Source organism: Hippocampus zosterae, chromosome 16 (assembly GCF_025434085.1).
Source record: "Hippocampus zosterae strain Florida chromosome 16, ASM2543408v3, whole genome shotgun sequence".
In the NCBI taxonomy this organism is placed as follows: domain Eukaryota; kingdom Metazoa; phylum Chordata; class Actinopteri; order Syngnathiformes; family Syngnathidae; genus Hippocampus; species Hippocampus zosterae.
The window spans coordinates 5,210,869-5,430,094 of NC_067466.1; the positions used below are offsets into that span (position 1 = coordinate 5,210,869).

A 219,226-nucleotide genomic window follows, 5' to 3' on the forward strand; every position below is an offset into this window, starting at 1 on the left:
CAGCCTGCCGCGCATGTTTTTGGAATGTGGGAGGAAACCGGAGCACCCGGAGAAAACCCACGCAGGCCCGGGGAGAACATGCAAACTCCACACAGGGAGGCCGGAGCTGGAATCGAACCCGGTACCTCTGCACTGTGAAGCCGACGTGCTAACCACTGGACTACCGGGCCGTTTTTTTTCACAATTAAAAAAATTATTTACTTTTTTTCTGTTTTTAATAAATGTGGTTTTATGCCTTGAATTTGTAATTATTTTTCACTAATGAAGGGTTCGGTGAATGTGCATTTGAACTGGTTGTGTTAAGTACCTCCAACAATACAATACAATGGGACCAATCAATGTCCATGCGAATTCCTAGACTCAGAAAGCAAGTGCATGCATGTCACACTTAAAAAATGCCATAGAATCATTTTGACTTGCAAAAAACAGTGTGGGGAAAAAAATGCATGATGATGTCAGGGCATCTTTCAAAATGTCTCAAACAAACTTTTTATCGTATAAAACATTGAACACGTGTTTGGACATGAGCATTGCACCAAACACAATAAATACACAAATTATTAGAAAACACTCAGTTGCCATCTCTGACTGTCAATTGGTTGGTTATTAATCATAAAGTTTTGGTGGTGTCAGACTTAGATAGACCTGTGTGTGTGTGTGTGTGTGTGTGTGCGTGTGTGTGTGCGTGTGTGTGTGTGTGTGTGTGCGTGTGTGTGTGTGTGTGTGTGTTTGTGTGTGTGTCTGTGTGTGTGTGTGCTGCGTGCGTGTAATGAGTCTGGAGTGCAGTGTGAGCTGAGGTGTGTCACTGGGGAGGATGAGTGATTACAATGGACAGTAATCCTGCCGATGGATTAGCAGGTGGTATTAGGAGAAGTGGGGGTGTAGCACACTGTCACCTCTGAACTGTCACAATATGGAGCAACAGCTTGCCGGCCCTCACCTCCGTCTGCTTTAGTCCCTACAACAACTTGCATACCTGAAACGACTGAATACTCAGACAATCGACAATTATGAGCGCCGTTTAGTTGAGGATGAAAAATATGGTCCCAAAATGTGAAACTAAAAACAGAGTACAACGATTTGGATATGCTTTCCAAGTTATATTCGATTGAATACAGTGATCCCTCGCTACTTTGCGGTTCGTTTATCGCGGATTCAGTGCATTGCGGATTTTTTCGAACTATTAACAATTTTTTCATTTTATTTATTCTTTTTTTTACATATACATGGAGTACAGTACTGTATATGTTGCTCTATGTGACTCGTTGTTTTGCAGCTTCTCGCGGACCGTTTGAGGACTTAATTTTTTTTTTTTTATGTTTCTTACCTAGGACACTACTTCATGGATTTTCATTTATCGCGTGTGGTTTTGGTCCCCATTAACCGCGATAAACGAGGGATTACTGTACTCAACAAAGATAAGATATTTAATGTTCAAACTGATTACAGTGTCGTTAAAAACAAATTACTGGGACGCGGCACCAAAAGACTGAGAAAGTTGACAAATGCTCAAAAACAGCCTGTTTGGAACATTCCACAGCTGATTAATTGGAAACAGGTGAGTGACATGATTGATCAGTTGTTCAGGAGGAAAGATGGAGTGAGATTCACCACTTTGAGAACAATGGTATGAGCAAATAGTACAGCAGTTTAAAAACAATGTTTCTCAACATATATTTGGTGGAATTTAGGGATGTCATCATCTCCGATCCATAAATATCGTCAAAATGTTGGAAGAATCTGGAAAAATCTCTGCACGCAAACAACCAGGCCAGAAATCAATTTTATAAGCCACTGAACTTTGATCACGATACTGCATTAAAAAAATGACATAATTGTATTAGGAATATTGCCATGTGTGCTCAGGGGCATTTCAGAAAACAATTGTTAGTTACCAATCCAAGTTAAAACTACCAAGTAAAGTAAAAAAATCATATATCACCAAGAAACACTCCTGTTTTGTATGGTCCTGAGATTTTCTTAGGTGGGCTGACCTAAAGTGGATTAAAAAAAGAGTACTGTGGTCAGACAAATCATTGTTTCAGTATGTTTTCGGAGCTGATGGACTTCTTGTCTCCGGATTGTTTTCAAGTTCAAAAACCAGCATATTACTATATTTTAGTGCCCATCGGATGAATAACTTGCACATATATGAAGGTACTATTAATGCTGAAAGGTCCATCCAGGTTTTGGAAGGACATATGCTGCCATCCAAACAACATCTATTTGCAGGACGTCCCCGTTTGTTTCAGCAAGACAATGGCGAATCACATTGTGATCTAGACTGACCTGCCAACAGTGCTGCCCTGTCTCCCACTGAACAAGTATGGCGCATTATGAAGTGCAAAGTACAACAAGGGAGATCTCTGTCTGTTGAGCAACTGAAGTTGTACATGTGGTGAGAGTGGGAAAGAATGCCTCCATGGAAAATTTCAACAACTTTATTCAGTATACGGCTTCAGATACTCTGAATGTCACTTATCATATTCCACAGTCCCTGCTCCATAAACCTGGTCATGTTTTTTCCTAAAACAGAATAGTAATGGACAATGTTCTCGGACATTATTCCTTTCATGAAGTGACGATTCATCATATTCTATATAACAGTAGACATAGTTTGTCCGGTCATTTCTCATTGAGAGTTAAATGACTGCTTCTTCATGACAGATGAAGAATAAAGTCTTCATTGTAAAGATAAAAAAAGAAGTAAACAGCCTTTAAAAGTATGAAGGTTAACAAAGCCTTTTAATTAAGATGGAAAGTTGATGAGTGAATTGTTACTGACATCTGGTGGACAGACAATGACAGTTACCAGTTATTTTTTACACAAGCTTGCAGGTGTAAAAACAAAGACGGTACTTAAAAATAGGATAGAAATGAAATACATTCTGGTTTCAGTTTTGATGGCGTAGGTGTCTTCTGTCAATTGGTATTGGTTTGTATTGCATATCAAATTTCTGTCAGGCAAGTTCATAACTTGAAGACACTGTATTTGGCTCGAATGAGAGCTTCGTTGGATTACAGTCGTGGACCATATGGTTTTACACACAGGTCGCTTTTAATGAAATTGGGGTTTTGCACAAATGTAAGCTCTGGGGCTTTCAAAAATATAATTATGTGCTGCATACGGTTGGATTTGGAGATCGTTATGTCCAATTACGATAAGAAAACCGGAAGTAACAGAAAAGGGGTTACATTCATTTGTTTCCCTTTCCCCCCAAAATTATTTTAATTGATAGCACACGTTTTGCCAATGACAAAAAAGGAAACCTCAGGAAATTTGTTGAAAAAATGAGCACGCTACGACTTCACGTTTTTGCATTGTCTTTGATGGGAAGGTTGTCCTTCCCAACATGGCCGCCACGTAGGCACGTTGGCCTGCTGCATCAGCGCACTGGTGAAGAAGAAGAAGAAGCCGATGAAGAAGAAGAAGTAGTAGAAGAAGAACTGAGAGATAAAACAAATGTTAATTTTATTCAAAACAAAGTCTGTTGTTGCAATTGCAATCGAGAGCACGTGTGGTGCTTAACCCTAGTAGCGATTAATATGCAGCAATGCAGTCGCTATTCATATACAGTTGTGAAGACTTCCTCGTCTTGGTGATTGCTTGTGCATCTTGTTGACGTCCGAAATCATGTTTGGAGAGTTGTATCCCTTCGCGGAGGACAGTTTTAGCCGCTTTCCATCTCAGAGTAACATTTATGGACTGTGTCAGGCCGGGGAGCAGGAGCTGCTCGCGGCTACACTCAAGGGGAAGGTGGTCAGCTTCACTTACCAGGAACTACAGCAGAAAATAAGACCAGTGGCCAAAGAGGTTCAATTCACCTACATACCAGGTAGACTCAACGGACCTGAGACATAATCATTTCAACGAGATATGTTTGTATTTGTCATAAATTAAATGAACAACCTGTCCTCTGCCTTCTTAATCTGAAGACATATAGTCGAAGCGACCCACCCCAAACATAAATACTGTAAAACATAACTATTAAGCTAAATCACTACACACATTGACTTGTGTTTGATTACATTAAAAACTCAATTGCTGTATGTATAGAATAATAGCAAATGTGAATAGTTAGGGGGAAAAAAATCTAAAACTAGGTTAAAAAACGACTCTATACACTGTTATAAAATGATGTACTTTTAATTTATTCAACCACAGTTGCAATTAATGATTTGTAAAGGTGAAAAATATATATTTATATATTCAGATCTGTAAATTTAAATGGCAGCGCAACTTCCTCTATATGATATTTGCTCAAAAAATAAGTTTACTGTTATTAGTGTTGAGGCTAAATTCTGATCGGTGCTTTAAAGAATGTTGATTTATATGATTGACAGTCATATCAGTAATTCTTAAAGCAACGTTGCCAAGTTTTTATCTCTTCTCGTCGACCTAGTTGATGCAGAGATTGTTTCAATCGATGCGTTCAACAAGTCCTCACCCAAAAGTGGCCTTGTGGTGGGGATCACATTCATAAAGGTAAATATAGCAAAGACAGCATATGCTTAATTGAGTGGAATATTTTAATCAGTGTGATCTTTTTAACAGGACTCTGGTGACAAAGCCACCCCGTTCCTGAATATCTACTGTGACTACGAGCCTGGCTCAGAGTTCAACCTAGAGTCAATTGCCCGTGAGTAAACCTGTGTCCACTTCAGATCAATTTCCCTCTCAAGTTATGATTTAAATCTGACTGTCTGGACAGAAAGTTGCCTCAATCTGGAGTTGCAGTTCACACCCTTCCAGCTGTACCACACAGAGTAAGTTACATTATATATAGACAGGGAATATACCGATACCGGGCTGCCCGGTAGTCCAGTGGTTAGCATGTCAGCTTCACAGTGCAGAGGTACCGGGTTCGATTCCAGCTCCGGCCTCCCTGTGTGGAGTTTGCATGTTCTCCCCGGGCCTGCGTGGGTTTTCTCCGGGTGCTCCGGTTTCCTCCCACATTCCAAAAAAAAACATGCGTGGCAGGCTGATTGAACACTCTAAATTGTCCCTAGATGTGAGTGTGAGTGCGAATGGTTGTTCGTTTCTGTGTGCCCTGCGATTGGCTGGCAACCGATTCAGGGTGTCCCCCGCCTACTGCCCGAAGACAGCTGGGATAGGCTCCAGCATCCCCCGCGACCCTAGTGAGGATCAAGCGGCTTGGAAGATGAATGAATGAATGAATATACCGATACCAGTAATGGGGTTCGGTGCCAATTCTATATGTAGTGGCCTATAAAGAAGCAAACCTCATCAACATTTGCATTCAACCTTTCTGTTATTAGGGTGCAGAGTGATGACGGAGGGCGAGAAATTGTTTTTCTGCTTAGTGGTCACGACCAGAGGATACACCTGTACAAGGAGGTCTGTGTGCTTATATATATGTGTGTGTGTGTGCTTACTTTTAGAGAATGATTTGTAGCTTTAAATTGATAATCAAATGTAATATAAAGTATCATCCCATGAGGAAAACATATTTATTTCAGCTTTTTGAATGAAATAGACAGTAGAAAGAAATATAATTTGAAGATGTAACAAAACCTTTTACAGCCCAGTGAGGCATTTTTGCTGTGATGTGAGACGGCCATTTTAGAGTACAGTCATACTTTGGTTTTCGACCATAATCCGTTCCAGAAGGCTGTTCGAAAACCGATTTGTTCGAAAACCGAAACCATGCTGCTTTAAAAAAAAAAATCTTTATTGAACACGTCTGCTCACAATGGAACGCTACACAAGGAAGCGTCACTTCCTTGTCTACCCGAGGAAGCATCCCTTCCTTGTGTAAAGAAGGCGAGAGGGGTCAAGTGACGCATTCAAGTTCGCTCAGTTTGGTCGAGAACCAATTTTCGGTCGTAATCGGAGTCATAAAAAACTCCAAACTTTTGGTTGAAAACCGATTTGGTCGAGAACAGAGACGTTCAAAAACCGAGGTTTGACTGTACTGTATTCGTTCATCATGCGTCATTCTCATCAGGGCAAAATATAAAGACGAAATAACAAATGCTCTGTGTCATGCAGCCACGAAAAAACATGATTGCATATCAAGTCGATCACAAAACTTTTGTTTTCAACAGAATGCCTCACTCCACCAGTTTGAAGAGCAGCCAGTGGAGCGACTCTTCCCAGAGCTGCAGCAATTGCCCAGCAAGTTAGTCTCCCTCTAATTCTGTCTTTTATGTGTCCAATCGTAGGGCTTAAAAACTGACAGGGTGATGAAGACTTTACTCCATATACATGTCAATTCCATGGAGGTCATCATTTTTTTTATGGGGGTGGTTATTTATGTCATTTCTTGTTGTGCTGTCAAATTCTATAAGAGAAAGTACAGCACATTTTTACACCATTGTGGTGACTGGATAAACCTATTATGAGAACAACGATGCATGTTTGTAAGTAACGAGTGAACTGGAATTGAGTAGTTTTTAGTTTTGTTCCTTCCATGGAAAAAGAAAATCACACTGCACTGTATTTTCTCAACTGGTGTGTGTCTTGCTTCCTCGCAGTGTGTTATGGATGGACATAATGTGCATACCTGATGGCCGACGACTGTCTGCATTTGGCTGCCAGAACGGCTGCGTTGGACTGGCTCTTGTCAAACAGTGTGGGCCCGGTGAGACGACACCAAGAAATCCAATTCTTTCTTAGGTTAGAGCTAGTGGTTGAAGTCACAATATTTAGAAGGAATACTCTTTAGAACTGGTCACGTGCGTTCATCAAACTACTACAGCGATCAAGAATTATTCCAACACCCGATTTTGTCAAGCTAAGCTTGAAAGTGGTGGTGAATCTTCGCCCGTGGATTGGCACACTTGGTCGGGTTAGAACAGTATGTAAATCGGACCCACTCAAAAGCGCATCGGGCTTACGTGCAGTGGTGCAGCGTTCGATTCCGGCTGCGGCCTTCCTGTGTGGAGTTTGCATATTCTCCCTGTGTGGGCTTTCTCCGGGTACTCCGGTTTTCCTCCCACATTCCAAAAACAAGTTTTTGTTAAGTTAATGGAACACTCTAAATTGTCCCTTGGTGAACCCAAACAACAAAGTTCTTTACTATCTACCGATTTCTGAAAACGTGTATGCGAGGGAGTCATTCTTCCAGGTTTGAGTTAATATCCATCCACCTATTTTCTGATCCGCTTATCCTCACAAGGATGGGCCGGAGCTATCCCAGCTGTCTTTAGGCAGTAGGCCTAGCCCTGAACTGGTTGCTAGCCAATCACAGGGCACACATAGACGAACAACCATTCGCGCTCACACTCACACCGAGGGACAATTTGGAGTGCTCAATAAGCCTGCCATGCATGTTTTTGGAATGTGGGAGGAAACTGGAGTACCAGGAGAAAACCCACGCAGACAGGCAGGGGGGCGAACATGCAAACTCCACACAGGAAGCCCAGAGCTGGAATCGAAGCCTGCATCTCTGCACTGTGAGGTCGACGCGCTAAAATGATGATCCCGGAACAAATACACAGGGCAAACAGATGATTATTTCCTTTGTGTTAGTTTCAGAGGTACATGTTTTTTAGTAAATTCATGTATTGTCTCTTGAACAGAGGTTTTGCAGAGCTGGCGCGTTCAGTTCGACAGTCCAATCTCCATCGTGCTGCTTTTTCCTCTCATCTGCCAAACAGAGCCGGATTTGCCCAGCGGAGAAAAAAGTATCTCATGTCACACCTTTGTTCTAAATCATGTCTTTCTTTTGTTCTTTTCATTTTCAATGTAACTTTACCACTACTTGTAACCAAACTTACCTGACCGAAAAATTTTGAAAATCCCAGTCCTCGAGCCCCTTCTTCCAGTTTTATATATTTTTTACTACTGACTATAATTGAGATATGAAAAAACTGCCATATTTTCATTTTTATTTTTTGGGTGGGCGGGGGGTCATTAGTGTTTTGTTCATTGACAGGCACACCTCCAGCATTTTCTTTCCTGTCCCGGGACTAAAGAGGAGCATGACTGATACATACCAGGGCTGAGAAAATTTTTTATAAATACATTTTTGAATTGAAATAAAATGCTGGAGGGGCTTAACTGAGGCTGGACAGATTTCTGATTGGGCTGGAGCACCCCCTCGGCCTGGTTACCTATTGTCAATTGAAAATGGAAAGAATGTATGATGCACAGATTTGTCCACTACCCCTAAAACCTAAATGAGCATTGAAGTAATACTAAGTGGAGAAAAAAAATAAAATGTTGCGTTATATTTTTATGCTGATTAAAATGAAAATTGGCATGCTCATTCCAAATTGCTGTCATGTTTTTTTCTTTTTTTTTTTTTTGTAGCATGTACATTTTTTACAAAACAAGCAAAATTCCACCGATGAGAGGTGTGTGCAGCTCCCAGTAGGTTCGCACTATCAATATCTACAAATTTAAAACTCGCATAGTAGGAATTAAGAAAATTACTGCTGGCTTTTTATTTAATATTGTAACCATGGTCATACCATGGTAAATTGTATTTGGTTTTATGCAGTTTTTTTGTTCAAGTTTTCAAATCCTGTAATTATCCCATTTTAGTGTTGTATTTACATATGTACACATTTCTGTTCGAACAGTTTTGGATTCGGCACCCAAAAATTTGTTCAAACAGCTGTCACACCTAACTCAACAAAAAATGTGTTCCCCGGTATATTGAAAAGTCTCACTTATTCATATTTTCAGGTTTCGGAGTTGAAGGCTACAATCTTCTAGTAACTAGCACAATCGAGATGGCAGTTGTCTACAGGTAAGGAGCTCATTTCATTAATCATGTTTTGGGCATAGATTTTTTTTAAAATAACTTCAGTTCGTGAAGTTTATAAGAAAGGTAAAGCTACTTTTCAGCATTTCTATGACTCTATTACACCAAAGCCCCACCCTATTGTTTTTTTTTTGTGTCCCAGAAATGTTCATGAGGGAGGCTTGTCCCACTCGCTCTGCCTCGCTGACAGTGACCAGTGGGATGCAGTGCTCTGTGCTCTGGTTATCGATCTGGATTTTGATGGGCAGAAGGAGGTGCTGCTGGGAACATATGGACAGGTCAGAAAGTCATGTGGCCAACACAAGTCTCCACCTTTGTTCTTGTTAGAAAATGTACTTGTGGTACCTCTACTTACGAAATTAATTGGTTCTGGAAGAAATTTCTTAACTAGAAAATTTTGTAAGTAGAGACACGTTTTCCATGTAAATGCCCTAATCCGTTCCAAGCATCCCCAAAATTCAGACATAAATGTTTTCGAAAGCATAAAAATGGACCAAGATATGTAACAAATACATGTTACAATTAGATTATCGCACAATAAATGAGAGTTGTGAATAATGTAAATGACAAAGAATAAAGAATAAAAATGATTGTCATTTAACTTTTAACTGCATCCTCATCGTTTTTTTGCTCTCTTCAGTGTTCTCTCTCAGAAGTGGTTTTTGCCTGGCATTGTATAAAGAACTGATCCAAGGACATTTGCTTATGTCGACTTTTAACAATCCTTCAAAAATGTCCATGTCAAATATCAGCATAGTGAGCGATCGGTGAAATGGTGAACACTTTTTCTGAGTGATTCATATCGTAACGCCTCATGGCTCCATGGGCGAATGACGAGGACGCTGCATAGACATCTGTCTACACACATAGACACATTCAATAGAGGTCCTTCTTAGCGAATGGGATGCCAGGAAGATGCTCGGTAATAGTCCATTGGAGAGCAGCTATAAGTCTGTTGTATTCAGGAAACTCGGAGCTGCGAGTCGCAGACCATACTGTATTTTTACCTTTCGTATCTTGAAATTTCTTTCGTAAAAAAAAAAAAAACAGGCAATATTTTCCTGTTGAAGCGTTTCTTCACTTGAACATTTCGTAAGAAGAGATGTTCATAAGTAGAGGTACCACGGTACCTTGTGATTGAGTGGTGATGAGTCCAGTGTGCTGGGATTGCCTCCTGCTCACCTTTAACCCTTTCAGGGACAGCGGTTACTACAGTGGACAGTTTATCAGGTTAACATTACTTGTGCATGAAAGAGTTAATCCTAATGTGCACAAACTGTGTACAAAATGTATGTATGGATGGATGGATGATGAGAGAGGCCAACTGAAAACCTGCGCAATCTGTTTTTCATCCACCTATATAGGAACTTCTCTGTTATAAATTCCAGCATGGGGCAGCAGGAGAAGAGGGACACTTTGAGTTGCTGTGGCGACGGAGCTTCAAGAGTCCTTTGCTGTCAATCATCTACTTAGACCTGACGGGGGACGGTTTGAGAGAGCTGGCTGTCCTCACACTGAAGGGACTGCATATTTTACAAGTATGTGGCACCAAAGCGCTCAAGAGATTTATGACTGTAATAAAAGCCACAGCGACGCCGCTGTTGTGCCACCTCTGTAGACGTTCTCACTAACTCAGCAAAAAAGTGGGAAAGTGTCTTGCTGACCTCAAATGAGCACCTGGAGGATAATCTCAAATACAATGGCGCCTCTACAGTTGTGGACGCCCTGTTCCAGAATGCTGTGTAATCTCCAAATTGTGTCTTTCCCATAAGAAATAATGCAATGTCAACATCGTAACACTGTACGGGCATTTTTTTTATTTTATTTTTTTATCTCAGTCACATTTTAATCTTAATCATCACATAATTGTAAAATGTCAGAATATACACATGGTCTGCTCACAGAAAATAGAATGTAAGTCTTCAATTTACTGCAATATGGTCGCCTTCCCAATGTTTATTTGTATTGTATTTTCCGCACTATAAGGTGCACCTAAAAACGTTACATTTTCCGAAAAGCCGACAGTGTGCCTGAATATCCGATGTGCCTTATTTCTGCTTTTCCAGTCTCTTTATATTCCCCATTGAGTTTTTTCCATTAGTGTTCCTATGCCATCTTGTGGTGATTATGAGCAAGAACAACTTGTAACGGAAAAGGGTTCTGCCTGACACGAATTGACACACACCCCATCAAACAACTACTCTGTGCGCTCTGCGCAGCCACTGTGAAACGAAAATAATACCAAAAGTATAGTTAACCTCTGACTAAATAAAGGAAGGAGGAGACAAGCAAGGATATATATCCCCTTGTCGATGTGAGCCCACAATGTTTGTGTGCCTTTTTGTTGAATCATTTGTCTTCATAACTTTTTACTTTCATTTATTGTTTTGTAATGCCATTTGTATTCATATGGTTCATTTCCGCCGTGTTTGTGACCAGTTTCATGGCTTTGTTACAGCCGCAGTGGTTAGTACAATCGTATTTTATTTTATTGTATTCTATTCTATTCCCTTTAGCGTAGCTCCATCCAGTGGATGCATAGCGCAACAGCAGCCACGACCGTTGCCTATAATGCATTGTGCCCTACATATGAAAATAGTTTTAAAATAGGCCATTTATTGACGATGCGATTTATAATCCGAAGCGCCTTATCGTGCAGGAAACACAGTAGTTCCTTACTTTTGTGGCACATTGTCAACGACTATTATTGTTACACCGTAATCTAATCGACTTTTCTTTCCGCTCTTTGTTGTATGCCGTTACTTGAATTGACTTTATTTTCGACTGGACAATGACCCAAAATTCGAGCATCTCAGTCTCGTTATCGTTAATTTTTGTTGATTGTTGAGCAATATCAAGGCTATAATTTTGAACTAGCTCTTGGAAGAAACACGACGCTTGTTGAAACAATATTGGTTAGAAAGGTGGATAGGATTCAATAATATTTTCTTATCCCACTCCTTTTCAGGTATTATGGGACATTTTCCTTTTTTTCTTTTGTATGTGAAACAGTTCCTCAGTCCTATTTGGAAATTTTTTTAATGGATTATTTGTCTGCATTTTCTAAAATGCGAGGGATAAGCTTTCACAAGGGTGAGGTGCGCGGGCAGTGACATATATATTATTTTTTGGCTTATTGTTAATTCATAAGAGACCTATAAAGCTATATTGCACTGAGCGACCAGGGGGCAGGCACTGTATGTGTGTTGCAAATGAAAATAAGCTCCCCAGGCAATCGCAGGGCACAGCCAATGACATTCACACCTAAGGGCAATTTAGAGTCTTCAATTGACCTTAACATCCTTTTTTGGTGGGGGAGCGTGGGAGGAAGCCTGCACAGGGAGAACATGTCACCTCCGCATAGAAGGGTCTGATTCAACCCAAACAACCTCTCAGCTGCGGTCGCTACCTTAACTGAGCTGACCCAGTCTCTAAACCTAACAATAAAAAATAACCCAAATCGCTCCAACACGTTAGTTTTCAAGGTGATCTTGTATTGAACATAATTTCTGCAGAAATGTCAACCTGAGACTAGAATGTAGCGCTTGGAGAACAGATGATGGTCAGACCACTCACTTGTTTTTCTATGTGTTGTGTGTCATTGTAGCATAGTCTCACCAGCACTGCTGATTTGGTCATGGAGCGTCTTGCCAGGAGAGTGGCAGCTTTGGCTGTTGACACGGAGCCAAAGGCAACTGAAGGTCGACATACTCATGAAAAGGATATTCCTGAGGAGGACTTTGCACTTAAACCATCTTCAAATTAATAAACAGTGTTTTGATGGTATACCGACACCATTTTACAAAAGCTGTACCAAGATTTATGCTCTTATAGTCACGTTTGCAATACATGCAATTAAGACGTTTAATGTGCGTGTGGTTTGGTCAGCAAACAGAAAAACAGATTTTTTTTTTAAACAGCCAAGTCGGTCAGAGATAATCCATTCTTCTGGCTGTCATAATTACGAAACACATTCAGTGCCATGTGTCCTTTGTACATAAGAGTTGGGAATTAAATAGCTGTTTCCAACTCCTGAATTTACAAAGGTAAATAAATGGTGGTCAGTTATCTTTTTTTATTGACACTGTTGATGTATGTATATCCCTCCATCCATCCATTTGTTATCTGATCCGCTTATCCTCACGAGAGTCACGGGCTGTGCTGCAACCCATCCTAGCTGTCTTTGGGCAGTGCACACATCCACAAACAACCACTTGCGCTCACAATCACACCCGAGGGACAATTCGGAGTGCCCAATCAACCTACCATGCATGTTTTTGTAATGTGGGAGGAAACCAGAGTACCCAGAGAAATCACCACTCAGGCGCGAGGAGAACATGCAAATTCCACACAGGAAGGCCGGAGCCGGTATCGAACCCGGCATCTCTGCACTGTGAGGCAGACGTGCTGTCCGTGTGTGTGTTTGTAATGTGTGTGGGTGTGTCTATATGTATACGTATATGTATAGTGTATATATATATATATATATATATATATATATATATATATATATATATATATATAATAACAGTACAGTATATACAGAAAATATGCAATACAGTATAAAAATAGGCACCCAATATAAAAAAATGCACAAGAAAAGCCGTCACATTTTGTAAAGAATTTTATTTCCCAGTAATCTTCATGGGATGAGTTTTGAAGCCCCAGTTGGGCAACTTATACACTCGTTTACATTTACAGTATTGTCCCCTCAAAATGACAACATGGCCAAATGTAAGCAAACTGCTGGCAATGAAAGCAAGTATAGTAAATAAGTATTTTGGGAAGGAAAAGTGTTTTGCTCACGTGCGTTAACTCACACAGTCAGGTTGTACGATTCAATTTATCCTCACCAAACTCTCTCAGTTATAGACTTTGTTTTGCACTGATTTCACACCGAGTCAGTAAATTTATTAATAACTTGAGACACGATCATCATTATTTTAGTATTCCTGATTTTTTGCGACATTTTGGTTTTGTGCAGTGCCGCCAGAACTGTTTATTGTAAAAAAAAAAAATCAGGAGCGTTTCAAGAAAACTGCATAAAATTGTCAGTGCATGGGTGTGGCCGGTCGGTATATTTGTTCAAGTGGATTTAAGTGTTCGAGATCTACATTTACTCCGATGAAATCACATGTGTCTGCCTTTCTACCACGATGTTTTATAGTCTTTTAATGGTATTCTATTGATAATGTTTTTGTTGTTTGAACAAGACAAATTTTATTCGGAAAACGGTGATATTTTTCGTAATTATCAGGGCCTAACACGGTACGTTTGCATTTTTTTTTGCCAGTGACAATGAGAGTGTAATGACGAAATTATCCACTAGGCGGTGTCACCAAGCTCTCGTTCTGGTTACATCAACTGGACATAACAGTGATACTTTTACTTACGAGTTATTGGAGTTAGTAGCCATTGTTCTGTTTTTGGTTTGGTTTGGTTTTACTTACGAGTTATTGGAGTCACGTGCCTTTGCTCTGCTTTTTTTGCTTTGCATCACAAGAAAAAAAATGACACGTATGAGCGTAGAATTTACTACCATACGTTTTATTAAAAAACGTAAAAGGGGCTGTAGACCACATTTAATGGCACGTGACGTGTTTCGATAAATTAAGGCAAGGTTATCCTTCCTTTTATGCTTCATAACAGGTGTCTCGGATATCTGAATATTTTATATGCCAGAAGAAAATTGGTTTTAAATCGTAACGTGGCAATATCACACAGGGGATCATACTATTCTTTAATAAATTTGGTCTTTTACTTGATAGTGTCGTGCAGTTCTGCCGTGTCATCAGCCTACATCCCATAAAAACAGTAAAAAGTGACAATGGGAAAGGCCAAATTATTCGACAGAAATATGACAAAATTAGGTACTTACTACTGCAACAGATTCTAACTTTAACAAAACACCGACATATTAGGTACCTGCCTCGTGGGGGGAAAAAAACACGAAACAAAAATAAGACATGTAAGGTGTTGGGATACACAATGAACAATCGTGCCAGTGGCACTGTGGTTCTTCCCTAAACTCCCAACTACATTTCCCTCCGATACGCTCTCCAACTACAATAACAACAGCGCTTGTAACGCTCGAGGAACAGCGGCAGAGAAAGATGGCGTTACATGAGGGTACACAGCGGTAAACTGTCGCCAATTTTACGATTATTTGTACTTTTTTTCGGGGGGGGGGGGGCGGGGGTGCGGGTCTGTTTTGCGCGTTAACAATAAGGACCGCACTCCGGAGAGCGCCTTTCACTCAATGGGATTTATATTTAGCTCAGTAAGGGACGGCGGTAAGTGACGACTGCGAGTCCCGTTCTAACCATTCAATCCCCAAAAACTTGTTCATTTGGCGGTGCGCGTCATCTGGCTATGTGCTGCTAGTAGTGAGGGCGCTGTGTGAGTGTATGTGTGTGTGTGTGTGGATAAGAGACGAGCACAAATTTATCTCCAGCTCCGGGAGAGGGAAAGATGATGGCCGGTGGTGGCGAAGCAGCAATGGACCACAACGGGATATACTCAACCGCTAACCTCCACAATCTGCCACACAACCTGCAGCAGAGCCACATGGAGGCGGACAACTCGGACTCCCGTAAACGGCCGCTGGAAACTCCGGCGGAGGAGGCCGGCTGTACCAAGCGCACCAACACTGGAGGTAACAAGCAGCTTCTTCCTTCGCGATTCTTCCATCATACCCATATCGGCGCCAACGCATTTGCCGTCACTTGTGGAACACGAATTTGCTTGTCTTGCGTGTGGGCCGCCGCTTAGAAAACAAACCCGCGTATCTTAAATTCAGATTCGAGCTGCGTGTTCAGACCCCCGATGTGCTGCACCTGTGCACTTGGCGCTTTTGGGGAGGTGGGGGTTGCAGTTTTGTGAGTGTATGTGGCTGTGTGTGTCTTGCGGTTGTTACTGCAACACGCCTTGACACAGTGGCCTCTTTATGGCAGGTCGCTTTTGCATATCAATCCAGCCCCCCCCCCACCCCCACCCCCGCCCACCGCAGACGTGGTGTGTTCTATCATAAAAAGTCCTTAAAAAACATTTTAAAAAGCAAAGGAGAAAATTTGAACTATTCTTCCCACCGGTAACCATCTGTTTCTCTGTCCAGTTGTAGTTTGTATCGCTAGATGAATAATTCCTGAAGCTCTTGTGCCGAGAAAAAAAGATCAATCTTTTCTTATCCTCCTTGACAAATATGAATTATGTTAAGCGTGAATTCAAAACTGTTTGAATGGGGTTCATAGCGCAGTTTCTGGTGGGACCTGGCGATCAGACATTTGGCTGGAAATTCACTGTGAAGTCCACTTTCAGTTAAATACAAAGAGTCTTGCTGTAGGTGCTGCATCGAATAATAACAAACTTTGCAGAAACATTGCTCACGAAGAGGATTATAATTGCCAAAGTGAATTTTGACGTCAAGTTTGACGTCAATGGAGAATAGATTTCACTAAAATAAAAAAAAAGGAATCACATTACTTGCCGCTTTTCTAAAACTATCATAACGGGATGGGAGATTCGCTCTTTAAAATGTTCTGAACTCCTGTTTCGATGCCTGTTTCTGCAAACTGGAGGTCTTAACCGGTGTAGCTCAGCTTCCCACAGGTTATATGTCATCACAGCCAAGTAGTGCACTCAGTTTTGCTTCAGTGCATCATTATCAACAATTGACAGAATTCGTTACCAAATAATGATTCTGTTATTTTGCCCATCATGACAAATATGCACAAAGAATTCAGACCTGCCACCTCACTGCAACCCCCCTCGCCCCCACCCTTCCCCACCCCAGAATTACTGCAGCGGCCAAAATGATTCTCATTCAATATTCCTTCATTGGAAAGAGAAAAAAGAGTGAATATATGATTGCACATGTACAGGAAGAAAAACATACAGATGTTGTGTGCCATTAGTGCAGTTCAGATGGTTTTGATCTGCAGCTCAATGGCCACCCCCCATCCCCCTGGTACTTTTCAATAGCATGTGGTATAAACTTAATTTGCCTAGCTCTGCGACCCGAGAACTCAGCCCATTTTGTACCCTATTTTATCTCTTTCACGCACCCTGTAACCTGATAACATGATAAACTGTCCACTGTAGTCACCGCTGTCCTTGAAAGTGTTGAACAGCATGAGGGCTTTTTTTTCATCTTTCTTCAAAAATGTCATCTTAGAGGACACTTATGTCACCAGTCATATTTCAATGGCTTCCGTCTCCATCCGTCCTGCATTTGCACCTCTGAGAGCAAAGGTGCGGAGAAGTCACGTGGTGTTCTCACTTAGGAAATTCGGAGGTAGCACTTTTCTCCTTGTGGAATTCTTAGCGATGACAATCTGCAGGTCACACAATTCAATTGGATGTCTTGAAAATCACAATCTTATGACAGATGGCAGTCATCGCTATGATGCCGACTCTTTGCAAACATTTACCAAGTTCAATATGATTTGGTAATGCGTTATAGCATTCAATGTGAAATGTTGCCTAGTTACCGTGTTAAGAAAGATGCATGCAAGTCAAAGAAATTGTGAGATTATGTGACAAAATTATCCCGGCTGTTCATGAAATGAAGAACATTTGGCTGCTTGACTTAGAGCCAGTCATGACAGCACATGTACAACTCTTGTGGCACATTTTTTTTTGTGTGTGTGTTTTGTTGTTGTTTTTACTTCAACCGTGCCCCCCCCCCCAATATTTTAGTCATGTTTACATTTATCACCCAATCTTATTGCCAACATTGATTTTATGTTGTTAAATATATATTCCGGGGGTCTTACTAAATATGTTTCCACTGCTTGAGTGGTTTCATCGCTCCCTCCATCTCTTCATTTTCTTCTTAATGTCGTTGATGTTGACGTGCTGCTACGTGCACTGAAGTCAGCAATGGCAATGCTCCAAATGATGCACTATTTCATGCAATTACTCCAATGTTAATTTGTGTTATTGCGAGTGTGAGCGTGGATGGTTGTTCGTCTATGTGTGTCCTGCGATTGGCCGGCAATCGGTTCAGGGTGCACCCCGCCTACAGCTGGGATAGGCTCCAGCGCGCCCCGCGACCCTTGTGAGCATCGGGGGATCAGAAAATGGATGGATGAATGGATATTGCATCAACTGCAATGCTGGCAGAAACATGGGACGGCACTACACAGTACGACAGACGGCACAGTGGTACTGAGCCACCGCTACAATCACCCACTGCATGTCCGCATTTGATATTGATCATGTTCCTTGTAGCGAGCTGATCATTAACATGACCGTCAGTTAGTTGTAACAAAGAAAAGAGACACTGTGCTCTCAGAGCTGAGACCCCCCCCCCCCCCCATTGTGCTTTAGAAGCTACAGACGCACCGAGTGAGGCTGATCCCTCTTCTTTTCTCAGCACCGCTCCCCCTCGCCTCAAAACGAACGCATTGAATTCATTTCTCGGCACCAATTCATCGAGTCTGTGTCACTGAGCAAGCGCGTACAAACAGAGAATGCTTGTGTGTCTTCGTTTTAGGATTAAAACTGATCATGGTTTTTTTTGCTAATGGAGGGGTTGGCACAGAAATGTGCGCCGTAGTTCTTGTTTTTTTTTTTTCCCTTCGAATTTTTGGGTGGGAAGGACACAGGTGCCCTTGCAGAGCGACATGACGTGAGCGGACTGAGAATTTGCCAGGTGGTGGTGAAAGAGAGAACGAGAGAGAGGGGTAGGAAGGAAGGCAGAGCAAAGGGAGAGATAGATGGAGTCTACGGAGAAGCTGTGTCTATATACGGTCGGTACGACACCGGTCGAATATTCTGGAAGGCTCCAGGACCAACATTAGGCCTCGATTTACATATGATGATGCGAAAGCACCTTCTTTTTGCCCGCTTCTCCCAGAATGTTCTATTCAATGACGCTCGACCCACCCGTGTCTACATGCAAACAGTTAAAAGGCACACACGTTGCGGTCTTTATGTGCACTTTCTTAAGATACCCCTCGGCGTGGGATTTTATAGGCGTAGTGATTGGCTTCATCAACCCCCTCCACCATTCTGCGACACTGCCATTTGCAATGGTTGATGAGCCCCTCCGCCCCTCTCAAACATGGTCGTCTAAGGGACTGGGGGGGGAGCCGAGTGGGTGGCGTACGGCACGCTCCCTCTCCGATCACTCCTCCTCCACCTTCTTCATCATCTGCCTATGTTATCAATACACTGGTTGAGTCGCCGTTGAAGGTCACGCTACACGCTTTCCCATTCACGGCTGAAGGAGCTCGCCACCCCGCCACCCCCACCCCCTCGATGCTTCACCTTGTCGGTTTTCACGAAAAAAAAAGTGAGTGAAGGGACTGCCATACTTTATAGTGCTGCGTCAAAAGAGGCGGAGTATGGGAAGAAAATTCAATTTTTGGGGACTGGCTTTGGGGGGTGGGGACATGACGCGCTTGCGAGAGGAGGCGAGCCATTGGCCGAGCCCAATGTCATTCCTGCGCGCTGCCGCAGATGGACAGGCCACTCGATGAATATGGATGAGAGCAGTGAAAAGGGTGATGCGGCAGGGAAGACCCCCCCATCCCTCCTCCTCCTCCTCCTTCACACCGATGCAGGCTCGAACAATGCGTGCCGTCTTTCACTGAAAACACTGAGAGTCTGCATTAGCATTTTCGCAGACAATTAGGCTGTGGCCAGCTGCAGGCATGGCACGGACGCTGCGGTGAAACCTTTTTTTTTTTTTCCCTGCGCCCACCGATGAAACAGCCCTCAGTGAAAAAAAGCTCCACTGGCCGCATTCCTCAACACTACGGTCGCACCTATGCCGAGGCTAATGTTGAGACACCCTTTCGAGATTGTGCCCCGGCATTGATGGCGATCTGAGCGAGGACTTGAGAACCAGCAGATCTCAGAATGGGTAAGCCTCCAAACTCTTTTTCTCTGACTTGTTGAATTCATCCATCTTAAAGACATGCAGTTTTGCTGACTTCACCGAGTAATTCTGTCCATTGTCGGTCATTTTTGGTTCTGCCTCCTTTCGGGGGTGGAGGGGGGGCAGGTTAGTTATACTGAAATGCAGAATGGGTAGTGGTTGTGGGAAGGAGCATGGACAGGCATAAGGCATCTCTACCTGACCCCCCCCCCCCCCCCCCCCATTGGATGACTTAACTAAATCCATTAAGCTTGGCATCTCCTCCAAGCCACCCTCCCAGTATTGTAAGAAGAGGTTTGAACTAGCACCCCACTGGCTCCGCATCCCAGTGTGCCCCACTGTTCGACTTCCCTGGCGGATTGCAGCAACAGATTGCCGTGTTTACTCTACCACATGATGCCATTAAAACCTGTTACTGTGATCTCAGACACTAGGTCGGAATTAATTATTGACTAATGACTGCAAACATGACTGTAAGCGTGATGTAGAGAACCATAGCGCTTTCCTGCCCCCCGCCCCCACCACCACCACCCCGCATCCCCCCACTGGGTTGACTTGATGCTAAACCTAAAGTTACGCAGTGGCTTTGGGCTTGTCTGTCAACAACAGGTCTTTCGACGTTTGCATTCTACAACCAGCGTTGTTCAATTCGCATTCTTGGCGTGCTGGCATTCAATCCAAATTCTGCAATAGTAGTCTCGGCTTGAAATACTTTACGGCAACCGCGGCGATCATGCATGATCTTTCTTTTTTTTTTCCGCCAAGGTCATTTTAGTCTGATTTGATGTGAGGGTTGCGACATCAGAACACTTTGCCTGTACACAAACGCAAAAGATCAGGAGGCAGTGGCCTTTGCGGAAAAATACACATACTGGTAGCGCTTACATTTTCTCTCGGACAATTACCTCAGAATTAGCAAATCGAGAGTGGTTGGTCAGTTTACGGGGTTTTGTTTTTTTTAATTTTTGGGTCTGCCCTAACGTATGCAGTAGGAAATTCACAATGTTGCCGTAATTCTATTAACTGTCACACACTTGCCAGAACCTTTCATTCTGGGTGGTGCACTCTAAACAAATCGGCGTCTGAATGGAACATGAGGTGCATATTAATGTAAAGGAGAGAGAGGCTAACGTTTATACTGTGCGCATTCTTCACGTTCCAACGCCATGTTCTCTCCAAATGACTCTTAAATGTCTTCATTAATCGGGCAACAGGTTGTTTTTCATTCATTGGGATCCACTTCTATCCATTCGTCTTCCTCCTGCCAAGACTGAGTCCATCTTATGTCCAATTCTGTGGATGGGGGAAAAAAATAACAGCGTATTCAACCAAAAAGAAAACATCTAAGAGAAAATATCACATCCAGTGTTTCTTTACATCTCTGCCGACACAAGTGGTATCACCCTTGAGGCAGCTGAACAAGATTGAACATGACGTCACTGCATCGGAATCGGGATGCAGGGGGACGGGGGAGTGGCGGGGGGGATCAATTCTCACAGAAACAGGAGGACCGAACCCGTACCCGCTGTTTTTGTGTGACATCATCGCTATCATTTTGTAATTCTTTGTGGTCTCGCACCAAATTGTTGTCACACTCTGGCTTGATTTAGATTCAAGGTCAATCAAAATTGAGCATAGTCATAATAGTCTCAATTTCATTGGCGGTGAATGCCTTTTGTAGTCAATCCCTTACGACGATGGCAATACTTTACGATCTAAAAGGCAGAAAGGCATTTGGCAGTCTTCAAACTAAGCCCCTTTTTAAAATTGAAGCAATCAAAACTAATTTGGGCGCTCTGCTGCGATACATTACTCTCATGTCCGCTTGTTGTGAAAGATAAGTCTGTTGCAGTATTCGCGGATTGCGCTGGAAATGTCCGGATCCTTCCTTCCTAATAAGTAAGTCACACAGTGAGTGACACTGGTGCGGCTTTGCATTTTGAACTGAGGCTGCTTAAAACCTGCTGAAAACAGCTTAAATTAGGCCCTTGCAATCTGGAAAGAAGGTCATCATTTCCTCTAAAAAATATCTAGGACGGGACACAGAACTACATCACTGGTCTGATTTAAATGTTAGTATGTGTGATACTGAAGCGACGGCATGTCTTACGGTTGTTGTTTAAGTATGGTTTACGTCTGTGGTGTCAAACATAAGGCACGGGGCCCCGCCAAAAAACTGGGTGCCTAATACGTCGATTGCAATCGACTGGTACCTCGCGGACTGGTGTCAAGAGGAAAAAAAAAAAAAATTCAAAACATTTGTGTTTCTGTGTGCGTGTTATCCATCCATCCATTTTCCGATCTGCTTACCCTCACAAGGTTCGCGGGGGGTGCTAGAGCCTATCCCAGCTGTCCTTTGGCAGTAGGCGAGAGACAACCTGAACCGGTTGGCAGCCAATCGCTGGGCAGACACAGACGAACAACCATCCACAATTTAGAGTGTTCAATAAGCCTACCATGCATGTTTTTGGAATGTGGGAGGAAACCTGAGTACCATGAGAAAACCCACGCAGGCCCGGGGAGAACATGCAAACTCCACACAGGAAGGCCACAGCTGGAATTGAACCCGGTACCTCTGCACTGTGAGGTCGCCGCGCTAACCACTGGATCACTGGGCCACCCTTGTGCGTGTTATTAATATGATATATTTTTGTGTTAGCACACACTACACCCGTAGCATTCGAATTGTCTGAAATAAAATAAAAAAGCATGTCACCTTTAACCTACGGTGGCACGTGACGTGCATCACTGGAAGTTGTTAGCGGTCAGCTGTCTGTAATTACGGCTAGTAATCAGAGTTGTTACGCTATCTCTTTTACTGTTATTAGTATTCTCATTCAGAGATTGTTTCATGTACAATTGCCCGAGGGCACTGGCAAAGAATGGGAATCTGAAGTGCTCGGAGAAAAAATTTAAAACGATACACGTGAGCCACTTTAGTTAACACCCCTCAAAGGTGCGTGCCACAGCTCCGCGTCAGGTCTCGACGAAGTTAGGCAGTGATTTCCTTTTCACGAACCCACATACTCTTGTGTCGACTTTATTTTTCGGACTCGTTCATCTTCAGGGCCGTTATGGTTATTGCTCATCATGGCATGCGTGTGTAAGTGTGTGCATATGCGCGCTTGTGCAGTAACGAGGCGATCGCGAGGGGTTGGTTGATCGAAACGTACATCTTCAGTCAAAAAAGGTTGGGCTCCCCTGAGCTAGAGGGTTCAACCAGGCGAGCGGGATGAATATGAAAGTGAAAGAAGAATACAGTGCACTCCGCTTAATAGAACACCATTGGGCCGAAGCGCTTCTGTTCTACTAAGCGGAGTTTCTAATAACCAGAGACACTTTATTAGGTACACCTTCAGACACGTCGACGACCAAGTTATGCACGCAGAAAAACCCCTGCTGACGAGTTAGAAGAGATATTTCGACTGTGGACGTCCATATCTTTAATCAAACAACAAAACAACAACTTTAACCAACTTCAGTCAAACATCTCAAATCACGAGAAAAATTTCGTTACTTTTGTCTGGAAACAGGAGTCCGTAATTTTGCGGTTGACTTCCCTCTCAATGCGCTGGATAAGAGGGATAAGAGGGTAGTCTTGGAAACCGCGGGCGTACCTTCTGAGAATCCGGCAATGCATCGTATCGTCTGAGTATGTCCTTCTTATCCGCAGGTGATAGCCCTCGTCTCTTGAATGAAGTTGAAGCCATTGTGACGTGCGTGTGTCTATGTGTGGAGTGACGCGTGCTACCTGTTACTGTATACGGCTCGAACTACCGCGTTTTCTCGCGATAGTGGTACAGTATCGCGATAGCTACACTTTGAAAACCACTAGTTTACAATGTTCATTGCTTACGGCCTGTTCTATTAAGCGGAGATCTGTTCTACTAAGCAGAGTATCTTTATAGGAAATTGCATTAGGCAAATCTGTTCCAGAGCCTTTTGCTCTATTAAGCGGATTACTCTATTAACCGGTGTTCTATTAAGCGGAGTGCACTGTACCGTCGCGTCCCTGACATTATGTGTTACATTCAAAGTTCAATCATTTCCAACGGTCTGTTAAGGACAGGAATGTTTTTTGTCTGAGTCCTGACTTTTCATTGGATAAAAAAATGATAAGGGGGCGGATGTGAGGAAATGAAGTGGGACCCGGTGTGTGTGTGCGTGTGTGTGTGTGTGTGTCTGTGTGTGTTGGCTTTTGTTATTTTGCCATGATTACTGATGACAGTGACCCATCTGTGTGCGTTGAATATATCGTTGATCGTCCACCTCCTTGTCATCATTTCGGTGTCTGGGCCAGATGTTTACAATCCTAGAAGACAATGTGGTTGCGCAGGCTGATTTTAGCAGCTGCTGTGACTGAATAATGTCTGTTTTATTTTATTTTTTATGAAAGTATAGTTCATTAAAGGTGTCGATTTTTCTAATGTCATTAATGGCGGGAAAACCCCCACCAATATATTGGCATTCACTGGATCGCAATTATCATCTGATTTTCCTGGTCTGGCCCACTTGACATCAAATTAGGCATGTGGCCCCTGAACTACTCAGTCTGACACCCGTGGTGTAAATGATGATCTTGCAGGGCAACTTTATGAGATGTGACCCCTTTTTACATTCTGTTTCTCTCTCTCTCTGTCTCACAGAGGAGGGCGAATACTTCCTGAAGGTGCTGATTCCCAGCTATGCAGCCGGCTCTATAATTGGCAAGGGCGGCCAGACCATTGTACAACTGCAGAAAGAGACGGGTGCCACCATTAAGCTGTCGAAATCCAAAGATTTCTACCCAGGTAAGAGGTCATTCACAATACTGGTAAAAAATTGAAATTATTATTATTTTTTTCAGTCAACGGACCGATGGCAAACATGTGAAACAGGCATGAAGAAATACATATAGCGGCTATGCAAAGTCGACAGACAGCTTTTCAAACGGCAGGTTCAGTCATATGAATAAAGAGACTAAGATAAATCATTTCAAACATTTAGCCACCATTAGTATAACCTGTTCAACTGAATTGGAAAAAAAAGAATAATAATAGATGCTGTGATGGGGGGTTATGAATGACTGAGGTGTTCAGAATCTGCCAATCACATTCAAACTCATGTTTAATGGGAGTCAGTACACACCCGTAAGCAATGAAACTGCCTCTCGTTAACCGTAAATCAGACGTGTTGTGTGAAGGTGATGGAGTAGGGTGGTAAGACAAAAGCCTAATCAGACAGAGAAAAAACATCCTGGCATGGCTAGATGTGGAGAAGTGCATTATGGTCCGATGAAAATAGGGATGAACCATAATTCCATGGATAATTGTAAAATGTATGTTCGTTTGCTCATAGCTAAAGCTCATATACCAACAGTGAAGCATGGTGGTGGTAGCATCGCACTTTGGGGTTGTTGGATAAAATAATGGGTGATGCGGTGGGCAACTGGTTAGCACATTCGACTCACAGTGCAGAGGTGCAGGGTTTGATTCCAGCTCCAGCCTTCCTCTATCGAGTTTGTGTGTTCTTTCCGTGCCTGCGTGAATTTTACCCGGGTACACCGGTTTCCCGCCACATTTAAACTAAATTGTCCTTCGGTATGATTATGAGCGTGAATGTTTGTTCGTCTATGTGTGCCCTGCGATTGGCTGGCAACCAGCTCAGAGTGTCCGAAACTACTGCCCGAAAGTAGCTGGGATAGGATCCAGCACCCACCGCGACCCCTTGTGAGGACAAAACGGGTCATAAAATGGATGGATGGATGGATGGAATAATGAACAGTTCCATCAAATATCTCTGTTGTGATCTGTAAAATGTTGTGCCCAACATTCTAACAGACATGGAGCATTTTAGCAAAGAAACATCTGCGTGCCAGACTAAAAGACTCAAAAGACCGAGTGCAGTAGTATAATCCAAAGGTGCTACGACAAAGTCGTCATTTTCAGATATGCGTATTTGTCAGACTTTACACAGGGCTGATTGGCTGGAGCAGATTGGCATACACAGTATTTAGCATTATTTCTAAAATCTGTGATCGGTTGTAATGTCATAATTTGCAGATTGATCAGTAATATATAGCCTCAAAAGCAAGACATTACAGCAAACACAATCTTGTTCACTCCAGGGATGTTTGTGTTGTGTTGCATATACAATTGGATTATTTATAATTTTTTTTCCCCCAATATTTTGTGAGGTTCCTCCTAGTCTCCTTTACCCCCTTTTCCATGTGTTGAATGTTTAACAGGGTTTGTTATACAATTTTGAGGGGTTGTTATTATTATCTTCCCAATTCATATAATGGGGAGCAATTATATGCAAATTTTGGCTATTTGTGGGCTGGGCCGGTCCTACTCCTCTGTGAATAGCAGGGGGAAAAAAAGTTAGATTGGATATATTGGTTGATCTTCTGATCGGATGAGTGATAGGTTATCATTTATTTTAAGTTTTTTTTTCTTCAGTTGTGCAGGTTACATAGATGACATGATCAAACTTTTGAAATGATTGATCTTGGCAGACATTGCAACAGGTGAAGGATGCTTTATTTTTTTTCCCACCCATACACAAATGCCTGAGCTGTAGCCGGAGCCTCTGTTTGTCCTTCATGCCTCAGGGGGATGCTTCAAACTGCCAAAAAAAACAAAATAAAAAAAGGAACAGTTGTTGTGCATCTCTCTGTTTATTATTAGGTCCAGATGTTTATCGAACGGTTGCAATCAGAAGTATAACATTCCTGTGTTGTAGTGTACTTCACATTGTCTCTATTTAGAACACAATTACTGCTTTTAAAGTGAACATATATCCTAGTTTGTTCTTCAGTAAATGCGAAAAAGCCAGCACTTGATTTCCCACTCCAGCCTGTAGGGGAAGTAAGCAAAGTGCTCCACACATATTGGAAGGATCAAGATTAAAGTTGGCCTGGTTAAAAGTTGGAGATTTTGCTCGGTTTACAACGGTCACGACATACCAAGAATGCACTATATAAAAATCCATCACATAGCAAAAGAACGTCCTCAAACACTTATTAAAAGAAAGTGATACGTTGCAGGCAGAACATATGACTGTTTTTCAAGACTTTCCTTTTCACTATTGGTTTAAATTCATGACAGAGAGAATGACTTGGCAAAACTGTCTATTTTTTGGCGGGAGGAGTGAATGTTTGAAGGTCTTTTGTGTTACTGTTTAAAAAAAAAAGAAAAAAATCAGGAAAAAAAGAAAATGATTTTTTTTGCCAGTTTTAAAAGAGCTCAGCCAATCAAATTGACCGGCCGATGAATTGCTTGGACCCTCGCACCCTACAGCTGATTTAGCATAGGCTAGTGATAGTCTATACCACTTTCCGAACCAAGTCGTACATTGCCGCCATAGGAATGGAACTCCATCAGAAACCGAGGACACTGTGTACCTGCTCTACTAAGCCATGAGGCAAGTGACACTGTTACTTAAGTGCGTTTGATGCAAGTCCTGCTTCCTCTGGGCTTCTCTGCCAATGTCTAATTACATCAGCGAACTGATATCAAAGAAATAAATAGAACAAATTAAGAAGTCAAATCCCATGCTGTGCTCACTCAGGCACGTGCTTATGAACAGTGCAAAATGCAGACATGTCGTTCACTGTAAACACAATCGTTCCTCCCACCACAGACTAATGACAACAGCCGCCATCCATCCATTTTCTGATCTGCTTATCATCACAAAAGTCGCGGGGTGTGCTGAAGCCGATCCAAAATGTCTGCAGGCAGTAGGCTGGCAACACCCTGAACCGGTTGCCAGCCAATCGCAGAGCACACACAGACGAACAACCATCCACGCTCACACTCACACCTAGGGACAATTTAGAGTGTTCCATTAGCCTGCCATGCATGTTTTTGGAATGTGGAAGGAAACCAGACTACCCGGAGAAAACCCACGCAGGCACGGGGAGAACATGCAAACTCCACACAGGAAGGCTGGGGCCTGGAATCAAACCCACGACCTCAGCACAGTAAGGTGGACGTGCTAACCATTCGTCCATCGGGCCGCCCAACCACCACCATGAAGAATAGAATAACCAATAACCCCTTGAAATCCATCCATCAATTTTCTATCCCGTTTATAGGATAGAAAATTGGCACCTATCCGAGCTGACTTTGCGCAAATGGCAGATACCAACCTGGCCTGATATTCAGTCCGTCAATAGGCATTTACAGTGCGGTGAAGTAACTCATTAATGTTCAGAAATATGAATGTTTATCCTGGTGTGAGTGCTGGCCGGTGGGACAAAACAGTATGGTGGAACTAGTCTAACGTTAGTGTGCGCCTAAAGAATGAGCTTCTACATACAAATGACAGAGTCCAGAGTAAGTCCCTATTGCCCAATGGTGGAAAAAAAGTAGCCTTCGAGACCTGTATAGAAGAGAAATATGTTAAAACTACAGCGTACTGGTGGTCGTGTTTACTCATGGTTTGCTTTGGGTACTCCATCTCGCACCCGAATCCCAAAACCATGCTTATTAGGTGAACTGAAGACCCTACATTCCCCAGAGGTGTGAATCTGACTACACCTTAGGGACAGAACAAAGGTTTGGTGATAACTGCTCATCGCCCTCAAAATCCCCCTCCTTCATGTGGGTGCGTTCAGAAATACACTCCTAGACCCTTCAGAGGGGCGGCCTGGTGGTGGAGTGGGTACCGTGTCGACCCCACAGTACAGAGGTCGTGTGTTCGATCTCGGCTCCGGCCTTCCTGTGTGGAGTTTTCATGTTCTCCCCGTGCCTGCGTGGGTTTTCTCCGGGTACTCCGGTTTCCTCCCACATTCCAAAAGCATGCATGACAGACAGATTGAACACTCTAAATTGTCCCTACGTGTGAATGTGAGCACGGATGGTTGTTCGTCTCTGTGTGCCCTGCGATTGGCTGGCAACCGGTTCAGGGTGTCCCCTGCCTACTGCCCGAAGACAGCTGGGATAGGCTCTGACCATTGTGAGGATAAAGCAGTTCAGAAAATGGATGGATGGATAGATAGATGGATGGATGGATGGATAAACCCTTCAAAAGCTCAGAACGTTGTTCAAATGTACTGTTCAGTTATTCAGACTGCCCCAAAAAACAGAGCCCAGTCCGGGCAGTGCAGTGCTTTTGAATATGCAATTGCTTATCTGAAACCAAAATCTACATAACATTGGAGCCAAAGATATCATCCTGGTTGATTAATGTGCCTTGTAAATCCTTGTGGAAACCAAAACCAGGTTGCCATGACTGAAGGAGTCTTCTACTTCGGTACTTCCAGAGGAAGTCGCTTCTTGGTCTCCTTTAAAAGAAAAATAAGAAGACGATGACAGCGAAGGAGCTAGTCAGGGTAACTTAGTTTCGGTTTCCACAAGGATATATAACAACGATCCATCATAATTTTACCTTTGCAACATGGGATTCTGGTTACGGTAGTCAAGTCAAGTTTAGTCAACAGTACCGTATTTTCACGACTATTCGACGCATCGTACTAATGGCCGCAGTCTCATTAATGGGTGACATTTCTGTATTTTACACATACACAGGACGCATCGTACTAATGGCCGCAGTTTTACAGTGGTAAAACATACGCCAGCTTAAACATACGGCATGCATGCGCGGACTCTATCACGTTCGCTTGAAGCATACGGTAGCATGCCAAGATATACAGATAAGCTAAAAACACGTTTTTAAAAAGGCAACGAAAGCAGAACTGAGTTCAGGTGTATTTTATTTAGCCATCGTACAATGTTCTCACGTTTATCGATCAATCATCACCCAGAAATCCATCAAAGCCCTCATCCTCTATATCAGAAGCAGAGGACTGCACATCCCAGTGAATTGCTACGCATTGCCGAGCGGAAAGAAGGAGCAGCAACAGCAAAGTCAACATTTCTCTCGTGTGAAGCTTTCCCACATTTGAAAGTAAAGAACAGAGCGAAACATGGTGGCAGCGCGTGTGTGTAGAAAGAATTGAACAATTGTGCAAGTACCGTAATCCATCAAAAACGCCGCGTTCCCTCTCGTTGTTGCGTATTGTGGCGTAACTCGCCAAGCGCTGCCTCTCACTCTTTGTAAAGTTGTGTTTGCCACCGATCATCCATTGTTCCCATGCCGTTTGCAACTTTACTTTGAACGCCCGGTTGATGCCAATGTCCAGCGGTTGGAGTTCTTTAGTCAAGCCTCCGGGAATAACGGCAAGCTCAGAGTTCATTTGCTTCATTTGTTTTTTCACCGCTGCTGGAGATGGGCACGCATGCCAAAAGCATAACCGGTGGCTTTAAGTTTGAACTGAGCTTCGTAGGCGTGTCTTTTTGTCGAATTTATTTTCAGGGGTTCTTAGAAACCAAAACCGGAGTTGTTTTGCAACAATGCACATTGCCACACTCTATACAAGTGTTGGTACTGGCTTGAGGCGTCCACTTACACGCCCACCCTTCACCATTGGCGGACTAGCTTGTCTGTCCTCTCTCTCCCTCTCTCTGTCTCTCTCCCTCTCCATATATGTATATATACACGCCCACCCTTCCCTGATTGGCCGACTTCTCTCCTGCATGCCTGGCCACAGTCACTTCCGCCTTTTCTCTATAAACAGCGTGCCGGCTGTCAGTCAGATTTTGGAACTCAGCGCATATAAAGGACGCTCCGCACCATAAGGCGTCCTGTCCATTTTGGAGAAAATTTAAGACTTTTAATGGCGCCTTATAGTCGTGAAAATACGGTATTTATAGAGCACTTTCAAACAGCTATCGCTGCATACAAAGTGCTGTACATGGAGCGATTTAACATACACAATAAACACTAAGACGAAATGGTAATAAAGGCGGTAGAAAGCACCAAGCAGTAAAATCATGCTGAGTCGAACGCCAAAGAATACAAGTGAGTTTTGAGGAGGGCTTTAAAGATGGGCAGCGAGGAGGCTTGCCGAATGTTCAGTGGGAGGTCATTCCAGAGAGAGGGACCAGCAACAGAAAAGGCTCGATCCTCTCTGAGCCTCAGTTTAGTTCTTGGTACCGGGCAGGTGTGTAGGGGCGGATGAGCTCAGAGAGGTAAGGTGGCGCGAGATTATTTAGAGATTTGAAAACAAAGAGGAGGATTTTGAAAATAACTCTAAAATGAATGGGGAGCCAGTGAAGGGATGCCAGAGTAGGAGTTATATGCTCCCTCTTACGAGTACCAGTCAAGAGGCGGGCAGCGGCATTCTGGACCAGCTGAAGGCGCTTAATGGAGGACTGGCTGACTCCAAAGTACAGGGCATTACAGTAATCGAGCCGGGATGTGACAAAGGCATGGATTACTGTCTCAAAGTGTTCATGTGAGAGGAAAGGTTTTATTTTGGCCAGCTGTCTAAGGTGAAAGAAGCTGGATTTAACAACGGCGCCAATTTGCCGATCGAGTTTGAAATCACTGTCCAGTTTAAGGCCCAAGTTTGAGACCGTTGATTTCAAATAAGGAGACAGGGGGCCCAAGTCTACAGGATGGAATGTACAAGAGCCACTGGGACCAAACAATATCACCTCTGTCTTCTTTTGTTGAATTTCAAGAAATTTTGTGCCATCCAGGTTTTGATTTCTTCCAGACAGGATAGGAGTGGCCTTAATGAGAAGGCGTCTTTCTTGCTCAGTGGGACATAGATCTGGCAGTCATCTGCATAGCAGTGGAAGGGAATACCATGTTTCCTTAAGATGGAACCCAATGGGAGCAGATACAGCGAGAAAAGCAGAGGCCCCAGAATTGAGCCCTGTGGAACACCACATGACAGGGGAGCAGTGCGTGACTCAGAGCAGCCAAGGCTGACACATAAGGTCCTGTCAGCTAGATAGGACCTAAACCACTCAAGAGCACTGCCGCCAATGCCCACCAAGTGCTGCAAACGAGTCAGCAGAATACCGTGATCCACTGTATCAAATGCTGCAGTTAAGTCCAAAAAGACCAGACACACGTGGTCTCCAGAGTCATTTGCCAGGAGGATGTCATTAGAAACGCGTAACAGGGCTGACTCCGTGCTATGCATCGTCTTGAAACCTGACTGGAAGACCTCCAAGATGTTATGTTCATCCAAGAAAAGTTTCAACTGTATGTGCACCACTTTTTCCAGAATTTTGGAAATGAAAGGCAGTTTTGAAATGGGCCTGTAACTTGACAGAACATCTGGATCAAGATCAGGTTTCTTGATCAAGGGTTGGACCACAGCATGTTTAAACTGTTGGGGAACTACACCAGAAGAAAGGCTGCTGTTGATGATATCCTGAAAGAAGCGTGGGGGAAGAGAGTCGCAAGGGGAGCCAGATGGCTTCGTCTGGCGAACTACATCCTCCAAAAGCGCCAAGGACACAGTATCAAAAGAATTAAGTACAGCAGAACATGGAACATGGACAGAGGGGTCAGATGCGGTATTGGAGACGGAGTCCTAGCTGTAGAGACCTTATCAATGAAAAACTGAAGGAATCTGTTACACATCTCGGGTGAAGAATCCGAGCAAGTAGGCAGAGGGGGTTTCAGTACAGAATCTATCGTTTTAAATAGTGCGCGAGGGTTGTGACGCGCACTAAAACGGTAAACCATTTTAAGATGAAAAGGCAAACTTTTATGTAGTTATTAAGACGGCGTTTCATTGACCTCGTCAGCTGCTGGGCTGCAAATCATTTTCAGTTGCACTTGTCCACATTCATTTATGAAGGCAGCTTATAATCATCAATTCTATATTGATTCTACACTTTGCATTTTAAAAGTTAAATGTATTGAATGTAACTTTTGAGAAAGGTGGCAACCGTATGTGGGAACCTGATAACGTGATAAGTTGTCCATTGTAGTAACTGCTGTGCCCTAAAGGGTTAATTGAAGCATAAATAAATAAATAAATAGATTCAACCTCTACTTTGCAAATTTCGCCTATCGCGAGAAAAATGTGGAATGTGACCACCGCGATAAAAGTGAGACCTGTCATATTTTTGGGGGGGACTTGGCCAAAAGTGGTGGCTCAACTATGTTTAAGGTCATATATAGTACGAACGTTCACCCATTTGTTTGCAAAATTACAAATGAAGAGATCGGTGTATATTCTTTCTTCTCTATAATATTGTATTGTCCACGTGGTAAGAGGCCACCAGCTGCTCTGTGCATGTGCTCCTGGCCATTTCATAATTGTGACGAGTGACATGATGAATTCATGGAGAGAGTTCTGGCAAGCATTTGATCGGGTGGTTGTCCTGGCCCGCACAAGTAATGCGAAACAACTGCTTGTAGAGTAGTCAGTCCAGACTGGCAAAAGTAAAGTACCTTAATTTAAATCATGAGAGATGTTTGCAGTATGGACAAATAGATATTTTGGCTACGTGGTTTATCTTTGGTGATAAATCACTCACCATTTTTGGCTGATGTAGCATGCTAATACCATTACACAGAGTTCACGCACTGTCTTCCCGCTAGCAGTCTGAGCACACTCCAACAACCTGCACAATCATTTACGGGACAAATCGGGGGACGGCAACCGGTGCAGCCATTTTCTCCCGCATGCCTCTCTGTGATGGCTCAAGTCTGACGACCGCTAAATTCACCTCACGCCTCCATGAGAAACATGAAAGCGTCATTTAAAAAGGTCCTGATGGGGACTGTAAAATTAGGCCTCGGTGTGGATGGCTGAGATGGGTGAGCAAAGATAGTGAAGAGTGGGGATGATGCATGATTCTATGTAAGAGGGGACAGGCGGGCCAACCCAGAAATAGCCTGTTTCAATCTCTCTCAGTAGACATGACCCCACTCCCAGCTGCACTCAAGCTACTCGAACACAAGCCAAGTTTCCTCTTCCCTTCTCCCCACCCTGTCTTTCTTTAAGATTTGGTTCCTAGTAGTTGGGAGGGGTCAGGCCAGATATGATGACCTCATCATAAAATTTGACTTGCATGCCTGCCCTGGAATGCAGTCCTTTTTAACAAGGAGTTTTCACATTTGGCTTGACAACAAAACTTTGCCTGACTGAATTTCTTGAGCAGCCGTTAATGCAGTGCACTGTAGTTTACATGTGCCCACTCGCGCAGTGCAAGCGGCACATACACACACCCACTCACACCCAGTGATTCACATCGCCGTGTTTAAGCAGTGGTAAAGAGAGGAGAGATGTGGGCGTTCATGATTTTAATATAAATAAAATGGCACAGTAACTTCATTTTAAATCCTTTTTCTTTGCTGGAACCAATAGTATGTTAGTGTTCGACCGTGCTGTTGTGATATAATAAACTAACAAAATAGTTTCCCCTTCCATACCACTGCAATAACAACTCAGTAACGTCTCCTTGTCATAAGTTAAAACGAAAGCGGGGTCCATATATACTGATAATTGGGACATATTAGAGCAATGGCGCGTGACCAACAACATACTCTTGAGCTTGGAAGAGGAAAAGTGCTTCAGTCGACAGGAGAATATGTGCAAAGCCAAATTAGACAGGCATTGCCCACATTTTAAGGTGACTTCATCCTGAGCGCGTATCTGACATGAGGGTGTGTAAATGTCTTGAAGTGAGCGTAAAATCTGTGAGGCCTGAAAAGCATGCAGCTGCGTGACATACATTAGAGGTGGGACTCAATTAACATTTTTTATGCAATCATATACCGTATTTTCTACACTATAAGCATTTTTTAAGTAATTATAGGCACACTAACAGGAAACAACTCAACAGGGAATATAAAGAGACGGTTATACCATATATAAGGCACATCGGATTATAGGGTAGACTGTTGACTTCTGAGAAAATTGAATGCTTGCAGGTGCACCTTATGATGCGAAAAACACATTTAAAAATTTAGCATTTGTCCTAAAATGCATTCTTAAAATTATTTAAATGTATTTTAGTGGACCACTGAAAAAAAACACAGCTGTGATTTTTTTTTTTAACTGGAAAAAAAGCATTGTAATGTATTCAACAAGGAGTAAATAGTCGAAAAAAATTAACCTATGCCAAAACTGAACAGACCAAAAGATAAAGTGCTCCTTTTGAATACGGGCTCTTGAGGACTGGACTTGGGCACCCCTGCTCTCGATGGTTTCTGCAAGGCAATTGAAAAATTGTATCACATGTTTCTAACTGTGGCGTGTTTCGAAACCCATTATCTTCGCCACTAACAGTGGTCGGCAGTGCAGAGCAGTCTACTTTGCAAGTGAATTTGTGTTTTTGTCCGACGGAGATGTACTAGTTTTGGTCCTGTAGCCAGTCCTTTGATTGAGTTTGGTTTGCGTAGTCATTTACAAAGCCAATTTCAATGAAGTTGCAATGTCATGTTGATAAATGACTTTTGCTTTGCATAGTAAGTTTTGCCTTGCACTTTAGGATGTAGCGCCAAACTGTATTTACTGTATTTATTATTTTTCTCAAGTGTTCCTGAGCTCACGTAGTTATATCTTTTACATATTGATGTCAGTTTTTGATGCAGTGCCGCCTGGGGGATCGAACGTAACGTGCCTTCAATGTTGGTTTCTTGGCGTTCCTGCTTACTTGCACTGATTTCTCTCTGAACTGTTTCATAATATTAATGGAATGCAACTCTCATTCAAGTGGATGGAATCAAGCCAGCGGGGTGCATGCACAAGTGAAAACTTTGACCCAAAGCTTATATATTTAGAAGAAATATGTTTTTTACAGTCAAGGAGATATGTCATACATGAACTGTACATGTACATTTTCAGTCGCCACATCGTGAAATCATGTCACCAGTGCATCCAAACTAGACACACCGTAGAGCATTAGCATAACTTGGCAGGGTGGGGGTGGGGGTTCAAGAAAAGCCTTGCGGCCCAGCAGGGTTATAGATAACGTATATCGTGGAAACTTTGCAAGTATGTATGAAAAAGAAAAAGAATGTGCGTGAGTGAAAAAAGGTTGGCTAACTGTTAGCTTATCTCGTATTAACATTGCAGTTGAAAGCTCATGCTTGTCATTTATATTGCGGTGAACGACTTGGGAGATATGCGATACAAACATTCAAAGAACCAGTTGCTCTCATATTTGTGTCCGGAATAATGTGAGCTCCAGGGCATGTTCTAGTTAGCATTGTGTTCGTGGCTCTGCCAAATCAGCATATGATGAGATAGTATTTTATTTTTTGTGTATTAGAGAACTAAAGTATTTTTTTTTTCAATTCCAATGGACCTGGATGACATTCAATTTGTTTATATTGAAAAGCTCACATTTCCCATTTGAAATAACAGCAACATGCAGTATCCGACAATTATTTGGGTAAATATTTTGGGACAACACTGAAGACTGCTTTACATTGACCGCTACAATCTAAAAGCAGTCCAGTGTCCAAACACGTAAATTTGATGTCCCCCTCAAAATAACTCAGCAGACAACTATTACTGACTGAAGATTTAAGCCTTTCTCTTAACAAAAGTGATTCCACCCCTAAGTTTCCAAATTGGGAAGAACTAGCCACTTTCTTTCCCCAGTGTCATGTGACTAGTTATTGTAACAAGTTCTCAGGTGTGATTGCGGGAGCAAGCGTGTTGAATTTGGTGTTCTCGCTCTCAGACATGTTGAACTTCCCGTGACCAGTGTGACGGTCACTGGAAGTTCAATATGGTGGCCAAGAAGTCTCTGAGGATACATTAAAAACAAAACATGCTGGTCTACATATCGATAGCCAAAGCTATAAGAATACTTCCAACTGCAGCATGGTGGTCAGGACCATACAATATTTTCACAGGACAGGCTCATCAGAACAAGGCCTTATCATGACGTTGAGTGCACATGCTGCTTGCTGAGAATAAAGCCCATATATTTGTATGTCACCGAAGGCAACTAAACATGAATAGATTTGCTTCTTTCCACATTTTTGTCATCAAATGTTTTTTTTGTGTTTTGTTCTGATGCATAGCCAGTCTCCATTTTTAGCACAACACTTTAAAAATCGATCCATCTGTTTTCTGAATCACTAATCCTGAAAATCAAACTCAGATTCAGACAAATCTGATCATATTTTAGCTTCGTTTACCACTACAGCCATCCATTTTCAAATCCGCTTATCCTCACAAGGGTCGCGTTGTGTGCCGAAGCCTATCCCAGCTGGCTTCGGACAGTAGGCGGGGTTACACCCTGAACTGGTTGCCAGCCAATTGCAGTATCACAACAGCCAATTCATTCAAAAATAAAGCAAACGACTTACATTTTAAAATTATGAACCATCATAAAAACAGCCTTAGTCATCATCATGGCTAAATGGCCTTGAAGCGGTTTACTTGATACATTTACCACTGTATCATCCATCCAATCATTTTCAGTTGCATTTGTCCACATTTGGCTCGGATAAAGCTACAACATTTTGCAGTTGAATTCGTGCGAGGGGCGAGGACCACCCAAGACTGATCACCAGCATTCACACTTACCACGTAAGCTGACCATCCGTACTGTATTTTCTGAATCTGGAGGAAGCCAGCATATCAGGCAAAAAGAAAAAAACTTTACAAGCATCGGGAGCACGTGTAATTTCCACACGCGAAGCCCGGAGCCAAGATTCTAACCCAAACCTCAGAACTGTGAGGCAGATGTGATTTACTCACTCAAATAGATGTATTGAAAAAATTGAGATTGATCCAATTGATTCAAGATGACGAAATAACAAACACCGTGGATTGTTATGTTTTGTCAGATGGAAAGCACCCGCTAACGTCTAACCCTTTCATGCACTAGTAATGCTAACCTGTAACCCGATAAGATGTCCACTGTCGTAAGTGCTGTCCCTGATAGGGTTAATGGCATACTGTTACAGAAATACAACGATTGAGGCAGATGCCTGGGGAGGAAAACAGCTCTTCTGCTTCCTTGAGTCATATCTCTTTCGTCAGTTGTGGATTGACCAGTTGCGACGGACGAGTTTGTGTGCTTGCAAAAGTAACCGGTCACAATTCCATACTAAGCCATCCTAAAATAGCAAACTGCAATATGTAGCGTGTGTAAGTCGAGCAAAGCATAATATGCCTGAAAAGTATACTGTTACAGAGATCCTTTAGTTTTACAACACTTCACCTACAGCGTTAACGCGTCCTAGGTCATGAATCGCAGGCACAGGCTGTTTTTATGGCATTTATCAAATGACTCATCTGCTCCAATGCTGGAAATACTAAGACTCTCTTTTCCCTTTGGAACAGAATCACTCAACCTCCTGACTCCCTACCACCTCACTTTTACTCTCGTGACACCTGCAATGCACTTCTCCTCTTTTTCAATGAAAAAATCAACAGAATCCACCAGCATCTGGGCTCCTCTGTACCTTTCCCCTCATCTGAACCTCTCACCCCTTGCAAACTGTTCTCTTCTTTTGAACTCCCCCATCTCTCATTAATTTCAGACCTCATCATTAAATCCAAGACTTCCTCCTGTCAGCTTGATCCCCTCCCCACAGTTCTGGTCAAATCCTGCCTACCCTCTCTGCTTCCCTTCATCTCAGCCATTATCCATTCCTCTCTGTCGACTGGAATTGTTCCTGTACTCTTCAAAACTGCAGCTGTCACACCAATCCTGAAAAAAACTGGTTCAGATCCCAATGACTTCAATAACCTACGCCCCATTTCCCATCTTCCCTTCATCTCGAAAATTCTGGAGAAAACTGTCGCCTCTCAGATCCACTCCCACCTCACCGACAATAGTCTTTATGAACAATTCCAGTCCGGCTTCCGTCCCCGTCACAGTACTGAAACAGCCCTCATAAAAATCACAAACGATCTTCTCATGGCAGCAGACTCTGGCCTTATCTCCATCCTCATCCTCCTTGACCTGAGTGCAGCCTTCGACACAATCTCTCACCCCATCCTCCTCAATCGACTCTCTACCATAGGCATCACCAACACCCCTCTACATTGGTTCCACTCATATCTCACTGGCCGCTCTCAGTTCATTCAAGTTGATTCTTTTACTTCACAATCCCTCCCCGTTTCTTCTGGTGTTCCCCAGGGTTCTGTCCTCGGTCCGCTCCTCTTCATTGTCTACCTCCTTCCACTCGGAAACATTTTCCGCAAATTTGGCTTACACTTTCACTGCTTTGCGGATGACACCCAGCTCTATCTCTCCAGCAAACCCGACGCTTCTCTCCCACCCTCGTCCCTCTCTCACTGTCTCTCAGAAATCAAATCTTGGTTCACCCACAATTTCCTCAAGCTAAACAGCAATAAAACTGAACTCCTACTCGTCGGTACCAAATCCACTCTAAACAAAGCCGACAGTTTCTCCCTCACAATTGATAATGCCACTATATCTCCTTCCCCCCAGGTGAAGAGTCTGGGTGTCATCCTTGACAGTTCACTATCCTTTCACTCCCACATCAATAACATTACCCGGTCCGCTCATTTCCACCTTCGCAATATAAACCGCCTCCGTCCCTCACTCACTCCGCACACCACCGCTATCCTTGTTCACAGTCTCGTCACTTCCCGTATTGACTACTGCAACTCACTCCTCTTCGGTGTCCATCAAAAATTCCTCCATAAACTTCAACTTGTTCAGAATTCAGCAGCCCGGATCATCACGAGAACCCCCTCCTTCCATCATATCACCCCCATCCTCCGACAGCTCCACTGGCTTCCTGTCAAACTTAGAATCAACTTCAAAATACTTCTCTATACATTCAAAGCCATCCATAACCTTGCGCCCCCCTATCTGTCAGATCTTCTTCAAATCTCCATTCCCTCTCGCTCACTCAGGTCCTCATCCTCCCTCCACCTTTTTCTACCCTCTGCCCGTCTCAGTACAATGGGGTGCAGAGCCTTCAGTCGCTCTGCCCCCAAACTCTGGAACTCACTTCCTCCCAACATTCGTAATATTGACTCCCTTTCCTTATTCAAAACCCAGCTCAAAACCCACCTATTCAGACTTGCCTACCCGCCTTAAATCTTTCTTTCTTTATTTATTATTTTATCTGTGTTTTATTATTGGTCTTGGCTGTACAGTGTCCTTGAGTGTTGTGAAAGGCGCTTACAAATGTGATGTATTATTATTATTATTATTATTATTTAGGGATCACAATATTGTCATTTGTCCCAATTTAAACTGGTTCGAAAGAGCTAAGCCTGCTGGAATTAGGGCCTTGTTCAAAATGCTTGCCAAGATATCCTCATGCTTGGTCTTAACAGTTTCCTGAGACACATCGCGCTCGATTGAAATACATTGACTTTGATTCATAACTAAATCCTCACGATATCAATTTATTTTAGGGGTGTCAAACTCATTTTTGTCGGGGGCCACTTTGAGGTTACATCTTCCCTCGGAGGGCCGTTTCGACAGTGAAACCAAATAAATGTTTATGTAAACATCTCATCATATTATTACTTGTACACAACAAATTGATGGATTACTAGTTTTGTAATCACTCAATTCAACCATTTGTTAAATTAGGTTTAGTTTCTTTTTTTCCCAGACAACGGTCTCTTTTGATGAGGAGAAAAACTCTTCCCTGACAGTTTCAGCAGTCACTTCAGCCTTCATCAAACTTGTCACTGCTTCCTTGTGACGCGTCTCAAAAACAGCTATTTGTTTGTTGTTTGTTCGATTATTGTTAGAATGTAAACAGGGTAACAAAATGATTGCAAAATGTCACCGTTATTTATTACGCCATTTGACTGTCGTTGCTGGACAGTCCCGGGGCGCTTGTGTCTTGCGCCTGTAATGGGCAGCATTTTTCGAGCCCCGCTTTGTTCAGCGGAGAGATCGGTGCTGTTGAACGGTCTGCGGCTGGATGGATGGAGGTCTTGAGGAGCCGACGATGAGAAGTAAGGAGCGTTGGCGCGGAGTGCTGATGCGGATTTGGAGCTGGGAGTCGCGGCTTGGAGTTTGAAGCGGATTACGTGGGACAGGAGAAGTGAACTAATCTCTTTTCGTCAATGGATGCTATAGCTTTGTGTTTGCTTTCAAAACTTAGCTTGTAGCAGACGTGTGCACATTTTCAGCATGACGTCTCTGATCCACTGGAGAAAGGACACTTTGATCCTCTCCTCTTTCATCTATAACTGCTTCAGACAACAAAGTGTATGCAGAAAAGTGGTGAAGATTGCACGACTGTCTCTGTCCTATGTGTTGTGTTGTTATTTTTGTTATTTTTGACTTCAAAATGGCGCCGCGAGAGTGGCTGCCTTTCCAGCAGCTCCTATTTTTGTTGTTGTTCTACTTCTTCCTTTCATAACTTTGCTGCTGTGAATCTGGAATTTCTCCATTGTGAGACTAATAAAGGTTTTCTTCTTCTTCTACACAATCACAATTATTTCGGTGCAGACTATCTAGCAAGGACCACGGAAGTTGACACATGAATTGCTTTTGAGGGCCACATAAAATGATCTGACGGGCCGAATCTGGCAGACCGTGCTGCGCCATGCAGTGTTCTGGCAGACCGAGGACATTTTCTTCACATGTCCCTGACATACTCGACAGTTTAATGACTGAACATAGACTCGACATTATACCAGCAGGTCTAAGTCGTGCCGCAGGTGGTTGGATTCAATCGAGGTGCAGAAAGACAGATTCTGAGCTCAGCGGTCGCGAGTGGTGGATGCCATTGTATCTCATTCATCAATATGAAAACAGCGTCTATCAAAGCAACTCAATCCTTGTAGGAATCAATATTGTCGATGCAAGTGCCCACTTGGCAGCGGTGATCTGTGATTACCCTGACCAGTTTTACATCATCCTCCCATGTAGGTCTGCTTACAGTTCCTTCCAAACGTACTTTGCACACTCTGATCTTCTGCATAGGTTCCAGCGAGTCTATTTCTGCGCCTCCAGTGCACAGTCTTTAAAGGGTATGAAGGGAACCGTTTCCATTGGCTGGTAAACAAGTCTGCGGTGTTCACTCCCATAACGGTGCAGGTGGCCTTTTCTACCAGTGTCCATCTTTGATAATACGGTACTAAAAGAATAGAAAACAGTTTGACTGGGCTTTTGCAATAGACTTTTGCTGCGTACAAAAGTAATGTAAAGGCTGTAATGTTTCACAGTACAGGTTTTTCTCTGGTAGGGTGATTCCACGTATGGTTATCCACAATTTGAAAATCACTTTCTTGATGTGAGTGTCCTGGTGCTACAATGGTGAGCACGTCGACCTCACAGTGCAGAGGTAACGGGTTCAATTCCAGCTCCGGCCTCCCTGTATGGAGTTTGCATGTTCTGCGTGGGTTTTCTCCGGGTACTCCGGTTTCCTCCCACATTCCAAAAACTTGCATGGCAGGCTGATTGAACACTCTAAAATGTCCCTAGGTGTGAGTGTGAGCGCGGATGGTCGTTCGTCCCTGTGTGCCCTGCGATTGACTGGCCGGTTCAGGGTGTCCCCTGCCTGCTGCCCGAAGATGGCCGCGATAGGCTCCAGCACCCCTGTGACCCTTGTGAGGATAAAGCAGATCGGAAAATGGATGGATGGATGGACTTTCTTGATGTGTACTTATTTATTTTTTGTTTAATTTTACTTTTTAATATCATTGTTGAGAAACAAGTCAGTTCATGGAATGAATATTTGCTATTGCATCCATTGGTAACAAGTCTTCTTTGGCACGGAATCACTTTAATTCCTTAGTTTGCTGCATGTAAAAAAAAAAAAAAAAGCAATTTCAATGGTATATGTTATATTGATATTTCAACATAGGCAAACAGCTATTTGGGTCTGTATTTGGCCAAGTGCTTCTCCGGAAGCACAGAAACAGGATGCTATGAAAAACAAGGCACCCAAGGAGTAATTTGTACTTTTATTTTAATTTGTGGTGAAAGCAGGTTTGTAAATTAATGACTTTTATGTTTGATTACGGCACGACTTGACATTCCTTATTGTGCTTTGACAGTCTGAGTGGACATCATCTATTTGATCTACACTTGAGACAGTATTACATGCTTGTCAGTGAGATCTTCAGCAACTAAGAAAAAAAATTACATTTTGTTCATCCACAATCTAGATGAAAGACATTTTAAGTCACTGGTATCTTTGACAAAACTGAGGGAATGAAAAGTCTACTCCCAGGAACATTTCTGTAGCCGTGCCAACAAAAGGATGTGTCTGCAACTCTAAACGTGATCGTATTGTCTTAAAAAGATATAGCTAAATTGATCACAGAGAGCAAGACTGGAATCAAAATCTGAGTAATCTAGGTGGTGAAATCTACCGTATTTTCTGCACTATAAGGTGCTCTGGAATATAAGGCCACCTTCAATTAATGCCTATTTTAAAACTGTTTGCATTGCATCAATGTGCATAGAATCGAAGTGACAATAGTGGATGTGGTTGTGTTATGGATCCCCTAGATGGGGCCATGCTAAAGGGAATACAATACAATGCAATACAGCATTACTTATATAGAGCCTTCACAAGCTTTAACAACGCGCTTTTTTACAGAACATTTAAAATACTCCATCCAATAAATCAGAATATTGATCCATATGTAGCTCCCTCGGGATGTAGCATGGAGCACGACACAAAATCAATAAAAATACAGGATTTATTCTATGGCAAAAATATAAATGACATTACAAAACAGTGAATGAAAGACAAAAGTTATCAAGACAATGACTGGAACACCATATATAAGGCACATCGGATTATAGGGCGCACTGTCGGCTTTTGAGAAAATGGAATGCTTTTAGGTGCGCCTTACCATGCGTAAAATACTGCAAAAGAATAATTGTGCAGTGCATTGGCAGTTGCATGTCTTGAAGGCATCTTCATCCATGATCACATTCGAAGCTGAACTCTGCATTCGTTTAGATGATCACAGCGGCTTAGCAGTTGCAGTATTGCTCTGCAACAAACTTGCAAGTATCATCACTACAAGTTACTCTAGCAATTGAATGATTGTTTTGTTTTGTTTTTTTTGCTTGCTTGTTTTTTTTTTTTGATTTTGCGCCAACAGGCAAAAAGGTGATTATGTCTGTAACACACAAATGTTTTAATATTCATGCCCAGTGAAGTGAAACCTGTGTAGTTTGACGATTAGTGTTTCATTTATGTATGTGGCATAGCTTCTCCCAACTAATGGAACCCAAGGAAAATAACTGACGCTGATTAATAGGACATTACACCCGCTGTTTATTGAACAGCACACCCTGGATTTTGCATTTCTTTGAACATGGCTACAAAGCATAAAACGGTGATTTGTGCACGTTACCGTTTGGAAATACAGTATTTATTGTAATGAAGAATTTATGAGTTGACATAAAAGCACATATTAGGTTAAAAGCCTGTGCTGGCATGCCTTCCTTCTGTCACTTTGTCACTTCAAAAATGACCAGCAGGTGCAAGAACACCAACTGTGTGTCTCTGTGGTCCAAAACGCTTGAGGCGTTTCATTTGCTGCCTGCTCGTTTACTTCTCTGCATGCCTTGTGCTTGGATGAATGCATAAATTGGTTCCTTGATAAAAGAGGGTTTATTCGGACCATGATATTAAATACAACCAAGACTAAAATAATGTAAACATATGCAACTAATCTCTGTAAAAACAGAGATGAGACTCAGATTGAAATTACCGGTATATTGCATTTAAAACCAAATGAAATCATCCAGCTCCTCCAATTTCCACGCCAGTGACACAATTAGTGCATTCAAATTTGCCTCATTTGTCAGAATTTTCAATAAAACTTTCATTATTGCGGCCCAGTGGTCGACTGATTAGCGTATTGGCCTCACAGTGCAAAGGTGCAACGTTCAATTCCGGATCCGGCCTTCCTATGTGCAGTTTGCATGTTCTCCCTGGGCTTGCGTGAGTTTTCTCCGGGTACTCCTGATTCCTCCCACATTCCAAAAACATGCGCGGCAGGTTAACGGAACAATCTAAATTGGCCCGAGGTGCGGGTGTGAATGGGGATGGTTGTTCGTCTATGTGTGCCCTGCGATTGGCAGGGTAACCCCCGCCTACAGCCCGAAGACAGCTGGGATAGGCTCCAGCGCGCCGCGTGACCCTTGTGAGAATAAAGAATGAAAATGGATGGCTGGACCTTCATTATTTTTGGCCTTCCCTCATCAAACCATTTTCAAGGCTCGAGATTCATACACAAGTTGATGCCATGTTGTTTTGTACTAGGAAGTAACCAATTGATGAGATGGGGGAACTCGGTGTAGAATGTAATGTGTTAAAATGACTCCATCGCAATACACTGTAGAATGGTACCTCTACTTATGAAAGTAATTGGTTCTGGAAGAAATTTCTTAACTAGAAAATGTTGTAGGTAGAGACGCGTTTTCCATGTAAATGCTGTAATCCAATCCAAGCCCCTCCAAAATTCAGACATAAACGGTTTCGAAAGCATAAAAATGCATTCAAAACAAATGCATGTTACAATTGGATTCTTGCACAATAAATGAGAGTTGTGCATAATGTAACAAAACAAAGAACAAAGAATAAAGAATAAAAATTATGGTCATTAGCTTTTAACTGCGTCCTCATCGTTTTTTGCCCGCTTTAGTTCATGTTCTCTCTCTGACGGTTTTTGCCTGGCGTTTTGTAAAGAACTGATCCAAGGATGTTTGGCTATAGGGATGAATGACGAGGATGCTGCAGACACGGATCTATCTATCTACACACATAAACACATACGGTCGAGGTCCCTCTTAACTAATAGGATGCCAGGATGATGCTCGGTAATAGCCAATGGCAGAGCAGCCATAAGAATGTTGCGTTCAGGAAACTCAGAGCTGTGAGTCTCAGTACAGACTTTTTACCTTTCGTATCTTTAAATGTATTTCGTAACTAGGGGCAATATTTTCCTGATGAGGCATTTTGTAACTTGAAAATTTTATATGAAGAGACGTTCGTAAGTAAAGGTACCACTGTATACGTTTTTGTAGTGACAATTGACCAGCCATAATTTTTCTCCAGCTTAAAGAACCTGCCTCCTTTATGTTTCCATACTCTACATAGGTTTATACAACATACATGTTGTCAGAGTACTGGACTGTGCATTTTTGAAACCTGATTGCAAAATTCCCAAAATATCTGCAAATGTGCTTTAGCTGCACACAGAACCTCGGTCCTGCCACGGCAAAGTAGATAATCCTATAAAATAGCAGGGTGGGTGAGCCGATAACTAGTTCTTTGGGAGGAAACTGTTATTATACTGACTTGGAGTCTGCTGGTTTGACTCCAACTCACAAACATTCATGCTTATAATGCTTTCCACTAACATACCGGACAATAACTTGACAACAAAGTTACTGTGTTTGCTTTCAAAATCATTTAAGGTTTAACCCTTTCAGGGACTGCGGTTATTACAGTGGACATCCTATCGTGTTACAGGTTAGAATTATTGGTACATGCAAGGGTTAAAATAAGGTCTGGCCTTTTTTTTCAAGCCCAGAGTGGCGAGCAACATAAATCTGTGCATAGGTCTATTTGAACGGTTGTTAATAATTTTGCCAATGCGTGCAAGGTGGCGGATGAACAGTGTTTGGCACGTCGATCTGTCAGTCAGTCCAGGCCAGTCCATCTGAGACGTCATGAACGTGCTTACTGGGTACTACATCACACGCAATCACTGCTAAAGCAGACACACAACCTCCTCCAAAAAAGTATATCATATCTATATTGTTTTTATTGCTCTTATTCACACCTAATTGCCCTTAGGTGTGATTGTGATCATGAATGGTTGTTTGTCAATACCGTATGTCAAAAAGTCAAAAGTCAGCTGGGATCAGTACCAGATGACTTGTCATCCTGGGGGATAAATATAGAAAAAGGATATAAGGACATGAAGTCACATTCCAAGCACTTTGAAATGGGGAACATTTAAACTATTATGTGAGACCACAATCTGACGGGAAAAAAAGTATTGTGGTAGTAAATTAATTCAAGTGTAGCTAAGAAAAAAAACAGCCATTGCTATTCTCAACATCCTGACAATAAGGGTGAGTGAATGTTTACGGTACTTTTGATCTGGTTTTACTTTTTAGACCCAAGGTAGGTCGATCTCTGGGAAAGTGATGCTGTCCCAGAGATGTTCTAAAAGGGGCGATAGCAAACTAGCACTTTTCCCGAGTGTAAAGGCTGCCTGACATATGCCGGTGATATTTGTTCTTCAGTAACAGAACATTCTCCAGACGGGTCTTGTACACTGTTGGTATTTTGGATTTAATTTTACTTCTGTGAAACGTAGCACACATTTTGTATTCATTACATTATGTTTCCACTGTTGGGGAGGGAAAAAAAGCCACACTTAAATCTTGCTACTTTACCATGTTGTCTCATTCGCACTCACTTTTGCATCCAAAGATGGGCTTGAGGGAGCGGTGTGACTTTGCTCATCATTTGTAACTCATATGCACTCACATTATGATGACGAAGGGCAATTATGGGTTCGAATCACACTCAGTGACCTTCAGACTTCAGAGAATCTGGGGTTTGTGCCAGTTATTCTGCTCGACAAACACTCTACCACCTCACCCATCATAGAACACAGTTGGGGGGGGGGGGGGGGCGCTCAGATATGGGCTTCGGAGCCAGATCCTTCTTTATTTGAAAAATACGTCAAAGATGATTTGAGTCGTTACGAAACCAGTTGTTTACACAAAAGCCAAAACTGTTTAAAGTTCCATGCCAATTCTCCCAGCTGATTCCATTCAAATATTACAGCTGTAGTAAGAGCCCACTGACATGAAGCATGTCCTCATCAGACATATGTTCCAAAGGGAGGGTTGAAAGTAGGCCAGGTTTCATGCTCCTACTTCCTCTTCTTTTTTTTAACATGTCACTTTGCTTCAACGTTTACTTTCCAATTTGCTTGTGGTGAATGGCAATTTGCAGGCAATTTTTGTACATGGACTATTATTATGCACATTACTACCAACACCAGAACTGCAGTGGAATTGGCATTGCCCAACCCGTAAGGATCTTTCAAAAATATTTTTCATGTAGGCAGGTTTAGAATTATTCATCCTTGGAGGTGCAATGCAATCTACCCACTACGATTTTTGACGGGCAATAAAATTGAGAGAGCAAGACAGGAAAGTCCACACAAAAGGGTGAGTGTTTTTTTTTTTTAATTGAGTGTGACGATGTAGGTGTCAAAAGAACCCCCAGAGGTTGTTGAGCCTCTTAGAACTGCAAGGCAAGTGAGATTCAATGTTAGTGTGGTGAAAGAGTTACATCACTGAAGAGGAATCCTTCCCCCCCTCTGCCCCCTGTGGCTCACTAACCAAGCGCGGTTCTTTCTTTCAGCTGTTTCTCTGTTGATTGTATAAATGGGGGAAGGAAGCAATAGCTCGGTAATTGGGTCACTTTGCAGAATGTCAAGGAACAGTTTTCATTGCCAAGAAGTCTTCATATGAATGTAGATCTAGCCAAATCCCATTTATCCATTCCAAGCGTATTAAAGTAACCCGATCGCTTGTGTTTGTCTTCTTCTTCTGTCATCACAGGAACAACAGAGCGCGTCTGCCTGATACAGGGTACTGTTGAAGCCCTCAATGGTGTCCACAACTTCATCGCAGAGAAAGTCCGAGAGATGCCCCAGAGTGCTCAGAAGCCAGAACCTGTCAGCATACTGCAGCCACAGACCACGGTCAACCCTGACCGTATCAAGCAGGTGCGTTCCTGTGGGGAAAAGACAGTTTTGGTGTATAATAATAATGGCGAAGACATCTGTGTCACATGATCTCCTGTTTAACCCTTTCCTGCACCCTCTAAACTGATAATAATATGATCAGCTGTCCACTGTAGTGGCTGCTGTCCCCGAAAGGGTTAAAACCAAAATGAAAATATCTCATACTTTTGCCGATGACGTACTGTAGATCAGGGGTGTCAAATTCATTTTTGTTGCGGGCCACATCGTAGTTAGGGTTTCCTTCGGAGGGCCATTCTGACTGACGTTCACAGTGTGAAGTCAAATAAACGTATGGTTGTCTCAGATTCCAAACACGCAACAAATCAATGAAAGACTAGTTTTGAAACTGGGGACCAGTTATAATCTTAATTTGTTTAAAAATGTTTTCTAATGTTAAATATATTTTAAAAGAGGGATTGGAAGGAACAAATTCTTGCAATAGCTCAGCATTTTCAAAAGTAATAAAATATAAAAAAATATGGCATTTGACGCACATCATTTGCATCGGCAGGCCACATAGAAGGATGTGGGGCGCCAGATCTGGCCCTCAGGCCTTGAGTTTGACACAGTCCTGTAGATGAAACCAGAATCTGCAAGTATTAATTGGTGGATGGGCCCATTCTGACCCAATCATTGAAATTGATCTCAACATGACTTTGCACCCCCCATGGTGTAGAAAAAGAAAAAGAGTCTGGGTCATGAACTATACTGGAGCCAGCCACGAGGGGCCAATTGAGATATTTTTGTTTGGCCTTCGGGAGAGTCGTCACATCGTCCATCACTGTGTCGACTCAAGTTGTGTTGTGTGTGTGGTCTCTATGTGGTCGGCACAATTCACTTCTAGGACACCGCGTATATTGGTTACCACTGTTAGTCATTCTCGGGGCCATGACCCACAGGCTGGCAAGGTCAGGAAAAAGTGAGGGTATGCGGTTATTTTTACCTCCAGTTTTTCATAGCAAGACAGAGCCATGTGACAGCTGTAGCTTAAACCCCGAGGATTAACAAATGGCTGAGTAAAGCAGGCGCTGGCATGGCTCCAACTCAGTCAGAGCTGTCCCTCCTTCTGTTTTATGCTGTTAAAAGGTCCTCTTGTTCATTTGCTGCTACTTTATATCATGTATATTTTTCTGCAGGCCAAACTGATTGTGCCCAACAGCACCGCTGGTCTGATTATTGGCAAGGGAGGAGCCACAGTGAAAGCAGTGATGGAGCAGTCAGGTGCTTGGGTGCAGCTCTCCCAGAAACCGGAGGGCATCAACCTGCAGGAGCGAGTGGTAACAATCAGTGGTGAGCCCGAGCAGAACCGTAAGGCAGTGGAAATCATAGTTCAAAAAATCCAGGAGGACCCTCAGAGCAGCAGCTGCCTCAACATCAGTTATTCAAACGTCTCCGGCCCAGTTGCTAACTCCAACCCCACCGGATCCCCCTACGCCAACACGGCCGAGGTGCTGCCTAATGCGGCTGCGGCGGCTGCCACTGCCTCCAGCCTTCTGGGCCAGGCGGGCTTGACAGGAATGGGTGCCTTCCCTGCTGCCATGTCTAGCTTCTCTGGCAACGACCTCCTGGCCATCACGTCAGCCCTCAACACGCTGGCCAGCTATGGCTACAATACCAACACCTTGGGCCTGGGCCTTAACCCCGCAGCAGCCTCTGGTGTCCTTGCCGCAGTAGCGGCGAGTGCCAACCCGGCGGCCGCCGCCGCAGCTAACCTCTTAGCCTCCTATGCTAGCGACGCCTCCAGCAGTGCTGGCCACCCGGCGACGGGGCTTGGCGGCTTCTCCCTCGGTTCTCTCGCAGCTGCTACAGGTGCTTCCAATGGTTACCTAAACGCTTCATCTCCACTGATGGCCTCCTCCCTATTAGCAACAGAGAAGCTCGCTGACGGAGCCAAGGACGTGGTTGAAATTGCCGTACCCGAGAATCTGGTTGGTGCAATTTTGGGAAAAGGAGGAAAAACGCTGGTGGAGTACCAGGAGCTAACAGGAGCCCGCATCCAGATCTCCAAAAAGGGGGAGTTCATTCCTGGTACTCGGAACCGTAAAGTCACCATAACAGGGTCGCCAGCAGCTACACAAGCAGCGCAGTATCTTATCAGCCAGCGGATCACCTATGAGCAGGGCGTGCGTGCTACCAATCCGCAAAAAGTGGGTTAAGAGGAAAAGAGAGAAAGAAAGGAAGGAAAGGAAAAGATGAGGACAGAGCTAGAGGGGAATTCTAGAGTGTCACAATGAGGAAGAAATAGAAACGTCCAAATATTTCTTTAATATTTCCGAATCAAATGAGAGGATCAAACAGGAGGAGGAGAGGGGGGAGACACCGAAGACAAGTGTGTGTGATTTTTTTTTTTAATATGTTTTAGGACTGATGTGGTCCCTGATGTTTTTTAAAAGTTTGTGTCGAGTCCTTTCTGATGATGGTGATCAGAGTAAGCTGAACTGGTCCACTGCCAAGCTGAAGATTCAAGGGTGAGGCGTATGGTTTCACCTTCCTCTGAAACCTCATTGCTGATTTACTTTCCTTTGAGTTTTTTTTTTTAATCTTGTTTCAATGGTTTTGATGTCAGTTGCAGACCTCAGCTCCCGGTGAGTTGAATGTGTCCAGTGAAGTTCGAGCCAACTAATGGGGCTGTTTCACAAATTTTTCTCTTTGTATACATTGCAGAAAGCACTGTTTATGGGCGATGGGCGGAGCCATTTAACAACAAGCACCTGAGGCCACCTCAGTTTACGGGAAGCAAATAATTTACTTAATACCTACGTTGGCGTTGGTTGAAACCTTATATTGGAATTGAAATTTCAAAGATTTTTTTTTTTTACCTCCGTTATTTATGACTATGATCGGATTCAATTTAAAAATATATATATTCAAACCTGTGAATGCAGGTTGATCTGAATGTAACAAAAAAAAACATATTTGCCTATTGATATTTTTTATTTACCAGGGATCAAATGTTTTGCAGTGAAAGAAATGTACAAGTCAAGCCCCAGTCTGAACTTCACAGGTGCAGTCTGCGAGTATAGTTCAGGGGCTCAATAATCCACGTGAGAGGACAGAGGAGACACACAGGAATGTATCAATATATTGAACACGAAAACACATAGCGAACACTCCCATAAATGCACAAACATTGAAATACAGTCGATCCAGTCATGGCAACAAACACCCCGAAGTAGGTTCTTGTTTAACCCTTTATTGGTGCTACCGGTAGCGAAATGACAGTACGTTCCCGATTATGACCCGCTCCCGCTTGGCTGATTTATGGCCCAGCCGTGAGTAGCTCAGAAGATGCGAGACATGCCGTAACGCGATGAGAAGCGTTGGCGTCAGTTTTGCGATCCAGTCTTAATGTCTCAGGCCTATCCGGTGTCCTCTTCTCAAAATTGGCTGCGGCCAAAATATGGCTGACGGCGGTTTGCCTTATTGTCATATGCGCATCTCTCAAGAATGAACGGATATATCCGACTCGCGCTCAAGTTGGAAGCCGCATGTCCCCTGTTCAGTGCGAAAGGAACCAAAAGCACTACCAAACAGCATTTTGATCAGAATGCTGTCCCGATCGTTTATCTGTGAACAAACAAACGATTGCCTTTACGACAAGGGTACCAAATATTCTTCAGAGGCATCCTCGAATGAAAGGAAAGTAGAGCGACACTTGAAAAGAAGGCTCGGTCACAGTTTTCCGTGTGAGCCATCTTTCTCAATTTGCATCCAAACGATTTTTTCAGTTCATCCGGGCCGCCTTTTATCGCTCCCAAAACGCCTGACTCGCCACTAACTTTTGGGCGGATATGTAATGAAACCTAAATATTTTGGAATCGCTGTCTTTCGTGGATATTAGTGAATCGAAAGTGGGGGGGCCAACTATTTAGAGCATTTCTAAGCACTAAAAGTACCTTGGCCTCCCTCTGCGCTGCTAGCCATTGTGTTCATCTTGAGTACTCTTGGTCGAGGAAGACTGCACTGTGAGACATTAAGAACACAATGTGAAGCTTGCCTGTCACTTCTGGGATGCGTGTGAGTGTGTGAGTGCGTATTTTCACGTGCACATCTATCTTCCACAGACAAGAGATGGCAACACTGACCAAGCGGGACTATCTCCATAAAAGCATTTATCTTCCAAATGTGTCATGAAGACCGTCAGCACAAGCACATTTGCTCTTAAAATTCGAGGACGCGTTGTCATCGGCACACGTATGTGTTTCTTCTCCCAAATTATGTCACATCTGAAACATGCACACACATGCACACACACACACACACCCTCCATTAGGGCATCTTCCAATCGTCCCCTTTGATCGAAATGACTATGATCAGCTGCGTGGCCACACCGCCGTGAGAGGTTTGTCCACACAGCTGAGTCGTATACAAGAAAGAACAAAACCTTGGACCCCCGAGTGTTGTCCCTCCACTTTTTCACAGTAATTCATAGCATTTCCCGAAAGCCAATTGGATTGTCTGTGTGAATATTTTCTTTGTCCATTGCCACAGTGAGGCCTCTCTTTTTCCTGGATGACTCCAAAGTCCTTCAGTACCAATCTGGCTACATGTGAAATTATTGAGTAGAATGTTGTACTGCCCGGTGTTTTAGCCTATCGTGAAATACAAGCACAAAACAGGGGGGGTTGGCAACGCAACTGGACTGCTTCATTGCAGGGAGCTATTTTTCAAACCTCTGGGCAAAACAGTGCCAAATACTACTTTCTCTATCTCTCTCTCTGCACCTCAGTAACTTTCCTCTTTCACTCAACATTTTATCCCCCAAACCTCCCCCCGCCCTGCATGTCGCCGTTTGTCATCATTCTTAGGTTGCACCTGTGACCGAATAGCTCTCTGTGCTTTATCCTCCTGTACAGTACACTGTGCTCTCTCTCTCTCTCTCTCTCTCTCTCTCTCTCTCTCTCTCCCTCTCTCCCTTTTCCTGTCTCGTCTTCTCATGAGCGGTGTTGGGTGTGCTGCTGGTGGGAGTTATGCACTAAGTCGAAGGGTAATAAAACTTCGTTTTACCAGGCTGCAGAGCTGAGAAAGGCTTAAAAATGCACAGAATACACCCGCCTCCAAAACTGTGACACCCACTCCTAGACCCAACCAGCAATTTTATTTCAATGTGTCCAATTCAGTCTAGAAACAAGAACGAGTCAGATTTGGGAAGAAAAGGGGGAAAAAAATGTGGGAAAAAATGACTTTTTTTCCCCCAGATGAGAGCAGATCTTGGTTAAGAATTCATGAATATTCATATGTCAGCCATTACATGTCACAGCCTCGTAACAAAACAAACAGAAGGCGCAAGTTATATCAAAAGCACGTTTTTGGGGAACTTGTTTGTGACCTCAAAGCCGAAACAATGACATCCTTTATGCATATCCTCTGATCTGAAAATGACGAGAATTCATTTCTGTGGAATACAATATGTCACGTCATATGATCTATATGTACATTATTGTAGCTATTCTAGTTTGTAGTCTAAATGCAGTCCAGCGTTGTCGATACAATGTGAACTATGTTATACTTGTGCGGATGATGAGAGTGCCAACTACGCCTGATTAAGATTAGCTTTGCGATTTGTTTGTGCATTATGATGACTCATCAACCGGTGGTGTCCATATTTCTGTCACGGATTATTTAGTTTGACAGTTAAGAAAATGTAAAGAATATTGGAAGCAATATAGTAGCATGTTGTCCTGTTTTTGTGTTTTATGTCCGTTGTATGAACCTTTGAAGTTACAAAAAATTTTTTGAATGAATAGGTTTACATGTACTACTTTTTTTTTTTTTGTAAATTATGAAGATGCTGCTATTTGATAAGTCGACTATACAAAAAAAAATATTTTAGTTGAAAAGATGTCTGGTCAGTTGATTAGAAACGTGCTCCTTATGATGCGGGGAGCATCCAATGAGGTGTACAAGATGCGACGCGGTATTGATCAGATCGTAAAAGTAATAATAGACTTCATAGTACAACCTGTGCCAAACTAGACCTCCCGCAGCTTTCTGAAATTGTAGGTGTGCGATCAATTGTTAGATATCATAGATACAATAACTTGTTTAGAAGTGCTGATCAAGTGCCAACCAAACGCTGTCTTTTTAAGTTGAGAAAAAGATAATCAAACACATGATGTAAGAAAACAAAAGGACAAAGAAACTGTCTGTGCATCGTTTTTATATCCCATAGGTACATAGAATAAGAGGAAAAAGATTGTGATTTTTTTTAATGGATCCATGTTGTTTTTACACGCCATGCATCCCTTGTGTGTTTGTTTGACCTGTGGCTTAAGTACTGCTGTTTATTTTTTTTCACAATGTCTCTTATTGGCCAGCATGGACTTTAAGCATTACATATGATAAGCATTCATAACATAGCCATTATTAACAATCAAAAATGTGTTGTGGAGTTAGGTGTTATCTTTTTGCACGTCTTCTAATGCATGGTATCAAGGACAATTTTTGGAGAAGAAAAAAAAAGAAAGAAAAAAAACCCAGTTCGGAAAAATTTACGAGGTGACTCGTACGTAACATTCAGAACATTGCATGTGGTCCAAAGTAGAGCACTTAAGTTTACTCGCCTCATGTTTCTAAAAGTTGTGTTTTTTCGTGTTGTGATTTGGAAAGGAGTTTGTTCTTGTCATGTTGGCCCAGAAAAAAAAACAGCACTGACACAGCACCCATATCTCAGATTAAAGTTGATATCTCCAGACATGTTTTATAGGTTCAGGAAAAAAGCAAAACAAGCAAACTTGAAACTGTAACCGGCTCCTTGTTTTGTCTTTTTTTTTTCAAGATATCAGACACACATAGAAAGTAGACACATTTATTTAACAAACGGGTTGAACCTCATATAACCTGTCACTTTTTTTTCATTGGTTCTGTCACAGCTTGAAAGCCTACTTCGAAAATCGATGAATGTAACCATTACTTTGTATTTTATTTTTACCAGTCTTTAATGTAAAAAACAAAAACAAAAAAAACTAACAAAAAACATCAGGGCAGGAATGTCACAAACATGTAGAGTTAATATCTATGTCAGATTTCAGCTATAGTCAGGTAGGCCTCTCACGGCCATTGTCATTAACCAGATACGTTTGACCCCAATATCGAATCCACTGTTAACATGATCTTGTTTGTTTGATGATGCATAATTGCACTTTACTGATTCTTCGATCATAGTAGGTGTGAAAATGAAGCAAACTGGTTTTTTTTTTGGTTTGTTTTTTTCCCCCCATTTTTTTGTTTTATTCTGATGTACTTTGTTATTTATTCATCCTGTCGGGCAAATGATGGAAAAGGGCTGGAGTATCCGACAAAAAAAAAAAATTGAGAAGTGAGCCCTGTTGTTTCTTCCTTCAAAAGCATTGTCCTCCACATTCCCTTCGGCAGAAGTTTGTACCAATCACTGAGACGCTTTGTTTTGAGCTAACATGCGAGAGAGACTACGAGGGAGCTACGCTTTTTTTTGTCTTTTTCTATCTATCCTTTTGTTGAGGGTGTCTTTAAAAATGAGAAAAACCACAAAATTTGTCGAGCCGGTTCTCTCTCTTGGGAGATAAAGGCACAAACGGAACACGTACAGTCAGGTGTGAGAGGCATAACCAGCACCAGCAAAATGATGATTCTCTCTGCGACCTCAACATGATTAAAAAAAAAAATGGAGGAAAACAATTTGATGGAGAACGCCGAAGTCCGAGTTCCATGAGTTATATTGGTGTGTCGGTTCTCTTAGGCTTCCAGCCCTCACGACTGTATCGCATTTCCTGCTCTATATCTGAATGCCAAAATGCATTACTGTCTCATTCCCCCCCCAAAAAAAAGTATATTCACTCCACATGTGTTCCGGACATTCGTTGGCCTCCAAAGGAGCCCTTTTCAACGAGAAGGCTATACGACGGCTAAACACGACGGACTGACTAAAGGCTGCTTTGCCCCAACTTACCAGCGCCTCTGTGTGTCAAACAGCCGACACGATATCACTGGTTTGCATTTCCGTTTGAAGAGCACCTAATACGGTGCTCGCCCTTTAAATGGCTTAAAAAAAGTATTTCTGACAACTTTCATCTGAGAAAAGAAGATTCTTGTCACTCAACCGTGGCCGTTTTTTTGGGGGGGGGGTTGTTTATTTTTTTTTTTGACCCTCGTAATCTCCCATGAACTTGGTTGACTTCTTCATCCCCCAAGAACTCACGTCCATGTTGGATATGTTTCAACATGTATCCTGTTAAACAAGTATAAATTGTGTTTCTTTTCTGATTCTTTGGCTAATGTGCAGGGTTGAACACTTGCTGAGGAAGTGTACACCGAAGGGAGCGTGCTGGTACATTACAACATGTTCATGACATTGTAATAAAATTTTTTCCTCTTTTTTGGGGGGGGGGTGTTTAAAACTTCAGTTTTACCTCAGTTACATCTCAGAGAAAAAATGGACTGACAGCATACACGCTAAAAAACAAATCAACTCAAGCAAAGTGATGTATTTTGATTGGGAACACTCCTTTCAATTGTCACAGGTAACAACCTGAAGGGCAAAATGAAGTCTGATTATATTCACATACATAAGGACAATGCCTTATAGTGCCATTGTGGAAAATGTGTGAACGATTTTTGTGCCCCCGCGACCCTAGTGAGGATCAAGCGGCTCGGAAGGTGATTTTTGTGCCAATTTTTTTTGGGTGGTAGGGTTAGAATGAGTGCCAAATAATTCTGCACTGAGCCAAAAGGCAGCAAGCCGAAAATAACTTAATGTTAGTTAGTTCACCGGAATGGATATTGGATTCATTCTTCTTGACATGCATCACCCTAATTTGAAAGACATTAGCGGGCACCATTGTTATGCTGCCAGTCTGTTTTCAAAACATCTCAGAAGCGGAATGTTTTTGAGATGATTAACTGTTGAAGACAAAGACAGCTATGAGGCGGGAGAGCGGGAAGATTTTCAAAAAGTGTCATTGTTACATGTGTTGATTTCGACATTACTCATCAATAGATTTAACGGTAATGACTATTTAATGTAACTGTAGTACTGTGTTTGTAAAAGAAATTCAGTGAGTTGTGTTTGATGACTCGTGGACTACCAGTGAAGTCAGCATTTCAGTGTTAATAATGAATTGTTTTTTAAAGATTATTTTTGCGACGGCAACAGAGTCATTATAAATGTTCATTTTAACATCACTTGTCTTGTTTCGTCGTTTTCTCCGCCTTGTCCTCTCAAGTCTGTCTGACGTACAACTGCAAACAAATACGTCTCATGAAATTGAAATGTGATTGATTTTGGGGAGTACTGCATTCGTATCATGGGTTGGAAAAGAAACTAATAAATCTGTGCAGACGATTCAAGCTGGTTCTAACAATTACATGTCAATTCAAATATCAGTCTGCCATGACTTTGACCAGATAGTGTCATTCCCTCCAGAAGGCCTGGCCTTGTTTGATACCCACCTAATGCACCCTAATTCCTCTCAGCTCACCTCCATAATTTATAGTGGGGTGTCATCACTTTTAAACACTGGACTGTAAATCAAGCTCAAACAGGCACTTTTCATCCAGCCTTCCTGTGTGGAGTTTACATGTTGTCCCTGTGCCTGCGTGGGTTTTCTGTGGGTATCCCGGTTTCCTCCCGCATGACAAAAACATGCATGGCAAGTTAATGGAGCACTTAGATGTAAGGGTTCGGATGGTTGTTCTTCTATGTGTGCCCTACAATTGGCTGGCTACCAGTTCAGGGTGTCCCCCGCCTACTCTCTGAAAACAGCTGGAACAGGCTGCAGCCCTTGTGAGGATAAGTGATTGAGAAAATCCGACACTCGCTACAAAACATGTCCTGCCTTTTGGGCACGTTTTTGCATGAAAAAGCCTTTCAAAATAGTATGCATCCATCCATCTACCCATTATCTGAACCGCTTTTCCTCACGAGGGTCATGGGCGTGCTCAAGCCTATCTCAGCCATCTTCAGGTAGTCGGCGGGGGACACCCTGAACTGGTCGTCAGCCAATCACAGGGCACACATAGACAAACAACCATCCCTGCTCACACTCACACTTATAGAGTGTTGCATTAACCTACCACGCATGTTTTTGGAATGTGGGAGGAAACAGTAGTACCCATAGAAAACCCATGCAGGCACGGGGGAAGAACATGCAAATCCACACAAGGAAGGCCGGACCCGGAATCGAACCTAGCATCTCTGCACTCAGTATGCTCACCAGTTGACCACCGTTAAAAATAGTAACAAGCCAAAATGTTATTAATGTCAATATCGCTAAAAATCACAACAGGTGTATTATTTTTTTCATTGGACATCCATTTCTATGCCATTCTGTCACCCTCCAGTCTCTCTGTATATCTGCTAAAAACTGCTGATGACACTCTGAGACACTAAACTCAGCTTGTATACCAATTCTAATTGAATACAATATATCTCCACACTCACACACACACACACACACGAATGGACGCACACACAATAGATATATATTTCAATTAACATTAAGGGGATTTTAAAAAAATGTCTGTATCACCACAAAACACAGCAATGGTAGTACCAACACTATTAAATTAAACACAAGAGGACACAGCCATACTACAGCTTAGAAAATTAGGTCATCTCGGAATTGTTCCGCAATGACAGATGCAATTGATTACAAACCAGTAAACGTTAAAAAATGAAATTTCCATCCATTCATATCGTACAGGTTTTCTTGTCAGGATGACTGGGGGAAGGGGGGGGGGGGCCTGGCGTTTTGCACACCTTCAACTGACCACCTGTCAATTGCAGGGCACATCGCCCATTTGCTCTCCCTGACTTATTATGTTGAAACTGCTGTTTTAAGATAAACCTACTGTAGTACGTTGCTTGAACCACCCCCGGGATGACTTATCCCATATATAGTATCTCTGCCACAAATAAATCAAATGTTTGGTCACATACTCACTGTATATTTCAATTCACTGATCACATCAAAATAAGTCTCCATAACATAGTACCGCTTTCATTATTTTCGTAAAGGCGACATGGAAAAATAAATCACCCGTTGAATAATGCACTATTTTTTCTCCCCCTGCCGCACGGAAAATATGTTTTTTTTTTCTGTACATCTCAATCTATCCGCCGTGCTCACTCCAGACTGAGCTGTGTTGTGAGTGCTCGCTGCGACATAAATCTAAACCCCATTTCATTCCTGCTTTGAGACAAGGTAGCAATGGGCTTGAATGATAAAACTGCGTTGTCAAGGAAACAGGTTGTTCTGAAGACTGCAAATATGTCGCACTGGGATGCTACGATACAATATTTCGACCTGCAGCCTCAATATCCCTGAAATGTTGAAGCTGTTCATTTCAATCCTTCAAAGTCACACAGGTAATTGCCGAAGGAATATTTGCATCCATAATTCAGAGACGTTTAAAGGAGCGGTCTGTCATCATGAAAATTATTGAAATCATACACTGCAAATCTCATTTGCGAAAGCAAACGGGTTAGCTTTAGAAAAACCTTGAGATGCCAGGAGCGATGTATTCAAATGATGAATGGGGAGAGAGACGGCTTCTTGAGAAGAGACACAGTCAGGCACCTTTTAACATGGCTCCTGATGTAACCATGGATACCTCTATTTCATGGATGGAGTCATTTTAGGTGGAGTGGGAATCTGACGGCTGGATACCCCTTTCTGCTGCGCACATCATACGCTATCAAATCTTCAGCAGCCTCGCTGAAATTCACAGATCCAAATATTTTATGAACGTTAGAATGCAGTTGATTATTTATGATGATTGAAAAAAAAACAAGGCATCATGTTGTTGTTGCATGTACTCCCCCATGTCTGCGTGGGTTTCTGCGGGTAGTCTTGGTTGCTCCCACGTTTTGAAGCATGCATAATAGGTTAATTAAAGACTCTCAATTGACCAGAGGTGTGAATGTGAGTGTGAATGGGCCTCGAGTCAGTTCGAACTGGCTTCCGTTGCCACAAGCTAGTGAGGACATCCATCCGTCCATCCATTTTCTGATCCACTTATCCTCACAAGGGTCACGGGGCATGCTGCAGCCTATACCAGCTGTCTTCGGGCAGTGGGCGGGGTACACCCTGAACTGGTTGCCAGCCAATTGCAGGGCACACATTGACAAACAACCATCCGCGCTCACACTCACATCTAGGGACAATTTAGAGTGTTACATAAGCTGCTGTTTTGGACATGTTTTTGGAATGTGTGAGGAAACCGAAGTACCGCAGAAAAGCCACGCAGGCCTGGGGAGAACGTGCAAACTCCACACAGGAGGCTGGAGCCGGAATTGAATCCTGCACCACTGCATTGTGAGACCGACGCGCTAACCAGTCGACCACCGTGCTGCCCTCGAGTTAGGACATGCGATAAAGATTTTAGTTTAAATTAATTCAACGGATGGATGGATGCCACAAGGGATTGCTAAGTAGTGGGCAATGCCCACTACTGTTATTTTGAACATAGTAAGTTTAATCATAGAGCCAGGACAGTCGGTACTGACTATGAATTGATCATTTTGGCAGCTTGTATCAATGATATCAGGCAGGCGTATCAAAATACTGGAACTACTCCATTTCGGGCAAGATCTCTTTCCTGATCCAGGCACGACCCTACACCTTCTGAATGGTGACACATTTGGAGCGGCTGATTCTAATCCCAGCTCGCTTCACATTCTGTTGTTGAACTGCTCCAGTGCGATTGCAATCTTGATCAAGCCAACAGAACAACATAATTTGTAAAAGTCTGAGACGCAGCACTGAGGCCACCAGACAAGGCCGGTGTCCAACTCCCACTGAAACCAAATCTGACTTACTACCAGCAATGTGGACCAAACTCTGATATCAGTTGTATAAGGAACCAACAGTTAGGTACCTCATACCTCCAGAGTACCCCACAAAGGAACCCAGAGAGACACTGTGAAAGGCCTTCTCCAAGTTGACAAAGCACATGTAGACTGGTTGGGCAAACTCCTGTGCACTTTGTGAGATCCTGCTGAGGCCATCGAGGGTTTTCGCTGTTGTGTGGCTTGGAAAAAAAACACATTGCTCCTCCTCAACCCTTTCATGCACCCCGTAACTGGATAACATGGTAAGCTGTCCACTGTCACCACTAGTGAGTGCTGTCCCTGGTTAATATGAGATTGGACTTGCCAACGGACCTTTCTCTTCAGAGCTCCTAAATACACCTTACATTCTCACACACACACATACACACACACATAGTTCTTTTTACTACTTGCACAGAGGAGCCTCTTAATCAAGATGCCGCACCCTGAGCGATGCGGCAGAACCAAACTGAAACTCTACCACGGTGTGTGTGGGGTTTGTCATCTGTCTCAATGAGTAGCTAATCACTTGGCCACTGGTTTGGCAGCAATTGACATTTTTAATCGTACTTTTGTAATGTGGCACCATCAGATTCCAGCCAATGAAAATTCACATAAAATTTCACATGCACTCAAATACATTTCTGGGTTTGAAGCAAGCAAGGCACAGTCAGCCGCATAGCCATTATGTGCTATGTAGTTCATCACCGTGCCACCCAATGTGCCTTGTTAAACTTCGCTAAGCATCGTGAAAATTCTACAGGTCAGCGGGAATCTAAACAACTGATTTTGAGTAAGTGAATGTAATACACTACAAAAGCCTGTGTGCATTCTAAACAAACTTGCATTTAATATTTACATTAGAGTCTTGTGAAGAGTGATCAATGCGTTTAATTTTCAAAAACTACTTGTTTTGCAAAATATGAAACTGTAAAACAATGGTCCCCAAAATACGGCCCGCGGGCCGGATCCGGCCTGCCTCCGCAGTGGATTTGTATTTTGATCATAAAGTTGGGCTTTTGCAATAATATGTACCTTAGTTCTCAACTATTTTCATTATTAACTATTAATTAGTTATAATTAAAAACACTTATCCTGTAACGTGACATGTATTGCATCATTCAACGGTCTGTGCCGTTATCTGGCAACCCCAGAAAAAAAAATCTGAAACCCTCCTGAGTCTATCAACGAGTACAATATTGAACGAGTACAGACATATTGAAGAAATCGCGGGTAATGTATATGCCCAGGTGCAGCAGAAGATGAAATCATTATTTTCATTAGCACTGGATGAGATCATGGACGTGTAGGACACAACGCAACAACAGCTAATTTTTTCTTCGTGGAGTGAGCACGAACTTTGTGATGTGCGAGGAGCTGGCAGCCATCCAAAGTCTCAATGGGACTACGACAGTGGAGGATATTTTCGGCAGAGTGCACCAAACTACGCAAGAGTTAGACCTGGACTGGTCAAAGCTGGCCAGCAAAAACTGACGAGGCTCAGAGTATGGTGTTCGCGTCTCGGGGGTCTAATAGGATGCATGAATTGGGAGATGGAAAAACGGGGTTTCAAATTCACTGCTTAATACACCAGCAAGTGTATGTGTGTGTGCTGCAAAGTATTGACTTGGGATTCTGTCATGAAGGTTGTGGTGTCATGTATAAACTTCATCAGAGGAAAGTTGATTTTTATTTATTTCATAAATGGTGTAATTTATTTCAGGGCTTTTTTTTTTCTGTGACGAACCCATGGGGGGTTATTTAGTTATTATTTACAGTATATCATTAAGTCTTACTATGTATTTCCTGACTTTTGTTCTGTGACAAATCCAGAAAAGGATATTTGATTTTGTGTGAGTTTCTGGAAAACGATACATTTTTATCTTTAGGGACTCTTGCAGTCACACTTTTTCTGTTACAAACTGATCCAGGCCCCCATCACAGAAGCAAAAGGTTATGCAGCCCTATATATGGGAGGATGCCCTCCACCCATATATCATAATACAGTATAGGCTGGGGGTGTTTCGCCTCCGTGATATTGCAAAAATCCGCCCCGTTTTTTTCTGTTATTGATGCAGAAATCATAATCCATGCCTTGATTTTTAGCAATACTGTATTACCATATTATTCTCTGGTCTTTCCATGTCTAATATTAAACGTCTGAAATAGGTACAAAATATTGCAGCTAGACTCCTGTTAAGGATGAGAAAGTTCCCAAATCCACTTGAGATGTGATTTCAAGGTTTTGTTACTTGCCGATGAAACATTATACACCTTCCAGTCTTGTTGACTTAGTGGTACCTTTTGTTTTGTCCCAAAAACCTTTATTCGCAACACGCTGGTCTTGTAGTGATTCCGGGAGCCAAAAAGAAGTCTGTAAGTTCGGGATTAGAGCATTTTTAAAATTTGGTCTCTAGTGTTCTGTCATGATTTACCCCACGACTATTAATAAACCTCAGTAGAATTGTTTAAAATACAACGAAAGACTTATTAACATAATCTTGCATTTAGTTGAATGACATGTTGGCCTGTTTGAGTGCCACTTCTATTCTCTTTCCTCCCCATCTTCCACGGCTTGCGGAGTGGACTTGGCGACGACGACCAAAATTGTAGGTTGCTGTCTGGGTTCTGCATTAACTGTCTGGGCGGTTGACCACCTACTTGGAGGAGCTGCTGTGGAGATTTCTACATTGAGTAACTGGGTCCCAGGACCCACTTTACTGAAGTTCCTGCAGAGCTTCATCTGATTGGTTGGACTTTCACATGATTCCAACAAGCTCTATAGTATCATATTATGTGAAAATTGTCACCAACTTGGCATCCATTGCTGGGTGGCCATCCTCCTTAGGGTTTTGTTTGTTTTGTTTATTGTTTATTGAACATAAAACATATACAGTAATAATTTGACAGAAAATAAGGTAGATAAAAAAGTAAAAAGAAAGAAATCAGTCTTCATTCAACACAGTTATTATGTTCAAGGGAGTAGGATGAAGTAAAAAACTTATCTAGTCCTACCCCGTTATGTGTTTATATCTACTAAATCATTTTTGTATCAATCAGAAAAGAAAAAGTAAGAAGTCTCCATTAAGGCTCATACTTTACTCTTAACCGTGATATTTTTACAACTTTTGGTTTGTATCGGGATTATATACATCCTCACCCTGGCACTCTTGTGTCAATTTTCTCTTGTATTCAGAATGGATATTTCAATACCTTTCTCTATTTATCAACTTAGTTCTGATTTATCATTATATTTAATGTTTAGAATTTATCATTTTAATTCTGATTGATGTAGGTTGTTTGTACTATTTTTTTGAATTTGTTTTTGAACTCAGCAAGCGATTTACTCATTTTTAGGTCTGTTTCGAGATTATTCCACAGATTAACACCTTTGCTTGTCTTTGTTTTGAGTTTTTTGAATAAGTTGGTACCTCTTAATTCATAGTTGCTTTCTCGAATTTCAAAAAACTTCTGAATGTTTTGGCAGAGCAGGTTATTGTGTGCTTTGTACATTAATTGGGCGATTTTAAAGTCAACCAGGTCATAAAATTTCATCATATTTACCGGTAATTTGATAAATAGTGGATTTGTGGGTTCCGTATATTTTGATCTATTAATAATTCGAATTGCTTTTTTTTTGTAGTTTGAGAATAGGGAGTGTGTTTGTTTTGCAGGCATTTCCCCATATTTACACACAGTAGGTCATATATGGTAATAATAATGAAGTGTATAATGTGTACAAAGATCTCTTATTTAGCACTTCCTTGGTTTTGTAGAGGATCCCTACGGTCTTGGCTATTTTTCTTTTTACGTCATCGATATGTGGTTTCCAACATAGTTTTGAGTCTATTACTAATCCGAGAAACTTGGTTTCATACGCTCTTTCTATTTCAATTGAGTTTACCATAATTTTAGCTTGGTGTTTAATTGGTCTTGTGCCAAAAACAATTAACTTCGATTTTTTCAGGTTCAGTGACAATTTATTTCTGTCGAACCAGTTTTTAAATAAGGGAATTAAGATTAAGATTAAGATTAAGATATCCTTTATTTGTCCCACACTGGGGAAATTTACAGTCTACAGCAGGTGTCACCAACATTTTTGAGGGTGAGAGCAACTTCATGTGTACCGATTGTGTGAAGGGCTACCAAATTGATACACGTCTGAAATAACATATTTGTCCAAAATACCTTCAATAATATGAGGATGTGTTATTTTTAATACTTGATGATTTAAATTGTCAGACTTTGATCGTGTTTCGAAATGTCTCACAGTACTGCCAATGTTTGCATTTTTAAATCATAATTTCTACTAGCAAATCACAATGTCCAGGCACTGGCGGGCTACTCAAGTGGTCTTCACGGGCTACCTGGTGCCCGCGGGCACCATGTTGGTGACCACTGGTCTACAGCATCAAGATTGTACGGAGCCCCTAAGGGGACATGGAAGGGGAAAAAAAACTTTGCGAGATCTCGCAAAGTAATGCGAGATCTCGCAAAGTAATACGGTGTGTAGAAAGAAGAAAAACAAAGTGTTTGCATTCACAAAATAAATCTACACCGTTCAATTAAGTGCAATATAAATATAGATATAGATAAGATGGTTGTGCTAATTACAATTGTTTTTCACATCATTTTATTTTTTATTCAGCAGCCTGACAGCGGTCGGTAGGGACAAGCAGCGGTGTCTCTCCTTGCAGCGCGGGTGTAACAGTCTCTGACTGAAGGAGCTACCTCGTGCTGTCAGGGCGGGCTGGAGGGCGTGGGAGGGACTAGTGTCCATCATAGCTTTTAGCTTAGCTAGCATCTTCCTGTTGCCCACCTTTGTCATGTGAACCCATTTGAGACTTTTGTCAAGTGTGATATAAATTAATTTGACTTATTTATTTAATCTTAACATGGTGTATGTTTGTTAATGTACCAAATGTTCTATATTTTTGTTTAAAAATAAATTAAGATTGTGTTGAATGGGGGGGGGGCGTTTTAACAAAATTTCGCGAGTTTGTGAAGGTTCACAGGGACATTTTGAACATAAGAAAATATTTTGTGACAAGAAAAACAATCAAAAACGGTTGGCAAATGTCTCGCAAATATGTGCGCCCTTGAACGAACCCTGATTAGAACTCGACATTTGCAATCTTCGCAAAGACTTGCAGACGTTCGTCTATGAGCGGGATATGGGCTTTCGAGCTGTAATGATAAAACTGTGATACTGGGGGATTGCGATATTTTTGCTCATGGTTATCATACTGTCAGAATCCAACATCAGCTCGTGCCTACTTGGAAGAGGTTTGAGGAACAGTTCCATTCTATCAGCACGACCTCAAAAAGATTTCATGGAAACACGAACACAAGGTGGAACCAGGCTATTTCGGGGTAAAATGTAAAAGGGGCCAGAATATTCATGTTTACCCTGTGTCAGTACAATTTTAGAGCATTTATTGGTCTGCAGTTGGATACTATTGATTTATTGGGTCGCGCTTGCGGTTTGATCTAATTCCAATAGATGGCAGTCATGTAACGCAGTAAGCATGCAAACGAGAGGTGCGGTTCTGGCTGCAGGACGGCTCCAACTTGTATTGTAGTACATACTGTCGTCGTGCTTCCTCCTCTCCACTAGCGGTTGTCAGGGTGTGTTTGTGGTGAGAGATCCCAAGTGCCAGCTGCTTCGAAACTTGCCAAACCCCGGCCGACCCTCTTGCTAAAAACTTGTGTAACGCTGCCCACTACGGTAAGTCCTTGCGCATATTTATTATTGCCAAAGCATGTAAGGATAGATAACTATTAGCTAAATTCAAATGTCTGTCCAATTCGACAGGCAAGGTTGCGTCCCTCATAGTTAGCTGGCTAGCTTCGTGTTAGCCGATACTGTACAGTATTAGCTAGCTCAGGAAAATGTCACTGTTGGAGGCTCGAGGATTCACCAGCATTGCTGAAACGGAGTAGTTGGAAAACATTTCAGTAACGAACATGACGTGTTTTTTTTTCTTCTTGCAATTTATTTCATCCAACAAACAGTGGAACAACAACACGTTGCAGTGTTAGTTTTTAAGCGTCAGGGAAGAAATGATCCTAATCTATAGATGACAGTTCACTTCTTCCTCATTGTACGGGTTATGTACAAATTGGCTCACTGTTAAGGCTTGAAGGCTTATTGGAGACCATAAACGAAGAACAGCAAAATAATAAGAACAACAAATAAACTTGGCCATTTAGCTTTCGGGGTGCGGCGAAACGGCAGCGTTTTACCAACCAGGAAACATTTATTAGGGTGGTGGGCGTGTCCCTAAAAACTATAAGTAAAACCAGAAGTTGCATGCTTACATGGATGCATGCATGCATACATACATTCCATATATGATATATATATATTATATTATATTATATTATATTATATTATATTATATTATATTATATTATATTCGTTTTTACTCTAAATACTTGAGGGTTTATTTAAAACAAAAATTTGCTCAAGCCTGTCCTCTTCCTGGCACTTTGGTAATGACGCCATTGAATGTCAGATACAGAATGCTGTGATTGAATTTCTTGCTTTGGAAAGGGAACCACTACTGTGTATTTTTAAAAGGTTGCATAATGTGCAAGCCAAGGAGCAGTAGACCATCAACATTGGTTAATCCAGGGTTGAGGCACTGATCAGAGAAGATCGTAAGTCACCAACAATGACATAGCTGAATATCTCAGAATAAAACCAGGAAGTGCTTCAAAACTCATAAAACAGCAATGGGCTTTGCAAAAGTTTGTGCCAGATAGGTTCCCAAATAACGCACAGATGCGCACAAGCATATTGTGACTGGGAATGAGACATGGGTTCATTACTTTGATCTTTAGTCCAAAAGAGCATCTATGAAAGAAAGCAAGAAATTCAGTCACAGCTCTGCTTCTGACAGATATCCAACAGTATTCATGTCATTTCCAAAATGACTGACAGGAAAAGGACAGGCTTAAAAAACAAACTTAATGAAACATTCAAATGGGTATTTAGCCCTGTCAAACCATGAATTTATCTGGAAGAAAATTGTTAGTAAGTTAAATTAAATTGGGCAAATTACTGTCCCTCTTATTGCACACATTGACAAGTAATGCTTGGAAACATCAAGCCAAACAAAAAATTCACTTTCGAACTAAATGTGTTATTACTATTATTATTATTATTAAATTATTACATAACCGTTGAACATAAACACTCCAAACTACCATAGTAAACATTTTTCTAATTCGCAACAGCTTTTTAAAAAATGGTTTGTTTCACCCTAAACAGTTACATAGAAAAATACATTACTAAATTTTCTTGACAATATTTTTTAGTTACCTGAAACAAGAGCAATAAATAGTGATATCTACACATCTGTATTGAGTGACTATCATGGTGCTCATTCAAGCGGTCCAATGTCAACATTTCAAAGGGTTTAGTGGGTAAAAGAAAAATTGTGCACCCCAGATGGAAGTGTTTCATGAAATTAGTCAACAGGGACAAACAAAGCAAATAATTGTTAACTATTACACCACTTATTCTGCTCATCAAAAAAATGAATACTGTATATGTTGAAAGTTTTTTTTTCTTGGAAATATTTGTTAAATTTTTTTTGTATTGAAGGAAAGTATTGTGGTGACCACCATCAGTGTTGCCTTAGCCCCAGCAGCAACCTCGATTGACCAGCTGCCACTTCTTTATAGCACACCAGAGTCTTTGTTATTGTACATCGTAATTGGTTACAAATGAAAACAAAGCATCTTTGTACACGCCAAAGTGGTCACAATCACACCACCAAACTTACTGTTGCATCCAGAACCGTGTAATATTTGTGGTGTTTGTATTATTTATTAATCTGTGACATTTGATCTTCACAACTGACTCAAGATGTGTGGTGTTTGTATTTTTTATTAATCTGTTACATTTGATCTTCACAGCTGACTAAAGATGTCGTTTGCCAGAAAGTTCATTGGTGGCCTTATCAATGTTATCGGGTGAGATCTTACGCACAAAAAAAATCCTCCAATACCAAAACATGCAGTTTGCCTTGTCTTTTCAACTTCTCATTTTAACCGTGCTTTTGCAGGAACATCGACCCAGCCCAGTTCATTCCCTCCGAACCTGTGAGTGACAGGCATTTCCTACCTCACTCAATGCGTGCAACGCTGCGTTATTAACTCAAGACTAATGACAACGTTTGTAACCTTCTCAAAGCCTGCACCTCGCAGACCTCTTGCATATGCAGAGCAGCATGAGAGTGATGAAGAGAAACAGTTCCGCAGAGTCTTCCAGCAGCTCGCCGGAGATGTGAGTGTTCAACCCAATTCATCCGTCTGACAGTTTTTATTGTCTCTATTGAATGTAAGTTGTTAATCACATTCTGTCTTCTGACCAAGTTGGTGGTTCTAATTTCATTATTTACAAGTTCCTCTTTTCTTGGTCCTGTCATTACTCCCACCAGAGATTGAATTTCAGTTGTTGAGGGGAATTTCAGTGGACCACCGCTATTTGCGGAGGAGAGGGATGGGGCCAGCCCGTAAATAGCCGAAATGCATGTGTAATTGCCGCCCATTATATACATTGCATTCTATAAATCTATTTTTGGAAGTGCTGCAAAATCATGAATTTTTTTTTAACCGCGAAATATTCTTTAGTTAAAACTAAAAGCCATTTTCCACGAATAATGTACAATGGCTCCCCCTGAAAACAAACACAAAAAATATATACCGGTATACAATGTAAATATTTTATTAAATCTGCACATAAGTGAAACAGCAGGGGTCCGCTGTATTGGTGAGTGAAGAGGACGGCGCTTTCAGACAATTGATATGAGAATATTTCCTCAGTGCTGAGTCTCGTCAGCAGTTTTTGCGACAACTCAAATGATAAATTGCACGATGGGGCCACGTCGCAAAGTACAGCCCCTCAAATGCACGTAACCTTTCATCCATTCACCTTTCCACATATTGACAAAATCTGTTTGCGGGTTTAAGCCTACAAGACACAGACTGCTCTCGGACAGGCCACCGTCAAGTCAAAAATACAGTGTATACTTTACAACATATTCACTGTATTATAAAGACTTTGAACCATATTTACAATTTCATATGTACCATGGTTGAAATAGTGCTCTCGTTAATTTGCGAGCGACACACAAACCTCACCGCCAGCCCTCATTCATTCGAAACGGAGAGGCTAGTCTCATTCATTTGGCCGCCTCTCTGAGTCAGCGGGCTTGGCATCCGCTCAAAGCCTCCATCTCCGAGGCCTTAGCTGCAACTGGAGACGTCTCATTCAAGTGAATTGACACCTGGCGAGCGGTGTGTACGATCAAGCACCAACATTTCATCCAATAATAAATCTAAAATTGTTAATGTGGTTTAGTGGTGTTGTAAAACACAATATTACCTTTTTGTATTATATCCTTGCCTCACGTAAAACCTGGAAATGGCCATGTGCAGTAGAGTTGCTTACTGAATTGCTGTTGGCCAATCAGAGAACAGCGACGTGTCATGGCTCCACTTGGCCCAAGCCTGCTGGCGTTTTGGAGCCACTTCCGAGATATTTCTGAAAAGTGGTTGCATTGTAACTGCTCGGCCCCCCAAAAAGTCTCATGACGGAAGAATGACCACTCTAGTCCAAGAAAGGCCATCTCGGTGTGGAACCAGGCTCTTGGAAAAGTGCCGTGAATTTCATAATGCTTTCAATTTGAGCAGCTCAAATATGTTGGGCTGCTCAACGTATTCTAAGCCCTTTGTGATTTCACTAAATGCATTTTAGAACCTCCATCCATCCAGTATCCGAGATTACAACTAGTACTTTTTTAACTTTTGGTCGTACTTCCCCGTATCGGATCAAGGAGGCTATGGGAGAAACGAATGGAGGAACCACTCTGTCCTTTTTTTCAACCTCACTAGAAATATATCTAACTATATCAGCTGGATTCATAGCGGTGCAGGACTTGGATATAAGATATTTTCACTGTAATGTAATTTATTATACTCACTATAATCCCTCAGCTCACACTCAGCAGTACATTTGTGTTGCACACCGCACGAGAGCACAAGCAGTAGTCAGAAAGGAGACTCTGTCCAATAACTAGTTGCCGTTTTTTTTTCAGTTGTCTGCAATGAGACATCAACTGTGATTTCCAGGTCCAAAGTCCCAGTCAGTACAGAAAAGCCACAAGTGTTGTCTTTTTTTTTTCATTCATATTGTTTAAAGGTGCATCATTTGCATTGTATTTTATTTGAAGCAGTATTTAGATTAATTATATTTAGGCTTGTTCATGATTCCATGCAATGAACTTATCAAATTAGAATATATTGTGCAATGTTTTATCATGCATTTAGCAACATCTACAAAATAAAAAAGTTGTCCAAAAAAGTGTTGATTCTGAACTGCTTTTTCATTACATGCATCGGTTTCTTAGTCCCAAGTTCCTTATTTTTTGTTTGTTTGTTTTTAATCCATTTTACATTAAACATTTGATTGAATGGTGTCACTTTTAAACGGTTACTCTTGAATTTTCACAGGACATGGAAGTGAGTCCCACTGAACTCATGAACATCCTCAACAAAATCATTGGAAAACGTAAGTTATTTTGCTGTACAGTATTCGCACATATTTTACACACATTACCACAGATTCAGATTCTCTTCACCGAAAGAAACTTAAAAATCCTGATAGAGGTTCTCGAAATTTATGCATGTATATGAAAGCATTATATATTATGTTGCAGAAGGAAAACAACCTTATTTCGTCTATGTTTCAGATGGAGATCTGAAGACGGATGGTTTCACGATTGAGTCTTGCAGAAGCATGGTGGCAGTCATGGATGTATCCTTTTTACCTTTTCTATCTTTAGAGGGCTTTGTTTTATGTGTTGGTACATTGTGGCACAATGACAAATGTGTGACTGAAATGTGCGATTCAAAACGGGCACAATTAGAAGTTAGACAGCCATTAATGGTCTTGTACTTATCACTGAAGACAAGACAGACAGAAGAATGCTCTGAATGAAATTAGTCTATCACCTTCATTGATTTGTATTGTCTTCGTTTTGAAATATGAACAACCTTTGTTGGGACGGCTGGCTTGACGGGGCTAGCTTTGGCGCTAACATCTATATTTGACAGTGGACAATCGTGTTGTACGATAGCCACGGGCGAGATGGTTATCTCTGTCGCTCTGCCACACACCAAGGGCCTGCCAAAGTTTGTCTTTATAGTCCATGGTGCTAAACAAGATTGGGTACTGGACCGCTGCCCTAGAAACGTTTGCTAAGCTATAAATATATTTGGCGGCAGTGGTTGACTGGTTAGCATGTCTGCCTCACGGTGCAGAGGTGCAGGGTTTGATTTTGGCTTCGGCCTTCCTGTGTGGAGTTAGCATTTTCTCCCTGTGCCTGTGTGGGTTTTCTCCAGGGACTACGGTTTCCTCCCACATGCCCAAAACATGCATGGCAGGTTAATACATCCTGAACTGGTTCCCAGCAATCGTGGGGCACACACACAACCATTCACAGTCACAATCATCATACGTTGGGACAATTTAGGGTGCTCCATGAACCTACCTACCATGGATGTTTTTGGAATGTGGGAGGAAACCTGAATACCCGGAGAACACCCACGTAGGTGCGGGGAGAACATGCAAACTTCACACTGCAAATTCGGGCCCCAGAATCAAACCCATAACCTCTGTGTGCTCTGTGAGGCAGACATGCTAACCAGTCGCCCACCGTAGCAAACAAGAACATGAGCAATTCAAATGTTGTATCCTAGATGCCCATTGTCGACTCAACTTTCGTGTCGTTTTAAAAATATCCGAAGGTGCACAAGTGCCCATGCAGTCAGCCTTTCATAGCAGCTGTCCAAAATAAAACTAATACGATGTTCACTGGGTGTGTATGCTGAGTAATGTGATCTGAAATACACCATAGGCAAACATGACAGAGCACATATTTGCCCGTGCTTGCCCATGGACCTTAATAAAGTTCCAGAGTGACAGCACTGGAAAACTTGGCTTCCATGAATTCAAATACCTCTGGAATAACATAAAGAAATGGCAGGCAAGTATTGCAGAATTGACGCATTTGTTCTACATGGGTGTTTCCTTTCTATGCTGTTGCAATCCTGTGGTCAGCAGTGAGTCAGAGAAAAAAGACTGTTGTTAGTACTGTGCAACAATGACAACACAGTCCAAGTATTTTTGCGATTGCAATGTAGTCAAGTCACATTCCATTACATTCAATAATAATGTAACTTTTTGAATTACTGCAAGGTAAAATGTTGTCAGGAATATATACATTATTAATCCAACAAGTCAAATTCAATTCATTTTTTTAAACTACCGGTAATTTGAACAGTGTGCTTTAAAAAAAAAAGCCTTCGGGGTCATCCTGTGTCATTTCATCAAATTTCTGAAAATCTTCTCACTCGACCATCACAGAAAAAATGTAGTACTCGTTGATAGGAAAATTTTGAAATATTAGGTCCCTCCCGTCCATAGTTTTCTCATGAAAAATCATTGAATGAATGATAGTTTCCAGGGTTTTGGCATCTTACTCTGAAAGGCCATTTTTAAATAGCAATATCTGGTAAACTGTCTCACCTGTAGCCTTCAAAGTTTCGACTGTGTATCTGTTCCTAAGAGTGGCTGAGCTGACCTCTGCCCCTATCTCTGGTGTCGACTTAAAGATTCTCCAAAATATAGTTTCTAGGCTAGCAATTGGAAGGAAACACAAATTCGCCCAACTTCAGAGCCTCATTCCAAAAACTGACAACAGGTTCAACTATACTCTTTTGTAAGATCAAATTCTTGTTAAAATCAGAGTAATTCTTTCATGCACCCTGTAACCTGATAATGTGATAAGATGTCCACTGTACAGTAGTAACCGCTGTCCCTGAAAGGGTTAAGTTGGTGAAGGGGAGGGGCTTGGGGGCAATGTTTAAAATTGTCCCAGATTTTGGTACATGTACCCTTCTGCTTTGTTGCTCCAACCAGATGACTTTGAAGAATAGCTGGCACAATATAGCCTAAGGAAATTAGAATTACATGGCTGAGTACTTGCTCGCAACTGTGCCTAAAGGGTGGGGGAAAAAAGGGCGGAGGGTTTTGCCTCATTTTGACACAATGAGTCTTTAAAAATACTGATACTCGGATTTTAATGGCTGTTTTTGGTACTGCACACAAGTAAACATCACAGCATGGCAATTCTCCCGCAACTTCTATTTGTAAAGAGTTGAATCTTTCTGCTCCTTGGCCAGTTGGAGCATGCCAATGAGAAGCTTCTCAATGCCTCCGCTGGGGTGAAATCATTCGCTGCCACTTGAGATACAATTGCCCAGAAGACCTCTGCAAAGTCCCACTGCAGCATTTAATTGCTCGGATTGAAGTTTCTTTCACAGGAAGTGGATGTTTTGCATACAATCAGAGAAAATGAGCACAACAGAATTGTAATCTATTTTTATTTCAAGCCCTAAAATAATTGGTATCAGGTGGATTTGTTTAGGGTTTTTTTGGGGGGGGGGGGGGCATTGGATAACATTCTGAAACAATTTGGAAACTGGATGCACTTCCCAAAGAGCCTTGGGTTTCTGTTGTTTCCAAATTTTCACATTTTTTCAAAAAAGACCATATGACCATAGACCATATATTATGACCATAGTCCTTTTCTGGTTTCTGGTTTGAACCAGAAAATTGACAAGATTCCACATGTAAATACTGTGAAATCCCTTGTCCTTCTAAATTTGAATGCATACCGGTATTTGAAAAATGTACCTTCTTGTTTAGGGAGTGTACAAGTCCTATGATTCAGATGGCTCTGGTGTTATCGGGGCTGCTGAATTGCCCAATGCCTTCAGAGCTGCAGGTGAGGTTTTTATTATTATTTTTTTTTTGCCTGGCATTTTATTATTTAAGTATCGATGAAAATGTCCTTTATGCATCTTTACTCATTGCATCTTGAAACAATGCAGATTTCTGAAAATCTACTTTTCCGTCTTTGTCTTGTCTGTGACAAAAACCCGACTTTCAACAGTATTTACTATGACCCATATTTGACAGTTTTTGGCCTCATAGTCTGAAAAGTTGAATTTGATTTCATATGGGCTGTTGAAATGGTCATCCGCAGGCTTTCCTCTGAGTGAGCAGCTTTTCCAGATGATCATTCGCAGGTATAGCGACGAAAGTGGCAACATGGATTTCGACAACTACATTGGCTGTCTCGTCAGGCTGGATGCTATGTGCCGTGAGTTTCAAATGAGCCTAATCCACTCTGGGTTTGTATGTCGATGTTGAGGCGCTCAAACACTATTGACGAGACTGCTCTTTTTTTCAGGTGCCTTTAAAACGCTGGATAAGGACAACAGTGGGAAGATCAAAGTCAATGTTCAGGAGGTAAACGCATCAGACTTCTCTTTGACATCGATAGATGCAGCCCAAACTCATTAGATTTTTAACTGTCACTGTGTTATCTTCCTTGTGCTTGTGTCTTTTCAGTGGCTTCAATTGACCATGTATTCTTGAGCCCAAAAGGATATTCCTACTTGGAGGCACTTTGTTAGAGATGTTCTATATATATATATATTTTTTTTCCACCTTCCAACAACTTCCTATTTTATTCATCCACCTCACTGTCTGCAAATGTTATTTTCAAAGCAATGCTTGATCACAAGGCAGTTATAGAATTGTTGACTGTGCCATGTTAATTGTAAGGCAGAAATGATGCCATTATCCATCCATGGAAGCACAAAGATTCACTGATGATGTTCACACCGCTGAAGAGAAAGCAGTTAGCCAGCGTGATTGATTGCACGCCGAGCTTAGGTCATTAGGTTTGCTGCTTGACATTTGCTTTTGAACTGCACTTAATTCAAAATGAAAATGTGAAGAGGTGAGTCCAAATCATAGACCGCAGAAAATGTGAAACAGTTGGGCTGAATCAACTACATTTCAGTTGCCAAAAAACATTTCGCCTTAAATTTGTGAAAGTCATCATAAACCTTAGAAGGTCAGCCGCTTAGCCAAACAATAAGAGTTAAATTGCCACAAAGGTGTCTTTTTTTTGTAGTTTTGCATTCAATTAAATAAAGTGCTTACAGTCTAGCCTGCAAATGCTGGCTTCAATAAAACGCTACGTCATCAAATATGAATTATATGTCACACAATGAAAATCTTAAGTGTAATATCTCTTATCTTCTCCTTATAGCATGCTTTAACATACAGAGACAATGTTTGGTTTGGACAGGCTGACAGCTATTACCGGTATGTAATTTTACATCAAGTATTAAGTGTCACGTGCCCACATTAGTCTTTTTTTACGTTTTCATTGTTACAACTTATTCTATGGATATGCCTGAAACAGCATAGTGTGTGAATGAATAAAACCAACATAGAAAATGTGTATGCTACCAACGCATGCAGCCAATATTGGACGTGCCTTTTTCAAAGTTTTTGTCATTGTAGTTTGAACCACTTTAACTGCTCGTTGCAATAGCCACGTGTGCTGTAGTAGAAATAAAGGAGCTGTACTGAATGGTTTGAGATTCGAATCGAAGAACACCGGCTGTTGACCGACTTCATGAATGACCAACACTTAAGTGATTGAGACATGCCTTTTCATCACCACAGGTAGATTAAAACTGACAGCCAAACTCACTCTCAAGAGAGATAAGGGAATGTACAGTATGTCTCCAATAAAAGATGACTTGATATGTAGCTCAATACATCGGGTACGATACGATTCAAGGACATTCTCTGGCATTACCATTCAATTCAATGTGGTACAGCTGAGTTCCAGAGGTTATATTATGCGCTGAGTTTCTCGTCATTTTCAATATAAATGAATTTGTAGGTTACTGCAAATTTGGCATTTCCTTCAAGATATTTCTCCAACGAAGAACGATTTGGCATATCTCAATATATTTAAAGATGGTGCACTCATCTTTTTTTAAATAAAAAAACATTGTTTCGATTTATTTGGGGTGGGGGGTAATACACCCCTAATCGTTACGGGAAATTACATTGTCATTGCAGCAGTATTCACAATTAGAATTTAAACTAACAGAAAAGGAGCTGAATGCATCCAGTATTATTTAATATTGAATATTTTGTTTTGTAACCCTTAAAACTAAATCCACATTCCCCTGCGCGCATACACACACACACTTGCAAAAGATACGACACAAATGTATCAAATGCAAAGTTCAATTGCCTTAAATCTGTGTATTCCCCATGAATACAATCTCTCTCTCTCTTTCTCTCTCTCTCTTTCTCTCTCTCGCGGAAGTGATTTTCTTTCACAATAAGAGCACATTATTCAGTCTGGAATTTTTCAACAAAAGAGAATTCATAGCAATCAAATATATTCGTCTATTTATTGGATAACGGGTGCGATTGAATTCAAATTATATAAGTTATATATTTTTTTTGCGGGAAAGCAGGATCGCTCTTTCAGTCAGGCTATCTCACCTGAACTACTCACCGGACCTCGTCTGGATGAGTCTTCTCGCTAGCTTTATACTAGCTAGCTGCTTGATTAGGACATTTATAGAAATACTTCAAGAGCAATTATCAGTTTTTGCAAATTTGGGTGAGTTTTCCTCATTTTGTGGTTGCAGTCTTGAAGTTGGCCTGCCGTCCAATGGTCAGCATGTGTGAATACGTCGCTTTATTAGCTCAGCACTAGCATGAGCTTTTGCTGTGTTGCTGTAAAGAAAGCATAGCTGAGCTTGATGAGTATCAGTGCTGCCACAAAGCTAATACTATCAAACAACGTCTGTGGCCATACCATTCGTGTAGAACAATTATGTCAGTGCTGTGTAAAAAAAAACACGCGTGTACATTTGCAATTGATGTAGTCCATGATGTGAGGATAAATTGAACAGTGCATCATTTGCTGCTAACCTCAGTCAAAGTTAGCTTTAGCCATCACTGCCTTAAAAAAACTAGCCGAGCTGACGATACCAAATGTCGGCGTTACCACATCTTATGTCTAAACAAGCGCTCTTGAAATGTATTTTGTCTGATAAATGTTATTTTAAATCGGCGTCTGTAAAGGTTATTAATACGCGAGGTCGTGCGAATATAATTATTGTATCCGTTTTAAGTTATGCTGTCGCAAGTGTGATACAGCGTATGTATTGTTCGTCGGTTCTCCGTGGGTACGGTTAAAAAGCACAAAATACTGTATGTCATTCGAACATTACGTTAATTGTCAGTAATATGAGTCTTATGTATATATAATATAGTCTATATTTTGTTGTTCTACTTCTTCCTTTCATAACTTTGCTGCTGTGAATTGGGAATTTCTCCATTGCAAGACTAATAAAGGTTTTCTTATTTTATGTCAAAGTAGTCCAGGGTGCTAGTCTGGAACGCGTGTATGTTTATTCTCAATTGAGTCAAAATGCATGTAACTTTAACCCCATGATTTAGTTCTTGTGCTTTTAGTTATAAAATAACAATCTCAATGTAATTATCGACCTTTGACAGACTCATCTGGAAATTGGAGCTGAGTGGCGGTCGGTACACAAAGCAGCTGAAGAACCACTGACGCTGTTTTGTGGAGGATGTCTTCAACGTTACTCTTCAACCAAGACAGTGTTATACGCTTCAAAAAAAGGAAAGCCCGTTTCACTTTCAGTGAGGTCCACATACTTTTAGATGAAGTGAGGAAACATCGCTCAGTCGTTGTGGGTATGTCTATCAATGCTCTTCCTAATGTGGTTGGTTTAATACTGTGAACCAACGTTCCTGTGACCACATACTATATGTTAACCAAAACGTAATGAAGCTAAGGCAAACACGTATAGTCTTTCAAGTGGAGAGAGGCATTTGAGGACGATGGGGAAAGTAACAATTAGCTTTGTAATTATTTATTTTAACACCCATTTATATTATGTGAATGTTAAATTACAAACAAAAGTGTGTTTTTTCATATGCAAATTTTCTAGAAATTATACATTAACGGTATGGGATATGGCTGTCATTTTGTTCTCTGAACTTAAAACTAGTAGCTGAGACTAATCAACAGCATCTACTGGTTGCAGCCAAGTAGTGCACTGTTCTTTTATTTGCTACTGACATATTACTTTACAATAAGGCTGCACACTGCAGGTCCAAGCGCCCACTTCCACTGTATTGCCCATTTTACATTTGAGCCCATATTAGCCTCTGACATTATGATAACTGTAATTACAAATATCACTTTACAAAAATCACAGCTCTAAAATGATTGAATGAACAAAAAGAGCACTGTCAATTTAACACAACCTATTTTATGTTTAGAAACAAAATACTAAATATTTATTTAGTACTTTAAAAAATGTGTCTCCATCCTTCCATTTTCTGATCCGCTTGTCCTCACAAGGATCGCCGGGCGTGCTGGAGCCTATCCCAGCACCGCTTCGTGCCAGCCAATCGCAGGGCACACAGAGATGAGCGACCATCCGCACTCACACTCAGACGTAGGGACAATTTAGACTGTTCCATTAACCTGCCACACATTTTTTTTGGAATGTGGGAGGAAACCGGAGTACCCAGAGAAAACTCACGCGGGCACAGGGAAGAACATGTAAACTCCACACAGGAGGCTGGAGCCAGAATCAAACCTGCACTCTTGACTGTGAGACGAATGTGCTAATCAATCGCCCACTGTGTTTCTCTCTCTCTTTATATATATATATATATATATATATATAGATGTATATATATCCACACAGTATTAATCCTCGTATTATTCCTCATATTCCTACTCCAGAGCTATTTTTTTTCGAATTGTAAAAGGTTAAGTACTGGATGTCAGATATGCTACTCTCATGTTGTTGCTTTTGTTTTGTTTTTTTTAACCCCAAGGAAAATTCAACCGTGGTGTGGCAACTGATGTGAAGAAGCGCACATGGGCTGAAATTGCAGCCCGTGTCAATGAGATTGGCGAATGTCAGCGTGAGGTCATTGAGGTCGTGAAGAAATGGTCGGACCTGAAGTGTGACACCAAACGGAAAGTTGCTGCCATGCGGTCGGGCAAGGTGCCAAACCGGGGCGTCAACTCCCGTCTAGCTAAAGACCTTAATCAAACAGAAAAAGTCGTGCTCCAGATTTTGGAGATGGATCGGGAAGACCACATCAACAATGACTTAGGCCCCCTTTGTGATGATGACGAAGTTGAAGGAATGGACGAGGACGACATGGTCGGAATGCAGAGTTCACCCAATGGTGCTGAAGAGTTGGCTCGGCCTGCGCCAATGTCCTACTCTTCAAGTGGATTTGCACAATCAGGTAGCAAAGATGTACATTCAATTCTTTAATGATGCCAACTTTTTTTTTTCCAGCCATACGTTGTACTTTAATCTTTATTTTCTTAAAATGTGTTTTAAAATTACGTAGTGTCAGCACAGTGTTATTTCTGGCAATCTGCACAGCTAGCCCTCTTTGGGTAAGCCTGCTGATTATTCGGGTTGAGGCCTGGGCTCTGCCGTGGAAATTCCCAACATAAAGATTTACAAACCTAACATCCGTATAAAGTATACAGTATAGACTGTATAGTTACACAACTTTTTAATTGTTTTTTTTTTACTTCCCTCCAAAACAATGCATTGCACATTTCATTCTGATGTTTATTGTTTCAGGGGACTCGTCGCATACTGGCTTTGATGTACAGTTTGAAATACCTGCTTCCGAAGGTGAGTTGCCATAAATGCGTTCCAGTTGAAAAGACAGCTTTATATTATAAAATTTCTGGTTGGTTTTCGTTGGCTGACGATGCTTTTTGTTTCTTTGGCAGACTGGGATGATGACACTAAAGAAGACGTCCTGCCTTCAAGTCAGGCATCTAAACTAAGAGGGGATCACCTAGGAAACAATGGCCTCCATAAACAAGAACAACCTCATACTTCCTCTGGCACTTCAACCATGACAGCCTCACTTCCGATCACTGGTCAGCCCAGCGCAAATGTGAGGGACAGCATGCTTCAAAATGCCTCACTCAGCCTCCAGGAGCAGCATGCCACCAACATCCTGCTGGAAACGGTATCTCGCTCCTTGGAGCTTCTGTCTGAGTCGGTGCAGCAGCTAGCAGAAACTCAGCAGGAATTCGTGCGTGAGTCACTGCAGCTCCAACGAGAAACAGTGCAGGTTCTACGGGACTTTACGGGAAGCGCCATCACTCTCATGCATGACAAACTAAATGGACGACCTGCATTATAGCATCAAGTTGCCAGATTTATCCTTGACTTTTTCTTTGGCTTTCAGCCACAAAAAAACTTCAAATTCCTTTGGATTTTACACTGGTCACTGTATTTATTACAGTATTCAACTGATATTCCATAATGGGTAGAGACAATGACTTGTAAGAAAGACTGTTTGAGGGGTTTCATTGAACGGTTGTAAATTTTATTTTATTTTTTTGCTACTGAGAGTGATACTTCTGTTACAGCATTGTTTCAAGCATGTACCACTTTTTAAAAGCCTATCCTTGTTTTATTGCTGACATTCAAGAGTGGTTAATTGAATTTTAAGTGTGTCAAATTCTGCGCGGTCTGTCCATAAGTGTTCCCTTGCGTCTGTAACCTTGAGTAGTTTTCAGCACCTGACCATTATATGGTCCATATATCTTAAAGCTACATTTTACTCATTGTTTTTACATCCTTTACTGCATTATCTATTAGAATATCTGTAAAATAAACTATCTGTAACCATCCATCCATTTTCAACACCGCTTGCCCTGAACAGGGTAGCCGGGGATGCTGGAGTCTATCCCAGTTTTGAGCATTTTTTTACATCGTCACTTAAAACTTTGGCAATAGGTTGTCATATATAAACGTTCTTTTGTAATTATTGAGAGCAGCCGATACTTTTAAAAACTTGCCTGCTTCCGGTCGCTGTGGTAGTTACTTAAAGGACAAGAACATCAGCTTGACGGTGACCATTAGTTTTTCTAAGTGAGTCACGTCTGCCAAATTGGTAGTTACGCCGACGTTTCAAATCTTTTGAAATATAGTAGATTCCACACAATGTCAAAAAAGAGAGTGAGAGGAGGTATGCACGTACGACAAGAGCTCAGGGTCCGCTCGCCCGTTTTTACATTAGGCCTATGCTCCAGACGCCCTCCAGGGGGCGCCAAACATCAGGTGAAAATTCACCTTGAGTACAGTACTGTATTCAGGCGGATAATTGCTCTCAATCATTTCAAATCACAGAGGAGTAGAATTAAAGCAATGCAGACAATTCAATAGGAGAGGAAAGAGATGAAATTATTTGAAATCAGCGTCCCTGCTTTCTGCCCAGGCAGAGCTGCGTGCTTTTTGATGATGGTGGCAGTTGTGAATAAAACGGTAACATGAGTAAATCTGTTTCTGACTGTTATAGAAATTACCATAATCATGTGTGTATCGTGTTGCTGTTGCCACCTAAATGATTCATTCATGAAATCATTTTTTGTCTTTATTTATTTTTGGAGTTTTTTCTCAGTTCCAAATTGAATTAAAATCAAATCAAAATACACTTAATGTACCTCATTGCCACTGACTAATCAATTACGCCTTCAATTGTGTCAACAATACAAAAAAGCGGGGGGGACTCTGTTTGCAAGTTGTCCTTGTGTCCCCTCTGGTTTAAACAGCTGCTGTAGCTGCCCTGGTGTGGTGCAGCTAAATAGAACTTGAACATTGTCCTGCAGCTTCCTGCATAGCTGAAATGCAGCTAGTGTCTCCCTGGGTGGGGTCCTGAATAGGCAGCTGTATTCACTTGTGAAATGGTCTTTTCCATTAGCTCGTTAGGGAACCCTTGAACACTGGACGTTAAGCCTCGATGAAAAGATATCATTCACTTGGACTGCCTGTAAAACAGCATTGTTGTGAATTTTACACTAACTCTTTTCCCCCTCTGTGAATTAAAAAGAACATCCCCAGCCCCCCCCCCCCCAAAAAACGTGCTTTAACCTTTTCATACACCCTGCAACCTGATAAAATGATAGACTGTCCATTGTAGTAACCGCGGTCCCTGAAAGGGCTAACATATACCAAATTTATAGTTCTCACTTATTTGTATATTCTTATCTTGCAACTGATCTTAATACTGATGTTTTATTTTGTTGTTTTTGCTTCACATCATTTGTTCATTTCAAGAAAGCCTAATAAGACATAAACAAAAAATGCAGCTTCATGCAAAATAGTCATGCGATTTTATCACAAAACAATGGATAAAGTCAGTACCAAACCAAATCATTTTGCTGAAAGCCCCACAATTTCGTTAAAGCTGAAAGAACTTGTTGACATCTGGCTGAAAGAGATGTGAATTTAGAGGGGTCTGGTATAAAGGGGGGAAATATAAATATCGATCTATCCTTACACAAGTTTCCTCCCTCCTTCTGTTGCCACAGTTGACCCCTGTGCCCTTTTCTTCTCTTCAGTTGTTACGCCTGCTTTCTGTGTACCCTCCATCCTCCCAGTGCCTCCTTTCATCTCCCATCTGCTGCAGAAGCTGCTGCAGTAGTGTCTGGATTGGGGGCGAGGAAAGGTGGGACTGAGGCGTGGGGGGGGGGGGGTCTCTGTCTGAAAAGAATAATTGTACATCTGCTGCTTATAGCCAAACAATTCTCTTCCACTACCCACTGTTGTATTAGGAAGGGGCAGCAACTCAGAAATACAATCTTTTGTTGGGTTGCCTTGAAATAGTTTTTCTTTTTTGAAACGCTTCAATTGAAAGAAAAAAAAACAATACAAGCATTGTTATGATACCAGTATTTAAAACAATATCCCAAGAATGTAATATTTGGTAATATGTTGTGTTTTGTAAATTTTCGTTAATCCAGACATTTATGATATAAGTAAAACAGTATTTTATTTCGGGCGGCCCGGTAGTCCAGTGGTTAGCACGGGGGTCGGCAACACGCGGCTGCAGAGCTGCATGCGGATCTTTAGCGACATCTAGAGGCTCCCTGGAGCTTTATAAAAAATTTTTGAAAATGGAAAAAGATTTTGATAGTCGGCTAATATAGCTCAAATAGATATAGATACATGTTGCAGCTACGAAAAAGGAGAGCTGTGGTGTTGATTTTTTCAAATGTACACTTGATTTATGCTTTTAACAGTCTCGACAAACACAGAGATGTCTGCTTTGACTCTCTCTTCTCTTCGACTCGAGAGGCGTTCAAAGACAGCCTCAGAAAAACGGAAATGAATGATCACTTCACTGACACTAAGAAAAGCGTAAATAATGCACCAAAACAAAAAATCAAGTGAGGAAATTACAAAATAAATTCTATGGGGGCGTTTGTGAACACACAACAAAGGAATGAATAATATAAACAACTCTGAGACAGTCCAGTCTCCTACATACATACATCATGTATTTTCTTCATTGTACGTTTTATAGAAGGCTTTTTTTGTGGCTCCAAACATATTTGTTGTTTGTCCTATATGGCTCTTTCAATATTTTGGGTTGCCGACCCTTGGGTTAGCACGTCGACTTCACAGTGCAGAAGTACCAGGTTCAATTCCAGCTCCGGCCTCCCTGTGTGGAGTTTGCATGTTCTCCCCGGGCCTGCGTGGGTTTTGTCCGGGTACTCCAGTTTCCTCCCACATTCCAAACACATGCATGGCAGGCTAATTGAACACTCTAAATCGTCCCTAGTTGTGAATGTGGGTGTGGATGGTTGTTCGTCTCTGTGTGCCCTGCGATTGGTTGGCAACCGATTCAGGATGTTCCCCGCTTACTGCCCGAAGACAGCTGGGATAGGCTCCAGCACCACCCACACCCCTAGTGAGGATGAAGCGGTTCGGATAATGAATGAATGAGTATTTTATTTCATTTTCTTGAACCCTTTCAGGGACAGCGGTCACTACAGTGGATGGCTTACAGGTGATTATAATTGGTGCATGAAAAGGTTAATTGGGTCATCTTATCATTCCTACTTGTCATTACTTCACTCCTGTGAGTTTGTCAGTACTGCACAAAAGCCCCCACAAGATGTGTTATTTGTTAGCAAAAATATAATGACTAGCTAGAATGACACTGAGTAGCATTAATGGGCCACTTTGGGGTTCACGGAGGATGACAGACAATTCTGACTCTGGAAGTTAGATGGTGATGTGAAAATGTTAAACACAACTTCTGAATCCAAACCCTCATCAAAATATGAATGTTCCCAATTTCCTTCTTGGCACAGAGCGGTAAGCTATTGACAGATTTATCAAGGATCTTTGTGAAAAAAAGTAATTTCAATTACTTTTGCACAGCAACATACATTTCCCTGTCCCTGAAAGGGTTAAGATGGTGAAAGGGGTGTGGGGGAGGGGGGGGGGGGCAATGTTTAAAATTGTCCCAAATTTTGGTATATGTACCCTTCTGCTTTGTTGCTCCAACCAGATGACTTTGAAGAAATTGCACAATATAGCCCAAGGAGATAAGAATTACATGGTTGAGTACTTGCTCGCAATTTTTAAACAATTGTCACTATAGAGCAGGAGTCTCAAACTCAATTTATGTGGGGGGACTACTTGTCTGGATGTGTCAAGTTTTTTTTTTGTTTTGGGGGGTTATTGCCCTTAATCCCAAAATGGTCTCAAAGGACTTCAAAAACCCACCGTTTGTGTCTGGGTTGCATTAAAATGCTTTGAAAAACCCCTTCTCAATCTTTATTAACCCTTTCATGCATCCTGTTACCTGATTACACGGTAAGCTGTCCACTGTCGTAACCACCGTCCCTGAAAGGGTTAATAACAGTTCAGAACATGAACAGTTCTTCAGAGGGTAAACAAGATTGTTGATCCGGTCTTCTTTCTCACCTGCATGGGACTTTGCATACTCCTCAACATGTTTTGTTGAGTGACGTAGTCTGATTTCATGAGCACCGTATATTTTTCTGGGCATTCAAGACATGATGGGTGCACCTGAGCTAAAAAAAAAAAAAAAGAAAGAAAAAGTCCATCGCTTGTTTTTCTTGAAATTGGCTATTCTCATTCCCAACCTTTCTCTTCGCAGTATTGAAAAACACATAACTGGGATTGAGTGATAGGATATATTTTATTTCCACTTGGTGTCACTTCAGACTTATGGTTTGTCCAAAACCGCCATGAGTCTGAGCTACGGTATCTTGTGAGAGACAAACACGCACACACACGCGCACACACACACATACATGTACACAACACCCAAGGCAATGATATGGGTAAAAAAAACAAAACGTGGGGGCTGAACGAACATTAAACTTGAAGTAGGAAGCCGCAAAAAATCATTCTGCGGGCTGCAAATAACTCCCTAGACAAGAGAAATGTAGAATGTACAGTATGTCTTTGTGTTTTATGCCCCAGTCCACTGATTTGCCTCACAATACACATCCTCGACACTCGGTTCCCCCCCATTGACTGAACTCATAAATCTGCTCACCGGGGTTTCATGGGCCTCTCGCATTTTGGTGCCGAGCACTTCTTCATTGTCTCTTATCTTCATGAGATCCACCATTCAACCAAATGACACGCACGCATATGACATCAACTGCATACATTCACGGGAACACACGCGCATCATCACCCTCGAGACCGCCCTATGAATGCCAACCATCGTCTCAACATCAGACAGTAAGCAAGGGCTGTGGACGTAGCCACGGCAGGCTGACTTTTCCCTCGAGAGCCCGTTTGGGTCAGGTTTGTTGAAACTCCCGTTTCCTTCATCTGTCCTGAGGGAGAAGGTTTTCAAGCTGCTCTCGGTGAGGCGTAGGAGAGGCAGATGCTGGCCTCTCTAATGGGAAGTCCGTGGGGGCGGGTGACATGACTCCGCTGCGATTCCCATGCCCCATGGCACGTTCATGTCACACTCCTTGCAAGTAATACATATGACAACAGAGAGGCTGCATTGTCCATCTGCGCAGCTGACGCAAAGACGCACCGAGTCTCCCCCTCTCCAGAAATATGGATCGGGCACTATGGATAGATAAACACCTGATATAAAGCCTTTGTTGGGGGAAGAGCGGCCGGGTGTCCGTGCCGCTATCAAAAGAAAAGTTAACAAAAAAATGACAAAATAATACAAAACAACACATGAGACACAGACAATCGTGCAATCTTGACCACTTTCCTGCATACGCTATGTTGTCTGAAGCAGTTATAGATGAAAGAGGAGCGAATCAAAGTGTCCTTTTCACCAGTGGATCAAAGATGTCATGCTGCAATGTGCACAGGTTTGCTACAAGCTAAGCTTGAAAGCAACAAGAAGCTGGAGAATCCATTAACGAAAAAGAGTGATTGGCTCTCTTCTCCTGTCCCATGTAAGTTCGCTTCAATTCCAAGCCGCGACTCCCAGTTCCACATACGCATCAGCGCTCTGCGCTGACGCTCCTTTCTTCTCATCGTCGGCTCCTCAATCCATGCATCCATCCAGCCGCAGACTGTCCATCAGCATCGACCTTTTTGCTGAACAAAACGGGGCTGTGAAAATGCTGCCTACTTCAGGCGCAAGACACAAGCGCCCCAAGCACCGTACTGTGCATTTTTATGTCATAAAACAAGTACTAAACAATAATTTTGTACTGTATTGCGTGTTTTTAGGTCATGAAAAGGGTACTTAACGGAGGATCCCTAAATCCATATATCAAGTTAAATCTTACTTCCTCTGTATCAGTATGTGCAGATTGCTAAGGGTGTTTTTGGTTGTTGGCTGAAACATGCCGGCTCTCTAACCCTGTGAGGGTGAATTTGAAAGTTGATTGGTTGCAGAAACAGCACCGTTGCTGATACGCTTTAAGTTATATCCCCTACCGATTTTGAACATCCTGGTCGGATTATTTTGCATTACAGGCTCATATCTGATAATTGTTGGGGATAAATAAACAAAATGTAGTAGAACACATGTTAAAGTCTACATTGGAAATGTAGGCCAATGCTTCAGATTGTATTTCGGTTAGCCACCTTAACCTCTCCATTTTGCCTCAGTCTTCTGTTTTATTGTTTATATTGTAAGGAAGCCGGCCAGTCTAGCAGGCACGCGTCGCCCCAAACCCTTCCCCCCTCCTTATTAGAATATCAACAGGGTCGTCCCCCTCCCCCACTTCAACAATCACCACACAGCACGTTGCACTATGCTTACCCTTGAGGAGCTAGAACACATACCGCATCTTGACGACTGAGAGCAAGGGTACAACATGGATTTGGCCCGCAGCCAATCATAATATTGCTTTGCTAAACTCTTCATCAATTGCTTTTTTTCTGAAACGTCATTTTATTATGAAACGTCAAATATAATATAATATAATATAATATAATATAATATAATATAATATAATATAATATAATATAATATAATATAATATAATATAATATAATATAATATAATATAATGATGTCAAATAAAAGCGGTTTCAGTGAGTAACTGCACACACTCCAAAGAGGTTTTTTTTTTTCAATTTTAGCGAGGATGAACCAGCTTTATAGTATGTAAACAACAGATGAGGTGCGTTTAACCTCCACCACCTCGTGCAAACGACAGGTGCTGCAACGGCCTGCCCACCCGGGTGCTCCCTTGAAAAAGCGTGTGCTTGTATACGATGGGTGTGTGTGTGTGTGTGTGTGTGTGTGTGTGTGTGTGTGTGTGTGTGTGTGTGTGTGTGTGTGTGTGCGTGCGTGCCCGCGCGTTGGGGTCATGCTCTGGGAAACAATAGCCGGGTTGGCGCCGCACACAACCGACCATGTGCCGTTGATTTTCATACAGCTGTTCGCCTGGGGGCCAGACAAAGGCAACGTGATACAGGCGCCCGCGCGCGCGCCCTCGCGCACGCACGTACGCGTGCTTGAAGGCGTCTAAATAGCATCTAGCTACACAATACGGTCCTATCCAGGGACCTGCCGACACACCCTTTTGTCTCCCCCACGCGTCAGAGCAATTATAAGGTTTAGTGCTGAACAAAAAAAAAAAAGGAGGACCATGTGCCATCCCTTCTGGTCTTTGTTTAGTGGGCCCCAACAATAGAAAGAAAGAAAGAAAGAAAGAAAGAAAGAAAGAAAGAAAGAAAGAAAGAAAGAAAGAAAGAAAGAAAGAAAGAAAGAAAGAAAGAAAGAAAGAAAGAAAGAAAGAAAGAAAGAAAGAACGTGTTGAGCTGGCAAGGTGGAGTAAAATATTTTGACTGGAAAATACGTTTGAACATACGCGCAAGTACGTTCGAAAATATTTGTGAATGAGTTGAGTGAACAGTATTCGCAAATAGTTGGGCCTTGTAGGCTTCATGCACCAAATGTAGCATTTTCCCATAATGCCACGGGGTATTGGCTTGCGCAAACATTATGGGGAAAAATTCCAAATGTAAATCATGCACTGCAGCCATAATAAAAAAACATCAAATTAAGAATAAACAATGTTTACTTAGTCATCTTTTAACATATTGCTATTGGTATATATTTAAATTTGTTTTCCCCATAAGGTCTGCATTCTGCTCATATTTAGTCATGATGTATATCTTTCACATGCATGCAGCGAGACTCTGCGTCCTTGAAACAAGCATCACTTAATATTGGTACACTCCTTCTTGGAGGCCTTGTGGAGACGCACAGATCGTTGTACTGCACCAGTTAAATGAACATCTGAGAATCGGTTTAGAGCAGACATGTTGTGTAGACGTATTGCCTGTTTTCGAGCTCTCCCGGCCGCAACACACCTGATTCAGATGATCAGCTCATCAGCCAGCTCTGAAGCAGCATTAGAACGATCCTGGTGATTTGAATCAGGAGTGTTGCTCCCGGGAGAGCTGGAAAACAGGCAGGACGGCGGCCCTTGAGGACCGACTTTGGACACCCCTGGTTTAGAGGAAACGAAAGTTCGATGTCACACCTTGAGTTTTGGTGCCGGCCTTCTGATGATATAAAAATGATGTGAATTCCTTCCTGCTTCGCACCCTTGACACGCAGCCTTTTGTCTGTAATTCACTGATGCCCAGAATATTCTGTTATTAAAAGCTTCGAATAAACTGTATTTGGATAACTCGCATCCTCACCATCCGAAATTCAACAAACACGCGGAGGAAAGAAGGACACTTTCCCCCAACACCTATAATGCCACGGGGTATGCGCGTGTGGAAGTCTCTACCGCACCGTTGCAGAAAAATAATTATGTTTGTAACAATGATTAACAATGTTTGTAACAATGTTACAAACGTAGAACATTTAGCCGACAAATACGTTTAAACGTATTTTCCAGTCAATTTTTTTCCATATTGCCAGCACCACGCTTCCAAAAGAAAGAAAGAAAAAAATACTAAAAGGTGTGGTTAATTATTACTTTTCAACATGTTAACCAAAACAAAAAATGCGGAAAATCGCTGGGCTCATTCATAAATTTCACGTTTAACATTTATTTGGGGGGTTGGGGGTGGGGGGTCAGACCCTGCATTTCCATGTATTCATTTGTATTCAACAAATCCATAAACAAACACACTCTGCATTAGTAATTTTTTTTTTTTTTTTTTTTACAAAAGGTGAGTGTAGAAAGGTGTGCGAGTGTGGGAGTTAGGGATGTCACTCTTTAACGAGTAAAGCATTAGTTGAGTAAAAAAAAAGAAAATAAAAACAGAAAGCGGCCATTGGCATAGCTTACGTTTTTCATCGACATATTTGTAAGAAAGCCTCAAAAAGGTACGTACGCTGAACCAGGCAGGAAAAACATCATTTAATTAAATAATTTACAGTGATTTAAGAAATTAAGGCCACTTTGTCCTTTTATGAAACATAAACTTGAGGTGTTATCGAACAAATAAAAAATATTCAATTATTTAACATTTACCCTTACAACCTTTTTTACTCGCATATTGTGATGAAAAGTGTCACTCGCGCCACTCTCCACTTAATCGTAGTGTGGACAGTATAAGACAGCGAATAACTTAAGCCCAAATTTATGAACGATTCTGATTATTACAAACTTCCCATTTGCTTTTAAATTGATTACTGGACAAGTCAATCGGGGCCGATTCGCAACATAAAACGTGGCATCAACCCTTAGCCAAAACTTGGGCTAATGTAATTCGTGTCACAAATCACCATTCAATGAAATAATCTCTTTCGATATATAGGTGGTGGTTTGACTTTTTTTGTAATATACCCTCATAGTATGTAACGTGTTATGATCTCAGGATTTGGACATGTGTGACAGCGGTTTGGCCACCGTGTGCGTGTCTGATGTTGCTCACCGTGGTCCAAGAAACACTCAGAGAGTTTGCGTCCTCAGACAAGCAAAACTAGAGGGAACAATAGTCCAGATGTATCGTGGGTTGTCGAAATCCCCAGGCAGACCCGGACCGTGTCAAGCTGCTCCCCTGAGGTCTGCTCCGGCTCCACCTCCATGGCCGTGACGTGCGCCATCGTGGGATATAAAAACCAATCTTTACGCAGCAGAATCCAAAACAAAGTGGAGTGCGGAGTGTAGATAGTGTTAGTGAGAAACGAAGAAAAAAGAAAGACACTAAAGGGATCAGATAGTTCAGCGTGATTCGTGTTTTGGGGGATTGGTATACATTTCGGGGATTTTTGTGGAATTACTGCGCACGACGAATGACTGCATCCATTTAAATTTTGGAAGCAAGGAACAAAAAAAAAGTCTGAGAGGAAATGGCACATGTACACCTGAGATACCTTTTGGCTTGGTCGTTGGTGAACATTGTAAGTGGATTTATTAAACTGCAGTAATTTTAACTTCGCGCAGATTTGTGTTTATGTTATTCTGATCTTCCGTTTCAGGTGTTATCTTCCGGAGTGTTTGAGTTGAAAATCAATTCATTCCACACGGCACAGCGCATTTGTAGGAGACATAGGGACTGTCACATATTTTTTAGAATTTGCCTCAAGCACCCGGAAGATGTTATCTCTGCAGAGCCGCCGTGCACGTTTGGGACCGGGCAAACTAATGTCATTAGGGCGGATCACACGTCAATCTCCAGCAGTGCCCCAATCAGGGTGCCTTTCCACTTCAAATGGCCGGTAAATGCAACATCGAGAAAAAAAAACAACACAAAATCAGCGGAGACTGGGTTGAATGTCATATCAAATCATTCATGTATCCTGTCAAACATGTTTCAGGGGACATTTTCGTTGATCATTGAGGCTTGGAACGCAGAATCCCCAACTGAATACACAGGTATCCTCCATTTTTTTTGGTTGAAGGTGAAATTATAACGTTATTGTGAATGTCGTGTGTTTTTTTAATCAATTCCAACTTCTGTATGCAGACAACCAGAACAACCTGGTCAATCGCCTGGCAACCAGGAGGAGACTCGCCATCGGGGAGGACTGGTCCCAGGATGTGCACTTCGGAGAGCAGAGTGAACTACGTTATTCTTACCACGTCTTCTGTGACGAATATTACTTCGGAGACGGATGCGCCGAGTACTGCAGGCCGCGGGATGACACACTGGGACACTACACCTGTGACGAGGAGGGCAACCGCAACTGCTTGGAGGGCTGGAAAGGAAACTACTGCTCTGAACGTAAGTGGTTGCTCAGTCATTCCCATGCCCAAACACACACCCAGCAGTTCTACACGGATGAGTTGTTGAATAATATTGATGTCCTGTTTCAGGTCCATGCTCTTGGTATCCAATAATCCCTCGCTATTTCGTGGTTCGTTTATCACAGCTTCAGTGCATCGCGGATTTTTTCAAACATATTCATTATTTAATTTAAAAAACTTTTTTTAATACATGGAGTACAGTACTCTATATGTTACTCTATGTGACTCGCTGTTGTTTTGCAGCTTCTCGCGGACCGATTGCGGAGTTAAAATTTTTATTTTTGAGCTGTATATGTTTATTGGTCGCTACTTTGCGGATTTTCGTTTATCGCGGGTGGTTTTGCTCCCCATTAACCGCGATAAACGAGGGATTACTGTACACACTTTTGTCTTGACTCATGGGATGACTTTGGAGACAAAACTGGGAAGTTGGCATCACCCGGTTATTACAAGTGAAGAGTGATAAAATTCCACTATAGTTAACATCAAGATCACAGGTGTCAAACACAAGTCCCGGGGGCCCGACACGGCCTGCCACAACCTTTTATGTTGACAGGCAATGTCAATCATGTCAATTGAGTAGCCCGACACGTTTCTTGCTAAAATAGCAAAAATTGTAAGTTGTCTTTTTGACTTTAATCGACTTTAAATAACCCTGAGATATTGCAAGCATTTTTGTCACCCCCCTCATCCCCCCCACACACACACACATTTATTTGGGTTCTGTCATGATGGTCCTCCATAACTACATTGTGACAAAAATAAATTTGACACCCCAGATCTATTACTCCACTATACTAGTTGCACACCACAATTGTCAAAGTACTAGTAATTTTTATTCCACTACTGCCTTTCAGTACCGTCCTTTTTTTTTTTTTTTTTTACATTTCAGGACAATTTTAACATACAAGGACAACTACATGTTACTAGTGAGGCAAAAGTGTGCACTAGTTGTCATTTGTATTTTACAAGTAGGCTCCTACAAGTGCTGTATGTTAACCCTTTCATGCACCTTGTAACCTGATAACATGATAAGCTGTCCAATGTAGGAACCACTGTCCCCAAAAGGGTTAAAATAGCAGAATTTTATAGTGTTTCACCCATACTAGTAACCACCCAGGTGTCAACTTGTGGTCAGTTTGACCTCAATAGCACTTTAGTTATCTTACTAGTATGCCTGAGTTCTTCTACGAGTGTGCAAAATTGTCAGTGATGGACTGTAGAACTAGGGGGAAAAAAAACATTACCCGTACTTGTAGTGCGTCCTTGTGGTATGACTATTGCAATGACTTGGCTTACCAATGAGGACAAAGAACAATCTAGTGCATGCTCAAACCTGCAGTCCAATGAGTAGTTCATAGTGCACACTCCTGATGTAAGTATACCGTGTGTATATTCGTCCTATGTTTCCAAACTATACCACAAGGACCATTACACCTAATTAAGTCAACCCAACTAGTATGCGTACGATAGTCTCTCAAGGGGAAATTGAAATGACTCTTTGCTGTATATTTTTTGCTGCACACTGCATAGAAACCGACAACACACGTCCAGGCATGCACGCAAGGAGAGATGTCTGAGTGAAAGGAGCATCTAAATAGCAGCCAGGAGGCCAACTAAGATTTTTTCCAACAACCTGTTGCTGTTATTTTTTTATTTTATTTTGCACAAAATGTCTTAAACTGTGGCCCAGCTCATTTCAGATGAGCAACTGCCATCCTCATAAGGAATAGCTCTCATCTTAGCAACTGCTGTACACTCCTGCTAACCAACAATGTTAAATGAGCGCCTCTCTGTCACACGCTTCTTATGCGATCAAAGCCAGAATAGAGTTGAACATGATATCATTCTCATCACAATGAGTAATCATGAAAATAGTGGATACCAGCAATATAAAAGACAAACAGATGAAAAAGTATGGTAGATATTTACAACACAAGGCAGCAAAAAGCAGGAAGCATGACAACCATACACAAATTAAATCGTGTATATTGTATCGCGTTATTTTGTGCATATGGACCCGGATGAGTGTCCAATTTGTAGTTCATTGAGACAACCAGGAATGGTTATTTTGTTTCAATTCAAAGTTAATTATTTTCACCCTTCAGGGACAGCGGTTACTACAGTGGACAGCTTATCCTCTTATCCGGTCACACAGGGTGGATGAAAGGGTTCATTGAGACAAAAGTTCATCCTTCTTGGGGAAATTTGAAACATGTAACCAATTGTCTTTATCTGGAACCCCCAAAGAGAAACTTGAAACTGTAGTGTTTTTTAATGTTCATGACAAGTTGTAAAGTTTTTCTTTTCCATGCGCCTTATGTTTTCTGCTGCAATAACAAAAAAGGCATTGGGGTAGCACAGACGTAAAACAGAAAAAAAGCTTTTTCAAGGTTATCTGTTTGCATACAGTGAGGAGATTTTAAGAAGAAGAAGAAAGCATCGCCGGGCAGTGTGCCTGCCAGCTGCTTAGCTTAATACTTAACTAACAGTGAAGTCTGGAAGGAGGGTGGGGGTCAGACAGGGGGCCCCTAAATGTATGTATAAGATGTAATGCGTGACTATTGCAATCACACACCCTCTCCCCTCTCCCCTCCCCCTTAGCCATCTGCTCGGCGGACTGCAGTGAGAGGCACGGCTACTGTGAGGCCCCAGGGGGCTGTAAATGTCGCATGGGTTGGCAGGGTCCCTCCTGCAGCGAGTGCGTACGCTACCCGGGCTGCCTCCACGGCACCTGCAGCCAGCCGTGGCAGTGTAACTGTCAGGAGGGCTGGGGGGGCCTCTTTTGTGACCAGGATCTTAACTACTGCACCAACCACAAGCCGTGTTCCCATGGTGCAACCTGTACCAATACTGGTCAGGGAAGCTACACTTGTACCTGCAGGCCTGGTTATGGGGGCACTAACTGTGAGATGGAAACCAATGAGTGTGACAGCAACCCCTGCAAAAATGGAGGCAGCTGCAATGTAAGTTTCCCATATAAAAAAGTGTATTCATTCTAAAGCAGGCTCATATAAATATATATATGTATATATATTTATATATTTATTCCCAAGCAGACTCATTTAAAAAAACATTATTCTACTGCGATAATCCAACTGTTCAGTACAATGGTCAAAGGGCACCCATTCACCAATAAATAAATACATACATACAAATCAATGTTAATGTTCGTATGACAAGTTAAAATAGCATCCCTGGTTTTGGATACATTATCTGAAGAAGTGGTTAAGTATACAGGTGGAATCTAATTTCACACCTTATTGATAGATTTAACACTTTCCGCGAATAAAACTGGATTATATTGAACTTTTTATGTTTACGCTCTTCATTTGAAAATGTATCTGTACTTTCTACTCCATGCTTTGTCATAATAAGCACACAACAAAAGACTTAAATAGAGTCACCAAGTGCTCTCTCTGCAAGTTGCCAGAAGAGAGAAACAATTTTTTGGGACAGAGAAGTGTTTTTTGTTTTTGAGCCGAATTATCAAGAGATATTGAATTTAAACAGTCAAAACTAATTTTTACTTTTGTCCTGAAGTATATTTACTTTTAACGGAGTTGGATAAGTATTATATTATATTCAGAGTACTGTAGAGTATAGTTCGTTTGCACAAGGATCTGTACTTATACTTAAAAGAAGAGTGTACTATAACAGTACCAGACTTTGAAACCTATACTGACTGAAAATTAGGTCAATTATCTGAAAAAAACATTTAAATAAAAAACACAGATAGCTTTATTTGACTCGATTGCATACAATTCGTACTTCAATTAAATTGAAGGTTGGAAACATCAACTGAATTCTACTTTCAAGCTTACAGACAAAGGAACGAGCAAACCTTGGAATGATTGGCCCGTCTATTTAATGCTTCCAAACATAAAAGTCGACGTTTTTTCCCCGCAGGACCTCGAAAACGACTACTCGTGCACCTGCCCACAAGGATTCTACGGCAAAAACTGTGAAATCATAGCAATGACGTGTGCGGATGGTCCCTGCTTCAATGGCGGCACGTGTGTGGAGACCATGACTGGGGGTTACACCTGCCGCTGCCCGCCCAGCTACACCGGCTCCAACTGTGAGAAAAAACTGGATCGCTGCAGCAATAGGCCCTGTTTAAACGGTACGATGGCGCCCCCTTGTGACTAATATATAGACCTGCAGTTTTAGTAAAAAATGGTCTTTGCTTTGCTGAAGCCTCAGGGTTTCTTCGAATTTATCGTTTGTTTGTTTTATTACACGCAATGTTTTACTAACATAATTAAAAAAACATTCAAATACCACTTTGTACAATGTCCATATTGTACACAAAGATATATACTGTAGATAGATAAACTGTATGCAGTGGACCACCACGTTTGGCAACCGCTAATTCACATATTTTCTTTCAATGTAAAAAAACTAAACAAAAAAACCCATTTTTTTGGGGTGTGTAGAAAACGATTATTAGAGGTTTATCCATTTTTCAAGCATTCCTTTGGGGTAATTAAAACAATTCTTAATACAAAATGTTTTTCCTTATTGCTATTAGGACAGTCTTTCTACAGACAGAGAAAGGTACATCCATGACGGAAATTAAAACGTGTTTCTTCTCTATTGTCTGAGAGGGTCTCTCCAATTCTCAAAAACAAAAACGAAAAAAAAGAATGTTTACTGTATTTTTAAAGAATAATTTGTACAAAAGCATGTAATTTGTTGACAGCCTAGACTGAAATCTAGTTTGTATTATTCAATCCTGTAAATACCAAGGAATTAAAATAGATACTTTTCAGTTCAACTCGTCAAAGGTTTCCATGATTGAGCCAAAAAGAACAATATGAATTAAAGAGGATATTACTGAGATATTTAAAGAGGTGAAATTGGAAATTACAACATCAGACACAAATCCCCACCTTGTGAAGTTTCAGCATCGCATTAACACAGCTAAAATGGTTCAAAAAATTAAGTAAGGTCGACATAAATTGCCAGCATAGACCCAAGAAGTTGAAATGCACACACACAGCCATTTTGTGTCTGATTCTAAACAATTGCATTTTTATTCTACAATTCCCTCTCAGGTGGCGAGTGTCTGGACCTCGGCCAGAGTGTTCTCTGCCGCTGTCATGCCGGCTTCACTGGTGCCAACTGCCAACTCAACATCGACGACTGCGCCTCAAATCCCTGCCAGAATGCCGGGACCTGTCAAGATGTTGTCAATGACTACATTTGCTCCTGCACCTTAGGCTACACTGGCAAGAACTGCAGCGTTCGCTCCGACGCATGCGGAGAACGCCCTTGTCAGAACGGTGGCACTTGCTTCACTCATTTCACAGGGCCCGTATGCCAATGCCCAAAAGGGTTTATGGGTCCAAGTTGTGAGTTCACACTACAGCCCAGTTTCAAGCCTGCTTTGCGCCAAACCTTCCAGCCCTCTTCGGCCACACTGACCATCTCCTGCATTCTTGCCGTCCTGGTCGTGGCTTTCGTGGCCGGTATTATCTTGCTAAGGAGGCGCAGGAGGCTGCAAGGAAGGAAGCAGCTCAGCGACACAGCAGTTTACAATGACCTGGAGACGGTGAACAACTTGGGGGGAAGCGAGAGAGACTCCTTCCTCAGCTCGAACGGTCTGTTCAAGATCAGCAATAGCACAGCCCGCCTCAGCTTCGCCCCGTGTTCGGAAGGAAGGTCAGGGTACAGGCACAACCCTGTGGAGAGCAGGGCCGATTTTATATGGCGGGACGAGGCAGGACTGGGTTCACTTGCTGGCCTAAGATGAACTGAATTCAGGGAGAAGACAAGAAGACAAATATTAGCACTTGTTGCTCCCTTTTCTTGATGTAAGGAGCGAAATTGACGAGTCGAAACCCACTGTACTCCAAACAATGGACAAGTCTGTTGAAGATAATTTACAAAGATTATTATTAAAAGAATTATACGGGGCACACCTTCCACATTGAAGACCCAAAGAGACAACTATTAAGAGCCATCTTTTGCAGGACCTAAAACTTAAACCAAATACATGAAGTTACCGTAATGAACTGCTTTGGAGAATTTGCCCCGGGTGTATGACTTTGTTTCAATGTCATTGTCTTTTTTTCCAGATTGATTTTATTTTATTTTATTTTGCTTTTCAATCTTCCTTTGTTCATTTTTTCCTTATTGTGCGCACCATCATTTTTAGACTTTATTATTTATTTATTTGAAAAACGATTGTTTAAGGCTTCACTTTGATTGTGACAGAAATTTATTTATACGATGCTGAATGAGGACAAACATGATTATTTTTTTTTCTTTTGTTTTAAGGGCAATTGAAGATAAAATATCCCAAACGTATTCATGGCAGGGATATAAGGTTTGACTGCATTTGACTGCAAACAACGGATTACATTGCCCTGTCATGTGCCATTGTTTGCGTTCATGCCAAAGTTTGTGTGGTGTTATGTGTTTTCATTCATATTTAAGTTGATCATAATGTGGATTTGTTACGAAATAAAAGATGTTTGATATAATACAATGAAGTGTGAGACAGATGGTTTACAAACAGGGGAGACTGGGGCTGGATGTCACAGTTTTTAGACTTTTATATCTTTCTTGGAATCAATACATTTATACATTTATCATTTATAAACAAAATGTGTGTGACATGGAAGACCAACATCTCAGGTATGTACCTTTATTTTGCATTCATGTCGTTGTCACATTTTATGTCAATGCAGAATATGAGCGATCAAGTGGAGAGCGTCAATGTGACTTTTTGCCTCCATAAATGGGTAAGATGTCACACTGGATTTTGCAATTAATAAAACAAGTACCAAAATGTTGCCTTTCTATTTTTGTTAAACATGAGAAAGTGAACATTGGAAATAAGCCAAAGAAAAATTCATTGAATATTCGCACTGAACAAACGTAAACATAAAATGTTATGCACCGAGCAGCGGATTTCCGTCCTTAGGAACTGCGGGCACGTAGGCCATGATTCTCGGCCAAACTGAAAAGTCAACAATAAGTTGAATTGCAAATAAGAAAGCGTTCATCGTGAAACTTTAACCGGTACCGTACTGAAATGTGGACATACTGGGTTACAGTTTTCATTGGCCCATTCTCAAGTGACAACTAAAAAAGACGTGTTGCCCCAAACTGCCATGTTTGCTAAAGCTATCTTAGCTAAAGCTAAGTTATCTTAGAACAATGATGAAGGTATGAGAAGATACCTGAATCTCTCCTCCAACGTAAAATCCACACTGCTAGGATTTTTATCTAGGAGACATTGCTTCAAAATGTACAGTTACGTTTTTTATTTTTTACTTTGGGTTGTGCAAACTGATGAATTGGCACTCATTTCAGCTGGCAACGTGCTATTCTCTTGTCAAACGAGACTCAATCCATGTTGTAAAGTAAGAAAACCACCATTACACTACTGAGCTGCGTCCTCTGGTGGAAACAAATAACACTGTACAACATTTTTTTTTAATCGGAGACGCAAGTAAAAATTGTTTATAATAATAATAATAATACATTTTATTTATAAGCGCCTTTCAAGACAGTCAAGGACACTTAACAATAACAAAAAACACATAGATAAAAGATGGAGTTTTCTTCGGAAACGTCATACAATTAAATTACTACAATGCATGGTAAAATCCATATTCCTCGAGCTTTTATATGTCAATCTTTTTTTTTAAAGTAAATATCACAAAAACCTGATCTGCTAGAATAAGGGTAAAGACATTCTTAAATCAGCATCACAAACACTTTATAAAACAATACACATCACTGATTGAATTTTGCTGCTGACCACTGAAATTGCAATGTGAGATGATTTCTATCCAATTGACACATTAAATGTGGATGATTTGCAAAAAACTACTTCATTGATTTTAATCATTTGAAATCAAATGGACATTTTAAATGCTACATAGTTCCTAAGTTCCTAACTTAAACAAGCTTATAGATTTTGGACCTTATTTTACATCATGTAAACTGTGTTTGTTTTATGTTGCATGTGCACGCTGCCACAGTCATGACATTTGTGTGACTGCACTCATGTTGACAGTTGAGCAAAGCTTCGTTTCAGCATATTCATAGCCACAGGGTTCGAGAGCAAAGATTAAGCTTGACTTGTCACAATTTGTAAGGCACATTTTATACACTTGGCAGGGTTGTTAACAACAATCTTCTTTGTGGTATTTAAAATTGACAGGATATTTATTTAGTGTAGCAAATGAAGAAATGACAAAACTTGCTAAACTACATTCAGTTGGGTGGAGCTGAACGCTCTCGCTGCCTGCAACTCTTCTAAAGCAAAGTGATCCAAGCAATGTGTTTAACTTACCTTCAATGTCAACTGTAATGGGCATATCCCCCATGACATGGGCTTCGGTGGTATTCAATGGAGTGGCAGGCCATGAGAAGATTTTGGATTTAAGGGTAAGCACCCCTTATGGGAACTTTACAAAAAAAGTGTTTGTTTATTTATTTATTTATTGCAAAGGCCCAGCTTGAGTGACTGACTGATTGATTGACCAATTGATTGTGACCCATCTGGTCGAGACAGATGGTTGCCCCACATTGAGTCTTTGGTCTGCTTGAGGTTTCATCCCTTTGGGGATGCTTTTCCTTACCCCCGTCACGCTTGCTCATGTGGAATTTAGTTGGGATTCATTTGAGGTGCATTTTGGGCTCAATTCATCTTTTAATGAGTCATATATGTGGTGTTTGATCTGCCCCATGTGTAAAGCACCCTCAGACAACTTCAGTTTTAATTTGGTGCCATATAAATAAAAATGAATTAAATTGAGGCGGCCCGGTAGTCCAGTGGTTAGCACGTCGGCTTCACAGTGCAGAGGTACCGGGTTCGATTCCAGCTCCGGCCTCCCTGTGTGGAGTTTGCATGTTCTCCCTAGGCCTGCGTGGGTTTTCTCCGGGTGCTCCGGTTTCCTCCCACATTCCAAAAATATGCATGGCAGGCTGATTGAACACTCTAAATTGTCCCTAGGTGTAAGTGTGAGCGTGGATGGTTGTTCGTTTCTGTGTGTGCCCTGCGATTGGCTGGCAGCCGACTCAGGGTGTCCCCCGCCTACTGCCCGGAGACGGCTGGGATAGGCTCCAGCACCCCCCGCGACCCTAGTGAGGATCAAGCGGTACTGAAGATGAATGAATGAATGAATGAATGAATTAAATTGAATAGTGATTGAGATCTCAGAGACACCAGGTGGAAAACTGACACAGCAGCGACATGGACAAACATGGACCAGGGAGCTTTAAGAATTGAATACAACTTTATTGTCAAATGATGATGCAATAGATTTAGAGAAGCAAGATATTCCCCATCCATCAGCTGCCGTTTTAAAAGATGATTGTTTAATGCTGTCGGTTTCAAGGAGCATTCGCGGTGAATGCGTCGTGTCTTGTGACAGTCGAGTAACCACCAGCTTTGATCATTCAAAATTTCAAAATTGAATCTTTAACAACCCATACAGTTCACGTAAGGTGTATTTTGCATTGGCCACGTCTGAGTGCACCCTGGCATGCCACAATTCCGTATATGACCTGTTGAATTTCAACAGAGCAAACACAACAGAGAAACAGCTGCTACAAGACACCACCATATCAGCAACACCGATCAGAGGAAAGCTTTTTTTCCTAAACAAATTAACAACAGCGACACACTCAGAACAAAGCTTATTTATTTCCATATCAAATATAAATGAGAAACTCAACTGTGGGACTCATGGGAATTTGCAGAGTGCAGTCCCAATAAAAGGAGATAAAAGATTTGCAAACCAATACTAATACGGGGACCTTTAATAAGAGAGTGAAATGCTTTGTGTGCAGATTTTGTTCACACACACACACACATATACACACACACACATTATATATATATATATATATATATATATATATATATATATATATATATATATATATATATATATATATATATATATATATATATATATATATATATATATAATTTAGTTTAGTGGCAGAGAAGGCAGAGAAACTAAACAATTAGTTTAGTGGAAGACCATTTTCAGACTGGAGAGAAGCTTTATTTAACTTTATTTTTTTTAAAGTTCCTACTTCAACCTAGAGGCGTTGGATTTTTTTTTTGTTTGTTTTTTTTTATAAAATAAACTATTTAGATGTTTCAAAAGATTTTACTTTGAAAATGATAAAGGCATTCTGTAAATGTTGCTTGGTGCACTTTTCCTACTTTGACGCATTAGGTTTCAGAAACTAACAGAGCGTGAGTACTTTCGCCACGTCTGATCCGATACTTTGTCAACGGGGTGACATGCACAGTTTAAAGTTCACATCCTTTTTTCTACACACTTTCAAAGCACGCGAAGACACGACTGCGCATTGGATACAGTAGTTTACCCAAAGGGCTCTAGTAATGTTAAACAGTGTTCAACAATAAACCGCGAACGCTGTCACATTAATGGGCTTCCATGTATACATCCTGCGATGGAAGCACAATTTAGAGGGCAAAACATACTCCGGAACTGTGCCATGACTGAACCGCCGTCGCCTCCCAACGCTTCTCTCCACTCGTAAAAAAAAAAAAAAAAAAAAACGCGAAACCAGTCAGACCAGTCTCGAGCAGACATGGCAGCCGACCGGACCGGCACAGCACTCGGGGAAAGCGGGGACGTTCATTTAATTGACGAAGAACCGTTTGAAGAACACGGCAGGTATGCCCCGAAGAGACATGCCCGGGTCACGGTGAAATACAACCGGAAAGAGCTGCAGAGACGGCTTGATGTGGAGAAGTGGATTGATGAGCGTCTGGACGTGCTCTACGCTGGTCAGGTGGGTGCGAGGAAAGGCGGACCGGTGGCAAACTACCCGTGCTGTGCTGATCTCTCTTTCTCCAGCTTTAACAAAAAAAAAAAAAAAATAATAACAACAACAACAAAACCAGCCATTGGGTTCTCATTGCTTTCTCTTCCCCCGCAAATTATGTTTTTGTATTGTCATTACAACAAGCTGGAGCTCGACAGTTTATGGGAGTATTTGACGGTCATGACTACCTCGTGAAACGGTGTTCAAAGTGAACAGAGGTGGACACTGGGCAGGTCCTCATCTCCTTAGAAGGCCAAGGACAGTGTCTCGCTGTAGTCCAATTCTCCCAGATCTGTATCTGTCTCAGGCCTTATTTCCTTACATGGGCTTTCTGGAACAGCGAGGCGCTTAAATGATGAGGAAAATAAGCAAGAGGAGGGAAGACAGGATGGAGAGAGATAAACATGTGAAACTGTAGCAGCCATTTGGATCACGTGTGAGGAGACGGATTCTTTTATTTTCAGCATGAAATCTTCTAATTGGTCTTGTGGCATGGATCCAAAAACGAATAGACCTGTAAAGGAGGACAATATGACACACAACAGTGCTGTATAGTAAAAATGAATCTGACCGTCCACCCCTCAATCCCCTTCTCAGGCAGACACAGACAATAAATTGATAGAATAATTACAATGGCCATTTGTTCAACGGGAGGAGGCCTCTCTGGCACAGTTGGGCCGAAACAACAGTTTTATTATTCAATCCCGCAGTTTACACAAACGACTGACATTCAGTTTTCCAAAGTTTTCAGATAGTCTTGAGTGAATAAAATGCATATGAATGTGGGGAACTTTTCTCTTCTGACTTGATCCACCCAATGAAGAAAAAACAAAAACAATTAATGAATGATGAATTGTTTCAATTTGCTGTTATACTTATTGACAAAACAACCCAGTTGGTATTTTTCGAATAACTAAAAGCGAAAACATTAGTTAAAGGTTTGACTCCGATTGTTTGTTTTACTGTTCCCCTCTACCCTCACTCACGCACTCACACACGTTTTCATATGGATTGGCCTTTCTATGGTAACCTCTAACATGTTTGTGTCTTTTATGTTATGTCTGTGGTATCAGGAGGGAGATATGCCAGAAGAGGTGAATATTGATGACTTAATTGACCTACCTGATGACGTGGAGCGCATTAAAAAATTGCAGGTATGTACATGTGTATTTACTTTAAATTATTTCAGGGCGTTAGAAAGCTTTGATTGCTGATTTGTGACATATAAAGCATGTTCTAAGCTTTTACGCCAGTTGTTTTTTCTTGGACAGGCCGCATATAAAATGAATATTAAACATGACCGTCATTAGAACATTACAGATTCAAATCGATAAGACAGCATTGTGAGAACAAATGGCACAGTGTTACTAGAACAAGTCAAACGGTTGAATGACACAACATAGAATATTATAGCATCAGATATTCTTCTTCTTCTTTTATTGAAATATATTTGACTGTTAAGCGCATCTTAGTCCATATTGGGTTGGGTTTACATGATTATGTTTAAAGAGATAAACAAACATGTTGGATACTAATGTCATTTTTCTTGTGCCCTGATTTTTACAGGAGTTGCTTCAAACCTGTAATAGTGACACAGAGGTAAAAATGTGTTTTTCACATTGCATAACCAATCACACAGTACAACAATTTTGATGGACATTAACATACATGGTGATTTTTATTTTATCCATCCATACTTTTTCTGGGCTGGTCATGCTGTGGAAGGCTGGACTGGCCAACAAACGTATTCGGGCAGATGCCCGGTGGGCCGGCATTTTTGGGGGCCCTTGCGGTGCTGTTTGATTATTATTTTCCTAAAAAAAAACCCTCCATCTTCCCGCATGAGATTGGCCCGTAATTTCGAGGGAGCAGCCCATCAATGCATTCATACAGTAAACTCAACCAATCAACATAAGTGCAGTAGCAGAGCTAAGTGATAGGCAGGGGTGGTGAGCAATCATATCTAAATACATTTTCTAAATACATTGGTCTTGAGATTAGAATGTTTGATTCTTATAGCCAATGTCAAATATTTGCCCTATTTTCACATCATAGGAAACATGGCTAAAATGACATTATTTATCATACTGCCCAGGGTAATTAAAATACACACGCATCCACAACATTGCTCAACACATTCTTAATACATGCGGGAACAACAACAAAAAAGCAATGTTTGGTGTCATTTTTCCTTTTAGATAGGGCTTGAATGAATAGGCCATAAATAGCAGTGTAGCTCTGATTGGTTGTCAGCTAGTTAATGTTATGAATAGACTGTAAGCAAAGCCAGTGCAAATAAAATGGGATTTCCTATTCAATTAAGGCTTAGGAAATGTTGCTTTTTACTTAGGCTTGATTCTACATGTAGTATGAGTGTGTTGAGCAAAGTTCTGGATACGTTTTTGCATTTTATTTCATGAAACCCTGACTGTGGATAGCATGAGAAGCAATGACTTCGTAGTTACAGTAATAGCTGCAAGCTTGCTGGGTCTTTGCATATTTGTGTGGGTGTGGGCTGGTGTGAGACAGAAATAGCAGGGGTGATTTTTTTTGGTGCCAGTACACCCCTAGTTGTCTTGAACACAAAGTTAATGGTCATGGTTAAAAATATTTTTACTCCAAAAATAACAGCACTTGTCAAAAAGACTGGAAAGCAATCCCAAGGGTCACCACCATATAGGAAATAACAGGAAATCCTGGCACTTTCTGTGAGATGTTGTGCCGTTTTTTTTCCTAAGGCCTTCATCAAAGAGCTTGTGGAGAAGCTGGATGGAGTTCATAAGGAGGAAGAGCTGCAGAGTGAAGGCATCGAGCATCCAGTCATCAGTCACAGCCACCATCGCCACGAACCTTATCACTTCAATGACCCGCACCATTTCCACCACACTCAAGGCCAGAACCAGACCCTTTGATGAAGCCCCACCCCCATTATACACACAAGCACCCCCATTAAACTGTCAACAAAGCATAACACTCATGTATTTACTGTAATTCTACATATAGTTTGTTTGTCATGTAAAACGTTTGCTGTTTAACAGTGTTGTGTCATTCTGTCAACTGCACGGATGTGGCACAGCGAGACAGGAAGGAAGTGGCTGTTCCTTAAATATCAAACTTATTCCAGTCAATGTTTTGTGATAGGAAAACATTGTGTCTTTTACAGGAGTTTTTGTCAGGTATATTAATGGATTTCAACTGACTTTTGACTAATGTAAAATAATATTAGGAAAACTTTTGGGAGGAGTGGAACATAATTTACTTGGTTTTACAAAAATAAATATGGTGTAATAGTGTAGTCATAAAAATAATGCATGTGTTTAAATATGGCGTCACTCAGCATCATAGATTCATGATGTATTGAATTGAATACTAAGACTTTCAGGTAAAGCGGTTACTGCAGTGGACAGCTTCACATGTTATCGGGTTCCAGGGTGCATGAAAGTGTTAAAGTATATTAAATTGTATCATTGCTGTATTTTATTCATTGACAACAGTACACGATTTCCCTCAAAAGTATTATTGGTATGGCATGCTATCACACATTATCACATGGTGTAACTTTTGAAATGACGTCACCGATATTCATTGCTTCTGTTTTGAGCTTCTGCTTCTACACAGGGTCGCTAAATAAAGGTAACCCGCCGCACTGTTTTTGTGTCCCATGAAACTTTCATCATGATCGCATCGAGAACCGCGTCGCAACACAGCGGAGGCATATTTTAGATCGTAAACTCGAGCTGCAGTGGTGCCATCTCGAGTTTGCCTCGTATCGGTTCATGTTGTGCTATGATCCACACGTGCTGAAAGAAGCATCTTGACTTGCTGCTTCTTTTCTTTGTCTATAAATAGGCCTGATATATTTATTTTTTGCTGATTTGGAATGATATGCAGGACGAACATAGTACCTCAATAATTATGAGTGAGTTCATTTTTGTGGAAACATTTTACAAAAGGAATTCTGTCGTTGAGTTCGGATGATGGATCTTTCGTACATGCATTGAAAAACGCAATATACGAAACGAAATATATTATGAGCATGTATTTTGTCCACATGTAAAATTGCATTTTTTTTTTGTCATACATCTGACGAGGAAGTGCGAAGTCCTAGTGGCGCCCCCAATGGATTCTCGGTTTACGACAGTTTCTAGCATTGGCGGATGCTGGTCTGTCAAAGACGGGAAGTTCAATTTTGGCCGACATCATAAAATGTGTCCGTTTATTTATACGTGAATTCTACTCTCCATTCCTTTTCAAGAAAATGATCTATGACCCTGTCATACCAACGAGGCGTATTTTCCAGGGACTTAATTAGTGCCCTACAACTACAGGAACTACAATAAAACCCACCAGAAATAAAAGATGAATTTGTCACTAGTTGTTTACAACAAAGATTGTCGCTAAAATGATTAGTAGAAATCTCCAGCTCAACTCAGAACAGAATGCGAATTGAAAAATTGCTCAGACGGATGCCTCCACTAGAAGGTCGGTGATTGGCTCATTTTGATGTCAATCAAACAGGCACACAGGCTCAGACAGATCATCCAATCTGATGCAGAAAAGCCTGGCGTCCGGAACCCTCCCACTGCCATCCAGTCCCAGAGACGCCGAGCGTCCGTGGGCGGGACAAAAACCAGCTTGTATCCAATGACTCGTCTCTGTTCAACGCATTGGGACAATCTACCCTGAACTCTCGAGACGCTCGGCGTCCGGGCAATAGACGCTCTGCGGACGCTCGGCGTCCACCGTTTAACCCTCATATTATGTTGAAAAAAAAAATCACATTGATTATGTTGTGGATCATTTTGACCCGCACTGTAAAAATCCACACAAAATAGTCAAAAAACAGGGCTTCCCTTGCAGTCCGAGAGCAATCGCCATTGCTTTCTAGGTTACGAATAAACTAGTTTGTATCATCAGTTCTGTGCTTTTCCTGCCAATATTCACTGTAATTACTGTATATCTTTACTACTGTGCTGCCGATGACGACTTTCACATTCGGGTTAAGTTGCCACACGGCAACCAAATAACGCCGTAAATCGAGGAGCCAAGATATAATAATATATAATCAATTACCATATTGCCCACTAGGTAGCAGAAACGAGCAACAAGAGTTCAGTGCAGTGCAATGATGCTTTTCCACGTGGGCCGTACAAACATTTGGAGTTCTTTCATTCGTTTTTATTAAAGCGTTGCACAGCACAACTCAACTACCTGCACGAGCACAAACACACCTTCAGCAGTTTCCTTTATGTGATATTATGAGCCCTGCTGTGGCAGGCCCTTAGTTATGTTATAAAGAATTTGGCAACGACTCAAGGTTTTATCCTCCTTTTCGTTCAGTTCTAAATTCTTCCACTGAGGAAGTGTACGCTGCTGATGATGCATGAATAGAATTTGCAATCAAGGCCACGAATTCTGCCACTCAATGTAATAAGTGAGTCGGGGTTAATGCACTCTAACAAAGTGTGCACGCATGATAACATCATAATACACCACAGGGGATGCTCTGGCCAGTCTTCCTGCACTAGGCACTCAATGTAATTAAACTAGAAGGTTCCCTTGGGTGCATGCAGGGTGGGGTACGGGAGTGGGGGTCGAAGGTTTGCTGGTGTAGGAGGGCTAGAAGCGACAGGACAGGCCTTTCCTCAGGAAAACATATCACCTTCCACCACAATAGAGCTCACCAGGAAACCATGGGCAGCCACATTGCTCTCTTGAGTCAATGAATACTTTCAGACACACTCTCACACTCATCAGTCACACACGCACACAAAAGCCTGCACACTCCAGGATGACGCGCTACTGAAAGACTGCGAGAATAGCTTCTCAGGTAAGACGGTTTGCGTTTCAGTCAACTCCATCACTAGAAGGGAGCCAAAGTGCTTTGTTTGTGTTTTCTGATGCATTGTTTTCTTGCTTACAGGAGTGAAACAGGTAACGTCTTTAATAGATGGTGTCGACTCGTCAGACACTTCACCAGGTACACCCACACCATCTACTAAGATAAGATATAACAACCCCGCATGCCTTGAAATCCTCTTCAAAATATTTCAAGTGGAACTCGGCGGTTATGATCCCCTGCAAACTGCAACTAACAAGTCAATCACAAAACAGCGACAGCAACATCATTATTGTTTCTGATCATCGAGGATTAAAGCTGATTCTATTTCGCTGTGTAGGGGTCTCTAATGATATGGCTTCTGAAGCAAACCCCACCATCTATCATCCTCCAATTTGCATTCATTAAATTACATCAGAAATTGATTCTATTCTTCCTACAATACTTACGTATATAAGTGCGCTACGTAGAAAAAGCATTTTTCTTGTCAGTATATTTAAGAAAGTATATTCACCCTTTAAGGAACAGCGGTTATGACAGTGGAGAGCTGATCGTGTTATCAGGTTACAGGGTGCATGAAAGGGTTAAAAAGAATTGTTTGCCCCATGCCTAATAAGTCAGTTGTTCATAATTATGATAACATCTTCAATTTTACTATCCAGATTACGCAGGTAGGCGTTGGGGGAGAAAAAACACACAATTTAGACTATGCGTATACATACCTTAATAAATAAATGACCTCTGTAGAATGTTAGCGAAAAATATACTCTGATGTTTTAGACAAAAAGGTTTTGTTTCTGACTTTAACAAAATGTGTCAGCCTTCTGTCATGTCAAAGACAGGATGTCATAAGGCACAGATGCGTCGGCTCCACATTTGAATATTATTAGCATATAAAAGCAAACCTTTCACTTGAAGAAAATGAAGAAAACCGAATCTAAAGCTAATTATGAATCCTGAAAGTGGTTTGATTTCCTAATCTCCATCAGTGTGAAGGAGCTTTCTCTCTTTTCATGGTGAGATGATTGTTTCTAGGGTAGGATATATAGTTGAAATCTTTTAAAATACCAGCAATGTATTATAAAGGTAGTAAACGGCATATGAAAACTTATCATTCAACTATTAAATGCTTAACTGCACGTTAGGTGAGAAAAGTTGCTTTGTCTATTGTTGTATGTTTACAAGATTTTTAAACTTTTGTTGCTAATCTTGTATCTTGTGTACGATACAGAATGTATGCGGGCTGCATACTTCAGCGATATACTCAAGGGTTTTTTTCCCCTCTTGTTCTTGTTCAACAGTTCAAATCGCAAGTGCAACCATGCCCATTCTAAAGAAGCTCCCAGGTAGGTCAAAGAGCTGCCATGAATTCCCCAGAGTGAATGGTGAACTTATCCTCCCGAGGCTTGAATTGGACCTCAAGGACTTGAATGATCTTAATGATCTGAAGGAGTTGCACAACCTGAAAGATCTGAAAAAGAACCTGAACCCATTTGAGGATGTTGACCTGGATGAGGATGAGAGGAACGACGGTGACACGGGCCTCATCATGGGGGACATCAGGGGTAACCTACAGCTCAGGTCCTCTCGTGATGGAGAAGAGGAAGAAAATGAGCTCAACGCCGAGAGACACGGGGCGGGAAATCCCAAAGGAAAGCCGCTAAGAGGCACCCTGGAGCGGATTTGTGGTGTGTCACCACTGAAAACCCTTGGAAAATTGGGCAAGGGGCTCCGCAAATCTGGACGAAGCGTGTGGGGGCACAACTCACCACACTATAGCGCCGGAGACTCAAACACACTCCCAACAGAGAGGGAAAAAAGGAAAGGACTACGCAGAAGCTCAGAAGGAATTATGACTCTATTCCGGTGAGGATGGGTGAAACATCATCATTCGCTACTAAACTCCTATACATTAAAAAAAATCCAGATTACTTTACATATATACAGTATATATATATGCATATATATATACATATACACACACATACATTTACTAGCTGTTACATATTAGAATTAAGGACATAACTAGAATTAAGGACTCAAGGCATGATTAAGAATAACATAGTCACCAAAATGCTTCCATAAGAGCATGACAACTTTTCCTCTGGTTAAGTTGGAAAAAAAAGTGTTTTGACATTTTAATTGACAGTAATTCATATTGGGTGCTTATGTCCCGTGTTCTGTAATTACCTGCTGACATGCTTTCAGCGGCATGTTGCATACTGACTGTGACTATTTTACAGTTTAGCACTTTAAATAGGAGTCACGCAAAAAACAAACGAAAAAAAAACCCAAACAGCCTTTTATTCCAGGAACAATATTTAGCACCAAGCCTTTCATGTGGTCATGTGTAAAGCCTCTTCATCCCCTCAACCCAATTTATATTGTTATGTTGTTTTATGCCTGTGCAGCATTACTGGCCGTTGTAAAGAGGAACGCAGAGAAAGCCTGCCCTGTGGGGACCTGAGTGCAGATGACGAGGCGGAGGCTTCTAGGCGGTCCTCCTTCCTCAGGATGGTCAGCCTTGGCAAGCTGAAGAGGGAATCCATGTCCGACAAGGCCTCAGAGGAGACTGAGGATGAATCAGAGGAAGAGGAGCCAGTGGTCAAAACCAGAGAGCCCCTTTCAGGTAGTGAACGAGGAAGCAATGAGTTAGAGATCATCGTAATTGATACGGTGAAACTACTGTACAATGAATATCTCTTGTTTTGGGAATCCTTATTCTTTCTGCCCACATCAAATGCAAAATTTATTTTAATCCCTTATTGAACACTCAGTTGAAAATTCAAATACAGTGGAACCTTACTTAAACAGACTGATTGGGGAAAGGGCTTGTCTGTTATGAAATATTGTTTTGTACTTTATTCCATTCCGTTTTTTTCCCGATCCGCTTTATCCTCACAAGAGTCGAATGGGGTGCCGCAGCCTATCCCAGCTGTCTTCGGGCAGTAGGCGGGGGACAGCTTGAATCGGTTGGCGGCCAATCGCAGGGCACACAGAGACAAACAACCATCCGCACACACACTCACACCTACGGAGAATTTTGAGCGTTCCATTAACCTGCCATGCATGTTTTTGGAATGTGGGAGGAAACCAAAGGATCTGGAGAAAACCCACGCAGGCCCGGGCCGAACATGCAAATTCCACACAGGGAGGCCAGAGCATGGATCGAACCCACAATCTTTGCACTGTGATGTCAATGCTAACCACTGGACCACTGGGCTCCCGTTTTGTACTTTATTTGAAGACTAAAAATGCCCACAACGGCACAAAATGATTAAATATATTTTTTTTAAAAACTTGAAATGTTGTAAAGTTACCTTGTTGGTGCTTGGGTGGAAATGATGTAATTTGTTCATGAGCCACAATGTTAGCACTTGCTTTTTTCACTTCTCTTATATTTAGATGTGATAGGCTTTCAACCCCCCCCCCCCCAAAAAAAAAGAACCCAATTGTGCACTGCATCAGCAACTGCATATTAAAGAGTAAAAACAGCCATATGTATGAATAGGTAGATACAACATGGCACTTTGAGCTGCAGGCTAATGTCCATGCTTTCCATGAGGAACATTGCCACTGCCAACATGGCAGCCAAATTGACACATGTTTTAGCCTGCTCAAGTCTACCATTGGTCTAATTATCTATGATAGAAGCATTCATTCATTCATTCATCTTCCAAACCGCTTGATCCTCACTAGGGTCGCGGGGGGTGCTGGAGCCTATCCCAGCTGTCTTCGGGCAGTAGGCAGTACAGCTTAATAACACGTGGCCAGTCTTTGTTAATGACATCAAAGCGCCATTTAATGGTGCTGTGGCAAATTGCGGCTAATTGTGGAAATAACAGACTGAAAAAGCTATTTTAGAAGTGCCGTTTTGAGTAGGCTGTACACAAATGCCCCTGAATTTGGGGACCATTGGTTTCTGGGTTCATTAAATTGAGGGGCCAATGTATAGAAAAAGTGTTGGGGAAAATCAGAAAGTCCTACTGCCTCCTTTTAATTTGTGTTTCAATGACAAAATATGGTTAGGGTTAGTCTGCGTCTCAAGGAAGAGGGGATACATGATGGAACCCCGTGTCCTCTCATATGCTCAGATGTTTTTTTTCCAAATCACTGGAATGAATTTGGTCTATGCTTTATTTTCAACAGTACTGGAGATTCTACAGTTAGTCAATCATCGAGACCTGCTCCTTGCTGACACACATATTCAGGAACTAGAGCGAGAATGTGAGCTGTTGTCTCTCCTGCCAACTCCAACTGGTCCCCTCCTCAGTCCTCATTTTAGTCCCTGCAGTACTCTTGGCATGATTCCCCTATCATGTTCATCTTTGGATGAGTCACTCAGCTCCAACGCAACTCTGGATTCAAGTCGCCGGAAAGAGAAAGATGTAGAGCTCCTCTATGAGGCTTTGATGAAGGAGATGTGGGATGTCGTGAGAGAATCTCTCCGGCAACCCAGCGCTGGGCCCAATCTTGGGCTTGTGGTACTGGTTATTCAACAGGAAGAGCATGCAGATTTGACCTGGGCTCTCAGAGAGGACAGTAAGCTAGAACGAGATCCGGACTTGGCTCCACAGACCCAACAAAGCCACCGTCCTCGGCGAATGAAGATGAAGTGGAGAGAAGCGGTGGCGGAGGCTGCTGATTGGAGCCTGCCGCACCAGGTGGACACTCAGGCAGGCCAGCTGGCGTCATACCTGGAGCGCCTGAGGAGTCGGATGGTGGATGACGTGGACGCAGCCAAGAGGAATGCCGTGTCCATTTACCCTGAGGAGTTCTCTGCGTTCCAGGTGTATGTGGAAAGCTATCATCAAGCCGTGGCTAAACGTCTACGAAACCTTACCCGTGGCCCGCTGCAGATAACTGATGTCTACTCACTGTTGGACTGGTTCTACAACATCTACAACCGGTAGATTACATTGTATACTATACCAATGCTAGAATGAACCTCATTAAAACTACTTAAATAACTTTTTAAAAAAATAACTACTTAAAAATCATGTCCTGCATTTTTTTTCTTTACAAGTGATGTTCTGGGAACCATTGGCACTGCAACGCCAATCAACTATGCCTCCCTGGAACCTATTCTGCCTCCAGATACGGTGGAGCAATTAGAAAAGGAGTGCCTTAATATTGTCAAAGTAAGAAAAGAGTTTTCTTTTGACTGCCTCTTTGAAAATGGAATAACAGATTCAACTTGCTATTTGAATTCTAGGACAAGGTGACAAAAGAGTTAATTCAGGTTCTGGATGATGAAGAGAGGCGATGGGCCCATACTCTACACATAGAGGAGTATCAGTCCCACCTAGCACGCTCGGTCATTCAGGTAATTATTATGATTATTTTGGCTATTTAAAAAGATGATACAACTATATCAAAACATCTTTGCATCTAATATTGTATTTTAATTTTTTGGTCATTGTATTTCCCAATTCTAGAGGCTGAAAGTAGATTTGGATAAATCTACTTCTGTAAACCAGTTCCTAGGGGCAAGAGTGGCTCGCTTTAGTCTCATCGGCTTGGCTGACTTTCTTTATAGGTAAGTTGAAAAACAACACCAAAGTTCAACAACAGATCACTTTTATTTCTGATTTATGCATAATTTACGTACATCCTGGGTTCAGCAATGAAAGAGTGTGCTACTAATGTAAAGCTAAAATAGTTTACATGTGGATCTTCATTAGAAAATGTGTCTTTTTTGGTAACTTAGATATGAGTCAAAACTTGCCACCATATAAGTTGCGAATATTTCATTGAATTTTAACTTCATCCAGTCAATCAGTGAAGAAATATAGTCTTAACCATGTAATAGATATACTTATATTTTTCATGCGTAAAAATATAATTATAATGACCATAACAAGTTAACCAACATTATAGCATGCCCGCTTCTCAGTTCTGAGGTTTATTTCCGGCCTTTATGAGTGGAGTTTTTACCCGGTAATTCGGCTTCCTCCCACATTCCAAAAACAATATCAAAGTAAAAAAAAAAAACAAAACAAAACGAAACAGCAACACAATTTGTGGATTATTTCAGTGTGTGCCGTCAAATACCCAGAATCGATAATCTTACAACCCGACAGCAATTTTAGCAAAATACCATACATCCATCCATTTTCCGATCCGCTTTATCCTCACGAGGGTTGTGGGGCATGCTGGAGGCAATCCTAGCTGTCTTCGAACAGTAAGCGGGGTACACCCCGAACTGGTTGCCAGCTACTTGCGGGGCACACATAGACAAACAACTATTAACACTTACAATCACACCGAGGGACAATTATGAGTGTTCCATTAACATGCTGCGGGTGTTTTTGGAATGTGGGAGGAAACCGGAGCACCCCGAGAAACCTCATGCATGTAAACTCCACAAAGGAAGGCCAGAGCCTGAATCAAACCATGCACCTCTGCATTGTGAGGCGGACATGCTAACCAGTCGACCACGGTGCCGCAAAATACCAGTCTGTACTAAAACTGGAAGACATGCTCGAACCATCAAAGTCACACCATTTGGGGTTCAACCCCTATGTAATTGATTACTATTGAATCAAACGGAAATCGACAGGCATCACTGAAAAGACTGAGTCTGACATTTGAGTTTCTACATCTGCTGGATCTGCTCTTGTCCTTTATACAAAATTGCTACTGCTCAACGTGGCTATTTCTTGGAGCGAGATTCTTAAAGAAAATGTTGTGTACAAGTTTTCAGAGAAAAGTAGAGATGTTTCATGAGACCCAGGCAGAGTTTGGTGATCGAGGTGATGGATATGTTTCCAGGACTATTGCTCTAGTCAACTGCTGCCCTCCTCTCAGGTGAAACACATTTATTCAATCTACACTTTTGTTTTTTGTTGAAGATGGGTTTCAGTAATTGTTTTTAATATGTATGTTGATGTCATGGCTGGACACTGTAGATCCTTCGTGGAGCGCTGCAGGCAGTGTGACCCACTGGCCAGCGAGGACTCAGCAAAGAGAGCCAACTCCTCCCTGGATAGGATCATCAACCAGTCTGTGAGGGTGCTGGCAGATCGGTTGTTTGACCACATCAGGGTGAGCGGATGTTCAGCCAGGTCTTTTGAAATAAACCACCAATGGCAGACAGTAGCCGTGACAAAAAAAATGTAAGACTTGACATAACCAGTAAGACGGGTATGAATGTTCAAATAAAATAGATGGTAAAAATGGAAATTAAATATACCATTATCTGCAGGACTACTATGGAAGGAAAATATCCAAGATCCACATATTAGATAATAATGAAATTATAGCAAAAACAAGGTATATGTGAGTGTGAATGGTTGTTTGGCTTATGGTACACATAATTCAACTTAACTCAACTGTATTTACAGAGCACTCGAAAACAGCCACCACTATATAAAGTGCTGTAGATAGAGCAAATATCATATACACAACAATAAACAATAAAACAAAAATGAATAACAAAGACAGTAGAAAGCACAAAAACAGTAAGACAAAATCAAGTCTTAGTCATGCTGAGTCGAAAGCCAAAGAATACAAATGAGTTTTGAGACGAGTTTTAAAGATGGGCAGCGATGGGGCTTACTGAATGTTCAATGGGAGGTCATTTCAAAGAGAGGGACAAGCAACGGAAAAGGCTCGATCCCCTCTAAGCCTCCGCTTAGTTCTCTAATTATGTCTGGTCCGAAGACCCGAGGCACGTGCGTAGAAGCGGAGGTTGTCAGAGAGGTAAGGCGGAGCGAGGCCATTTAAATATTTGAAAATAAATAATGGGATCTCAAAAAGAACTCTAGAATGCATAGGAAGCTAGTGAAGGGATGCCATAGTAGGAGTTATGTGCTCCCTCTTACGAGGACCAGTCAGGAGGCGAGCAGCAGCATTCTGGACCAACTGGAGATGCTTAATGGAGGAATGGCTGACTTCAAAGTAAAGTGCATTACAGTAATCCAGCCGGGATGTGACGAAGGCATGAATTACTGTTTCAAAGTACTCATGACAGAGATGAAAGTCCTCCGGATTTTCCCGGAATTCCGGGTTTTTCCAAATTTTTATGAAAATCTCTCCGGAGAATTGAGGAAAATTTGCCTAAAATTAATCCGGATATGAGTTGACAACATTGAACGAAGACGCGTTTGAGTTCGTTGTTTTGCCTTCACGAGCGTAGGCATGTTGAGACACTAACACTCATAACAGTAAAGAGATTTTCGTCTCTTTATAAACACACTTGCTAAACCCCAGTGGAACGAATAAAAGACATCGTGGACAAGACAGTTGTCATAAAAAATATATTTGGACAAAAAGGGAAACACACACATTGGCAGAAAAACTTGTCTGTCCAACTTCGAGTGTCGTCTCGGCAAGTTTTTTTTTCCAAATCTTTATTGAAAAAGTCAGAATACAATTCTCAGCAAATAGAAAACAAAACGAACGTGCAACCAATACATACACATTACAAACGTTTAAACAAAAAAGAAGAAAAAAAAAGGAAGCCAGGGGATTTTTAGACAAAAATTTCAAATAAGGAGCATATAGCCAGAGTCTTAACAGTTTTTTTGTATTGGGAATCCGTAATAGAGCTCAGGTACTGCTTTGTTTCTGCTTCAAAAATTAAGAAAAGAGGTTTTGAATTATTCCATCTGCATTTGTGGATATGGAACTTAGCGAGAATGATTATTAAATTTATAATGAAGGTTTGTTTAGTGGTTTTTTTCCTTATTTTTGTAAAACCCAAATAGTACATTTTTCCAGTATAGCATAAAGTCAGAGTCAATATGTTCAATGATAAATCTGGAAACAACTTTCCAAAATGTGTTGGTATACTGGCATTGCCAGAACAAGTGAATTCCATAATCCTCCCTAACCAACTGCCTGCAGGAATTAAAATCTTGGTTCACCTCAAATTTCCTCAAACTGAATAGCAATAAAACTGAACTCCTCCTCATTGGCACCAAATCCACCCTAAACAGAATAAACAATTTCTCCATTCCCTTCGACAGCTCAAGAGTCTGGGTGTCATCCTTGATAGCACCCTCTACTTCACCTCACATATCAACCACATCACTCCTTCTGCATATTATCATCTTCGAAACATCCAGCTCCGCTCTTCTCTCACTCCTCAGTCAACTGCTATACTTGTTCACACCCTCGTCACCTCGCGACTCGATTATTGTAATTCCCTTCTGTTCGGTCTCCCTCAAAAAACCCTCCATAAGCTTCAGCTGGTCCAAAATTCAGCCGCCCGCATTATCACACTCACACCATACATTAAACCATATTACACCTGTCCTCCAACATCTCCACTGGCTCCCCATTTTACACCGCATTCAATATAAAATCCTGCTTCTCACATTCAAATCCATCCATAACCTAGCCCCTCCATACCTATCTGACCTCATCCATATTCCTACGCCTGTCCGCTCTCTTTGTTCCTCCTCCTCTCTGTCCCCCCTGCTCGCCTCGTCACCATGGGAAACAGAGCCTTCAGTCCCTCTGCTCCCCAGCTTTGGAACTCACTCCCAGCTGACCTTTGTAATACAGACTCATTAACACATTTCAAATCCAGCCTCAAAACACATCTGTTTAGACAAGCCTATTCACTCGGACCATAAAGCCATTATTTTTATTTATTTATTTTTGTTGTATTTTTTTCTTATCTTATTTGATGTTGTTTTTAACATTGTATTCGTGATTTTAACTGCTTGTTGTAAGGTGTCCTTGAGTTGAGGCGCCCACAAATAAAATTTATTATTATTATTATTATTAATGGATCAGATCGCTCCTCTTTTAACTAGCTTGATGATCGATTCTTTTTTTTCAGAAGCCCTTGAGGCAGACAACAGACTCGATACTCACTCTTAAGCCTTCAAGTCGGCTCTATTGTCATTTTCAACTTTTATTTTCACTTTCAATGGCCACATACTGCATAGCCAGCAAACAATATACAAGTGAAACGAAATAGTAATCTAGCAGCGTAAATGAAAAGAATGGCTCAGATTATTTTTCTTGTCACATTTGCACGGCAACAGTTCCGTTCATTCGACCAGCAAACAACTAAACACGTTTTCATCAGAAAGCCCCCCATTTTAACCGTTTTTGCTCCATTGTTATTTCCAGCCCTTTTTTGACAAAATGATCAAGAGAAAATGGCTGAACAACACAGACACATTTGAGGCCATTGAAGCCAGCATTAAACAACACTTCAAAAAATTCAGAAGGATGGATCCTCCACCGTATCAGGTATGTTTTAACATAAAAAAATCTTTGCATCTAGTGTTTGGTGAGGTTGAGGTTACATGAGAAAAAAACATTCTCTTTGGATTTTTTTGGATGACACAGACGCTGGTGGGTGAGGTTCACCGTCGGGTCCTGGTCGAATATGTCCGAGCCATCATGCGAGGACGGCTCATTTGCACCTCCTCCAAGATGAGAAAGAGAATGGCTTTCCGCTTACAAGATGAAGCCAAACAGCTTAAAGGACTCTTTAAGGACTTGGTGAGTTTGTCCTTCAGACAAAATTCTACATTATCAGGTATTGCAGAGTTAGATGGTATAATTGTTGCAGTCGCCTTCCTAACAAAGAGAAACTCAAACTTAAATTCTTGACTTTGGTCCGAAGGTTTACCTTATTCTTATTATGATTCAAACTAATTGTCACAATTTTCTCCCGGTACTCCGGTTTCCTCCGACATTCCAAAAACATGCATGGCAGGTTAATGGAACACTCTAAATTGTCCCACTGTGTGAGTGTGAGTGCAAATGTTTGTTGGTCTACGTATTCCCTGCGATTGGCTGGCAACTAGTTCAGGGTGTACCCCACCTACTGCCCAAGGACAGATGGGATAGGCTCCAGAAAATGGATGGATGGATGGATGGATGGATAGATGGACATTTACTGGAGATAAGAGTATGAATAAACTTCTCCTGGTTTGCTTGGAACATGCAGCCGTTCACTCTGGATATGTTTTTCAACTGGTAGAAGGCTGTTTTAGTGACTTATTTGATATGACTGATAAAGGATTCAAATCTATCTGCACACAACCTAGTTATTGGAAACTGCGTAGAATCTGAATAAGCATGATTGTCGACATTATAGTTCAGAAGAATTTGACCCAAGGATAGATATACAGCTTGAGCAAAAACTGTCCAAGAAATGACCCTTGAGGGACCCCATATGCTTTGACCATTTCATTTGCTTCAAAGCTTCCAATGGTCACAAAGTAAGTCATTTCATTCAAGAATGACCTTAACCATTTTAGGACTGTGACATTTAGTCCTAATTTCCAACCTGTTCTACCTTACCGTACATTATGACATTCCGTATCAAATGCCTATACAGCATCAAAACATGTGGAGGATGCCAGTTCCAATGTGGTCATTTAGGACAGCGGTCCCCAACCTTTTTTGCCCCGTGGACCGGTTGAATGTCAGACAATATTTTCAGGGACCAGCATGGTGTGGTGGATCAATACAACAAAATAATATCATATGACCTGCATGAAAACATATTAATAAACATGAATCATGACATGAGGAACGTCCTCCCTGGGGGCAATACTCTCACGTCGCTATGGTACCATTTAAATGTGCCTTCAAAATAAGATACACCGCAAATACAAAGTGCATACAAATACAACTCACCATCGCTGCATATTATGCAGAGTCGGCTTGGTGCGTGCGAATCTCAATTGAGATAACTCCGTATTTTAAGTAGGACCTCTGATACTGTCTATTACATGTAGCCTTCTTTTTCTTGAAAATTAGGCTCCTCTTCTGTCTCCTGGCTGGGCCTTTTCCCCTTCCCACAGAAACCTTCCAAAGACGTTTGTTTTTTACTCATTTAGCTAGCTCCCGGGTTTCATTTTAGCAGTAACATATCACATGACCGAGAAGCGATGCTTCACCTGCGTCCAAGAGTGACATACTGTAGATGGATGTAGCATAGAATCTGTTAATTTTTCAAAATAAAACATCCGAAATAAATAAAACAGAAGGAATGAAAGTTATTTATTCTTTCTGTGCGGCCCGGTACCAAATGACCCACAGACCGGTACCGGTCCGCAGCCCAGGGGTTGGGGACCGTTGATCTAGGACCGTAAAAAATAGGATTGTATTTTTCAGCTACAGCAGTACCGTATATAGAAAAACAGAATAGAATACAATAGAATATTCTGCCAAGTCGAATGCCAAGGACGGTGGCTGAGAATGGCGCCTGCCCTTCCAACTTCCTAGGTCATGAATAAGCCAGACAGTGTTGATACAGGAGTGAGTTCTGAAAAATGGCTGCCGTCAGTGATATGGAGACGGATGATCCTGGCTTACGTTAGCACTAACCTGAAGGGGGAAGAGACTGTAAAACAACTATGCCTGACAGCGTGGCATTTGCCCCCTTTCTGTGACCGAGTTCAAACAAGTGTCCGTCACCTCGGTTGACAACAGGAAGCTGCTGCGCTCAGAGGGAACTTCCTGTTCCTGTCAGCTGGATGACTTTGAAGTGAGTCCGGGATGGCCTTGATGGCCTTTGTCGCTGACGAGTAAAATGAAGTGACTATGGAAAATGGGAACTCGGGTGGGAGTGTTTTTAGTGATGGGTTAAAAAAGAAATTGTTATTTTTAGCAAATGCCAAACCAAAGAATTCCGCCGTCTTTTGAGGAAAACGATGGGCAGAAAAAACAGTTGTAGTTTTGTTATTCATTGAGAAAATCAACAACGCTTTCACCCTCTGGCCTTCGAGAGAGTTGTCACACCATTCAATTTTCTCAGGTCACAATACAACAACACAATACAATTCATTTTGTCTACGTATGCCATATAAAGGCTAATCTTGTTGTTCATAAGAAAAATCCTGGAGGATGCTGATTGTTCAATGCTAACGCTCTCAAATCTCATTTCGTTGTCTGTATAAATGGTGAACCTGAAGCTTGGAATAAGATAAAAAGAATTCAGAAATGTAACAAAGAAAGAAATGAATATATTCCGATGGTAAATAATCCCATCACATGTCTGTTTCAGGAATCAAGTTCATCTTGGTTGGACGGTCTCATCTGCCACCTCGCTGACATTGTTCTACTGGAAGACACACCATCCATCCAAATGGAGGTTGCCGTCTTGGTGAAAGAGTTTCCAGATATTCGGTAAGGGTTTTAGCATCTAAAATGTGTTAGGATATTTCTGTCAGGATGTGTCTATAATAACACACCGTATCTGCACCGTATCCCCAATGGGCTTATATTATTCATGCTTACTATCGCACATTCAGTTGTTTTTGGCGGCAAGCCAAACAGGGAAATGTATGAGTATGTCTGGGTTTTTTTTTTTGCCACAATGGATCAAAACAAGGAAAGGAGCATGAAAACATGTCATATGTTAACTTTGCTATTTTGGGATATGCTATACTGTTTTGAGAATGAATAAGGCCAAGAGGTCTCAGGATAGGATGGAGCCCAAACTACCAATGATGATTGTTCACAGATTAAGATTGAGATGACAGTTGGCAATCTTACTGCCTGTGACGCAGAATTCTCTAAAGAGCAGACAGGAAGCTGCTGCGCAGTACTTCCTGTTCCTGCCACTCTGCAGGAGACAGACTGGTGCCACATAGTGAGGGATAGATAGACCTGACAGGCTAACTCACTGCTTGCCTCAGCCTTTTTGTTAACTGTGGTATTCCCTGTTGGTATTTTAGAATTGTTTGCAACATTTCATTTCAGCATTTCAGACAGACATTTGATGAACAATCTTTAGTGGCACTAATATATATATATTTTTCCTGAGTTGTAAAAAGATCCATCTTTTTCAGGTGGTTGTATGCTTTATATTCAAGGGATGACACATTTACGCTCTAAAACAAATGCCCCCCCCCCCCCCAAAAAGAGATAATTATTTATTTAAATAAATACCCCCACCCCCCTCAAAAAAGTATTGGGATTGTTTTGAAAAAAAAAAGAACACCTTTCCCCAAAATGGTGTTGCTTTGTTGTTTATTCATTTGACGCAATGTTTGGGATTAAATAAATAATCCCCAAAAATTCATCATTTTGTGAACCAATTTGTGTTATTTTGATGTTTTAGTATAGCAATCATTGGTACATTGCAAATAGTAAAGGGGAAAACACTGCTTGAGGAGATAAAGTACAGTACTGTACATCCTGGATGTAAGATCAACAACAATCACGACAACCCACACAATGCGCACATTGACGTACAAACATTAACCACAGGCCATCAAACATAAAACAGGCCGCAATTTGCTTTTTTTCTCTTTAAGAAATATAGCCTGCAAAATTATTTGCACATTTTGGTTAAAAATAAATTTTCGAAAGTCACTCATGAGCTGTTACACAGTGGCCTGCGGCCTCATGTCTACCATGTGACCGAATCACAACTGTGATGATGTCCAGTATAATATTGTTTGATTCTGACATTTATTTATTTGTTTTATTTCATTGGGACAGTGCAAATAAATCAACACAAGAATAAACAGTGTATATGCGCCAGAGTTCGCTTAAATGCTAGTTTTCAGCCATAGTCCCGAGGCTAAAATAGCACAGTGAGACACATCAAACTTTAAAACCACGATGACGGAAATAAGAACCAAATCTGTAAAACATCATAAAACAGACAATACAAGCAGTTGCAGTAGTCAATTACAAGACAATAGACCAGGACAGACATTGCTAACCACGTTAGCAGTGGCTAGGAAGAGTACCGGTAATTGCATTTGTCTACAGCACATTGGAACCATTTATAGTTACAATGTGTTTTAAATATTGCGAGTTCCTTCCCCGACACAGATGACTCAGCTGGATATGATGCAAAGTCATTCCCGTATTAATGACAACCAACAGAGTCCACGTCCATTAGCAGTCGTCACCTTCCACTCATCACCTCTGTGTCCTTCCTCTCAACAGACAGAAGCATGTCTCCACCCTGCTGAACATACGAGGCATGATGCGTCAGACGGAGCGTCTCGAGATCCTCAACATAGTCAAAGACTTTCAGTGCAGCTCTGCCTTAATCTGCCGTGACCGTGCCATCTTTTCTGAGATCCCCATTACCTCTGAGGTGCACTGCATTAGCCTGGGATTCCTGCGTCTTGCCATGACTGTTGCCAACTGGTTCTCGGAGCACCGACCAAGTCAAACCCGCAGGAAAAGTGCCAGAAACACAAGACTACAATCCACAGAGAGTCAGAACATTGAGGACACAAATAAATCCAACAGAGAAGAATAGCTATTGGTGTGAATGTGAGAAGAGCAGTTACAGTCATACTGTGATGGGATGAGACATATATGCACCTTGACAAAAAACAAACAAACAACCCCCCCCCCCCCCCCAAGAAAAAAACTGTTGACAGCGCCAGCTTTTATACAAGCAGCAGCGTAAAGAAACTTGACTTGAGGTACTGCTCATTCTGTTCACGCTCACATAAAACTATTCTGAAACTATTCTATAGTCAATGGACACAAAAGAAACAACAATTCATCTTATATTGTTTTGGGGCCCACAACCAGTATGAAATGATAATGCCATCATAAGCAGAGGCATTTCAATATGATGCTTTGTTGTTTATCATTTATTTACCAGGTGATAAAAATATATACTGTACCCATTAATGGTTTATATACTATGGCAAGATAGTGATGTGTTGAACTCTCACTGTGAATGATATGGATCCATTGCTGGAAACCTAATAAAGACCCATTGATTGGGTGGATGGAGTAGATTTGGAGTGGTGTCATTGTATGTATAAATAACAACGGCTTGTGCCTCATTGGCTTACCGTTGTTGAATGTCAAGAGATGGACAATTGTCCTATTCCCCCCTGCTGCTAAATTTAGCGTGTTGTGGTCCCGATACGCGGGTGTGTCAGTCTACAGCTATTTTAAACCAAACGTACCAAACAGACCAAGTTCATGACGCAAAAGCAACACCGCCGCTACATAAACACACAAACGGCTCGCACAAACACGTGCCTGAGTTGTTTATCTTAAGCATGTGGCAGTTTGGTTCAGCAAGATCTTGAAATATGGGGGCTCCGCCGTGACTACTTCATGGCGCTTTCCCTCTGTATAACAAGAAGGGTCACACAAGCCCCAAGGCTAACAGCAGGATGTTTTTCGATAAACAAAGATTTCCTGTTGTCCGCTGAGGTGCCAACGGATGCTTTTATTGGAACCAAGTTTACGTTTTGCACCAGGGGAATTTCCTTCTCGCCCACTTTGAGTCAATGGTGAATGTGTGGCAAGGGGCACAACTTTCAAAGCATCTGTCAGAGTTGCTCATGTGCTTTTCATATAGAACAGCAGTGTTTTTTTTTTTTTTTTTGCATGTTCAATCCTCTCGGAGCACATGGCTGCATTAGAATTTAAGTAAACTAAGTCATAAAATAAGACTCAAGAGACATGTTGATTGTGTCATCCTCTGGAACCATTCATTCATTCATTCATTCATTCATTCATTCATTCATTCATTCATTCATTCATCTTCCGAGCCGCTTGATCCTCACTAGGGTCGCGGGGGGTGCTGGAGCCTATCCCAGCTGTCTTCGGGCAGTAGGCGGGGGACACCCTGAATCGGTTGCCAGCCAATCGCAGGGCACACAGAAACGAACAACCATTCGCACTCACACTCACAACTAGGGACAATTTAGAGTGTTCAATCAGCCTGCCACGCATGTTTTTGGAATGTGGGAGGAAACCGGAGCACCCGGAGAAAACCCACGCAGGCCCGGGGAGAACATGCAAACTCCCCACAGGGAGGCCGGAGCTGGAATCGAACCCGGTACCTCTGCACTGTGAAGCCGAAGTGCTAACCACTGGACTACCGGGCCGCCCCCTCTGGAACCATAGCTACATTTATTCGGTGTATCTGACTATGAAAAAAATCTGTGTTTTTGTTATTTGGAAACAACCCCCCCCCCCAAAAAAAAAAAACCCAACAACAACTTATACTTGTTATACATCTGAACACAGCAGCGAAAGGATGTAAAGTGTTTTCTGGACTCAATTGGCAATGCATTGTATTGTACATATCACAAAAAAAAAATTAAAAAAGTCAAAATGCCAAGTGCAAGTTAGAGGTTTTGGTTTCTCATTCCATTGTCTTTTTATCACTATGTTAAGTATGTGATCTTTTATCACACATTCCAAGACGATTAAATTGATGACCAAACATAACAAACAAGGGAAGTACCGAAGAGTGAAATTATAGAACATAACATTATGTACTTCTTCAATTTGTTAACCTGTCATCAGTCCCTCAGTTATTTTTGGCCTGAGCTCATATACTGTAGTTAAACTAGCTTGCGTTTGTGTGTTCATGAAGCCGTAGTACAGAGAAGAAAAAATATGCAGTCTGCATCACTTGAATGTTAGCTTTGGCAATGTGAATTGTCAGTCACAAGTTTCGGTAAAACCATTATCAGACATCCTTTCATATATCAAAATAATGGCGGATGCCTGGCGGCTGTTTTTCAGGCATCCCGTGTGGGGAATACCATTTGTGACTGAGAATGGCAGCTAGGAATGTGGCCCAAACTCTTAATCGAGGTTTCTCTCGATCGAGCTTTGAAGGAGGAAGAGTCTTCAGTATCACAATGCAATCCCTGGGAAATACTCCCCTACTTCCTTTCATTAACACGGCTCTGCAATGGAAAATCCATCTGGGTGGATTTGCTGTTTGTTATGGGAAGCAAGCATTGCCCTGTCTTTGTTTTCACTGTCATACAATTTCACGCTTCCAGGCTTTTCCGTTTGTTTGCCTGTCATATAAGTACTGCGTCCAGTGGTGTTAAGCCTCAGAATTCTTTGGCCCTAATGTGTTTTGGTTCCTTTGTTGTGTGGCCCATGTCTACGCACCATAGATGCGCTATTCTGTAATTTGTTGTGGATAAAGGATTTCAATTTGGAAGCAATTGCAGACCGCCTTACACCCACAACTGTGTGTCCATGTCTGACCCCCTGCACCCCCACCACCCATCCTCTGCCAATTGTGATGGAGGTGCTATTAAAATATTTTTAAGATGATGATGATTAAAATTCATTCATCCATCCATCCATCCATCCATCCATCCAAATATCCATTTTCCGATTTGCTTTATCCTCACGAGGGTGGCGGGGGAGAGGCTGAAGCCTGTCCCAGCCGTCTTCGGGCAGTAGGCGGCGGACACCCTGAACCGGTTGCCAGCCAATCGCAGGGCACACAGAGACGATCAACCATCCGTGGTCACACTCAAACCGAGGGACAATTTGGAGTGTCCAATCAGCATGCCATGCGTGTTTTTGGAATGTGGGAGGAAACTGGAGTACCCAGAGTAAACCCAGCAGGTACGGGGAAAACCTGCAAACGTCACACAGGACAGCCGGAGCGGGAGAACCCACGACCACTGCACTGTGAGGTCAACACGCTAACCACTGGACCACCGGGCCGCCCAGAATTCATTCATTGAACTGATTTCTATAATAATTCAGAGTGATTGTCCCATACTGAATGAAAACTGATGCGATCCATTACACACGTCCGTTGGGGGTGGAATTTGTCTGCCTGTGCCTCGATCAAATACACCAAAATTGCTTTCGTTTACACCTGTTATGGTTTTGAACCAGTCTGGAACAGGAGCGGATCCCACAAACGAAGACGATAAGATTCGTGTACAAAGAAAGGTTCAGAGACCGATAAACTACAACATAACATGCAAAGAACCAGGATAAAACAAACCATACTAACCAAAAGCACTTGCAAAAACGCAAGAGAAACAAAAGAACGCTTAACAAGCACAAAGTACTTAACAAGACTATGATGATGAGCGATTTCGAAGAAGGTCGAGAAAACAAGCACTTGGTACGAGAGTCGTGAGCAAGGCAAATTATCCGACAACTGGTGATGGCTTGGCACTCTCTTATAACGCGACAGATAATGACATGACGAGGAACAGGTGAGGGATTGGAGGGAAACACTCTCTTCTGCCACCTGCTGGAGACAAAATAAAACAGAACCATGACAACACCCCCCTGCACCCTGAGTTAGACGTGGTTGCACTGAGTCTAAAATCCATTCTAGATTTTGTCACAAAATTTGCAGATGTGCTGGGGAGCGTGCAATAGAAAATTCCCTCGATCCCTGGAATGCTAAGTGACAGGGCCATGTACAAACACATTAAACTAAACATCCCCCCCAAATGAATGCGTCATTTTCTAAGCTGAGGGTAGTCTCCAACAAAAATTCTGTGTGTCAGAAAGGGTCAACACAGCCCCAAACACGGTCCACTGGACTTGCCCCAGCACCAAAATGAAGGTGCACCCGTTTTTTTACACTGTACACGGGCATCCGTCTATGAGAATTAGGCCGTTGATATTCTCAGCATGCTTTGTTGCACATACAGTTGACAGTTGAACTATGTCGATCTAATGTGTTATTTTATACAGACCCCGTGTAATATAGTCACAAGTCAAGTTCTATATATCGCTACTTTTGATATTCTGTGTGCCTTTTAAGTGTACATTTTATCCCGTGTTTTAAACTCTTGTAAAGAGTCTTTGAGTACGATGAAAAGCGCCTTCAAAATTAAATGTATTATTGTTATTCTTATTATTCTTATTCTTATTTTATTAAATTGGTCCGACTTTTGGTGAAATTCTTAGGAATAATAAGTGCAGTCATTGCTAATCATGGCCTGCACATTACGTACAATGTAGAGGTGTAGTTTTAAAGAGAAGGCGATATCACAACTCGGACTACCGAACACACTTTTTTTTTGCTGATTTTACCTTAGCAACACATAAACCAGCCCGGCCTACCAGGTATTTTCCGGCATTCCAGATTGGTCACTTCTAGCTTGTATAGAATTAAATTCCATCAAACTGATCCATCCATCCATCCATCCATCTATCCATCCATCTTCTACTGCTTATCCGGGGCTGGGTCGCGGGGGCAATAGCTTTAGCAGGGAAGCCCAGACTTCCCTCTCCCTAGCTACTTCTTCCAGCTCTCCCCGGGGGATCCCGAGGCGTTCCCCGGGCAGCTGGGTGACACCAGCGTCTCCTGGGTCTTCCTCGGGGTCTCCTCCCGGTGGGACGTGCCCGGAACACCTCACCAGGGAGGCATTCAGGAGGCATCCGAATCAGATGCCCATCCCATCTGGCTCCTCTCGATGTGGAGGAGAAGCGGCTCGACTCTGAGCATCTACGGGATGACCGAGCTTCTCACCTTATCTCTAAGGGAGAGCCCGTACACACTGCGGAGAAAACTCATTTCGGCCGCTTGTATCCGGGATCTCGTTCTTTCGGTCACGACCCACAGGTCGTGACTATAGATGAGGGTTGGAACGTAGATCGACCGGTAAATTGAGAGCTTCGCCCTTTGGCTCAGCTCCTTCTTCACGACAGACCGATACAACGTCCGTATCACAGCAGACGCTGCACCGATCCGCCTGTCGATCTCTCTCGCCTGCCCTCACTCGTGAACAGGACCCCAAGATACTTAAACTCCTCCACTTGGGGCAAGATCTCCCCCCCGACCCAGAGGGGGCACACCACCCTTTTCCGACTGAGGACCATGGTTTCAGATTTGGAGGTGCTGATTTTCATCCCAACCGCTTCACACTCGGCTGCGAAACGCTCCAGTGAAAGTAGGAGAGCCCCGCTTGAAGGAGCCAACAGTACCACATCATCTCAACAAAAAGCAGAGATGCAATACTGAGGCCACCAAAACAGACCCCCTCAACGCTTCGGCTGCGCCTAGAAATTCTGTCCATAAAGGTGATGAACAGAATCGGCGACAAAAGGCAGCCTTGGCGAAGTCCTACCCCCACTGGAAACGATTCCGACTTACTGCCGGCAATGTGAACCAAACTCTGACATTGGTGGTATAGTGACCGAACAGCCCGTATCAGGGGGTTCGGTACCCCATACCCTCGAACCACCCCCCACAGAACTCCCCGAGGGACACGTGCAAACGCCTTCTCCAAGTCCACAAAGCACATGTAGACTGGTTGGGTGAACTGATCCATGATCTAAATTCTAAGATATGTAGAAGAGTTTCTCCAGTTTGATAATACACAATACACTTTTCGTCCTTTCCCAAATGAGCAAGTGTTAAGCAAAGCCTGATCGGTTCGTCCAGGTATTTTCGCTGGTTGTGTGATCAGGTCAGCCGACACTTTACATAACACATGCAAACGTCTCGTTCAGATACAAAAGAGAGAACCTCCCGTCCTCTCCCATGTCCAGTACACACTGTCATTCAGGATGGCTGCCCACTTGAACCAAAACAATGGTAGACTTTTTTTTCACTGCAGGTGGGATATCCTGATTTATGTTATCTGAGGTCTCTATCAAGCGTAACTTTATTTAGCAAAGAGGAGGTGCGTGCTCCAGGCAGCTTGTGCCAACATGTCTGAAGATTAGACTAAAAATGATGCCAAAACGTTTCATTATGAACAGATGTTAAATCATGCTCTCAGACCTTGGCCTCAGACAGAGTGCAGGAAGTTCACCTTTGTTCAAGACTGGAGCTAACTCTTGGAAAGCATTAATATTAAATTAACCACTCGTGGAATTTATGAGCAAAACATGTACATTCATCAAACGTTCATCTTGAGAATTTTGATTCCTTCCCAAAATATTTCACCAGCGCTGGGTGGATACATGGATAAGAATGTTATGTGGGAGTTCTGTGCTGGCCTGATGCCACAGAGACTGTAAACATCCCAACTTGTGGGGATATTTGTTTTCCTTTGTTTAAACTATTTTGACGTCTCTATAATGGAGAGAGAAAAACAGGGTGAGGCGTTTGTTGCTCAGGCTGTATTTACGTGAGCACATCCCATTGCATCGCGGACGTGTACTGCACTGGCTCTCAATGCCAATCAACCACTGATACAATCATGGATGAAAAAAAAATAATCATGAAAAGATGAGCCCCAGCCAGTGATGATCCTCTACAAATCCTCAAAGGTTATGCTTATCCATCACCCAAAAAAAAATAAAAAAAATAAAACACCCCTCAGCGAAATTATTGAGCTCAGAAATAATAAATAATAAATCAAAAATAGAAAAAAATAATTCAAAAATATTTGATGAATAATTTCAATGAGTAATTTCCTACAGGAAAAATCTTTCAATTTTAGGAACGATTGTGTGATAGGCTGCAGCACGGTCGCGACCCAAGTGAACATAGGCGGTTCGACCAATGAATGAATGAATGAGAGCCAGTCTCGAATATTGTTTATTGTAATGGCTAATCAAAGAATCTAAATAGGTGGGAATATGTGTGTGGATGGTTGTCTAAATCTGCCCTGTGATGGACAATCAATCAGTCCAGTGTGTACACTGCGTCTTTCCCATACTCATGACCCTAAATAAGATAAGCTGTCGAAAAAGGATATGATTAGTATCCTTTTATCAACATAAAATAGTACTGTCACAAAAAGATCCATTTGAAATTCAACAACTCTCCTGTGCTGTTGTTTATACGTTTCCATTTGAACCCTTTCAGGATCAGCGGTCACTCCAGCGGACAACTTCTCATGTTATCAGGTCACAGGGTGCATGAAAGGGTTAAAACAGCCAGTTGTTGTGAAATGGTGTCTTCAGCGGTCGCAATAGTCGTGGTCAATAAGAATAAGAATTTAAAAAAAACTTTATTCATCTCACAATGGAGAAATTCCCAATTTAGAGAAAACTAATGGGAGAATTCACTTCAGAAAATCCCATTGGTTCGAAATAGTGGATTTGAGGAGAAAGGAAAAAAAATGTCTTAATCGATGCACAAGCAAATGCCACATTACAGTGCCAAAGAGACTACTTCAGGTTTCGCGAGTAGGGTTCGCTGCCAACAGGGTGGTCTGTTGAAGGTTTTTATGGTGTTATGGTGACAAAAAAATATCCTAAATAATTTAATATGTAAAAATATGAATACATTACATTTAATACAGTATAATGAATCAACATGTGGGAAAAAACGACACTATGGAAGAGGATAAATGACCTTTCTGGGTGTGTCAAGTCATTGGAAACCCTCAAATCAGAGGTCTCAAACTTCGGTCCTCGAGGTCCTGCTTGCCTGCATGTTGTGAAAAGTTTTTCTCGTACAAGACATTTGATACAAATGGTCAGGTTTGTTTGTTATCAGGCTCTGCAGAGCTTGCTGATGAGGTCATTGTTTGGATCAGGTCTTTTGGACGAAGGAAACATCTAAAATGTGCAAGAAAGCAGCCCTCAAGGACTGGAGTTTTAGACCCCTGATTTGAGGGCTTCCAATGACTTGACACACCCAGAAGTGTGTTCATAGTCTATTCATTGATTTGTATTTATTTATTTTTTCTGGGACCAAATCCTTTATAATTTGCGGAGAAACTCGCATATTTGTGATTTTCTTTAATGTGGTAGGGCAGAATTCTTTTTGTGGAAGAATATTCTTTACAGTATGTCTATTTATTCTATCATGGCATCTTTTGAAGTGACACGTCACTATGGGCTGGAACATGAAACTATTTGTCCACTCAAACAAACTTCCGCGGTGGAAGGCCGAGGGTGGAAATTCCGCGAACACACACGCTCAGTGGCTGCCAGGGGCTTTCAGAAGTGCGTGTGTTTGGGGGTGGAGGGCTTGGTTGGTAGTTGTGAAAGTGCAACCTAACATTTATGACCCAATAACCATCCTATCGCATTCATTGTTTAGAATGTTACAGTACTATCCCTTTCGTGTACCCTGTAACATGATACGGCAGTTCACTGCAGTAACCGCTGTCCCTGAAAGGGTTTAGGTGTTTTGGGATCATATTTTGTTTTTGTATAGTTATAGGTTAAACTATTAATAGAGGCAATTAAAATCATTATTAGGGCAGCGTCAGTTACTGTCTTCTTCTCCTTTCGGCGTGTCCCTTTTCAGGGGTTGCCCCAGTGAGTCATTAATTTCCATCTTTCCCTGTTCTCTGCATTCTCTACTCTGACTTCAACTACCTGCATGTCTTCCCTCACGGCATCCATGAATCTCCTCTTTGGCCTTCCTCTCTGTCTCCTACCTGGTAGCTCCATCTCTACCATTCTCCTACCAATGTATCCACTGTCCCTCCTGTGTACATGTCCAAACCATCTCAGTCTGGCCTCTAACTTTTTCTCCAAACTTTCCTGTCTGAGTTGTCCCTCTGATGACCTCATTTCTGATCCTGTCCATCCTTGTCACTCCGAAGGAGAATCTCAGCATCTTTCACTCAGCCACCTCTAACTCCGCCTCCCGTCTTTTGCCTATTGCTAGTATCTCTAGACTGTGTTGTGTTCAATAAAACACGTGGAGTTGGACACTGTGCTCACTGTCGTTTATTGTCAGGAGCCACATTTTATATCAATGCCTTTCGGCCACTGCCCACTTTACGGCCGTGACATCACGCCGTCGTAACATGACCCTGTGGCTCTGGTTACATGCCACAGACCGTACATCAGGGGTGCCCATTACGTCGATCCTGATCTACTGGTAGATCTAAGACAGGTCCCAAGAAGATCTGAGGAGTGTCGAGGAGAAAAAAAACAAACCATTTGTGTGTCTTTATACATGTTAGTAATTTTTTTTTGTGTGTGTGTTAATGTACGCTGCACTCTAATCATCCTATCATTCTCATTTTCACAAAAAAAAAAGTTTTTTAAATAAAATAAAGCAGGTAAATCTTGAATTTACGGTGCTGTATGATTACGTCACCGGAAGTTGTTAGCTTTCAGCAGTCTGCAATTGCAGCTTGTGATCAGAGCTGTTGCGCTCTATCTTTTATTGTCATTATTGTCATTCAGAGTTTGCTTCGTGTACAATTCACTGAGGGCACGGGCAAAGAATATGAATCTAGGAGGGCACAGGGAAGCACTTTAATACGATACGTGTGAGCTACAATCGTTAACAGGCTGCAAAAGTGCATCGCATACCTCAGTTTCAGGCTGTTTCTCATCATGGCGTGCATTTGTGTGTGTGTGTGTCTATTATGGATGTGAATCTCAGCACTGAGGACGATTCGATACACATCTCGATGCACTACCAGCGATGCGATACTTAAACGATACATGGAATTTTCTGGCGACACGATGCGATACGTTTCACCGTCTTCACGATGTGATACGACGCGATACACATTTAGTTCAAATCAATGCGATCCGATACGATACAGTGCAATTTGTTGTGATATTGTGCAATTAAACATGATGCAAATACGCAAAGAAAAAAAGTTAAAAAAAAGATGGAATTCAGTATGGTATTGCAAAAAGTAGACCGCTTTATTCCTTATAAACAGTAGAACGTGTAAAACAACTTATTTAAGCCCTTTCACAATTGGGTTTTGTGCAAAGAAAATGTAAACAATTTGGTACCTGAGACTTACAGCTGTTGCTGCAGTGTAAACATAAACAGACTACTCACTGAGTGTCTTATATGAAATATTCATCTCCATAGGACAGAAAAAAATACATATTTTGGCAGTCACAGCGTCAAAGCTGCTGTGTGTATTGTAGCGTACACAGACCACTCTCACTGAGTGTCAAAATGAAATGTCCAAAAGAGTCATCCATATATAGTTTTTCCTTGCGCGGTCACAGTGAGCTGCAAGGGGACCCCCAAAATAAGAGGCGATTTTTTTTCTGATCCTGACCTGGTTTGCCAAGAGTTTCTCCGGTGTCCAATGAGGAACTGGACGGGGAGGGGGCGGGAAACTTGATGTGGTGCCATCGTTTTAAGTGGTCTGCATATTTGTGGTGCTGCCATTGTATGGCTTCGTAGTGCGACATTCTTTGCAAATTACGGAGCTTTTATCAATCTTTCCGTGTTTCTTTTTGAAGCCGTAGTATTTCCAAAAATAAGATCTGAATGTTACTGAAGCATTAAATACAGTAGTTTCCTCGCTGCTGCTTGCGCGAACTTCCATAGTGTTTCGCTAGTTGTGTACTGGACTGTATGTGACGCACGGCTACCGTCCGTATTCAACACAAAACGCAAAACAATGATGGTGCATTTGTTGCGCCGAGGAAAGGGCAGATAGGTGACGTTTAACATGAATAAAACGGCGCTTGAATCGGATTTTACCGATACCCACCAATGCATCGTGATGAATCTCGATTTCACCCGTGAATCGCGTCGTACCCAGTGAATGAGCCGATGCACTCGCATCGCACACATGCGCATCGATGTATCGATTTATATCGATTATTTTCCACACCCTTAGTGTATATGTGTGTGTGTGTATGCGTCCTCGCGCGTGCCGGTAAGGGTAGAGGTTAGATGATCGAAAAGTATATCTTCGGTCCAAAAGGTTTGGGCACCCCTGCCATACATCATGGCTGGTCTCACAACTGTTCTGTAGACTTTTCCCTTCACCTTAGCTGACGCTCTTCTATCACAAATCACTCCTGACACTTTTCTCCAGCTGTTCCATCCTGCCTGTACTCTATTCTTCACTTCTCTTCCACAGTCTCCGGTGCTCTGCACTGTTGTTCCTAGGTACTTAAATTCCTGTACCTTACCACCTCTCCTCCCTAACCTCACCGTTCCACTGGTCTCCCTTTTATTTATGCACATGTACTCTGTCTTACTACGACTGACCTTCATTCCTCTTCTCTCTCGTGCAAACCTGCACAAATTGCGGAAATTCTCTATTTGTGGTTGGGCTCACCCCCTATTGCCCCCATGAGCAAGATTCAACTGTATGCAGTTGTCCATGTACAATAGTGGGACTGTGCTAGAGAGATTCATCATCTCAATAGCCACTGTGATGGGATTGACGTACTTGTTGACTGGTGTAATGAACACCATCTAAACATAAATGTGGGAAAAAATGAGGAAATGGTGTTTGACCTTAAATCAATTGAAGACCATAGACCCATCTCTATAAATGGCACGAACATCAGGCAGGTCTCCTCATACAAATCCTGGGGGATTTATATGGATAGCAAGCTTGACTGGCAGACACATGTATCAAGTGTCTGTTCGAAGATCCATCAGCGCCTTCATTTCTTGCGACGTCTGAGATTATTTGGAGTTGGCAGAAGCGTTCTGTTGACCTGTTAAAACAGCACGGAAGGTAATCGGACAGCCACTGCCCTCCTGCTCCCCAGGATATATACTGTATGTGCAGTCCGTCATTCAACAGGCCAACAACATTCTAGACAATCCTTCTCATGTGCTGCACTCCCAATTCGAACTCCTACATTCAGGAAGGAGGTACAGGACACCTCTGCAAATTAAACTGATACAAAAACTCATTCATACTGCAGGCTATCAGCCTAATTAACAAACAACTAGAAGAAGGTAGACAGACAAGCAGGAGGACATGAGGTACAGTGTGGGGTGTGCATATGACTGTGATGTACCGTCCATTGTGTGTAGAGTATATATCATGCGGTACTGTATGTATTGTCCAATGTATGTGGTGTAGCGTATGTGTGACGGTGGTCACAACAATGATGGTCTCGAGCTCCACGTCGCTGCCGCTTCAAGAATACCAGACACTAGGATGTGGCTTTTCCCTTTTTTTATTGTCTGCAACACAGTATGGCAAGATAGGTGAAGTCACGGGGCTTTTCAGTCTAGAAAATAACCTGTGACTTCCCTGGTAGCTCTGCCTCAACTAAACATCATCCATAAGAAACTAAATGCACAACAAAACAAAATATACAACATAGGTGATCGTATATTAACTATTTACAAAGAAAAGGGAAACGCATCACACGCAGCAGAACGGCTGCACAATGCACAGTAATGGCAGCCGCGACGAACCGCGCGGGTACACGCCAGCCACACTAATAGTCAAATGAAAAACAACACGAAAAACTATATAGAGTACAATCAAAAGGAAAGAAGCATTACCTGCAACACAGTATGGCAAGATAGGTGAAGTCACGGGGCTTTTCAGTCTAGAAAATAACTGCGCAACAAAAAAAAAAAAACACCTGTTAACTCAATGGATAAAAACTTTCATTCGACAAAACTTAAATTAAATGACGACACAAAAAGCAATGTGGACTCGGAACAATTCCGGGAACTAATTAAATACACAGCACCGTAGAAAAAGGGAAAACAACGTGAAATATTGTAATTAAACTAGAAATAAATCCAGACGGTCAATGAAACCTGACTTACCCTGTGACTTCCCTGGTAGCTCTGCCTGAACTACGGCGGGAAGCTGGTGCCATACCGTGCGCTGTTGCGTCACTTCCGTCATAATTTAATAAACGCAATATATCACTCCGTTGCTTATGTGTTTGTATTGTTCAATGCAGCAAGGAGGGCATGTTTCTCCGATGGGAGATCAAATAAAAAGTCAAATTAAAATCGTTTCGAGAATCTTCTATTCAAATTTTAAATCCATCCATCAATTTTCTGATCCATTTATCCTTACGAGGGTCTCAGAGCGTGCTGGAGCCTATCCCAGCTTACGACCAACCATCCGTCCTCTCACTCACACCTAGAGGCAATTTAGAGTGCTCCATTAACCTGCCATGTATGTTTTTCGAATGTGGGAAGAAACCGGAGTACACGGAGAAAACCCACGCAGGCAGGGGGAGAACATGCAAACTCCACACAGGAAAGCTGGAGCCCCGGGATCAAACCCTGCACCTCTGCATTGCGAGGCCGACCCACTAACGAATTGAACACCGAGTCACCCTGAATTAATTGAAATGAATTATGTAATTGCATATTCGTCATGATTGGTGAGAAAGAGCTCCTGTCTCTTGTGCTAGCACAAAAAGAAAGGTTTATAATAAGTGAGAATGAATCTCTGATTCATGATGGGGGTAAGTGACTGAGCTGTTAAAATTGAAAGTAAACCTGTCAAATGACAAACAGACAATCTGAAATACTGTGGATTTGGGAGGAATGGTCCCTCTTGTATTCACATACCGGTAATTGCTGTGCTTTATGTTGACGGGACAATGCAATGGTTGAGAATGAAGCCTTTCGTGGGACAAAAGTAGCTTTGTTTTTTGTGGATAAGCCTCCTCCACTTTGCTTTGCTAAACATTTCTCTCCTGTCATTTTTTGCAAAGAGGGAAACTACTTCGCATTGCAAGGAATAAGCTTGCAGCCAAACAATGGTTCTTCTTGTGAAATATGGCAACAGGCGGCTCACCTTTGGCTCCATGTGCCTTCTCCCCCGGCTTATTTACGTAAGCAGGTTGTGTTCTTTACCCCACCAGGAAGAGGTGTTGCAGGAAACCCAAAAACTGTGGTCAGATTTAGAGTAAACCGACTGCCACAGACTTGCAAATAAGGGCTTCTCTTGTCTGAAGAAGGCGAATAGAAGGGTAAAAACAAACGTGACCTACGCAGTACTATCTGGAGGAGGGTCAAAATTCGATCCCACTCTCTGCTTTGACTGCAAATTTTCACATTGTTGTAAGGTTGAGCTGACCTGAAGGATAACCTGTCTATTGTGTGGCGAATTCCATTCAACTTTGGACTAATGGATATGAGATAAACTTTTTTATTTATTTCTGGATTTGTTAATTTTCACAGGCGAATTGTGAATTTTTCAAAAGCCCGTATCCCACTGAGTGGCGAAGGTTTTTGAGTGTTTGTGAAGGTAAAGAATGTTGATTATGTGTCAGGGTTCATTCATGGTCACAAACGCTTGCAAATTTTGAACATGCTGAAAAATCAACAAACACTCCGCTTACAAATTATTATTTTTCCGCACTATTGGGCGCACCAAAAAGTCTTTCATTTTCTTAAAAGCTCACCGAGCGCCTTAAAATCCGGTGCGTCTTTTGTATGGTCATTACGGTAGTTCAGTCGACTCCAAGATGGCTCCTTCCTGGAGACATGCTTCCAATGTTATAACTTTCTGTTGGTTCAGTGAACTGTGTCGCTGCTTTATTAAGTAAGTATGTGTTGCAGCTCCGAAAAAAGGAGAGCTGTTGTGTTAATTTTTTAAGCCAGTCCCAACGAATACAGGTACATCTTTGTCTATCTCTGTGCTTTCTTCCTTTCTACTCGAGAGGCGTTCAAAGCCGCCACCAAAAAACGTAAACTAACGATTACTTCAATGAAACTACAAAAATTGAAAATAATACATCAAAACTGAAAAGCAAGCAAGGATATGACAAAATGAATTATTTCCCCCCTACAGAATTTATATTGTGATTTCATCATTTTTGAATACACAACAAAGGAATGAATAACTACGACTGACATCTTTTTGGGTTATTTTGATTTTAAGATGGCGCCGTGAGAGTGGCTGCCTTTCCAGCAGCTCCTATTTATTTTGTTCTTCTTGTCACGTTGTGCCCGAAGCGATGGAAAGATCGCTTCGTGCACAACAAAATAAGGAGGTGGATCCCCGAAAAAGCAGACACGTAAAAGGATTTTGTCAGAGAACAAAGGGAGTCTTTAATAAAGAACACAAAATACCCGACATGGAAAAATAACAAAAAGAGCTGGTCAAAATAAGGACCAGGGAAGGAATAAAGGGAACAACCGAAAACGCTCGCGGAAAACAAATGGCGAGGAAGGTCTGATTAGACAAGTGTATAAATTTCATACGAGAAGAATAATGACGCGTAGTAACAGCCACAAGGCTAGGAGGCAACGAGCAATCAAGGTAGGAATCTGAGCGAGAGAATAATGGCACGGCGTGGAATTCTCCGGCAGTGAGTCGACTGCCAGAGCGTCCTAATAAAGGCAGAGTAATCACCGACCAATGCGTAACAGGTTGTGTGGGGGGCGGAGAGAAAGCCCGCCCCCTGCTGGCAAACACGGGACGTGACACTTCTACTTCTTCCTCTCATAACTTTGCTGCTGTTAAGTGGGAATTTCTCTATTGTGAGACTATTAAAGGTTTTCTTATTTTATCTTATCTGATTGTACTCTTGGAGCTACGATAAAGGAAATGCCATGTCAATGAGTTTTTCGGAGGCGGCCATGAACGCCGATTGAGTTGACCGGAAGAAAAGAAGGGAAGGCAACGGACACAGACACACCTGAGTGTGTTGAAAAAATGAGGGCTGTGGTTGTGGTTTTATTTTATTTTAAACGCAGACTTTATTAATGGTTTTCACAGTCTCAGCAAGTACAGGTACTGTACGCCTTTGTCCGTCTCCGTGCTTTCTTCCGTTCCACTCGAGAGGCCTTCATGTCCGCCTCTGAAAAACGTAAATTAATTCTTACTTCAAAGAAACCACGAAGAAAATTAAGCGAGGAAATCACAAAATAAATTCTTTAGGGGGGCCATATAATTTATTTTGTGATTTTATTGCTTGATTTTCTGTTTGATGCATTATTTTCAATTTTCGTAGTTTCATTTAAGTACAGAAATAGTTAATTTACATTTTTCAGAGGCGGTCTTGAACGCCTCTCAAGTTGAACAGACGCCTCTCAAGTTGAATGGAAGGAGCATATCACCATCTAGTGGACGCGCTGTAGATTACGCCTTTTGGTGCGAGGCGTCTAATACATGAAAATGTTATACAAAATAGCCATTCATTGAAGGTGCGCCTCATAATCCAGTGCGTTTTTTCGTGCGGAAAATATGGTACTCGGAAACTGCTGTCACTTAGTGGGATACTGGTTTCCATTCATCCATCATCCATCCATCCATCCATCCATTTTATGATCCGCTTATCCACACAAGGGTCGTGGGGCATGCTGGAGCCTATCCCAGCTGTCTTCGGTCAGTAGGCATGTTACACACTGAATGGGTTGCCACTTGAGGTAAGATCGGACCGAAAAAATCCAGCCCGACCCGACCCAACCCACGGGTATGAAGGCCCGACCAATTAACTTGATTTGCTAGCCCGAGCCCGAAGCAAACTCGAAATTTCATATTTTATTTGTGAGGACTCGGGAGGAGGAGGAGTGATTTATGATAACAAATTAAAGCCTGTCTTTTGTAACGAAATCTAAGTTAAACAAGATTGTATAAACATTTACATCTTTTATATTTTTGTTTCTGCCGAGGGTACATTAGCCGACAATTTTCCATCACTGACGGATTTTTGAAAGAGTTGACGGGAAAAATTTAAGGCCATCTGTCATTTTGATGGGTTGAAAATTGGGCCATAAACCACAGCAGCAATACGTCCTTAAGAATGTAGCACGGCACTTTGAGAGAGAAGCAGAGAGACAAAGAAGAACAATGACGGGTGGATAATAGACAGAGACAGGAAGGAGTTCTTTGAATTGTCATTGCAAGAGTTTAGTACAGTATGTGTTGTGATGAGGCGACTTCTGTTTTTTTGCGAACCACAGTCTCTCGTGGCCAAAACTATTCATGGCCTCGAAATGCCTCAAAACAAGTATTCCTTAGTTTAGTATCCACACATCGTTTTAGTATACATTTTTATAAACATACAGGTATATTCACTTTTAAAAGGTAAGCGAGGAGAAGCCTGAACTGACCCGAAACAATGACTGACGTTTTAGGCCCGACCCGACCCAGGTTGGGCTCGGGCTTGGGTTTAAGATCTTATCTCTAGTTGCCAGCCAATCAAAGGCTCCTCTGCACTGTGAGGCCGGCGTGCTTACAGGTCGACCACCGTGTCGCCCCTGAAATAAGACATTTTCTGAAATTACTTTTCATAATGTTGCTGTAAAAAACTCAATTTAGGATAAACGGTGTTGAAAAAGGGTGGACGGATTGGGGTGAGTAATGTTGCGGTTATAAATGTTCATCTCAAAATTAGGAAACATCAATCTAAATATGCGATACTATTTCTAGAAACCTTTGCCAGTGTTTCCATTTTCAAATTCTTACTTTGACAACATTACTAGAAAATCACAATGCTTCATCACTGGTGAGCTATTTTTAGAACAGGCCCTCGGGCCACTTATGTGGGCCTTGAGGCGTATCTGGTACCTACAGGAACCATGTTGGTGACCCCTGGTCGAAACCATAATGTAGGAATCTAAACATCACCCGATGTACCAAATTGCAATTAAATTGTCACCAAAATTTATATGTAGAGGCTGGTCGACTGGGAAGCACATCCACCTCACGGTGCAGAGGTGCAGGGTTCAATTCCAGCTCCAGCCCTGCATGTTGCATGTTCTCCCCATGCCTTTGTAAGTAGGAATGGTCGATTGCCGATGTGTGCCCTGTGATTTGCTGGTGACCAATTCTGGGTGTATGCAGCCTACCACCAAATGACAGGTGGGATAGGCTTCAGCACACCTGCAACCCTACCAAGGGTAAGCAGTCCAGAGGAAAAAAGATGTTCTTCTTCACATGTAACGTGAAATATACATTTACCATGAAGGAATTTCATTCATACTGTGATATGAATTGTAGGCCATACACCCCAGTCATAAATCACTATATATTTCTCTTCTTGCAGCTTTGTTGTCTTCAGACAATTTGAATACTTGCAACACCACCACCAGCGAGGAGAGTTAAAAATGCAATGCAGGGTCTCTCACCCCTCCCTGAACCACAATCAATCTTTCATCAGGAAAGCATTTAAGTTGGAGGCTAATGACTCCACATCCTTCTGCCCTCCTGCTGACAGCGCTATGCCGAACAGCTCCGATTTAACAATTGGTCCCTGGCTTCAACTCTTTGACACATGAACTCACTTGTCCTTTCTCAGACTCGTCAGTGCAATCTGTACGACCTCAACGCCTTTTCGTCCATTACTTCTGCTGTTTACAGAGCGCAACAAATCAGGGGTGCAAAAATGTGTGGAACAAGAATGCTCCAGTACCAAACAGGGGAGATCTCATTGTGCAGCTCCAAGCTCACTCCTGACATCTAGAGGGTATATGGGGACAATACGACGCACCGATATAATAGTTTGTCTTCAAGCAAGAGTCAATTCATCCATCCATTTTTAAAACCTCTGAGTCGCTGACCCTCACATGGATTGGGGTGAGCTTGAATTTATTCCAGCTGACTTTGGGAAAGAGGCAGCGTACACCTTAGCCCAGTAGCAAGCTAATTGCAGGGGCAATAAGAAACATTACAAAACAGAACACTTTGGTCAACCAAAGCTTTCAGAAAAATATGACAGCATTTAGAAAAAGTCAATTCAGGTACTTAGTATGAGAGTCGTGAGCAAGGAAGCAATAATCTGATGAGTTGTCAACACGGTAGTCTTATAAAGGCGGGTCACGATGAATGATGGTGATCCCATATGGAGCTGGAGGAAACCCCCTCCGAGCCTGCCTTCTACCAAAACTAAACAAACAGAACCATGGATGACCACAGAGGACCATTATAATGGATGATTGTAAAACTCCTTAGTGAAGAAAATCCAGTTCACCACATCAAGGAAAATCATTTGGAGACAGGAGTGTAAATGTGAAACTCTACGTCTTGATTATCTGGTTGCTGACAGACGTAACAAGATGAATGATGGTGCCTGTGTCTTGGGCTATACTCACTACTCACATTAGCCAGGAGCTAAAAAGCTACAAAACATTTGTTGGTGCTTCACAGATGGTACTATGAAATAAACTCAGAACTGTGTGATGATGAATTAATAAATGTAATAAAAATCTGATAGGATTTGTTTAATCAAAGAGTCTGATGCTAATACTAACAATAATAATAAGCGTTGATTCGCTGCATGGGAAAACGTGACTAAACTCAGCCAATGTCATGAGTTAAAAAGAAATAGACAAAAATATTTCTTTTCATCAAAATACCACAGGATAATTACCACAGATACTAAGATGACGGTGGATGGTATCTAAAATTTGCGTTTAAAAAAATCTGTTGGGGTATTCTAATTTCTCTTCATTTCATATTCTAATCACAATTAATCTAATCCTGTGATTGTGCATTGACTGTTGCAGCACTTCATGCCTACACCAGTCCAGGCAGCAGTGACTTGTGATATACTTTACATATTGCTAACCTCTAGTGCCTAATTCAGGCATTACACCACTGGAATGTTGACAGTCCACACAGGCATTGATGTAAGTCAGGTAGATGAATTAAGTATAGAACAACATACCATTGTCTAGTCTGCAGACTACATATTTCAAATTAAGATAAGAAGTCCTCAAGTATTATTTTATATCCCTTTTAGGGGCAGCGGTTACTGCAGTAGACAGTTTATCAGGTTATAGGATGCAGGAAATGGTTAAAGTTAACATTCACGTAGCATAAATGCCATGGCATGATCGAGACATAGCTAATGCAGGTTCAACATCATAGCTTGGACAGATCATTCAAATTTCTGCCTTAGTTGATTCAGGTAGTTCAGCTACTCTTCGAACTCTAGGACACGAGAAGCTAGAAAGAAGATATGTACTGACTGGCCTGAAGGTGTGCAGTCTGCAAAACAGCGACTTTGTTCGACTGGCTGAAGTGTACACCCCTCCAGAAATTCCTGTTTCAAAGTAGCACATACCCACACATAGGGAAAGAAACGGCCATATTTGAATGAGATCCAACTGTCACAGATCTATGCGTAAATAGGACTCCTAATTGGAAACAATGCACCCTAGCTCACGGAGTCATGGAAGGTTTTTAACATCCAAAATGGTGGACTGTATGCTGTCAAGAGTCTATTCGGGTGGCCTGCTTCACAATAACTATTTTAAAGGACTCAGACTTGGCATGATATCTGCTTCGCAATTACACATCACTATCAGCATTGGACAACCTGCTCCTTCAGCAAAATAATCATGACTTAGCTGAAAATAAATGTGAAGAAAAGGACTGAAATGACAACTGAGGACAAACGATTCACAGACGTGATGGATAGCTCAGTTAAGCTAAAGGTTAAGTGTGATTATCTGCCACATCCATTCATAATGGACTATTGCAAGATCTCAGATGATAGAAAAATGGCAGAACAACATTCAAATCTTTGAACAAGAAATTCAACAAGAACCCCAAATTCTGTGAGGACTACGGTGCATTTATTAATGACTGAAAAAGGCAAAACGTTGTTGCACAAGAAAAGGTAGTTTATTTTTTTTAATCAATGTCTGATTAAAATAAAACGCATTCCTATCAAAATTGCAACCTGTCATTAGGTGATACTAGATATCATCGAACACTTCAATGTAAGCACTCAAATGTCCGCTGTCTCAAAATAAAGTGTATAGGCGTAGACCTAATGCAAACATACGAATCAATTAAAATGTTGAATTTAATCTGTCAGTTTATGTGCTGTGGCACAGCTCGCAGCCTGGTGATCCAGTGGTTATCACATAGACGTCACAGTGCAGAGGTACCGTGTTCAATTCCAGCTCCGGCCTCCCTGTGTGGAGTTTGCATGTTCTCCCTGAGCCTCGGTGGGTTTTCTCCGGGTACTCCGGTTTCCTCCCACATTCCAAAAACATGCATGGTGGGCTGATTGAACACTCTGAAATTGTTCCCCTGTTGTGAGCGCGGATGTTTGTTCATTTGTGTGTGGCCTGCGATTGGCTGGCAACCAGTTAAGGGTGTCCCCCGCCTACTGCCCGAAGACAGCTGGGATAGGCTCCAGAACCCCCCAACCCCGCCCCCCCCCCCCCGTCCCCCGCGACCCGTGTGAGGGTAAACGGATCGGAAAATGGATGGCACAGCTCGCCCGCGTAAAGGAAAACCAGACAGACAGACAGATCAGACAGGAAGTGTCGAGCTTTGCCTTCCAAATTAAAAGACGGGAACCATTTACAATCATAATCAAATAAACATAGCCAGCAATATCAAATCAAATAACAGTTCATACCTTGTGATTTTTCTGCCTCCAGTTTCAATAACTAGTCCAACCTAAACCAGGTCTATTATAATAGTCTCTTCAGTCGTAATTATTTTTAGACGCTATTAGAGATCAATCAATCTGAACAATTGAGTGGATTTGAATGCTGTAATGAGTACCTCAGAAAGTGGTTAAAATTATTTGCCATTGCCGCTGTTAATTTTCTTTCGTCAATATTTTTTAAACGATGTTTTTTCTTGTTGTTGTTGTTTTTTTTTTAAATATTGCAGTACTATTAATGTTCTGATTTAGGGGGTCTGAGCACCCCTCATGTTCAGTTTCTAGTTTTGCTCCTGCTTCAAAGGGGCATGGACGCAGTGCTGATGATCAAGACCGACGCGCGCAGTTTGATGCTTTTAAGACTTGTTAGTCCTGCCCGTGCTCCTTCTTCTTCGTGGCTTGGTGGTGCAGCGCAACACACCAACCGAGAATACCGATTGCTGACCACTTCGGCCCCCCCCCCCCCCCCTGCTGCACCTTCGGGGGTATCTCGTGAGCTGTCGCTAAGCGTGCGTTTTGCATCCGCGTCGATGGGCTAAAAAAAAAAAAAAGAGCTATTTTATGCGCGCGTTATGATCGACGGAGATGGCACGTATCCAGACTAAACCGTGTTTGTTTTGTGCAGCAATGAGGCAGGGGGTGGATAGTCGCCACAGAGACGTTGGTCTCCGGCCAAACATCTTTGCATTTTAGCACCTATTCCATGCTCCGGATTTGCATTTGCTGCATCGCTGATCGACCGTTTTCTCTCGTCTCCATTTTTTTTTTGCAAAGTGCATGGTGGATGGAAGATGCAGCTGCTTTGAGGACACCCCCCTCCGGATATCAATTGCTGCCATGACAGGCAGAGGACTGCTCTCGACCGCGGCTCGGCCGGTTGGAGAAGAGGCAGATTGATTCGGGACGGTGGGTCGCATCTGCGGATGTTATTCTGCCGGTGGAGCCGACAAGAACCGCTCACTCAAAACGCGTCGCGATTGTCACTCAGGGAAAGGGGAGAAAGAAAACATGTCCTCTCGATCTGCATTACCGTCTGGCAACGACAGGAGTACCGGAGACCATGTAAGTGCAGCTGCAGCCTAAAGCGCTGTTTTGGGGGCATTCGGGAAGATATGTGCGACCTTAAAACTAATATTTTCATCATTTTGGCCTTCGCCGGGTCTGCATTCGCTGCTACGTTAATGGTGCGGGTTGGATGCGTAGCTTGATCAGTTTCTGTTTTTTTAACGTTTGGGATTCGAGGGGTAGTATTGGATTTATATTTGTGTAAGAAAAAAAGAGATAGAGAGAGAGAGAGAGTCTTAAAACGGGCTAACCTTGAGTGCCTGCACATGCATGTATAGCTCAGTGCAGGAAGGCAGTCCTCTGCATGCAATAACCAATATGCGCAGAAAGCCTTCAAAGCAGGTGTCACATCTTATTAGAAGGCTGGACGGAGATTGTGATGTCACAATAACCCTCGCTGCTGCTGCTGCCACCGCTGCTGCTTCCTCTGTGTGCATGCATGCATTCGTTCTCCGGCAATCGGGTGGGTGGGACGGCTGCACAGGCCAAAACAAATGTAGAGTACACCTGCCTGGCTTGTTCGTATGAAGCGACAGGGGATTACTTCATGGAATGATGTGCAGTCGCCGCTTGCGCAGGCTGCTTAGCGCCCAACCCCACCAGCCAGTGGGTGTCAGACAGCGCCATACATCCAGTTCCTGTGCAAAGCAGACAGAGGGCTGACACCGTGTGGCATCTATCTATCTATCTATCCATCTATCTATCTATCTATCTATCTATCTATCTATCTATCTATCTATCTATCTATCTATCTATCTATCTATCTATCTATCTATCTATCTATCTATCTATCTATCTATCTATCTATCTATCTATCTATCTATCTATCTATCTATCTATCTATCTATCTATCTATCTATCTATCTATCTATCTATCTATCTATCTATCTATCTATCTATCTATCTATCTATCTATCTATCTATCTATCTATCTATCTATTCATCCATCCATCCATCCATCGATGCAGTCAGCCAGACAGCCAGCCGTTTGGCATATACATGGATAAAAAGCTACTCGGATGATAGCAATCAGTATGTGCATTTTAAACAATATGTCATCAAACTAATCAAACCAGCTGAAGATAACTCATGTGGTTCCCCAGGGGTCTGTACTTGGTCCTAAATGATTATTACTACTTGTTAATGATATCTGATGATATCTATCTATCTATCTATGACATCACCGATGGATGTTGCGTGATGTTATTTCTCTACACTTATTGCATGACCCCCCCACCCAACCCACTTAATTGTTAGCAGAGCTTTTAGCACAAAAGGGTGGTTAAGCCAGAGAGTGTGTGCATGCAAGATGTATGATTGAAAATGAATTCACATTCAACCGTTCCCATTCGAATCATCTTGGTCTGCTTTCCACAACGAAGTGATTAGGGGAGATGATTGAATTATTGGTGAAGGTGAGGCTTGGGTTGACGTGTGGATTCACGTGCTTGGCCCACTTGCTGTTTAAAAAAAAAAGCCCCCCAGTGCTTTTGCTTGTGTCTTGTCACTGACTATGTTTATTGGGAGAGAGATCCAAAATAGACTCCAGAGATGTGGCGTGAGAGGAGGAATGGCACTACGGAAGGGAGGAACTGTTTGAGAGTTTGTATCAGCCTGTTTTTGTGTATGTGTGTGTGTGTGTGTACACGTGTGTGTAGATGGCAAGCTTGGTGAATGGAAGTGTGATGCCTGAGGGCCCGGAACTGGCTAGGGACTACTGTGTCGGCATCTGCTCCCTTTTTGAGTATAACCTCCTTTTATTTGTTTGTCTTTGTGTACCTCACCCACTTATCACTCTAACATCCTGGTTCCTCCGCCTTCTGCTTTTGGCTCTTGTTTCCCAGTCTACGACTTGCCTTGAGTGAGCGCAAAAGATCGTTGATTTTTCATGTCATTATGTACGCAATTTTTTAAATGGTTTTAAAAAATCTTTGTAACATTACAAATAAATCTAGAGTTAAATTGCTCACAATTCTCAATTAATCAATACATCTTCTATGTCAGACTATAAAGCACCCTCTGAGTTCGAAAGTTTTGTTTCGGTTTTGCGGTAGACAGTTTTGCTGTATGTACTTCAAAAGATGAAAATGGGACAAGAGGACAACAGTGGAACTTTTATGAGTTATTAACATATGTAGTAGGCAACAGCTTTGAAGATTAGCAGTTGGCATTATTTATAAAGAAACATTCCTTTTAAGGCAAGCAGAAAAATTGGAAACAATACGATGCAAACAGATTAAGACTTAATATTAAGTACTATCGTGTACTTTTTGCTTGGAATAACTGCATCATGCTGGATCGCCAAACTTTTGAATTCTTCTTCTGTGATGCTTTTCCGGGCTTTCACCCCCACCACTTCCAGTTGTTTGTTTTTGGGGACGTATTCCCCGCTGTCACATTTGCGGGATTTGTCACATTGCTATGGTGGGAAAAGATGGACACAAGCACAGGGGAGGTAAGGAAGAAGTGCAGAGTAAACTCAGGTCTAACAAAAAGCCAAAGCAAAAAGTACTGGAGCAGCAGGATAAATACTAAATCAATAAATGTCCAAAAAACAAATACTCCTGACTTGACAACAGGCAACATGAGATGTGACAATGACAAACTCAGAATGAAAGAATACAAACAGACTGAGGAGACAATCAGCCACAACTGGACATGACAGGAAGGGCTGAAGTGAGCCGATTTGTAGACATAAGGGGAGCAGGGTTGGTGAGAACGAAGAACACAGAGGAAAATGAAACTCCAAATAAACCCAAAGACACGATCTGTTCCAGAGTAAAACCAACAAGCTGAATAAAAACACATATCATGACAGTGTCACCCCCCTAACGCATGGATATGCACCAAAACAGTTCAAATCAGAGTAGGCGGAAGTGGACCTGGGACAAGGTACAAGAGCCAGAAGACTTGGCTCGTCGAGATCATTCTGGAGGACGACCAGAAAAAGAGGACAAAATGGCTCTTGGGGGCCAGTTTGGCATGCCAGATAAGTGGTCATTAGGGCTGGGCAGGAGGATACCCAGGATGCCAAGCACATGGGGTTAGTCATTGCTTTGAGATGGATCGCCACGACAACGGACCAACAGAGTTGCAGGGGGATGACGTCATATCTTGGCCGACCAGCCAAGACAAATTATGGATCGCAGGGCTTGCGCCGCTAGATATGCCATATCGGTGACAAGTGAATTCCTTGGAGTTCTGGGCTAGCTATTCTCAATGTGGACAGGTGACTGACATAGCCGTCCAGATTGCCCAGGCGTGGATGGACAGGTAATAGAGCGATGTTCAGCAGTTGAGACGGAAGGTGGTCCTTGAGCAAGAACACAGGGTCCTTGAAAAGCTTTTGGGGTAATTACTGGGGCCTCTATCGGCTTGACTGCTACGGGGGCCTCATGCAGCCATTTGCTTGTATGGTGGCTCTGAGCTTCCGATGGATCTGGATCATTTTGATCAGTTTGCCAAAATTGGGGTTATAGGATGCCAAAAACAAGAAGGGTAGAGGCACCAGGGAGGGCGTTTGGAAATTTTACAAATATTTAGGAGTGGCTTGGAAGACAGTGTCCAAGTGCCTTCTTTGTGGACTCCGGCAAATTAGTTTTTCCTTCTGCTACGTCAAGGACTGTGCGCCCTCTCATGCTCCGATTATTGAATGAGAGGAGAAGATTGTATTGGTGATAAATCAAGTTGGCTGTGTTCGCATTCATAGAGCTGCAAGTGGTGTACGTCTGTGAAATTACGAATACCAAGTCAAGCCCGCAGATTTAGAGTGTGTCTCGTGCCAGACTTGCGCTGGTGGCGAAAATCAAGCCCTGGCGATCATTTTCAGTTTTCCGAAGTTGGTGTGTCGAGAGCTCATTGGCCAACCTTCTTCTCTGTGTAAGTAATTTTTTTTCTTTTCTCCTTTTTCTTCTAATATTTTTTTATAGCATGTGTTGCTGGGGGCCAGCCGTTCAGACAAGGCTACGAGTCAATCCAGCCGTTCGCTTGGCGCCCGATGCAGGAACTCTATCGCCTCCTGCTCTGACGAGCAACCCCACATCGGAAACTATCGTTTACTCAAGACCATCGGCAAGGGAAATTTTGCCAAGGTCAAGTTGGCGCGCCACATCCTGACAGGCAGAGAGGTAAGACACCAACTATTGATATACAGTCATATCGAAGGGAGACAGAGTGACTGAAACATTACCAATACGAGGAAACTCCATCCATCCATCCATCCATCCATCCATCCATTTTCCGAACCGCTTGATCCTCACTAGGGTCGCGGGGGGTGCTGGAGCCTATCCCAGCCGTCTTTGGGCAGTAGGCGGGGGACACCCTGAATCAGTTGCCAGCCAATTGCAGGGCACACAGAGACAAACAACCATTCGCACTCACACTCACACCTAGGGACAATTTAGAGCGTCCAATCAGCCTGCCATGCATGTTTTTGGAAAGTGGGAGGAAACCGGAGCACCCGGAGAAAACCCACGCAGGCCCGGGGAGAACATGCAAACTCCACACAGGGAGGCCGGAGCTGGAATCGAACCTCTGCACTGTGAAGCCGACGTGCTAACCACTGGACTGGCCGCCCTACGAGGAAACTCAAATAGTTAATAAGAAGTATTCTGCTCATTTAACAATGGCAGTTTAAGACAACTGTCATTTTTAATTCACTAGACTCTGTATTTTACAGACTATTCACAAAAATATGTCAGGATTAACGTAAATAAATTTTAACCTTTACGGGTGGACTTTATTTGACCTTCTTTCAACTTTTGAATGCTTATTCCTAGCTCTTCAATGTTTTACTACTTTTTGCTATTCTGTAGCAAGGAGCCGAAGAGCAAAATTTAGAAGTTTTGCGATGGGTCAACATAGTCAGGGTTAACCTTGGAGAACCCCCGGGATCAAATTTGGCCCCTATAAATTCTGCTACTCAAATGGTACCCTTAAATCCCAAAGGGTCAAATTTGGCCCAAATCCTAAATTAGGATTAAAGCATTGAATATTTGAATAAATATTTATTTTGGTGTTCAGTGAACATATAGCAGTCATTTAATGTATAATTCATCATTTTCCAAAGAAGAAAAGGGTTCTTGGGTTCTCCAGGGTTTTAAAGTGCATTCTATTTAATCTGAAAGCGGAATAACCCTTAATGTTTTGTGAGTATGAGTATGTACAGTAATACCCGTGTGTCCACTTCATCCTGGGTTTGTGATGATGCTCAACATGATGCTCCACCTGTCTCTCTATAAATTGTCCATCTTAAATATACAGAATGTATACACATTCAATAGAAGTCAATTGGATCTGCTTTAACTTTTCATCAGCCAAGCACAATAAACAATCAGAAAAGATTAATATTTGACAGTATTATGAATAATCTCATTATAAGATTTGATTTGAAAAAAAAGAGAGAAATACTGTGTCATGGTGGTTATTGTATTATTATTGTTGTTATTGTTATTAGTTTTATACCGTTGGTGAAGACAGTTGTCTGCTTCTTCCTGAGTGTTTTTCAATAGTTTTTTTAAACTTGCCTCATTTAAAGATTTGTTGTGTCATTACTTATGTGAGCAATATGAGCCTAAATATGCCCTATATCAATAAACTCTGAGATAACAGTTATGATTTGGCACAATGGAATTAAATCTAATATAAAAAAATAAAAATAAAATATTAAAGTATAAATGCATAATATATGGCAGTCAACGATACTTTTAGCTTATCTAATGTGACATAATTATTCAAATCACTCACCTTGTGATACTTTTTGATTAAATATAATTCTGTTCTGTTCAGATAATTAAAAATCTCTCGCTCTCTCTCTTTTTCCAGGTCGCAATAAAAATTATCGACAAAACTCAGTTGAATCCAACTAGCCTACAAAAGGTAAGTTATTGCGCTTTGTTATACAGTACATAAAGTTAAATATTTGACACGACTCTCTGTATTATGATCCATGCCTCACCACGTGAAACATTGATCACTTTTATAAATAATAAATGAGAGTATCTTGGTAAATGTACGCTATATGTCTTCTGAAGCAGAGTGGTGTGGCTGTTAGTACTTTTGCTAGGTGTGTAGGAACTATAGACTTTCCGTGAGAAGTGTGTATCGGTCCTTTTCATGAATTTTCTCCAGCTCTCACAGGTTACTTTAGTCTATAATCCACCCTCCCTACCTTTTTTTGATTATTTGTTCCTTTAAAATAAATTTATGTTTGAGTCGACTGCGTCTTCGCCTCCCTGCTTGCATACGTTTAGTTCTTCCTTCTTCCCGTCCTGTGACACGATCATCTTTAACCCTTTCAGGGACAGCGGTTACTACAGTGGACAGTTTATTGTGTGATCAGGTTACAGGTTGCATGACAGCGTTTAAAAAAAAAACAACAACTTCAACAATGCTAAGTAACATTTGTCAGGTGTGCTTATAGAGCCAATTGAGAAAAGATCATCTTGTATCCTTTTTGGGTGTTGCTCATCTGGAAAATAGTGGTCACTCAACCTAACCTTGCCCTCATTTTTGGAGTTGCTTCACAATGACATTTAAAACTTTATGTGGAGTCGTCGCAGAGCGGCTTGCAACAAATGGGAGTGCTGAGTTAAAAGAGTCTGTCACTTTAATTGATTTAACCCTAAAATGCCATTCGTATCATATTTGATACATGCAGTTTCATTATGTAACTAATTCTTTATAGTACCGGTACATTCAATCATCTGTATCAAATTTGATACTACAGGTTTAAAATATGATTTTCCCCAAATTTTCACTTTTTGATGTAATCCACATAATGCTTATAAATGTGATACAACAAAATAATATGGCAAAAAAATTCTGGCTATTCCTTAATGGGTCAGGCATTATATGGTTAAATTGTCTTGTATTCCTGAATGTGCAGTTTGGTCAGTCAGGAATCAGAGAAAGGGAGGTGTGGGGAGGCAGGTTCCACCAGGATCTTCATCAATTTGTCCACGCTGTCAAAGTGGACGGAGAGTGGGGATTTATTTCGTCGCATATGGAGATTTGTACTGCAAATTCCAACCTCACAGAACCACTTCGGTAATTGGGGCAGAACAGTGACAGGTTTTAGACACTACCCATTGTCTGGGTTTCATTAAAAACACAGTGTAACATAAATGTAACCCGGCAGTTATTAAACAAGGCACACATTCAACAAATTACTGGTAACATAACATAAACAAACACGTATGACAAGGATTGACTTGGCATTGGCATTCTGGGATTTGCGCGGCTTCACCGTCGTGATTCTTGTGCCAAGATGGAGTGGCCCCCACTGACCGCCTACCACAGACTGCGTAGAAGCAGATCGTCCTTTGGCAGCAAACCCGGCGTGCCCAAGCCATGGGGAGCAGAGCTGGGGCAACATGTTCTTTGGGTTACATCATCAATGTGCTCTGCAATGGACGACATGGACCACAAAAATCATTTTTTATCATACTAGCTTTTTTTTTCTTCGAGGCTATGAATACATGGCTATCATATTATTAGGACCCCACAAATTTGAAAAGTTGCATGCAGCAATGCTTATTTGAAACATCCATCGTTTAGTAGAACCTCAAAGTACCGTATTTTCTGCACTATAGGGCGCTTCGGACTATAAGGAGCATCTTCAATGAATCGCATATTTCAAAACTGTTTTCATATATAGGGCGCCTTGCATTATAAGGCGCATAGAATAGAAGCTACAATAATGGCTGCGGTATGCATCCACTCAATAGAGCTATAATAAGGGGAATACAATACAATACAGCTTTGTTTATATAGAGCAAAGTGATGCAGAGCTGGTCACAACAACGAACATGAAACATACGGTATAAATGCAAATGCTATTACAAAACAATACATGAAAGACAAAAGTTATGAAAACAATTTCTTCAACAAAAAGGCACACAAACCTTGTGGGCTCACATCCACAAGGGGATATCCTTCGAAGTCTTGCTTGTCTCCTTCTTCCTTCGTTTAGTTGACTCTGCTTTCGGTACTATCTTCGTTTCATCATGACCGCACAGAGCTCACAGAGTAGTTGTCTGTTTGAGTGTGCGTTTGCGAATGCACATGTGAATTTGTGTCGCGCAGAACCCTTTTATGTTACAATTGGTTCCTGCTAATAATCACCACTAGATGGCGTAGGAACACTAACAGGGAAACAACTCAATGGGGAATATAAAGATAAAGAGATTGTGTAACACCATACATACTGTAAGGCGTATTGAATTATAGGGCGCACTGTTGGCTTTTGGGGAAATGTAATGCTTTTAGGTGTGCCTTATAGTGCGATACATATCTTAATGCTCACAGTATATTAACTATTTTTTCCCGACAGTTGAAGTGTTTGTATTATGTTCGTTCCATGAAAAAGCATGAGCTTTGTTCTACGTTTGAGTTATCAAACTATCACAATGAACCGGCAGTCACTTTCTGGACTCCCTGTTTCATACAGTCAGTCGGGTTTGGTTGGTGTGGTATTCTCAAGAATCAGTCTTGCATTTCTTTTTGTATTCCATTGACTTACAGTAGAAGGCACAGAGGTCCCAAGGATTCATTAGACACAGCGCTATGTTTTTGTGTGTCTTTGAACTTTTTCATGGGGCCTTTAGAACAAACAGACAAAATTGTATTCATAAAACTGGTTAAATTGTAGGTACAGTATTCCTGAATGTTATTTGAAGCACTGTTCTATTTATTTTTAATTATTTTGCCTTAATACTGTACAATATTCCCTGAAAAATGACTCTGGAGACCACGTGTGTCTAGTTTTATTGGACTTAACTGCAGCATTTGATACAGTGGATCAGAGTATTCTGCTGACTCGTTTGCATCACTTGGTGGGCATTGGCGGCAGTGCTCTTGAGTGGTTTAGGTCCTATTGAGCTGACAGAACCTTTTGTGTCAGCCTTGGCTGCTCTGAGTCATGCACTGCTCCCCTGTCATGTGGTGTTCCACAGGGCTCAATTCTGGGGCCTCTGCTGTTCTCGCTGTCTCTGCTCCCATTGCGTTCCATCTTAAGGAAACATGGTATTCCCTTCCACGGCTATTTAGATGACTGCCAGATCTATGTCCCACTGAGCAAGAAAGACGCCTTCTCATTAAGGTCACTCCTATCCTGTCTGGAAGAAATCAAAACCTGCATGGCATAAAATTTCTTGAAATTCAATGAAAAGAAGACAGAGGTGATATTGTTTGGTCCCAGTGGCCCTTGTACATTCCATCCTGTAGACCTGGGGCCCCTGTCTGCTTATCTTAAGTCAACAGTCTCAAACTTGGGCCTTAAACTGGACAGTGGTTTCAAACTCGATCGGTAAATTGGTGACGTTGTTAAATCCAGCTTCTTTCACCTTAGACAGCTGGCCAAAATAAAACCTCTCCTCTCACATGAACACTTTGAGACAGTAATTCATGCCTTTGTCACATTCCGGCTCGATTACTGCAATGCCCTTTACTTTGGAGTCAGCCAGTCCTCCATTAAGTGCCTTCAGCTGTTCCAGAATGCCGCTGCTCGCCTCTTGACTGGTACTCGTAAGAGAGAGCACATAAGTCCTACTCTGGCATCCCTTCACTGGCTCCCCATTCATTTTAGTGTTATTTTCAAGATCCTCTTATTTGTTTTCAAATCTCTGAATAATCTCGCGCCACCTTACCTCTCTGAGCTCATCCGCCCCTACACACCTGCCCGGCGCCTCAGATCTGTGGACCAGACATTATTAGAAGTACCAAGAACTAAACTGAGGCTCAGAGGGGATCGAGCCTTTTCTGTTGCTGGTCCCTCTCTCTGGAATGACCTCCCACTGAACATTCGGCAAGCCTCCTCGCTGCCCATCTTCAAAACCCTCCTCAAAACTCACTTGTATTCTTTGGCATTCGACTCAGCATGACTTAGATTTTTTCTTGGTTTTACTGTTTGGTGCTTTCTACCGCCTTTATTATCGATTTGTCTTACTGTTTATTGTGCATGTTAAATAGCTCCACGTACAGCAATTTGTATGCAGCGATGGTCGTTTGAAAGTGCTCTATAAATACTGTTGACTTGACTTGAAAAGCAGTTGTCATTCATATTTTGATTGGGATTTTTTTGGGAGGCCACTGGAAAAGGACAATGAAAATAAATAAATTTGAATGAATACAATTTTCATCATGTAAGTAAGGAAAAACACTATCTCAGGATAGATATTCTTTCTCTGGCCATAAATAGCATAATGCTACAGAATGCTTCACCCAATTCATGTCTATGCTTTTTTGTTCTGCTTAAATTTGGTGTTGAGGTTGTACGTTGGTAATATAAATGATAGAAAGCATTCCCTCTGCCAATTTTCCAATTTTCTTACTCTACTTAAAAAATAGCAACTGTGTTAGCAGCGGATATTTATTGTTGATCCCACTTTGAGTAGCGGTACATTAGTTAAAAACCTTTTAACGACCTGAAGTTGTGTAACCCTTACCGAATACACAATGCTAGGGATAACAAAGACAGAAGTAGCAAAGTGTGCTTGAATCTGATTCATAATTATGGATGTTTGGTTTCGTAGTCATTGTGTAGTGACTGGAGTCTTTTAAAATTCTCCCTGTCGTCATTTTTTTCCTGCTGCTCAGCATGTTCATTTTTGAGCCTAAATGGTGGACACTGTGCATGAAGGTCAAAGCCGGCCAGTGCACTTTTTTGTCAGTAGTCAAGGCCAACTGCCGCATTGCACGGGCATAGGCTCAGGATCAAAAAGGGGAATTACAACAAAAACATCCAACCATATTTACAATTTATTGAAGTAGTGTGATAGTGATTTAGCGAGTGGAACGTAAAGCTCGTTGCCAGTGCTCGTTGATCCTGAATGGAGATGTCACTCAATCATTTGGTCAGTCTTGTTGTGCTCACTCTACAGAATCCAAAACTCTCTGGTGGCCGGCCAAAGTCGCCACCCAGAGGCAGTGGCCACGCCCATCTGGCCAGGGGAGCAGTGTTTGTTAATGTGATTAAATGTTAAATGTTGTTGTAAAAGATTATTTTTATTGTATATACAGTATATTAATGACTGGCAGCGGGCGGCTCTGTCTCGCTCGTCACTCGGAAATGAGCATGTGCAGCCAAGTTCCTTGCTGCATTGCGATCAGCTGTCAGCTGATCAGATGAAAATGATGACACAGCCCCACACGGCCCCAGATGGTCTGTTTTAGAAGCATCTCCGAGATTCTTCTGAAAACCGGTTCCATTGTAAACGCTCTACCCCGAAAATGCCTACTGTAAAAGTAAATACTCAGGGCCAAGCAAGGCCGTGTCGGTGTAAAGCTTGGCTCATGGAAAAGTACCATAGGACATTAATAGGAGCAAATCGTGTGTTGATCCTGTTTTTGCTGATACCATTGAGATGAAGTGACAAACTTTAAACATTGATTGGTTGATCGTTCATTAATTTGAGGCATTCGTACCAAAAAGGAAATTGGTAGTGCTATTGATTCTTAGTCTCACACAAGAACCACAGAAGCAGCAGTGAAAGTTAGTATGAGAGTTTGGTGTAGACAGGTAGAACCAAAATCTTTGACTCGCGGCCAAAAATCATTTGTGGTGGTTCACCACAGGTAAATGTTGACGTGGGAAACACTGCAGTGTAATGTTTCATTTTGATAAGCCGACCCATGATGTCATTGATCGATCAAGAAATTAAAGCCACTTCATCCAATCAAAACAAAATAGCAAAATAGCTTGAAAAAGGTCGGCCCGGTGGTCGACTGATTCGCACGTTGGCCTCACACTGCAGAGGTGCAGGGTTCGATTCCAGCTTCATGTGTGGAGTTTGCATCTTTTCCACGTGCCACCGTGGGTTTTATCCGGGTACTCCGGTTTCATTCCACATTTCAAAAACGTGCATGGCAGATTAATGGAACACTCCAAATTGTCCCTAGGTGTGAGTGTGATGTGAGTGTGAGCGTGGATGATTGTTCGCCTATGTGCATCCTGTGAGTGGCTGGAAACCGGTTCAGGGTGTCCCCCAACTACTGCCTGAAGACGGCTGGGATAGGCTCCAGCACGCCCGCAATCCTTGTGAGGACAAGCCGATAACAAAATGGATGGATGGATATATTGAAAAAAATCCATAAATACGTGAGTCCACTGTATAGTCATCAGGAGCTGGAGACACATATACAGTACCGGTACATTCAAAGATGCCTGACAAGAAGGCCATCTGATCACATGCACAGAAATCCAATCATCCAATCATGTCAAAAGCTCTCCTGCCATGTCATGTGTGGCCTAAAGTGACTGAATCAGTCAAGTACGCGTAAAGAGGTCATATTGAGGTGAAGCTTTAAGAGATGAAGCCTTCATATAACCATCCAATGCACCCATATTTGCCCTTAATGCTGCTTCTATGCACATATGGGCCAAAGTATCTCACTCATTGAACCGTAAATCTGTCCATCTTATACTTGGCCCACACAGCGTGCATGAGCTGCATTGCTTCGGGCAAGAAGTAGGGAGAGCACAAATAAATCAATGAAGAAAGAACTTTTTTTTGTTTGTGTATGTGTGACATATTGCTACATAATATTATATCTTTTAGTGTAAACGTGATGATGTGCAGACAGAAATGGCCATTTTTAATAATTTCCATAATACAATAGAATACCGGTAATTGAATAGGTACGAATATTTGGCTTGCTTTTTGAAAATAAAAATGGAACAATTAAATTTTTTCGCAGTCTCCAATGAATCTTTCTCCCAGTCTTTGTACAACAAACGTGCTGACCTTGGGTTGTCGCTAAGGCTTTAGAAATTAAATGTCATTTCCTTTTTGTCTTATCATGTCGCTGCCCTTTTGATCGCTGACATCCCATAATCCTTGTATTTTTCACTAGAGTTCAGATGCTTACATCACAGGAAAAAGAGTCAATGTTTCATTCATGTCTGTCTTCCGACTTTTGTTGCCAGCTGTTGTGAGAGATCACGGTTCCACATTTAGACCGTGAGAGAGGATTTGGACTGAATCATTTTACAATGCGTTATTAGTGGGCTTCTTTACATACCCATAGGTTCGGAAAAAAAAATCTGACAAGCTAACATTAGCACCCTATCAACAGTAATGAATGAAGACGGAAAATCTGTTATGTATTTTGCGAGGGTGGGCAAGAGAGGGAAGTGAAGGCACAGATGGCTGATTCTAGCTCGAACATCATGAGAGGGATTGCTTTGAAATGGCAGCAGTAGAAATGTTACGCTCGCTGTATAATTTTGGAAGGGATTGCAGTGTGAATTTTGAACTACATATCGTATGTGTCCTTCCATGTTAGTTCCATTGTGGATTTACTCCTTCATTTAGGTGATTTGGTGTGCTGGGAATACATGGTGTGGACGCTCACACGGACGCACTACATCTCCCAGGATTCACAATATAAGCACAGCTGGAGAAGCCGAGAAAGATCATGGTCTTAATACCTGGGTTGCTATGGCAACAGTGACGTTGGCCTTTGCAATGAGAGAAAATGGCTGGAGACGGAGGAGGAGGGAAGGGAGGGAGAAACAAGAAGAGATGAGAACTGAGAAAATGAGAGCAGAAAACCAGAGTAACTTTGCATTCATTTAAATCCGGGTGTGTTTCAGGAAACGGACAACTCGTGGATTTTCCTCGAAGCCGACATGTCACCTGCAGTGACAAATTCCTGCGTTTGCAAATTCATCATGTGTGTGTGCTATTTGTTTCTTTTAGGCAATAGAATAGAGTTGTGCGGTGTATGTCCGGCGACAGTACATATGTCTTGTTTGCTTCTTGATCTTGAAAATACTTACATTTGTTCTCAACTGTTGTCAACCTGGGACCAACACTTTACTTTTGTTGCATGGACGCAACCCGCTTTCATAGGCATGAAGGAAAATAAAGGGCAAGCTTGTGTACCAACTAAACCAGTGACTAAAGCGTGAGGCAGCTACACTTCTTGTCACTTACCTAATTATGTTTCATGTGAAAACTTGGTATGTCTCTGTACTATAGTAGAAAAATAAATCCAAATGTATGTTTTTTGGATTTGTTTTGTTTTCGTTTTTTTACTAGATGTACACCCAATGTGGGTCTGCAACCGACTTTTGGATCCCGAACCACCAGTTGAGAATTCTACAGAGGACTGAAATATTGAGTAAAGCTTGCGCATTCTGGGTGCTAAAGCTTGGGTCATATGTCAGAATATCATTAGAACCCCCAATATTAATATGATTTTGAATACAGTCGACCACCACATATTTGTGGTTCAGCTCCCGCGGATTTGCATATTTGCAGATTAGAATTGTTTTTTTTCAATATTTTGTGTTTTGGGTATTGGGTTCATTTTTTTTTTTTACCCATTTCTCATGTAAAATATATATTCAATGTCTGTCAGTGTGTTTGAAGATTTTGAGGGTGTTGATTTTTTATTGTATTTTTTAAATTCATGGGTGTCAATTATATCCCATCAAATAGCAGTCGTTTGACAGTGTTTTTCTTTTTAGTCCTGCTCTGATGTTTTGAGCTCTTTATTTTTTTCTGTATAGATGGAAAATATTTGGGTTTGAAATCGCAGGATGTCATTGGCACACATTGGCAACAAAACACAACTGTCAAGCTCACGTTCATGTACCTTTGCTCACTTGTGACATGCGGATTTAAACAAAATGCTGACATCAAACTTGTGTAATACCTGGAAATCTGATGAGCTTTTGTCTCATATTCATCTTCTGATATCAAACCTGAATGTTTTCAGTGTACCACAAAAAATTATGAAACCAATGAATACATACTAAATAACAGAAATAGCAAAATGCTGGTGAAATTGTAGGTCCATTATTACTGTCGTTATTGAAGCATGTCATTTCTTTTCAGCTCTTTCGGGAGGTGCGAATAATGAAAGGCTTAAATCACCCCAACATAGGTAAGACTCAAGCAAACAGTTCCTATCCACAATATTAAGCTGTATGTATGCATTTGAGTTAAATCTGTTTCTGGTTTGGGGCCACAGTGCAGCTGTTTGAGGTGATTGAGACAGATAAGACCCTTTACCTGATCATGGAGTATGCCAGTGGAGGTGGGTACCTCAGCTATCATGCTGTGTGTCGTTCATTTGAACAAAAGAAAAGTTTTTTTTTCCAAGTACTTGCTTGCTTTTTCCCCTCGGGAAACCATGGCGCCACCAAGAAATTGTAATGAACATTTAGCCACATTTCCACCAAGCCGTTCAAATCAGTTAATGTAGGCGTGGACTGATGCACTACTACTCGATTTGGGTAGCGTTTCCATTACGGGTCTGGAGCTGATGGCAGACAAGTTTAGCAGATAGTTCCGTAAGCTTCAGAAATAGTGTGACATCATAACAAAAGGTCGGTTTGAAACAAACAAGAAAAAAGAGTGGGTCTTGCCATTTACTTCTCACAGCAAATTTTAAACAGCCCCAGTATCGTGATAAGTCTCTTCAACAAACGAAATAAACATCAGCATTGTCTTTTCACAGCAAATGTAGCAAACGCAAAGTGAATTAGACATTGTGCCGTAGTGGGTTTCTCATACTTTTGCAGATCTAAATCAAGTCTCATTTTTGCTTCGGCCTTGATGTGGTCTTGAGTAATGTTGAGAAAACAAGTAAGGAACAATTTATTCCTCCCTCAACGACACCACACTACTGAGAGGAACGAAGAACAAAAGGACTCAAATGGAAAATGCTAATGTGAGGCAGTGGCACATTCCATTCCCATTGTGGGAACTATTCTCCACCACTCGATCAAACTCATGGTACTTCCTGTAGTTGAGTAACTGAACACCCCTGGCCTCCATCTGGATTTTTTTTCGTTGCTGTTTTAACTATTCCCAATTACAGGTGAAGTGTTTGACTACCTCGTGTCTCATGGAAGAATGAAGGAGGTTGAAGCCAGAGCCAAATTTCGACAGGTAGAAACACACGCAGATACGCACACACATTTCTTTATTATTTTATGGAGGACATTTCTTTGAATAATCCTTGTAATTATTTCAAATTGGTTGTGTCCACAGATTGTTTCTGCTGTCCACTATTGCCACACAAAGAATATTGTCCACAGAGATTTGAAGGTAAGAAAGCTTAAGAAGACATTTTGGGCTGCTTTCAGAAATAGGGGATTAAGGCTAGTTCAGACTCGTCTTAATCTTTGCTTGTGAAAAGGGGCCCTATGGCGCCTTAATCATACGGTATGGAGAATTTCGAAGTAGGCGAAGGCTGGCATGCGTTCACTAGATTACGGAGCACTCGGTACACGCATGAGTCACGTGAAGCTATCTGTGTTGTTGGACAACATGCAGTTACTCCCCCACCCCCTTTCCCATCTGTTACATGCATCCTTTTTTTCCTTCCTTTACAATTTATGTTTTGTCTTCCAACTTAATCTCATTCCACTTTCTCCTCCCTCAACCTCTTATTTTCTCCCTGACTGCCCCATCATGTCTGTGCTCTGCTTTCTCGACGCTCCCTTCTCTTCCATACTTTACCATCTCTTCCTCTGCATCAACGTACACAGGCAGAGAATCTCCTGCTGGATGCCGACGCCAATATCAAGATTGCCGATTTTGGTTTCAGCAATGAGTTCACGCTTGGCAACAAGTTGGACACGTTCTGTGGTTCGCCGCCATACGCTGCCCCCGAACTTTTCCAGGGAAAGAAATATGATGGACCTGAAGTGGATGTCTGGAGTCTTGGAGTCATCCTGTACACACTGGTCAGCGGCTCACTGCCTTTTGATGGGCAGAATCTGAAGGCAAGTGGGTTGGAAAGGGCGACTGCGTAATGGGTCTTTGAATTGCGTAGTGACAAAAGTTGAATCGTGGTGACCGAAATCTTCTTGGTTGTGAAAGACATTGCAACCGAAAGGCCTCTTCGGTTCAAAATTTTAGGGGTGGAATCTTCCTTTAGATGTCTCTGATGGGTGTCCCCCACTCTGAGGTGGTCACTTAAAGGGTACATAAGCTGATTCGAGCATTGCTCTGACATGAGCAAGATGTTTTTTTACAAGGAACCATCATATCCAATTTTTTTCTCAAATCAATGTAGTTCCTAATCGTCTTAATAAGTTATCTAACATTCAAAATACACTAATGATGAAGTATTCAAACAGACTTAATATCCACTTGCCACCCACTGGTTGAGTTTTAGGTGGGAGGTTTCTGTCTCTATCTTGCCAAGCTTTCGTTTCCATTTCATTTGGAGTTTTACAACTAGGGCGGAGCTAGGGCATGCCACAAAGCGATTTGCTTCTCCATATTTTACTCCTTGTCGAGTTCTTGGGCTTCCCCCCAGAGCTGAAGGTTTTCAGCACTCCATGCCCAGACTACAAATGAATGTCACTTGAACAAAGCTACCATTGCTAACATAGCCATATCCCCCACCATAAAACAAGCACTTTATGGGTGGAGTGGGGTTGACATTGGCACAAATGTATGTATAGTATGTATCGTATAGGACTGTCAGTCTGTTCAAATTTCTAATCACAAACAAGCATATGATTTCCATAGTTAAATTGTGATTAATTGCAAATCAACTGCACATTTTATGGTCTGACTGTACCGTAAAATGTTCTTTTTCTCATACGTTTGCTAATTAGCATAAACGTGGGCAAATATGTTTACCCCATACCTCAGATCTTTTAATAAATTGATATAATAATTCTAATTTGAGTGGGTTTTGTTTAAAAAGATATACACAATTGAGTTGACATATTGTTCTGGCCCTTAGCAACTGTTTTGAGTTTCTCCAACATGGCAGCTTCAGTTGATTTAGCGCAGTTTTCTAAGGGCAGCCGTTCAGTGCCCCCCTTATTTTGCACCACAGACTGGTTTCACGCAACAAGGTACTATATGTTTATGGTCCGCCAAAGCCGTGGCGCAGAGAGACTGAGCAGCCCTTCGGCAGCGTCCCCACGTTGGGTCAATGCCACCACCTCTCAAGTCAAGAAGCTGTTTATTCGTTCGATATGCAACGCACCACAATGCCAAATTCAAAATAAAATCCTGACAAGTGACTCTACATGGACATCGATGTCTAATCTTTTATTCTGAAGTTAACACATAAACCCAACTCATTATGGCTGCTAACTTGACTTCGACTTTTAGAGGAGCTAACCTCCGCACAGACCATGAGCTGCAATTGCAGACGTATGTGGCTGTGATACGGTTGGAACACAAATGCCCACTGAGGCAAAAGAGAGTACGATTGAAAACATCCTACTGCACAGTAAATCAACATGCCCTGGCTTAACAGTGCCCTTTGAATAATGGTGAGTTTGTTAGGCTGTAGTCCAGTCGGCAAAAAATGTGCTAAAAGCTCCCTACAATGTTTTGCAATGAGTTCTGGTTGCACTAGCAACCAGACACGATGTCTCTTGACTCCTTGACAAGTCAGAGGCATGGTAAATGGGGTCACAACAATTGTAACTCAACTGGAACAAAACGATATTTCCATTGTTTTTCACTGCTATTATTTTCCTGATAAAATCCAAAGAATACTGACAGAATCAAATAATAGCTTTCTTACTAGTAGTCTTGTGGTCCATCTTAGTATGACAGCATCAAATCTTATATAATCCTCAAAGCTGCTTGATACTGGCTCTCATCTCACCAGGCAATGAATCACTTAGCGGGATGAGTATGGGTGGAAGCACTCTTTTCTGCCATCTATTATCGTTACCAGGACAGCAGGCGTGCTGTAGCCTATCCCAATTGACTTCTGATCGGTAGCTCCCTGAGTTGGTGGTTAGCCCATCGCAGGGTACACATCGACACGCAACCATTCACACTCACAATCAGGTCTATGGACAAGACTGTTCACTGAACCTCCTGTGCATGTTTTGGGAATGTGGAAGGAAACCAGTATACCCGGAGAAAACCCGTGTATGCAGGGGAGAAAATGCAAACTCCACACAGGAAGGTTGGAGCCCGGATTTGAACTCCGGACCTCGGCGGATGTGCTAGCCAGTCGGCCAACGATCCGCCCGACCAATTGCAGTAAACCCCCCACCCCCCAAAACAACAATATATAAACCACAACAACAACAAAAACATTAATCACTAATAAACTGTTTGATCTGAAGATTAAAGACCAATGTTGTTGGAATTTGGTGGCCCGATGTTCCAGTGATTAGCGCGTCGACCTCACAGTGCAGAGGTCATCGGTTCGATCCCGGCTCCGACCTTTCTGTGTGGAGTTTGCATGTTCTCCCCGGGCCTGCGTGGGTTTTCTCCGGGTACCCCGGTTTCCTCCCATCTTCCAAAAACATGCATGGCAGGCTGATTGAACACTCTAAATTGACCCGAGGTATGAGTGTGAGTGTGAGCGTCGATCCCAAAGCATGATGTTCCCACCACCAACATACTTCTTGGTCATTATGGAGTTCTTTTATTGCAGTGTTGCGTTCGTGAAAAACTATCCATTCATCCATTATCGACCGCTTATCTGGGGCTGGGTCACGCAGGCAGCAGCTTTAGCAGGGAAGCCCAGACTTCCCTCTAACCCAGCCACTTCTTCCAGCGCTTTCCGGGGGGTCCTGAGGCGTTCCCAGGCCAGCTGGGTGAAAACCTAGTGAAAAACGAACCTTTTGTAATTATTGCCCAAAAAGTTTAAAACCCTTTCACGCTCCGTGTAATCTGATAACATGATAAGCTGTCCACTGTAGGAACCACTGTCCCTCGGCTGGTTTTACTGGCTCATACCACATTTTCATTCACACGTGTTTGGGAGATTATGGTCACCTTGCTTGATGATGATTTATCTTGGTCTCATTGTTTATTTTTATTATTATTATTATTTTATAACAAACAGGGTATTTAAACAGGGGTGCGTGTACTTTAAATCCACTGTACGTGAAGTGACGTTGATATTGTGTGCAGTTTGATGAGACTTGCATCAGGATCATGATTGCCTTCTGAATAGTCATATTTTTATTCTGATTCTCAGCAAATTTTAACGCCGTACCATTTGGCACATGTATAATTAACACCGAACACACTGAAAAAAAATTAAGTGTTGAATTTAATAAATTTTATTTCAGCAGATCTTTACACCGAATAAAAACACCTGGATCCCGACACATTTTTTTCAGTAAATGTATAGTCAATTTAATAAATGGAATCTGGATCAGATAATTTTCTTTACTGCAACCACTTGTCAAAATACATTTTTTCAGTGCACGCGGTGCCTCTTGCTGTCAACTGAAAATGACATCACACACACTCGGGTCTCAGGTAACAACCAATCACAACTGATGTGACTTTGTTGCACATGAAAAATAACCAAGTTATCCAATTCATCACAGACATAATATTAATTGCTACTCTTGAAAATTGCAAAATAAGTTTTGTGTCCTTTAAATATTTAAATGGATATGAGTAATGTAAATGGGCCGTGACCAATGTTAGACTTTCTTCTTGTTTGTTGAAAATAACCTTGTGGCCCCGGCCGCCTCAAAATGTTAAGCATCTGTAATCCTGTACCCATCGACAGGAGCTGAGGGAGCGTGTGCTAAGGGGAAAGTACCGCGTTCCCTTTTACATGTCCACCGACTGTGAAGGGATCCTTCGTCGATTCCTGGTGCTCAATCCCACCAAACGCTGCACCCTAGACGTGAGGAGCACCAAACAATAAAAACGAGTTGAGTTCATGTCTGATTCAAAGAAAGAAAACTCACGTTTTATGTCTCTACAGCAAGTCATGAAGGACAAGTGGATAAATTCAGGGTACGACGGTGAAGACCTAAAGCCCCATATAGAACCCGTTGAAGACTACAGCGATCCGGCCCGCATTGGTGAGTCGACTGCGGCCGCACAATAATATACTTTTCATCTCTATTGGTTGTATGCTGACCGAACATGCTCAATATTGTCAGGGCGCGAAATGATTGACGTCACCGTTTACTGTTTGTGTGATTCAGAGGTAATGGTCGGCATGGGCTTCACCCCCGATGAAATCAAGGATTCTCTGCTCAATCAGAAATACAATGAGGTCACCGCTACCTACTTACTGCTGGGCCGCAAAGGCGATGTGAGTTATATTATACATCGACTTGTATTTATCATCTATGTATGAAGGAATGTGATGTGGTTTCTTTTACGGCATCTTTTACATCCCTGCTGCCCTTGGTACTTGTCAAGTGAGATTGTCACGATTCATCGTTATTAAGTCTTTTAGCTCCTCTTATTAAATGCTGTCTTTCAAAGGGTGGATCAACTTTAAGGCTAATCGCTCTTGCCAAGTTACCTCAACGGTTCGGAAGTTGTCTATTTTGTTATTTGTATTTAAATATGAAAATTTTTGTTAAAAATCTTTATTTTTATTAACCAAGAAAATATCTCAAATCCTTGCAGTGGATTGGTACCGCATCAGTCACTCAGCGCCAATTACTGGACTGTTGTTGTTCCTGATAGGATCACATTGGAGCAGTCCCAGTTTCATATTGTGGAGAAGTGCTTTGAGTGATTCTCGTATCAATCATGCTCTTGTCAGGTTATGAAGAGATCACAGTTGAAGTAAAGAGACCTCTGAACCTCAGAATAGGTTGTGAGGGTGCTTGTCTGATGTGCATTGGGGGAGGTTGATCCAAAATTTAGGACCATGAAAGGAAAGGCCATCTCCTCTCAAAGCTGCCATTTAGACTTCGGAACCTCCAGGCACAGCTGGTCAACTGAAATTCATATGAAGCACATCAACATAAAACATAACAAACTGTGGAAATTTTACTTGGATTCCTGGACATAAAGTAATATTTTGGTAGTAGTGTTTTCTCTTGTGACTTCTCAGAGAATCAAAGTGGGGCTGCCTCAATTCAGATAAAAAAGGAGAAGTATGAAATTCCTATATTTTTTCCCCAAAATGTTAAAAAAGCAATCGCTCGCTTAAAATGGAAAGATTCCAAAGCACATCTTTCATGTTGCATAGTCTTGTTTTGTTTATATTAATGAAGGTCAAATTTTAGCCATAATCAGGAAAATAATTTAACATAAAAACACTCAATATATTTACTGTGTGAAGCGAATCTTCACTTTGTGAATCGACAAATCCACAACACTCTACCTTATTGGGATGCACCTGATACATACACAACGTCCAAAACATACAGAGCAAGTCCAAACCGCTGCCATTTAGAGAGAAAAGACCTTATATGCATCAAAAGTCCTCGACAGCTTCCTCGACATATTATTCTTTCTAAAGTATCCTTCAAACATTTTGCATCTCATTTTAGGAAGGCAGCGAGGCCCGCACAGCTAGTACCCTGTCCTTGGCGCGGGTGCGACCCAGCCCGATCACCAACGGCACCAACAAACACTCTTCAACAGCTACTGGTTCCTCTTCCTCTTCCACCTCCTCCTCACACAGTAAGACACAGCGCAGTGCCTCCACTTACCACAGGCAGCGACGACACAGCGACTTCTGTGAGTATCTACTCTAACTTGTGACTTCCGAAGGTGTTACTGTTACAGTGGAGTGTGCAATGTAGCTCGTCAGCAAAGCTGGTTCGACTTTCGGTTATCCTTTGATAAGTGCACTGGGGGCTGCTGATGCAGAATACTCCTTATATGAGTCTCTTGTCTGTCTATGCGCTGCTGTCCTCCACAACAAAGGCGGACCGTCCATGCCCGTCATGCACCCCAAAAGAAGCCCAACGAGCACGGGCGAGAGGGAGCTGCGAGAGGGACGAATGCCTTCGCGTAAGGCCAGTTGCAGCGTGATGGGAAGCCACAGCCTCCCCCCTTCTAGTCCAATGGTTAGCAGCGCCAACAACCCCAACAAGTCGGAGATACCAGACCGCCGTAAAGACATGACTGCCACCACAGTGAGTGTTTTCCCACTCAGTGCGTGAGAGTCCACTGGCAAGGACTTTCTCCTAACCTGTATCACAATAATCTTTATTGTGAGTTGGAGGCACTCTTGCAGTACAGCACACAAGCCACCATAACAAAATAGCGTAAATGCAGTCATTAAGCGAAGTAACATATCAGTAGTGCGGGGATACTGATACAATGACAAATGTGCAAATGATGCGGGTATCAAGCATTAAATTCTCATATATGACCCTTTGAGATGATTTTTCCGACAGCTTTATGGTCAACTGGACTTCCAACTCAATGCCCAACCTTCAGTTTGTGACAATGAAACGCTCTACTGGAAGTTTTCAGTTCCTAGTGGTCCTCACATGTATGATTTTGAGGTTAGGAATGGAATGGAATTGAATGAACTACCGTATTTTCGACACTATAAGGCACACCTAAAATCATTACATTTTCTCAAAAGCCAAGCATGAACCTTATAATCTGATGCGCCTTATATGAAGTATCAAGTATCATGTACAACTTAATTGTCAAATGTGCTGTATATACAGCACAGATTAAATTTCATCCCTCTTAAACAGACAACAAGAGGATATGTGTATTACATATTATATTATATTGTATATTATATATATATATATATGTATATGGATCCATAATCAGATTTCTTGAACAAAGCATTTTAAATGTTCTGTAAAGCACTTCGTTTCAACTGCAGTGGTTGTGAAGGCTCGATATAAATAAAGCTGTATTGTATTGTATTACCTTTAATGTAGCTCCATCTAGTGGATGCATAATGTAACCACAGGCACTATTGTAGCTTCTATTCAATGCGCCTTATAATGCGGTGCGCCCTATATATGAAAACAGTTTTAAAATTGGTAATTCATTGAACATGCACATTATACTCCAAAGCGCCTTAAAGTGCTGAAAATTCGGCAGTTTTTACAGCAATAGAAGCAGAATCACAAATTAATATTTGCATGGCAACACATCGAAGCTGAAATATGATTGGACAGAAAAATTAACCCACAAATGACAAGATTTCATTCCGACGTGTGTGGACGTTAACATTTTCATGCAACCTGTAACCTGATAATATGAGAAGATGTCCATTGTATTCACTAACCGCTGCCCCTTAAAAGGTTAATGATAGACTACAGCATGTACTTCATTGACATCATCATGTGGAACGAGAGTTAGATATTGCTTTTTGTCTAAGACCAGTGGAATGAGCGCAACGTACATTTCATTGTCTTCGGTTTCCATGTGACAAATATGGGTTTCTCTCCCTCACTTTTGACCATCAAGAATAACATCCCTGGAAGCGCAATGACACGCCGAAATACATACGTGTGCACGGATCGCTCAGGGGCCGACAGGCACTCTCTCTTGCAGAACGGCAAAGACAACAGGTACTGCTCTGTGTTTTTGTTGCTGTTGGTTGTTTTTTTTTTTTTTCAAAGATACACCAACTCAGGGGGCTCTATTTTCATAGACGGAGAATGCGGAAATGTGATTTTGTCGAATGTGATCGGGGCGCAGGCTTTTTTTCCCAGGTTTTAAGCTCCCCAGAAATATGCGTGGATGTCCTGTTTTGGGCATGGAAACATTTTGGTTTGATAGGACGTAAATAATAGCATATATTGCAAAGTCTCTAAATCAAAGTCAAGGTCAAAATACTTCTCAATTGAACTGTTCAACTCTTCAATGATTCAAATAAACTGATGATCGCACTTGGAAATTAGGCTTTTTTTTTCCAATCTCCTGTTTCTGTTTGTTGAATACAGCTCTTTGGGCCACCGCATGCCTGCGGCTTCTCCCTCCACACTCAGCATTTCCGGGGCTGGAGCGGCATCTTCCTCTTCGTCGGACCGGTGCCGCTTGACCCGAGGATCCACAATCCGCAGCACCTTCCACGGGGGACAGCTGAGGGATCGTGGCCCTCCGATTTATTCGGCCCCGCCCACTTCACCCACGCTGTCCCACCATGATGCCAGCCCTTTGCCCCATGCTCGCACCAGGGCCACCTCCAACCTCTTCACCAAACTGACCTCCAAACTCACTCGCAGGTAACTTTTATGGTTTCCACATCATTCAATTCCCTGTGCTTAGGAATAATCTGCAATTCACGACGTTTTCATCGGTTTTACGCCTGCCACCTAAAACAATATCAAAACACGATAAAATAGTCTAGCTTGGTTTTAAATAACAAATAAGAAAAACGTTCTTCGTCTCACAATGGAGACATTTCCAATTAGTCTCCATAGTGGAAGAACAAAAAGTATAGGAGCTGCTGTCAAGGCACCACTAAATCTATTCCCCGCAATCTGTTTCACAACTTAGTTTAGGTATGACTAAATACATAATTGCTAACTGTTCCTTTTAGTGGCAAATGCTTTTAGCCCACTTTTATTCTTACCAAACAGCTTCGAAAGCAATGCTCTATTATTCTTCATATGCTGTAGGCATGAAGCACCGTCGGCATTTTTATTTGCTACATCTGTCCAATCTGTAGCTAACTTTACCATTCTGACAAATAACTTCAGAAAGTAAAACACAGGCTTTAAGTATCTGTTTACATCCTGTTTTGAAATCTGGAAGTTTGTCCTCAGCTCGTGGGGAGTGAAAGGTGTTCTGAAGATTTTGCGTTTTAAATTTCATCAAATTCAACGTTTTTATTTTTGTCGTTGTGGTCTTAAAGTTTTATGTCTCACTGTGTTATTTTAGAAACCTACTTTGGGACTCTGACTAAAAATTACCATTTATGGCTAAATCCGGCGCATTTAGGCTGTTTATTCTTGTGTTGATTAATGTGCACTGTCCCAGTGAAATAAATAAATAAATAAAAATAAGATTGATATGAGAAGGGGAAAATCCTCAAATACCACCAAAAAGTGAAAAAAGGTTTCTTCCATTCAACTTGAGTTCAACCCTGCTGTGATCCATACGTATTAGACTGTTTACTCATATTAGCATCTTTGCAAATCTGTCTGTGGCCTCGGATTATCCCCCGTTCCCCTCTCTCTCTCTTGTCGTCATAATCACACATGACTAATCTAATCAAACCGCAGCTTTATCCTGACCACTCACTCAATTCCTGTGCCACACTCTCCTCTACCACTTGGTCTCCCGCGATTCAATTATCTCTCTTGTATCTCTTGAAACCCCCCCTACCCACACCCCCTCCTCCCTTCACCGCTCTTGCCCTCTTTTCTCCGCCATTGTTTCTTAATCTGCTTTCCTACCGTCGTTGCATCAGGGTCAACCTTGACCCGTCCAAGCGCCAGGGCTCAAACAAATCAGTGTCGGGTTGCACTCTTCCACAAGGATCAAAAACCGTTAGTAAGTTCCCGTGTGTCTTGCTTCTTCCTTGTGTTGCCTGCACTGCTCCATTGTCTGCCTGGTCAAACGGGAGTTACGTCAGTCCATGAATGCCTTGACTGATTTTTCTGTATGGCTCTATCTGTTCATTGTTGTTACTTTACATGATTTTTTTTTCAACTACGATCTTCAATTTATGCATTTGTCATCCATTAGGTTTGAAGCATGACTTAGCACTTAGCAAGAAAGCCTGATTTACCTTTATTATTTGTTGTTTGCAGGGTCGTTGTAATCCACAACTGAGACAATGTCATTGTGTTGTAACTCTTCATCCCTCCATGTATGCCCATATACTCTGGTTACATTGAACACACTTCAGACATTTTCATAATGTGAAAAACGGGCATTATAGAAAAAAAAAGCTAATCGATACACAGCTAGCCAGTCAACTCCCATTAGTCTGTTGAATGGCAAATTATGGTCTGATGGTGTCGTGCCCTGAGAATTAGATGATGTGACTGTAACAGGAAGTGAGACAGATATTTAAAAAGGCATGTTTGTTTATGCCCATTAATTTAGCAATTAGGCGGCACAGTGGTCGACTGGTTAGCACGCCCACCTCACAGTGCAGAGGTGCAGGGTTTGATTGTCCTTCCTGAGTGGAGTTTGCATGTTCTACCCGTGCCTGTGTGAATTTTGTCCAGGTACCCCGGTTTCCTCCCACATTCCAAAAACACGCATGACAGGTTAATAGAACACTGTAATTTATACCTAGCTGTGATTGTGAGTGTGAATGATTGTTCATCTCCGTGTGCCTTGCAATTGGCTAACAACCAGTTCAGGGTGTACCCCGTCTACTGCCTGAAGACAGCTGGGATAAGCGGATTAGAAAATGGATGGATGGATGGATGAAAAATTGAAACTGTTTGAAAAGTTTTAGTTGATCCAAATATACCTTGTCGGTGGTTTTGGGGGAAGTAATGGGGTGCGTGTCATGGTTCATGAGCCATGATGGTTTTACTTCCTTCTTCCATTCTTCTTCTTCGTATTATTATTAGATGCCGAGATAAGGGTTTACCAAAAAACAACAACTGTGTACTGTACCAAAAATAGCTTGTGCGAGAGGCATGTACACAGCTAACACCTGCGTAAAAAGCATGCGTTGTGATGCGACGTGTAAGCTAATGTCCATGTTTCCATTACCTTTGTCAGCCAGTCAGCACTGCTAATATGGCCACTACATATGTGCATGCATTGCTATCTTATCATCTTTCCTTTACCCGATAATGTAATCCAACCTAAGGAAAAATGGCATCAAGGTTGCAGGTTTGACTTTCCAAAGAGTGCCTTATTCTGTTAGTTCTGTAAGAATAGAGAGCAATGCAAGCCAGAAACATGTTACTAGTCTCTGTCTGCGCCACAGTGCCGTTATGGGCAGTGGACACTCTTTTCTGTCCATTGATTTCGGGGTCCGTTGAATCAAGGTTCCATGTGTGTACACGGGGGGCACCATGACATGACTTTGCTTTTTGTGTCCAAGTTAAGGTACACCAGAGCCCCTATTCAGCCTGTTTTAGCCCGTCTCCCTACTCCAATACACCTGATTTAAAGGATCAGGATTGTTAGCAGGCTTCTGCAAAGCTCGCTGATGATCTCATCATCTGCTATGTTGGAGGAAGGAAACATGTAAAGCAGTCTGGAACGGGGCTCTCCAGGACCGGAAAACTGTCCACTAACGACGACACAAAAAGGAAAGAAGTCTGTAGTCATGTCACATCCTCAAATAGAGTGAAAGTTCATTCACAGTGAAGCTCCACAACACGTATGTCTCTTCCGCGCACTTCTCATGCCTTATTAAGTCAGTTCATTGATCGCGATGGCAGTATTGCTTACCAGCAGCTGCACTGTGAACGGCCTCTGCATACGTTATGTGCTCAATGTTGCCAGAGAGTTTTCATTATCAATTTGTGGTTAATGGGTTGAAACTCATTAAATGTTTATTTCATGTGTTCCAGTAATGTGCTCTGTTGTATTTTAAAGAGGCATCAATGCATGCTTTAAATTGAAGTGAGCTAGCTGGTATGGTTACATATGGCCTGCTTGTTGTTGATGCTTGCTTGTTCTGAACCTCATCTCATCTCACTGGCCAGTTTTCGGTGGCTGACGACCGCTCCGGATTACCTCTTACATAGCATCTCTGTCTTCCAGGGTCACAAATGAATCTGAGGGAATCAGGAGATTTGCGGTCACAAGGTCAGTGCGCTTGTCACATCTCAAAGTCTTATTTCCTGTTTTGAGTACAATCGGAGCAGTCACTGTGTCTACCTTTCCAGTTGCCATCTACCTGGGTATCAAAAAGCGTCCGAGCCCAGGGCCGTCGGACGTGGCTGGAATCTAAGAAGCAGTGGCCGGCGGGACCCTGCGGAGGTTGTACTGGCTCTGCGGGAGGCAGCACTCGGATGTGGCTGCCAGGTGCACCATGCCGGCCCCTTTCTGCTCTCCTGCACCCATGGCGTGGCAGGGGGCCGTGTGGCTTTTGAGGCCGAGGTGTGCCATCTTTCCACGGGCGCCTCCGGGACTTCAAACGGGGTGCGCTACACACGACTCTGGGGGGCACCACTAGCTTTTCGGGACATTGCCACCCAAATATCCAAGGATCTTGAACTCTGAATGGAGGGTGGGCTTTGACTAAGGGTGTGGGGATGTGGCAGTGTGTGTGCGAGTGGTCGAAAGGGTGTTTAAGTGTGAAAAGGGAAGAGAGTTTGGACGATTTCAAAATAATGGAGCGGAGAAGCGGCAAGGGGCTGGATTCAAGAGAAATAACTTCTCTCCCCTGCTTGTTCGCAACTTCCCAACACGTAGACACGCACACATGCACACACACTTGCCCCTTACAAAGATACACGCGTACTGAGGCAAGAACTCCAAGCCACCTCCCCACACCCTCCTTCCGTCCAGTCACCCCACGAAAGATCAACTCTCCTCGCTGACAAACTTCACCCACTGGACCTGGATCTGACTGAATCTAGTTCAATATTTTTTACTACTACTCTAGCCATAATTCTAATATTATTTTTTAATTTATTGCTCGGATGGTTGTTTTGAATTCACGATTATTTTTACTAGTGCAGAAAAAAACATTATGGTTAATTGTGTTTCACTGACAAAGCTCATCCTCTTTTGAAATATTCAATCTGTTCATCTTGACGTACGCTATTCAATTTTTCATACGCTTTCCGGACATAACATAAGGAGATGGGTTGGATCTGTGCCAGACAAGCAGTGGAGTGGCGTTACTTTGATTAGTCCACAACGCTCGTGTACAAACGACAGTGACGACTGCACCGGATTAAGGTCAATGGGCGCAGGGTTGGCCAGTCGGAAACTGACTAACAATAATGAGTCTGTGACATCTTCAGCTTAACGAGGCTGTGGGTTTTGCGGGTGCCACATGAGCAGAAAAATACTTTTGAGTGTCAGCAGAGAGGACACAGATGAGCTCATTCAAAGAATGGATTTTTTTGTTTTTTGTTTTTGTTTTCAATGCTCAACCTCCAAGTGAAATGTACGGAAATGATTTTCACATACGGTAGTTTTGCCTAAATATATTAATGCCCTGGCCAAATTTGGACCTAAAGTTATTTTTTTTAATCTTTTGGTGAATAGATCTGTTGATGGAAATGTTTCTCTACGACTTGTCCTCATCAGGATATGAGCTGAAGCCGATTGTAGATGAATTTAGGCATGCAGGGTTACCCTGGACTGGTCGCAAGTTAATCACAGAGCAAATACAGACAGATCATTAGGCCCGATAGTCAGATCTAACGGCTCCGTGGACTCTACGGAGCACCAAATAATGACTATACACTGAAAAAAATGGTGGGTTGAAGTTACTGTAATTTATTTTGTCAAGTGGTTGTACTAAGTGGGTGGCCTGGTGGTCGACCGTTTAGTGTGTTGGCCTCACAGAGCATAGGTGCAAGGGTTTGATTCCGGCTCCGGTGTTCCTGTGCGGAGTTTGCATGTTCTGCCTGCGTGGGTTTTCTCTCGGTACTCCGGTTTCCTCCCACATTCCAAAAACATGCATGGCTGGCTGATTGAACACTCCAAACCCCTAGGGTGTGAGTGTGAGCGCGGATGGTTCGTTTGTGTGTGCCCTGCGATTGGCTCGGAACCGGTTCAGGGTGTCCCCGCCTACTACCTGACGAGAGCTGGGATAGGCTCCAGCACCCCCTATGACACTGATGGATGGATGGATGGAATTTATTTGAATTTATTTAGTGTTTGTGCGAAGTAAAAATCATCTGCCGACAGATACAATTTTTAAGTAAATGATACATCTGCTTAAAAATACGTAACTGGATCCACATGATCGTATAGCGTGCAGCCACTTGACAAAATAAAACTGAATACCGGTAAATTCACTATCCCATTTTTTTTCAGTGTATAAAATTAAAAGAAACGATTCAACGAAGAGGACCCAGGTGAATGTATTTCGAACCAGCATCCCTGCCGAGGATGAACGACGGCTTTTGCCCTGTGTGTCACCTGTGTTGGTTTAACTGTCAAATGGCCAAGTTGATTGCTGTATATTTCTAAATTTATGACAACGGTAGTTGCACTTTAAATGGTATTTGAAAATAAAAGGACTCATATGATTGAGTAATAAAACTTGAAATAAATAAAAATGTTTCATATTAAAGGCAATAAAATCCGTCACGGATTCAATAAGAACAAGTAAATCCATGATTTAATTTTTAACTAATTTACAGTGACAGCCTTTGGCTGTTATAGAAATTAAAAAATGTGGAATGATGTAAATTATTCCACAGGGATGTCAATACATTTCGAAATGTTAAAGCAAGCAAATATTTTGCTACTTTGTCCTTTCCGACCTTTTCAATAAACCCATTATCACTTTAATGCATCTAAAATTTGGACAGGGTATAAATAATATATGGCTTAACTGTATGTGAAACAGATAAAAGAAACTTGCAAATTGCCGGATTTGTCGTTCACGTGCTCGTTTTTTTGTCGTTTGAAGCATCATAATTATTCGACCTGTCCTGGTGTGTCAGACTCAACCCTTTTTTCGTCAAACGCGTAGCAGCACCGAAAGAGCAATTTCGACAGCTACTTGAGAGAATCTGCCCAAACCCGTAGCCCTCATTCACTTCAACGTTTACGAAGTACGGTTTCACAACGCCGTGGGCAGCTGAAGATGTGGCAAGTATTGTTTCATACCAAATCAGCAACCATGAAAGTAGAACTGTTGTGCCATCGCAACTGGTTTACTTTCAGTGCGAGGCAGCGCACTATCACTACCTAAAAAAAAAATTAATAAAAAAGTGGATGAGCCAAGTAGCAAAACCCATCGGAGTATACGGAAACAAACACTCCACCCTCTTCTTCTTGTTGTGGCACAGTATATAAACCTGTCTCTCCATTTTTGATGACTGTGGGCTGTTGCGTATAACGGGGGGGGGGGGGGGGGGGGGGGGTTACTTCCCGGAAAGGCATGATGAAGGCATTATGGGCGTTTTTTTTTTTCTTCTTGTTAGTCCAGTTGCCTTTAAAGTGAACTACCCCAGCGCCTTCACACAGTATATTTAAATGTACAAAAAGGAAGAGACAGAACCAGTCGCGACTGCTTTCTGTTCTTCCACCCTGTTTTTAGTGAATACCTTACTGTGATATTTACGTAGGCTGCAGAGATCATTTTTGGCTGCTGATTTACTGTTAATACTCTTTCTCAATTGTGGCTTTTCTCATGATGACACCCCCAAACTAACACCCATCATCATCCCTCATGTCCATTTTTCCTTTTCATACCAAATCAGCAACTCGATGAAACAGGGATGCCAACTTCAACCGTCTACCACCTTCAAGTTCAATCATTCCAAGAAACATCTGTTTTTGTTTTTGTTTTTCTCAACCTCGAGACCCTGTGTTTCTCAATTGTACTGGGAGCCATTGTACAATCATGTTATAGACCAATGTATTCATTGCTGATTGGTGTGTGCGCTTTTTCGGCCGGGGAGGAGGAGGAGGAGGAGGAAGAAGACTGGGTTTGACCTGGCCTCCTCTTTAGGGTGAAAAGCAATGTGGACACCGGGGGTCTGTCCCTGTCCTCTGCCTGGACGTTAACTCGTTGTGGTATATATTTGCATGAGGTCATATCGACCTCAGTGCACTTTGCTTTGACTTGAATCAGCTCCTTCCAGTGGACCTTTCTGGGATAACCAACCAACTCACCACTGGAAGGCGCCAATGTCTTAAATGTGAAACAACTTCAATTTGTGGATATTTGCACAGGTACTTAATTTATTTTTTAGAATAACATCATGAAAACAGGATTTATATCAGTCAGTTGTTGACTGTATATACAATTTATGAAAAATACTATATATCTTAGAGCTCAAGGTTTATTTATAGCTAGAGCAAGAGATCGTCAATCTAATTTACAAAAAGCTGTTTCTGTCAGTGACAATGGGGAAGAAAAAAAATTCAACCAACTTGCAATGCCGCATGACTTCAGTGTTTGGATTCAAAGGGAGAAATGAAATATGACGCACAGCTAGGATCGGTATGGCTGCAAGCTTTTCCCCTCTCACACATCGCAGTGACTTCGCATTGTTCACTACATTCAGGGCAGGGCTCATGAGAAAGTACGCCTGTTTTTCGAAATGTACCCACATAACCTACTAAAAGAGAAAACATCAAATGTGAAATCCCTTTTTCAATTGGGAATCGCGAAGCATTTATCTAAAACTGACGCTAATCCTTGAAAAAAAAAGCCCTGTGTTGCATTCAAGCCATAGAAAGCTACGCCACTGACTGGGTTGTGTATCAGGTGAAGCATCACAGTGAAACCAACTCAAGAGAGAGAAAGAAAAAAGTCTCAAACAAACAACTTAGTGGAGGATGAATAAACATTCATTTAAAGGTGCAATCTATTCAATTTATTTTTTAATACCTTGGTGGTAAAGGTAGTTTTGACAGCTGGTACAGTATTTTTGAACCCAGAGTGCACAGTATTAAACATGCGCTGTTGTTCTTGGAAAGAAAAGAAGTTGATGTATGCAAAAGAGCCTCGCTGAGACCAATGAAAGTTTGGTAGCCTTTTCACTGCTTTGCTCTTTTAATTCCTCCCCAACTACAAGAACAACAAAAAAAAAGAAAACAACTGTAAACTGAGCTTCAATGGTTGTGATATCTACAGGAGAACATCGAGCTGAAGGTTAATAAAATTCACTGATGTTGGCATTCTTGCTTTGTCTTTGTCATTGGATGTGCAAACTGTCACAATCAATCGCAATAGTTTGTTGCAGTAGAACTTTTTCCCCATTTTTTTTCTCCTTCATACACTGAATAGATTTGAAATAACAGAGGATGTTATTGTGCACTTCAATGTTTAATTTTAAGGTTTGCGAATAAACTATTTACCATTTATAGTTTTAATGCAAAGTATGTGCAGTACGTACTGAAGTGTGTGAGCAGACCAAGAAAACAAGTATTGCCAGCTCGAGGGCACTTTGAAATCAATTTCGGTCAACACCAGAGGGCGGTATAATGTCACAATAGAATATCCTCAAGTGGATGAAAACTGTTGAAATATTCATTCATTCATTCATTCATCTTCCAAGCCGCTTGATCCTCACTCGGGTCGCGGGGGGTGCAGGAGCCTATCCCAGCTGTCTTTGGGCAGGAGGCGGGGGACACCCTGAATCGGTTGCCAGCCAATCGCAGGGCACACAGAAACGAACAACCATTCACACTCGCACTCACAACTAGGGACAATTTAGAGTGTTCAATCAGCCTGCCACGCATGTTTTTGGAATGTGGGAGGAAACCGGAGCACCCGGAGAAAATGCAGGCCCGGGGAGAACATGCAAACTCCACACAGGGAGGCCAGAGGTGGAATCGAACCCGGTACCTCTGCACTGTTGAAATAATCTAATTCTTATTACACCAACAGAAAGGAGTTCCCCTATAACAGGGGTGGCCAACCAGTCAGAGACTAAGAGCCATTTTTTTTACAGTGTTACTGCAAAGAGCCACACACACACACGACCATGCACTCGCGCACATATGCATGTACGCCACGACGAGCAACAGCCGGAGTGCCCCAACATAAATAAAACCTTAAGACACAAACACACAAATCATTTTTTCCCCTCCATCTCCTCCTCCCACCGTTCGCGGTCAACTTGGGGCCAGTCTGCTGGCTCTTGGTTGATTGCGATCGACGTATTGGGCACCCTTGCCCTAAAAACAGAGGTAATTCACTGACGAGCTTAGCACTTAGCGCCGTTGTCTGCGCAGGAGCGGTGATTCAGTCATCTGATTTGTTGCCCTCTATGTCAATCAAGTAACGGGATTGATGATAGGCTGACGTAGTACATTCTGTGTACTAAGCACCGTTGTTTGAATGGCCGAGGCGTTTTCGACAATTGTGTGAAAGCCCGGGAGCCGCATGGAACCGGCCGAAGAGCCGCATGCAGCTCGCGAGCCGCGGGTTGGCCACCCCTGCCCGATAACTATAATTTTGTTTGATCAGGGTTTGAAGACGATCAGCAAGTGCCCACTTTGCAGCGGCCAACTGTACATCACCCGCAAGTGGAGATCTTCTTGGAGTTCCTCAAAAAATGGGCTTTGCATGCGACGATCTCCTGCACCTAATCCAGCGAGTCAGTTATGCTTCCGCAGTCTAGACCGCGCTGAATTAAAAGGGGAACGAGGGAAGCTGCTTTGTTTGACCGGGAATCAAGTTGGCTGTGTTCGCTCCCACAATGGCGCAAACGCCTATTTGTAACTACCTGTATACCCGTCTACGAAAATATCAAAAGAAAGAAAACTCCGCCCATGCACATAATTTGACTGCACTTTATGCTAGACTTGAGCTGGGCAGAAAAATATGGCCCTTAATGGCGTAGTTATTCAGCTCCAGTAACGTACTGAGATGCAAACCTTGAAGTAAATTTTCTGCTTGGCTCTCGACGAAGGCGGACGCTTTTTGCACAGCTCCCCTGCCCTCCCACTTTTTTTTCCCTGCTCGCCACTTAGTCTTTTGTGCTGTCTTTGTCTAACCTTTTTTTTCCTAGCCTCCTACCGTGTTTTTCATCCGAAGAACTAACCATGGAATTAGTTGGCTGGTCTCTCGATGTAATCGACAAAATTTTTTCGACGTAAAGAGTGGGCAGTGGGGAGCCTGCTTGCCCTCCGGGGACACTTGCTGCCGGATACGCCTTGGACCCATGGAGAAAGTGGAGACCGGTGTGCCTGACAGTACTATCCGTGGAGGATGTGGAAGACATCTACATCATTGGCCTTTTGATAACAGGTATGCTGCTGTTTGGTGTTGGCAGCTTACTGTTCTATTGCAAAATTCAACCGACGGGAGCAGCTCTATTGGAAGTGAAGAAGCTGCCTGTCACTCTGGATGGCTTGGCGCGAATGTCCAACACTCAGACTCAAGCGGTGACTGATCTCAACCGCAATATTGTTGCGGTTTTGGAGCGACTCCGCGTGATTGAAAATACCATGGAGACGTTGGGATCCACGCTGCGGAAAGAAATTTCGGATCTGAATGATCGGCGCCAGTGAGAGATACAGACCAAGGACTCAAGGCTGTCTGGAATTGTTGGCGGCCGTCTCTCCAAAACAAACAACGCTATTTGGCCTTTCCCCTGGATGGAAATACGCTTGGAGTCTAGGGCCCCCACCACCACCCCCCTCCTTCTCGGCCTTGGACTGATAAGCCGGGACTGTCTTCATGATGAGCAGACCTCGACGAAGCAGCTATGACCTGTACACGCATACACGTACACGACTGGACAAGCACACGCGCATACATATCCTTGTTATCACCGTCTTCATCGCTCCGACTCTTTTCCCCCCGTGACGTGGTTCGATAATGCGAAGCGCAACGGGGACCATGCAGCTGGTCATTTTCGGCCACGTCGCGGTTACCCCCCCCCCCCCCCTTCCCATTCATCCTCACCCTTATACATGTTATGTCTTGTGACTCGTTGTAACTGTCATATGCTTATTCATGTGCTAGGGTCTTTTTTTATCCTGGACTTAAATTATCCTCAGAAGAGGATAGTTCGAGCGTGTGTTTTTTTTCCCTCTCCCTACCCAGCGTTTTTCCTTTCTGAATTCTGATTGTAATTTCCCCATTGCGGGGCAAATAAAGGATATCTTCATCTTAATCTTAAATAAATAGTGATCCCACCAGACAGAGAAATTAATATCTGATTCCACTGGGAAGTATATATCTAAATACAGAAGCTGAAAGTCCGACACATACAGTGAGTATGTGGACATCCACAAACAGATGTTTATGCGTACACATCTATGGAGACCCAAGTGACAGTAAATTACCGGGTATGATATGGAAACTAAGGCCGCACCTTGGTCCTATCCCTTGCATTGCAGGGGAAAAATAACAGAACCCCACCCCAAAAAATAAATAAACTGATCAAAATAGTCACCAACATTGTCATCAAATAGACATGTAGTTAGGGTCCTCTACCAGAGGCCAGGAAGCTTGAGGGTTTTGCGCAGTATCCTTGTTGTTCCCAGCACTGTGATTTTCTGGACTGAGATGTCCGATGTTGCAACCACTCATCCAGTTTGGGGGTCACTGCCCCGGGTGCTCCGACCACCACAGGCACTACTGTCACCTTTACCTTCCATGCTCTCTCTCTGAGCCTTTGGTATTTCTCCAGTGATGAACTACTCAAGAGTCAAAGTTGACATCTACAGGTCACTGTCACCTATCCCTTGACCTCGGTTGTGGTCGTTGGGGCGCCTGTGAAGACCCTTTCACCGTTTCTTTCCAACCGTCTCTGTTTTCTGCCTCTCTCTGGGACTTTGCGAAATCCAGGTTGGTCCACTCTCTGATGTTGTCCTCCCACCTCTTTTTCTGCCTTCCTCGTTTGCGAGATCCTTGTACAGTTCCTTGTAGCACCGTCTTTGCAAGGCCTGATGATCTCGTAACATGGCCGTACCACCGTAACTTCTGTCTTATTACGATGGTGTGTAGGTTGTCATGGTGCCCGATAGCTTGTTGTATCCTCTTTTGAACTTCCTCGTTTGTTACATGATCGGTGTAAGGGATGTTTAATATCTTCCTGTCGCATCTCATCTCCATTGCAAGGATCTTTCTTTGGAGATCTGCTGTTAGTGTCCAGGTTTCACATGCATATAGGAAGATTGACATGACAAGGGAGCGTAGAAGGTGGATCTTTGAGCGCAGAGCTATGTTCTTATCTTTCCAGATGGTTTGGAGTTTTGCTATTGCTGTTGATGTTTGAGCAATTCTTGCCAACATTTCTGGCCTCGAGCCCTCGTCTGAGATAATAGAGCCTAAGTATTTGAATGACTGCACAGTTTCTAGTTTTTTCCCACTGACTTGGATATCAAGATTGATGCCTTCATTGTTGTTGGTCATCAGCTTTGTTTTTTCGGCAGATATTTCCATGCCATATGAGGCAGCTGCTTCGTCCAGGTGTTCTACTAGTCGCTGTAACTCATCTTCTGTTCCTGCCAGTCCATCTATGTCATCAGCAAATCTGAGGTTGGTGATATTTCTCCCTCCGATGGAGATTGTGCCTTCATGATGTTCAAGGGCATCTTCCATGATCCTCTCTAGATACAAATTGAAGAGGGTGGGTGAGAGTAGGCAACCCTGACGCACACCGACTGTAGTTTTAAACCAATTGCCGATACTTCCATTCAGGAGGACAGCACTTAAGGCCTTTCCATAAAGGTTTTCGATGATTCGGACGAGGTTGGCATCGATGTTATACTTGCGCATGGTGGTCCATAGGGCTGCGTGCCATACCCTGTCAAAGGCCTTCTTGAAATCTATAAATACGTGGTATAGGTCTTTTTGGTGCTGTAGGTGTTTTTCGCAGATTATTCTTAAGTTAAAAATCTGTTCTGTGGTGCTGCGTCCTGCTCTGAATCCAGCCTGTTCCTCAGCTATGATGTTCTCAGCTATGGGCTTCAGTCTGTGCAGAATGATCTTCAGCAGGACTTTGCTTGGGTGACTGATCAAGCTGATAGTGCGATAATTTTCACACTGCTGTAGATTTCCTTTTTTCGGCAAGGTGATTATTAATGATTGAGTCCAGGGTGTTGGCCAGACTCCGGTACTCCATATATGGTTGCAAATTTTTGTGAGGGCTGTTATCATTGCCTCTCCTCCTGCTTGGACTAGTTCCGCAGGGATATTGTCTGCTCCGGCAGACTTTCCTTTTTTAAGTTCCTTGACGGCTAGTTCCACTTCTTCGCGCAGTATGGGGCTTGAGTCTTCTTCTGGTGGTGTTAGTGGACATTTGAGTACTGATGGGTCCCCATTTAGTTTGTAATTGTACAGGTCTTTGCAGTATTCTGTCCATCTGTCCAGGACATCCTTTTCTTCTGTGAGGCATATTCCGGTCTTGCTTTGTATGCTGCTAGGTCTTCCTTTTTTCTCGGTGGTCAAGTCTTTCACCACTTGGAATGCTTTCCTTGTGTTGTTCTTATCTAGGCTTTCCTGTATCTCGCTGCACTGTTGTTCTATCCAGGCTTCTTTTGCTTTCTTCATTTCCTTCCGGACTCTGTTGTTGGCCTCCCGATACTTCTTTGCTCCCTCTAAATCCCTTTTTTCTTTCTTTAGGTCGCGTCGTTTATCACACAACTGTAAAATTTCGTTGGTGACCCATGGTTTTTTAGGATGTTGGTGTTTGCCCAATATCTTGTCAGCCGTCCCTGCAATTGCAGAGTTAAAGGTGTTGATGGCTTCTTCAATGTCCGTGTTCTCATCCAGGACTGTCAGGGCTGCAAAACTCCCTCCAATCATTGCTTGGAACTCTTCCCTGACTTTGGGGTCTTTTAGTTTGTCGAGGTTGAATCTCAGTCTTGTGAATCTGGGCTTGTTGATTCTTTTCAGTCTTGTTTTGAATGTCATCATTACTAGATCGTGGTCACTTCCTATGTCTGCCCCGGGGAAACTGCTGGTGCGGGCGATGTTTATTCCTGAGCGGAAGCGCTTAGGAACCATGATGTAATCAATCTGGTTATGAGTGTGACCATCAGGGCTGTGCCAGGTTTCTCTCCTAGAGGCTTTATGAGCACCGAAGGTGTTGGCCAGTGCTAAACTGTTGGTAGCAGCAAATTCCAGAAGCCGCAGTCCTCTCTCATTTGTTACAAGGTTGCAAGATGGTCCATATGTTCCCCTCCAATTTTTATAAGCATCTCTACCAACTTTGGCATTCCAATCGCCCTGTATTATTATTATGTCTTTCTTGTGCACTTCGTCTATAATTCCCTGGAGTTGGATGTAGAATTCTTCTACGTCCTCCTCACTATATGTTGATGTTGGAGCGTAGGCTTGTACCACAGTGATGTTGAAGGGTGCTGCCTTTAGGCGGATTGTAATTAGCCTGCTGGAGATTGGGCGACAGCCTAAGACTGTGCCCACAATGTTTTTGTGTACCAAGAAGCCGACTCCTTCTTCATGAGTGTCTTGTCTTCCGATATAATACAGCTTGTGTCCTTCCTGTGTTGACATTTCCCCGATGTTTTTCCATCTCACTTCGCACAGGCCTAGAAGGTTCCAGTGATACCTGTCCATCTCATGGACTAGTTCTTCCAGTTTCCCGTCTTGGTGTAATGTTCTTACATTCCATGTGCCAATTGTTATGTTTTCTCTGGATCGTAGCTTGCTTCTGTTGTTGTCATTACCAGTCGCATACTTATCGTCTCCGCCCCGATATGTAACGGTAGACGCGGTCCTTGTTAACCCGGGCGTCGACCGAGCCGGTATGGAATCTTTGGTTGTAGTCTTCATCATGGCGATTCTTGGGCAGTTAGACCTGGCGGTGCCCATCTCCTCTCCAAGCCGTTGGCCACAGCCGATATCCCCCGGTACTTGGTGGCTCGCCTTGACCCAGGACACATGACCGTTGGGTTCTACATGGAGCCCTTCCGCTCTGGCCGTTGACTTCCAAAAAAGTTCCTCCGCCCAGTGATGCAGTGTCAACATCACTCCCCTCACATGGTTCAGCCGGCCTGTTGAAGCCGTTGCCCGGGATATGGCGCTTGGAGCCACATGTGAGAGATTTAGGAGATAGGTGAGGCCCAGTGATGCCTGTCCACCTTTCCGGGTGCAACAGCCAGACATCAAAGGTACTACCTCTACCCAGACCCCCCTATACCCCCCATCTACAGGTATAAACTGTAAAATAGTCAACATAAATGCTAGATTTGCAATGTGAAAAGTTGAGAACAATGGTTTCAAATGTATTCGGTGTGTCGCTGACGGTGTAGTGGTATGCTCGCCCGACTTGTGTGCAGGCGGTGTGGGGTCATTTCCCACTCAGTGACGGTGCGAATGTGGGTGTCTATAGTTTTTTTCATTTCTATATGTGCCCTGTGACTGACTCGCGACCAATTCAGATTGTTCCGCCTTTTGCCCGATGTCAGTTGGGATATGCTACGGCATTTCCTGCGACCCTCTTCAGGATCAGCAGTGTTTAAAAAATGGATGGATGGATGTCTTCGGTTCAGTAGTATGTTAAAGAATTTGTGACACGAGGAACACACCGTTTCAGGTATTTGTTAATGGGGCATTTTTTATTGAGCAGTGAACAGTTTAAATAATTCTTACTTTTTACACAAAAAGTAGGTATTGACACATTTGCCAGGAAAGCCTAACTCAGGATTGATCCTAGGATGTTACCAACCCACACAAGAGAACGTGAAAAAAGATTGTAGGAGGAAAAGCTGCGCAGAGTCAAGAGTCTCTCAATGAGCTGCTGTGTCCTCTGCACGCACACCCAGTTGGCTCGATTGCACATGAAATGGTCATGAGAAAAACCAAGCAGGATTGTTCCTCTTTACTTCTGGGCAGGGATCATGCTGTCAATGGCCTCTCCCTTCTCCAGCTTTTTCTCCATCTCCACCATCAACTTGACACCATCAACCACCATCTGGACCTGCTCGACCTCAGAGGAACCCAGACGATCGGCGTTGGAGATGTCGAACACACCACCCACGGACGCGGTGTCTACGCCGCCTTTAGAGAATCACGGTAGAAGTTTCTTTAAGAGCCTATTGGAAACTCCGCTGCTCCGCAGAGATTTTTTGTGGAATGTAAATCCGCATTCATACCTGTGCCACGCTTCTGCAGACGCAGCCTGGTGAGGATTTCCTCAAACTTGGGGTGTGTGCTCAGCTTAGGCAATTTGACATGGACACCGCCGCGCAGACCGGTACCCAGGTTGGAGGGGCAGGTCAGGATGTAGCCCAGATGTTTGTTCCACATGAAGCCATGGTTGTGCTTCTTGAAGATCTCCTCAATCTGGTGACCAAAAAAGAAGGAACGTCAAAGAGGCCCCTCCCACTTGATCACTTCTTCAAAACCGGATTAGAATTTTTGTCATTTTACCTTCTGAAGGCCAACACAGAAACGCTTGAAGACCTCCCTCATGTTGCCGCCCTTCTGCATAGAGATGACGCGCAGGTGATCCTCCTCATTAACCCAGACCAAGAAAGTCTTGTTGTCATTGTGCCTTGAGATGGAGGCAAAGTGAAAATTGTAAAAAGAATCATCAAGTGACATTGGATATACTGTAGTTGTAAGTTTCAGACAGAGTACAGTCATTTCTGACCACATTTACTTGGGGACTAGAACCACAGTTGTTCATTATTATATGATCAAATATTCACTTTTGTCATCACAGTTTCCCTCAGATTTATTTCATTTGACATTAGAAATTTTGGGACAGATTATCGCATCACGGAAGTTGACATATTTGCTTTGCTTATTACGCCCATATAAAATGATGTGGTTGACCGTGTGACGCTTGTGTTCTAATGCAGACTTCCCCAACATTTCTTGCCCCACGGACCGGTTTCATGTCAGACAATATTTTCAGGGACCGGCCTTTAAGGTCGGATAGATACAATAATATAATATGATATGACCTGCATGAAAAGTGTGGTATTTTCAAAACATCATAATAAACACGAATCATGACACGAGGAACGCCCTATCTGGCCGCAACATTCTCTGGTCGCTATGGTAAAACGTGCCTTAAATAAGATACGCCGAAAATACATTTTGAAATAGCACTCCTGATACTGTCTATTACATGTTGCCTTCTCTCTCTTGGAAGTCATAGTCTCCTCTTCTGTCTCCAGGCTGGGCCTTTTCCCCTTCCCGAAAAAAACTTTTCAAAGACGTTTGTTTTTATGAGGTAACCTATCACGTGACCGAGAAGCGCGCAGTCACCAGGATCAAGAGTGACATACTGCAAACTGACATAACAGAGAATTCAGTAATTTTTCAAAATAAAACATATTTCAGATTCCGAAACAAATAAAACGGAAAGGATGTAAGTTATTTATTCTTTCTGTGTGGCCCGGCACCTAATGGCCCGCAGACTGGTACTGGTCCGCGGCCCGGTGGTTGGACACCACTGTTCTAATGTGGTCTAAATCAAATGTGTTGCGGGCTTGGTCTATAAAGTGATTCCCTTGTCTACTGGTGATTGAAAATGGCAACGGTTCAGACTCACCAGATGCCTCTGGCGTCGGGCCAGTCACGGGCCATACCGGCACAAGTGAGGAGGGGGGAGACGGGCTTGTCAAACAGGAAGTGGTCAGCAATGAGCTGCTCCTGTTCGGCATCAGTCATGGACTTCAGGGGGTAGTATTTTCCCTTGAACTCACCATCCAGGCTGGTCAGAGCTGGCGAGGTGTGTATTGTTAGGAAACAACAGGTTTTGAGTTTATATGTGTTTTGATGCACTCAATCGTACCCTCAACGGACAGCTTCTCAATGATTCTGCGCTCGCCACGGCTATTGTGGGGTGGCAGGGTGAATCCCTTGATGCTGCGGCCAGTACGGACACGGCTGGACAGAACATAGTTGGGGTCCAAGTCATCACCACCCTATTAAAAAAAAAAAGTCATGTTGGGGGAAAATTCTGCACACGTGTTATTAATACCCCTGCCAAGTTGTATTTTTGGTTATCTTCAATAAATACCTTTAGGTTCTCGAAGTTCAAGTCAGTCTTGTGGACGTCATTGGGGCCGTATCCACTATGGCGGTCGGAGATGATGGGGTCCAGCAGATCTTTGAAAACCTCATAGGACTCCTCATCACCAGCAACACAGCCAACAGTCATGATGAAGGGGTGACCTAAAGAGTGAATTGGCTTATTTTAACCCTTTCATGCACCCTGAAAGGCTGATAACATGATAAGATGTCCACTTTAGTAACCGCTGTCCCCAAAAGGGTTCAAATAAAATCTTACTGATTGACTGATGCATTTGATTAGCAAATAATTGTCATACCGGGGTTGTCAACACCAGTCTGAATGACATCATCCAAGGTGAAGCCACTGGGTGTCTGCTTGTCCCTCAGCTTGCCATACAGTTCCTTGGTCAGAACCTTGGCCATGTGGTTGTTGTGCTTGGACAAGTCAGGATACTCCTCCTCAACTTTATAGTTGAGTTTGAAGTTGTTGTGGGTGTTCCCGAAAGGCATGGTTGCTTTTCTAACACTGCGGAGAGAAGCAAACACAAGATGGCTATACGTCTTGGAAAACACAAGTAAGCTGATATGATTAGGAACTGAAAAATATCATGATATGGAATAGCTCAAAAGAGACAGGTGCAGTTGTTTTATGTGGCTCTGAGGAATCCTGTCTCACACCATTTCCAATGTATCATATGTCCAGTTAAAATAGAGTTGGCTGGGAGTGATGCGGGGGTATTTTTAACGTCACCGTGTCTGCCCGCAAACCATGTCTCCAAATTATCCTCAAGATATACTCCAAATTCACAATCCTGTTGTCATTATGTCGGTTAACATGTTTGGCGAGTATGCTTTTTCACACATAAAAACAGCTTCAACATTTGTATCATGCACACACTGTTCACCCTGTTGGGATCAAAGTAAATCAACGCTAAACTGCTGACAAGTGGCTTCAGTGCTTTTCTCTAGTCGACTACAGAGGTAACACGTTATTGTTGAGAGAACAACAAATTACACATAATTTTTGTTGAACAGCAAGACTTTTTTAGATGTATCGAGAAGGTCACGTTGTAAGTCAAATGGTCTTGATCACCCTAAAAACAATACAGCATACAGTACGTTGTGGCACCCTTAAACCATTGCATATGGCGTCTTTCAGTCAAAAATCACCCTATAGCGTCATCGCAAAAAACCTTGTTAAAAGAGTATTATTGCTATCTGACATTCTCATGTTTTGTAGACTTCTCAGAATCCTCAAATATTGTATCTTCATCCTCCTTCCTGAATCGAACTAATAAAATGCCATATTTACCTGCACACTAGACAAGATTAGAGGTAACAGTCCTTGGGATCAGATCCTGTTCACTGCGGCCAAATTAGGGGTCACCCAGTTTTGAAGGTCTTTGCTCCCTGTTTATATACTGGGCAGACGCTCAACCATTGGTCTTGCCATTTTAGTACCTGCTCCAATCTGATTGGCCAAAGCCTATGCACGAATACTCTGATTGATACACACTTTATGACAGGGGCACACTGCGGTCAGCTGAGAAGGGCGCCCACAGCTGTAGCGTCAAACCCCCCCACACACACACATGCACCCACCCATACACAGCACCAATAAATGGTGAGAGTATCTGAGCAATGAGGAGGGTCAGAAGGGTAGACGTGTCACCAGGGTAGGGGAGGTGAAACACACTGAAAAAAGACGAGTTGGTTTTTTTTCAAAGCACGTCACACCAGGGGCTTGGTGTCAGGTGTAAAAGTTGGAAGGGATTGATGGACTTGAATCCATGATGCCTTATGTAAATACTGCTCAAGGAAATATTTAGCCCTCAGATCACTGTGGTTTTCGTCTGCAGCAGCAATGCTCGCTATGTGAGCTCATGTTGCCACTTAATACCTGCTTGGTGGCACTCCCTCAGGATTTTGTGGTAAAAAAGCAGAATTCATTCCATCAATCACAGCAAGTCATCTACCAGTATGTCCTGAAGAAGCAAAGCAGCCCCAGACCATCACAATAGAACACTCCAGTATGTTTGACTTTTGGTATGATCTGCAATTCTGAAAGGCTGTGTCACATGTACGGTATTCAGATGTTATGAGACACATATTTTCCATTAAATTCAACTTTGGTCTCATCAGGCCATAGAATGCCCTCCATACAGTTTTGGGAATCATTCAGATGTGTTTTACAAAAGTAAGACAAGTCTTCATGTTAATTTTGGTCAGCAGTGGTTTTGGAACTCTGATATTTGGAACTTCCACATTGTTGAGACAAACACTGACCTTATCTGAAGCGAGAGAGTCCAACAATTCTTTGGACATAGTCCTTTGTAACCTTCTGGATAAAATATCGGGGTAATTTCCGTAGGCTGGCCACTCCTGCGACGGTTCACCACCAGTTCCATGCTTTCTCAATTTCTGGGTAATGATTCGCTAGATTCCTTAAGCTTTACGAATGACTTTGTATCTCTTTCCAGACTAATGGATGTGAATTAACTTATTTCTTATATGCTCTTGAATTTCTTTGGATCATGGCATGTGGTTGCAGCTTTATGAGATCTTTTGGACAACTTTATTTTGTTAGAAAGGCCCCATTTAGTGGATTTCTCAATTGAACTGGTCTGGAGATAATCAGGCGTAGGTGTGACCAGGGAAAATAAACAGTAAATTCGTGATTTAACAAGAAGGCACTTTTTCCACATAGTATTGAGTAGGTTTGAGTTGTGCATTTTAATGTTTATCTTTTTCGATTATCTTTGTCCGATCTTTACATTTGTTTAATATCTTAGACATGCAAGAAAAGAGCATTTTCAGAAGGGATAATACTTTTTCCTGTTTGAGGTTGGTGATTATTAAGGTGCCAAATCCAAATAAGACATTTTCAGCCTTGCCATTGCCATTAGAACAAATCTGGCCTTCCCTTCAAATGAATGCAACCCTTTAAAATTTTAACACGTAGGCGTGTAACAATGAGACAAGACAGATTTGTGAATCTCAATTCCAGTCGATTCGTACTACTCCAAATGGGTAAAGAGTGGTCAAGAGGGTATCCGAGCATGACTTTAACTAGCAGCTGACTGGCACCTGTTTGACGCCAGTCCCTGTTACTGCTTTACAAACAACCGCCGCTATCTCCCTCCCAAATAATAACCCTGTTCCCACATTTCACCTTGAACTTCAACCTTTACTCACCTAGCTTTTTGATATGTAACTGTTCACCAGTCTTACTGCCATGCATTTTTTTTTCATATTGGCCTCCTAAGTTTTAACCTCTTGCGCACAGTATGCCATTACCTTGCGTTGAAACCATGTCTCCTGTTACACAGCTGTCTGTAGCCTCTCTTCTAAAAAGTGAATCACACCACATTATGTTTGCGTCATTTTTATTCCATTTACTGGTCTTTCTCTTTTTTGTGTGTGCTGCATAAATCTTATGCAGTATGTTTCTAAAATGGCTTTCAGCCCGCCTTAATTGCTTCTTATGATTGCTTTGGTGCTTTGGTTGTGTCCCTACGAGTAGTGGGTGTGCATGTTTTTGGGTTGCTTTATGATTGCATGTAAAAGCGCTTCAGAGACATGAGTTCTCTTTTTATAAAATAGCAACATTACTGTATATCAGATGTGGGTTTTTTTTCTTCAGTTACAGGCTGAAATTAATCGTGTAGTGTCATCCGCCAGTGTTTTACCAGTGGCTGACTGCTGACATTTGACTAGTAAGACAGTAAGAGAGCAGTGCTGTAATGTATGTACATTCTGCAAATACCACCGACAGGGTTCCTGACACGATGCACCGTCGTTTGAATCTCATCAAGCCACAGAAATACTGCCTCCTATTACAGTATTTCTATGGATTAGGTTTAAATGTATATTGTGAAGACAGGTTTGTATCGTAAATTGTGTTGAGTATAAATTATTGTGATTCTTATACTCCATATTTTTTATTGAACATACTCATCTAGCTAAATGCTTCCCAGGAAGCAATCTTTAGTTGGTTGTATAAAAGTTAGGACTTTTTAAAATGCATACAGCGTCTCCGCTGGAAAGGAATGCATGCCAACTGCTCCGACACAGGTCAGAATAGGTCACGGTCAAGCTGCAGCTGTGGCCATTGCATGCTGAGTATTGGGTGAGAGCAAGTTGTATTATATGGTTCAATAGAAAGATCTTTCAAAAATTGGAATAGTTGCTTCGTTTTGGAACCCATTTCAATAAGAGTAACGTGTGCAGCCACCTCACACAATGATGTCGTAAGCCTCTATAAATAATAGCTTAAATAGAACATCAGAACACTTCATTTGTTTGTACCACTGACAGAAAACTAAATATGTGTTCGTTGGCATTAACTGTGAGAGAGCAGAAATGTAAAATACATCTAAATGGAATTAATGATCTATGTGATGAATTACGGATCAAATGATACTAAACTTACACAACAAAATTAAGCAGATTTTGTAATGTGGTGCAGTTTAAACCGATATGTGTACAAAGTGTGAATTTTCTTTTTTGCTGACCTAGCATGGTGGTACATTGGTGGCAAAATCTGTCTAAAAATTTGTGATTAGTATTTTGCGTTTGAAACGAAAGTCAGCAGGAGTCGCACGGCCATCTTATGGACGAGGAATGCTATAATTATAGCAGGCTAGCTTGGTTGGCTAGGTTCATCTACACCCTGACACACATGAACCACTACTCATCCTGGACCCTGATTTAGTTTCATCCCGTCAGTCCACTATCCATCTCAACCTTCTCTTGACCTGACATAAATTGATTACCGTACTTAATTTACAGGTCAGCTGCACATTGTCTTTAACTAGGTGAATCTGTGACTAGCATGCAATAAAACACAAAATTCCCAAATTTTAAAAAATCAAGGTACTATGAGAAGTAATAATTTATTTTAAGAAGATATTTTAATGGATTTTATGAAGGGCAGCCCAGTGGTCGACTCGTAAGCACGTCGGCCTCACAGTGCAGAGTTGCAGGGTTCAATTCCAGGGCCGCAGCCTTCCTGTGTGGAGTTTGCATGTGTCCCCATGCCTTTGTGGTTTTTCTCCCGGTACTCCGATTCTCTCTCACATTTTAAAAACAGACGTGGCAGGTTAATGGAACACTCTAAATTGTCCCAAGGTGTGAGTGTGAACGCGGATGATTATTTGTCTATGTGTGCCCTCGGATTGGCTGGTAATTTCTTCTTTTAAAATTTTTTTTATCGTGACTGAGGTAAAACGTCCAGAAGACAGGTTTTCTAGTTCATGGTTGCATACACTATATTCTTCCTGGCGATGACACATTAACACATACCGTCAATGTATATTCAAACAACCATAATCCTTTTTCATGTGCATGTATTATGTTTTGAAATGATTTTCCATCTTCGCATATGGATGTTGAGAAACTAAATGTTGACCCTTCAGCTGGCAATTGCTTGCACCTATGGAAGCTGTGTCAACTGGTCAATGTGGACGACAGTAACTCGAGAGAGGCGCGATGGAAAATGGCGTGAAGAAATTGGATACTTGAGCAATGATACGGAGGCCTCACAGTCAAATGTGTTCGGGAAAGTAGAAGACGCGGCCCGACACGCAGCCTGGCGGAACTGTGAAATGAAGACTGGAGGTAGAGAGATGTTCTGACTCACCACCTTATGTCACTGTGTCAGAGATCCTCACACACACTCATGAAAAATTGTGGTGAATATTTGATCAAATGTTGCTTTCAATGTGCATTGTCCTTTGTTGAAATAGGAATACTGTAATAAGAAGCATAGAAATTCTTGGCAAGCCATACAAATCACTTCATCAGTTCAGAGCTACGAGCCGCTGGGTGGAAGTCATTCCGGCATGCCAGTATCTTCTTTGGCACCAGAAAAGTGGTGTATATCGTCACGCGCGTGAGGGCATGAGGGACTGAGCCGGGGGAAGACTGGAATATCACAAGGACATTTGGCACAGGATGCTAAAATGTTAGTAGCACCAGTGGCCCCGCTGTTCTGTGAACGAAAGACGCACTCACCTAAACATATCTTGTGTCTTACTTTTTTCCATGCTGTCTGCCAATGGTCCAAGAGTTTTTTTCCGGGTGTGATAACATATGTATACAGTACTGGATATAGACTACAATTAATCGAGTTAAGTGTACCCTGTTAAGAAACTGAAATTACAATAAATGAAGGTCTCATAAAAAGAAAATTGTTAAATCAGCATAATTTGCAATGGATTTGCAGCTAAAATGCTGGTCCTTATCTGTGTGTGTGAGTGTGTGTGCACGTGTGTGTGTGTGTGTGTGTGTGTGTGTGTGTGTGTGTGTGTGTATGTGTGTGTGTGTGTGCGTGTCAATTGAACCTTTATTTATCCAGAGAAAGCAATTGAAAACAGATTCTTATCTGCCATGCTGACCTGGATGCAAACAGAGGGAAAAAAACAATCAAAAGAAAAGTAAAATAAAATAAGTAAATACATACAGGTATTACACAAAAGAAACTGTACAATAAGATATAGTTACATAATATAAAATTGCTGGTGCCAGGCAGAATGCTTTGTATGTCCAAAATCTTCACTTTTCAAGAGACCTCCAAGACGGCATGTTTGTTCAAACATTACATCGTCAAAAAAGCTAATTTACAACACTTTGGATTGGTCACAAGTTTGTAAAAATAGCGCCCACATGTGGACTGACCAACAGTATTGATTTGTGGATAAGAAAATCAAAACCTTTTAACAAATGTGTGTTCTTTGTGTTTTTTTTGTGGGGAGGAGGCTGTCACGTTGCGAGGTGGTGGTGGACCCCAGAAAGCAGGCAGGAGGGAGGAGCAGGGTGTACTTGACGAATTGTATTTAAAACAAGAAAACTAAATCCAAAACAAAGTCCAAAGTAACAAACAAAAACCAAGACCTAAACAGAAACTATCAATAACCAAAACACGACTAGAACAAACATGACAGTAGCAAGAGCAAACAACGACCCGACACTAAGTGTTTGGGCTGGGAGTCCTTTTAAAGCCCTAATTACCTATGACCAACAGGTGTGCAGCTACCGCGGGGAGCCCTACAGTGCCACCTGTTGGTCCTTAAACCGGATCATGAAAAAAAACACAGTGGAGACATGGTTGAGTGGTTGTTTCTCAACCAAAAGGTCGTGGGTATGATACCTTGAAAATAGAAATACAGTACATTACACAAGTGAAGCTCAGGCTGCACGGTGGTCCACTTGTTGGCACGTGCGCCTCACAATGCAGAGGTTGTGGGTTTGAATCCATCCCCGGCCTGTGTAGAGTTTGCATGTTCTCCCTGTGCCTGCATGGGTTTTCTTCGGGTACTCAGGTTTCCTCCCACATTCCAAAAACACGAATGGTAGGTTCATGCAACAATCTAAATTGTCCCCCGGCGTGAGTGTGAGTACAGATGGTTGCTTGTCTATGTGTATCCTGAGATGTGTCTCCTGCAATTGGCTGGCAACCAGTTCAGATGTACGCCGCTTACTGCCCAAAGACAGCTGGAATAGGCTCCAGCATGCCCGCGACCCTTGTGAGGATTGACCATTAATACTTTCCAGTGCCTAGTACAGCTGGAAGAAGAGAGGTGTAAATAAAATCAGGTGAATGCATGGTATAGTACAGGGGTGCCCAAACTTTTTGGATCGAAGATCTACTTTTTGATCAACTAACCTCACGGGATCTACCCTTATCGGCGCGCGCAGGCACACACACACATACAAATTTAAGATTTACCTGCTTTATTTTCTTTTTTAAATGTTTTTTTAGTGAAAATGAGACTGATTAGTGTGCAGTGTATATTAACACAAAAAATATATTACTTACATGTAGCCAGAGACAAATATGGTTGTTTGTTTTTTTTTCTTCTCGACACTCCTCGGATCTACTTGGGACCTGTCTTATATCTACCGGTAGATCAGGATCTACCTAATGGGCACCCCTGGTATAGTAGAACTGGCTCAGTGTGAATGCATCTCAATTTCACCCTTTAATCAGAATCAGAATGAGAATCATCTTTATTGGCCAAGTATGTAGAACACACAAGGAATTTGTCTCCGGTATAACACGCTGCACTAGTATGCACCCTGTACCCTGACAACATGATAAGCGGTCCACTGTAGTAACTGCTATCCCCAAATACTGAATCTTAACCCAAGGTAACCCTTAATGGCATGAATATTTCCTAAGGTGTTGAGTAGAACTAAACCACTTGATCTAGGGTTATAGGAGTTATATGATTAGAGGGGAGTTCCCTGTCAGCCATTAAATGTCCATCCCCTGTCACAGAATGTGTTTGTTCAACTGCTTTGAGTGGATTATCTCAATTGTCATCAGGCAGCTGACAGGCAATGGTATGTAACACCCATTCAGCAAAGAAACTCACGGGTGGAAGACAGGTGTCCTATGTCTTACATGAATATGGTTTGGATGAATAAAAAAAGAACAGAAAAGAATAGAAACAAAAAAGATAAATATTACTGTTCGTGCAAATACTGCAGTGTAAAGCAGTGATTACCAACCACTGTGACACATCCAGTGCCGTAATAAGTCATATCCAACTTCACTTAATTTGTGAGGAAAATGATCATTTAGTGATTTTGAGTAGATTTTCATTCATGTTTGCCAGTGATGTGTAGTGGCACTCAGAACAATGAAATCCCTCCTCCATCAGATAGAGAAAATAAACCAGTGTTTATTTATATGAAAAAATAACACCACCTGTTGCCATTCATAAAACAGAATAACTCACTGTGAGTACCGGTACATAAGCATTGTGAGCAGGCCCAGATTTCACACAGAATAAATCTTTTTGTGAGTTAATTTAGACAACGTCATTATTTCAGTGTTCCAACTTGTTTCGGTATTCTTGTCTGGTGTGCTGAAGTTCCCCAATGAGCTACAATAAAGTCAGAAATACACTTATGTAAAAAGAATTTCTACAAGTGCCAACCAGAAATGGATTGTGTTGTACATGGTACTTCAATCCACAAGATGGAGCCATTTTTCATTGCACAAATACGAGTACGCAGACTCTTATTTTGGTGCAAATTCGGGTTCAGTTAAACATACTGTACGAACAATTTCATTACACCTTTAACTCAGATTTTACAATTGGTAGGTAGTATGAACTGTGAGGTAAACTACAAATATATTGTAGTTTGTATATACATACTCACTCTTGCATATTTTACATACTCACTCAGCTTTTTAATTTGTTTAATTCATTTTCTACAGTTTTCAGGAGCTGTGACATATTTTCTCCAGAGCAGTAGAAAGTTGTATCATCAGCGAATAGGGCACATTAGAATTGTTTTGAGACACTACAGATATCATTTATATATAAGATGAATAGTTTTGGTCCAAGCACAGACCCCTGAGGAACTCCATGGGTAATCTTCAGTAGGTTAGATTTTTTATTATAATATAATAATACATTTTATTTGAAAGCGCATTTCATCATACTCAAAAACACTTTACAAGAGCTTAAAACACAGGATAGAAATGTGCACTTAAAATAAGCATACATAATTTACAGCACATTTACAATCTAAAGCACATTTAGATGAACAAAAAAGCAAAACTGGGTAAAAGAGATTAAAAGGTGTTAAAAGCATTTCAGAACAGATGAGTTTTAAGAGATGATTTAAAGGATTGGAGGTCAGTACAGTTGCGGATGTGTTGTGGTAGGGCGTTCCAGAGGGTGGGGGCGGCGACATAGAAGGCTCGGTTATTGTTGAACTGCACATACTGATATGTTTTCTAAATAACTTTCAATCCATTTATATGCCACGCCTCTAATACCATATCTCTCTAATTTATTCAATAATATACTATGATCTATTGTATCAATGACTTTTTTTAGATCTAGAAAAATCCCAACATTAAATTCTTTATCTATATTAGTGGCTATTGCTTCCACAAGCTCCATTAGTGTCATTGAGGTAGTCCGTTTTTCTCTGAAGCCACATTGAGTGTCACTTAATAACATATTTTTGTATGAAGTTATCAAGTCTGCATCAAAATATTTTTTCTAATATTTTTGAGAATTGTTGTAGCAGTGATATTGGTCTATAATTTGTAAATAAGTGTCTTTCACCACTTTTAAAAATTGGAATGACTTTTGCTGTTTTCATTTTTGATGGAAAAATACCAGCTATAAATGGTTGCATATAATTAGCACAAAATATGTTTTAACTCGGGGAGCCCATTGACGACACGTGCTATGGAATTGACTGTTTACCTTTGATGTGTGTGTTCTTCAAGATAAAGCTGCACCACATAGCAAAGATCACAACACTTAAGTTACAGATCACTAATTATTGGTAGATATTCAACAAAATGGTCACATTTAAAGGACATTAGCTCAAAATGCGTGTCGACATATAGATATTTTTTGCCGTTCCTTTTGGTGGCAAATGGGCGTAGGGACGTCGATCCATTTAGTCATGACACAATACTGATTTTAATATGCGTTATAAATTACTAGCTGGTTCGCCGGCCTCCGGGCGGCTCATCAGCTAGTTCCTGCGGAAGGCTGGTAAGGTGGGCCCTTCGGCCCACAAAAGTGTTGTTGCTTGGTTCAACTTTTTGTTCATCTTCATTGCTTATCGCGAAAATAAAGAGATGTTTAGCTCTACTAAATAACTAACAATTTCATTGCAATGCTTGTGGGTAGACAACATTTTTTTGCTAAGATGCGCGCGCGATCGGAGTGAGCCACTGCCTGGGCGGCGCAGTGGCGGCACGCAGCGGCGCGGTGAAGTAGGTACGTTTTGAAAAGGGACACGGAAGGACAGACCGCGTGCGGGACGACGCGCAATATATATATAGATAACTATGACGTATTGGAAAAAAATCCACCTGTTGGTGAACTTGACCCTTAATTCATAAGTACAATATTATTAAAATAGATTACTACATTAAATAGTATTAGTATTATTGTTATGAAGATCTGATGTGTTCGAGAGAGAAAAAAAACGAGAGCAGATTTGAAATCACCGCCAAAAATTCATCCAGAAAAAAAATACTTGCAACTCTGCTTGAAAAGCCACAGAACATTTGTTGAATAATGGTGATTGATCACCTGAATGAAAATCAAACAGGTGAGAGAGAATCTGTCGATATAAGACGCTTACTGTGCCTTTAAGAGCCCGGGCAGCAGCTTTCATTTCAACACACTGGGTGTGGTGTGTACTTAAACTGCAATAAATATCGCAATAATTTCCTCGTTGAAACACATTGAGCCGAACCATGAGTGCCGCCGAGTGGAAGAAGAGATGTGAGGATGAGTGGGGTCTGCAGGGCTTGCCAGCACAAGAACGCCTGGACTGGAAGTCTGTATACGAAGCCAAACCATTTGGGAGAAATCTGCTGAAGAACCCTTCTCCTCACGGTAACAACACAACAACACAACTGTACTGTACTACCTTCTTTGCCTGACTGATAGTGTAAGTTGAGGGGTTCGCAGTTTTGGAATGGGCTACGTTAAGAATGGGCAAAAAGGAGAGATGGACTTCGTTAGAAGGTAACTTATTTTTCAACGCCTGCACCCCAGAACGAACAAACTAGTGATGTGTCGTTCGCGAACGAGCCGGCTCCCAGAGCCGGCTCTTTGAAGTGAACGATGGGAGCCGGCTCCCACTTCATTGGGAGCCGGAGGGTGAGGGTTACACACACACACACACACACACACACACACACACACACACACACACACACACACACACACACACACACACACACACACACACACACACACACACACACACACACACACACACACACACACACACACACACACACACACACACACACACACACACACACACACACGAACGAACGAACGAACGAACGAACGAGAACAGACCTTTTTCCGGCTACTCAAACACTTCCTGCTTTCCTTCAGCCAATCAAACAATATCAACATAAACATGTTTAAGCATTTATTAAACGGAATATAATTTAGTTAATCCTAACACAAAATAATATAATGCTCAACCATAAAATGACAATAATTAACATTTTAACAAAAGCTTACAATAGTTTTTCCAAGACTGAGTGAGAGGAGCTCTCTTGACTCCACTATGCTGCAACTTTTCTAATAAATCGCGCTTTATATACATACATACATAAAAATCTAAAAATGTTAGTACAGCACAGGAAAGTCTCTATAGATAACACGCTTACCGGTAGTAGTGGTACTGTGGCACTTAATACAAGCCCCTCAAATATCTTGCATGAATATAGGACTGTCATAGGTCTCATTTAAACGTGTGAGTTGATTAAAAACACGTTATGCATATACATACTGTATATTATATACAATCCACACAATATTCTCAGAATGTGAAATGTATGCCCTGAGAATTTTTATCTATTCTTGACATCAGTGCAATAACTACATCTAACCTATGCAACATAAGGTAATAAGCGATTAAACAACACACATTCAGACAGTCATGTGGAAATGATTGTTTCATTAATCCATCTTCTAGAAAATAGTATTCCTGTATTCCTTAGCGCTGAAAAGAAAAGGTTAGGAATAGGGAAGCTAAGCTCTGTCCATAAACAAGTCGTAGCAACAAAAAAAAAAAAGGCTGCATTGTTCTGCATCGCTGACATGAAAGCAGGATTTCAGGACACCTGCAACCATCATGAGAATAAATGATGGGTGTTTACAAATAGTTACGACTCTTCACTTCCTCAGAGTCTCCAGGCCTCTCCAATGATGCTACAAAAGTCTCTAGATTTGTTAACTTGTCATATTTTTTGGAAATACTGAATGGTGGCAGAAGTCACTCAATCGAGTGGTCAAATTGAGCGCTTGTAAATATCTTGTTGTTTCATTGTACAGTTTGATTTTTTGTCACTTGAAGATATTGCCATTTACTCCTCAGTATTCGAAAGTAATATGCAATATTAGACATTTTTTGCTGAAAGTCCACCAAGGTGTAAATATAAGATTAATGTGCATTCCTACTGAGGCACACCCAGCAAACTTGTACGACGGACATGGCTATGTAATACAGTATTTGCTGTGGACTAATCAACAGGTGTGGTGTGCCCCTTTGCCCTCTATGCATAGGGTTGAGTAAAGATATCGCTCCACCTGAACCTGAGCTGCCAGAAGTTCCTGTGCGTGGCCCTCCCATTTTTCAACCCGAAGGTAGAAAATGGGACTGATTGCCGCGTTTGACAAGCATGTGAGAAGCATGATGTAAACCATCTGAAATTTAATTAACAGGTGACTTCAGTGGCTGGACCACCAACACAGAAGTTCTCCCTTATGATACCAGTGGTATTCCGGAAGGGGTTGTTATCTGTGCTTTGCCTAAGTACAGGTACTGTACGTCTCATTGTGGAATAGATGGTAAATGATCTATAGGCCGAATTTGTATTAATAGTCAGCATAATTAATGGCAAATCATTTTTACTTTTTACTTAGTGAAACCATTAGAAATCTCAGGCTAGAGTCATCAGCTAGAGTAAACTGAAAGTGGAGAGTAAAACATTATTTCTTTCTTTACCAGTTGGTTTACCTTGGAGCAGACTGTGGATCTGAAGGCAGAGGGGCTATGGGAAGAGCTGCTGGATGATTTCCAACCAGAAATAGCGATTCAAGACTGGTGGGTGAACAATCACTTTGAGCACTCACAATGGAAAAAAGCGTAATATGCAACATGATCGATCGTATGCCTTATCAGCTTGGTTGCTAGGCCCATGCAATTGACTGCATGTCATAAAAGTCTCACCAAATCTCATTTGTGCATGCATTTGACATATAGGTTTGTTCTAATGAATGACCAAAAAAAATAATATTACTTTCTGTGCCTTGAGGTATCAGTTTCATTTGTTCAAGTGGTGGCCCTTATCTTGAAAAAACTCAAAAGTCAAGTCACTCATGTCTCAAGACCACTCATATTTCAAGTCACCGGTTTAATTTTGTTGACGAAAAAATCTGGTATATTAGCATTGAACAGTATTGTACTGAACAGGATAAGCAGGATGAAATGGATTTGTGGATAAAATTAATGTATTACCTTGGCATATACGGGCACTTTACAAAAGGCACTATTAGATTCATTTTGTTTTGTTGAAGGGTTAATTAAATCAAGATTCCGAAACTGAATTTTATATTAACTTTGTTTTACTCAAGTTGGCTTTGGGACTTTTTAAATTGCTTTGATGAGCCCAAAACATTGAAAAGTAATAAATCTGCAGATTATTGCAGCAGTACTTTTAGAATCTCTGAATCTCATCCTTAAATTGAGAACCAAATCCTAGCATGATTGTTGTCCGAGCGTCTCTATATTATGATTTAATATTTGATCAATGTTCTCTTTTAGTCTAATTCCCTACATAAAATGAAAATTAAGATTCCTTCTTCAAACCTCCAGTTTAAGGTAATGCTGTTTAACCAGGTATGAGGAGAGTCAACTGCATCGGTCAATCTACCAACTCCATGTGAAGTTATTAGGCGCAGACAAAAGCACGGTGATCTCAGAACACTCCGTCAACCCCACTGAGGAACTGAGCACCTATTCCCACACATGGAAGGAGGTCAGTATCCTCTTGCCAACTCAGTCTGTTGTTCTTTTTTTCACGTCTCATCTCATTTTCATAGCATGTTTCTGTTGACCTCTAGGTGTCACACGTGTTCTCTGGCTACGGACCCGGAGTGAGGTACATTCACTTCTTGCACAGGCTGAAGAACCAATACTTGATGTCTTTCTACTCCACAATGTTTACTGGCAGCTCAGTCATTGTCAAACCAATCAAAACCAGCTCATAGACACACATTTTCCTCAAAGGTTGCTCGAATGTACTTACAACCTCAGATTGTGAAATGTGAATTCTTAATTTTCAACGCTGATGAATAGATATGATTCTCTGGGACCAGAGACTGGCCAATTTGGTAGGCTTCTCAGAATTGAAATAAAAGTTTGTATAAAATTAATTCAACTTACAGACTCTTGTGTCAACACTGAAACAAGTTGCTTTCATTCCGCTTTATTTTTTTTTCTTTTTGCATGTACCGGTAATTGTTTTCATTCATTCATTCATTTTCCGAATTGTGTTATCCTCACTCGGATCGCGGGGGGTGCTGGAGCCTATCTCAGCTGTCTTCAGGCAATAGGTGGGGGACACCCGTAATCGGTTGCCAGCCAATCACAGGGCACACAGAGACGAACATCCATCCACGCCCACACTCACACCTAGGGACAGTTTAGAGTGTTCAATCAGCCTACCATGCACGTTTTTGGAAGGTGGGAGGAAACCGGAGTACCCGGATAAAACCCATGCAGGCCCGGGAAGAACATGCAAACTCCACCCAGGAAGGCCGGAGCTGGAATTGAACGCGGTACCTCTGCACTTTGAAGTCAACGTGCTAACCACTGGACTACCGGGTCGCCTGTAATTGTTTTCAGTCCAGATATATTAAAATGTGCATTATATTGTAGGCCCATTACAATTTAATGACCCTTGTGGTTGAAAACCCACTTTTTTTCCAGTAGTATGTTTTTTTTTTACTAACTGAAATGGCATTTTCTAGAATACCCAATACATAAATGCTATAAACACGCAGAACATAATTCCCACCCCCTGCATTGCAATACATCTTGTAATAAGATTTATGGATTATTTACGGTGGAATTCAAGTCAACGCACCTTGTTTACCTCACAAAGTAGGGAAAACAGTTCATCCCAACTGAAGATCTTGTTTCTTGGCCCATGCTGCACACCTTTACAATGTTTTGCAGGAATTCAGCACTGCCAAAAAAACCCCATCCGTGGCACATGTAAACATTTTGTCAAAGCAAACTGCAAATTTAGCCTTTTGGCATGGTTGCCCTGCTGGGAGACCATGCATGAGTCACTGCATGAACTTCCACTTTATGGCTGTGAAACGACCACAAACTTATTAAAACACAAAAATAAATGGATAATTATTATATATTTACTAGAATGTTTGTATTTTATGACTAATCATAAAAAATAACTATCATATAAGTTCTGTATACAATTAGGACAGTTCTTAAAATACAGGTTTTCCTTACAATCGAGATTTAGTGTAGCCCAACTTTAAACCAATGCACACAGTTTCTGTTAGAATAATCTCTCTGGCCACAGCACACCATGAAACAAAAACGTTCGAAAACCTCAATGAAATAGTGATACTCAACCCTTCTGATTTTACTCACAATTGATTTAGATGACATAACAGATCACATAACGCACCATTTGTCAGGCCCTGCACGGTGGTTGAGATTTGACGATACTTTAATTTATTTATTTTTTTAAGCGTTCACGCATCCGTTTTCTCTCATTGATCATTCCTTTTGGAGTGCTCCAACAAGCAAGAAATACGAACCGCCTCTGCTGACGTTTGACTAGAAATCATACACGATGAACAACTGATGATGCTTGTTCGATGTTTCTTTATCTATCCATCGATCTTTCTGTATTACATATTTATTTTTGGGAGTGTGCGAAAGGGCTGGGGGGGCGACCTGCAGTTTTTCCAATTGGGACAACTGGGGGTGGGAGAGAGCGAGAGAGAGAGAGAGAGAGAGAGAGAGAGAGAGAGAGAGAGAGAGAGAGAGAGAGAGAGAGAGAGAGAGCACGTGACCTGCCGCGTGGGCTCCGAGCATCATAGATGGAGCGTCCACTGGAAACTTTATTCGGCGACTTTTGCTGCGTGTGTCGAGCCGTGGATCGAGAAACCAGACGCGAGCCTGTATACTTTTTAGAAGCAATGTCACCTTTCAACGGAGCTGTGCCATAAATGACAAGGTAAGAGAGTAAGAGATTTAACGGACGGAAATGTAGGCTGGATTAAAGATAAGATGTACGGCGGTTCGGCGAGCAATATAATATAAAACACCAATCTAAAACAATTGCCAAGCGCATATTAACCAACAGGATCACACCTCCTAGTCGTAATTATTGACGGACTTTTATCAGTGCTTCGTCTTCCTGTTAAAATGTACCTTTTGCTTCTACTCCAGACAGTAGGCTACACATACTTGTTGTGTTTTTATGGATGAAAAGTGCGATATAAATACAATTTAATTGATTGATAAAGACAACCATTCATGTTCAGATTCACATATATGGACATCTAAAGCACTTCGAAACTAAATTACATTGACATTCATAAACGGTAACGAATCTACATACTACCTTTTCATGTATCCAAAACAAATTAACCATGTCGGTCTTGTGCTGGGATGGAGAATGGAAAAATGAACGCACATTTTTCAGTTCATTTTAACCAGCGAATTTGGACCACATCATTTTCATGCACGCTAGACTTTTACCGGTGGCAAAGTGTCAGCAATATGCTAACTGCACCTTACACCAAAGTTAAAAACTGCACTAATAGCAGTGAACTCTTAGACTGGAGCCTTGGTTTGAAATATGGGAGGAATCTAAAGACCCAGAGAAAATCCACACAGGCATCGGAAGAATATCCAACCTCCACAGAAGGAGGCAGAAGCTGAGATTTGAAACCCAAACCTCTTCGAGGCAGATAAGCTAACCAAAAGTCCACCACACTGATTACCTGATTCATCGACATGAGAGCAGTATAAAATTAAAGAAACACAAAATAATTCACGTTCAGTACGGTAATACTTTTCTGCCAGTGTCATTCCGATCTCCGGGATCCTCTTTACATCAGAATCGACTGTACTCTAATGCTGTCATATTTGATGTCATAGGCCTGTGCACATTTACCAAACGTTGTGGCTGGTGAGAGTGTACATCATCCACCCTGGTACAACTACATCCCACGTTTGAGACAGTAAGTCGCTCAGCTTTCCAAATCAATTTTATTCAGTTTTTATTGATGTTTTACGCAATGTCCCAATTTCATTGGAATAACAATTCCCTGGCATTTTTGATGAATTTGAATCGTTAATGAAGCTTCTTAAAATCCTGAGTCACAAAGCACATTGCAGGCAATAGAAGATGGAGTATTTCGTTGGCCACATGTCAGCGTGAATGATTCTCTCTCATCAGAATCGGTTCACCAGTATTGGCCAAAATCTCCTTCAATACATTTTTAGAAATATTTAAAAATAGATAAATATACAGAGCAAACTAAAAAACAAATATCGGCATTGAACTATGGCAATGTCTGAATAGTGACCAAACATATTAAAATGAGAAAAAAACAATATGTACAGCGGCACAAAGGCTAAAACCTAACAAATTGACCACTAAACGTTGCCGCTACTTAACTGAAATGCAACCTAGCCTTACCGCCAGCGCCTCACCCCGCCTCTACGGTAAAAGCCGAGGTACTGTAAACCAATGCTGCAGCATTGTACACGGGCAATGATACACGTGCCATTTCAGGTGCCAGGGAACAAAAGGCTATACTATACCTCACGTTTCTCTCACATTTCCCCCCTGGATCAGTCAGTAAAATGGTGTACAGTAATTGCCCCTTGCCCCCCACTGAAAACCGTTCATCCCCATGATTTAGTAAAGACATTTGAAAGACTCTGCTTTACCTAATCATTAATAATTTAGTTCTATTACGAATGATTGTACATTTCTTTCAATTGTTAAGACTCAGGCAGCATGGTGGATGACTGGTTAGCACGTCGGCCTCACAGTGCAGAGGTGCAGGTTTCGATTCTGACTTCAGTCTTCCTGTGTGGAGTTTGCATGTTCTCCCCATGCCTGCGTGGGTTTTCTCTGGGTACTCCGGTTTCCTTCCACATTCCAAAAACATGCATGGCTGGCTGATTGAACACTACAAATTGTCCCTAAAGTAGTTTACTTGAAAAAAAAAATCTCAATTAAAAACAGTGCAACATGAATCAAAGATAAATGTAATAAATTTGACACACATTCCACTACTGGTAACACAGATACACATATGACAAGGATTCACGTTATAATTTCATTAATGAAATATATTGTTCCATGCAATGCATTCTGGGAGCAATCGGAAAATAGATAAATACAGGGACGTCCAGTTTAAGTGTTGGTGCGTCCCATGTTCATGGATGTCCAAGCTGGAAGCCTTAGTTGTGTTGCACATGCGCAGGAGTGGGAATCCGGGTAAGGTACACGGAAGCATTTCTGGGGAATGTAGTGTCACGGCTAACCCATATTAGCAACAGAGTCCGAAAATTCGAGCGCATTTCGCCCAAAATGCTTAGGCAAACCTGCCTTTCATGGCAGCACAGTGGCGATAGACGAAAATAAAAGCATGTTGTGGCTGATGCCTAATTTCATTTTTGAAATAGGGTCGGTCATGTCTGAATGCTAACATTTCAACACATAGGCTATCGTGTCATTGATGTGATGCAATGTCCTGTTTGTTATGCTAACATATTGTAGCGTCTGCTATGGATTACGGAGGTATTAGTCAGCAAACGTTTATTAACCAACGAAACACAGTTTTTGCGTGTCCGTGGTTGACATCAACAGACGTCCCTGAGTCACTCGCGACCACGCACAGAGTGTTGCGTTTATGAACTCAGACATGGCACTACTCCAAGTGACACAATATGATCTAGTTGCTACAAGCCCCCAATGACGACACAACAATTAAACGCATGAACCACATTTTCATTACAATAGATGAATTTATTGTATAATGAAAAGAAAAATGTGTTCCTCCCAACCTTTTTTTCTTTCATTGTGTGGCTCAAATTATGCATACGAGTGAAGCAAAAAAACAAAACAAAAAACATTTTGATCATGGCTGAATGATAAAATGAAAAACGATTGCAAGTACGTATTTTATTTTTCTTTGGCACAGTGCAATTTACTAATTTTTCTCATCTAGATAATTGATGGATGGATGGATGATTTCGCTTCACTTCTCATCTTCTACATTAAAAAAAACGACTTGGTGACCAAGAAGAGTGATACAGTATATGTTGTATTTCTTTTTGTAAGTAAGTATTTCTTTTGTATTCATCGATAGATTCATAGTATTAGTGCAACTCTGCATAGTGTAGGATTTGATTCCCTTTTGCACTAAATATAGTATTTACAGCTAAAAAATGTCAGGCCCGAGTATCGCCTTCAATTTCCATTAAGTTGCTCCATCATTTGGAAACAAGCGGCAACGTTGAATAAAAGTTGATGTATGTGAAAAGCTGCATGCATGTAAATTGGGCTTTCAGAAAAAAAATTATTCTAAAGTTGGACAGAATGAACGACTGACTGTAAGTCAGAAGCCACATAAAAGTAGTCTGTGATTTGGTAGTGAGTTTTCTTTTCCTTGTCCTCACTAATCTGTTTCATGGTAAGGTCTGCTGACTGCCGCTGCACCTTCTGTTAATATTTTGTTGTTCAAAACTAGGCTGAGGCCTGCAATTCCGGTCAAAGCGGTGAGTGATAAAGGGCACTCGTGTATAAACCGATTGACTTTTGTGTGTCTCTCGGAAAGAAATATGTTACCTTAAACTGGGTAATAAGTATTCACAACCGTGCATGTCAAAAATTGTCCACCTAAAGATAAGTGATCATATAATCTGAGTTTGTCTTGAAAGTCTTTCAAGTTTTGGGTAGACATCATCTTGTATCCAGAGATACTATATGGCAGTTATGGGGATAGAGTTGCTTTTGAGTTGTCTGAATTTTCTTTTTTACGATCAGCAAGATAAAAAAAAAACATCACCAACAACCAATTAAATGCTCATTACTTTTACTCAACGTCATTCAAAAGAATTCATTCACATGCTTATGCTGAATGATCCTTTTAAACAGCACTGTCCTCCACCGAAAGTGGAGAGATGTGGACACTTCTAAGGTGACATGGTTGCCGATGTTCAAACAGAGTATCTCATTTAATAGAAACCTTAGTAGCTGCTGTCTCCTGGCTGTCAGTAGCTTGTCGAAAATCCCTTTCTGTCCACCTCATGTCCGGACTCCTTTAGCCTCTCTCATTCTGTCTGCCTCCTATCCTTTGGAGTTAGCCTGTCTGAGTCACTCACAAAGACATCTGGGGGGGCGTTGGAGGCGATAGGAGTCTTTAATGTTTCGACTGGAACGGAGGACATGAACGACGAAAAATAAATGAATTGTTTACTTGGAGTCAACCTGTCAAGGTTGTTCAACTACCTAATCCTTCAACCATTTCTGATCTTCCACAGTGCATTATTAAATGGTAAGCCTAATATCTCCTCTGCACATGAAATGTATATAGCGCAGTACATGAATGAATAATGGCTCATTTCTGAGTGCATTTTGAATCAGTTTAGTCCCGTATGGAAATAATAAAAACAGAAATAATACTTTCTTGGTCAAACGTATGCTACAACTAAAACTTTATTTTCAAGTAACATTCAACAGTATCAAGCATAATCCAAACGTAAAGGTAAGTATCACCACTGTTAACAATAAGCCATAAAATCAATATGAAAATATATCTTCACTTTTTAAGTGACGTGTCACTCAAGTGTAAAAAGAAGTGAACCTTCATGAGACGCAAAAATGTCAATACACTCAAACACTCAGAAGCATTTTCTGTTTTAATTGGCCTCGGGAAATGTATACAGGTATACTAAATGACAGAGAGGTTTGTTATGGTCACTGCGTTGTATCTAGGGACACCATTTTCATCTGATCATCCATCCATCCATCCATTTATCCATCCATCTATCTATCCATTTTCAACACTGCTTATGGAGCCTATTCCGACTGACTTCAGGCTGTAGGCAGACCACACCCTGAACTCGTCGGCAGTTAGTCACAAGGCAGATATAGAGATAAACAACCATTCCCACCCACATCCCCACCGTCACTGAGTGGTCACCGATCCCACGCTGCCCGCTCACAAGTCATGCGAGTATGCCACTACACCAACAGCGACACCCAACACCTTCATTATAAAATATAATTTCAAACAATATTACAATTTATTGTCAATTGACTGTGGCGTTTGAATTCAAATAAAAGTGAATCTTCTGGAGAAATGCAACAAAATGAAAAGAATTGGGGGTGGAATTGAAAAGGTACCTCATTCCCAAGGATATAAACACGGACACACGCAACTATGTTGACCTGGCACATAGTGGTCTGCTGCATGTAGCTAAATGGTAATAGCTGGAAAAGGTCCCTTCTCCATACAACGTAAGGTTATTATCATCTGCTGGTAACACATTTTTATACAGCACAGGTGTCAAAGTCAAGGCCCGGGGGCCAGATCTGGCCCGCCACATCATTTTTTGCGGACCGCAAAAGCAAATAAAGCAGGTCAAGTTCCACGATGCTTGCTAAAGTCTGAACCAAAATTTCAAATTGTCATATGTAATCCACAAAAACAGTCATTATTCTTGACTTCTGATTTTAAAACTAGTTATTCATCAATTTGTTGTGTGCTGTGTACAGTATGTAAGATGTGGAGGGGATGAAACATTTATATTGTTTCCCAAAATCCATAAGGGCCCTCCAAGGCAAACCGTATCTGCAATGCGGCCTGCGACAAAAATGAGTTTGACATCTCTGCTACATAGAATACAGTTAAGTCTCCATACTTTATTTCAACTGGGCAGCCTCATTTGTTGCTGCTTAGGTTTGCTTAAAGTGCTGAATTGTGGCACTGAGGAAATGCATAAAATAATGGATGGATGTATTATCCCTTCCAAATACGAGATTTCACATTAAATGCACTGTTGGGATGTGAATAAGGAATTTGTCTAAATGGAGTGCAAGTCAGTCAGCAAAAGGTACTGTGTGTGTCACTTTAATGAGGAACTACACTGTGCGGCATTGTGCCTGCCAATGCTGTAAATTAAACCTTGCACTGCTGTGCAGATTAATAGCATTTTTGACGAAGTGGACACACTATGCGTGGATTACGTTGCGTTTTCCTTCTTAAAAAACACGGACAGTGGTAATTTATACGCTGCGGGTAATTAATACACTCAGCGAAAGACAGCGGCTGGAAAGCCAACTCCTTATGTCGATTGAAGGGCTTTTCACTTAAAATATGGATTTGATTTTATAACTTTCACCAGCATACAGTATGACACCTTCAATTCTCAATTCATTCGATCTGAATTTACACAGACTACTTGGGCCATAAAAAACAAACAAATAAACAAACATAAATAATTAATTTTGATTCATACATTATGGTAATCATTCCTTTTTATGACTTTTAAGGGTTGTTGTAACAACACGACTGCAAAGAGACAAGTGGGCCGTCCATATGGTTCCTGTCATTTCAGTTGTAATCTGTTGTGCAAATCCTCCTGGCAGACCACGTTCTCATGTTCAGTCATGTATCCATTGACCAACATAATAAATCGCTTTGTGAGGGGAAACTTGAAACTTGCTAAACATTTGCAGTGATTGTGCTTCAAGGAAAATATGATGGATGCAGCCAGGTAACTATTTAACAAAACTTGGTTAACTTTGTGCTAGGATGACAACGTGGGGGCGGTACACATTCGTTAGCCGAACAGCATTGACAAGAATGCAATTCACCCAGAGTTGAGACACAAGTTCTGCACCTGCGGTGAACATCATGACAGTATTTATGCAAGTTTCATCGATCTGTCGATCTCGAGTACTTTTTTTATAAACGCACAACTGCCGCTGATTTCCGTTTGTGATTTTGAATGCATTAACAGAAAATACCCGTCATTTCATTTTACTAATTGCTTACATTTTAATTTAATGTTTCTTTACAATATTACCGTCTGCGTAGAGTAGTGGTTCTTAACCTGGTTTCGATCGAACCCCAGGGGTTCGGTGAATCGGTCAAAGGGGTTCGACGGAGCTTTTGCCATCGAGGTTAAGACACACAACATGTCAATTAGCCCGCTTGGCCATCACTGGCTGCAAATGGTCACATTAGATTCAGTGCTGCCGGAAATTTAGTTCGCTCAGTAGTCAATGTGTGACTGACGTGAGAGTATTCATCCATCCATTTCCCATCTATTTTCCTATCCGCTTTATCCTCACACGGGTCGCGGGGGGGGGGGGGGGGGGGGTGCTTGAGCCTATTCCAGCCGTCTTTGGGCAATAGGCGGGGGACACCCTGAAACGGTTGCCAGCCAATCGCAGGGCACACAGAGACCGACAACTATCTGTACTCACACTCACACCTAGGGACAATTTGGAGTATTCAATCAGCCTGCTATGCATATTTTTGGACTGTGGGAGGAAACCGGAGTACCCGAAGAAAACCCACGCAGGCCCGGGAGAACATGCAAACTTCACAGAGGAAGGCCGCAGCCGGATCGAACCCACAACCTCTGCACTGTGAGGTCGACGCGCTAACCACTGGACCACTGGGTCGCTCTGTTGTGATAGTAATAATAATAATAATAATAATAATAAATTTTATTTGTGGGCGCCTTTCTAGAAACTCAAGGACACCTTACAACAAGCAGTTAAAATCACGAGTACAATGTTAAAAACTACATCAAATAAGATAAGAAAAAATACAACAAAAATAAATAAATAAAATAATGGCTTTATGGCCATTATTTGTGAATAGGAGTGAATAGGCCTGTCGAAACAGATGTGTTTTGAGGCGGGATTTGAAATGTGATAATGAGGCTGTATTACGAAGGTCAGCGGGGAGTGAGTTCCATAGCTGGGGAGCAGAGCGACTGAAGGCTCTATTTCCCATGGTGACGAGGCGAGCAGGGGGGACAGAGAGGAGGACAGAGGAGGAGGAACGAAGAGAGCGGACAGGCGTAGGAATATGGATGAGGTCAGATAGGTATGGAGGGGCTAGGTCATGAATGGATTTGAATGTGAGGAGCAGGATTTTATATTGAATGCGGTGTAAAATGGGGAGCCAGTGGAGATGTTGAAGGACAGGTGTAATATGGTTTATGTATGGCGTGAGTGTGATAATGCGGGCGGCTGAATTTTGGACCAGCTGAAGCTTATGGAGGGTTTTTTGAGGGAGACCAAACAGAAGGGAATTACAGTAATCGAGTCGCGAGGTGACAAGGGTGTGTACAAGTATAGCAGTGGACTGAGGAGTGAGAGAAGAGCGGAGCCGGTGGATGTTTCGAAGATGATAATATGCAGAACGAGTGATGTGGTTGATATGTGAGGTGAAGGAGAGGGTGCTATCAAGGATGACACCCAGACTCTTGACCTGAGGGGAGGGGGAGATGGAAGAGCTTTCGAAGGGAATGGAGAAATTGTTTATTTTGTTTAGATTGGATTTAGTGCCAATAAGGAGGAATTCAGTTTTATTGCTATTCAGTTTGAGGAAATTTGAGGTGAACCAAGATTTTAATTCCTGCAGGCAGTTGGTTAGGGAGGATGGTGGAAGTATGGTATTAGGTTTGGTAGGGATGTAGAGCTGGGTGTCATCCGCGTAGCAATGAAAATGAATGTGATGTTTCCTGAAGATATTACCCACGGGAAGAAGATAGATTAGAAATAGCAATGGGCCAAGGACAGAACCCTGAGGAACACCTAGTGAGGGGAAGGGGGTGAGATCTAAAACGTTTGAGCTGGATAAACTGGGTGCGGTCAGAAAGATAGGAGCGGAACCAGGAGAGGGGGATGCTGGTGATGCCAATGGAGGAGAGTCTGTCGAGGAGGATGGAGTGAGAGATGGTGTCAAAGGCTGCACTGAGGTCAAGCAGGAGGAGGATGGCGAGTGAACCGGAGTCAGCAGAGAGAAGAAGGTCATTGCATATTTTGAGGAGGGCAGTTTCAGTACTATGGAGGGGACGGAAGCCAGATTGAAATTGTTCGTAGAGCTTATTGGAGGAAAGATGGGTGTGAAGTTGAGCAGCTACTGTTTTTTCTAGAAGTTTGGAGATGAACGGAAGGTTTGATATGGGACGAAAGTTGTTCAAGTCGCAGGGATCAGAGCCAGGTTTCTTCAGTATGGGAGTGACAGCAGCAGTTTTGAGATGAGATGGTACAATGCCAGTAGAGAGGGAAGTTTGAATAATGTTATTGATGAGAGGGGAGAGGGCCGGGATAGAAGCTTTGACTAAAACAGTAGGGAGAGGGTCAAGTTGACAAGTAGAGGATTTGGACTTCTGGATTAAGATGGAGATTTGGTGGACAGATGGGGATGTGAATGCAGAGAATAGGTGGGTAGGAACCGGGGAGAATGGAGTAGGAGCAGCTGAAGGGGTGAGTTGCTGGTGGATAAGTTGGATTTTGGATGTAAAAAATGAGGCCAGAGTATTACAAAAATCAGTGGAATAGAGATGTGAGGGAAGAGTGTCAGCAGGTTTAGTGAGTTTAGAAATGAGTGAAAAGAGTGATCTGGGGTTGCCTTCATTGGAACTGATTAATCCAGAGTAGAAGATTGATTTGGCTTTGGATGTTGAGTCCTTGTAATGGAGAAAGTGGGTAGTGTACATTTCTTTATGAATGGCGAGTCCTGTTTTTCTATATAATCTTTCAAGTTGACGGCCTTTTGATTTAAGTTGTCTGAGGGTAGGGGTAAACCAGGGTGCTGTTTGGTTGAAGGAGACAGTTCGGGTTTTGAGTGGGGCCAGGATATTGAGAATGTTATGGAGATTTGTATTGTAGTGTGTCAAAAACTCATCTGTTGTAGAAAGACAATCGGTACTGGGGAGGTTGTTGATAAGTGATTCTAAATTGTCCGGGTTAATGTCCTTGATTTTACGGAAATGTATAATGCGTTGTGGGTTGGATTTGAAAAATGACAGGTTAACATTGAATGAAAGCAATAGATGATCTGTGTATGGGAGGAGATCGGTTTTACAGTTTGTTGGTGATAATCCAATACAGCAGATCAAGTCCAGAATATGTCCTTTACTGTGTGTGGGAAAGTTGACATACTGTTGAAAACCAAAACTGTCCAGACAGGAGGTAAAGTCTTTGGTGAGTGAGTTATTGATATTGTCCATGTGTATATTAAAATCTCCTAAGAGAATCACATTTGGTGATAGTGTATACAGATGAGTGAGGAGTGTAGTAATGTCAGTGATAAAATTCTTGTTTGGTTTTGGTGGACGGTAAATAGTGGCAATCAGTGTGGGAGTTGATCCAGAGAGCTGTATAACTGTCGCTTCAAAAGATAAAAAAGCAGGCACATTTACAAGTGCAAATTTCCAATCCCCGCGCAGAATCATCGCGAGGCCGCCTCCCCTCCCAGTCGTGCGCGGCACAGCGTGATAAACAAAGCCTGGTGGAGTAGCTTCATTAAGAGTACCATAATCATTTGGCTGCTGCCAGGTCTCAGTCAGACACAGAATGTCAAACTCACGGTCTGTCAGGAGGTTGTGGTCGTACGTCATAAAAAAACAACCCCAAAAAAAGTATATATTTATGGTTTGAAATTCTGTTTTTCATAAATGCGTTTTTTATGTCTTGAATTTGTAAAAAGTCAGATGGGGTTCAGTGCATGTGCATAGGAACTGGTTGGGTTTGGTACCTCTAACAAGGTTAAGAACAACTAGCGTAGAGTAATACCGTATTATTTTCAAGTTACCTTTTAGCTCTCAGTTAATTGTAATTCTTCATGCAGTTGAGGGGGAGGGTGCAAAAATTGAAGTTGTTATTGCTTGACATGAAAAAAAAAATACAGTGCTGTTTTTGGTGAATGCATCAATCAATTATGCATCCAGCTCTTGCAGTCATGGCTCTTTGATTGGCCCTCATAAATGGTTCACAATTCTAATCATTTCCCGTTAAAGAACCGCAAGGGTTTCCATTCAGCTGTGTGTACATAAGAACTATCCTTTTATAAAGAACGGTAACCTTCCCTACTTTTTGGCCTGTGTCTTGTTTTGGAGCATTTATAAATAACAACTCCTGTTGTAATGTGGTCCTTAGTCTGAGGTCATGGTAACCATAGCAGTGCTTGGAAAGTGAAATGCGATGCAGCAGCTCTGCGGGCTGCGCTTCTGAATCACAACTGTATAATGATCAGGCAGGGCTCAGGCTACATCAGAGATGCAGCACCTAAGTATCTGTTTCAAGTCGCAATGCACAATGCAGTAGCTTTGCCAATGGGAGGTAGTTGGAGCAGCCCGTTATTCTCACCTACTGAGAATTAACTTTCTGCTTTTACTCTTTAAGTGACGCCTGTGCTTGTAAATCCATAACGCCTAATTTGGAAATGTATGCTTTTATTGTTTTCTTGATAGAGAATAATGATGTACTTCAATTGAAAACTGTTGCTTAGTCAGCAGCTTTTAGACATACATAAATAAATTATGCTTGCACACACAAGGTCCACAGATATTTATGCTGTTTACCAGGTGTGAAGGAGACCGTAGTTAGGGTGGGTGTCGGTTGTAATGACGTGGACGGTGGCTGGCCATAACATTTGCATTATTTGAGACATATATTCAATCAGTTTATTTAACTTGTTTTTAAAAAGCATGGTACGGTACGGAGACTATGAAGCATCATAGGAAAAAAAAAGCATTGTTGCATGTTAATTGACCTTTGTCATTCTTCACTGATATCGGTGATCAGTGCCAAAGAAAGACAATCACAAGGTTAACATTCTGGTTTTAGTTTCTCACAGGTTCATGGGTAGTCAAGATGACTCCGAAAGATCAGTTTACTTTTAAGTAATCCCAAACCCTTTGTTTTTGTCACTCTGGTTAAAAAAATGTTGTGCATTACAAGTACCAACCCTTGGTAAAAATTATGGATTATTATATTTTTTTTATCAAGTAGAGGGGAAAAATAATGGAGTTGCTCATTTCTTAGAAAAAAAATTTGATCACAACAGTGCATCATTAGTACTTTGTTTCAATACCTCTGGATTTTATAACACGGTGGCAAACACTAATATTATACCTTTCATGCACCCTGTAGTGTAACATGGTAAGCTGTCCACTGTAGTAGCCGCTGTCCCTGAAAGGGTTAATCAACCTAGCTCAGTTTTCCTGATTTCTTTCTGATTGTTGTTCCAAGCTCAGCTTTACAGGTCATTGTCATTGATCATTTTCTTTAATTTCCTCCACAGTTTTTCAATTGGATTGAGTTCCAGATTTGCAGGTCATGAAATTGACATTTGTAAATCACTTTTCCACTTGTCTCGTTCAGACACAGATGTTGACTCCAGGTTCCGCCCATTTGGAATTATTTTCTTGTTGTGTACATTTTTTTTAATTTTCAATACATACCGCTTTAAGCTCTGCATCTTGACAGCTTTTGGTGCAACAGCTCTCCAAGGGGAGGGCACTCTTATTCATTAAACTGCTGTCTAATGATCAGATTCAATCCAATTCAGTTATTTGCTTTGGAACTGAAAATTACAAGCTCATTCCCTCATTTTTTTCGCCACAAATTCAGTATTTTTTTCCTTTACTTGCTCTAAAACAAAT

At 41.9% G+C, this 219,226-nt stretch overlaps 10 protein-coding genes and 3 long non-coding RNA genes across 14 annotated transcripts; 9 read left to right on the forward strand and 4 right to left on the reverse strand.

The window, feature by feature from the left end:
• The first annotated feature begins 3,386 nt into the window (after positions 1-3,386).
• On the forward strand, positions 3,387-12,803 carry kptn (kaptin (actin binding protein)). The gene is made up of 12 exons (XM_052046269.1): positions 3,387-3,836; positions 4,404-4,486; positions 4,556-4,640; positions 4,713-4,767; positions 5,281-5,359; positions 6,070-6,143; positions 6,499-6,605; positions 7,546-7,650; positions 8,657-8,720; positions 8,878-9,013; positions 10,100-10,273; positions 12,343-12,803. Exons 1-12 carry the CDS (start codon positions 3,635-3,637, stop codon positions 12,499-12,501), a joined length of 1,323 nt encoding a protein of 440 aa, XP_051902229.1. The 5' UTR covers positions 3,387-3,634; the 3' UTR covers positions 12,502-12,803.
• Positions 12,804-14,829: 2,026 nt separating this feature from the next.
• nova1 (NOVA alternative splicing regulator 1) lies at positions 14,830-56,578 on the forward strand. 2 transcript variants are annotated; one of them, XM_052046263.1, is made up of 4 exons: positions 14,830-15,390; positions 24,267-24,410; positions 47,952-48,118; positions 49,273-56,578. In XM_052046263.1, the coding sequence occupies exons 1-4, from the start codon at positions 15,207-15,209 to the stop codon at positions 50,290-50,292; spliced, it is 1,515 nt and encodes a 504-aa protein (XP_051902223.1). In that variant the 5' UTR covers positions 14,830-15,206; the 3' UTR covers positions 50,293-56,578. The 2 variants fall into 2 exon arrangements, with proteins under 2 accessions (XP_051902223.1, XP_051902224.1); XM_052046264.1 differs by lacking the exon at positions 14,830-15,390 and adding an exon at positions 19,114-19,605.
• On the reverse strand, positions 37,227-39,723 carry LOC127587849 (uncharacterized). The gene is made up of 2 exons (XR_007958884.1): positions 39,595-39,723; positions 37,227-37,673 (listed from the first exon to the last, which is right to left on the reverse strand). It is a non-coding gene; the product is annotated as an uncharacterized LOC127587849 (long non-coding RNA).
• Positions 56,579-60,099: 3,521 nt separating the features above from the next.
• Positions 60,100-79,438, reverse strand: LOC127587850 (uncharacterized). The gene is made up of 2 exons (XR_007958885.1): positions 79,404-79,438; positions 60,100-60,268 (listed from the first exon to the last, which is right to left on the reverse strand). It is a non-coding gene; the product is annotated as an uncharacterized LOC127587850 (long non-coding RNA).
• On the forward strand, positions 66,474-76,365 carry capns1a (calpain, small subunit 1 a). The gene is made up of 11 exons (XM_052046312.1): positions 66,474-66,672; positions 68,871-68,927; positions 69,020-69,056; positions 69,148-69,240; positions 71,469-71,526; positions 71,708-71,772; positions 72,935-73,007; positions 74,732-74,806; positions 75,068-75,184; positions 75,275-75,333; positions 75,436-76,365. Exons 2-11 carry the CDS (start codon positions 68,881-68,883, stop codon positions 75,460-75,462), a joined length of 651 nt encoding a protein of 216 aa, XP_051902272.1. The 5' UTR covers positions 66,474-66,672; positions 68,871-68,880; the 3' UTR covers positions 75,463-76,365.
• zgc:153990 (uncharacterized protein LOC768125 homolog) lies at positions 77,217-81,636 on the forward strand. Its single transcript, XM_052046287.1, has 5 exons — positions 77,217-77,527; positions 78,430-78,633; positions 79,792-80,214; positions 80,565-80,618; positions 80,720-81,636. Exons 2-5 carry the CDS (start codon positions 78,507-78,509, stop codon positions 81,139-81,141), a joined length of 1,026 nt encoding a protein of 341 aa, XP_051902247.1. The 5' UTR covers positions 77,217-77,527; positions 78,430-78,506; the 3' UTR covers positions 81,142-81,636.
• A 9,622-nt stretch (positions 81,637-91,258) lies between these two features.
• Positions 91,259-98,910, forward strand: dlb (deltaB). Its single transcript, XM_052046247.1, has 7 exons — positions 91,259-91,571; positions 91,650-91,889; positions 91,989-92,046; positions 92,138-92,395; positions 95,023-95,384; positions 96,328-96,544; positions 97,479-98,910. Exons 1-7 carry the CDS (start codon positions 91,521-91,523, stop codon positions 98,174-98,176), a joined length of 1,884 nt encoding a protein of 627 aa, XP_051902207.1. The 5' UTR covers positions 91,259-91,520; the 3' UTR covers positions 98,177-98,910.
• Positions 98,911-102,900: 3,990 nt separating this feature from the next.
• On the forward strand, positions 102,901-106,902 carry ppp1r14aa (protein phosphatase 1, regulatory (inhibitor) subunit 14Aa). Its single transcript, XM_052046313.1, has 4 exons — positions 102,901-103,218; positions 104,325-104,405; positions 104,818-104,850; positions 105,990-106,902. The coding sequence occupies exons 1-4, from the start codon at positions 103,015-103,017 to the stop codon at positions 106,161-106,163; spliced, it is 492 nt and encodes a 163-aa protein (XP_051902273.1). The 5' UTR covers positions 102,901-103,014; the 3' UTR covers positions 106,164-106,902.
• Positions 106,903-108,141: 1,239 nt separating this feature from the next.
• On the forward strand, positions 108,142-124,786 carry exoc3l2a (exocyst complex component 3-like 2a). Its single transcript, XM_052046236.1, has 14 exons — positions 108,142-109,081; positions 109,175-109,231; positions 110,392-110,956; positions 111,502-111,719; positions 113,240-113,999; positions 114,117-114,231; positions 114,306-114,416; positions 114,529-114,629; positions 115,790-115,900; positions 116,002-116,137; positions 119,180-119,302; positions 119,402-119,557; positions 122,076-122,197; positions 123,974-124,786. Exons 3-14 carry the CDS (start codon positions 110,412-110,414, stop codon positions 124,293-124,295), a joined length of 2,820 nt encoding a protein of 939 aa, XP_051902196.1. The 5' UTR covers positions 108,142-109,081; positions 109,175-109,231; positions 110,392-110,411; the 3' UTR covers positions 124,296-124,786.
• Positions 124,787-136,928: 12,142 nt separating this feature from the next.
• Positions 136,929-137,286, reverse strand: LOC127587841 (uncharacterized). The gene is made up of 2 exons (XR_007958876.1): positions 137,175-137,286; positions 136,929-136,959 (listed from the first exon to the last, which is right to left on the reverse strand). It is a non-coding gene; the product is annotated as an uncharacterized LOC127587841 (long non-coding RNA).
• An 8,687-nt stretch (positions 137,287-145,973) lies between these two features.
• On the forward strand, positions 145,974-175,465 carry mark4a (MAP/microtubule affinity-regulating kinase 4a). Its single transcript, XM_052046317.1, has 18 exons — positions 145,974-146,788; positions 150,721-150,918; positions 152,615-152,668; positions 161,635-161,683; positions 161,771-161,836; positions 162,623-162,693; positions 162,796-162,852; positions 163,296-163,532; positions 167,270-167,389; positions 167,471-167,570; positions 167,697-167,806; positions 169,005-169,194; positions 169,384-169,595; positions 170,902-171,005; positions 171,381-171,662; positions 172,853-172,935; positions 175,123-175,167; positions 175,248-175,465. The coding sequence occupies exons 1-18, from the start codon at positions 146,735-146,737 to the stop codon at positions 175,310-175,312; spliced, it is 2,097 nt and encodes a 698-aa protein (XP_051902277.1). The 5' UTR covers positions 145,974-146,734; the 3' UTR covers positions 175,313-175,465.
• Positions 175,466-187,514: 12,049 nt separating this feature from the next.
• ckma (creatine kinase, muscle a) lies at positions 187,515-191,397 on the reverse strand. The gene is made up of 8 exons (XM_052046276.1): positions 191,265-191,397; positions 190,270-190,478; positions 189,960-190,114; positions 189,732-189,864; positions 189,489-189,660; positions 188,357-188,480; positions 188,080-188,269; positions 187,515-187,984 (listed from the first exon to the last, which is right to left on the reverse strand). Exons 2-8 carry the CDS (start codon positions 190,460-190,462, stop codon positions 187,806-187,808), a joined length of 1,146 nt encoding a protein of 381 aa, XP_051902236.1. The 5' UTR covers positions 190,463-190,478; positions 191,265-191,397; the 3' UTR covers positions 187,515-187,805.
• A 9,713-nt stretch (positions 191,398-201,110) lies between these two features.
• On the forward strand, positions 201,111-204,903 carry nccrp1 (P1, F-box associated domain containing). The gene is made up of 6 exons (XM_052046310.1): positions 201,111-201,339; positions 203,032-203,112; positions 203,191-203,287; positions 203,477-203,572; positions 204,368-204,506; positions 204,592-204,903. The coding sequence occupies exons 1-6, from the start codon at positions 201,198-201,200 to the stop codon at positions 204,736-204,738; spliced, it is 702 nt and encodes a 233-aa protein (XP_051902270.1). The 5' UTR covers positions 201,111-201,197; the 3' UTR covers positions 204,739-204,903.
• Positions 204,904-219,226: the final 14,323 nt, after the last annotated feature.

Coding starts and splice junctions, on each gene's coding strand:
- kptn (XM_052046269.1), top strand. CDS start 3,635: ATGTTTGGAGAGTTGTATCCCTTCGCGGAGGACAGTTTTAGCCGCTTT. Junction 4,768..5,280: donor TTCCAGCTGTACCACACAGA/GTAAGTTACATT, acceptor TTCTGTTATTAG/GGTGCAGAGTGATGACGGAG. Junction 6,606..7,545: donor TGTCAAACAGTGTGGGCCCG/GTGAGACGACAC, acceptor TCTCTTGAACAG/AGGTTTTGCAGAGCTGGCGC.
- nova1 (XM_052046263.1), top strand. CDS start 15,207: ATGATGGCCGGTGGTGGCGAAGCAGCAATGGACCACAACGGGATATAC. Junction 15,391..24,266: donor CAAGCGCACCAACACTGGAG/GTAACAAGCAGC, acceptor TCTGTCTCACAG/AGGAGGGCGAATACTTCCTG. Junction 24,411..47,951: donor ATCCAAAGATTTCTACCCAG/GTAAGAGGTCAT, acceptor CTGTCATCACAG/GAACAACAGAGCGCGTCTGC.
- capns1a (XM_052046312.1), top strand. CDS start 68,881: ATGTCGTTTGCCAGAAAGTTCATTGGTGGCCTTATCAATGTTATCGG. Junction 73,008..74,731: donor CATAAAGAAATGGCAGGCAA/GTATTGCAGAAT, acceptor TTGTTTAGGGAG/TGTACAAGTCCTATGATTCA. Junction 75,334..75,435: donor TCAAAGTCAATGTTCAGGAG/GTAAACGCATCA, acceptor GTGTCTTTTCAG/TGGCTTCAATTGACCATGTA.
- zgc:153990 (XM_052046287.1), top strand. CDS start 78,507: ATGTCTTCAACGTTACTCTTCAACCAAGACAGTGTTATACGCTTCAAA. Junction 78,634..79,791: donor ACATCGCTCAGTCGTTGTGG/GTATGTCTATCA, acceptor TTTAACCCCAAG/GAAAATTCAACCGTGGTGTG. Junction 80,619..80,719: donor TGAAATACCTGCTTCCGAAG/GTGAGTTGCCAT, acceptor TTTCTTTGGCAG/ACTGGGATGATGACACTAAA.
- dlb (XM_052046247.1), top strand. CDS start 91,521: ATGGCACATGTACACCTGAGATACCTTTTGGCTTGGTCGTTGGTGAAC. Junction 91,890..91,988: donor CTTTCCACTTCAAATGGCCG/GTAAATGCAACA, acceptor AACATGTTTCAG/GGGACATTTTCGTTGATCAT. Junction 96,545..97,478: donor CAATAGGCCCTGTTTAAACG/GTACGATGGCGC, acceptor ATTCCCTCTCAG/GTGGCGAGTGTCTGGACCTC.
- ppp1r14aa (XM_052046313.1), top strand. CDS start 103,015: ATGGCAGCCGACCGGACCGGCACAGCACTCGGGGAAAGCGGGGACGTT. Junction 104,406..104,817: donor AGCGCATTAAAAAATTGCAG/GTATGTACATGT, acceptor TGATTTTTACAG/GAGTTGCTTCAAACCTGTAA. Junction 104,851..105,989: donor CCTGTAATAGTGACACAGAG/GTAAAAATGTGT, acceptor TTTTTTCCTAAG/GCCTTCATCAAAGAGCTTGT.
- exoc3l2a (XM_052046236.1), top strand. CDS start 110,412: ATGCCCATTCTAAAGAAGCTCCCAGGTAGGTCAAAGAGCTGCCATGAA. Junction 111,720..113,239: donor AACCAGAGAGCCCCTTTCAG/GTAGTGAACGAG, acceptor TATTTTCAACAG/TACTGGAGATTCTACAGTTA. Junction 116,138..119,179: donor GGTTGTTTGACCACATCAGG/GTGAGCGGATGT, acceptor TGTTATTTCCAG/CCCTTTTTTGACAAAATGAT.
- mark4a (XM_052046317.1), top strand. CDS start 146,735: ATGTCCTCTCGATCTGCATTACCGTCTGGCAACGACAGGAGTACCGGA. Junction 146,789..150,720: donor ACAGGAGTACCGGAGACCAT/GTAAGTGCAGCT, acceptor ATTTTTTTATAG/CATGTGTTGCTGGGGGCCAG. Junction 162,694..162,795: donor CCAGAGCCAAATTTCGACAG/GTAGAAACACAC, acceptor TTGTGTCCACAG/ATTGTTTCTGCTGTCCACTA.
- ckma (XM_052046276.1), bottom strand. CDS start 190,462: ATGCCTTTCGGGAACACCCACAACAACTTCAAACTCAACTATAAAGTT. Junction 188,481..189,488: donor CCCGACGCCAGAGGCATCTG/GTGAGTCTGAAC, acceptor CTCCATCTCAAG/GCACAATGACAACAAGACTT. Junction 187,985..188,079: donor TCTGCAGAAGCGTGGCACAG/GTATGAATGCGG, acceptor GATTCTCTAAAG/GCGGCGTAGACACCGCGTCC.
- nccrp1 (XM_052046310.1), top strand. CDS start 201,198: ATGAGTGCCGCCGAGTGGAAGAAGAGATGTGAGGATGAGTGGGGTCTG. Junction 201,340..203,031: donor GAAGAACCCTTCTCCTCACG/GTAACAACACAA, acceptor CTCTATGCATAG/GGTTGAGTAAAGATATCGCT. Junction 203,113..203,190: donor TCCCATTTTTCAACCCGAAG/GTAGAAAATGGG, acceptor TTTAATTAACAG/GTGACTTCAGTGGCTGGACC.